Source organism: Tachysurus fulvidraco, chromosome 15 (assembly GCF_022655615.1).
Source record: "Tachysurus fulvidraco isolate hzauxx_2018 chromosome 15, HZAU_PFXX_2.0, whole genome shotgun sequence".
Classification (NCBI taxonomy): domain Eukaryota; kingdom Metazoa; phylum Chordata; class Actinopteri; order Siluriformes; family Bagridae; genus Tachysurus; species Tachysurus fulvidraco.
The window spans coordinates 13,469,872-13,758,229 of record NC_062532.1 but is presented as its reverse complement, the minus strand read 5'-3'; the positions used below and the strand labels follow the sequence as shown (position 1 = coordinate 13,758,229).

The following is a 288,358-nucleotide window of genomic DNA, read 5'->3' as shown; positions in this document are numbered from 1 at the left end:
TCAGCCAAAGACATAATAATAAGGACGTAATTCGTTAAAATTATGACTGACAACTGATGAAGTCCAAACGTCTTTTTAATTCAATAAACTAATATTGTTTTATTTCAATATAAAAACATATTTAATTTAACAATTGATTTAACAATTCATTAAAATTCCATTGAACAATAACATGGCCAGGTAAAATAACAATAAACAGCTAAAATGGCACAAACACAGGCAGGAGTGAAAACAAAATTGTAGCGATAAGCATATGGTAAACTTAATTTAACATTAACAATAACAATTACCAACTAGAATGGCACAATTCTAATCCTTGTGCTCCACAAGCTTTGCCCAAATGTCTTTTCAGATCTCGTGGTGACGGGTGGTTACAGATCAAATATCTACGTCAAATATACGACAAACGTCAAATATATACCAGATTATGTCTTCTCTGGTGGGCCAGAAGAATCGGTTCACTCCCACACGGTGCATGCATCTCACTTGCACCTGAACCTCATCAATGGCGGTGATGATGCCTGGGTAGATGTCTCCGTCATATTTTATGGCGCACCACTTTTGAATAACTTCTGGACCCCATTCTATCTCATCTGTTGTTGGTGCACTTGGCGTGTTAAAGCTGAATGCCTTTGTGTTATAGCTAACGTCCCGGTGCAAAATATTCCAGGAGATGTAATGACAATCTGGTGTATTCGCATTGTTGATGGGACTTGGGGATGCTGTCCAGCATGTCCTTCATTGCCCTGTCAATGGATCGTGGCCCTGGCTCACCAACCGATCTGCACTCCTCTTTATAACGCCTCCAACCCCATCTGGCGCCCCTTTGCCGTGGCTGGCCTTGAAGAAATTCCATGTCCCAGCTTGGAATCCCTTTTTGTGAAGGAGAAAGGTGAAGAGGTAGAAGTTCCCCTTCTGGCGGTATTGTGTGCAAGGTCCATCGCTGAGGAAATGGACCACTGTGACAGCAGGGAAGAGGTCCTTGACGTAGGACAGAATGGGGCTTAAATGTTCCCAAATGGCTGGGGGCCCCTTCAGTCGTGATGGTGAGATGGTGCTGAAGCAAACTGGCTCAGCGTCTGGTCCTACATATAAAACTCCAGTGTGCAGCGTTGCTTGCTCATGGGATGCACCCAAGTGCACTGCCTGGATCTCAGATGCATATTTACATGTATAATTCTCGGAGAAGTCCACATGTATGACGCATTCATTCTCAGCCATGCTCCTCTTCAGTTCCCTACTGTATCTATACTGTTGCCTGATGTTAAATGCATGCCGTTTGAATTTCACAAGCATGTTTTTGAAGAGCTCGATGAGGTCACCTAGCGTGGTCTCAACCTTCTTTTTGACTGTCTTCTTGAAGGTTGTTTCAGTGTTTTCCTTTATTTGACCTTTGATGTCCTCTGTGACCCACTGCATGTATGCCACCAGGGTGGAACCTTCATACTCCCTGAGCAAGGAGAAGTCCTTCTCTTTGCAGTCCCCACAGTCATTGTACATGCACTCTTTGTTGGTTTGGTCACAACAGATTTCTGCCATCAACATTACCAGTTCAGGGGTGTTGAGCAACTTCATGCTGAAAAGCTTTTGAGCTACAAAGCCCAAGTTCTCATGCAATTTACACAAGCATGTTTCCCTATCAGAAAGGGTTGGGTGCACTACCCAGTAGGGCCGAAGCCTGCAAAACAGAGAATAGGAAACTGATTTCCTTGCATTCTCTGCCAAGTATTTTTTGTGCAGGTTCTTCAGGGTGTATATAAGTATATTATATAAAGTAATCCACAAAACAATCATGAAATTCTGTCACAAAACACACGATGTGGGGATCTGTTTTTTTTTTAAAGAAAAAAAACATGATCTTAAAAATGTTTCTGTCGGTACATAAAAAACGTGAGTTACAGTATGTGATGTGTCATTCATAAATGAGCCGACTCTTTCAGATAAACATTGAGTGTGAAGTGACATACGACGATGGTGACCCATGGTGACCCATACTCAGAATTCGTTCTCTGCATTTAACCCATCCAAAGTGCACACACACCCGGAGCAGTGGGCAGCCATTTATGCTGCGGCGCCAGGGGAGCAGTTGCGGTGTTCGGGGCCTTGCTCAAGGGCACCTCAGTCGTGGCCAGCCCGAGACTCAAACCCACAACCTACGGGTTAAAAGTCAGACTCTCTAACCATTAGGCCACGTGGGGCAGCTTGTAGATCTGAACTATATATAGTAAGTGTTTCTGTGGTGTTTTGACATTTATTAGTATTTTGTATTCATACAATTCTAAAGTGGTAAATCACATAACGCAAAACAAGTGCAAATCACATACAATGTCTAAAATGCATCCAGTGAAGCTCATCAATGTATGAGCTGGTTTGCAGGAATTGGAGCCAATTCTAGTAAGAATGGTAAAATGTGTGTCATGATGATCCTTCTGCACTGCTTTGTTATACTGATATATGTAAACTAGTGCACAGAATCTTAAACCATGCTATATGGCCAACAGTATGCAGACATTTTATTGAGAAGAATTTCCTCTATATGTCCTGTCATGGCTGTGGAGATTTGTACTCATACAGCCACATATGCAATAATGAGGCACTGATGTTAGATATGGAGGTCTGAAGTGTTTTAATTCATCTCAAATGTGTTAAGTGTGTTTGAGATTAATGCTATGTGCGGGACACTCAAGATCTTTCTCTGCAAACCTTGTCTTCAGGGACCTGGGGAGGGAAATTGTAATGCTACAGCTTACAAAGTACAAATGTGTACTTCCAACTTTAGCTTTGTGGCAACAGTCTGGGGGAAGAACCGTGTATGTGTGTGATGGTCAGGCATCCATATATTTCCCTAAAAATTGTTCAAATGTAAACGTAGAAAAAGTTGGCTATTTATTAGAGCAATAGATCTTTGTTTCTGAAATTTCCAGCAGCAGATCAGATAAAATAGATCCGAGTCAGTATTATTCATAGGTCTATTTGTTTTTGAATCAATTTATATTCAAATAAAACAATTCATTTAGAGTCAAATAGGCAAATGAGTTGTGATTCCCATATAGGATTGTCTGAAATCGAATGAGTTATTCCACCTGGTGAAGGCAAAATGTAAATAGTGGAACTGATAATATTGATAAAACCTGGTAGATGAATAGAATTAGTTCAATTCTAATCTTAACAGGCTGATTTACATCATAAATATTATCTGACAGAGGAATTTATACTGGATTCATTCGCATCACCTTTCATGTTTTACGATTTAATAACATATACAAGGCAACTATGTTGTTTTGTTAATCAAAATGTGGAGTAAGTATTTATGGGAGTTCTATGATTTAACTGACACGATGCCAAAGAATAAAAATGTATAAAATTCTAAAAAAAAATAAAACAACAAAAAAAGCATGACAACCCATCCAAGGACAAACAAATGCAAATCCAATAATTGCTTGCTTACGTTTAGTTTTTCTCACCTCTTGTGTCCAAATTCAATGAAAACTGTTATGATCTGACTGGAAATCTGATCTGTAAATGGTGAAATCTGTATAGAGTAATAAACACAGCCACAGTAAAATGAACAAATTATTTATTCAAACAAGTTTTACATTTTCCAAACTGGTCCAAAGCATAAACAATAGAAAATGTCTGAGAAAAAAGATTTCATAATTGTTAGAATTCAGGCTATATATCATTAACAGTATAAGTACAATTTCAGTTTTGTTCATCATGTCATTCACAGAGTGATGTAAAACTTCTTATTCAGATCGGATGTCTATAAAAACACGTGGAGCTCAGGTATATTCATACATTCATTACATCAGCATACATAGAATAAAATATTTCCTGCTTCAGCCTTGACCTTGCATTGGGTAACAGAAAGCTTTTTCAACCCAGAGATTCTCTTAAATCTCAGCGTAAAAGATATCAGCCTAAAAATATATCAGATCTTTCAACACATGGAAAACCTACAGTCCTGGCATGTGATAAAGTTCTCAATGCTTGACAATGAACTGACTAGATATGAAGTAAAACTTCATTGCATCGAGATGACAAAATTATGTACAGAAGCTCAACAGGTAGCAGCACCATTATTCTTTAGAATGCAGAACATGAATTGTGGTGGAATTTATTTTGGTTCCTGTATGAATTCATCCCATCACAAAAAAAAATCAAAGATAACTGAAAGGCTTGTTATGGAAATAAGGGTGTTTGCTACACAAACACCCTTATTTCCATAACAAGCCTTTCAGTTATCTTTGACTTTCTTGGTACATTTTTTCTGTACAGACTTAAAAGTTGTATTTACATGGTGGTTGGTGGTTGCCTGGATGGCCTCCTCTTCAGAGGATTTTGAATAGACTCTATTGAGTACTTCCTCAGAGTTGGTCAATAACACTGACTGTAGGTCTTGAATTCCTCCACGAGAAGAACGAGGGACATGTATCCAGAAAGATAAACATCGAACCATATATGAGTTTTCCAGAGCGGTTGCGGCTAGTTCAGGTTTCGGCCACTCACACGTTACACCTGGTAGTCATTTCCAAAGTGTCGTATCTGGGCATCAGTCATAGACAGGTATGTGGTCCTCATGCTGGGTGAATACTAAAAAGAAGAAAGAGAAAGGAAAAACATAGAACCCGAACCTCTATTAGCTCCCAACTGTCTGCTATCATATGGTCTAACAATGTTTTATAATTAATTTCAATGATTGGGCATTAGAAAATTGAACAACTGTTCTGTACATACTGTCAGATCATTTGCATATTCAGAATATGAACAATGACAAGTTAAAGCACTTTCAGAAGCAGAGGTGAAGATGTGAGATTAAGGAGCACTCTTAGACAAAATAAACAAAAACTATATAATCTCCAGCTATACAGTAAATGCAATTGTGGTTAAATAGGAGGTCACAATGAACCTGGTGCCAGCTTGTGCATGTGTATACGTATACCAAAAACCTTCCAACAAAGTCCCAAAATGACCACCTGAGTGGACCACAAAGTGACCAAGTGACTACACCGATTTAAATACCATTATTCTATAATCATGGCTTCCTCTTGCCAGGTTTCCTCCAGAACGGTGCTGGTTCCATGACAATGACAAGGAGATTATTGTCTTGCACTGGTTGCACAGATGCACTTTATGTGGCTAGGACTACTTACTAAGTCCTTAGCTCTGTCTTTGTTCTATGTAGCGCCATGGTACTGGAGAAACGTACAACGTGCAACAGCTATATATGGTTGAAATGACAATAAAAGCTTCTTGACTTGACTTGAGATTATCCAGTGTTCATAAAATGACCAGAATCCAAGTCTTTACTAAGAGGTGAAAGCTGTACCGAGCAACAGAACAGTTTTCATTGTAGTAGCCTGGAAGCTCTGGATAAACTTCATAATGTACAATAATATGCTTGCTGTTGCTGTGAAGAGATGACCGCGGCCAGCTGAGGAGGACAGGCTATCTGTAACTCTGACTGTAGCTGTGGAGGACAGGCTATCTGTAGCTCTGACTGTAGCTGTGGAGGACAGGCTATCTGTAGCTCTGACTGTAGCTGTGGAGGACAGGCTATCTGTAACTCTGTAGCTGTGGAGGACAGGCTATCTGTAACTCTGACTGTAGCTGTGGAGGACAGGCTATCTGTAGCTCTGACTGTAGCTGTGGAGGACAGGCTATCTGTAGCTCTGACTGTAGCTGTGGAGGACAGGCTATCTGTAACTCTGACTGTAGCTGTGGAGGACAGGCTATCTGTAGCTCTGACTGTAGCTGTGGAGGACAGGCTATCTGTAACTCTGTAGCTGTGGAGGACAGGCTATCTGTAGCTCTGACAGTAGCTGTGGAGGACAGGCTATCTGTAACTCTGTAGCTGTGGAGGACAGGCTATCTGTAGCTCTGACTGTAGCTGTGGAGGACAGGCTATCTGTAGCTCTGACTGTAGGTGTGGAGGACAGGCTATCTGTAGCTCTGAGAGTAGCTGTGGAGGACAGGCTATCTGTAACTCTGTAGCTGTGGAGGACAGGCTATCTGTAGCTCTGACTGTAGCTGTGGAGGACAGGCTATCTGTAGCTCTGACTGTAGCTGTGGAGGACAGGCTATCTGTAGCTCTGACTGTAGCTGTGGAAGACAGGCTATCTGTAGCTCTGATTGTAGCTGTGGAGGACAGGCTATCTGTAACTCTGTAGCTGTGGAGGACAGGCTATCTGTAGCTCTGACTGTAGCTGTGGAGGACAGGCTATCTGTAGCTCTGACTGTAGCTGTGGAGGACAGGCTATCTGTAGCTCTGACTGTAGCTGTGGAGGACAGGCTATCTGTAGCTCTGACTGTAGCTGTGGAGGACAGGCTATCTGTAGCTCTGACTGTAGCTGTGGAGGACAGGCTATCTGTAACTCACAATCTGTTACGCAGCTAGCACCAAGGTTTACATGATTCCCATAAGGGGTAAAGAAAAAGGGCTTTATAAGAACAGTTTGTATATATCAAATACTTGATTGTACAGACACTTTGAGGAGTTGGACGGTCTTGTATGCACTTGCACAAGGAGGTATCCATTTGATTCTCACCTCCTAGGACAGGTAGGACAGATGACATTGAACAACAAGAACAGAGCAGTCAGTCTGAGCTCACAGTACTGTGACAAGACTTATTATGTCTAAGTCAAACCACAACAAGCTGCGTAGCTGTGCTGAGAAACAGTGAAGAACAGCAGCATGACAATCCAGATATGATTATCTAAGAGTAAAGCAGTATAAAGAAGACAAAGGACAAAGGAAAATAACAAAAAACACTGTACAGTACTTGTTAAAAAGGCCACTTACTGTATCTATATCCCTGCAGAAATATATCCAGAAATGAATAAAGAAAAGGGGGAAACAGTATTTAAACGTGATTGGATTTTTACCAATAGAATGAATTTTACATTCGGATTTCTATAAAATACACATTTTAAAAAATGTGTTATAACTCATGTGAACACTGATACCATCCCCCATTGAAATTGGCACAATTTGAATTCCAAGACCAAAAAAAAAGAGTTTTGATATGCACGTGTAAATTTGTGTATTTTTATTTGTGTCTTGAGTTTATGCATATCATATCACAGTATACTGTATATATATACTATGTGCTCTACTGTTGATTCACAACAAATCTGATAAAAACTAACAATAAAACACCAATAGCTTTATATCAGTTCTCATAAAGCATAAATGCACTTGTCAATCAACCTTATTAACACCTTCCTTATAGAGTTACAATAGAGCCTTTATAACAACTAACACCTGTTCCAATAGACCGTTATAATATATGTTTATGTTGGTGAAGGGGATATGTACGTGTCATGTAGCCTCACAGACATCACACTTTAGTAACGTTACTGAAGAGTTTATACACTTTGTTGAGGCAGGTTAAGTTCTAAACTACACACACACACACACACACACACACACACACACACACACACACACACACACACACTGAAACTAAACTGAAACAATTATTAAACTTACATCACTGTAGAGTAAGAGGCAGAGAACAGCAGCGAGGAATGAAAAGTGATAACAGGTGCTGAAATTGTCTTTTTTTTTTACTTGTTACTGTCGCCTCTGGCTCGCTTATTAGGCATTTAATTTTAACTCAACCTCCGGATATCCGTGAAGCTGCTTTGTGACCATTATTAAAGCACTATATAAATAAAATGAAACTGAACTGAATATTGGGAATGTATCACCCTAGAACTTAAAGGATGTTCAATGTGAAAGCTATTGGGGCTTTGTAACAGTTCAGTTAATGCTAATGACCTCCAGGAGCACATAAGTAATAATAGTTTTATGCCTGAAATAAAAGAAATGATACAATAAAGATGATTTAAAAGTTAATGTAGAAGCATAAGCACTTAGGTCCCATGTAACATTTTGCCCTCCTCCCCTCTGGGCCTACATACAGAGATGCAGTGAGATAATCAATACTCCAACAGTTAACCTGGACCAGGTCAGGGCAAATGTGTTCTTTAATCTCTGTGAATATTGCATAATATTTCATTTGCACTACATTAACCAGAAACCCTCTCATGTTGCAAAATACTCAATTTGCTATAATTATAATTGTATAGATTTATAAAACAAATAGTTTCAGTTTTAAAATCTGATTAGCTGAGCCGTGTTCAAAGCCATTGTATGTATCTTCAAAATACACAACCACAATATTACATTCATTTTATATTAATGCAAAGGTTTTAAACCAATAAGATTGTTACACTTAAGCCATTTTTCTGTCCACACAAGGCTTTTTGTCTGTTATGTTGCTAAGCAACAAAATCTTACTGTTTATAGCTAATGTAATTGATAATAAATATAATAATAATAATAATAATAATAATAATAATAATAATAATAATAATGATAATAATAATAATAATAAAAAGAAGAAGAAGAAGAAGCCACTCAGGGGTGTGTAACAGTGGCTTTATCATGCAGAAGAGCAAAGTGACAGTGACGTGAGTAAGTAAGGTGACCCATACTCAGACACACACCCGGAGCAGTGGGCAGCCATTTATGCTGCAGCACCAGGGGAGCAGTTGGGGGTTCGGTGCCTTGCTCAAGGGCACCTCAGTCGTGGCTGGCCCGAGACTCAAACACACAACCTTAGGGTTGAGAGTCAGACTCTCTAACCATTAGGCCATGACTTCCCCCATGATAATGAATCCATAATCAAATCACTGTTATTGCTTTATTATATGATGTCATATACATTACTATATTTGTTCTTTTCCTTCTTATTTTAATCTTTTTGTTATTTGATATGTATCATATAATGAGGAACTGACAGTCTTGAGAGAATCACCAGAGACAAAGAGAAGGCAATTAAAGCTACTCCCTAATTCCAGCAGGGGGCAGTGTTGCACTAGCCCTAAAACATTGATTCATGTTTATTATTTCAACATATACAGAGGAACTTGTTAGAAAATGAGCTTAGCTACTGCATGGCTCACAATTTTACCCTGACGTACCGAGGGCGGTGGTGAACCTCTTCCAATCAGCGGCACATTTTCATAGCGAGGATTTCCAGCAAACAGCATCGACTGATTCCTAATTGATAAACACAGACAAGAAGGAGTGAGGTATTGGGTGTATGTCGAAACACTAAATTATTATACTCCAAACAGCTAAGAGTTGAGAGAAAGTGCATAACTCTTACTTGTATTTCGCTTTTAGTTTGTTTTATTTGCATCAGTATAAACTCACATGTATTCTGGAGGGGGAGCAGTGGAGGTGATGGGCAATGGTGGATGCAGGCTGCTCTGGCTGCCCAAGCTGCTGCTGTAGCTGCAGAAGCTGTGCACATTTGCACGGCTTGTGCTGTATGGGGCCATGTGTCGTGACTGTGGATTAAATGGGTCCTCTTCGTCTATGTCGTCACAGTTTCTGTTCCTGTGTGCATAGACAGGAAGCTTTGGCTTGAGGCACTGTGAACATTAGAGTCTCCGTTCTATGTCAGCTTTGTCTCTTTTTTAATTTAATAAATTTAAAACAACATTTCCTTATCCGTTTCATCTCGGTGGTTGGGGGAAATATATATATATATATATATATATATATATATATATATATATATATATATATATATATATATATATATATAGTGCTTTAAATCTTACTTTATTTCATGAGCTTCACTAGAATTTGTTTGTATCAATGGATAGTGCATGAGGATGCATAACTCTGTGAATGCAGCAAAAAAACCCAACTCTGGACATTTCAGCAGTGGGAGAAAATATGGACTGATGAGTCAGATTTTTTACCATATTTCCTGCATCTGCATGGATTTACATTTATAGGATGCCAAAGAATGCCTTTAACCCTCAATTTCTGCTGCCAACTGCTAAGTACGATGGGGATCCATAATTATATGGGCAGCCATATTGTGGAAATTATTACATCCAGTAATTGCTTTGCATGGCTGTATAATAGGGAACAAATTTTAAAATCATTTTACAGGACCAGGTGCAATATGAAGTGCAATCACACTTTCCTGATAATGTTTTGATATTCGCTTGAATGGTTTGATGAGCACTAGGATGAACTCCTTCCACAGTTTGCCCAATCACCAGATTTAAACACTACTGAACCTTCTGGGAACATATGGAGCACAGACTGTAAAGTAGCAATACGCATCCTTCGTCTTATATTTATTTATTTATTTATTTATCTTGAAAATGGTTCTCATATCACAACTGGCCATTCAGGACTTACATGACAGCATGATAAAACTTTTGAAGCTTTTCTGAAGGCAACTGCTGATCCTTCTGATTGTTTTTGATACACTCTTTTATCTTACTATTATTTCCTTCATTTAATCCATCCGTTATTAATCCTTTCTAAATAATAAGCTATTCATTTTTAAGCAGCAATAACAAGGGTAGGTTTTCTTGGCAAAACAAGGTGAGGTTTACCTGCTGGCCACAAGAATATATGCCCGTGGAATAGTGCACAGCATGGCGCAGAAAGCACCAGCTGCCAGCACGGAAAAGAGGCAGAGGTAGAGTAGGCCCTCTACCCCATCATAACACAATCCCACCAGGGCATCCAGATAGTCCTGCCAAAGAAACACACAGACACACACACATACACACACACAGACACACACACAGGCACACACACACACACACACACACATACACACACACAGACACACACACACACACACACACACACACACACAAACACACACACATACACATACACACACACACACACACACAGACACACACACAGGCACACACACACACACACACACACATACACAGACACACAGACACACACACAGACACACACACACACACACACACACACACACACACACACACAAACACACACACAAAGACAAACGCCAAGGCTGGTTCAGATTCTACTACAGTCTGCAAGACAGTTATAGTGTGCGAAAGAGTGCTTCTAACCTTATGCAAACTCCGGCAGTCTAACCAGGCTGTGAGCTGGTGCAAGCTGAATTCTGTGGCATTTAAGACTCCTTGAATCCCCAACAGATCCCTCTAACAACATGCATGCACAGACAGCATCATTTATGCTTAAATGAGAAAAGGCAGAAACTACGGAATACATGAACCGAGTGGAGGTGTGGAGCTCTTACCTCTGCAGTAGGGAAGATAGAGACAGATAACTGTAGCAAGCCTTGGACCTGAATCTGCATGGTGGTCAGGGACCTCTGGAAGATGGTCAGTGACTACAACACAGGGATATGACTTTAACATATTTATGCTTCCTTTAATTTGAGCCATTTCATGCCAGGGGCTGATAAATCACAGCAGTATGAAATGTTCGGTGTTGAGTAGCACTCGAGTAAATGTATTGTATTTCGACATGAGGAATAATCATCAGTCTGCAACCAGAATGTACAGCAAATATTAATATTATGCCAATATAAATAATCTAATAAGAAAAGTCATTTTGCTGCTTAAATGTTTCAATTGCTCAAGGGACCTCGAAACATCTCTGCACCATTGCCCTCAGTGAAAAGGCTAGGATCTGTGAATATGCATGAATATGCAATTTGGAAATGCCACCTGGTATCCACAAAAGCTGGCACTTAACAGCCAGCAAAATAGTTCAGATTTGTCACACGGTGACACAAGTGACATTTCATTTGGTTTGCATTTATTTATTAATTCATTTCCAGCAATGCTTTATCTTGGTCAGTTCACAATGGATCCAGGGCTTATGCTGGGAACACTGGCAGAGAAACAGAAATGCATTCAGGATTCATACAGTCATTTTTACCTAATGGTCATTTAGAGTAACCACTGCATGTACCAGTATGTTTTGGGAGCTGGTTTTCATTGCAATAACAGTTATTTACTTTCCTCATCACCTGCAGTTATTTGTATATTAGATATGATTTAGATGTGACAGGTTTTAGCTGTTTCAGTCTATGGCATACTGAGCTCATTACCTGACACAATTTTACTGGGACACTGAAAAGGTGTATTTTAAAAATATAAATTAGCTGTACTAACAAATTTGACACCATTTAACCATTAAGGTCAGGGGTACTTTAACGAGTAAATGTTAAGCCAAATTTTGCTATATGCTGCTGCTTCAGCTTCGTGGTTTTGGTTCTAACAAGCAGACTTAATAAACACTCAAATGCAGTCTAGTTCCAACAAACTAACCTGATGCCTACCTTTGGCAGGAATCCCACAGGACGCAAGACAAAACTAATTACCATAAACTCGCAGATGAAAGGATTCTATTTGATCCGAGTTTATTCTCATATCTTCTTTAAGTAATTAAATTAGGCGTGCTGATATTTTAATCATGCCATAATAATGGGGTTAACACAAAGCTTTCTCTCAATTAACTGGTCCAATTATGCCATTGGCCCCTAATAACAGCTCTGTCTGTGAGTTAATAAGCACAGAATATATAATGCTTACCTTCTGAAAAGGATTGGGTAACGTCTGGCTGCAGTAAAGGTAGTAATGGACTACATCTGTAAGGCACAGTAAGGGGAAAAAAAGAGCATTTTAACAACTCATATTGGTCATGTGTGCTTATTTTAGTAAACTATATAAAAGATATTGTATCCCAGTGTAAACTCACTTGCCTTCTCTCAGAAAGTCTTTTGTTTGATTCACGATAAATTTATCAGGTGCCACACAAAAGTCACTGGCACCCTGGGAAGTAAAAAGTAAAGTAAATTATAATACAGAAGATCAATATCAGAAATTATTACCTGCATGAGACAGTCAGTTAATTGATGTGCATACGGGAGAGAGATAAACATTGGCAATAAGTGATATATATGTAAATACTGTTGAAAGATCTCCTCTCAGGCATTTCAGAGACACAGACGTGTGTAATTTAGTGGATGTTAGCTCTGTTGTACATTCCATACACTAGGCCCAATGGTTAATATCATCCATCTTCAGAGTTGTATATGTACAGTAAGTGAGCCAAGGATGTGAACGTGTGATAAAAGAGGAAGCCAGTTATAAACAATGTAATGGAAGGTTATATAAATAACTCCTGAGCTTTCAGAAATGCTGGCTGCATGTATTAAACTAAAATGAATGGATGTTGTGTGTGTTGTAGATGCTGTGTACTTTACAATAAAACAATTAAAGCCCATTACAAACACAAAAATCTGTTGTTACACTATTGCACTATTGGAGACCACTTGCCACTTTCTAAATATTGTAAATATTGTATATTGCACACGCCACTACACTGCACAACGGATGGAGTTCTCTCTTCATGTCAATAACTAATCAACCCAATAGTACAACTATGTCCTGAGATACAGCAAGGGCAACCAAAAAACTTCTTTTCTTAAGCGAGTCTATTCCCACAGTGGTGAAGTACATTTAGAGTACATTAGTATGCAATGACACTGGTGGCCTCAAGGGGTAATCGAAAAAGAAAGTTAAAATTTATTAGCAATAAAGGTTTAAGGGAAAAAGCAACATATTATTTCAGGAGAGGGTAGTGTTTGAACATATTTTATCTGTCATCCTTTGACTGCCCTATTCTCCTCTGTCACTGTAACACTAATTTTTATTCCACCGTGTGATAGTAGAGAATTTATTTCATTTCACTTTCCTAAATTGCTGTCATTACGGATAAGATAGAATTAAGTGCCAGACAGAAATAAAAAATGTCCACACAACTGAAATCCAAGAATACATTGCATCAGATGACAGTCCTAAGATGATTAGAAATAAGAGAGCAAGTGTCCAAAGTGACACCACATTAACATGTTCATTCACAAACATATTTGAACAAAGATATCTCATACTACCATATTTACTATTGCTCAGATGAATGAAAAAAAAAATAGATTTGCCTGCATGTCCTATTGCCAAGAGAATATATATGTACATAATGGCATAAAGAGAGGGATATATTATGCACAAGATGTTCATAAGGCTGTAAGGATCTGAACCCTTCGTCCAAAACTGTGATGGCTGAATCAGAGCATCGAAAACAAAAAACAGTTCTTTTGAGGCTGTTCCTTACATACCAAAAGTGATCCAAAATAAGACAACCAGTGAACTGCTGACAAGGTCATGGGTGTCCAAGGCTCACTGATTCACCCGGGTGGCAAAGGTTAGTTTACATGGTCCGATCTCAAAAACTAGTCCCTGCTAAAACGTGCTAAAAATGTTCATGCTGCCTATGACAGAAAGGTATCAGAACATAGAATGCACTGCAGCTTGCTGCCTGCAGGTCTGTGTAGCCACAGACAGATCAGAGTGCCCATGCTGGTGCCATCCACCACCAAAAGTGCCTACAATGGGCACATTAGGATCAGAAGTTGACCATGCAGCAATGGAATCAGGTGGCCTGGTCTGATTAATCAAATTCGTTTATATCATGTGCATGTGTGTCATTACCTGGTGAAAAGATGACACTGGGATGCACGCAGGTCGGGGGAGGCATTTTGATGCACATGGCAAAGTTCTGCTGGGAAATCTTGGGTGCTGTCATTCATATGGATGTTATTTTGACATGTATTACCTACATAAACATTGTTGCAGACCACCCTTTCATGGGAATAATATTCCATAATGGCTTTAGGTTCTTTTGGCAGGTTTATGCATGAAATTCAAGGTAGAGGGCCTACTCTACCAAGGTGTTGTCTTTGCCACCAAATTCCCCAAAAATAAGTCCCACTGAGCATGTGTGAGATGTGCATGTCTAATCCATAGAGTCCCCGTCCTGCAGTTTACAGGACTTGAAGAAGGGAATGAAGATCAGGTGGTGTCGAATGTCGAATCCTGTTCCAGAGATTTAACTTCAAACTATACTAATGTGTCCAAAATTGTCCTTTCAGAAAGCTGATGAACATATCATTTACATATCTCTGTAGTTAGTTCAGTACTTATTGTGGTGCTCTGATCCTTAATCTGTCTTTAGCCGTTGGACCCATTTGTAGTGGATAGCAACATGGACGAGAGTCTAATCTCCCGTCCAGCCTAAACCTTGCTGCTAGACCAAAACATCACATAAATGAAACAATATTCTCTTCACCAAAACCACCAAAGAGAAGAAGAGAATAAACAAAATAAATGACACTCATCCCCTACATTTTTTACATATGTCGAGAATACAAGTCATACTTTATGTACCCACAAAATAGCTTGTCCAACAGCACTGCTAGAAGAAACAAAAGCTACTGTATCTCGGAGTAAAGACAGTCATTATGGGATGGACAGGTTGCAGGGTGCAACACAAGACAATTCTTCACATGCTATTGCAAAAAAAAAGAAAATAAAAACGAAACAAAAATAATAAAAAAAAAACGACAGGGAGCATTACTGTATGTGTCATGACTCAGCCCGGACTTTGGCCACGTGCGGTTGTTTGTTTATGTTCCTCGTCACGTGTCTGCCCCGCCTTCGTCTGCTCCTCCCTGTCTACACACCTGTTTCCTACTGAGATCACCGTGTCTACTTAACTGTGCCGCGTTGCTTTGTGCAGCGCGGTATCTACTGTTGTCTTTGTCCTGTCTCTAGTCTGTGTGTTGTTTCATGTCCTTCTGTTATTAAACCCTGTTGATTTGGCTATCCTGTGTTTGGGTCCGCTTCCTTACCCTGCGTCATGACAGTATGTCAGATTACAGTAATATTAGCCAAATTGTGCTTTTGTTAAAAAAACAAACAAAAAAACCTATCTTTATAGAAATCGAGCAATTAAAAATATATTGTCCCTTATATGGTATCCCTTATATTTTAAAACATAGCACAGATTTCATACTTATGAAACTAATCATCAGCTTCATTAGCATATGTTACCATTGTTTGAGCTGACCTTGACTGAAAACCATTATTTACTCAGCCTTTAGTATCACTGCCTTAACTGAAATCAGAAAAAAAAAAAACTTCTTTTTTGAACAACATTGAAAATTCCTTTGCCTCCTCCACAGTCATTTGCATGAGTGTAACAGCTGAAAGACACTGCAATTACAGCACATCATCATATTCATCTTCTTGCAAATGAAATCTGGAGGAGACCTGTTATTTTCTCTAATTGACATGAAGCACAGCTGCAGCAGCATTTGTTGCTGCACTTCACTGGAAATATTTGGACAGGTTTCAATGTAAGTGTGTAGCATTTAAGGATGTGCAAAGGTACAAATTTTCAAAAATGATTACTAGTGTTCTGTTTGGTTTTGAAATTGATCAGAGGAAAGTCCTATATCGCTGTGAGTATAATTATTCTATTTTAGGACCATATCCATCTAAGACATTCTTGATTAATTAACACAAATAAGTTACTGCACCACAATCAACATTACACACAATAGTGGTGTTTTCCAAATAGTTATTCAAAGCCATTATTTTTGCATCATGAGTCGTTAACCCATTGCTGTTATTTAATGGACTTTATTATTTATAGAATAGGCATGGAAGTCTATAAAGTATCTCACAGAAGTGAGTACACACCTCACATTTTTGTAAATATTTTATTATATCTTTTCATGGGACAACACTGAAGAAATGACACTGTGCTACAAAGTAAAGTAGTGAGTGTACAGCCTGTATAACAGTGTACATTTGCTGTCCGCTCAAAACAACTCAACACACAGCCATTAATGTCTAAACTGCTGGCCACAAAAGTGAGTACACCTCTAAGTGAAAATGTCCACATTGGGCCCAAAGTGTCAATATTTTGTGGCCAACATTATTTTCCAGCCCTGCTTTAACCCTCATGGGCATGGAGTTCACCAGAGCATCACAGGTTGCTACTGGAGTCCTCTTCCACTCCTCCATGATGACATCACGGAGCTGGTGGTTGTTAGAGACCTTGCGCTCCTCCGCCTTCCATTAGAGGATGCCCCACAGATGCTCAATAGGGTTTAGGTCTGGAGACATGCTTGACCAGTCCATCAGCTTTACCCTCAGCTCCATTAGCAAGTCAGTGGTAGTTTTTGAGGTTTGTTTGGGGTCATTATCATGTTGGAAAACTGCCCTGCGGCCCAGTCTCCAAAGGGAGGGGATCATGCTCTGCTTCATTGTGCCACAGTACATGGCATTCATGCTGGCAGCACTCATGACTGTAGGCAAGACATACTTGTCTTTGTACACTATTTGAACCAAAAAGTTTATATTGGTCTCATCAGACCACAGGACATGGTTCCAGTAATCCTTAGTCTGCTTGTCTTCAGAAAACTGTTTACAGGATTCCTTGTGCATCATCTTTAGAAGTGGCTTCCTTCTGGGACGACAGCCATGGAGACCAATTTGATGCAGTGTGTGGCGTATGGTCTGAGCACTGACAAGCTGAACCCCACACACCCTCTGCAGCAATGCTGGCAGCATTCATACGTCTATTTCCCAAATACAACCTCTGGATACGATGCTGACCACCAACTTCTTTGGTCGACCATGACGAGGTCTGTTCTGAGTGGAACCTGTCCTGTTAAACCGTTAACCGTCTTGGCCACCGTGCTGCAGCTCAGTTTCAGTTTCTTGGCAATCTTTTTATAGCCTACACCATCTTTACAGTATGTAGAGCAACAATTCTTTTTTAAGATCCTTAGAGAGTTCTTTGCCATGAGGTGCCATGTTGAACTCCCAGTGACCAGTATGAGAGAGTGAGAGAGATAACACCAAATTTAACACACCTGCTCCCCAGTCACACCTGAGACCTTGTAACACTAACCAGTCACATGACACCGGGGAGAGAAAATGGCTAATTGGGCCCAATTTGGACATTTTCACTTAGAGGTGTACTCACTTTTGTGGCTAGCGGTTTAGACATTACACTGTTATACAAGCTGTACACTCACTTTACATTGTAGCACAGTGTCATTTCTGCAGTGTTGTCGCCTGAAAAGATATAATAAAATATTTACAAAAATGTGAGAGGTGTACTTCTGTATGTTTAAATGTCTATAGCAGGGGTGTCAAACTCAAATTCACAGTGGGCCAAAATATAAAACTGAGATAAAGTCACGGGCCAAACTGAATATTTATTGAAAAATTAACTGCAACTGATATGTAATGTTCAACCTTTTTCATATGGAAACAAACTTTAGTTTTGCTTAAATACAGGATTTGGAACAACCAGAGCTTGATATTACAAACACAAAAGAAATTTTGCAATCGCTTTACAGCCTTTACAGCAGCTTCACTTTTTGATTTTGCTTTCATGAACATAGTCTGCCGGGAAACCAGACTTTTTTTTCATCTCCTCCCAGTTCTGGAGCTTCTGCTTTACGTCGAGGTCCTTATACTTCTCATAATGTTTCATTTCATAGTGTCTTCTTATGTTATATTCTTTCGTTACAGACACGTTAGCTCCGTTAGCACACAAGACAAACAGGTCTGTGCTTTATATTCGTGAACAGATAATCTGCCCCCCTCCTGTCTTGAAAGCTCCTATTGTCCATCTTTGGTTTGGCCATTTTTGTGGAGTGTGGAATTAACTTGCCCGATGTGACTGTAACATGGTTGTTAACGACTGTCAACAGAGAATGAGGAGCGCTTACTGTTCGTGACTACGCGTCAATACAGTGGCAAGGCATTCTGGGATTTGTAATATTAGCGGAGCATGTGGCTAGCCAGCTGTAATGTACATTTAATATGATCTCGCGGGCCAAATATAATTACACTGCGGGCCAAATTTGGCCCGCGGGCCAGAGTTTGACACCCCTGTTCTATAGGTTTCCAAATCAATGTGAGGATCAAACATTAAATTTAAATACCGTTCATTCATACCGACATAGTATCGTCATAATATTTCTACCAATACTGAAATCTGTTCTGTACTGTACTGTTTTGGCTACTTATTCTAATGACATTTATAACACACTATATGGAGTGTGATAAAGTGTAAACGTGTAATATCTTTTTTTATATACCCAAACAGTTGAGAGTTGAAGGCTTTGCTCACAGGCCCAGCAGTGGCAGCTTGGCAGTACTGGGATTTGCACTTACCACCTTTTGATCAGTAGACCAATTTCTTACCCCCAGCTTTATGTACTATGACTCTATGCATCTTTTCAAAATCATTTTTCATGACTAAAAGAAATCCAACAATAATAAACTTTCAGTTCTGAAATACAGCAAGACTCAATTCTAATCTTAAATTAAACTGTTTGCAAAAAGTCCAGATCTAAAAATCATTTAAAACTATGAACATTTTTTAAGAAACTGGGTGTTGAAATACATTTTGAACATCTTGATTTCACTGCTCGTCTCATTTTATTCCACGATGAATTATAATATAAATGACACTTTGTTTTGCCACTGAGATACCATCATCAGATTATCGTTAACCATTTGTTAAAAAACAAATAATGCTTAATAAAGAATCCCACCAGCCGGCCACTCTAAATGACTTGTCAGCTGTCGGACATTGATTGATCACCCGAACCCATTCCTAATAGCATTTATGTTCTACATTGTATTCTACATGGATTAGGAGAAAAGGGTCGTCAGGCCTGTGGGACTTGAATCAATGTGGCACAGTGGCAGGGGGGCAATCCACTTTACTGAGAGTGACCGACCCCTGATCCTGCCCTTCATCAACCATGCTAAGACTCAATCCCCCTAGAGACACAGAGTCAATGGCTTGTGTCTGAGGAGTGACATCATTAATCGCGTTTCTGCTTCTCTGTAGAGAAATAGATCTGGCTCCAAAAGGCTAGTTCCACAAAGCAAACAAAATGGAGAGCAACTGTACTAGATCCACATGGGTTAACAGCACAGGAAAACTGTAGGGTAAACTACTATCTAAAACCATTTATTCTGGTTAATGCAAGCAGCTTACATCTGATCTGTAAAAAATGATAAACACAATAAGTGATGCTTGTATTTACAATGTTCCTGACATTGCCTGAAACACTGATTCCATATTGGATGCCCATCTTTTGTACACAGGCCATGAATATGTATAATGTTCACAATACAGATCTTTGCATATGAACACAGTTCAGAACTGTTCTGAATGTTTTACTGTGAAGAAATTAACATTAACTCAGAAATGATTATTAACCAATACTCACTGATACTGTGTACCAGCAAAATATGAAGATGCATCCTGATGCATGAATATTCATATACTCTGTATGTCTATAGTGATAGAAACAGCTGTGCAGATAAAGAAGCTTTTTCTTGATAATCTATCTCTGACACACACATAGCTAAGAAGACTTAGATGCTGGCACAAATACTGAATACGGGAGAGAGAGAGAGAGAGAGAGAGAGAGAGAGAGAGAGAGAGAGAGAGAGAGAGAGAGAGAGAGAGAGAGAGAGAGAGAGGCACAAAAGAGCAGTGGTGCAAGCAGAACCTTGACCTATTTATGATATGAGTGACCCAGAATGAAGAGCTGTTTACTGCAATAAGCCCGAAGGTTGTTTAACCTGAATGACCAAGGAGTAGGGCTTTATAATCGGCTTTAGTAAGCAGCCTGCTCACCAGTGAGACATGCGGACTAAACTGAATAGCAGTTGCTGAGCCTCAGTAATCTTCTGAAGGAAGACATTATGCGGTTAACATTTTCATGCTGACTCTGTACTAACAACCTAAAACCCCCTACTTTGTTCTTTATATTAATTTAAAAGACCTGGTCAGCTGTAAATGTGTGATTGCTCAGGTGTTTAATCTGTAACAGGTAGTGTTTAATCTGTAACAGGTAGTGTTTAATCTGAAACATGTATTGTTTAATCTGTAACAGGTAGTGTTTAATCTGAAACATGTAGTGTTTAATCTGAAACATGTAGTGTTTAATCTGTAACAGGTAGTGTTTAATCTGAAACAGGTGGTGTTTAAACTGAAACAGGAAGTGTTTAATCTGAAACATGTAGTGTTTAATCTGTAACAGGTAGTGTTTAATCTGAAACAGGTAGTGTTTAATCTGAAACAGGAAGTGTTTAATCTGAAACATGTAGTGTTTAATCTGTAACAGGTAGTGTTTAATCTGAAACATGTAGTGTTTAATCTGTAACAGGTAGTGTTTTATCTGAAACATGTAGTGTTTACTCTGTAACAGGTAGTCTTTAATCTGAAACCAGTGGTGTTTAATCTGAAAAATGTAGTGTTTAATCTGTAACAGGTAGTGTTTAATCTGAAACATGTAGTGTTTAATCTGTAACAGGTAGTCTTTAATCTGAAACAGGTAGTGTTTAATCTGAAACATGTAGTGGTTAATCTGAAACATGTAGTGGTTAATCTGAAACATATAGTGGTTAATCTGTAACAGGTAGTCTTTAATCTGAAACAGGTAGTGTTTAATCTGAAACATGTAGTGGTTAATCTGAAACATATAGTGGTTAATCTGTAACAGGTAGTCTTTAATCTGAAACAGGTAGTGTTTAATCTGAAACATGTAATGTTTAATCTGAAACAGGTAGTGGTTAATCTGAAACAGGTAGTGTTTAATCTGAAACATGTAATGTTTAATCTGAAATAGGTAGTGGTTAATCTGAAACTAATCTGTAACATGTAGTGTTTAATCTGAAACAGGTAGTGTTTAATCTGAGACAGGAAGTGCATTAATTGTAACAGGTAATGTTTGAACTGAAACACATGGTGTTTTAACTGCCACAGAAAGTGTTTTAATTGGTAACAGGTAACAGTATGAACTCACCACTGCAGTAACCATGCCCACTCCGAGTGATACCCAGCTCAGTATAAGTGTCAGCATACCTAACACCATAATACTGAAACACAGATTGACATAAGGGTTTGGTACTGTAAGAGGCCATAGAAAAGATGTACATTATATAGATAGAGCTCTCACAGTTAGGTATTGTATACAGACACTTTGCACAAATATTTCAAGCAGATATTGAGGTTTACCTTAAAAAATACAGAAACTAGTAAAAAAAAAAAAGGAATGAAACAGATAGGGAGAAAACAAGGACAAACACCGAATATCGAGTACATCTCATGATGTGAACTAAAAAAACATTGAAATGAATTGTTTCATCTTGAACTCCACCTCTTAACACTGACCATGAACTATAGTCAAGAGTGCAGTTATGTACGTGGAGTGAGGGTCTAATACCAAAACTATGCACATCAGTATTCAGACCTCGGACTTACCGGCTATTCAGACAGTTGTGCGTATAAATAGTCAATGCCACAATGAAATAGATGTTCTCAGCTGTAAACACACTCAAGGACTATGGCATGCCATTAATTAATGGCACAATGAATTAATTAAATGTATCAACCCTGTAAAATCCATAAAAGGTTCTTATCAGAGGAAATAAGCAAAGGGCTTTAAAATACTGCTTGTAAAACTCTAAAAAGTTAATTACAAAATAAACTAAAGATGAATGCCTGGTCTTCTCATCTTTTAATCTAGAGTGTTTTCTTTACAAAAGAGTGTTTCGAACAAACAAAAACTTTGGCACAATTTTATTAATAACAAATCAATCTAGTTAATTAATTTGTCTAAATTCTTGTGTAACAAGAATTTAACTGTGCAATAACCCCATTTTTTAAACTTTGCAATATTACCTAGTGCAGTTTGTTTGACTAACAATATACTGTATGTATTTGTATTTGGACTATTTTTTCTATTTATATTTTCTACTTCTAATTTATATTTGTACATTTTTCTTTGCTGCTGTAACACTGAAATTTGCCCACTGTGGGATGAATAAAAGTACAGTATCTTATCTTATCTTATCTTATCTTATCTTATCTTAATTAAACATATGTTAAAAAAAACCCTACATCCTGCACAATTTTACAACCTTGGTTTAGTATCGTGTTATGCACAAAATGTATAAATGTTATGCACAGTTAACTGTTCGCACATATTATAAGAAATTACAAGAAATAACCTGTCCAGTCCCGTGATGCAACATTCAATGCAGCATTTTTCACCTCTGATATCTCCACACTTCTATATACGGCCAGATGTACAGTATGACGCCTGACCGTCCCATTCCAGATTTAGTCTCTCCTTACTGTTCTAATCTCCCCACTTTCTAGAAGGCTTTCAACCAGATTTTGGTGCATGGCTGTGAGGGATTTTGTTTATTCAGCCAAAAGAGCGTTAGTGAGATCAGGTACTGATTTGGGTTTAGGTTTGTGTCCCTTTGCTCTATTGTAGGAGACTGCAATATACCATTGTGTGATTCCTCTGTGGCAAATGTTTGAGGAAGGACCACATACGAGTGCAATGGTCAGGTGTCTACAAACCTTTATCCGTAAAGTGTATCAGCCAATCTTCTTTTAGTTTGTTGTTAAACAAACAAGCTTATTTTGTGCACTTATTTCTTAATGAGGGTGGAAGCCAGACTGTTAAATGAAGTCAATTTTGCGGTGATTAATGTGATAATTATGGCTGGAACTATTCATGCAGCCCCTACATAAATTGAATGAAAGAGTGGGTTTCAGGCTTCTGGATCTGCAATTACACCACTGGGCAGCATAAATAAATGTTATTATCAGCTGGTTATACACTAAAGAAAATGTGTGATGGACACATATTAAGGAACAGATCATTTACCAAGTACAATTAGCATCACTACCCTTTATTAATATTATAAACATGTAAATGGTTGTAATAAAACATATTTGATTCATAAATTAATGAACTTTTGACAGGAAATGATGGTATTAATTTGAAAAGCTAAGATATTACTTTAAAAATGTGTCTGAATTATAAACTGAATTTGATCATGATTAAAAAAAAGATTTTGATAAACACCTACAACTTTGACATTTAATAAATTATCCTGTAATCGGACATTTTCTCATTCATGTTTCCTTTCACTGGTTATTCTTTTTAATCTTGCATGTGTTGTGGTTGAGAGTAAACAATAAGAAGTAATCTGCTTCTTCATAAATATCAAACCTATTGAAGTTACCAACTCTGAATACAGACTAAATTAACATCTTCTGGAATCACTAGTGGCCAGGAGTAATCCTCCAATTGGCCAGGTTTCAACTTTCCGCCATCCCAATTTAATTGTCCAGTTACAAAATTACCAAAAATATAAACAATTGTCAGGGATGTGGGGTAAAAACAATAATCATCATCAGTGTATTGTTAATGTAACGTCTGTGTATCGTCATTGTTTTCTCGTCCTTTGTACTGTTTAGTTTTCGTCTGTGTTCCTGTTTTATGTATTATTACTTACAGTATTAAACCCTACTCATTTGAAGCTATTCTGTATCTGGGTCTGTCTTCCTCCTCACGGTTGTGACAGTATTAGACAAGACTGGATTTATGATCACATTTAGCAAGGGATATTGTGCAGCCCTACCACATTTATGTGCATAGTTGAGAGGGAGAGAAAGAGAATAATTGAGGGAGAAACAGAAAGAAAGAAAGAAATGAAATAGTGCAAACGACTCCCTGATGGGCGCAAAAATGTAGCTGAGATTTTCACGAACCAAATCTCTTTTCTGATGATGGTCTTAAAAGCACCAATAAAGTGGACTGGAAGCACTTAAAAATTAGTTAAAGGCGCACTCGTGCACATACACACAATCTAGCGCACACACATTCACACACATCCTGGCAGAGCGATCAATAGGCATTAGTGGAGTAAGTGGAGAGAGCAGGGAGAGAGAGAGACAAGGATGAATGTATGAGAAATGAGAGAGGGAGAGAAGGGGGCAGCCAGCATGTGAGAGATTTACTAACACACTGTCATCCAGCTTGTTTTTATAATGCCACTGTGTGATGTCATTACATGCAGCTAAAGCTATATGAGAGAGGACAGATTAAAGTATGACGCAAACTGCTGTGAAATGTTATCTGACCAGATAGAAGTGACCACACATCTGTTTCAGCTGCAGGGAAGACAGTTGGGTAGATAAAAACCAACAACACGCAGGAACGAAGGTATTTAAAAATAAGCCTTCGTCTGATGACTACCAGCCATAGAATAAAAGGTGCTCAGAAATGAGCATGCTATAATGTATTTATATTATAATGCCCACTACATATTTATTACTTATTTATAGTCCAAAATGTGTTTCCATTCAGTACGTATAAAAGCCTGAAAGCCTATATATAGTTGTTGCTTGTTTTGGTTTTTAAACTAAAAGGGAGAAAACTGAATATGAAGACCTTGCACAGCAGCATCACAAATCGTGTGACAGCTTTTAACTAGTTATAAAATGATTTGATTAGACTTGTTTCCACTTTGCTAAAGCATGTAGCAATTTAACAGTGTGATATTCACTGTTTGAGACAAATCACACTTAGCTGGTAATGTAAAAAAAAAATATGAATGAAAATCCTTATCAATCCCTATTCAGGTTTGTTCTTGTGTAGACGCCTAGAAGAACGGAACTTGATAAAAAATGTTGTGGAAGTCTGTGCAGTCCTAGAAGCTAGGTAAAAGGAATCTGGTTTAGTGTCGGTAACCACACTTGCTAGATATCTGAAACTGTTGAAAGCTGCTGTGGTTACACGGGGAAAAGGTGTGTGTGTGTGTGTGTGTGTGTGTGTGTGTGTGTGTGTGTGTGTGTGTGTGTGTGTTGGGGGAATATTGTGATAATGCCTTTTTGAGTGTAGTCATAAGAAAATGATGACAGGAAAGCAAATAACAAATAACAAATATCTGCAACTATGGTGAGAAAGCCCTGAAACTTGAGGTTACTACCTCCAGTTACATGAACCTGATGGTTACAGCAAAAACACTCCAAAACTGGACAAGTGGAGAAAAGCCAGTCAGTGTTCTTTCAATTCTTCCAAGCTATCGAGTTCCAGTGAACCTGTTTGCTGTAGCCTTAGATCAGCAAAAAAGGATTATTGTACATATCCACTTTTTCTCTATGAAGCATGAGGGTCACTTGGCTGTGTTTAAATGTCAATTTCATGAAACGTCTTTAGACAGTAAGCGTATATACAGAGGAGACTTGTGCTCACTTAGTAAGTGTACAGAAACATGAGAAGCACTCACAGAGCGAGCAGCCAGCGAGAATGCTTCGCCAGTCCTAAACAGCATCCCAGACAGATGACCAGGTCTAGAATCAGCAGCAGAAGATACATCAGCCATCTGAAAGAAGCAGAATCAAATTACACATATAATCATATGTCACTTTTTTATCCCTTTCACAGGAATGAACTATAAATGTGCAATACAGTGTAGCATTTAAAAGGGATATAATTCATAAAACACCAACAGGAGTGTGTGTGTGTGTGTGTGTGTGTGTGTGTGTGTGTGTGCGCCTGTGTGTGTGTGTGTATGTGTGTGCGTGTGTTAATAATTCAGTAGGGCAAATCCATAGACATAAGTATTTCATGAACTAGAGAACAGACACTATGGCCATCAGTCCTCTCTCCTATTAGTGTGTATTAATCTGGACATACAGCAGAAACTGATGCCACCTTATTTGGATCAAACCAGTTCACAAATAACTTTGAGGTCATGTTTAACATGTCAGCATAAGAGCTATTTGATTACAGCTAGACAAGTTGGTGATGAGCAAGTCAGCCTTTGATCTCTTATCATGTATATTCTATTGGCTTCAGGTTTTTACAACAGCTACAGCAATACTACAGCATGTAGATAAAGCCATGATCCTATATACAGTACTTATGCCTTGAGACAGAAAGACTGAGGAAGTTGCCTGATTCAATTTGCCCTGTGAGTAATGCAGGAAGAAGGTGTGCACATTCTCGCTCAATACCACAGTCCTCCGGTCACCAGAAATACGAGCCCTTCATCAATAAGACTGCTGCTAGTTCATAACACACTAGTCTACAAGCGGGAATGCGATCTTCATAGAGAATATATGAGTCAATTCGCCATGCCTAACAGCTCTGAAAGGGCAGTGGAAATGAGGGCCTGCTTTAAAGGCTGGATAAAGGTCAATGGCACAAGTGACTCCTACATAATTCTGAGCTAGTTAATGGTGCTTGTCTGCAGGCCAGAAATCTGCTGGGGCTGTTAATAGTACATACGTGATGGAGAAAGGAAGTGACCATTATAATCTTTCACATGCAAACCACGTACACTAAACTACTAAGAGCTTTCTCTCATAAGAATTAAATGAAAGAATGTTTGGAAGGAACGCTTACAGTATTGTCTACTGCATAGAGCAATTCTGGATCTAATAATCTAGTCGAATAATAGCCCAGGACTCAAATTGCATTTATTCAGCTTCAGGAAGCGCTTTGCCCTAGTCATGGTGGATCTGCAGGCCAGGTGGGAATACACCCAGGCCACCATTCACACATAGAGACATATTAACATAAACAGTCTGCCTACTAGAATGTTTTTGGGAGGTGGGAAAAACAAAAACAAAAACAGAATAACCCAGAGGAAAAAAACATGCAAACTCCACAGTAGGGCTCAAAATGGAAACCCTGATGACTCAAACTGCAGTCTTTTAAAAAAAGCTCATAAAGAAGTAGTACAAAGGCCATTAACTCCATGCAAGTCACCTGTAGTACTCCATGTAGCTGGCCTGGTCAGCGACTGTTGCAAGGTCCTGTCTGGCCTGGCTGATATTGGGCATGGCAGTGAGCTCTCGGATGATATTGTCAGCCATCTGCTGCATGAAGCGAACAGTCTGGGTGTAGTCCTGCCGAGGCGAAAAGATCTCATCCAGCCGTGCGAGGTGCTCCTTTAGTCGCAGCCGCATGTTGCTCAAAGAGCCAGACACCTAAAAGAGGAGTGAGCCAGCAGAGAACTGAAGCTTGGAATTAGGTAATACACTGTGGATCTGGTGCCAGAGTCAAGCCTCATAAACAACTTGTGTTTGTGTCATTTCATCTCATACAGTTAAACTAATTTTTATGTGCACTTGTGGAGAAAACAACCTTTTTGTGCATGTGTATCTGCATGTTGACGGCCAAAAACCCAGAGTATTTAACAAACTTCTCAAAAGCTGTAATCCAGGATCATCTTCTAATGGATATGATTACCATGTGCAAATCTGTTTATAAATATTGGCTAAAGCCCGAAAGAGATGGCAGAGAGAAACATTTTGGTCCAGCATGGCTGCTGGACAACTAGCACAGTCACACAGCTGCATGCTTTCAAATCAGCCTGCAATCTAAAAAATCTAAATCTGCTTGAGATAAAGACCAATAAAGGGTTATTATCGTGCAGTAGCCCAAAACAACAATTTACAGAATGAATTTAAAAATATTAAGTAAGGAATAAAACACGATTCTGTTATTGTAGGAAAATAATCATGAATAGGATGGTGTGATGTTTTGGCACCCTAAAGATTTTCCTCTTAAGCCGTAGTAATTTGCCAACACTTTTAGACACTATGTCTATTTATTAAAACTTTATTATGCAAATCTTTTTTATTTTTACAAATACACTAAAGAAATTTCCACATCAATCTTCTTCACTTGCATTATAGCAGTCTCCAGACACTAATCAGACACTTATCATTTTTTTAATCTCTCGAAGTAAATACTACAGATAAAAATGCAGCATGTCACATTACCAAGCAAGCACAAAACTATATGTCAAGCGGAACTGGTTGCCACTTCATCTGTTCTAAATGTTGACAGGACTTTTAAAGATAAGAAATTTTCTGCTTCAAATAGGGTTGGGTATCAAAAGAAATTTTCTGGGTCCGATTCCGGTACCAGTTCTGCCTTACGATTCTCGGTTCTGATTCCGAATCCATAATAAAAGAAATGTGAAAAATAATGCACAATACTTAAACAATTCCATTTGTGTTTATTAATCACTCTTTAAATATTTTAAACAGAGCATTTCAATTCATATCAATTTCATTTAAATTTTATACATTTTTTATTTATTAAATAAATTAATTTAACCCTAGAACCTAACATACTTAATATGTATGTAAAAGCCATTAATACTATATTATACTATACTATCTTACTAGTAATGTGTGTTAATACATAAGATCAACTACACCAGTGTTAATAATTAAGACCGCTTTTGTAATTAAATCCTAGTCTGGGTGATATTTAAAGCAAAGGACTGTTAAATGTTCGATTCTGTTTAGTTATGAATCTGCTGAATATTCTCTAACACTATTACCGACTAATTAGACTGACAGATTAATATTAATGTGCTCATTCACAAGGAACTCTATGGCAGATAATCTACATGATCTAAGACTAATATCAGATATGTTATTTAACATATAAAAGCGCTCTGTTAAAAGTTTATTTAACATTTATGAAAGGAATCTCAAGTGTCAGCACTCTGTAATAGTCAGTAGGATTATCTTCAGGTAAAAGGACTGTGTGCTTTTTGTAAAATCACCAATTATTGTCTTGTAGAAAAAGAAAGGTGGGCAAAGTGCAATTGTTTATTATTTTATCATTGAAACCACTATAGTGTAAGTAATAACAGGAGCTAAATGGTCCTCTTCTCGTTTGTTATGGCTCTATATCTGCATGTCCTGTAGTGTTTAGGTCCTTACCTTGTACTAATATTGCTGTCATTTTGTTGACATATCATACTGTATGTATTATCTGTGATTTTATTACAATGGCCAACTTGTAAATTTTTTCATAACAGGATTATGTTATAAAGGTGCCTTTATCCTAATCTGTTTACTCTTTTCAGACTTCTCTCTATCCAGCACTTTGTGACAGCAAACTCTGATTGTGATACGAGGATAATAAAATGTTTTCAAGTATCACAATAATCTCAGTTTTTACAATTACCTTGCAAATCATTAGCTCTTGATCTGTACTTTCCAGTCCCTCCTTTCTTTCTACAGGACATTAGGCTTCCCGTGTCCTCCCTCCATTACAATCTCCAAGACTAATTCCAATTCATCTTATATACAGGTCCTCAAACGTGGTGCTTGTAAATCTAAGTACTAAAGCTTGCATAAACTTTATGGTACTTTATTTGAAACTCAAATAAAACTCATACCTAACTCCATCACAGCAACTCAGTTACAACTAAGTACATTTATCAGGTGACAAATCAACTCCACATGCGTAACTCATTGTGATTTATTCAGCCTTGATTTATTTTTTGTCCACTTCACTTGCTGAATTGAATGATAATACATTCCTCAGCCTTAGAAGAAGATACTAAAGCATGAGTATGGTGGGTGGGATAACAGCGCCAGGAATCACCTGCCTTAGATCAGAGAGGACAGATGTCAGGGATTAGAAACTGCCATGACTCCTGTAGCCAGTGGTGAAGAGATTGAGAGTCGAATGGATTTTTAGCCAATCCTCAGTGGCACTTCCTATGAACCCAACCAGGAATGCAAACAGTGCTGCAAGGAAGCTGTTTTTAAAAAGTACCGCAAGCTCTGAATGAAAAAAAGTAATACCATGTGGAGTCGGAAGGCTTGAAAACATGACACAGCCATTGAATATACTGTGAGAGAGGACGGGTGCCCCAGAGATAACCATCAGCTTATCACACAATCCAGACAACTGTGAAGAAGGCTAAGATAAGACAGAATTCTCTCATCTCAGTCTACAGGAAGGAAGATTTCACAATAAAACACTTTTTTTAATCTCATATTTGTTTGAGTTGTCCCTCAGTCACACAGCATTTGTCATTGGATTTCTGATTCTTGTATAATTTAAAAGAAAACATTCGCTTTCTTTTTTAAAACAAATCATTTCAGACATGTCATATGATGTGTCTTGAGTCATTAAACAAGGAACCAGTTTATGAGAGATACATGGAAGAATCAAGGCATTAAAGTGGAATTTCCCTGAAAGTAAGGATGTCTCAGCACAACACAGGCTTCTTTATTCTGAGTCTTCATGTTATCACTATATTGGACTGCATGTGCTTTGTTCTTTATCGCTCATTTGTTCTTTGTTTCACGAGGGAACCTTCAACCTTCTCATGAAACTGAATTGAGGCTCATGAAGAATTATGTTTTTTTTCTGCTTTTTTTTTTGTTTGTTTGTTTCAAAAGTTTAGAGACAAGCTAAAACATTAAAGCTGTTTAAGGAGTGTACTAAGAGATAGAAGCCTGTGTACCACAACAAGCATGAGTGTGTGTCCTGGACTTTATCTCAAAACAGTGAAACTCCTATTTTACAATTACCTTGCAAATCATTAGCTCTTGATCTGTACTTTCCAGTCCCTCCTTTCTTTCTACAGGACATTAGGCTTCCTGTGTCCTCCCTCCATTACAATCTGCAGGAGGAATTCTAACTTATCTTTAAAGTCTTATACACTGGTCCTCTAATGTAATGCCACTATCTGTATTTGTATAATCAATAGCCGTATGTAAAGACACGCATCTTACATACATATGTACTGTGACCATGACCAGGAAGTTACTAAGGATGAATATGACTGAAAAGTGTAAATGCATTTTATCCAGAAAAGAAGATGCTTCCTGACCTCTGTTTGTACACCAACTATTCATATTTGTATGTGTTTCAAATTTGTTTAGATCTACAGTATTTTATGTGTTGATTTGGAATAATGTATTCTTTACATCTCTACAAAACAGAATTGAATCATGATGCTGCATTAACAAGCACCCACTATAACACCATGCTCATTCATGCAACTATTCAATCGTGTGGCCTCGGTGCAATTGCATAAACATTTTTTTAAATTTTTATTATTTATTTTTTTGGGGGGTGGGGGAGTCTTGGGCACATTTTAAACTGGCCATTGTTCAGTTTTGGTGAACCTGTGCCCACTGCAGCCAGGAAATTTATGTTCTTGGCAGAGAGGAGTGGAACCCGATATGGGCATCTGCTGTTGCAGCCCATCCGCCTCGAAGGTTGGCATGTTGATGCTTTTTTATGCTCACTATAGCTGAGCTAAGACGTATTATTTGAGCTACTGTAGCATTCCTGTCTGCTTGAAAGAGTCAAGCCATTCTCCTCTGACCTCTCTCATTAACACTTCCCGTCTACATCACTGGATGGTTTTTGATTTTCACAACATTCTCTGTAAACTCTTGCGTGTGAAAATGCCAGCATGTCACCAACCTTTCATTAGACATGCTACACTCACTGAGGCCAAATTTTCAGTTCCTTATTCTGATGTGAATATTAACTGAAGCCCTTGGCCTGTATATATGGAGGATTGTATGGACTGTGCTGCTACCAGGTGATTGGCAGATTGAATAATTGCATGAAGCATGGGGTACAAGTGTTCCTATTAAATTGACCTGTGAGCATGTACACAGAAAGAAGGAAATTCTATAAGCTGGGATGTATTGTGTGTGTATGTGCTGTGCTGTGTGTGTGTGTGTGTGTGCTTGTGTGTGTAGTGTGTATGCATTATTAGCCCTCAGGCAACAGTAATATGAAGCAGCAAATGAAACACACTCTTACCTGACTATCGATGCCAGACAAAGTGTGATTGGTGTTATAGAGTGAATAGGTCATTTGGTAGATTCCGTCGTTGGTTTCGCTGTTGCCATAGAAACCCACTCCCACTGCAGAACTGAGAGAGAAAAAGGTAAATTTTCTGTTATAAAACCTTTTCCAGGTTTTTCCAATAGCTGTGTATTGAATTGAACTTTTACAGGCACAGGCTAATTGATAAGTTCTAGTATACAATTCCTCTAAACCAAAAAAAAAAAAGAGGCTTCATAGTCAAATTGAAAAAGATATTCTAGAAATGTAAAGTTTAATATTCATAAAGATTCATACAATAAGAAAACAGGCTTTATGTGGACATTCAGATTACCAGAATTGGCAATTTGTAGTAAGAAATAAATCTTTTATACCGCACTAAGACATACTTTACTAGTTATGTTCATCCACCTGTGGATTATAAAACACAAATTCCACTACAGAAAAAAACTACAGTTTTTTTTCCAGCTACCTGCAGGATTTAATGTCTGTATGAAATCTGGACTTGGACTGGTATCCGTATTTCTCACCCTGCTCTATCCTTCCATGCACTTGGTGCCTCTCACCACTTCTGAGTTTTAGTTTTGAAGGAGATGCTATCGCTCCAAAAAGGTTAAAAACTGTACTAGATTAACCTCTCCTCCTATTGGAAAAGTATTGCCTGTTGAATCACAACATACCTTAGAGGCACTGTTATGGCACTTAAAAGTCACTTTTCTTCTTTTTCTAATCAAATAAAACCTAAAATAAACTTTCAGAAGTCCTTCCCAGAAGCCATATCCTCCTTAGATAAATATCACTACTTGCCTTCAATTATTACTCAGCGTCCCTCGCTACCCGAAAGCTGCTCGCACATTCGCATGAATGATGACATCATTTTGTGTATCAGATCAAACAGAAGTTGCATTTTTCTGGGGTCAGCAGTTAACTCAGTCGCACAAGTAATAAGAAGATTCTTTTGTGAAGCCATAATCAATCACAGCACTTGTATAGGTTGCACAATAAAGGTAAAGAGAAGGTGACCGTCATAAATTATCTTTAAAGAGGAGTTTAATGGGTGTAAGACACTAATAACCGATGTGTTCTTTTGACTATCAATGTTTCACAGAGGTATGGTTACTCATCAAAATCCAGAACTACCCATACAATAGTACCTGTGCTAGTACCCTAGTACTCGTGCGTCCAATCAAAAAATATTACCAAATGGAAAGAAGTCACATAGAAAGTCACTGTAAAATGTACTTACCTAACCCTAACCCTAACCCTAGTATCTATCCAGTTTGAACATCCAGTATGAATTTGCACTTATCTTGCCTAATTAAAGTCTCTGAAGCTATGCTGTTTAATAATTTGATAATGAAAAAATACAAAAATACAAAAAGGAGAAAAATTAACTAGAGAAGTTTCCTTTGCTGCATCAGGTAAATGCTTTTTGACACCTAGTTTTAGTGTTAATTCAAAAGAACAGTTAAAAAAAAACAGGCATATTTTATGTTAATGGTACTGTGGTGTTGTTGTTTGTCATACAGAGACTTCCAGAGCTTAATTTGCCAACTAAATATTGGAAGCTATTCAAGATTCTTCTTTAAATTGTGAAATCAATTTTGTTGTGGAAAAATTTCCCCCTTAAATCCAACAGAAAAGGGACATTTGAAAAATTGACATAGTTCAGAAGATTGTGTCAGATTGTCCAGTAGAAAAACTATTCTGTCCAGAGGCAGTATGATGATTCTACAGTATAATGACTATTCAAAATGGTTTGCATTATTTCTAGCTACATCCACAGCAATGTTTTACACACATTATCGCCTACCTTGAAGGGTAACAAGTTTCAGTGTGGGTGTTTAAGCTCAGAGAGCAATGAAACATAATGTGTGAACACAGTGCATTTATCATGCCTTGTCATAACGCAATGTCTTTTGGAAAAGCTCTCAACACATGTCCATAGCACAAATAGACATTTTACACAAACTGACATAAACACGTAGATAGAAAAACACAAACTTCTGTCGGTTTCACACTGGTAGGAACAAAAGTGGGTTTAAAGTCACAAATAATGTAAACACAGGGAAATCCATGGGAGGACAATGGAGACTGAACAGATGGATAACTCAGTCCTGCTGTTAGATCTCCACAAAGTGGGTGGGATCAGCAAGAGAAGTCCTCTGCCAGTTACATATCCTCTCACAGGGAGTGTTTTGTGTGTGTGTGTGTGTGTGTGTGTGTGTGTGTGTGTGTGTGTGTGTGTGTGTGTGTGTGTGTGTGTATAGATGACCATCCTGTCTCTGGAGCCTCCTAATCATGATGGATGTCACACTCTCTCTCTGTCTAGGCCAGCTTCAGCTCGTGCTAGTGAGTTCTCTATATTCTCTGCTTCCCCCACAGCCCACAATGAAAGAGTTTCATTACATTACATTTTGCTTAAAGCCTGCATATTTCTGCACATTTCCTTAACTAATTAAATTAGCAGATGATGGGATTATGAATAGACAGTGAATTAGGAAATAGAGAGTCTGGACCTGTGTTCGTTTATGATGAATAAGGCACAAAAACACAACAAAGAAATGAATGGTGCCTAACCTACACAAGTCCTAACACTAAGCTGCTGATTGGTTGTTGGAAGGTAGAACAAGATCAGAGGCCTCAGAGATGTCCTCATTTCCTACAGCTGGGCTTTCAGCCATCAATTCACATAATGGTTTCGGTTATATGATCGGAGCTTTGTGGACAGCTAACTGGCCACTCCCTAGACTCTATGTGCTGCAGCTAGAAAGGAAAGGAAATTAGAAAGGAGTCAGAATTAATATATTACTAGGCTTCAGGCATTCAGAGACACAGAACACCAATGACAAATGCTCATCTAAACTCCACAATCAGTTATTCTCATAAGAGCAGAAAGGTTGTACTACATTTAAGAAAATTAATCTGTCTAACACATCTGTAGCATTTGTTCAGGTAATATGAACATGGATCATAGTGGCAATATTTAGTCAACATAACTGATTGCATCAATAAAGAAGTATACATAGATTGTCTATTCAAGTATAAATGACAGAAATGTTCAGTCAAGCTTTCTACATTGATTGAACAATAAGAAATGTTCAAAAGCCTTGAAACAAGTTTTGAAATAAATGTTTTCCAATAAACTCTGCGATTTTTGTATAACCTTCCTCGGATGAAGCCACAATAAAAAAACATCTGATTTTAATGGGCAATAATAAGCACAATATCATGTCTTAGTGTTTATTGCCCCTCCCGTTAGTTTGATGGACAGCTCCTACTGTATGTCCCACTGAAACAATATAACACACAAGGCTTTCTGTTTTTTGTGTGGAACGGTTCATATACTGTAAACCATGCAAAGCTAAGAAAATATAAACCATGCTTTAGTTGCTTCCAGTGTCATTATATGGTTGAGAGAGAGAGGGAGAGAGAGGGAGAGAGAGGGAGAAAGAGAGAGAGAGAAAGAGAAAGAGAGAGAGAGAGAAAGAGAGAGGGAGAAAGAGAGAGAGAGAAAGAGAGAGAGAGAGAGAGAGACCCTCTTTGCTAAGCAGCAACATGCTGCGACATTTAACACCATAAAGATCTCTGTGTTCAGAAGTGGAATGTTAACAGGGAAAAAATTCAATCAGACCCGTGTCACAAAATAAAGTCGAACCCCCTATAATGCAATTAGATGCTTTGTCAAAACTCCTAGTATTAGGAATAGCTTTGTAATGTGAGCTTTGTATGTATTTTGAGCATTTTTAGAGCAGTAAAGAAATGGTGATGGTAGGAGGAAAGACCAAAATGTAAAAGTTGTTTTAATGTAATATGAGTTCTGTGCAAAAATCACAAGATGAACTGAACTCTGTGGAGTGCTAATGGCTTTCTGCTTACTACTCATACTAAGGACATTGTGTTGTCACTTACTTCCTGTCACTGCTCCTCTTAGGGGGTCTCCTAGGGACTTTATGGTTTTGTTTATTCAGCTGTAAGTATCAAAAGGCACATGCATTGTCCAGGTCTAGTGCAGGTGTAATTTTTTTTTTTTTTTTACTTTATCGTTGCCTATTTTAGTTTGCAGAACTGGGTGTAGTGAATCATAAGTCTGGAGGAGGCTATTCTATCAAAGTGACAGCTGCAGCCCTGATGCATGATACTCTCTCTAAGAGTAGGAGTGCAGAAGCTAACTGTTCCCACATTAGAACTAATCCTCAGAAATAAGCAAATAAGATTTCAGGTTAGATGTTAAGAAGAACTTTTGGTTTCAAACTGAAACTTTCTCACTCCCCACAAATTGCTGCAGCATTGCAAATTCAGGTCTATTATCCTTAAAAATACTGTACATAAATATCCATCAGCCGGCCCACATGATATATCACAGGTTAGAGTTTTATCCTCCCCCTCATTATTATCACCCTCGCTAATTTTCATAACAAGCAAAAAAGGCTATCTCAGGTCTTACTGCTAGTAAAATATCTGTTGTCAAGCACAGACACATCCTCAAATATTGTGAACGCATAAACTCAGATATTGCAGACTGTCCATATGTGTAGCATGCTACATTTTCTTTATTATCTTTTCACACTAATGCAAGTAATGGGAGTGATTTTCTATAAAAGCATGATGGTCTGACAGTGATGCCAGCTGTATCACAGGTACACCGTATATTAATGCACTTATTAAAAAAAAATTTTTGTTTCTATAGAAACGGCCCTTTTCAGAGACGCATGTAAAGGCCTAGTAATTAACTAACTTCTCATTTAATTGTTGTCATTTAACACATTAAAATAAAATAATTGAAATGTTGGTGGTTTCTGTAAGGAGACTTATATTTAGCATTTGTGGAAGAAGCCTCTGGGTTTGTAAAATCAGTTATTTTTTGTCCACAGGACTTTGCACATACTGTTGTTTCGGGAATAATCTTATTTACAAGAAACAGGAAATATTTGTCTAGTGAGGAAATGATGTGAGGTAATAACTGTTATAACATAAGTAATAACAGGAACTAACTTCCCCAAAATAAAAACTGAAAATGTATTATTTTTTATATAGTGATATGTTTTTTAATCAAATTCTCATTTTTATATAATAAATGCCACATAAGATTATAAAACAGGTGACTGGGTCAAGCAGATTATGTATCTGGGCTATCTGGGCTTTTTCAGGGAGAAGCATGTGTGTGGCTGCTCAGCACACTCCAAGGGTTTTACTATAGAGTATTTCTTACAAGCAAAATTTAAGTCCTATCATCGACATCAGATATCAACTGATGTGCACATAGAATTGAAATGTATCTGGAGTGTTTCTTATACATATCTTTGTGGAATAAATGGAGAAATGTCCAACTGTGTAGAAATCTATGCAATTCTTCTTCTCTACACATACCCCTACATGGCCTCATGAGATTGGGGCTAAACTGAGAAATTAAGATGGATTTACTCACCATATGACCAGGCCTGTGATCACCGCAGCCCATGTGACACAGCAAGTGTCGGGCCTCTTGGTCTCTTCAGCCTCTTTCCTACGCCAGAAGCACAGGCAACTTAAATAGATGCCCAGCAGCAACAGGCACAAGACCAGGCCCACTGCTGCTATGCAGGCCAGAAAGATCAGAGACTACAAAAAAGACACACACACACACACACACACACACACACACACACACACACACACACACACACACACACACACACACACACAAACAAAGTTAACACCTACTTGAGAAGATGATAAAAATAATATCTGACATATTTAACCAGTTATAAGTACGTACTTCTGCTTCTGTGTGTGTGTGTGTTGAACACACAGATATTGCACAATATTATGGAATCCCATATGGATTCAGGCAAATGAGAAAGTTTCAGAGAATCACTCAAATTAGAGTCATGTGATAACATGAGCATAGTAAAATAGTTCCCCAGTCTCATGACCTATTAGATACAACACCCCGAAGGAGAGGCACACAAAAGACAGAGCAATGAAGAGAACTGAGAAAATAGGCAAAGAGAAACCTCTGATTAGGAGACTGCAGCCACAGCATGCATTCGAGCACACTGAACTATAAAACAATTACCGAGTGATAGCACATCTGAATAACAGTCTCTTACACTGGACTGTGAATTCCTCTAATGTCAATTACATCAGACTCCTGCTATTACACCAGCAAAGAGCAGCACTAATAAAGCAGCTCAGGTTGCATAATAGAATAAAAAAAAACCCAGCTGATACTGGATGTAGACTCTTTATTCCAACACCTTAATATTTTGAACAAATAATACTTCCTTCCTTTAAGTTTTAGTTTGTAGCCATAAAAACACAGCCTGGTGCATTCTCTGATCAAATTACATTTCAAAAAGAGGGATACAATGGCTGTATCACTGACACACAAACTTGATGAGCTAACCACAGAGTCACAGAAGCACAGGCTAAGTACCTAGATCCTTGAAATTATTATCCTTGAACTACTGATTAAAATACTTGATTTTGACTCTTGTCAACTGTCAGAATACAGGACAGTGGACCCATCAAACCTCCCGTTTATATCCAAAATCTAGAGACGTTTGTAGCACAGCAGCTTAGCTCAGTACAGAGACAGCATATTTTAAATGGTCAGTTACATATTCTGGGGTCAGTTACACCTTTTTTTATACCATATAGTGTATATCTGGATTTTTGTAAACCAGAATCCTGTAATAAAGTCCTATATTAATAATATAAACTGAATAGCATTAATTAAAATAAAGGATGCGCCATATCAAAGTAAAAAAGTAAAAAGTAAAATTTTTCCAAATGGTCCTGGACTGGACAACTGTGCAGCTAGATATATGAAACACACAAACCTGCACGCTGAAACCTATATTTAGATGGTGGTGCTATTGTTATCAGAGGCCATGCTCATGGTCTCAGAAGACATGCTGTGTGTAAATCACAATAAACATAACACACACTGTTGCCTTTGAAAATGTTTCACTAGTGACATCCTGTCTGAACAAAAGCAGTCTAGGGCTATAATTTGTTATCATGTGGGAATGAGATCAATGGCTACAATTAAATGACTTTGTGTTCCTGTTTTTCTTTTTTTGTTTGTTTGTTTTGTTTTGTTTTTACAGATTTGTGGGCTCACATTAATGTTATTAGTTGGGTTTCATACCTGAAACCATGGTGAACCAAAAAGCATCTCACAACATGCCAAACCTTGAGGCAGACAAGCTACACCAGCAAAAGACTGATAGACTAAAGACTGATAGTCTTTATGCATTGAACAGCCGACAGATGGTTGGCTATTTATTGGGCTGATACGTTTTTTGGTGTGGTGGGTAGCATTGCTCCTGCACAGCTCCAAGGACTGGGGTTGGTCCTGAGCTCCAAGGCTAAAGGAGCGAATTTGACACCAGATCCACTGCAACACTGACCAGGATAAAGGTGTTACTGGAGATAAATGAATGGTTATGTTTTTTTATCCAAAGCTGAAGCACAACAGTACTTAATGAAGGCAAAAATCATGTGCAAAACAGAGATTTCTAAATAAAAATATAGACAAGTAAGAGACTAAGGGGTAATTAAAAATGAAAGGCTTTCTGTTCTCTTGTGAAGTTCATTTCAGTTACTTACTTTGGTAATTAATTCAAACAAATTAAACAAGTAGGCAATTACTGAAGTCATGTACAGAAGTAAGATAATCTGGTTAAAGCTAAAGTCATTTTACTATAGAAAACTAAAAAAACATTTTTTCATGCTTGAGGAATAAAAGTACATTTTTATTCTCTATCCCTTCTGTGTACATTGTATACTGTAAATATATTAAAATACCAGACTGACAATAGCATCATCACATTTAAGCATGAGAACAAGAGGTTTGTAGTAGGGATGCACTGATCCGATATTTTGGATCGGTATCGACGCATATCCAAGCATTTTGAGTGGATCGGGTATCGGTGGTGCGTGACCGAACAAAATCCAATACCAGGACACACCCACTTTTTATTTACTTCTGATGGCCATGCCCATGGTGGTTGATTAATGAATAGCAAACATCATAGACTATTGCTTGAACTTGAACTGAAAAATACACTTATATATTAAATTAGATTAATGAAAATATGTATATAAAATTTTATGGGTAATATGTTTTGTGTGTGTGTGTGTGTGTGGGGGGGTGTCCAGGGTGTATCCTGCCTTGATGCCCGATGATGCCTGAGATAGGCACAGGCTCCCCGTGACCCGAGAAGTTCGGAGAAGCGTTAGAAAATGAATGAATGAATGAATGAATGAATGAATGAATGAATGAATGTTGCACATCCGCCTGCGACAGACAGGCAAGTTTAGCAGGCACCCTTTCCATTTACCTCAGTGCGTTAAACATGTTGCTCATTTGGGTACAATGTTTACTGTTTAATACATTTTGTGTTGTGTTTCAAGAGTTCTAATTTAAGATTCACTTTAAAATATTGAATTTTCTAAAGAAAATAATTGAATTTAATAATTACAGTATATATGGTTTAGATTGTTATACCAACTCCTAAAAATAGTTTGCTATTGCATTAATACTTTTTTTTTAAGTTTCTTGTGTTTTCATTTTTCATCCATTTACATTTACAGCATTTGGCAGATGCCCTTATCCAGAGCGATGTACATAAGTGCTTAAATCTCTAATATTGAATACATTAATGCTGGCTCACTAGCTTACATACTTAAGAAACCATGAGTTTAAAACATTTGTTCAAAGTTACAATGAAAAAGTGTCGAAATTTATGGGTTTTTTTGTTTTGTTTTTTAAATGCAAAAGATAAGGAAAGAAGTGCTTCTTGAATAAGTAGGTCTTCAACCACCGCTTGAAAATAGCCAGTGACTCAGCTGTCCGGACCTCTAGGGGAAGTTCATTCCACCACCTTGGTGCCAGAGCAGAGAAGAGTCATGCAGTAATGGGCATTTTTGTATTTCTTTGCCAGAAACAAATAAATCTTAATAACTAAGAGAGTTGTATACACACTTTAGTTTTAAAGATAGAAAAGAACACAGATAGCGGATCGGTATCGGCCGATACTGGCAAACACCGGTATCAGAATCGGATCGGAAGAGAAAAAATGGTATCGGTGCATCCCTAGTTTGTATCCAAGCCTGCAATCTGTCAAACGTCTAATCGAATGTAGTATATTACAGTGTAAATCAACGAGGTGCTCTAAAAAGGAACTAAGGATTTCTTTCACTTTGGTGAGCTGATATGGGAGCAATTCTCAGCTCCGATTCAATGTAAATTGCACTTACAGTCTGATAACTCTTTTATCGTAAAGTATATATTTTTATGACATGGTAACAAGAATCAGCGGCTCTTGAGCTGAAGTGAATGTAAAGGGATGACAACACATTAAAACCATCACAGCAAACACTGTTACAGAGAGATAGGAGCAGAAATGCACAACACACACATACAGACTATATATAGAGAAAGAGCAAAACCGAGATGGAAATCACCCAGGTCTGGTTATAAACCTTACCACCAAATTATTACCACTTACAGCATTTACTAATTAATGATTCTAGTCTGCCTTATATAGTGAGAAGAACAGTCCATTAGCACATGCAAATAAAAATTACTGATACTTTAACAAAACAACTCAAGTCTGTCAAAACAGAGCATAGAATTGTGATCAGACTAAAACACAAACCAACTGTCACAGTCTGACCTTCAACACTGATCTACTATCTCATGCTACATTTAAAATGCTGACAATAACATAAGGCTACTAAATAAAAAAAAAACATGTGTATCTATACACATAGTGCACCAAAACAATTAAATACTCACTAAATTTAAAAACAAATAAAAAAAAAGAAAAAAAAACGCAACGGATAAACTGGTATAAGGAAAGAATTATTGTCAGATTGGTGTACAGTATATTGCTGATTTGATATGATTCTCTTGTATCAGCAAGCCTGAAGAAAATTAATTTATTTTTTACAATAATAAATAATAAATAATAAGAATAATAAATAACTTCATGTTATTTTCACCTATTTAATCTTATGTTGTGGAACATCCATAAGAAACGTTATTGCCTGTTATCCTTTTCCTTAGAGCAGATATAAACAGCTTATACCTCGCCAGGTTCTCTTTTTTCTTTCTTACTTGAAATTAAAGGTGGGGTCTCCATTGTTTGAAAGCCAATGTTGACATTTGAAATCAACAAAACAAACACGCCCCTAACCCAAATGAGTCCACCCCTGTATTTATAGCTCGGCCCACACATTCATACGTAAACCAGGCAACTAATGGAAAGAAATGTGTCTTTATCATAGCTGAAGGGAAGAACAATACGATTGCAGATAAACAAACAAGCAAAAATGGCACACAAGCATCATCATGCAAAGGACGGCATATATTAGTTCTGTGAAACAAAGCAAAACCAATGTTACTCACCTATCGAGAAGGAACTTTTGAGGGAAATGTCTTTTTAATACATACGACCATCTTTATTTAATATTTAATATGCAGCCAACTTTACTTAAATCTCTCGGCGTCCCATCACAGGCCTTCCAGCTCCTTCAGTTCTCTCCAGCACTGGAAAGCTGATCCTATATTAACACGGGTCCTACAGTGCTTCTTGCCTTATCGTAGGCCTTTCTTCGCTTAATGTTTTTATCCGCCATGTCAATGTTTCAGTCGCTTTCTGCTAATGTCACACATGTGCACTGAACACTCTCTCTGCCCATATTTACAAGACACGCCCATTTCTGCTCACTGGCTACACGTTAGTTTTGTTTTTGTTTTGTTTGGTGGCCCAACACAGTTTTCTGTAGCATCAAACCAGGAAGTGTAAAGTCCTCTGTCCTTAAAACTTTCTAGTAGAAAATATATTGACTGTTACATAAGAGTCTGCTTCCATAAATGTTACATAGATATTTTCCTTACACAATTTTCAATGACTATATATTTTACTGAGTTAAGTAACAAAACATCAGTTTATTATTAGTCTTAAATTATGCAGTGTCAGGCATACAAGTCCCTGTGAATGAGTTGTTACTATTAAAGAAAAATATGGCGTTAATCTAAAACTTTCTCAAAGCTGCTGTAAGGGAAAATAAATCAACACCTTATGGCCTATAAGCTTTGAGAATTCAACAGCGCAGTCACACATAAGTATATACGTAAAGGTAACAAAGATTTATGCATGTTTTTAAGAAAATAAATCTAGTGGCTGCTCATGAGAAGTGTATAAGCTTCAAAGAAAAGGCTTTGCATGGCTTAATGTAAAACAGCAAGAAACAGGATGGATTAAGGAAAAGATTAATGTACAGTCAAGCTCTGCTTCATATTGAGATTCTGTGCTCATTCCTTTTGAAAGCAGACTATAAGTTTTCTATGATAAATTACTTCTGAGAGAAACAGGATGCTCCGAGCTATTGCAGTTATGCCACAGTTAATTAACTTTAACAAATAACTAAATAATTTCAAAAAGTCCCAAAATAGATTTTACATCATGTATAAAATTTTCTCTTAACGTAATCATAACTAATGAACTACAACACGTTTTGTGAAGTCTGCATTTATTTTGCATGGGAGGCTAATGTAATAAAAAGTAGTGGAATATTTTGGGTTATAAAGACTCAAGCCACTTGTTAGCTCTGGTGTAAAAATAAAGAAGCAAATACAGAACACCAAACATGTTGCTGCTAATCTTTACCATCACTGATCAGACCATCACAACCAAATGTGCTTTTTGAACATTTCCTTTAAAAGTCTGTCCCCCCTTTGATGCTATAATAGCGTCAACACTTCAGGAAAGGTTTTCAACTGTTGTTAAGATGTTGAACTGATCACAAGGTCATGAGTTCAAATCCTAGCACCACTAAGCTGCCCAATCTCATCCCAAATGTGTACATAAGCATACATAAGCGTGTATATTTCTTATAAATATTTATTCTATTCAATATTGGGCAACTGATATAGTTCATGACCTGTGATGTGGTTGTTGTGTTGGTACTCCAATGTTAAGATATGTGGAATGCCTTCTTCATTTTATTTATGTCCCAGATGACTCAATATTTATTCACATATAAACAGAAACACTGCATGAGGTTACTGGCTTGCTCAGATGAAGTTACTGATCTAGGAGCAGTCTCTTACTTTTCCTCTTAAAGTAAGACATGACAGTAGACATTTTTAAGCCTTTAAGCTCCACCCACTTGACTTTACAGCATCATATCTTACATCCTTTAAAAGCTTATTTCCTGATATTTATGTGCATTTATGTTATTATCATATAAAAATAATGTTATCATATTATATACATGCATACATTCATAAAGCTTACAAACCACTAACTACAATGAAAAGCTTCGTTTATAGCTGATAAAAAACTTTATTCCTACTGACCTATTGAAAATATATGTAAAAACAAATTTATAAAAATTCTGATAAATAAAATATATATTTTCAATTTATGTTATATATATATATATATATATATATATATATATATATATATATATATATATATATATATATATATATATATATATATTACAATTACACCCCCAGTGTCACCCATATGTGGATGGGTTCCCCCTTTGAGTCCGGTTCCTCTCAAGGTTTCTTCCTTTACCAATTTAAGGGAGTTTTTCCTTGCCACTGCTGCCTGAGTCACCTCAGACTTGCTCATAGGGGAATAAATACATGCACATTGTGAACTATATATATCTAATAATAATCTTGAATTTTTATTCTGTTAATTATTTTTCTTTTATTAATCCTTATTTCTTTTATTATTCCTTATGTTTACCTTCTGCTCTATATTTATGTTCTGTAAAGCTGCTTTGAGACAATGTCTATTGTAAAAAGCGCTATACATATAAAATTGAATTGAATTGAATATATATATATATATATATATATATATATATATATATATATATATACACACACACACACATATATATATATATATATATATATATATATATATATATATATATAGTTTTTTTAACAAACTTTTTTCTAAAAGAATTTATAGTGTGTAATTTTATTCCTTTTATATTTTATTCCTGATATATGGCTTATTAGGTATGCAAATGTATGCATATTTAATTCGATCAAGCGTAATGTACATAAACGTTCAACAAAACGTCGAATTCAACAAAAAAAATACTTGCGAGAGTTTATAAAACAAAAAAAAATATATATTTAATCCTTCGATTTTTTTTTTCATTGAACAGCTGAACAGTTTATGCTTTTTTCCAACATAAACAATAAGATAAAAAGTATCCATGTAAAGTATATTACGTCCTTGTCCTTACTTTTAAGCAAAAATAGTAGCAACACACGTGAAGCTATTTTTATGCTACAAAAAAAGTTTGAAGACTCGTTGGCCTGAAAGCCCAGATACTGATGCAGGCGGTCACGCGCTCTCTCCTGAGACACAGAAACCAGCACGCGCTTCATTTTACTGACAAATTAGCCACTTAGCTAACTGTCATATTTACCGTATTAACCTTCAGTTAACGTATGATGTAAATAAATATCAAACTAACCTGCTGGTAGTTTACTTCCCCGGGTTTAAAGGCACTATCAACGGATTGTAAATGGAAATTAACGTGTGGGAAGTTGTGAAGCCAGTAAGTCCACCACGGAGCGACGTAGTCCTGTCGAGCGGACGCCATCCTGACTAAACAAATCCTCTTTCTGCAAGTTTGAATCAATTAAAACGAACAAAACGATTAAAGTCTGCGCTCTCTCATGTATCAGAGCAGTGGGAAACGCTGCCTGAACGCATTTCCTCTTTTTAACACAACACACAGGAGCACCTAGACTTGGACTACATCCGTTATCCCATGGTTTATTCGGAGCGCTTGTTAAAGACTGATCGGAGCTCAGTGAACTTGGCTCAGGACCACTTGCCTGCTCCGCGCGCGTCCCGTGGCGACTGCAACGCGCATGCGCAGCAGGAAGCGCAAGTTGGACAATTTAGCACCAGAAATTTAGAGTTATTATTTAGGGTTTTTTCAATAATCCTCCAGAGATCCTCCTGAAAAGTCTATATATATATATATATATATATATATATATATATATATATATATATATATATATATATGTATATATTTATATATAGTTGTGTGTGTGTGTGTGTGTGTGTGTGTGTGTGTGTGTGTGTGTGTGTGTGTGTGTGTGTGTGTGTGTGTGTGTGTGTGTGCCTCTGTACAGATTTTATAAAAAATTACCAGCAAAGTAAAAATCTTTTGTTCAAATGTAGAATTAAAAGTATCATGAAACAGTTTAGGCTGAAGAAGACGAGTCTTGGGTCAAAATTTAGGGAATAGAAAGAGTTCACTCATATCAGTGAGCTGATTCAAATACTCTGACTCCCTGAAAAAAATTGAGAATGAATCGTGTAACCTGCGATGGACTGGTGTGCCACCATGTGTACCTCACACTTAGTATTCAGAAGAGATATGCTCTTGATCCCCCATGACCATTACTAGGGAAAATCGTAGTAAATATGAATGAATAATTAAATATCTGTTCTACGCCACTAGATATTGCCTATTTTTGGTCATTACTTTCGAATACTCAAGGGACTCAATCACAGTACCATCAGTCATGATTTGTATTAACATGATTTTCATATGATCTAGTAATTATGCATGAATTACATCAGAGTAATCACTCTATCAGAGATCTAACTTGTGCCCAGCATTGGGGTATAAAAGTTTTATTCAAGAATGGTGACAACTTGCATATGCCATCTTTAGAACTTGATTTGAACGAGCACATAAAATTTTCAATTTAATCACACAGTGTTTATCTAAGCACAGTTGGACATTTATAAATATTGTAGAAGTTCAAAAAATCAGAAATTTGAAATGTGGAGCACAGAGATGCGGTCTAGCGTGTTTGAAATACAGTGCAAGTTTTAAAGGACACTGTGAGATTGCATCGCAAAAGACCGATTTATTGTATCCAGGTCACGTCGAGTCTCAACGGATCGGGGTATTAGGCCATATCAAAATCCATTCCTTAGGCTGTCTCACAGATATGGCGCTCTCATTGCAAGAGAGAGACTGAAATGCTGCCTTTAGGCATGTTATCAAAGAACAGTCTTTGCATAAATAAATTAACTGACCTTCACATAAAATGAACAGGACACTGGTCATGTTATTTAAAATCCATTTGACCCCTATGAGGTCAACCCATCTTACCTTTCCTTGAACTCATTCTCATCTTACATTCGTCACATTGGTTTGCATTTGTGGAGCATCTTCATTGGTACTGTGTTGATGTTTTTTTCCAGTATGATATTCCATAAATCCTGGAGACACAACTGTCTATTTCATCCCACTGTATAAAGACACAACAGCAATGTATTAAAAATGTACTTTAGATTTTTGACTGTAAAATAAACTGCACATCCATTTCATGTCTTTGCTTAATACTCTTTCCTCAATGCCCTCTTTTAATAATATACATGTACTGATTGTTTACTTAGAAAACATATGTATAATTTATCTTGACTCAGATGGTGCCGCATTTACAGGCAATTAATTACATTAGGGCTGTCACTTTGAGCATCATTGCCCAAAATGCATCATCCTATTATATGCATCATAATATTTGGGTACTATAGTGCCCTGACATTACCACTACAGCATTCTGGGTCTTATAGTGCACTGACATTAACACTACAGCATTCTGGGTCCTATAGTGCACTGACATTAACACTACAGCATTCTGGGTCCTATAGTGCACTGACATTACCACTATAGCATTCTGGGTCCTATAGTGCACTGACATTACCACTACAACCAGGAAGGAGTGTTGTGCTATTAATAATTAATAATTCAGTGAAAGCAGAAATGTGTGCCCACCTCGAGAGTGGAGCTAAAATCTCCCACAGGTTCTGAGTACAGTCATGCTGAGTGACAGATGAGCTTGGAAGTGAAAGAAATCCCAGGCATCTGGAGCCAAAGTAATGAGATTTGAGCACAAGTAAACAAAAGCTAATAATACAAAATTACAACCAACAGAGTGGGAAAATCAAAGCCTGTAAAATTGACCCAGTTCCTCTTCATAAACTTTTTTGAAGAAAAGTGGGAAAGTTGTGAGCATGATTCATCATAGATCATTTAAACAGACTTAGATCCTGTTGTATAAGGTCATCAGGTATGCCAAGGCAGGACATCAGATTAATTATAGGTGCTGACCCCACGGACAAGGTTGTTCAAGGTTGACATCTGCTGGACAAAACAGGCAGTTCAAATAATTACTGCCAAACCCTTGGTAATACAGTACCATTGATGAGCGCCACTATTGTATACACAAACCTGTATAATGCACAATGTAGCAATGAGAGACAAAGATCTACCGTTTGCTCTGAAATTTTAAAGAGTTGTATAAACCTAACTTTTTAAGTGAGCCTTAAATATTAATGCATTTCTGACACTGGAGATAAAACATTTATTCTTTAGCGCATGGGGTAGTTTCTGTATTTTATCTTCTAAACTGTTTTACACTCACAAAATCCTAATCCTGAATAAGAAATATTTTAATGATTATAATTTATTCATGACATGAGTGGAAAAAAATTCTTCCCTATTACTGCAAATTTAAAAACATATGCCTATGTATATGTTTTCGTATGAGTTAACCCATGCATACATGCATTTATTGTCAGAGAGTGTATGCATGCTTGTTTATGAACTGTTGCAAAGGAAGAGTATGTGAAAGAGAATGGCAAAGCTGAAGTCATCAGCTTTGTCTGCTTTCAAGGTCATCAGTCATCTGAGTAATATTTTCGAAGTGATAGCACTGAATTTCAAATATTGGTTGGTGAGTCCCTATATTGTCCCTCTCTGTCCTTGACTTGCCACAGAGCTTCTAAAGGATGCGTATATTAGGTTGAATGGACCGAGTTATCCAGTCTTATAAGCTTCACATAGAGAAGCTCACTCTTATATGGATCTTTGATTTTATATATAATTTTTTTTTTTAATAAAATGTTAGTTTCTTCTTTTTAATCTTTTTATTCAAATGAATGCACATTTTATGCAATGCAATGGATATAATTGCAATTTGGGAATGCAATTTCATGTATGCAATGGAAATAATTTGGGCTAAATCAGGTATCTAAATCCTACAAGTTCTGTATGGAATAATAAAATATAATGAAATATGCTGTTATACAAAAATAATTGTATAAACAGAAATAATAATAAGCGAAATAAATTTATTCAAAAAGTGCATTTATTCTGCTTATAACTTATACATCACGATTACAATTAGAATCATTAATTTATGAACAAACATCTTGTCATCATTTTTAACCATTAAAAATAAACTGCAAAAATGTGCATTTAATGCTGTAAAATATCTAGGATATTCCTATAAGTCAGTTACTGTCACACATTAAAACAGCAATAAGCACTTGATCCAAAGTCCTTTGTCCTGAAAACTCTTCCATGGTGGAAAAAATACAGACTTACAAATCTCTGACACCAGAGACACCTTCTATAAAGGTTAAACAAACATGTAGCATATCAGTAATTTTCTTTATATTTAAAAAAAAATCATTGCAAATTATGTATGTCGATCATCCCCAGATCAAGTTGCTGTGCATGTGTATGTGATACCATAAAGACACTATTCTATAGCTTTACTTTAGATGCTATATTAGATGTGATGAGTGTACTGTTGAGAGTGCTGCAGTGTTATAAAAAAAAAAAAACCTCTTACTAATCAGATTTAAGAATCCAAATTCTTATATGCTTGAATACTTGAATGTTACAGAGGTTAAGGTTACGGATTGAGGTGGAATTTGTATACTGTTAACACATTTGTGGGCATGTGGTAGCCTAGTGGTTAAGTGGTCAGAAGGTTGTGAGTTCAATCCCAGGTCCACCAAGCTGCCACTGTTGGGTTCCCGAGCAAGGCCCCAAACCCTTAATTGCTCAGCTGTATAAAAATGAGATAATGTAACTCGCTCTAGATAAGGGCATCTGCCAAATGCTGGAAATGTACATTTGCTTGTGAGTTTATAATGTTAGCGATGAATGAGAAAATTACCTCTCCAATGCTCACAAATGTCTCACAGTTGGAAGTGGAGAATTACATGTTCCATCAAACACAGGTTCCTTTTTATCTCCTGCTGGATGTTGATGTTCACAGTAAGACTGAAGAACAGTCCAATTTCGAGCAATTTCTCATTACAGTCATATTCACATAGCAATTATATTACCTCAGTACATCCATGTGCCACAATTCTAGACAATACTTTATGCATACTTAATAAATCAGTGATATTCCAGTATATATTTGTGCATTTTAATGCAGAGCAACATAAGTAACATAAGTAAGCTGGCAAACTATTAACACTGAACATCTGGGTAGCTCTTAAAAAGTAAGGCATTACTTCATGTCTTCCTAAATACTTTAAAAGGAACAAGGTATATAACTTATTAAACAACATTTTCTTACCACTCTGCCTAATAATAATAGATATAATAAGGATGGGATATTTGCTTGCATTTTGCAGTTGGTCCTAAAATATAAATTCTCTTCCATGAATTCATTATTTTAAAGAGTTTTTCAGATCGTATCATAAGAACCCTTGAGAAACCCATGGAATTTGTTATCATAATTTGTATTTCAGTCCCCATGATTTAAATAATATATATTCATAGACTTTTTTAGTAATTACAGAACAACTAATAAAAGCTGTAAGGTGTACACTTCCAAGAATTTGAAATATATCTCTGAAGTGTCTGGGAATTTAAAGATATACTATTCTTTAATATATAAGATTTTAAAAAATGGCTTATGTGTTTATGTAGGCTAGTAATACAGCCTGAGAGTGAGAACAGACCAAAGAACCTGGCAAAAATGAATTAACACAGAAACTACACACACACACACACACACACACACACACACACACACACACACACACACACACACACACACACACACACACACACACACACACACACGAGAAAAAAATGCTAGAATGGGTCTTAGATCTTTTAACCACTCAAAAAAATATTTATATGTGAATACTTCATTATGTTTAAATGTAGGCACGGTATTTCTGCCTACACAGTATTTCAAGGCTAAGGTTATATCTCATATGGAGTTGATAGCATTTGTATTTATTTCTTTAACTAATTGACTCAGGAAGCCTGAATCAGAGGCACTTTCACCAAGGTCACTATGACTGATTAAAGTGCATGTCGTGTTGAAAGAAAAGTCACCTGACCAAGTCGTATAGTCACATTTGGTCTTATATTCTGTTTGTGAAACATTTGTTCTTGCTATACTTTTGTATCAGAAAGTACACTGCCGTAGTAAAGACCTTTACTTTTTCTTTGAGTCCTAAATCCTTTTGAGGTATGGCATGTGGCTTAAACCTATAAATATAAATGAAGATCTACGCATGCAGTTTCAACCCCTCAATATTCCCCAAAGCTGTATTAAAGGATAAATGCTGTTGTAGCGTACTCCACTAGCCACTCTGAATCAGAGCACTTTGTTCAGCCCAAGCTGTTATCCTCTGCTGTATTAGTTCATTTATGGGCTAAACGGCTACAGAGAACTCAGATTTTATTTTTTGAGTAGCACTGTCAAAATATGGAATTAGTTTAAGTCACATGCCCATATGTGCTCTTATTTTAAGCTTGTTCTACTTTTTAAAATTACTTGTGAATTAATCCAAATGATATTTAGACAGCGCTCTGCAAATGTGAGAGTGTCTTTTTAATTGTACAGTACCTCTCTGCTTTGCTACTACTGTTGTGCCACAGCCAGTCTCCTTTCTAGTCGTAATTACTTGGCAAACATGCAATATAACTGTAAAATCCTCAGAGCAAATGTTTGACTTTCTGTCAGAGTCTGTTCCCGGCTTGTTGCTTCCCTGAGCTGGTGAATACATGACTTCCCTTCTTTCCTTTTGAGTGTTGCCTATAGTAAGCTCTATCAAAATATCGATCATGTATTTTGCCCTCTTTCACCATTGTAATCAGTTTTCTTTAAAAAAAAGATGACAATACTGTAGCTTTAGGTTCCTTTCACATTACGAAAGATAATATAGCCTGTAGTGGTATACAAAGCACTGTGTGAAGGATATCCAATCATTGCCTGGAACTATTTTTATACATTCAAAATGCTGGATGTGTGAATGGTAGTGTGTGAGTGTGTGTGAGTGTGTGTGAGTGTGTGTTGTCAGCAATTTTAGAGATTCTACATTGGTCGCATTGTTTCAGAGCAATGGGCTGTTAAACTGTGTAATGGCCCTGTGTCGTAAATGAGAAGTCCTGCAAGTCGAATATCAGCAAAGGATGATGGTAATATCGGGAATCTACCTTGACTTTCTTTTATTTCCCTCTAGCTGCGTCGACTCAGTAGCTCGAAATTTATATGATTGCAACAAATGAGATTATGGTTGCTGTGTGAACTTCAATGGCCAAACATAGGCCTGCGGAACCAATCCAGTTATTGCAAGCAGTGGCTTTATGGTGATAGTCGTGCTGCTGTTGTATCGATCTTGCAGTGTGATGGAAAGAGAGCCAAACAAAGCCAGTTCCTGAAGAAGTCACCTATGAGCAATAAATGCTTTAATGTGTATCTTGGATTTTCATCCTTTTTCGTTGGGGGAAGCGAGACTGACAATTGAGATGTTGTATACTTTTTGCATCAACTGCGGTATAACAGAAAGGCATGTGCTTTCCAAGGGTTTGCTTTAATGTAATGATTATTTCCATTCCTGTTTGATTTCCATCCGAAGGTGAAACGGCATTTTATAGTCAGTACATTCATCTGGTTCGATGCCATTTCTGATATACGGCCTGAGATAGGCACAGGCTTCCCGTGACCCGAGAAGTTCGGATAAGCGGTAGAAAATGAATGAATGAATTTCAAGACATTCCATTCACTAGTTCAAGATCCTAGAACCCTGGTGTTTGTCTATTCGCTAAACCTTGATCTGCCTGCTTGATTATTATTACAAAAATAATACATTCAATAATACATTCAATAAATGTCAAGGCCCCGGCAGCAGAACTAATGCATTTCAGGATCCTCATTGATAATTTCTGCTTGCAAGTGGTTACATACTTTTGACCATGACATCCTTTACTGTACTCGAACAAAGATATTTCACTATCCTGTTACTCTTGCCATTATCGACAGTAGCACTGCCATTCACCTGTGAAAACAGTATCTGCTTTTTATCTGCATGGGTCAAAGGACACACCAACATAATAGACAAAACTGACCTGACAAATCACATATCTCACATGCATTGCAGGGGATGGCTCTAAAAACAGTAAAGGATAGATATTAGCACCAGATTTAATTCTCACAGCTCAGCAGCCATGACTGTTTACAGAACCAGCACATATTATTCAACTGCCTTTGATTCTTGAATTTTAAGTAGTCTATATGCATTTAAAATGCAATGAATTGTATAATTAAATTGGCTAACAATGTAAATCAATGGGCTGAAAAGAAGCTGGTTAATTAAACAGACAGTTTTCCTAGTGGAATAAACTTGAGTTGTTTAAAAAAAGTAGAGAAAGTCTGTAGCACAGCAGAAAATAAGGCTTACCTTATGTTCAAAAAGCACTCGAAACTGAAACACACATTGAAATACAACAATCCCAACGATCTCATTATAGCCATCTTAGCACCACTTTGTTTTTGCTGTAGAGAACACATCGTAATTTAACATAATCAGTGAGATACTACTGCTTGTGTTCAGTAGAATCAGCTAGCTGTACTTTTACTAAATCCTCAGTGATGCAATTACAGATAATCCTTTAAATGTACCATGAGACTTCCTAAGCCATCAAATCCATCAGAATCCATTACAGTTATTCCTAACTTCATTTGGAATTTAGACTTTGGATCAGGTTATTCCCTCTACACACTCTCAGGCTCTTAAAAGGCACATAAAAAACATCACTGGCAACATTTGCAGTCAGTTACATGTGAGATTAGAGAACAAAAATCAGCCGGAGAACTTGCTAATTATGTTAGTTATAATATACACCCATCAGTCATAAGATTAAAGTTACAGACAATTTTAAGTTAATAATATACACTGGTTACAATGGCACCTCTCAAGTGGTCACTTCTTGTAGTTGATATGTTGGAAGCATAAGGCAAAAATAGGCTGGAATAAGGATCTGAGAAACTTTGTCAAGCATCAAATTATGACGAGAAGATGCCTATAGGTCAGAGCATCCCCAAACCAGCACCACAACTCACAAATCCTTTTTTTTTTTAAAGTGTATCTTTCTGAGAGACAACTGTTTCATAGCATGGCAACACAATCATGTTTTAAATTAAGGCTTCTATTAAGAAAGACTTCTCATTCATCTGACTTTTTCACTAATAAGTCTGTGTCATTGAGTAGTGTTTTGGAAGTTGACTTTTGAATAATTTGCTGCACCTGCATTGCTTTCTCTCCATTGTTGTCGAGTCTGCATGCATTCACAAACAGGAAATTAATCATCAATGCCTAATGGACTGAAATTGGATCTCGGAACAGTACTGTCCTTGTGCCTACATGCACTGCCCTGATGCAGAGGACAATGGAGGAAAATCTTTTCACAGTGGAAATCTTTGTCACATTTCAATTATGACTTAATGCAACATGACATAAAGTATGCATATAAGGGATACATAGCATGATTGGCCTCTTGGAACACAAGGGGAGGAGGGTGTAGGGGGAAGAAATAAGGTAAATTAGAACGGCATTGTTGCACGTCACTGAGGTGCTACATCCTTTATACTTTTAGTGTGTATCTTTCTTCGATAAAGGGAAACTGTATGTAGAGGAAAAATCCAAGCCAAGAATGGATAGTACATTCAGCTGAATGATGCTGTATTTTCCACATTTGTACTTAAGAATTATTCATTTTAAATATTTAAAAAATACCAGAATGCTTTTAGATTAAATAGTGCTTTATTGTGTATATTTAAATATTTACAGTTTGACAAATTAGACAATACTAATTAACTCATTAACTGACATTTCTAAAATTGTTCTTTTAATGTTGATAACTTTATAATTTAAATATTTAACTCTGTTTATCATACCGTCAGCTAGTATAACACTCAAAAGAGGACATTTTGAATAAAGCATAACTTTGGCATGTTATTTTATTAGTTAAATATTCATGGTTCTGTTTAAACTTATCCAGAGCAATTAGACAAACCACTTTTGTTTCTGCTAGCACGAAAAAAAAAATCAGATAAAAAAAAAACAGACCAAGCTTTAAAGTTAGAAAACATTTGATAGCTCAACACTTTCTGCGATTTTCATTCATGTTTTTTTAGTAGGTTGCATTTACTGCTTTTTCTTTCTTTCTTTCTTTTTTTTAGCATTTCTTTGCAGTTAAGCAGTTTTTTTGCACTATTTTGTATACTCTCAGTGGCATTAAATACATAAATATATCCATCTACCCCGAAATACTGCCACCTATAAACATCTTATTTATTGTACTTTTAAAATTCATTTAATGATAGTCTACATTCAGAAATGAAATAAACAATCTAACATCAAATATAAAAGTAGCACTGAGGGTCCCATTTCAGCAGCATTGGTACGGTTTAGCACCTCGTTTTCCGAGTGTGCTGCAAAACACTTGACCTTGGTAGGTTGCTAATCTCAGCCTCAGAGTTTTCTTTCACTGTTCATGGAGTGACTGATGACTTTTGTGCACTTAAATTACAGCAATCTTTAGAATCCTGAAGGCTGCAAACTGATTTTAGCCTTTACTCTCATACACCAGTTTGCCACAAGAAAACTATGTCACCGAATATACAGTATTTCCTGCATTATATCTTTAGAATGGTAATGAAACACTTACTTCTGTGAAAGCAGTTCCTGGCCATGTTTAAATGTGAAATGTTTTGCACAAACTGTCCAACATTTTAGCCGTTTTTGCACATATTGTACAAAATCTCAGCCATTTTGCACATACTATACAATATTTCAGTCATTTGCTGTTTTTTGCACAATACTATATATTATCCCAAGGCTGCTGCTAAGAAACTGTGTTCATTCTAATGTTACTGCACAAAGTATTGTTTGAACATTCAGTATTCACACACAGTATTTACACTGGTCGGTCGGCGCTGTTTCTGTTACTGTTACTGTTTATTGTCTTTTGTGTATTGTATTTTTTTTTCCTTTTTGTATTGTCTTGTAACGTTTTGTCTGCACTGTCTTTTGTCCTGCACTGTCTTATCTGTCTTGTCTGTCTTGTCCTGCACTGTTTGCACCAGGTTGCACAGTTGCACTTTATGTGGCTAGGACTTACTTACATGTCCTTAGCCCTGTCTTTGTTTTATGTAACACCACGATCCTGGAGAAACGTTGTCTTATTTCACTGTGTACTGCAACAGCTATATATGGTTGAAATGACAATAAAAGCTTCTTGACTTGACTTGATGTCTGAACCTGCGTATTATAAGTGAACTTTAAATCCAATATGTTGCTGCTGTTCTGTGGTGTAATTAAAGTTAAAAAAATATAACACACCCTATATAGTAAAAGGTGATAGTAAAAAGTGAAATGAAATAAATAAAATAGACAATTTAAATTGTCTAAATAAACACAACACTCCGATGCTGTGCTTCTAATTAAAGATCTCCAACTTTAGTTGTCATTATTAATGAGGATGTGTTGTTGACCATAGGAGATCATCTGATGTACAGATTAGATTTTTTTGGCACAGGTTTTATGCAGGATGCCCTTCCTGACACAAACCGCCCATTTTATCTTGGATTGGGATCAGAACTAGGAGTTACCCCCTCAGCGGTGGGGTTGCTTCCCTGCTTGGGAATTTGAACCCGTGACACGGCATGTTGAGAGTGTGGGATCCTGCCGCTGGTTCCTGTAGTTACCTATGAAAAGTTTTACCATAGAAAAGTTTAAAGTTTAACCATATTTTCCCAGCAAAATAGAAGTACATTTTACCTTGAAATATAACCATTAAAATAACACAAAATGTATTTTCTTTGCATCAACAAGTGAAACAGTTTAACATCTCATAATTAAAACATTCTTTTCAATGAGTCATGAAAAAAAACATGCATTTTATTACAGCATTCACCCAGATGAAATATTCGAAATATTTGTTGTCAGTAAGAGCCTTATAAATTCACTGAGACATTAAGTGAGAGTCTAATAAATGTAGGTATTTGACAGTTATAGAATGTACAACCTGTTAACAATATACAGTAATAAAGGAAGTATGATTAAAATGCCCTCTAAATGTCCTCTGCTTTAATTGTTTCATGCCATTGCCAAGGGTTTTTTTGTTTGTGATAAATCTTTATTTATTTATTTTTTACCCGTTAACTTATTTTTGAAGGGTTACATATGTGGTTTCTTAGATTCAATCTTGAAAGGCTAAATGGTGCCCTAATTGAGCTTATAGACATATCACTATTGGAATGCAGATTGGGAAATTTTTTTGAATGATTTAGTGCACTCAGGAACATAGGAACTCAGGCGATGTGCTTTGAACTTCACATTTATGTTTAGCAGATGGAGCTCTGCAGTCAGGGAGAGCCAGTAATCAATTTCTGTCTACTGTAGGAAGAAAGTCCTCTGCAGCATGGACGCAGTGGAATAAGATAACAGCATGGCTCATCATGCACTGCTCACCCTACTTCTTTTTTCCTCTGTTTTTTTCTCTGCTATATGAGCTCTTAATATGTATCCCTACTCTCGTAGATTCTACATTGTGTACCGAGTAGATGTATTTTCATAGAGACATTCATTTCCATGCTGAATCGTACAGTATTGTGGACAGATAATTGGCTGGGCTTGGAGAAATAATGGATGTATCTCTCCAAGTATGAGGTTTTGTATTCGGTACTGTGAACCCATTCGGTCTTGTTATCTTCAGCTCTGATTTCTAGGTTGAGACTGATATTACAAAAATGCTTTATATTTCATATTTTATACAAATTTATTTATATATTCTATTCTGTATATGTGCATTATCAAATAGCCAAAAAAAAAGAGAAGTATGTGAGCACCTGCCCATCATACCCATATGTCCTTGTTGAACATTGTATTCCAGCTTTAGCCCACCTCTATGCTAGATGTGTTTGTGAAGATTTGTGCTCGTTCATCCAGAAGAGCTTTACAGAAGTCAGGCACAGATGTTTGCTGAGGATGTCAGGGGTGTGGTCAATAGTCATTATTCTTTCCAAAGGCGTTATGTAGGGGTTGAGGTCAGGGTTCTGGGCAGGACAATCGAGTTCTCCAACTCCAACCTTGGCACACAATGGATCTCTTCACAGACCTCATTTTGTGCCACAGGAAATTGACATGTTGGGCTTCTTAATTTCAGTAAAGAGAAATTGTAAACCTATAGCTTACAAAGAAATCCTATACAATTGTATGCTTCCTGTAGGCTGTGCTTGAGTGTACTGAATATGTATTAATGTATTTAATGTTTCTAACAAATACTTGATTTTCCACTAAATTGACTACTACATGTGCAAAATCGTATTACAGTATAAGAACTAGTTTCTAGGTGTTTTTGTTAATCTCAAGCTTGAGTACTATATTATTGGTCAATTGCCACAAGAGATTCAGTTTAATTCAATAATACAATTAAATGTTTGCTGAGATGCAGAAAAATTGTGTGTTATAATTCAAAAATTCAAACAAAAGCTCTATAAGTACACAGGACTATTCTGATGCTGATTGGATATCTTTTCAGGAAGCCGTGACAAATCTGATGGTGGATGTACAGTAGGGTCTCCAGTGAGGGACCAGCACTGTGACTGGCCGTGGTCACAGCAGGGCAACATTTGTATAGTAGCTGTGTGTTTGTATTGAGCAGTGTGCCGATGTTAGCCCCTAAGGAAGAGATGAATGAGAGTGAGCCAAGGAGTTAGTTTTCACCTTGAATGTGACATCATTCTTCCTGACTAATCCTCCTCACTGGCGCTGTGCTGAGCTCGAGTCAGGTGGCCGTTAGTCAATGACACGAGAAGACAAGGGCTGCATCAGGAGTCTTCCGCACTCATACATCACCCTGCAAAGGGCTTAACAGGGCTTAAGTGCTCTCCTCTGACCCGCAAAATCCTTCATGGGTTCTGCACACATGCTGTGGTGATCCTGGTGATTTCTAGTTTCTTCTTATTTGGAAATGGCTGGTGATTGATCATGAAAATTGTTGCCATCTAATCATGTGTGTGTAAGTATTGTCTTGCAATATGATTAACCTTCTGTTTAATAAGGGCCTTTTTCTGGCTCTGGGTGCTGTGACAGGGGCCTGATAAAGGTAGGCTTTGAATGCAAATAGCACAGAGAGAACTGCCTGCAACCACTATTGTGATTCCAAAGGGAGAATGAAAAATCGTTTTCTGCTCTCCCTCTCAGAGGGCTTCTTTATCTGTTTGCCTTCTGTTTTATTCTTTTTTCTGGTTATGTCAGGTAGAGGGCAGAGGAGGATTGGAGAAAATGCACTCAAAAAGAAATCTTGTGCGCTGCCACAGACACTGGTTGGCTTGAGGGAGTGACAGCATAAAGCAAGCATCCTCATCTTGTCCCTCGCCATAGCAATTGCAGGAATGTCATGTTCTCTCTGTGTCATTACCAGTGCCAGTGCAACCCACTGTGACAGCGGGGGGATGAGTCTGAATTCTTGTCTTCCCCACCAATGCCGCTGCCCCTCCCCAATCATCCAGCAGATGATGTGATAGCCCAAAGCACTGTAGTGCAGAGCTCCGACATCAAGAGACTCAATGAAACTACTGAATTTGTGCTCAGGAGAGTATGTCCCTGCAGAACCAAGGTGTTTGAATGTACTGTTCTAGGTGAGCCTATTTCAACAGAATAAATTAGCAGGGCCTGTTACCTCCACCACCACCACAGACTATCTCACCTACATGCTTTCACCTACATACTCCATGCAATAGTTTGCAACGCAGCTGCCCATCCAGCTTTAAATCTACATGATCTCTACAAAAGCATGACGAAGGAATGAACAGCAGAACATAAATTTGTTATGCAGATTTAAGTTGACATGAAAATCCAACAGTTTGATTTGGATTTTCCAAATGCATCCCAAAACGTATATAGGGCAGGGCACCTTGAGCTTGACTTGTTGAAATGCAGTGAGAATACATTTAAACATGGAGAAGCAGGTGGCAGGTGCAGACTGAAATATAAAATGAGATCAGAAGAGAAGCTGCAATCTGGAGAAGCAGAGTGGATCTACTAGATTGTATAAATCTTAATGGGAACAGATAATAATCTTTTTTATTATGCATTAATTATGTATGTTTCATTTAGCAGGCAAGCATACATCACATGAGCACATAATAGTTATAAATTCCTAAATGATTTTTCATGGTTATAAGAATTTTCCCATTGAAATTCCAACCCTAACTCCATCATATCCCTGTGTACTTGCAGCCTTATCTCTGCGTTTTGTTTCTAGAGGCAGATACATATAGCACTGGTCTAGGCTGCTGCAGAGTGATCCTTTGGCCTGACAGCCAAATGAGATTGGATTCTTGCTGACATGAAAGATGAGAGCCTCCACGGGCTGTAGAACATCCAACCTTTGAGAAGGAGGTGAGGCATGGTCTCTGTGGGCAAGCAGAAACATATAGAGCAAATGCAAGTGCTGTACAGCTCCTTGGATTGCCCATGGGGATCAAATGCTTTTCATCTTAGCTAGAAAACCGGATGTTGCAAGAGAGCAGCTTTTCTCTGTGCCCTGCCCGGCACCAGACCGGTTACTTTGCAAATAAACGAATGTCTTTTGGCTACATTTGCTATGCCGACAAAGTGGGACAGAAAAAATGGCCTTGAATGCTGTTATCCAAGACAATGTGTAGGTGGTAGTTTTGACTCCTGGACATAACAGTGGAAGGGAAAACAAACAAGTCCAAAGATGTGATATGATCAAGTGTGAGTTCAGACAGTGTATATTAACAAATGGAAGCTTTTATTATAAAAGGTCATAAATTGTAACTCCAGAGACTCTGTATCTTGTTTGTTTTGTTTACTGAAGACTGCAATGCTTTGTCTATGTCCAGACATCACAATAGTGTTTTTCTAAAAATTGATTAGTACACATCAGAGGTCTGGTGATTACTGTACTTCTCAAACACACACTGTATCACTCACTTCTCACTTACAGCTCCCAGTCCCAGTGTATTTGTGGTAAAGAAGCTGTAGTTGTTTGAAACTTCACACAAAAGCAGGGTACTCAAGCCCTGTGGCAGGAGAGTAATGCAAATTCACCAGACAGACAGAAACCATCTCCTAAAGTTCCCCAGGCACCATTGGCTTTTTCTGGTCCTGCCTGTGGTTGGTGTGGTGGGTTTGAACCATGCCATGTCAGGCAGAGGCCTGGAGCAGAGCTTTCATTTTGATTAATGGACCCCTCTCTGCCCCTGAGTGAGCAATTATCAGAGGGTCAACACGCTCGTTCATCACTGCAAGCGGGCAGCTCCGTCTGTGCCACAGAGCGGTGCGTGGCTTGGTGAAGTGGAGAGCAGAGTAGATAAGATTTCCCTAGAGCAACAGTTCAGCTTAATTTTGGATCTACTTCCCTGGCCGTGGTGTGAACCCTTCATCAGAACTCCTGATTGCATTTAGACCAGAAAGCACTATTCCTCACTCCTTACTCAAGTGGCTTTCAGTTTCCCCCATCTATGTGGTGCTTTTTTGTGTCACAGACAGCAACAGCCTAAGCAGATAATGATCCTATTCTTTATATTTTTTCCTCCAGGTGCTAGCAATTCATCTCCCATGCTTTGTATTTGTTAGCTAAATTGTTCTCTGGATGTCCTTACTGTCCATATTTGTAAGATTCAGATCAGATCTTTAAAACAGGCAAGATCACAGAAATAAAGACAAATCTCATTATGTGTACATTTAAACCTATCAAGGAAGTCTGACAGATGAAATATATCATGTGCTTTATTCCTCAGCTGAAGCTGACATTACAAGCTTTATAAGACAGCCAGCCAGTGATCAAAATCCCAGTGATGCATGATCAATATGTAATTTTCAGGAGTATTATTTCTCTTGCCAGGTAACACATTAGACAAGGCTATGTGATGCTGCCTGAATAGATTTTTGCAGGTTGCTTTAAATGATCCACTCTGCCTTTACTCTCAATCCACATTGCCTGTGGACAGGCATTTGGAGCATGATACAATTATAAAGAGAAGAAATTTTGTGTATTCAGACAGTGCATTCACTGATGTGACCTTATTAGCTTACATCCTGGGGTCGACTAGCCCCATGCCTGCGAGCAAACCTCTATTATCACCAGGTATGCAGGGTTGTTGCAAATAGATTTGCAAATAGATTCTATTATCAGCAGGCATGCAGCTTTGCTCGACTTTGCAAAATATGTCTGGCATCTCAGCATATGTCATGACTGTCACATGACCCTAATTTCCATGTGATGAATAAGGCCGGGTGCATTTTATATGTTAGGAGAAATTAATTGATGCCTCCTTTCTAATGAAAAAAAGGTCTTTTTTTTTCTCCCGGTGCCATCAGGTTCTGGCGAGACCTATATTTTAACTCCTATTTAACAGTAAATATTAGTCCATTATCAGAGTAGCTTCAGCCAGACCAGATGAGTTAATGGGCCTGGAGCAAGGCCAGGATCTGATTTCTTTTAAACACAGTCTAATGGGATGTCTGCCTTTGCATTATTAATGCAGCCTATTGAAAACCAATCAATTCTCCACACTATTATGGTGTTTTCCTCTTCACTGATTTTTCTTCTTTATTTTTAGTTGTTAATTTTATCTTGATGATAACAAATGCTGTTGCACATCTTTACTTTATAGATATTGCAATCGGGAGAGCATCTATCAGTGATATGGCTGATAGCAAACTGTGATTATAACCTTTTTTGTTTGGTGTAATACAAAAAACAAGGTGATGCACAAATCATCATGGGTAAACAATAAAATATTCGATATCTACATCAAATCCATTTTAACAGTAATATAAATATCATAGGATGTGATTTTTACTTTGTGGTGTCATTATGGTCATTAGGATAAGAGATACGAAGATAATAAGTCACATTTGTTTTGTAAAAGCATTGAGTAAAATTTTTCGATTAAAATATTGTTATTATTTTTTTCCCATATAGGTACATTTAATGTTTGTGTTAATTATGGATAATAACAAGTACCAATATTAAATTACTATTACTCTAGCTGTCTGACACAGCAATAGAAAATTACATCCAAATCAGGTGAATGAGGAATCACAGTGCTGTTTATACAGTATGTGTTGCCCTTTTAAAGGAACCAAAAGTAATTGGAAAATTGGCTGCTCAACTTTTCCATTACCATGTGTGTATTGTTTCCTCATCATTTTCCTTACAAGTGAGCAAATAAAAGCTCTAAAGCTAATTTCAAGTGAGGCATTTTGTGGCATTTGGAATCTGTTGTTGTTAACTCTCAATATAAAGTCCAAAGAACTGTCGCTGACAGTGAAGCAAGCAAACTATGATGGATGACTGACAAATTCTTTGCCACATAAAGACAAACCCTTCACAACAGCTGGCCAGGTCAAGAATACCCTCCAGTAGGTAGGCGTAATCAGTGTCAAAGTCAACAATCAAGAGAAAACAGAGTCAGATAGGAGCCACTTCACCAGAGTAAATACGGAGAGTGTACAACAATATGTAAACTATTGGTAAGCCTCAATAACAGACAGACAAGATTAGAGGTTGCCAAAAAAATCTACATAGCCCATAGAGTTCAATTCAAGTCAAGTCAAGAAGATTTTATTGTCATTTCAACCATATATATAGCTAAATACTGTACATACATAGTGAAATAAGACAACGTTTCTCCAGGATCATGGTGCAAGATAGAACAAAGACATAGCTACATGGAACAACACAGAGCTAAAGCACCATATTGGATCCAAAGTGGCAGCTGCATGATACTGCCGCACCACCATCTTGGATAAAATAAAAATCCTGTTGAGACAAAGATCAACTTATATTAGAATGATAGGCAGAGTGGAGTAATTGAATTTCTCGAATACCACATCATTTTATGGAGTGGACATGTATGTCTGCTAAGACAGCTGGTTCCCTTGTTATTATTGAGGATGACAAAAAGCAGCTGGATAAATTCTGTAGCATATAGAACTATATTATCTGCTCAAATTCAGTCAAATGTTTCAAAACCCTTAGCACAGTGTTTTAAAGCGCAGATGGACAATGACCTAAAGGATAAATTCAAAAGCACAAGACTTTTTCTTTCATGTTCTGCAATGGCCAAGACATTCACCAGACCAGAATTTAACTAAGCAAGAATTTCACTTGCCGAAGGCAAAACTAAAGGCAAAACACACCAAATGAAGAACTGCAGTCAAGCTCCGGCTGAACCTCACCAGGGATGAAAAACAAGCATCTGGTGATGGCTTTGGATTCCATACACAGACCAGGCAATTCATATACCTTCTGACTCATTCCTCATCTGATTTGGGTTGAAATATAAATTAAAGCTTTAACTGACTCTGATCGTATCATATTTAATTATTTATATTTGTTTGATCATATTTATATTTAACTCCTATATACTGAACAAACCTTTGTGAGAACTTTGTCAGTGTATGGACATGAGTTAATAAATTTACAGACAGCAAAATGGTACAAAAATGTTGATGCAGAAGTACTGGACATGGGAATGTTTGAGTTTGATTTTTTTTCCGGTTTTCCCGGAAGGAGACCGATTTTCAGGTATGTTTTTTGTAATGTGACTCAGTGATTAAGGCACTGGATTACTAGTCAGATGGTTGGGGTTCAAATTCCCAGTGATGGTTTTTAAATCATAAAAGTAAGGCCCTAAATCCCTTCAGGTCCAGCGGTGCCATGTCATGGCTGACTCTGCACTCTGAACCCAAGTTCATAAGATGTGCAAAAAAAAAAAATTCTGCAGTTACAGTATGTACTGCATGTGTGACATATATAAAGCTTTCCTCTCCTTAATAGTTTAGGGCAGTGATCAATTGACTGTTTATTGCAGACAGGCAGAGGAATCTACTGAGCATGTGCAGAGTGAATGTCACTACTGTATCTTCTTGCTGGAGCAATTGATAATGTTTCATTGGACCTAGCATCACCTAAAATATATTACACTCCCCTGTGTCAGTAATTCAATATGCAATAAATTTTAACTTTAGACTTCTACAAATTATATTTTGGACAAATGTTCCAATGTTAATAATTATTCTGGGTCACGAAGCATGCAGGTTTACTGGTTTTACTGAAAGCAGTTTATAAAATAATATAAATTACTAGACAATAGTAGAAAATGTGAGGCAGGCAAATGGTCAGGTGTTCTGCAAATAGACATAAACCAGACAATAGGAAATCAGATAAAGTGAAGTACATTAAGCAAATTTCCAAACACTAATTAGGTCAAGAAGATAATAAAGTCTCATAATGTATTAGAGCAGGACCTCACTAATAGTGCAATAGTGCACAATAGTTCAATACTATTGTGTACTTGTAAAATATATCGCCAAATGTTGTGGTCATCTGTCCATTATACTCATATGCAAGCCTTACCCAACAATACTCTGAGTACACAATTGTCTAGAATGACTTTGTGTGCTCCAGTGTTATAATTTCCTTTCATTAGAACTATGGATCTTAGTGCAAATGTGTTCCAGCACGCCAACGTTCCTGTGATCAAAGTGAGCTCCTTAAAGACATAGTCTGCTAAGGTTGGTGTGGAAGAACTTGAGTGGACTGAGCAAAGCCATGACCTGAACCCCACTGAACACCTTTTGGATGACCTGGAATGCCAGATGCCAAGGCTTCAGTGTCTGATCTAACTAATAGTTTTGTAGATGAATGTGCACAAATCCCTACAGCCATGTTACAAAATTTAATGGAAAGCCGTCTCAGAAGATTAAAGGCTGTTAAAGCAAGTAAAGGAGGAACCAACTCTGGAAGGAGATGTTCAACAAGCACATACCAGTGGAATGGTCAGGTGTTCACAAATTTGGCCATAAAGTGAAAATGCAAAGCCAATTAAAACATATTTATTTAAGCCATGGTCTCGCAATATGTGTTATTATGGCTGAGAAAACCGGTTTCGAAATACGGGCAATCGTGCTTTGTGTTTACATGTTTATTAAAAAAAAAATCATTCCCCAACGCCTCTTCATTCCACCCCATCTCAATCTGTTTAGAAAGAAAAACATGGTCTAAGGCAGTAAACTGCAAGCATATCATGATAATCCTCCTGTGAGCAAAACAACCACTATTGTAGACAAAAGCAGAATAAACTTTTCTGAGATACAGTATTTCAGTTCTGATGGAGGGAATGAAACTGGATGCAGAATCAGTGATGTTGCTCCTGGACTTATATTTTGGAAATGAAATGTGGATAATGCTTTGGATTGTTTGGCTGGTTGGCGTTACGCAATATAAGTAAATAGTTTTGTTTTGAATTTGTGGAACCAGGTAATGCGAGGCAATGCTTGTAATGTCTGTAATAAGAAATGTATGTAATGCTACCTGACTAGCTGAATTTCAGTAGTAATTAAGCAGCATTAAGCAGGAATAGGTGTGTAGCCTCAGGTTATGTGATGACTCTGTGGGACGAGGAACATGGGCATTGTGCAAGTAGGTGTGACATGGTGTAATGACGTATACTGACTTTATAGGTTTCTCTACCAATAACAATGCTGTTTATCTGAAACAAAATCAGCAATGATGATCTACTTATCATTGAATCAAGCTAATTTTTAGAACCCTTGTAGTCATATTGTAGTCATATTCAAAGCCCTTATCACTCCCTGCACTGCACCTCACACCCTCAGATCTACCAGCACTGCTCCACTGGTCCCATCGTCTCTGTTCTGGCACCGAGGTGGTGGAATGAACTTCCCCTAAATGTCCAAACAGTTGAGTCACTGGCATCTTCAAACGTGTGAAGACCAGAAACAAGTGCTAATCCTAAGTCTGTAACCTAGTGAATCAGTGTTAATGTGTTTATCGATAGAGACTTAAAAGCACCTTTGTATGTTGCTCTGGATAAGGGCATGTGCCAAACGCCATAAATGTAAATAGAAATGTAAATATTGTATATTAAATGACAGTGTTAGGTGGGACTAGCAAGCATGTCTTTTTCTATTGGGGGGTGACAACTTAGTGAGAATATTTAGTCTATCTTGAAAGCTAGATCTGCAGTCAATACAAGATTTGCATGCAATACAGAACAATTTACTGGATGGTTTATTAACTCTCAGTCTTCGTTGGTTATGAAACTGTGGTAAAATAGGGTTACTGTGTGTAATACAAAGAACCTGAATGAGACGAAAAGGAACCAGTGATTTTCTGACATGTACAGTACCTGGAATGCTAAATGGAGCTCAGATATGCATTTTGGTAAAGCTCCTGAGGGCGGACACACACACACACACACACACACACACACACACACACACACACACACACACACACACACACACACACACACACACACACACACACACACACACCTACTTTCTATTCCACTCCTACTACAATCTAGCATTCGTTGTCACTCTCATTAGTAAATACATTTTGAATCCTAGAATGTATGCAAATAACTTGAGTATGAGTTTATGTAGAGTCTTGGATTAACAGGCTAAGCTAGATATCACTAAAATAACCACCTTGAGCAATGGTGCAGGATTAGTCTATGCTGTTTATTCCAGGGTAAATCTACAGCTTGTGTCGCTACCTGACATTTTCTAGCACTGTCACATCTGTTTAGTTTATATTAATAATCTCCTGCATCCTGCCCAATATCAAAGACCCACTTGTGTCTTTTGTGTTATTGTGTTTATTCCAGTGTCAGTTTACTGAAAGCAGTGTTAATGTTTTCTCAAAATAGTGAAACCCATTAAAATGAATTTTCCAGTTTGTGGGATTACAATGCAATATTTAGTCATAGTCATATTATTTCATCAAAACATTGCATTGCCTATAGTTTTATATAGTTTCTAATGTCTTTATATTATCTGTATAATCTGGGTGCTTTCCTGCTAAATTACCAGAAATTATCTAGCTTATGCTCAAATATCAAATGCAACTATGTTCTTATAATGTTAACCACTTACACGTGACCTCCAAGCATGTTTTACAGTATGTTTGCATTTCCATGCTGAAAGCACATATTCTGTGAGAATGTTATATGAGAAACTTTTTGAAAAACTGGTATTATATGACTTTTTTGATGAATATTACAACACTTACAGCTCTGATAACATTCTCTGCTCACCAGTACAAACCGGTTTTGTGCATGACATCCTGTCAGTAATTGAAAAAAAACAAAAAACAAAGCCACAATTTTAGAGTTTTCGAATTGGACACTGTCTGAACGTTTAAGGTTTAAGGTTGCTTGTTGTTGCTTTGTTTTTCAGTTGGATCAATAAAAGAGTCTATTGCACCAAGTACGTTTAGAAACTGTGCGATGCTGGAAAAGAAAATCTATGTTTGATTTCATTAAGTCCATCTAGGTCATTTGGGGCTTTATGTGGTTCTGAACTTACTGCAGAAGTGACCTCGAAACTGTGAGCAGTGGAGCAACGGAGCCTGACTGTGACATTCCAACAACTGAAACCACAGTGCTCTGGAAAAAGCATCCTGAGGCCAGAAAGTGAAGGACGGTAAAGGAGGGGTTGCGGGTCTCTTTTATGGTTTACGACAGTTTATCTTTTTCTATTGTATTTGTTCCAAATATTAATTTTCATATGGCTTGGCAGGAGATGTGTGCACAAAAAGGATATATTTAGTCATTGAAAATAAATTAATACTATGTCTTTTCAAACACGCTGTCTCTGCAGGCATCAATGTCTCCTTTGGGGCAAAAGCTAGTACCAGAATAACTCTAACCCTCTTTGTCCCTAAATAACACCAGCTTTTCAAAGGGCTTAAATAGCACAGACGATCACAAAGGCAGTAATTACTATCAGCCTTGATAAATCGAAAGGGGTAGTTTCTTACAATAATCCCTACCCTGTATTTTACACTTTAAAACAGAATCTCCCATAAATGCAATCAGCTTTTAAAGCTTATAGAGTGCTTCTAATGGCACTTAATGTTAGTAACTCTGCTGTATAGACTTTATTGAACCTAGGCTGTTAGAATTCAGTTCCACGTTCAGAACAACGAGGCAAAGTAGACTTTTAAGCTTGAAAACTCAATTAGTAGTAAAGGTTGTCTGTCAGAAGATGAGATCATGTCGCATGCAGCTATTGACAAGCACACTGTGATATTATGTTGTGCTCCTTCGATCTGTCCTTGGCAGCCCTGTGACCTGTTGTATTGTGCTTAAAACAGAGCAAAAGCAGAGCAGAAATCATTTACATAGAATTTACTTTTACATAACAACGATCAGAGCTAGTTAATATTAATGGCGGTGTTTCTTGAAGTCTATTCATGGGAATAAACTTGCCTATAATTGTTTCTTTGGGATCCTATTGCCTGAGAATACAGACTAAAACACTTGAGTTAAGCCTGATATTTGAAGTCTTTATATTGCTTTCATGTCTGCTCTTTTATGCCTCCGCTTCCTCTCTCCCTCTTCCTCTCATCCTTCTTCTTCATCAATTTCTCTGTTTCTCTCTCTTATCCTCTAGCCTCGCCGTCTCTATCCATGGCTCACAATTTTTTATTTTATTGCAGTTTGCACAGAGTCAGAAATCGAGTGGGAGGTGGAAGGAGTAGCTGGGTAAGACAGAGCTGTCTTAGAAGAGATGAAAATAAAAGTCAATTTCAACCAATCCTGATAGCCCTTCTCCCTAGAGTAAGCACTGCACCTGGAGCAAGCAAGCAAGAAAGCTCACTGACTACTTAGAAAAGAAGTTCTCTTGTCCTCTTAACAACAGCATTAGGGGTTCGCCTAACTATGGAGGTCATATCATTAACACATCTCTACACACTTTCTCTCACAACATAACTAGTGGATGCAGTAGTGCTGCCTGTGGCAGACGTTGTTGTTCCTTTGAGGTGAGACTATTGTTACGTGCACCAGAGGGCCAGATTAGGAGTAAGCCCCGCTGCCCTGTCTGAATTATCTGCCAATGAATCAGGTGCTCTCTGGCACAGCACCTCTGATGGCAGCAAATTACTGTGACAAAGTAGCACTGGGCAGCTGTCAGGCATGAGCTCTCATCACGCACTATGCTCTGATGGCAGTGCAATCGCATTACATGTTCATCAGGTCAAAGAAGAGCCTCTGTCTCTCTCCCTGTCTATCTCTCTGTCTATCTCTCTATATCTATCTCTCTCTATCACATTGACAAAAAGAGGAAGGACATGTCTTGATAGATCCAGGTTGAGCATTTGAGGGTTTTTTTTGTGTTGGGTATGTCAGTAGCTGTAGCACAAAATGAGACTTGATGCAAAACATGTTCTCAATGCATCTGGCATCGATGTTCAATTAACCAATGTGGAAGCTCATCACACTAACTGCACCTGGTCTGTGTGTGAAACACATATAAGTGGAATGGTGGAAAGAGTTGATATTTAGGACTAACCCTAACCCAATTCAATTTAGAATTTCCTGCATTTTTTTAAGACACAAGGACATTGATATGTTACCAGGGTTGGCAGGTCTTTGGAACAATATCATCAAGCATATATGTAGTTCTTTCACTGAGGTCCTAAAATGGCCTCAGGTCATTAAGTATCATGTCATACAAATGAATATCTGGCTCTTAAAACAAAAGTCCTAAAAGAGTCCTAAAAAACCTGCCCTAATTTACAATTTTGCATTTAATAGACAAAATAACATGCAGGATTGGCCAGCAGTAATTTTCCTTAGGTTAGTATGTAGATCTGGAAAATGTAGCTAGACCTACCTAATACTTTTCTGCCTAAGATTGTACTGTATTTTTTCTAAGACTTTCCAGGGTTATAGTGATATGTTTAATTTTTTGGTTTAAAAAAAGAAGAAGAAAAACATCCACTCTATGTCATACCCACTCTTGGTTTAAATCTGTATACAGACACACATAAAAATAAGCAGTTGCACTGCATTATCAGTGATAAGAGCACTTTTTATTGTAGGCAGGTTATGTTTTGTACATATCAGACATTGCATCTCAAATACAACTGAAATGGTTTCAAATAGCTTACTACATCAAGTCCAAATACATAAGGATTAAAACCATTCCTGGCTGCTAATCTGAGATACAAGATATTAGCCAGCAAGATGCTAAGATGTCTGAAATTTATATCTGATTCTCCCACTAAGGTGATTGTGATTCTCTAGAGAAAGAAATAAAAAATAAAAGAACAACCCTCAGTTCATCCAACAGAGAAAAAGTAGTAAGTCGCTTCAAAAGGCCATCTTGTTCATGTAGGTGAAAAGGCTAAGTGCTGTCAGGAGCAGATATCTGAATCAAATGATGGAGCATGCAAAGAAAAGGAAAGAAAAGCTTTTACTCTAACAATTTTATTCCTCTTATATGAAAGCCTAGAGCTTAGAGTTAGAACGATCTTTACCTTGCATTCATTAAAGTGTAGTTGCAGAGCTTACAGTCCATTGAAAATGGAAAGGTGCTCCATAGTCAGAAAGAGAAAAATAAGAGGAGCATGAAGGGAATATGTATGACTGCGAGCAATAGCTGACCTTTGGTTTATGACATACCGATAATTTAAAGTCAAAATAAGTCAGATTAACAGAATGTTTGCTGGTATAACTATGCAATATCTATAGGTCTGTATGCTCACAATAAATTAGACTCTTTGAATGAAACACTGTGAAAGCATAAAGGCGTTTTCTTTTTTTGCTATGCTTTCATAATTTAATGTCTCAGTGTGTTTGTTGAGATTCTATGTGTCTTTTTTTCCCCCAAAAATTGAGAACAATGATGAAACAAGCGTTGCTATCTCACAACACCAGGGTTCCTGGTTCTATTGTGACTTCAGGTTTTTTTAATGTATGGATTTGTTCTTGTGTCCGTGTGGGTTTCTTCCAGGGTTTCTGGTTTCTTCCAACCTCAAAAACGGTTGACTGGCATCTCTAAAGTGCCTCTAGGTGTCAATGTGGTTGGTGCAAGATGGACTGGTGTTCTGTGCAGCATGTACAGACCCATTATTCTCTATCATAATAGCACAACCCTGACCAGAAAAAGCGGGTGCTTGAGAATGAATGAATGAATGAATGTATGAAGGCAAACATTGGCTCAATGGTGTCAGATAGACTATATACTGTAATTCCAAGCCTTTGACATGCACCATTTAGCTGACTTCCTTGCTTTGTCCTTGAGGAACTAGCTAGATCAAACTAGACAAAGACTATGAACTCAATCTGAATGCATTTATCATGCTGCTGTTTTGCTTGTATGTATAGTACATAATTCAAGACCACGGATAAGACAAAGATATGTATCATGTTTTCTTTGTATTTTGAAGAGCAGAGAGCAGTAAATCAAAGTCAGAGATGTCACATCTTTGTTAAATTTAGCTCAGACGACATCCACAAAAGTTTAGAAAAATGACAAGTGGTTTAGTTTGAAAAAAAAAAAAAAGATAGCAATGTCTAATCGGGTTATGAGAATAATAGAATACATGAGGTTATGTGTTGAGAATACCAAAAAGGTGGCTGTTCTCTGTTACTCATATGCAAATGAAAAGTGTGGCAGTTGTGGGGGAAGACACTTCAAATGATTAAATTACTTAACTGATTTAAGGTAATTAAACAGGAAAATTGTCAACAAAGTGAAAATTAAAAACTAAATGACAGTGAACATGACCTCCAGTGCCACTAGACTTTTTAATTTAATTACTTTAGTTGCAGATGACAATCGTAGTGAGGCTATGAATAATATGTAGCAGAATGCAGATGATAAGTCATCATTCACAGCCTTGTTTTGAGCTAAAAGTGTCTAGGGTTTTTGTAGAATGTTAGAGTCTTAAAATCAAGGTCTGGGTTCTACTGATTGTTCACCTGCAGGCATTCAGTCACATCTCACTGCTACATGTCATGATACAGCAGCTGAGGGAAGACAGAGACCTGAGGATGGCATCCATGTAAAATCCTTCAAACATTTTAGGCATTAAAAATGAATGACGTTATTCATCCATTCTTAAAGTCTTGTTTTTACGTTACATTTTCGTTACTCGTTTATTACCCTATTTAATAATTTCTTTACTTACAGATATGCTGTAATGTTGTGCATGTTGTCAAAGATATATGATTAGCAATAGATGTAATAAAATAGGGTGGAGTTCAATCTAAGGGTGTGTAATAATGGCTGTTTCACAGAGGTTTGGTCGAGATTCCATAATCATGATGCTTCATTTTGTTCTAAGTTCAGGGTGGCAGCCATCAGGAGACAAAATGTTCTTGATTCAGACGCAGTAGAAATCTCTGTGAAAATAAAAGAAAATTACGCCCTTTACAACAGGCAGGCAGGATGACAGACTTCAGAATTGGAAATGAAGATTAACCAAAATGACTCCTGAAGAGAGCACAAGAGTTCAGTCAGATACCGTCTAGGCTGAGATTTATATATATATATATTTTTTGGCATTAGGACAATGAATGAAAAAAATACAGGTTAATAGCATCACATTTAATGTAATTTTCAACTTCAGACAAGGGTTCGGATGAGTCGGAACTGACTCAGAACACAAAAGAACTCAAGAGCTATACTATTACTTAGCTGCCAACATCCTACTGAATTGTGTTGTAATTGCTTTTTGCAGTTTTATTACGAGAAACAGATTCCAAAAGGCATGTAGCCTGATTCTTTATAGAAGTGAGCACCTTTTTTTTTGACATTTAATTAGATGAGATTGTGAATTTATAACACTTGATGTTACTGTCAACAACCGACATTGTGATCATGTGAAACATTTCGAAGTAGCTTAAAGTGTTTGAACTTACACGTCCACATGCGGATGCACATGCCACACATGGCGATGACACTAGCGATGTTGAGAGCTCTGCCACATTCTGGGCTCATCAGGCAATTTTTGGTACTCTTGCAGCACCTCAAGCAGCCGTTTGGCCCAGATTCGGCACGCTTGGTCTCGGAGTAGCTCTTATCCACATTGGTCATGTGCTGCTGTGTTATGACATCAGGATGGCTCTTTTTCATAAAATCCTCCTCCATGGCTAGCAACCAGGCTCGAATCTGTAGGAAAGTGTGAAAGAGATGGGCAGTGACAGACTCTGGGGCAAAAATAACCAATCAATAGTAATTATGTTACACTATCTGAGGCCATCCTTTCATTGTCATTAAGTGATATAGAAATTGGTCGATAGTATATGGATCATCGGGCTGCTATCTGCACACTGCTGTCATACAGTGCACCTTGGAAAGCCCCCAAAAGGACACCCAAATCCTTCAAGGGCAATTTGCTACATGTCTGACTGGCATCAGTAGTTTCGTTTTCCAACTATGACACAAGCATTTGAAACAGGGAAAGCAATTTTGCATGGTGGGTCACCTCCTTGAGTGTTTTGTATCATTTTTGTTCCATGACTCAGAAATCACATAACACATAACCATTAAAAACGGCACTCGGATAGCCGTCTCTTACCTCTGTGGATTTGATTCATTAACTTTAGCTCTGGGCTAACTACTTCATTACCATAGCATTACAGGTGTAGAACAATGGAGACACTTTCCTCATTTCAATTTTTTTTGCTATTTCACCACACATGAAGAAAGCTATAGGAAAGACCCAAATGATGAAACAGCAGTGCACTTTACCTTCCAGAGGACAGTTAAGACTTTTATGTGTGTTATTTTTCTTGAATTGTTCTTAGGCCCTTGCGGATGCTATTTTTTTTTTCTTTCTTTCTTTTTTTAAGAAATCGAATTAGTTGGAATTAAAATCCTCAATCACACTGCTGTCACAGAAAGAGAGAGCACAGAACACAATAAGAACTGAGCTTTATTTACCTCTCGAGCCTCCTGTTTGTCGTCTTTTTCACCCTTCAAATGTGCTCCAAATGTGATCCAGACAAAACCCTTTCACATTATCCTCTGTTCTTCCTTCACAGCTTTTCTGTTGTTGATAGAGTTACTCTTTAGGACAGTGGTTCTCTTTAAATCACAGAACAGCCAGAATACCCAGTCTTAGCCCTGGTGTGCCTGTGAGGGTGTGTATACTGGTTTTTCCAGGCTGTCCACTTTGAAAGTTTTCTGCATATCACAGATTCCTGTGAGCTATCTTGGATTGTTTTTATCGATGCGTCACAAGAGAGTGATCATTTCGGGCGGTGGAAATGTTTTTAAGGTATGTGTATGAAAGCAAACCTTATGACTGCTATAAAATGTCCATAGATTCTTTCAGAGTATAGTTCTGTTTAGATCAAATGGAAAATAGTGTCTCTTCAATATTGGAATGGAAATCAATACTAGGTTTTCACACACACTCAGATGTTAATTGTGCTGAAACTGGTGGCAAAATGAAGAAGTGAGAGATGCGTCCATCTGGCCTCAGAACTCAGTGTTCTGTCTGCAGTTCATGTTCTGATCACTCCAAACCACTTGGCCTTTATTAAAGAAGCTTCAGTACACAGTCCAGCAATGTTATTTAACAGAAAAAAAAATAACACTTTGACTTCAATAATGGAGCTAAAAAAAGTTTTGTAGTTGTGGCACACCCACAAATACATAAACCAGAAGATGCAGTTGTGACACACAATAGCAGTCACGCCACAATTGTTCCCATACGACATACGTCACAATTGTTCCTATACGACATACAGTAATTGTTTTGCTCTCTACCCTACAGTATATGAGGGGATGTGGTGGAGACCATTGCAGCTCCTACTTTTTCCTTTCTTTCTTTCTTTCTTTCTTTCTTTCTTTCTTTCTTTCTTTCTTTCTTTCTTTCTTTCTTTCTTTCTTTCTTTCTTTCTTCTGAGGATTTCTCAATTTTGTTTGCACATTAACTGCACTTTAAACAAAAAAGAGACTATTCATTTTCATAATGATATTAAATCATATGTATGCAATTATACTGTATTTTGACTCAGTTTTGCATACTTTCCATCTCATTTTGGGTTAAAAATTGCCACTTGTTTTTTGACTCTGAGGTTTGGATCAGTTCTATTCAATTCACAGTAACCGGTCAAATAGGCAAAAAACACCTAGAATAATTGTTAAAAAGCACAATGACTATGGTGTGGTTGCAGTTTCCACCACTGTAATAAAAAATAAATAATTCACTGGCTACAGTTCATGAACCCCACTTTGAGAACTGTGGGAAACGATGGAATGTCCCATAATTAGAAGAACTCTAAGACTTTTTGTTGTATAATAACTCTTTGAGTAAAGCTTCAGATCAGCAGATTTCCAAAGCAGCACATAGATCAATTTAGATAAGCTTTTACTTTCCGAACAAGGTGAAAAAGCCATAATGGTAAAAATCACCCATCAAGGTGATTGTTCTTGTTTACTCCGGTGTTTATTAGCACTATGCATAGCATTTCCAGCATCAGTTACACAAACTGCACTGAAGATAATGGCTTAGCTATTTGTCGCTTGTATACAGGCACAGAACACAATGAGCTGGCATTAACTGTTATGACAATTCTATTTATTACCCATAAGAATCTGTCCTTTTGGAGGAACCCTAGAAGGTTTTATGTAGAACCTTAAATCAGAGTGGATGTGACTTTACTAATGCTTCTTCAAGCTGTATTTGGAGGTTGGAAGGCATCATTGTTAGCATGAATGTTGTTTACTGATATACTTCACCAATTTATTTGAAAGCAGCATACATGAATCCTTTCTTGTCATACAAATCTCAGAATCCCGTGTCAACTTGGGTGCAACAGTCAGTTGAAACAAAAAGCAGTTTGTGAACAAATTTGGATTACAGAAATAGCTGGCGTAGTTACAGAATATATGATTTATTACCTCCCATTATATTTTTAGAGCTAGGAAGTGTTACCATAATGTTGTGACATATTCCTGCCTCCTCCATTATTTCTACAGAGATATCTGTAGGTATCAAAGTGCTGCCGTCTAAGACACTAACTAATGGCAGACTAAAAGCAGCTCAGGATGTTCTTTAGGATGTTGAGAACATTTCAAAGGTCAGACTCATAAAAACCTGATTTTTTTTTCCTCTGCAACTAAAGATCTTAATACACTGTAAACATTGTTAATGTCTCAGAAGGTAGCACTCTCTCCCCAGTCCATGAAGCTGATTTACAGAAACTGAGCTCCAAAGACAGCCAAGTTTGGATTTCTTGTCAGTGCAATGTTGCAAAAATGAGCATGTTTACAAGAGTTTAGTCCCACCTAGTCCTGATGAAGTCAGCAGCAGTTCCTGGAGTGAACATTTTTAAAATTTTTACAAGCAAGTAAATGTTGTAATCCTGGCTGTCATGAAACCCAATATACCTCTACAAGCGCATCCAGAGAGCCATGATGAATGGCTGAAATTGTTCCAAAGCATTTCATTCCAAAGTTAAAAATATGTTTTGTGCATTTCTGTCCTGAATGTGTTTCGAGGCACAGTACAAAACATGTCAAAAGGATTCTGTCATCAGGATAGAAGGATAGAATGAACGCAATCAGAACAGAGTTTATCTATATATAGCAGTCTTAAAGACATGGCGACTGTATAATTCTGTTTGATAAAAAGAGTATACCATAGGGCATTCAAGAGAATAGTGAGGATCCATGTGAAAGATGTCTAACAAGAAGAATCGGGGCCACAATAAACAATCTAGAGTTTGCAGACAGAACATCAGAAAAACATCACAACAAAGAAATGTCCAACAGGAGGAAGCCACAGAAGAAAGGAAGGGTCATACTCAAACATCAGTCGAATAAGCAGCAGATCAGAACATACTCAAGTGGTCTTACACCTAGTGGCAAGTTCATGTGCTTTGTTTGTATATCAGGGATGTGCAGTCCTATCCACAAATGGGAAGTGTGGGTGCAGGTTATCACTCTTGTTAAACAGGAGAAATACCTAATTTAACCTGTTTAATTAGTAAATCTTGCAATTCAGATGCGGCTTTTGCTTCTCTGGAATGAGGACCTGCACCAACTCCAGCACATTGCTAATCAACTCGGACACCCCAATATAAAGCACAAACAGGAAATGAGGACAAGCTGAAAATTCATTAGAGGATGCCCTCTTGTGGCATGGTGGAAAAGTTTCCATGACGTTTACATTTCCAGCATTAAGCAGCCACCCTAATATTTTATCTCATTTTTTATACAACTGTGAAATTGAGAATTAAGGGGCCTTGCTCAGGGGCCCAGCAGTGGCTACCTGGTGGACAGGGGAATCAAACTCAAAACCTTCCAAACAGTAGTCCATCACCTTAACCACCAGGCCATTTAAAAATGGTTGAATTATGGCTGTTTGAAATACACAAATTCTGTTGACTTTTGGTAAAAGATACAAATAATGTAGGGCATGAAATCTTTATATATCCAATAAATCATGGCTATGACCTTCTAGTCTGAAATCACTCAATTCTTTTTCATATTTAACATGTCTGAAATGTGTTTTCCACACAAACTACATCATACTCTTACTGTTTATCGTGTAAACAACTTCACAACATCGAATAAACTATCTATTTGGACTAATATATGATTCATTTCAGATGGGCACTGTTTGTTAGGGAAACATTTCTGATCTGTTTTGGATTCCTTGCAACATTATTCATTCAACGTAAAAGGCTGCAGTCCACTCAAGTCTGTACTCAGACATGCTAATGTGGTGTTGCGAAACACAGACAAGCTATCCAGGGTTAATTGCTTCAGAGCGTTCAGGGCAACTAAACAGATAACATGTCCCGCCTTGTCCTGGAAAGCTCTGTCAGCGACGATGCTGAAAAGTCTACATGATTATTAGATGATAGTGAAATTTTCCACTACTCATTCTTACAAATAAGAACAGACAATCACAAGCTCAGACAAAAGCATTAAAGGAGAGAGAAAACTGATGGCTTCAGTCTTCATTATGTAGCAATTTGCAGTGATTCTGCTAAGTAGCCTCCAGATCACACACACAGTGTGGCAGAAGACTGTGATATCACAGCTGACTAGGCTCAAGCACATCAAATTGTACTGTATTACACCAGTGGGGATCGATTTTAGCTCATGGAAACAAAAGCAGTACTTCAAGCAGCTATGCTAACAGAGCCGAGTTCCTGCTAGAGGCTGTGAGGAAGAGTTATGAAGGATATTGTGGTGCCGTGGAGACTGGGCAGGTGGACAGCGTAGTTTATTCTGTAAGATGGGGACGTTCCCAAGAGAGGGCATCTACTGGAGCATATCACGTGGAATGGCAGCCAACTTCCAAAACATTTCTATTTTAACATGACTTCTTTCCCTGGGGCTGGATTTTTTAAACCAGCAGTTCTTCAATAGCTTAGCGAGGATAAAAGCCATTTGAAGATGAACGAGTAGAGGTGTGCACATACAGTATGTATGTATTGTGGGTGTAGCCTTCTGATACTCCATATACAGTATACCCATGGATTCAAAATATCCTTTATTTATTTCACTATGTAAATATATGTACATGATATTATAATGTTCATGCCAGTATAGGGTTTTCTAAGCAGGAAGAAGGAGGAGGAGGAGGAGGAAACAGTTGGAGATGAAAAATGGTTTGAGATGTTAACATGCTGTCTACCTAAAACGGCAATAAAGTCCAAGCATGTGTTTGATATATTGCATCGTTTGATCTTTACGGGAACGGAAAGAATAGTCTGATGAGCAACCTCGATGCTTCATAAAAATATTTCATCATAAAAAAAAAAGAAGGGGAAAACAGAAAGAGCTTGTTGCACCATTATGATTGAAAACAAATCTGAATACATAAAGGAAATATAAGAATGTGTAAGAGGGCTAAATGTCAGTTAAGGTCTCTAAATTCATATTTGTGCTGAGCTACAGTCAGCATTTTAATGAGATTTATTTGCAAAAATTACATGAAATCTGTGGACCCACTCAAAATGTATATCAGTGTTCGGATATCAGGAGGCAGACGGTTATCGTGTGTCTGAAACACTGGGTGATTGATTGATGTCCTAGATAAGATCATCCCAGAATTGTTTTCACCTTGTCAGTGCAGCTTATTTCAATCATTAACCTCTGTCAGTCACTCAAACTCTTTCATCACATCAGTTATGTAACACAAGCCACCCGAAACAAAAGAAACTCAGCACCTAAGAAATCCTGCTACTGTTGTGGATGCAGCTAAAACTGATCAAACGGGGCATCTGGGATATAAAAGCAAGGCTGAAATAAATCTATTCTCTTAGCTAGCACAGCCTGACTCTGAAGGGAGAGCTGCAGAGATGGCAGCCGTCAACAGGCCCTTCGCCTCATCTATCAAAGGGGAGAAGGCGTTGTTAGTGAGGGAGAGTACACATCACACTGGGGAAGTGCTGAATGACTGCAGATTTATGGACCGAGACTGACAGTGGCAAGTGTGCAAGCAGGAACCACTCTCTCCAACACCTGAGCTCCAGAAGAGATGGAGACAGAAGGAGAGATTGAAAGAAAAAGATAAACAGTGTGTTTCTTAATGAGAGAAAGAGAGAGAGAGAGAGAGAGAGAGAGAGAGAGAGAGAGAGAGAGAGAGAGAGAAGAAAAAAACACATCTTTAAACACATCCACACAAAAATAGATATAAAAAGCTTGCAGCCTTGGGTTTTTAATTTTAGACCTGCTACGGAAATCTGAACGTTATAAAAACCATAGGCTTGAAAAAGTTGAGAACACACACATGATTCATACCAATATGTTGTAGGTGGACCCGAGTTTTAAGTGATGCCTGTGGGTCATGCAGCAATGATGAGGAAAGTCAGGCAGCAGACAATCATCTGATGAGAGATTTATTGGCAGCAGTGATGCCTGGGGTGAAGCTCATGAGAGACTGTGCTTGTATGCACTGATAGAGAGACTTGCAGGCTAATAAAGCAGCAGGATGGAGCCACAGGGCCCAGGGCCAGCTTCTCAAAATGCCTGGGGAGTGTGCTAGTTTGGTATTTAGGTATGTAATACATCTTTACACTGAAACTCAGCAAGGCTTTTTGTAGACAAACCGGCACATGAGAATGTCTGAATTATTGATGTCTGGCATGGCTGACTCACTCATTCAAAGCCCACCGAACCAAATGCCTAGTGCTGCAAATATGAGTCATGCAAATTTAATAATTTAATGATAAATTGGGAGGTAGTATGGAATATGTACGGCCACGTCAGTTACATATTGTATGCTTCCGACATCTTATTACTTTTTCTGACCCTGCATGGACCGACTATTTTTTTAAACTCCATTAGGCACAAATTTCTCTGAGGCACCTAGCAAAAAAGTGATTGTTGAGTGTAAGCATGAAAGCATGAAAAAAATCCAACCAACCCACCAACCAAACATAAAAAACCCTTCCCCGATAATTCATGGGTGATTAAACATAAATTGGGAAATAAACAGATTTAGCATCACTGAGCTCTTAATGTGCAATACAGGGTTCAACTTCCACACCCTGACCTTTTTATATGGTCTTCCTTCAAACAGAGTATCATTATAGCCTCAAAAAGCCTCATAAGCTCGGAGATTTTTTTGTAGTCAGAAAAAGAAAGCTTTAATACACTAACAAGCAGCTTAGGTTCAAAAGGATCTTTGTGGCTCTCACCTCTATTTCTTTGTGGCTCCTTGCTCTGTAATCCAACTGAGAAGTATGTTGTCCAATACGTAGGAAAAGCTCCACAAGACTCTATATAAATCCATAAATAAGGCGGAATTCAACTTTCTCTTCAAAGTCATTGTGATCAAGCTCTGAAGCATGGAGTTGGACAGCTTCTAAGATAAATGGCGCGTGTAACTGAGCTTGATGATACGGTTAATGTGTCATAGCACACCTATGTCTGTTGCTTCTGTGACCTTCTGCTTTTTTTTTTCCTGAAAGATATCATAGCAGCTGGGTTGGCACACATTAGAGTATTCCGCTCACGACGGATCAAAAAAGGTTGTGTTTATGCAACTTGTTTTAAGGCCATGCAATTTCATCAGCCACTGTGCTAATTGCATGTTCCGCTCATCAGTGACCTAAAAGAGCAGAGGCTCTCTTCTTCATTAATGTACACTGTGCACTAGCTCAGATTACTAGCTCCTTCCCTTCCCTTCCCTTCCCTTCCATGCCATGTGTGTGTTGTTCATTAATTCCTAGCCTCACACTGGACCCAACTTATCCCTCTTTCAGCCAAAGTCCTTTATATCCACTGAGATTTCTTTATCTAGAAAATACATTCATGTTTCCTACTGTATATGAGTAACGCAGGATGATTGTAAAGTCTACCTTTTAGAAAGGGATACAGAAATATTTCTACCATATCTGCCTTAAGTGGGGGCAACATTTATTTAGCTCCAATTGAATGATATTTGAGCTCCTGCACTCTGCATTGGATGAAATATTAATTCCTATTTCTTGTCTAATCCACTTTGGCTGAGATTAATTGTGACAGGTTGTCTGGCGTTCATTTCAGCTACCTGACAGCTGAGCTTCTGTAGGTTTACTGAAAATATGTGTTTGCCTTCATGTGAGATCAAAAGTGTACAAGGCCGGGGGATTTTTTTCTCTAACAGATCTCCAGTAAGATTTATTATTATTGTATTGCTATTGGATAATGATCCATGAAAATACCTTTCATTCATTCGTTCATTCATTCATTCACGTATACATTTGTCATTGAGCTTGACATTTGTCATTGATCTTATCCAGAGCGACTTAAATTTTAATATACAGTAACTGAGTAATTGTAGACAGTAGTCCAACACTTTACTAAGCTATCACATTCATCTATCTATCTCTCTATCTATCTATCTATCTATCTATCTATCTATCTATCTATCTATCTATCTATCTATCTATCTATCTATCTATCATCTTCAGTAACCATTTTATCCTGATCAGCGTCCCTGTAGATCGAAGCCTATGCTAGGAGTCCATCGCAAGGCATCACGCACACACTCATTTATACCTAGAGGCAATTTAGCTTTGATAATCCACTTACTGGCATATTTTTGTAAGGTGAGAGAAACCTGTAAATGTAGGAGAAAAACCAAGTATTTTAATATGCATTTTTAGTATTTTTGACTTATATACATGTGGCATTACATAAAAGTCATAACCACTCACTCTCATTTTCTACCGCTTATCCGAAGTACCTCGGGTCACGGGGAGCCTGTGCCTATCTCAGGCGTCATCAGGCATCAAGGCAGGATACACCCTGGACGGAGTGCCAACTCATCGCAGGGCACACACACTACAGACAATTTTCCAGAGCTGCCAGTCAACCTACCATGCATGTCTTTGGACTGGTGGAGGAAACCAGATTATCCAGAGGAAACCGCCGAGGCACGGGGAGCACATGAAAACTCCGCACAAACAAGGAGGAGGCGGGAATTGAACCCCCAACCCTGGAGGTGTGAGGCGAACGTGCTAACCACTAAGCCACCATGCCCCCCAAGTCATAACCAAATCTTGCTAATTTAAATCTTATAGAGATTTGATGCAAATTGCAAAGTGCAATTGATGCAAATGGAACTTATAAATAGCAAGATAAAAAAATGATTTAAATATGAATTTTGTGAATATTGGAATTATAGCTAGGATGTTAAACACTCGGTCAAAATTCAATGCTACTCGGTCTCACTTCACATCACAGTCATGAATTGCAAACATGACTTTCCCCTTTGTGATTGGATAAATGATGAGGTTCACCACCCTGAAAGCATCTAGTGTTCAGGAGAGCTTAACTTTTAGCCCAAGTTACAGTACATCACAAGATAATATATATTCATATTCAAATGCTTTTATCAGCTTCCAAGCGCCATAAAACCTGCACATACACATTTATAATGAACTACAAGTCATTTTTATTTACTTTGTCAGTTCAACAGCCTACGCTGTGATGTCCAAATTTCATCTTGCTGTTCAAATAAGAAACCTTCACACAGTTTTGAAAGGATGCTCTCAAACATACTGTAAGTCCAAAGGAATGGTTAGTGCCTGGTTTATTCAAAAGTTCAGTTATTTTGCTTTCCACACAGAGTAAGACTTAATATAACCTATTTTATATTTCTAAGTTTGGAGCTTATTTTCATTTGGGGTTTCATTTTTTTATTGTGGTCTTGTAGAAATAGGTCTATATCAACCACTCCATCCTAAGAGACTGGTTTAATTGCTCTAGTTTGAAGAAGGATGGACAAAATTCGTATACATTTAACTGTTTCAAATACATATTTATTTGAAGACTTCTGGAGATTGTGAAGGACTGTGTGGCAGATCACATATCATTTTTGTGAATTTGATGAAGCTCAACCCCAGGAAGGCAATGAGTCAATGCCTAAGTTGGTTTGAATGTTGGGTGTCTGTAAGCAAAGTAGCCACAGTGATTAAAGAAGTTATTAATCTTCTTTCTTATCTGCTGTTGTCTCAGTCGTTTATTCCCCTCAGGCCACAGGCAGTGCAACAAAGAAGCTCCAGCATAGAGCTTTTAATGAACACTGAGATGGCCAGCATCAGCTTCTCCACAGGGTCTAACTTTATATTAAATCTGTTATTGATTGCAGTAACTGTTATGGATATAATTTAAGTTTGGCTCAATGTTTTTAAAAGTTGTGTGAACTAGAGCTAGAGTCGACATTAACGTAAAGGGTTTCGTAACATCCCTGAAGGCTGTCCATCTTTTTTCACCAAAATGACACAAAACGTATACTGTGAATTTATGAGTGCCTTTAGAGGCTATTTTTTTTTTTTTTCAGAATACTGCAAAATCTTTTAAATCGCTATTATCCGACCATTACTGGTAAAGCTAAAGAACAGCAAGTTCCTTTTCGTAGCTTTTGTCTTTCTTGTCAGTCCTACACCAATTAGGCTTTTGTTATCCTTCTGTAGCTGTCTTGTGGGTCCCTGCTGATGAGTTGTAATAGTCACACTTAAAAGGAACTTTTGCAGAATGATGCCCATTCAACACTTGTTAACATAGTAATAAACCTTTCATTGCTCATGAATGTCTGAAGAAAACTGTTGTGGCAGTTGTTTCAGAAAATAGAGAGAAATTGTCTCTCTCTGAATTCAACAAAACAGGCAAAAACAAGCCACCAAGTCTATGCCTGTAATGTTCTACTATTTTCGATGCAGCACTAAGATCACCATGTGCTCAGATTTCTTTTTATTTTATTTTATTTTTTTTTACACCTTCTCCAACCTGCCCCACCAAGCATACAGCATTTCCAGACATGATGCCTGTATCTAGCTAGTGTATGACTCTCATAAAAAAAGAAGAAGGAGAAAAAAACAACAATGCAGCATAGAGAACTCCTCTTTCTCCTGGAGTGTGTTGAGCTGGATGTAATCTAATGGCCCTTCTGAGAACAAGTTTATTTGTTATTACTCAGCATAAAATATCCCTGACTGATCAGGCACTAGTTGCTTGTTGAAGCACATGTAAATGATTTCTATATAATGAGAGCAGTGAGGACAGGACGAAAGTGGGCAGGCTATGAAGACACTATTGAACGGATGCTGGAAAGATGTCTCATGCCATTAAGGCAACACAGTATCCCGTCGTGGAGCAAGCAGCATGATTGAATCAGTGCTTTTTTCATCTATCAATGGATGCACCGTGGTGAAATTGTGGATGGATATTAAAAGGCTGTTGAACTATGAAGGTGGGAAAATGGTGGTTATGCCAGTTTTGCTCTTATAAATAAATGCTTTCCCAAACCACATATGAGCTCTGGGAAATGAAATCTAAGAGTCGGGGAAATATAAGAAAAGGCTTAGGTACTAGTATTTAAATATGCTCCCTTTGCATCTTATGCACATCCATCATTTGAATAAGCTGCTTTCCACTACTCTGCTGTAACATTGTATATCAGCTCAGAGGAACAAGATGACTGGAAATGGTTAAACTGTGGCATTTGTATCACTTCAGGCTCATAGTAGTTATTTATTCAAGGGCTCAGAATGTGCCTTTTAAATGTACAACATTTCTCTGTGTGTCATCCACAGAGACCAGATGCACACGGCGGTCATCTAGCGAATATACATTGCAGGCCCTCAACCAAACGCAGAGGCATTCGACACCTCAGACACTATGAGTGAGGGGGAGTGCTAATTTTTCTTTTTTTTCTTTTTTTTATGAAGATTTTAAGAGGGATTCATGTAAGAGCTCCACTGAGAAGGAGAAATATTTATCAGTCTGATGATTCGTAGCTTCTGTTAACACCATGGGTGTTTTATCCCAGTGAGCTGGCATTTTCCAAGTTTCAATATGCAGCTTGGCTACACAACCATCTCAGGGACAGTGCTGCGTCTGTGAAGGATGATTTCTCTCCGAAGGGAAATCGGATCTTTCCACTGAGGTGCACTGTTTAGTAGCAGTGGAGCAAGACTGATTCTACGATATCACATTGTGGAAGTGCAAGATGGTGGAGGGAGAGAAAGACAGACCATGTCCATGACCAAGTTTGTATACAAGCATATGTGAAGTAGGCACACTTTAGACTCTAGAGGGGTGAGATTATCAGAAGAAACATCTGTGCCACATTAGAACAGCAGCCGCAGTGGGAGATAAACCAAAAGAGCTCCAACACTAATGAGCTGCCTGCATGGAGCTACAAAAACAAGCTCGAAACCCAAAAGTGCTAATCAGACACTTAGCATGGGGCATCTTACTGGGCCTTTGCTAAAAGTCTGTGGGGACAATACATGTTCTTAATAGATAAAAAAAAGGGTTTAATATTATTATTAAGGTGTAAAAGTAAAAGCAACAGGTTGGGTGAGTGAGTGGCGTTATTCTTTAGACATGAACTCAGCAGAACTGTGTATCTGAAGAGAAGGTACATAGACACACTCCTGCTTCTCAGGAGCAGCTTTATATCGTTCATTATAGCAATATACATTTATTTCAGTTTGTAAACAAGCTTTCAGTGCTGTTCTATTATGCCTTCAAGCTATTCCATTTGGTCTGGTTATTTTAATGGAAAACAGAAATCGTGGCTTGTGTTTCTCAAGACCAAATAACAGTGTTCTGGCTTGACAGGCAGGAGAATGAGATGAAGTCGAGCAGTTAGAATGTAGGTTATTCATATTATCTGTGTTGATTTGTATTCCACTGGCTTTTTTCATCAGCTAATAAAACAGGAGTGTAGTCTTTCTTTTAAATCATTGTCATTTCCAAACCTCTGTCTGACACGGAGTGAGGAAAGGTAAAACCTTTGTAGATGATACATCCCCAATGGGCTGAGTTCAATATGGAATGTTAAACAGTAAGCGGCCATCTCTTAAATATGAAATAGAATGTGTTCTTGTCTGCTTCAGGAACAAGTGAATCTAATCTAATGGTTCAACATAAAATTGACACCTATATCAGGAATCACCAAAATAGTAAAAAGTCAATCCTGAGTGATTTAAAACTAAACAAAACAAAACAAAAATGATAACTAATGCGTAAAGATTTGAAACACATGAGGTTAATCCTGATAAAGTAGAGTTACCTGCAACATGAAGCAATGCTCTTCCTGCTTTGTGTTGAAGGCCAGCACTAATGAGAAACCATATGTGAAAGTCACGTATAAATCGAATGCAAATAATATTTTATTTGCATTCGATTTATACGTGACTTTCACATATAAGCAACTCCCGCATCATCTCCATATCAGCAACTTTTCTAGGCAAGTGAGTCTTGGCACCTATGACAATGCTGAACTCTATTTCTACCGAATACACTGGACTGTTATACCAGGCTACAGAGAATGGTATTCTACAGGTGTGGAACTTTCCAGTCATACTGTAGTCCCACAGCTAGTCCCATAGATACCCCATGGCCTCTAAATGTTGAGTCTTGCTGTAATTCTATTAATAGTTATATACCATTCATATCTCATTCTGCCATATTCTCAAAAGTGATCTTGTTGCCTCAGAAGTGATTATCTCCCAAACTGTTGAATTGAACACTGACCAGTGATGTTAGACTTTGATTTTGACTATATATATGTATATTGTGTTGAGGACTGCAAAAGCAAGAATTTAGCAAACAGAACAGGACTGACTAAATTGAACATTGATTATTTCCCCACTGTCGCTGGCGTCAACATGGATCAGTTGAGTGAAGCAACGATTGTGAGGTGTTTAAACACTGCAACGTTTACCTCAGGTGATCAGACAGAGACTGATGGTTGATGATGTAACATTGACAGTTACATTTTTCCATGAGTAGATCAGGTTATTAATGAAAGGGTCTGCAGGTCATTCAGTGAATTGAAAATGTTTAATGCAATTTTTCTCCCGTTTCACTTTGAAGAGGAACCAGAACAGTAAATGATAAAACCTTTCCCCTGAAATCCACACAATAGAGAAACATATTTCAGTTCTGCAAAGCCTGAAAATTTCAAATTTATATAGTGAAAAATCGCTGAAATGATTTATCTTTCATGGTTTCTTTTTTCTTTTTCTTTTTTTTTTTTTTTACATTTCATAAATTTGTAACAGTTTTAACAGGGTTAGGTGTAGACTCTTTTATGTCTACTGTATAGTAGTTTGAGCATGTGATCATTTCACATGTATCTTCAATATGCTACTTCATGAAGAGTATAGTTACGGGCAATCATTTTTTGAAAGTAGGTTGTAATATTACTTGGAAATATGCAATTTTAGATGCTGCCAAGAAGAGAGGCGAGCATGACAGAGTGAGGCACTCTGCGGGTGCACACACATGGCGTAAGCCACCACCAGCAACATATTGCCTCATTAACAGATAGCCATCTCTTTGAGGCAAACCAGGACAGGGACACAATGCCACCGCTTTCAACCTACAACCTTCCACCACAGGCCATTATCTATTCAAAATACATTCTCCTACTTCATCACAACCATAGGCATTGTTTTTATACAGTAGCACAGTAGCACATTATTGGTTATGTTTCCTTCCTAAAACAGGAACAGATGCTTGCGCTATTGTGGGTGGAAGAAACCGTTTTCTTTAAGATACTTAAATTTTTTTTCAAAATGTTGTTGGACGTTTTTTTGGTAAACCCTAGATCTAAGTCTTTCATCACTTAGAATTATAGTGTAGCTCTCCAGAAACTGAATATGTTCTAGATATTTCTGAAGCCTTTGTGTTCTGTTGTAGTCATGATGAAAATGATGACCATGAATCACTGCCACTATCAACAAAACTCCTATTTTTCCAAGTATGCGGAGGATAATTATTATCTTTTTTATTTTTTCAACTTCTTTGCCTGATTCTGTCTACTTTTGAATGTGACCCGCACAGTTGCACAGATATATGAGTCGTGACTATGCCTGGTAATCGAGCTATTCAGAATTCAAAACCAGATTTGAGCACACAGGATCAAAGCAGGAACTGAGTCTGTGAGTTTCTGAGAGGGAGTTACTAATATTGCCGAGGGGAAGAATTCAAATCTCTCTGTCCCTCTACTGACAAAATCTACCTTGCACTGTTACATTCTAATGCCCCCTTTTTGGTATCACATATCTTTTAAAGAAATGCGTTACTCCAGTGAAACTCAATTTACTGATTTTCGGGTTATACTGAGATAGCATTACATCAAAGCACTGAATAGAAGAACATTTTATGCCTTTGAATGAAGCCTAAATCATATAGACAAGACTTACAGTACGAACTCACAATGCATGTACTGTGTGCTGTTTCATATTCTAAGACTGCCTCCATTTGTTTTAGGGCAAGTGATATATAGGACATTTATTGAAAAATACTACTGTGCACACTTTTGTGTAAGCAACCTTGTAGCTCACAATTCAGTCCTCGGGGACCTCCATCTTCTAACACACTGGAGCAAGGTCAACATTCTATATCTTTTATTACCTGGTTCAGGTGTGTACAAGCTGGAACAGATTAGATATATTAAATATAAAGACCAACTTGGGAACTATGAGAACTGCACTGGGAAACATTGTCCTATAGCAGGCTTAAAACTTTAAGGAATCGACCTGAATAAAGTCTACTAGGGCACAGTTTTAGGGCAGACATTAGTCTCAAGTGGCATATGTACCCTCTTAAAAAGAAGGGGTCACTCATATATTGTTGGGATGGTTTTAGCTTTTCTAATGGGTTGTACGTGAAACATTCTCTAAATGGAAGCTCTTGGTTGCACGTGGACCATCCAAAACCTCCATCCAGCAAAAGAACAATCAACACCAACAAAAAATGAAACAAATAACTTTCAGAGTGTTAGATTAAACATTTTTTAAATGTAAGAGTTTAAAGATAACTCTAAAAGGAGTTATGTTTCATCTGAAAATACATAATAATTCCTCAGTCTAAAAGACAATCAACATCATATTAGTTATTGTTCATGCTTTCTTGACCCTAATTTCTTGATTATTTTTCAGTTTATACTTTCAGAATAAGGTCAAATCTAGAAATCTTTAGGGAAACCAATCTAGCACATTTTAAGGAAGCTAGAAAGTCAATTTTGAAGAATTATTAATGAACCCTTTTCTAAGAGTGTAGGTTATTATCCAGATGGAAAATCTGTGCTCACATAAAAAAAAAAAAATGCCCACAACTAAAACATGAAACTTATTTTTGAAAGTATTTGTAGTCAGTTATAATATAAGCCAAATGAAAAACTTTACAATCAATAAAGAACAACAAAGGGAAGAATTCTGAAAGAAAACAGAAAGGTTTGGAAGCTGATGCAGCGGCATGAGAATTCTAGACATACAGTATGGAAAAGGGAGCAAGACAATTAAGTTTCTTAGTATAAAATTAGTTTCTTAGTATAAAATAAATAGTCACATTATGACATCAATTAATTGTCTTTCTGCTTGATTTATCATTTCTAATACTGAGGGATTTGGTTTAAAAAAAAAATAAGTAAAACCTTAAAATGATGATTTTGTTCTCCCAGGCTTGTATGCTTTGCATGGTCCTTTGCTATAGTGTAAATTAGTATGGCAAGGATGCTTTTTTTCTAAGTCTGTCTTGACTTCCTGTTCCAATATCTCTAATGTCATATAAATTGTACACTCGTATAAACATGCATGCTTTGTTTAAAACAAGTTAAGGCACTAAATAAGCTACACTAGGGCAGAGTTTCTCAGTGCAATCAGCACTCCCCAGGGATCCCAGGACAACCGATATGTTTAATCTATATTCGAGCTGGAAAACACACCTCTGCGCTAAAGCGTGCGTGCGCGTGCAGTCATTAAGGTGAGGGTCAGGCACTTCGGCCACGCGCCGCACGGTGGCGATCCTATTCCAGCGCGCGCTCCATCATTCATTTACCCGCACGCGCACAATTTCTCGTGGCTGAGCCGAGGGTGCACGGCGAACAGTGTGGGGGGGAAATACGTACGGCAAAGACAACGGAATCGCCCATGTTTTCCATCAGTTCGAGCCGCAGCTCGCTGCTTCTACATCGCCATCCTCTCCCACGGTGAATGGAATGGAATCTCGCCTTCTGTACAACTTGACCGAAGGCGGCTTTGCATTGAACTCCTTGCATTGCAACTTTAAAACGCAACCCAGCAGCATTGTTACCGTGCACGCTCTGTAAATCTTAAGCTAGCCTTATTCGCTTTTTTTTTTTTTTTTTTTTTTTTAATATATTCCCATTCTGAAAGACTGAGCGCGCGTGACGCACCGCATCCCTGACAGCGCGCGCGGACGCCAAAATAAAGTCTCCCTGACTTCCGAGCAACACGTTCTCTTCTCTCAGAGAGAAAAATGTCCGGCTGTTTGTTCACCCTGAAGCCTGAAGCCGGTTGGATTCTGCTGTTTTCCCTTATTCACCTCACACAGGCACAAGGTAAGGACGCGGATGATGTGGATTTGGTAACGACTTGGAGTTTAGACACTGTTTTGTGCTCCTTTCTCTCGGTAGAACTGGGATGCTGTAAGAGACTTTAGCATTTTTTTAAGCATTTTTCTTTCCTTTTCTTTTTTTTCTAATATCCAAATATACCAAAACGGTAAAATAGGGTCGTGTTATATTTCCAAGATCAGCTAGAACTGGGTAAAAGAGTCTTCTTCAGTCTTCACTGCTACTGTTCAGAAGGTTTTATCTAAAATCCAGATATTTTCAACCTCTCTTATGAAAGTAAATATATCTTCATGGGGGAGAACATGCACTTACACAGTGGCCACTTTATTTCAATTTTCCTGCCCTGAGCTACACTTTTTTTGGACTTTAAGGAAATGACTGACTATTGCCCATCTGTTGCTTTGTAGATTTGTTAGTACAATTCCATCATAACCAGATGTAGGAAGACACTAGGACAGGACCATGAATGACCGGAGCTAATGTGGCACATTGACAGCACAGCAGTGACACAGTAGTCGGTGGTCAGAGTAAAATAAAGACCTAGGGTTAGGGTTAGGGTTAGCTGTGCACTAAAAAAACTAACTGTGCTAAATGTGGTTACATCACGGACCAACAAGGTAGTGTTTTTTTTTAATCTTATTATTAAAGTAGCCAGCAAAGTGAGTGCTACTATTACTCCTTATACATTCTTAGCAGTGTTACACGCACTACAGCACGAGGCAGTGGTTACGGCATTGGACTAATGATCGGATGGTTGTGAGTTTGAATCCCAGGGTCACCAAGCTGTCACTTCTGGGAACTGGAGCAAGACCCTTATCCCTCAGTCGTATAAAATGACATAAACGTAAGTTGCTCAGGATATGGGTGTCTGCCAAATGCTGTAAATGTGATGTGTCTGTTTAAGCACAGTTATTTTAATTTGTCTACTGATTGCCTGTTGATTACAGCTGATACAGTACATATACGTACCTAATAATGTGGCCACTAAATGCACAGACAGAATATATATATATTTCCACCATCTCTTTGCATCTCCTGACTGCTTTAGTTCTAATTAGAAGAGGCAATTTTTCAAGATTGTGTCCCAACTGTAACTTAAAATAGGATTTTTTTTTAATCAGGGATAATCAACAAACCTAAATTATAGCTCACTGTGATTACAAATAGCCCTGATTGGGCTAGAAACCGCAGAGACCGTTCAATACCGTTCAAGCTTCCTGGAGCTTTTTAAATCATAGCTGTTCCATGCTCAAGTGGCACATTTACACCATACTTCTTGTTGAATAACTGCAAAGCGTTTTCTTGTTCTTCAGGTCCTTGTGTGAGACAGCTGCCATTCATGTGCCAGTAAAGCAGCAGGTTGACCTCTGAAGATTAAGCCGCTGTCATTTTTTGGATCAGAAATTGCAGCGATGGCCATTTTTCAGCAAACCAAATGACTTTACATTTTGGTCTTGGGGAGATTTGACCTTTCAACATGTTTTGCTTTGTCAAAGGGGTCCCATAGCTGCTATAAAAATCATCCAGCTGTCCTAAGGCAGATGGCTGATATACAGTCCAGTGATCCATTTTGTTCGATGGGCCTCGAAGTACAGGTCTCGTGATTCATTAACTGCAAAGTGGCTTGGATCTGGTGTTGTGTGTTTGATAATCACAATACTCTAAGCATTGCTTTGCTGAAAGCAGCATAATCCTTCAGCTTCTTTGTCTTTGAACAAGTCACACTATTATCCAAAGGCTGCCAGCCTTAAAGGAGAATTACTCAGACATACCTTATTATGCATGCACAGTGGCATGGCGACTTATTAGCTTCCTGCTCTGGTTACGTAGGCTAGAATACATAGAATACCACTACACACAGCTTGTTGAGTCTCTCGGTTATTTCATTATTAATTGAATTCATTGAAATTTTTATCTTGACTTTAGGGGCCTACAACAGTGACTTCGAAGTAGCATGACTGAGAGTTTTAAAGTCCACCACCCTCCAGTCAGTCACTGACCAGAGAATGACAGTGTTCTCATTGCCATTTTGTGTTGATAACCAATTATAGGGATCCACTTGGGGCTCCTGGAACGTGTGAGACTGCACAGGTAACTCCTCACAAGAGGTGGTCCCACCAGGAGCAAAGCCAAAAAGTGGCAGGATCCTATGCAGAAGGTGGTGTAAGTGCCACCAGCCTTTTCTATTTTATGCTCTCCCTCTCTCTTCTCACAAAGCTGGAGTATTTATTCTGGTCCTGCTCGCTAATGAGCGTCCATGCCACTGCCTCGCTGTGGTAAATAGAATGGGCTCAGTCATCCTCGCAGAGCGTCTGGAGCTCAGAGGGTTGCATAAATTAGGGGAGCGTGAAAGCTGAAAGCTGGTCCCTAGAGAAGCTGAGGTGTCTTGTGTTTGTCTGTTTTTTCCAGTATCAAGAGACAAATGCACATCTCCTGCTGCGTTAACAGTTTGCCGTTCTTTTATTTAAATAGGGAAACCCGACAGACAGAGTCCACACAGGAACCTGCTACAACAGTATGGCACACATGCCAGCATATCTTATATCCACTTAGATGTCTCTCTGGAAAAGAATATTAACCAGTGATGTCACAATTTTCATATTGTTAAAGAATACTCAGAAAGAGATCAAGTAGTGGTGAAAATATCCAGAAATGTTAGTAGCTTAGTTTAATATTCTTACATAATAGTTTAAAATTATTCCACGTGATGTGTTTCAAAGAAATCCCGGTTTCAGTATTGACATTCTGCCAGTCATCAAATGGAAATTTCCAGCGTCAGCTTTCTGACATTTCCACAATCTTTAAATCTTGTGATTATATTTGATAATCTAGCATTGCTTAAAAATGAATTCATTTGAAATACTCAAATCCTTAAATGATTACAAACATTCTGTTCTGTTGTTCCTCGACAAATGGAAGAACACGAAAATATAAAAAAGGACGTATATAAGTCAAGTTGATAAAACATCACTAGTTTGTGCATAAAAAGTCAAAATAGAATTTGGTTAGAGTTTAGACCGACCCTTTCTGCCTGTTCCACACAAGCTCTGGTTTGTGATGTCCCGTAAGTGTTGTAATGAGCAGGGAGGGATATGGTACTCCCATTGCCATGCCATAATTATGCACGCACACACACTGTCTTTGTGGCATATTTATCAGCATGCTGCGTGACACTTATTTAATTACACGTCTCCGAGGCTGGGTTTCTGAATGGGAACAGATGCCTAGTGACTTTTCAAAAAAACCCATCTGTTTCCAACTGCTCGGTTGTCCTGGGTGAGTCCGAATGAAGCCTGACTCCTGCTGTCCCCCCAGCAGTGTCTGAGCAGTAGCTGTGACTCGCCAGCCGGTGCCCTGCTGAACCATGTCTACTGCCACAGTCTTGCACCGTTCATTCATGCAGTCAGGGTGTAGAGGTTGGTCAAGAGAATGGTGAAATCGCCAGGAAATCGTGCACCCTGTTGACCCGTCTATACTGCTGTGCAGCTGGAATGTCAAATGCTCTTCTTTGTTTTGGCTCCAGGTTAATTTGCCAGAGGATCGATAGCAGTCTGATAGGAGAGAGAATGTCGCCTCTGCATGTGCGCAGATCACGCTTCAGGAGGCCTTTTAACCGACTCACTCAAGCGGCAAAACTGTGTTTGTGGTTCAGAATGGGAGTGTAATCAGATTAGTTTGGACTTTAGGCTTTGGCACACAAGGCTCTGCCCGGTAATTGCCATGAGCTGCAGGGGTATGACTGTCAATGTAGATGTGGGGCAGAACGTGCCATGTCTAGTACCAAGGCCATGACACAATGCCATGTAATGTCACCCCCAAGGAGATCTGACTCTCTGCCCACGCAGCCTCTGTGCTGCCATGCTTTGAAAAAAACCCATTCCATTATTTCACTGTTTACAACGGCTGCCGGCTCAAATTTGCCCATTTGCTATGCGGATTTAGTCAATTCTTTTGCAACCCAGTTCAGAAAATTCCCCTGTCTGAAACAGATAGCATATTAAAGTCCTTTATTGCTTCATGTGATCAAAACCATTCCGGATATGTGAGTAAAATGATTCATTTGATATAATGCGATAAGGTGGAAAAGAAATGAAGAAAAGGGGATAAAAGACGTAGGAAGAATCGAAAAGAAGGAAGAGAGATGGTGTGTACCTCTAGATTAAATACTTGATGAAGAGGTGCCAATAATGAAATTCTCGATTCTGCAGAAAAACCCACTACTTCAAGGCTCATTTAAATCAAAGTCATGAAGCGAGTTTGCTTCTTGGTTTTGGTTGTTTACTGACAGGAGAAGCAGAAAACCCTTAGGGTGTAATACACTTAATAAATATTCTACATGTGAACTTACTTTGGGGGAAGTCATGGCAGATTACAATATAACCAGCAGGGTATAATTTGTACATTGTTGCCAAACTGTAAATAGAGTTTAAAATGAGTGGGTTGGTGAATTGGATGCAGTGAAGTGAAATATTAGGAAGAGAAAGACTGAGATTTTTGGGTGTGTTGTCACACGGTTAGGGGGCTGGTGCTCAGTCAACGGCAAACAATCAAACCAGCCTGTTTCTCAGGAACATGCCAGTTGTTCAGTGATTCATCCAGAGCTTAGGTATAATGGTATACCTTAGCATGATTCAGCTGCACCAAAGAAGGAAATTTGGAAATCTGGTAGAATTGTGAATGTCATTTGTTCAGTGCATACAGGCTTGTTTCAGCCCCTGGGCACTTCAGTGTAAACATTTAAAGAACAGAGCACATCAGCTCAAAGAAAACTGCAATGAGAAACAAAGCCTGGTACAGCCCTTCTCTCATGCAGTCTCGCTCTCTAGGGATAACGTGAGCTTATTCTTGTCTTGTGACTAAAGTAACAACAAAAAAAAGGCACAGGCAAAAGAGACACGGTGATACATCCACTGACAGAGGGATTGAAAAAGACGGGGGACAAAAGGAGGAAGGGACCGAGTTTGGTTGTTGCTTTTTTCTCTCTCTTTATTTCACATGTAAAAAAAAACAACACCCATTCACGTACAAAATAATATTACAAAAACGAATGCATTCAGTTCAACTACCTCTATGTGCAGCAGCAGGAGGGTATTTTATCAAGGCATAGCCAGTTCGAATGGATAAATTTACCCACCGTACGACCTGGTTCTTAATGAAATACACAGCAGTAGGACATGCTGCAGTTCTGAGTCACTAAAACCAGGGATTTGGTCATGACACTGTTTATTGTAAATAATTTCCTTCCTACTGCTTGGATGGTTGTGAGTTTGAATCCCCGGGCCATCAAGCTGCCACTCCTGAGCAAGGTAGTTAACTCTCAGTTGTTCAGCTGTATAAAATGAAATAAATGTTAATCACTCTGGATAAAAGGGTCTGCCAAATGAGTGCTGTTTTTTATTTTTTCAAGCCTATGTAGAAATATTGTGCATTTGAATTAAGCATACATAAGGCATCCTGAGCTCATTATAACTCAAATAGTGACATACTATGTAATGTAATGTAATGTAATTTCAGTATGTAGTGTAGTAATTTAATCATTAATTGATCAATCTAATTTTCTTGGTGCATGCATCTTGATGATCTTACTATATTCTGATGTACTAGTTTTCCAGTAAACCTATATAGCGCTTTTAAAACCTGCCGTATTCCCATTAGAACTATCCAAACGAAGGTCACACAAATTCCTACAGGTTTAATTAAACATTCAGGAAACGATTCATTCATGATACTGACTTTAATCAAGAAAAATTCAGACTGTAAACAATTCCAGGTTAATTAATGTTCAAATGCAGTTAAATACTTAAGAGTAGAAGAAATTTGACAATCATATTGTAATGATTATGTTTGAGTTTTTTGAGTCAGTTGATATGATTCATAATTTTTTGTGCATCAGTGCACAAACAGTTTAGACAGATCATAGACAATTTATTTTTCCATTCCTCCAACAAACCAGCCCCCCCCCCCCAACCACACACACAAAATTCATGATCATTCTCACTGATCATTACATGGACCTTGTAAATAGTTTGCTAAAATTCGTTATTCTTTCTGTTTTAATGCAATAAAAGTGGCCAAGTGGCCCTGTCTAAGTTTGGATCGAATGTTTACATGGATAGTCATATAAAACATAAATGCTCTTGTAACATTTACTTTGCAAATAAACAATTCTGAAAAATTGGAATGATGCATCTTTTACTGCACCAGAACGATTGCGCAAGAGTGATGAAGCTGAACCTATGCTAGCAATAATCCCACTGCAGCGTTGTGCATGGCCAAAACGTAGACGATGACACAATAGGGTTGCAGGCTCTCACATCTGCAGTCATGTCTATGTGCATATTTGTTCGATATAGTTCAATAAAAATACAATTATTGTACATGCTGACCAAGAGGGCACTAGTACATTATGAGAGCAAATGGGCAGGAACCCAGGATCCCCCTGGGGTCTGTTCCTGCTTTTAAGGGAAATAAATCAACTGAGTCACTGTGAACATTCTGCAAGTCCCAGTATGCGATTGGCTCAGAGCCCACAGTTCTGGACCATAGGGAGGTCATTGATAAAACCTCCCTTTCCTCTGTCTTGACATTGGGAAGGGTAAATGATAGAAGTGCTCTGGTGAATCCCCTGCCTGTTCTTTGTGGCTGTGGTCATGTGTTTCTGCATTTGTTTTCCAAATCACCCATCTTCCCTCAGTTTTGGCAGGTGGATAAGGCTCTGGTCTGGCTTGGAGTCTCTGGCCGCATCTTACAGGCTACTGCTCGCTATCGATCAGCACAAATGCAAGGCACATTCTGTTGGGATGGCCTAAAGCCAGAGAGCACCGGATGATTGGATGATGCTACCATTTGTCTTCTAATTGTGTTTCTTGCTTTTATTTTTACTCTTCTTTGCATGTACCACACTACTCTGTAGTAATTTCTCTAGAACCAGTTCTTGTCACTTACCTGCAACTTGTTAAAGAATCCTCACTATTGCCTAGTAAACCTGATAAGATTTGGCCTGGAAGAAATATACGTATCAAAGGTGGACCTGGGTCTCCTTCAGCGGGTCTGAATGTCTACACAAGGAAATGTGTGTATGTCACTGGCCTCAGCGGTAATATAAGTGTGTGAATGCCTTGCCAATCAGGCTGCGTATATGTCAGCGATTCACCTTTAATCTCTTCATTCCTGCGGTCTTTATTCGAAGACTTCATGTGCTGTGTGACTTTGTATTTGGCATTTCAGGAAATTTCAGGAAAAGGCTCTTGAAGGTCGACGGTAATATCAAAATATTCATGCAAATCAAACATCCCCGAAATGTCTGTGAGTCAGGAAATATATTGGCTCCTCATCTGCACAGGATGCAGCTGATGAACTCAAACAGCAGAGCAGTTGAGTGAAGAGACTTTAGTCATGCATGGACTTTTCCCCCCAAGGCCACGACTATGAGTGCCTTGTAAAATTAACAGCTTCGCTAGACTTTTAGATTAGTACCAGTTAATTAGGTCCATTGTTATGACAGTGAGGTATAAATCTCAAAAAAAGTTAATACCCATGTGGCAAGGGCTTGTGCCCTGAATGATTTAATAATAGCTGGTGGAGCTGTGAAAGACTGGGAGGTTAAATATGCAAACTGTGGTGTGTGGCAATTTGCACCTCTCAAAGCAAAGAAGGCTGACAGGAATAAAGGAGATCCTCGACAGATATGTTTGGCTATTTATTTTCATTTCAGAGCTTAAAACTAGCACCTAATAATATTGCTTTGATGTGTTTAAACAGATGTGAAAGCGTGCACAGAATGCTTGACTACCGCAAACGTTGTCTGAGCTCTACCCAGGTGCGTGCAATTGCTCGACAGGCTTTAACACGATGACGCTGCAAGCGGGACATGAAACGCATCCAGAGTTGGCTGCCACATGAGCTAAATTCACCATGTCTGCCATTTAAATCAATTCTGGTCAGTGAGGGAGGGAGTTCAGAGGAGAACTCTTTTTAATATATACTGCCACAGCTATCTCACTTTATTGGATTGAGCAGCAAACCTCTGGCACTGTTAATAACTGCTGGGCGACTTTATAATATAAATCTTTTTATTGATTGCACTGCTTCAGAGCTCAGGTTTGTCACTTTACTTGAACCCAAGAGAAGTAATTCAGTGAATAACCAGAAACCAGTTTCAAAATGTACACACTTACTGTATATAGAAAGGTCAAAAATGCACTAGAGAAGCGATGGGTTTTTGAAGTAATCCAGAAAAGTACACGCAATCACTCAAAAGCACTAGCGCTCAGTCTCCTGAATCAGACGATTTAAAACTATTTTTTAAAGTGGAAAATCAGAGTAGAATCGTTGTTTTTGTTCTAATAATCAGAATCCCCTTATATAGGCACTAATCAATAAGTAGCACTTATTATAAGCTACCATCCTTAAATAACACATTAACATAGCATTAAGAATGATACAACATAATAAACATTAATTTTTGATTCCGACGGTTATGGTTAAAAAAGTCCATCGTTTCAGAAACGAGGACCCAGAACAAAATAAGCGAGATTTTAACACGAGCAAAGCTTTAACCGTCTCACATGTAATTACTCTAGAAGCATAGCTCATGTTGAGCACAATTTATTCAGGCCTGTGAACCATTTTTGAACAGTCAAGCACGTATTAATATTCGCAAAGTACATGCGGTAAGCCGTCATTGTGGAGCACAGAGACGAGCAGTGCTGTCCTGGTTTTTGCTTAGTTTAATTAATATTTTTAGGGAGATTTCGTCATGAGTCTGCATCAGCATTCCACATAGTCTGTCAGAGAGATGGAGCATGCTGTCCTTTCCATTCTGGTCATCATATTCACCACCAGCGTATCAAGCACTCTGGCTAAGAAGCCTGTCTTATACACTCTACCCTCTGGTAAGGTCAGACCTCCTCTAAACAGTTTTATTGTTTTCTTCTGAAGCAGCTTGTAAGACAATATCTCGGTCTGATGCACTTTGACTTAGACATCCATGGCATACAAAAGGTCACTGGTGTATGAAGGGAAAGGAAAAAAGAAGATTTCCAGACATATCAAAGATGTCATGGCTGAGGGGAAAGGACGCTACCGTCAGCCCGAATCAGTGCAGCATCCCATGATCTGAGCGAGAGCCTGACGTCAAAGCCCAGAGCTTCAGACCTGTGGGCTTTCAGGACCGAGAGCTGACACTCATGCACATGCACAAGCCTCTAATTTAAGAGTCAGATGGTGTGCCTTAATATACGTTTTCAATGGTTAACCTCTTCTCAGTTGCTGATTAGTATTTTATAAATTGTTGTTTCATGGTAGATATCACATTATCAGTCTTGAACCAAAAAAATCAAAGATTATAAGGCAGCAGTTTACTGTACATGGAAACTTGCCTATTACATTAGAGGGCCTGCTAGTGTTGGTGTTGGTGTTGATCAAATTAATAGCTGAAAATATAAGGTCTGTCAGGAAAAATAAGGCAATAAATTATTCTAGCAATTATTTTGACGATCAGTCGATCAATGAGACAAAAATGTATATTTAAAAATATGTCCTTGAAGGTCTGTGATTTACTGAAATAAAGAGACCCAAAATAGTATGCATTATTGTATAGTTTATATCATCATTATTATTATTATTATTATTATTATTATTATTATTATTACAGTTGGCATTACAACATGCCATTACTAGCCTATAATGCTGGTAGAGAGCGGAATTCACCCACACACACACACACACACACACACACACACACACACACACACACACACACACACACACACACACACACACACACACACACACACTTCACTAGAGAGCATTGTATATTTTTTATATAAATGCACAATATATCTCACTCACAATGCAGAAGTAAATATTCAGCCAGCATTTTTTATTTGGCAGAATTGCTCAGTGGCAGTAACTTCTATAGCCTGACCGTTGTGTGAAGTGTTTTTTGAGATGCTTTCCTACAGCTCAGACCAGTCTGGTTCTTCTCCTCTAATCTCTCACCAACAAGCTGCTTTTGCCCACCAAACTGCTACTGTATTTACTGGATGTTTTTTGTTTTTTGCACCACGAGGCATAACATTTCAGATTGTCTTGTGTGAAAATCCCAGAAGATTTCCCAGCAGTATCTAAAATATCCAGTCTAGTCCACCCAGCACCCAGAGCCACGTGACAGCTGAAGTCACTTAGATCAGATTTTCTCCCATTCTACTGTTTGATGCGAATTGTAACCGAAGCTCTTGAATGGTACCTGCATGATTTTGGTGGTTAACAGCGTGAATTATGGGTACAGGTGTTCTTATTAAACTGGCCAGTAAGTATATAAAAGACATTAATGGGCAGAAACTTAAAATGAGGGAATACAATTATTAATCAGTTTTGGGGTGTGAAAAAGGAGCTCAGCTTGTTAAAAGTTTAAGGCTATCAGAACACATTTATCATACTGCGGAAGAGCTTAAACACCGCCTGTTTGCACCATAGGGCATTCGAGTGGGAAAAAATAATTGTTCAGTCAGAAGGCTAAGAGAGGGAAGTGTGAGAAGAATAAAAGTCAGGGGAGGCTGTGTAAAGTATAATTATGGATAATTAGTTTTCACAGTGCAATGACACATTACGTTTAGAGCTGTTTAGTGTTACTCATTCTAATAATCTTTATAAATGTAAACATCACTGCATTTTTATATAGCCTTTCGTTTAGATTCTGGACTAGAACAGTACAGAGAGGAAAATATGGGAAGAGCAGAAAATGTTCACAGGGGATATACACTGCAAAAACAGCTCTGAAACCTTCTTTACTTCATTAGATTCTAAAAAAACAAAGATTTTAACCATGATAAATTTTTCCCCATAATGATACCTAAATACTAAAATCTTGAATATGAATGAACGTGTATTGATACGTCCAACTATATCGCCCAGAACTTTATATAAATGTAATATATTTAATATAATATAAACACAGTACGAATACATTCTCTTATTCATCGTGCAAAATACGCTTATTATCTTTTTGTGCCACTTGTTATCAAGCCATATGTTATTGTGATAGTCTTGCTGCTTTGACCTAGTTTTTATTCACGTTTTCGCTCTTGCCTTCTTCCCCTTACCTGCTGTTTCTCTATGTTTTTGAATAACGTCTTCACTACAGTTCAGAGTATCTGCACTTAACTGCGTCCTGACACACAATTAATATTTATTATCTTCAAAAACCGACTAACATTTAAAGATGTAGTTCTAAATGTACTCATGGTAGCATTTCACTTATAAAAATACATTTTAAAAATGACTTGCAGCTTTTTAAAATTCTGTTTAGCATTTTCATTTCACATGTCTAAAAAAGGTATCTACATATATACAGTGTAATAAAATCAGTCTTAACAAAAAATATCATGTCTGTCTTTATATGTAAACAGTTACAGATGAAAAAAAAAAAAAAGGAAATCTTTTAAAATTCCAGCTCTAGTCTTTTCCATTTGTTATAGGATTGAAGTCTTTTTTCCTCAGAGACAAAAAAAAAAAAAAGCTCTGATATCAAATGCACTGCTTTTAGCTGCCTGATATTGATCCTGTGTATCAGATCTATGGGATCCTTAAAATTTTTTTGCTCAAAATAGACAGTCATATTTTATTGTTATACTTATTTCTGTTTATGTTCTCTTTCTTAGTGTAGAGTAGATTTCACTGATGAAAAAACACAGCAATGTATTCGATATAAACAAAAGCGTTAATTCCTCAAATTTCCCCAATATGAACAACAGATTTATTCACAGATTACAAATATAGTAAAACTTTTCTCCAAATAATGATATGTTTTGGGAAATTAATGGTTCTGCTTAGATTTCCATACAGCTACGATGGAGCTCATATGGAAGTGGACTTACTTCAGAATGTTATTCGAAGGAACGTCTATCTATCTATCTATCTATCTATCTATCTATCTATCTATCTATCTATCTGTCTGTCTGTCTGTCTGTCTGTCTGTCTGTCTGTCTGTCTGTCTGTCTGTCTGTCTGTCTGTTTTCTATCTATCTATCTATCTATCTATCTATCTATCTATCTATCTATCTATCTATCTATCTGTCTGTCTGTCTGTCTGTCTGTCTGTCTGTCTGTCTGTCTGTTTTCTATCTATCTATCTATCTATCTATCTATCTATCTATCTATCTATCTATCTATCTATCTATCTATCTGTCTGTCTGTCTGTCTGTCTGTCTGTCTGTTTTCTATCTATCTATCTATCTATCTATCTATCTATCTATCTATCTATCTATCTATCTATCTATCTATCTATCTATCTATCTATCTATCTATCTATCTATCTATCTATCTATTTGTCTGTCTGTCTGTCTGTCTGTCTGTCTATCTATCTATCTATCTATCTATCTATCTATCTATCTATCTATCTATCTATCTATCTATCTATCTATCTGTCTGTTTATGAAAATCAAGGTATCATAACAACATTTTCCAAACACTTTGTGCTACTACTAAGTATGCTTACACAGTCATACAGAGTCTACGCAGCAGTGCGTGTAACCACAACGGCACCCTCTTCCCCCTTTCATATTGCCGTGTGCGGCCGAGCATATAGAGCACACGGGTGCTAATTAATTCTTTTGTATAATCGCCTTTACAAAATGAGAGGAAAAAGCTTCACCTTGGTCCAATCAGCCAGTTCTGACATTCTAGTTTTTATTTCCTGAGGAAAGTGTAATTACATTTCAGCATATATTTGGAGTATCGTAGAAAATTCTTATTATTTAGTTTTGGCCACCGCAAAAAGGTTGTTGGTGACGAAATTAACAGTCAACAAAGCACAGTGAGGGGGAAAGAGCACTCAATTTGTGTGTAATCGAATAGAAAGTTTTTAAAAATTATAGACCGCTACCACGAACCGATTTTATTCCCTATTTAAGTTTTAAAAAAAAATGCATTGTGTACAGAAAGCAGCAGCAATCATAAGGCATGATAGCAGCAACATATGGTTTTAAGTCATTAAGAGACAACAAGAATTAATGTTGTGTGTTAATTAACACGGTGGTAAATATATCTGTTGTCTTGAATAAAACAGCTGTTCTCATAACAAATACAAAGCTATTTTGTCTTGGTAATGTCTAGAGAACGTGATGTAACAACTATTTATAGCTTACATTATATTGGATGATATAAACATATAAACAACTGTAAAACTTTCCACATTTTTCCCCCCTAACAATTTGCTCATGCCAGTTCACCCACTAGCTAACTTTCCCCACCATTCAACACTGACCAACCAGGCAGCACAACACAAGCTTCCTCTGAGTGAGACACGTGACGCCAAGCTTCACATCTTTTTAAAACAGCTGCTCAGTTTCCAAAACACTCTGAGAAAAGTCTTTTCTGCTCTGTTCTGCATACATGAGGTGTGTCATCTCTTCCACCCTGAGAGCAAATCTAGATCTGCCCTATTGCTTTCTTCTCTGGAAGAAAAGCCAAACAATTGTAAAACCTGCTGAGTTAATGTTGCTAATTGATGCGGTACATGAGGAATCAGACATGTCAGGGTGCTAATGGCTAATAATCTTTCCACCCTGTCGCTGATTGTTTTCCTGTAACATACACACCCTGTCATGTTTTATTCTGTACATATTACATATCTCAATTATTAAACATAGATTATCAAACATTTCTTATCCATTTCAAGTAATGCATTTATAAATAATGTAATTTAGGGTTAGCGTCTCGTAATTGGTGAAAAGAAAGTAGATCTTGTCGGTGCGCTCACACTTATGTACCGTCAGACACATATGAGTTGACATACGATGCCGGCGCTAATGGACGGAGAGGCTCGTTAGCATTTCATTACTGAAGAGAAAGCTATCAGCATGCGGGCAGGCAGCGAGGTGAGCTGACTGCTCCCCCTGACCTGCCTATTGATCCAGAAGCCTCATTAAAACCTCTTGTCCAGTTGGCTTTCACGCAACAGACCCATCACTGTACTCATCAGAGATGAAGCCATGGCAGAAAACACACACACACACACAGACTACACTGCTACCGTCCCTATGCAAACACGAGGGTAGTGTTTTTAAAAGCTTTAATCATGCCAGTGTTGTGAGAGCTTTGCTGGCTTTCCCTTCCTCTGAAAGCCTAGTTTATTAATGGAGCCCGAGCGCACAGGCTGGAGAGAATGGAAAGCTTGTGGATGAACAAAAGATGCCCATGTAGACTGAAGGGGGGGTCATAAAGGAGGGTAGGTCATAAAACACTTCATTAAGACTTCATTCTTAATGGAGGAGCAGAGACAGTTCTATCTCTCCATTCGAGCTCCTTTTATTTGATGTGTGCTTCCCAAATGCGATTGTATTCATTAGTAATGAATTTAGAGGACAGCAGCAGGCTCTCTAGTTGCAACTCCTACGTCAGATGCAAGTTAAAAGTTTATCGTGATTTAGTCAAGCGGTTGTACTCAAGTTTTGTCAGTGACTATGTGGCTCATAGCCTGAATTAACCTCTTTGATTTTTACCTCAGACCTTCTCACATATTCCTGTCACAGTGGATGATAAGCACACCCTTGCGATTTGGCTTTATTTTTGCACACATGCACACATATGCCTATTAGCTAATGGCTCGTTAGCAGCCAGCGTTCACACCCTGCGCTATTCCATGCAATTAAGAGTCTGCTGTAGAGATGTTATGAGGCAGAATAACGTGCATGGTCAAAAGATTTTTTTTTTTTAAAGGACTAATTAATTACCACTCAAATGAACAATTTCTCATTTCAAAAGCATTAAAAAAAGCTTTTTAATATTGTTATACACCGTTTGTGCCGTTATTGAGGATTGAAAGCTTATTGTAGACTCTGAAATCAAAAGCCATTGTAGCTTGACAGACGCTACCTTTTCCAGTGATTGCGTGCGTTATTAATTTGTGGGATGAGGATTGCTGTCACCAGCTCGAAATGGTGGGGCTGCGCTTAAGAAGAGCTGTTATGAATGACACTCAAATCTAATGAATGTGAATGCATTTATAAAAATAGGCTTCGGAGTAGTAGATCGGGAGTGATAGACACATTGACTAGGATGGGCTGATGAGAAGGAGCCAGGCTGCTGGAGATAAAAATGCAGCACTCACTGACACACACACACACACACACACACACACACACACACACACACACACACACACACACACACACACCTACAGTCAACTGTGGTGTACACTGGCCTTGCACTCTCTTCTCCTGATTTGTGTCACATTGCTTATAATGGTTCTGTATTGAACTGTTATTGATTGCTGTGTTTACTCTTTGTTCTTACAATAATTTAAGGAGACAAGATGTTCCATTTTTCTCCTTGCATACGAATTACACCTGAAACATCTTGGCACTTTGGTGACTGCTGGCAAAAATAAGACAGAAGCTGCAGCAACTAATTTACATCTCCCTGCACTACAGCTGTATCAGTCAGCGGCGCTTAGCACATTGCAGCTAAAGCAATGCATCAACAGCTTTCCTCTTCTATCATTCATAACCATTATCGAATATTGCTCTCCCTCTGACTGCATATTAATTCCGACGATTGTTAAATAATGGTGCATTTATTGATGTTTGTCTACAAATAAAAGTAAATTGTCTTTAAGACACAGACATAAACCACACTGTCTCTCTATAATGAATAGAAGCGAGGCTATTATTATTTCCTGGCCTTGGAAAATATCCAGAATAAAGAAATAATAATGACTGCCATGAACGCAGTAACACAATGCGCTCAATTTAGTGATCCTGAGATACTCTACAAGTATTAGAAACAATATTTTCTGCTCTCCCTCCTCAGTACATGGAGCTGAACCACGTCCACAGACGTACACACATGCTGCTTTAAATGAGATAGCCTTTGTAAGCAGCATTTTGTAGTCCTCTGCTAATCAACATTAAAAGGCTTTTCCTCTCCTCAGCGAGCGTGCAGTCGGTGGGTACATTCTGCTGGGAGCTCAGATAAGCAAGATCACAAAACACAAACATGCAAATGGGTTCATCTGGCTCTCTCTAGGCAGCCGTTTTAATTGATTAATTGTAACTATTTATTTGATCAGTTGCAGCTTAGTAACCCAAGACGTTATTTGTCGAGCTGTTTATCCTGCATGCACGATTCGTTTGGGAATACATACAAATATATTAGAGCTGCAACATATAGTATATAGTAGGAATAATTGTCGTATTGACTTTGTTTCTTAAATTATGTCATTTTTTATATATAATGAAAAATTGATTTTTAAAAAGGACTGGAAATCATCTCCTATGAAATACACGTACTTATATATATATATATATATATATATATATATATATATATATATATATATATATATATATATATACTGTATATGAATCTAAGCTATTGAAACTTATGTAACAGATAAGAATGTAAGAGTTTTTATTTTTATTTATTTATTTTTTTCTGCCCATGAAAGGCTGTTAGATAAATAAACATTTGTTTCCTTTAGTTAACTTTTTTTATTTCTTTCTAGTACAAATGTATTTTATAAACATGCCACTAATGCCTCTTCACATCCTCATAAGTCATTGTGAGGAGAGTTTGCATCTTTATTGCCATGTATAGCAACCCTTGGCTTCCAAGTAGTTTAATGTCTGAGTGTACTTGAAAGTGAAGTCATGACCGTCCTTGCAAACGGTAACTCGAGTTTATCCACTCCAAGACAAAAGACTCGACCATTATGTTTCTACACATTTTTTTAAAATCATTTTGATTTTCTTGTTCTTTGATGCCAGAACATGACTTTAGACATACATTGAGAAGGTATTTCTATTCCTTTAGAGAAGCACAGATTCTCTTATTTGCTTGAACACCTCTCAATTCGAATGTCCTTTTTAAAAATCTTTTGATCCATTAGACGAGGTATATATAAGACCCTGAAAACAGCAACAATATCGTCTGTTTGAACGCATATTAGACTTCTAATTATCGACACATATAAGAGCATTTAAGTAAGGGGATCACCGTAAATGCAACAAGCTAAAAGAAGGAGTTCAAGACATATCTTCAGCTTGTACGCTGTGCCTCTTTTGTGTATATGAACGCATGCAGCATCAAGTGTACACGCGTGTGCATGTGTACATAGGCAGTGTAGGCAAAGGCATAAAAAATAGCACTGTGTGATTGAACAACTCCATTGAAATGTCAAGAGTCATCAAGCACTATTCAATCACAATCACGCCTGAACTCTCCTTGTAGTACATTTTCAAAAGCCATGTGACGCACCAGGACGACTTTCTGATTTGGCCACTTGTCTTTGCCACAAGTTTTTCTTTTGCTGGATTTTTGAGACAGGTCAAACATAAACCCTTTTTTGGGTCAAGGATCGATTATTGAATACTTTGTAGAGAAAACAAAAGGCAGCGAGAAGAAACACTGCCTGTGACACACTTCATCTCTCTGGCTGGTAGTGAGCACAATATGACCCTGTAATGTTATGTATATGTGCAGAGATTGCATATTGAATGCATTTTGCAATCACAGCCCATGCTGGTCGAAGATGAAGTTGAAATTGGAAAATGGCTATCATGCCCTCATGAGAAAACCCATTTGAATTTGTGCATTGTGAGGCTGCAGCTGAGTGTTTGGAAGACAGAGCTGCTTTTACTAGACTCTATTCGGTGATGTATCCTGTCTGGGGTAGACAATGGATATGTTTGCACTTTTATTTTTTTATTCTTTGTCACTCCTTCACAGCTTGTGTACCTTACAGTATATGCTATAGTGTATGGATCACCTGATCATAAAAATGTGTGCTTTTCAAATCACATCTTCATCCACATTTGGGGTTATAATAACTTTCACTTTAAGGGCCACAAGATAGCAGCTTGGTAGCACTGGGGCTTGAACCCCCAACCTTCTGAATAGTGTCTCTTAATCTTAACCACCATTGCCTGTTGATGAGCTCAGGCACCAATGTCAGGGGAGGAACCCAGTTCATCCCAAAGGTGCTTAATGGGGTTGAGTTCTGGGCTTTGTATAGGACACACTTCAGATGTGGCAAGTCATGTCTTCAAAGAGCTTCAAAGAGTGTTCACAGGGTCAATGTCATGCTAGAACCTACAGTATTTGGGCCCCTTAATTCCACTGAAGGGAAACTCTAACGCTACAGCGTACTGTACAAAGATACCCTATACAACTGTGTGCTTCTAAATATGTGTTAACATTTTGGGGACGACCCACATAATGATGTAATGGTCACATGTCCATAAAAGTTTGGCTATAATATGTATTTATGTGAGTGTTTATAAAAGTCAAGCAGAGAAAACTAGTTGTCATCGGGCACATAGATGTGTATAAATTAGCCTAGACTCGAAGCAGATTAGGTTGTGCAATACCCCAACCAATCCAGTACATGCAGTTCATGTTTAAAGCAGTAGAGCATATTCTAGAAAATTTGGCAGCTTCAGGTGTTATTCAGTGCTAAGCCATTCAGTGTGAACCCTGACTGGTAATGAAAACACTGCCAATTGGTAGTGATGCCAAAGTAGTTTGATGACAATAGGAAAGAAATCAGAGACAAATGCTCTTTGTTTAACAATCTGAAATCTGTGTGTGCCATTGGTGATTCATTGTTCCATACAGTGACACTTAAATATGTGTCACGATTAAAGATTACTGTAAACAAATGGCAGAATTATGTCTGTAAATGAGCTGTAGAGGTAGCAGGTCAGACTGGAGAATTCCAGGAAGAATAGCAAGCTGTTCGAGAAGTCATTTGAATTGCTAAATATAGGACAGCCTTTGACTAATGACTGTGTGAGAAGATAATGCCCTCTAGAATTACTGACACTCTTCACAAACATGATTGTATAAAATGAATACAACATAAAATAATTCTCATTTTCTGCTCAAACAATAGGAGAAACGATCTAACCTTGTTAGAACTACGTCTATCCTTCAGTGTACCAAAGGGATATTTTAAATAAACCTAAACAAGTGTGAAATTCTTGAATATATTATTTTTCATTAGCTCTAACTGCACAGGAATGCTTTTATTGCCTTTAACCATTTCTTGGTCCCCTGATGTATATGAGGTTACACACATTTAAAATTCCTCTGTAATTTATTACCATGGGGGGGAAACAAAGAACCTTCAACACAAGCGACAGATGGATTACGACTGATGGCTTATGCAAATAAGCTAATGTATTGAAAAAGAAAATAACATTATGAACTTTTGGGGACAAAACAAAACGCTGTTCCCCTGCACAGTGAAGCAGATGGCGAAGGAGGGAAAGAAGAGACCAAATATCATATTTTGGCTGATTCTTGTGGTTGATAAGTTTCAAAAATGCAAGAAGTTACACCACACAGCATACCACAAAATATTATGCCAGAACTTTACCATGCTTCTTTAGCAAAACAGTCACCATCATGTGATCATATGGAACTTTTTGGTCATGCTCGCAGTGGAACACTGATTCTTTTGAGCATATTTATTATATACCCAGGCTGCAGTCACTGACCCATCGGTTCATTTCCTGTAATGGCTGTAATTTTTCCGCTCTTGCTCAGAACAGTGTGATACTTTGCTGTAGTCTGTATGGTACCAGTGAAGTGCATACACAGTACTACATAACAGACGCATCAGTGTTGTTGACTTTAACCCATTACTTATTCAGCAAAGCATGGTAGTCTGTTGGCAAGACTTTGTACAGTGAACTGTGTGTCTCTAAGACACAGTGTCTTACTAGAAACCACACTGATCCATATGTATGTATGCACACATATTTATCATTGCTCGTGTAGCTATTTAAACATTCAGATTGTTCTTGAACGTTTCACAGTGTTTGTGCAGATGGACCAGGTCACTTTTACTACACTTTACATAAACCACACAAAAGACATGCAAAATAACATCCACTTCCGAAATGTAAGATAGAATGGTTTTGATTTTGTTTGAATTCTTTGAGTACGAATGGTGTACTGCTACTCGAGAAAGTCGACAAGTGACAGGAAACCTGTTCCATGAGATGTCTTTTCTCTACAGTGTATTGCAAAGTGATGTCTTTTTTTTTTTTTTTTTTTTTTAGTGTTATCTCAGTGACAGACAGAAAACTAACAATTGTAATGTTGCAAAGAGAAGCGGTTTATGAATCTCTTGGAAGGTACACATGCATTACATGCGAACCTTTGAGTTTTTAAGGGTCGTACCACAACGGTGTAAGATCTTGTGTCCTAGTTACTGCTTGCATTGACATGATTACTGATCCTTGCACAGGAGAGATGACTTGATTTCATGCTGGTTTTCATGCTGCCACACAGTTTACAATGCAGGCTAAAATATTTGGAAATGTGTATGAATACATGTGTGTACAGCTAAAGATTCCTCGACACTTACAGCGATCCATTCAGCAGGTAAATGTTGTGTTTTTATGACATTATTATGTCCTTGATGACCTTCAGTTGTGGCCATAGACAGTGAATAGAGCAGGACAGAGTAGGGGTATATTAGCAGAAAAGAAGAGAGGGAAAGAGCAAGAGGAGATCACTGACGGATATTTCCCAGGCCTGGATTCAATTACATACATCTTAAGGAGAAGGGAGTACAGGCAGGCACTGTGTAAGAAGCTTATTAGGGTAAGAGATGATGCCATTTCATGATGGGTGGTTCAGAGGTATTCTGCTGGCTGTGAGAGAGCGTGCATAGAAAGAATCTTCTGAGTGCAGATGGTGCTACTATGAACCTGTCTCTACATATAGACTTCATTAGACCAAAGGGCTTAATGTTCCTGGACCTTCACCTGTAGAAGAGGAAAGAAGAACTGGCATAGCAACAAGAGCAGCTTAGTGAAAACATCTGGCACACCGTTACACCCTTCCCTTGACCCTAGTGTCTCTCTGGAATGAAAGACATTTGTTCAGCAGATTTAAAAATAGTTATCCATGTACTTATAGTAATGTCAAATAAGTCTTTGTCTTGAGTTTCCGATCAATTAGTATCACTTTTTTCAAACTGAAAACCTTACATCAGTGGTCCCCAAACTTTTTTTCGCCACGGACCGGTCAATGTTTGATAATTTTACCGCGGCCCGCTGGGGGTGGGGGGTGGCGGCTATACAATTAAATTAAAATTAATAATTTTAATTTCATTGTATTTAAACATGCCTTTTTAACTCACTACAACACTAAATCAATGAGAACCCTGAGCTTGTTTCTTTGCAAAGAGACGGTTCCCTCTGGGGTAATAGGAGACAATGACACCCGAAGTGTGTTGCTTATGTCCAGTTTATTCCGTTGTTTTGTTTTGGTTGCCGTCACTGCAGAAAACCCCGCTTCACCCAGATAGCATGTCGGAAATGGCAATAGTAATGCTGTGCTGTGGTGACAATCTCAGGGTGTTCCGCCATGACTTTAATCCAGAACACCGGCAGAGTTTCATGACTTTCTAACGACGTCTGTTTTGTGCTCATTTTTGCTAATTTGTGGGTTAAATTTGAGCAAACACAATATACACATACACCAAGCACTGTTAAACATGACAAAGTACCGGTGAACAGAGAGAAGAGTGATACACACCTTCTCTCCACCAAAGCTACAACACCACTGCCGTTCAACTCCAGACGTCACCTAAACCCGGCCCGATATCATGATATTTTGCGCATGCGTAGTGTTGGTGCGCTTTAGGTGACGTCTCTCAGCTCCCGGTTAACCTCTTGTCCATGGAAAGTCGCACAAACCCGAGAGAAATACACCACAGTAAATAAAATGGAAATAATTGAATGTTCCTTGGGCGGCCCAGTACCATTTGGTCTACAGACCGGTACCGGTCCGCGGCCTGAGGGTTGGGGACCACTGCCTTACATGATTAATACTTCATTGACTAAGTTGTTTGTATTGATTTTTGAGCAAGACTCATTGTCACCTTTTTGACATGTTTGCTGATTACCAGAGTATGAGGTCATACAAAGTTGGTGACATGGGAGTTATTCACTTCATTGTCCTTATATCTAGGAGCATGTACAGGAGATATGCTCCAAAGGATAATTTAATTACTCTGAAATATTCAGCATTGCCTGAGTTCATTAGAAAACTTTGCAGGTGGGTAGAAACAGAAATAACTGCCGGTATAATCACACGTGGGCGGCACGATGGTGCAGGATTGCTGCCTCACAGTTGCAGGGTCGATCCTGAGCTAAAGTTACCATCTGTGCAGAACTTCACATGGTCTCTTTGTGTCCCCCGGTATCCACTCGTTTCCTAACACCCCTGGTTGCTTTCCTGAGTCACTTCTACAGTAGCTTTCTCCAGATTGGCTTCACTCGGGAGGCCTGAGCAGGATAAAGCGAGTACTGAAAATGACTGACTGACTAAATGACTGACTGAATGAACAGATGAATATGAAATGAATCTGATCTGGGAAAGTAAACCTAGATGGTTCAGTTTTCGACACCAACAAGACTGGATACACTTATAGCAATCAGTTATTGCCTCAAGCACAGCCAGACAGACTCGCACAATGTGCCGAGATTTTGCAGGTGTGCACATCGCATATCTCTGTGAGCTATGCTTACTCGCAATCCTTTTCTCTGTGTAGTGATGTAGAAAGGTGTATGAGCAACAACGCAGAAGTATAAATCAGCTTTTGCTGTGCTGACTTGACACTATTTCTGACTGGACCCCCCACCATCAGGCCCCGTGGCAAAGCAGTTCCTGTTAGTGCTGCCTCACTGAACCCTTTCAGAGCTCATGGACCTACAGCGCGTCCTCCAGATCCCTGTTTTGTGTAGGCTGAAAGAAAAACCACTAAAGCTCTGCCAGGGACTTTTTGACTGCAGGTTTTGGAATATGCACCGTCAGGACAAACAGTCATTTTGGTTTGTGGTGAATGGCTTCCTGCCAGCCTCCCGCAAACAGATGTATTTAGCGAACCATTGATAGATACTCCGTCTGCACATTGTTAGCATACATTCAGCATGAGTGACACATGCTTTGGGTATGGTCATAGTTGAATTAAAAGTGCAGAAGAGCTATTTTTGAAGACACTTAATACCATTTACAACAATAATATAATTGACCCATTAAAATGTTGAAATGTTACTGTTAATTATGCTTTTTGTAATGTTGGCTATACAAGTTTAGGGACTTTGTGTAGTTTGTGTTTTTAACATTATGCTTGTGACATAATTTTGGGCAAATAGGTGTTTAGAAAAATATGTGGTATAATTTGAATTAATGTGGCTAGCAAGATGTGGTCTGCGTTCTGGCTATATCGGTTGTAAGCGGTGAATATTTTTCTCCTTACTGATGATTTTATTTTTTATTTTCATGGCTGTATGTAACCAAATTCACAGAAGTAGTCAGATGAGCGTTGCTATGGTTTCTAGAAGGACACGCAGTGCTTCCGTCATCTTTCCTGTTGTCTTACTGTGATAATAACAAGGTTTTTGACATTTCTGATTTTGATTTGGTCCATTTGCAGGTTGGCTGGTCCCACCAGGATGTGCATGTGGCCCTTTCAGGGTGTCCTCGGTTATTATGAGTCATGGCCAAGCTTTTTTCAAGGCAGCTGGACTAGAGGGAGTGGACCAGATGCCACCACCACTCCAAGCCACATTAAATAGTAGCAGGCTTTTTTGCCTTCACTGTAAATCTACGTTGTTTTGTCATCTGGCACCCATTTAAGGCAACAATTTGCTCTGCATGGGGTAGTTTTTATATTTTGGTGTGGTCCACACAAGGATAATCTGCCCCAATCTCCATGAGAAGTACAGCAGATTTTATAAACATTTTTTAAAGAAAAAGAAAATGACCAAAAGTTTCCTTTTGGCTATTGAGTTTATGGTTAGGTGTATATTTAGGTGTAGAAATAGCATTAATTATCATTAATAATTATTAGTAGAAGGTCCTTTCAAGGATGGTAAGTCTTGTGTATGTGTGTGTGTGTGTGTGTGTGTGTGTGTGTGTGTGTGTGTGTGTGTGTGTGTGTGTGTGTGTGTGTGTGTGTGGAACAAGAAGATGGAGTACAAATAAGCCAAGATCATGAAAAATGAATGATCAGAGTTACTACTACCTGCAGGCTAATTCAAGAACACATGGAATGGCCAATGTTTTAATCTGCATCTTGTATAACGAAGGTACATACTGTAGATAAAGTGGCATCGTTCCAGCCTGTAAGAGGCTATGCAGTTGTTTTCTTAGGCCTTCTAGCCAAGATGGATTATGAGGTACCGTAATTAAAGCTTACTGCACATCTTGAAGCAATGTCTGTGGTTGACTTCATTTTGGTTATTATTTCCTGTAATTTCTTTTAATTAGAGTTTGATGGTAATTTTAACTCCAGCAACGAATGCCCTCATTACTCCTTGATTTTAATTACTCACATGTTTACATAAACCTGACTCTTTTCTTTCTCAGTCTGGTTTGGTACACTTAGGCACTGCCCACATGTAAAAAGCTAACATTGCGAGCTGTTTATCGTGCAGTAGGGAACAGGAAACACCAACATGGTCAGAAGTTTAATCGTTCATTCATTTTCAATAAGTGCTACATCCTGTTGGAACTTGGCATAATATTTTCGAATGAAAAATGAGAAAAACAAGTTGATGTGTGGACCAATGAGAAGATGGAACTAGTGCTGAAGGTTATCAATCATCTTTATTCTAAGTGCGCTTTCTAACATGTGAGCTTTGATTCAAGGGCTTTCGTCCTCTTTTGAGATTCCAGCTTAAAGCTATAATAATAAAACAAATTTTATCAATCGGGGTGGGGGGTGGGGGGTGGAGAGAGAGATTAAGCTTTATTTCAATCAGAATGCAGAAGTAAGAAATTGTTAAACTTTATATATGTGCCAGGACTTCATTCATTATGATTGCTGGCTTAAGTGTTCAATTGTAGACTATAAATCCAGATTTTGTTTCCTTTTTTTTTTTTTTAAATATACATGTGGATCGGGCCTTTGTGACATAGAACACATAGCTAGTGCTAAATGAATGATAAAATGATTATATAAATATCAAGTTTAATCTTTTTTATTTCTGTGAATGATATCTAACGTTCCTTTTATCCTTTGGTCCTGATACACCGAACACACTGTATTAATATAACAGTCTCTTCTCTGACAGTTTGTGCTTGACAGTTTGGCAGCTTACATCATGTAACAAAATACGTACATACAGTTTCGTTTACAGAGGTGTTCTGACTCATCGTCAAATCTTGTCCTCACTGCAATCGAACCGTGCCGTGGTTTACTTGGGTACAACCTATTTCAAATTGTCTGTTTTGTTCTGTTTTGTTCTAGAGCAAGCGAGAGCCACACCGAGGAGATAAATGCACCAGGATTTTATTCTTTATAAACTAAACATTGCATTGCCATAACCAGAGGGTTTCCTTCATCTACTCTTTAGCCAGTCATCATGCAAATGGAGCCCCCTAACAGGCACTCGGAAGAAGAAGGAGCCTTTATTTCGTCGCGTATACATTACAGCACAGTGAAATTCTTCCTTTGAATATCCCAACTTTGAAAGTTGAGGTCAGAGCACAGGGTCAGTGTATCTGAAGCAGGGAGGGTTAAGGGCCTTTCTCAAGGGCCCAACAGTGCCAGGATGGTGCATCCTGATCCTCTGATCAGCAACCATGATTGAGCCACCACTGCCACCACTGGAGTCTAAAGTCACTCGTCTCTTCATACAGCAGACTTGTTTAGATTAACCATACCATGCTGCTAGACACACAAGCAACCAGGGTCAGGGCATTTTGGATCCTGAAGACAGGCTATTACAAATGGATCAGTCAGGACACATATTAATGCCAGGTGTGAACAGGGCAAGAGGTACAAATTCCATATCCAAATGCCTCAAATTCATATAACCACCCCTACCCCCTCTGCCCGCTCTCTGAGGCTAACTGAATTATCCTGATTACCCTAATTAGAATGTTGTTGTGTTTTACTAGGTGTTTTGCTAACACAAATATGTTCAAGCTAGGAGTCAATCGTTTAAATACAGAAATATCTGTAAGACACTTGTGTCTGTCCTGGTGGACGAATGCATAAGGATATTTCAGTATCTGGCTTCTGTGTGCCTGGCTTCTGTGTGCCACCACAAAGGAGCAGGCCATCAAAGACAAATCTGTTCTCCTTGCACACATTGCAGACTCCTGATTAACTCAGAAGAGAGCACTTTAACGTTGAAACGAGGCACACAATTCACTCAGATTCACTGAGAATGCAAACCTCCCTGTCACCCAAATGTGTGGCAGACATTATGCCTGCCAATCAGAGTTAGGCAGGTCACTGCATGCAGTACTGGCTTCTGTTGAGTATGAAGGCAGCTGATGCCAGCCGCAGAGGTAATCCCCTAGGATTGCTGGAACTACAGGCGTTTCAGAAGTATGTTATCAGCTTCTGGCTGTATCCAAAACACTGCAAACTAAGGCATATCCTTGTCTCAGCAAGATGGGAACAGGCTTTACTTTTCTCGGGGACGCAAGACTTTTCCAGGGTTCAGTTTGGGAACAGTGTCCGATTGATGAGAGATCATGGACACGTCCCCCAGTGTTGCATCACAAGACATCAAACAGCTGAAAACAAAGCTGGCCAGTATGTTTGACCCTCAGATTTTTCTTATTTGTTCCGATAAAAGTTGATGAGATATTGTGAGTCAGTCAAATTGATCTTGCAGCAGTGTAGAGTGTAGAGGAAAGCCTGTAGAGGACAGTGGAAAGCATTACCATGGCCTTCACCATGACACATAGCGACTCCTCCTCATGGGCATAGCATGAAGACAGGAGGTTTGCACTGCTGCTATCTGGGCATAATTGTGAATCTTTTTCAGTTTCTACAAAATTACCTCTTGTCCCAGTAGTGTGAGTGTGTTCTATTCAGGCTATTGCTCTGCTGTAAAACTAGTTTTGAGGTATTTTGTCGGATCTGATCGATTTGGATGGTGTTTTTATCCTCTAGAATTCATCTTGCTATTGTCAGCAGTTACAATCAATAAAAACAGTTGGGTCTGATCACTTCCAGCCCATGCCATCTTGATTCACAGACTGGGCGATAAGCTTTAGTTTTTGAACAGTTGTATTTTTTCATTTCTATCTAATCTACCTTTTAGCCTGGCTTCTGTAGCAGAAGATGTGATTAACTCTTACATGTGAGGCTGCTGGTTTCTTTTCCTTATAGCATTCTTTTTCAGAACTAATCAGACACCCTGCATTTGTAGAATGTATAATTCTTTATAAATATTCTTCAGGATTAATAGTCCTCAATTATTATGTAGTAATTATTATGTAATAACAATACTGATGTCTTTAAAAAGTTAAAGCTGAAACACTTTCCGGTTCTTTTCTAACTCTTTATGGAGTAGCATATAAATATTAACATCTGTGTTTATTCCCAGTTATTTGAGGGCTACACTGTGTGTGTTTTGGCAAGGTGCCACCTCCTGGTTTGTTGTTGCTGCAATACAGGGTGGAGCTCCAAGACTAAGAGTGATTGTCATGTTTTAATCAGGGGACTGGCAGATATCTACAGGGAGTCTCTTCCTGTTGCATATCTTACTCCCTACTTAACATGAGATCCAAGCAGTCTTTGATTTAGTCTGCTTTTATTAGTATTACCCACAAAGTCACGGTATGCACGTTCCCTATCCCCTGCTGCTGATGAGACATAATACACCAACCACTGCACGTGAATCTCATCTGTCAACTCCACTAGCACACTGAGGTGAAAACACAATGAAGTTACTGGGGCTTAGCAGATGTGCCCAAACCTAATTCCGCTGATATATTCTGCCACGTGTAGATCACGGACGCGGAATATTGGCCATCAATACAATACTGCAGCCAGGATTTAATCTGCTCTTCAACTGATATTTAGGTTAAGTAAATTGCTTCTGACAACATAATAAACATATTTTCTGTGTTCTGTGAAAAGAAGAACAGCAACAACGTTTGGCCTAATGATAGCCTTGAACCAGGAAGCCATCTGAATGTGCTTTGGAGTGCATATGGGTCTATAGCAGAGATACAAACAATACCATTACTGCTAATAGAAGTGCAAAGATGACAACATGATGCCATTTCTACCCACTGAAGAAAATACAGAGTGCATATGGAACTATGCTCTTCATCAAATTTCAGATTTATCAGATTTAGCAGCACTTATGGTGCTATTTTGGTGTGCTACATTATTTTATCCTCTGCAACAATCCTAATCTCGGGCTTTAGCCACCTCACACATATGAAAAGATCAGTTTGAGGCGGTCGGTTTATCCTCCGTAGTCGTCCTATTTCTACTACTGTCCACACAAACAGATTATGAGCTGTAATCTGCCTGCGATGGTGCAAACATGGCCTTGGGGCATTTGGAATCACTCCATTTTACATCCTCCACTCGTATTATTCTAATCTAGGTCTCTGTTGATGCCCACACTGCCCCCAGGGTCTGCATTACGTCACTACATAGCTGCAGGGTTTTTGTTGTTTAGAACTCCTCTAATAGCACTCTTCATCTCCCTACTGTCTCCATCTCTCCCATCCAGCCAGCACTGCTGTCTCCTTCTCCCGTAAGGAGAGAAGTAGCATGATGTATTTCGACCACAAACACCTCACTGAATAATACATGTAGTTCTCCCAGTTTCTATTCACAACTGTTTAGAGGAAGCACCACCTCTGCAACTCCAAACATGCTTTTAAAGGCGTATTTTGTCAATGCGAAGGGTAGGGGGTGTTGCATGTGGAACATGGGAGGAGAATTGAGAAGAGCAAATAATTCCCTTATGTGGAAAGCTGGCAATTAACTGGGGATGTCAGCCTTTGTTAAGTATAATTGAGTTCTGGATGAAATGAATGTCTGTAATCTGAATGACACTGTGCTGTCAGTCAAAGTTCCAGAATTCACACCAAACTATCATGCTTGTTTATGTATTGTGGTCTGATTTCCATATTTCACCCATGACAGACTAATTTTGTCACATGTATTTTATCTTGCATATTGGAGTTAGGCCGATGGAAATGTATCTTGTTGCAAATGTTTCTCAGCCCTATGTGTTAATAGATTTTAGAGTCCATAATGAGTTTGTGTCACTTGAGTAGCAAATCTAATGAACTAGGCTTGTTATTTTTTTTAGTTCTTATTATCCAGCCTGGCATTTTGTGTCTACTATCAGTCAAATACAAATACAAAATAAAAAAAAATGTAAGAAACCTCAATTTCAAAGGTCAGGAACAATCGCTCTTTCACCAGGCAGCCCAATCAATAGTATCCAACTCCTATGTAATAGGTGTGAATTACCCTTTTAACATCCTTACCCTCACTGTGGCATCTTCAAGACTCGCTTCAGAAATGTCAGCATTCAAAGCCACTCAAATATCAACAGTCAAAAGAATGAGAAAGGATGGCAAGCTTAAAGAAAAGAAAGGAGAGCATGCCTCCTCCGGTGACTGCATCTAGACAATGATTGTTTCTGTCCATTTTATCCTGTCCAACCGAGTTCCTTTAATCTCTGTCATGTTTATTTTAACCCTCTTATAAAAAGGTGTAGGGGCCAGACTCACTCAAGGTTTTTTCGAGAGAATTCAAGTAAATACTCTGTGCTGATGATTGTCTAAATCCCCAACTGGGGTCTTGACCGAACGGAAAAAAAATAATACACCCCCGCACTGGTACACAAAGGGCCGATGTCACAGCAGATTAAAGTTAGCTAAATGGCCTGTAGTTAGTGCGTTCTTCATGGTCAGTGTTAATCGTGGTGGGATCATGGTGTTGATAGTGTGGTAGAACAGACTGGTCCATTAGCTGCAGAATTAATAGCCATGTTAGCCCCCGGAGCAGACCCCTGATTGACTCATGAGAAACGCCATCATTGCTGCAGCCATGTATGCAGCTGTAAGTACTCCACAAAAGTGTCCAAAGAGATGGAATGAATTTCTTCTTTGGCTCCCATTGAATTGTGGTGATATGACCATTGGGGAGCTTCGGTTAATGAGGATTATTTGCACAATGGTCAGCATTTTACAGATGACACATTGCTTTCTTGGGTGCAGTTTAGCATTGCTCAGCAGTGTAACATAAACAGATGTGGAAATAACTTTCAGTGCAGTACTGGGAGGCGAATATTTTAAAATCTACTCCAGTACAGAATTCTGATGACCAGATTAAACCTGTTCAATTATACAACGCAGGATTATACAATAGCAATAATCTATTCAGATTCATTTAAATTACCTTCACGTTTAAAGTCAAATCATTGCAATTTGCTATATGCTTTCCAATCAGATCACATTTATTATTACAGCTATCTTTATTTTCTTTACCACTCCTTTAGGTAATTACTCTTAATAAACAACTATTTTGCTTTGAAGCTTTTCTTCTTTTTTTTCCCCTTTGAGTTATAAGCGTGTCATTCTACCAAACCTGTTTACTATGTGTCCACAAAACTCGCCTTATTTATGTGCTAGGAGAATAAATGTGCATGCCTGGACATGTTTAGGGTGATTTACATAGTGACAAGAATATTTACATGAAGTCCACAAGCAGGAGTAGAAAATATACAGTATGTAAATAATAAAGTTCAGATTTGTTGCATCTCCTGGAAGATTGAAACACTTTTTACAAAACCAGATGAAAAACACAAGTTATTTATTTTTTCCAAAACTTTTCAACACTCGCACAACTGTGTTTTTAATATACTGGCACTTAATGGTATTTAATTAAATACATAAATATGTCTAAAATACAATATCATTACAAAGGAGTTCATGTTTTATTATTGATTCTTTTTACCAGAGGCCAAAAAATAGAATTTGTGCCTGTTTTGTTGAATCCATGTTCAGAATCTCTTTGGGCCTTTTTACACCTGGTCACTTCATGTGTTTTGTTATGCTACAAAAAAACAGTATTTACTGTTTGCTGCATTTTCGCTGGCGACAGCAGTGCATTTTAAGACCCAACGAGACACCTGGATGAAAGAACACCTGCGAGTGACGTACTGTACTTTCGTTTGGGAGCAGTTTAGCGCTTGACTAACCACATTCATTTACACCTGTCCAGTTTCATCTGAAACGCGTCCCAGACCACCTCCTGAAGTGGTTTGAACGATCGGATTTACATCCGTCTTGAAAACTTTTCAGAGGGCATTTACACCTGGTCTTTTTACGACCGGATAGCTATCGGATCACAGAAAACGCATGAAGTGACCAGGTGTAAAAAGCCCCTTTGTGTAATGTGTCTGTCTGTGTTTTCCCCTTGTTTCTGTCTGCCGTCTCTCCCTGATGTTAATTGTTGACCCCGCCCACCTATCTGTTACCATGGACACTAATTACATTCATTCTCTTCCCCAGGTGTTTTGTCTTAGTCCTTGTCTGTCTCTGTTTTGTGATTGGTTCTCGTTCACCATATATACTCTGTCTATTCACTTCAATGTTGTTGGTCGTTTTTGGTGTTGGTGTGTGCATGTTGTCCATGTTCCCGTTTCCTGTTTGTTCCGCGTTGCCTGCCTGTTTGTTTGTGTTTTGTTTAGTAAAAACCTCTTAAACTGCATTTGGATCCTCACTCGCCTTTGTCTCACCATGTCACGGCGTGACAGACAGGAAACGGGAACATGGACATGCACACACCAACACCAAAAACGACCAACAACATTGAAGTGAACAGACAGAGTATATATGGTGAACGAGAACCAATCACAAAACAGAGACAGACAAGGACTAAGACAAAACACCTGGGGAAGAGAATGAATGTAATTAGTGTCCATGGTAACAGATAGGTGGGCGGGGTCAACAATTAACATCAGGGAGAGACGGCAGACAGAAACAAGGGGAAAACACAGACAGACACATTACACTTTGTCATGCCAATCCACAATTGTGCTTAGTGGCTTAAATGAAAGTAGACACTCACGGCTACTGTAAATCTTTAGACTTTCATAAATATTTCTGTTTATACTAAATTTTCATAGAAACGTTCCAATAAAAATAAAACAGTTTTTTCATAAGCATCTAAAATTTGATTATCCAAACTCCTGACACTGAAAGAAATTGGTCTGACTAATTGTATATCAGACTTGCAGTAATAAAATAAAATAATATATTTGTTTATAATGATCGAAAATGTGCTGTAAGTCGATTTCCATTCTACCGGCAGAATGAAACTTTAGTGCTCTGGTAAAATTAAGCTGCTTGTGAATAAGCATCTTTATTTAAAGTGATGTTTTGGATCATTTTTAAAAATCTGACAATTTTAGTGATACTATGACATAATCTTGATAAACCTCATCATTAACACCTAGTGATTTGTATTGATTTGCCTTTAACTGGAAAGCAACAGACTTAGACAAATATAAAACCTGCTTGTCAGTTGGATTCATTTGTACTTGCAGTGACATTGCTGACAAAGTGACAGAGGTTTAGTAAATCATGCTGCCGGCACTAAATGTCTCTATTTGCATAGATGCCACCCTTTATTTAGCACCTTCAGCTACAAATTGCATACTCATTAAGGCAAATACAGATTTGCCATTTTGTTCAAGTTAAAGACACAATCCAACGAAAGACCCGGATATTAAAAGCTTTTTGTAAGCGTTATGAAGTTTGACATTTTGTGCTCATTTAAATCTGTAGATAATCAGGGCCTATATTTTGTTACTCCTCAAATGTTTTGTCTTTTTCTTATTAAATTACAAAGGAATGTTATCTCCGCTATGCTTGTTTATGAATATAAACCTGCAAAATTCCTTTTTTGTAATTTATAATCCTCAACTTTGTGCCGAACCAGAAGGACATGGACATTGAAAATGTCATGCAAACAAACCCAAAAAAATGACCTTTGGTATTCAGTCCATTTTTATTAGCTTTTATACTGTATGAGTGACTAAGCTGAAATGTTCAGTGTATCATGAAACACCACTGGACATAAACAGACAGTAGGTAGTGGGTGAAATGAATATTTTCTGCCCTCCATGAAGTAATTTAATCACTGAGTTCAGAGAATTTCACATCACATCACATTCAATTCATTTCAGTTAATTGGATGAGTCTCTCTTTTCCTGTTGGAGCTGCTGGTGGTTTAGTTAGATTTATTAGACTTGGATTTGATTATATTTAGATTTAAAAATGCTTCTTCGTGTTTCTCTGTTGATCCTCTTCCTGTTTTCAACTGAAAGAGGAAAATTACTCCAGATTGTTACAAAAGGTAATCCTGCCATTTGGGATTCAATTCAACACCAAATGAAAATATAAAACAGTTCTTATAGTCATTAGAGAATTCAAATAGTGCTTGTAATGATGCAGTTGCCAGGTTCCAGCGATTCGCAAAAGTGTATCAGTGCTAAAGTTGTAGGCGAGAAGGACGTACAGTATGAGTTCTGACTGTGTGCTTTCTCTTTACATTGCCATGTATCTACATTTACAGCATATACTGTAGCAGTAGCAGACGCTCTTATCCAGAGCGACTTACATTTTATCTCCTTTTTTATACAACTGAGCAATTGAGGGTTAAGGGCCTTGCTCAGGGGTCCAGCAGTGGCAGCTTGGTGGACAAACTCACAACCTTCCGATTTGTAGCCCAACACTTTAAACACTAGGCTACCACGTCTCTGCCATGTATCTGACCTGTCCTGTTATTTTTCTTTTACTTTAACGGTAGGGTCTCCGATATTTGAGAAATGCTTCTGAAAACTGCGTTAAGCCACCAAACAAAACAAAAATGCAAACAAACATGTAGCCAATGAGCAGAAAGGGGTGGGTCTTGTCAATATGGGTGAAGAGAGTGTTCAGTGCGCATGTGTGCACGTGCTCATATTCACAGATTGGAGTTTCCCGAGTCAATAACTCCTGAGCTAAACGCTGTTACTAAACAAAACATGGGTGTAGCTGCATCTCTACATTACTACGGTAGAAAAGAGGTGTTATTTGTTGAGTAACAGCGTTTAACTCAGGAGTTATTGACTCGGGAAACTCCAATCTGTGAATATGCGGCCAACTTCCTACTCCTTCAGTTCTCTCCAGCGCTGGAAAGCTAGTCCTATATTAACACGTCCTACTTCTTGCCTTATCGTAAGTTTTTCTTCGCTTTCTTTCTTTGTTTTTATCCTCCATGTCAATGTTAAAACCGCTTTCTGCTAATGTCACACATGTGCACTGAACACTCTCTCTGCCCATATTGACAAGACACGCCCCTTTCTGCTCATTGGCTACACGTTTGTTTTGATTTTTGTTTAGTTTTTGGCCCGACTCAGTTTTTTGAAGCATTTCTCTAAAATTGGAGACCCTACCTTTAATGTGTGAACCTGTTCTGAGTTTAGCTTTTAATTAGTTAGTCTGTTACTGAGCACATGATTCTCCACACTTTCTGGTTACGCTTCAGATTAGAACTCTTCTAAAATGATTATAGGATATACTTTATCTCTAGTGAGTTTTTTACATTTCTGTCCAGTTTTACTCAATATTAAACACATTCTTAAAATGTTTCATCGATGGATTATAAGACAAATGTCATGTGATCAGCCACAAATTTAAAAACTTGAAAATGGATAATAGAAAAAATGTCTGTATTCTAACATGTTTTCAGTTTTGGGTTAAACATCATATGTTCATTATGTAGTAGTAGTTATTCTGTGAGTTTTTTTTTTTTCAGTTTGACTCAAAATCAGAAATAGAAAGAAAAAGGTTTTTTGTTTTGTTGTATCATGATATTGTTAAGCTGAAGAGCTTGACCCTTCTGTGTCTCTGTCTGTTTGTTGTTTATAGCAAGTTCATTCTTCACCATTTTCTATAACAGTCTTCTCATAGATCTTACTCTGTAGAAAACACATCTTCTAGGTTATCCATGAATGCCATCCCTTGTGTGATATTGATTTTTTACACTTACTTATTTTAGTTTATAAGGTGCATCTACAGTAACTAAGTAGGCCAATCTCAGTGGCTATTTTTTTTACTCAAAACGTGTAGTGAAGATCCCATTTTTTTTCTATATTGAATATTAATGTGGTTCATTAAAAGATGTCAACAGAAAAAAAGCACCAAAGTGCCTACTCAAAAATCCGGATCCATTGAATATGCAAAGTGGAAATGCTACACTTCACTTTCTACACGTTACATTGCCTGTATTTGCCTAGTGGAAAATGATAGACTTTGCATTTTTATCAAGGTTTTATAATTTTTTTATGATCAGATTAATTCACTTTGTTTCACTAAACTTAGGGTAGTCTCAGTCTGAGACGTCTTGCCCACAAACATTTAGCTAAACGTCTGATGCATATGATTTCCAGGAGATGTGTGTCATGTTTTTTAACGGTCTGCCTGGAAACAAAGTTGTGACACTCTACTTCCCTCAAGGAAGAAGGAAGCTGTTGCGTTTACAACTGTGCTAATGAGGGCTTATGGAGTTCTGCTAAAAGCTGGATTTTCCAAATTATGTGAGGTTTCCTTTATAGTCTATTTAGAAAATATCCAAGAGTTCTGCTTGAAGCACTTAGTGGAATCAAAAAGAGATATTTTAACTTGTTTGCCAACAAGATATAGGTAGAGCATTATATTCCAAGCTTGGCCGACCTTTTGCCAGCACTTGGATGAATTCCCAACTGATCCAGTTTTATTAGTTGTGTGTCCTCTTCCAACAGTCTGAAGGTCTGGCTATGCGAGATTAAGTTTATGGTGACTTCAGAGTACCACATCCACTATATATATATATATATATTCTGAAATAGCAGGATAATAATACAGTTATTAAACATTATTGATTTTCTGATATCATGTATCTGTAAATGTTAGCATTTTACTAGCTTTTCACATACTCAGTATACAGTATTCTGTGTTCAGTGGTATTTCTGACACCAACATTGATTTCATTGTTAATAATATTTTAATAAGTATGCATGCAGAGCATCATGCATGTCTTGTTACCTTGTCATTACCTTCTTATTAGTAGGATATATTTAGCATATCGGGTTAAGATAGGCTCAAGCTGTTGAGTGCATTTTGTAAAAAAAATCCAAACTGTAGCTCATACATCTCGCCTCTGTTTTCTTCATTCAGAATTTAAATTCAGATACGATGGAGTCCATGAGCCGGAGCTTGAGTGCAGGGCATTTTAATTCTTCTATTGCTGTCACAGGCATTAACATTAGAATAGTGTACATTTGAGAGGTGACCTGGAGAGTTATGGAACAGAAAAGTTTTTTAAAAAGAACTTTTACATCTGTTGTCTAGTGCATAAAAAAACACACCGCAAGCCCATAAAACCAGAAAGCCACACAATAATTCTGTGTGAAAGAAGACCCTAACCAAACTCTTTCTTGTTTACCATTTCTTTTTTATGCAGTGTTTTTTTTTAATGCAAAACTTTGTGCCAAGCCACCATGTTATCTTTTTGAAAGGTCCAGTCAGACTCAACTGGCTGTATTTTCAGCCCACAGAAATGCCTGTGGAAAGAGCAAAAGAAGAAAAAAAAAGCCATAGTTTATTCAACATTTTCAAATACTGTCACATACAGTATGTGGCATACAGGCAGTTTAAGAATATCGTAAAATGTATAATTTTTGAAAATCCCTTCATGTTTCTGCTTGTTTACTGCATTTAACTTAAAATATCATGAAAGAAAAGCAACACATCTTTGTACAATGCAAAAGCTCTAGTCTCTTAGATTTGTAAGTTTTTTTTCCAGAAACTTTATTTCAATGGCATGTTACCTTGCTGTACAAGTTGGCAAGCAAAACTGACAATTACTGAAAAGGTTATTGTGTCGATTTCTGCTTAATGATGTCCAGGTAGTGCAAGGCCTAATTGGGTCACTTTTAAATAACTATTCATTCCAACCTTATATTACAAAACTCAAGCGTATAGACAGGTTACAAATTAAAAGGAAAAACTTATGGGGGCATTCTGCTGGAAATAATTGTCCCATTAGTGGAAAAGCTCACTGCAAATTATTCCGGATGTTCTGATGATTCACCTTTATCCACGTTTTCTTTCAAGACTGGAGTCGTGTTTTCCTGGATGATGTTGAATTGGCTGACCAGAATGAAAGTTATGTAAATCAAATATATGCTATGTCTTTTACAGCCATCCCCAGTCTCGTCTCAGTTTGGTTTTAGAATTGGGTTTGGAGAGCTGGGTTGGAAGATTTTGGACCAGTGTACACAAAAGTACTCTCAACCATCACCATATCCCCAGTTGAGGGAAATCAGACTATTAGAGCAATAGTGTTCCCGTGTCTTCAGTACAGATCCAGAGACTTGTAGAGTTTATGCCAAGGCACACTTAAGCTGTCACATAGCATCAAGCTGTTGTTCTTGTTGTTTTTTAATATTGACAAACAGGTTTCATTTGATATTTATATGTTAAAAGATTCCACACTTGTGTAATAGCTTATTTTTATACAAATCTAGTAATTACATAAGACGAATTCGCAGATGTGAGGTTAACTAGCTGAATGGTTCAAGCAATTTTTTGCTAAGGAAAAAACTCAGCCAAATAAATCTGCTTGTACATAGCATAGTTATGGTAGTGGGGTAAACCTAAATATTTTGAACACACATTTTGAATAGCTAGCTCTGACATTGAAGACTCAAATTAAGTATCAAATCAGTGCTGTTAAGTTATTAGTGGAGCAAGATTTTAAACTAGTATACACATATTCCTTACATGTATCCTTACTGTTTAGCTTTAGCACTAACTTTTAGTTAAATGTTTAGTTAACAGTTGCACATTTTTTGTTCATTCATTCATTCATGCATTCATTCATTCATTCATTTATCAGTATCCACTATATCCTAGTCATCAGCAGATCCAGAGCCTATCCTGGTTACATTGAGCTCAAGCCAAGAACATTCAAGGCAGTTCATTGCCAATGTACAATGAAAACACATTCATACCCTGGGGCAATTTAGCATATCTTCTTCACCTGCTCACATGCTTTTGACAGGTGGAGACACAACCGGAGAACCCAGAGGAAACCTGCACTGAATATGAGGAGAATATGCTCAGAAACTCCACATAGACCTTAACCGGAGCTCTGAGCTGTGTTGCTGGAGTGCTTCCAGCCTCAGCTCTGTGCCGTCTTGTTGTTTAGTTAACATCATTGAAATTTTGAAATAAAATGTTGACCAGAGTGACTTACAGACACCAGAGTTCATTTATTGTTCTTGGTTGGCATCCATCTGGCACTTTTGTCACTTCTGCCTGCGTCCATTGCTGTACAACGTTTCACGCATGACTTGCTCCATCAGGGTCCACTTGTGAAGATGCTGATCACGTCCAAAGGTGAGAAGCAAGTAAGCAGACATGCTTGTGTGTGTATGTGTGTGTCTGTTTGATAGAGTGCATCCATAGTTCCTGCCTCAGGGATCCACAAGTAGAGGTTTGTGATCAAAAGAGAAAATACATATGACAGCAATCAGTTTCCATTGGACCAGCAGAGCAGCTGGAGCATGGCATGCTCTAACCACACTGTTGATAGAGTATTACTGAAACCTGCCTGACTTTGCAAGCACTGATGATTCTGTGGGTTCAGTGAACCTTATGGGAGTTGCTTATGGTGTGAGGGAAGCAGGTGTCAGCTTGATAAACTCACTTTCTCAGACAGTTTACTCCATTTTTTTTTTAACTCAGTTTAATTAGATACGCTTATTATGAACATGGCGTATATGGCTAGAGGGGTGCTGATTTTAGCTGGGAAAGGAAATTTACTCATTTTGCCAGTGACATATTTCTTTGGATAGACATTACAAAAGAGCATTGCTGCAGTGGCCCACTCCCTTTGATTACACTGTAGCTGTCCACATTCTTGTTAAATAAAATGTTAAAGGCGCTGGCCACTTTCCTGATCGATTGTCCAGTAGAATGAACACATGTTTGGATTGACATTTTGCAGTATAGATTTAGAGAAGCAACGTGTTCCTTTGCACTTTTGGATCAGGGAGGGTGGGCTCTACAACTCTCACTTTAAATGCTCGACTGTTTGTCATTCTCCAGAATTATCGACAGCCTTCAAATAAAGCGTGTAAGCAATAGAAATGAATCAAACTTTTCACTCAGACAATTTAAAGAACTAATACTTCATACTTACTGTATAAGAACAAAAATATCTTCATTGGAACCGAACAACAGTAGTTTTCAAGCGAAATATTTACAAATCTTACACCAAGAGGTGTAACAGGAAAGCGTTTCCTCTGTTGTCTGGAGATTGCGGTTTCGAACGCAACAGCCATCTATTGGCAGGATTTGTTCTGCTCTATCAGTGGGAGCCTTGGCAATACTCTGTCTCCCCTGTCAGTCATAGCAGGACAAGCCAAATGTGGGTGTCTGTGACCTCATGTATGTTGAGAAGGGCAGAGAGTACTTTTCTCCAAGTGTGTTATGCCGCCTTGTTACACAGCATGAGCAGCAGTTTGAAAACAATGCAGATGGCTAGCTTCATGTGCCTCAGATAAAGTACTTGCTAGCTTTTTCTGTCCCTGGTTGGTAGCTGTCATATCCCAGGGACTGGTCGGTAGGTATTGGCAGGTGACCAAATTGAGGACAAAATGGTACAGTAAATCTTGATGCGCTATCAAGAAGCGCTGTTGTTGACATTTCCTGTTACACTGGGGTATACAGTAACTATGAAGTTGGAAAATCCCTTTATCGTCCACCAACACAAGGAAAACCAAAGAGCTTTCAGCATCAAAGAAACAGAGCTGACCTGTACAGGTTAGGGAATAGGTATAAAAAATAAATAAATAGCACAGTCAGGGTCATGTAAAAGGTGACAGAAGGATCATTTTACAGCTACACAGTTTATCTGATTCTCAAAATCAAAGGTAAAGACAACACATCTATAACAAACGCTCTTTCCTGAGAGGACATTCCTGAAACCATTTCCTAAATATAACACATAAAGCACTATACAAAGGGCTAGTAGTTCTATCAATTGAATAATGGTCACTGGCACTAAAATTTAACTTTTTGTTTATGTACGCTAATGGAACTGCATATAAATGACCTGTAAAGCACCTGTAAATTGCCCACTGTAAATTATGGAGGTGGAGCAGTGATGCTTTGGGGCTCTTGTGAAGAGTGATTGGTTTGAAAATTCTATTAAGTACCAGAAAATGTTACCTTTGTGCTAAACAGAGGAAATTAAACATACATCCGATATAAATAGAATTGAACCTAAAATCATGTTTTGCGATGGCCTTTTATCGATCACCATGTCGGGAACATGTTAAGGAGAGTAGACCGCATACATAAACCCCCACATGGCTAAGAGCCATCTCCAAGTGCTCAGGCTCAGTGCTGTTCCCATAACCAGGAAGACCTTCATCAAATATTAATTGTGAGGGGGCTGATTTCCAGGTTGGAGCATAGTTCTGTGGAAAATAATGCACTGCTCACAAAAGCATGTGTGGCAAATTGTTGTATTAAATAAATCTATACAGATTCCATATATATACACTGCACTTTTTTTTATTAAAAATACTTTTACTCTTGTAGGACTGACTTACAAAATGCAAGAAACCAGATTATACACAGGAGCAGCTCATCATGTCCACCTTTTTATCCTTGGCCCATTTGTCCTCAAAAGAACCTGTTTTGGAAACTGTTGGACTTGTTAAAGAAGGAGATGGTGTTCCACTATCCACAAGAGACAGAAAACCCTTTCTGCTCAGAGGCACAATTACATGTTCTTACATTATCACTGTGATTTAAGTCTTTACAGGAATATTAGTTTAGATAAAAGTCAAGCATGGACTGAAGTTGACATAGCACCACTGAGGTTTTACAGGACTGATAAATCAGCAGCTAATAGCTTGCTGATGAATCTCCCCAGTGTAGGTAAGAAAATGGCTTTTACTGCCCTTGCCAAAGCTGGTCTTCGTAGAAAGATTATATTAGGAAGATTCATTTCGACGTCAGTGTAGGATTTATCCCTTATGGCCTGGGTATATCAGGACCATGTGCAATCTGACCACAGATAATGTAACTGAATGCGAATACATTATTTGGAATGAACAGGTAATTCATTGTAAACAGATACAAAAAGATAGCTCAGGCGATCGTGTTAAGATTACATGGGAAGCCCAGCCTCCCATAAAATTTCATTAAAATATGCCAATGAAATGTTTTTTCCATTAAATGTAGAATTATGTCTACATTATTCCTCACACTTGATGAAATTTTGCAATTTAGCAAGGCAAATTATCAAGTATCTCGCTGCAGCATCTTGATCTGTACGTTCTTTTTAAAAAGAAGTACTCTGGGAGGTTTAATGGGAGGTTTTCTAGGTCCCTTTAGAATTCACAGACCATGCTGGTAGTGTTAGCATTTTTGTGTATAGGGTTGGGTTTTTTTTTTTTTTTTTTTGGTTTGGTTGGTTTTTGGGGTGCAGGGTGAGGTTCGTATTTTTAAAAAATACATAAAATAAATGAAGCAAACAAACATTTGACTTTAGGTTACACCCACTTTTCTTTTGGGTACTAAACAGATCCAAATGCACTGGCATCACTTTCTACCCCTAATGCAGGCAAATCCTTAAGAAGCTGCCCTCAAGTTTATGTACTGTATTATATTATCTTTATGTAATCATTTTTAACTGTTGAGACTGGTAACAAAAAGAAAGAAATAGTGCCATAAAACTACAAAAAGAATAAGTAGAGATACAGAGGAGAAGAGGTTGAGGTCACACAAAGAAATTAGAGAAAATGAAAGAAGTTTCTTTTTTTCCCTGTCTCTAGAAATGGAGACAGTAAATACCCATCCTGTCCACAGAGATTTCTTCCTGACCAGAGACACCACAATGGAGACCCTGATGAGGAGCACATGCAATTACTCTCTCTTAATAAAATCTCAAAGTTCCAATTATACCCAGGCACAATGGCCACTGCACTTGTCTGCTGATTGAGTTCATACTCCGTGGGAGTTCTAATAGTGTTCCTCCCCCTCCCCTGTAAAATGCTGCATGGGTTTCCATCCCTCAGCCCTATTCATGGTGCTTCTTCCACTTTTTTTCAGGATTCATTCATTAGCTTCTCACAATGGTCCATCATCCCTAGTCAATCCAGTTGATATGAATCATCTTAAAACTGTTATCTTACAGCTCTTTGAGTTGTTAGATGACGCACCAGTTTACGCCAGTGTCAAGGTTATCAACATGATGCCAACTCTATATGATATTCCAGCAGATAAATATTGATTTCATTTCAGTGCATTCTAATACAGCTTTGACTCTATAGGTTTTTTTGGCATTTCTGTAATATGGCAAATTCCCACCCCATGATGAGCACAACAGATATCTTGTCCACACTGTTATAACCTCTCCTCTTAATTACTGCAACTTTCTTTTACTGGCATTCCTTTATTCATCGTCAGTAACCACTTCATACAGGCTAGGATTGTGGTGAACCTGGACTCTATCATGGAAACAGTCCTTGCAAGGCGGGGACACACCCTGGATTAGGCGACAGTCTGCAACAGGGACCCATGCACACACATTCACATCTAGGGACAATTTAAAGACACCAGTTCTCCTACTGGCATGTTTTTGGCCAGTGGGAGGAAACCAAAAAGCCTGAACAGAGCCGTTCTATGTTTAGAGAGTGTATTTAAGTGAGCGGTAGAGTTGTAACACAAAGCTACTATCTATATCTTCATATGTTTAGTCCTCCAGATATTCATATCTGTATATGGTATTATACCTGAAGAGGGTGTGACCTAAACTGTAATGTTTTTATTTGCTTGCTTTATTTTTAAGAGATGTGCATGGGGATTATTTTTGATCTGCAGTTATAGCTTTTGTTTGTACTTGCTCTTGACGTTTTCTAAGCAATTTAGTTGATTCATTTCTCAAAATATAAACAAACTAGTAGCCTAAGTTAAGTCACCATAATGAACATTGTGAATGAGTTAATAAGTATATCAGTAAATAAAGAACCATGATCGTTCTTTGTACCAAGAGCTTCATGTCTGACCGCTCAATCGTGCCAGCAAGCTTCATAATCTGATCACTCACCTGCATAATAGTGTACTTCTTATCTGTATTTGTATCTGTTTAGAACGCATTATCTGTTCATTCTGAATAATGTATTTGTATTAGCTTACATCCCTAGTGTGAGGAACTGCCTGCCAATATTTAAATGCTCAGTGTGTTTCTGGGAAGGACATACTGTCTGTCTGAAGATCTTTTTGATGATCTATTTATTTTACATTGTATGATCTTTTTGTTTGCTATTCATTTCTCTTTCCATTTTTAAACTCATTCAAAGCTTCAGTCCTCTGCAGTAATGAACACAACATCAGGGTCTACACCATTGTGGCTTGTGGTTCAAAGTGCATGTATACATGAGTGAAAGGATGCACAGGAAGTTTATTAGAACTGCTCTTTTCTGTAGCTCTCACCTTATGCACTATGCCAGTATGTCAAAACATTCATTTCATCCTACACCTCTGCATATCCTACACAACTAGAAGTACATGTCACCACTGCCTACACAGTAAGGATTAGTATCTGACAGTATTGTTAATTAAGTGGAGGAAGGTGCTAAGGTCAGTTGTGTGCTGTTTTCTCTCTGTGCATTGTCGAGCACAGTATATCTATTTAAGCTTCTCCAAGGTGCCAGGATGCTGTTCATCACTGGTGTCAGCAATCTAATGTAGGTCATAGGCAATTCGCTCAAATACCCCCCTCCATCACACACACACACACACACACACACACACACACATACACAGATATGTACACATGCTCGTTGAGCTTGCTGTCTGCTGATTATGTCAGATTAATTTCATATGGACCATTGAATGTGTCTTCCTTTGATGTACTTTGGCTCCAGATATTTTTTTGCCTCCTCATACTTGTCTTGCGCTGGCATAAGTGAGCAGTGATAGCACGATAAGCACCACAGTATATCTCCTCTTGACAAATCCATTGATGTCCTTGCGTCTCATCATTCTGCTGGAATGAGAGCCAGAGCCCGAAGATTCCACACGTGACAGGAGCAGATGAGTTGCCCTCACAATGCCAAAGTAAAGGCTGACACAAATGGTAGAGGAAAAAAAAACACAGTGTGAAAGATTGGAAGAGAAAAAGAGAAGAGGGGTGGGAGAGAAAGCATCTCACTGATAACTACAGGGTTGTCTACAAGCTGGCACCCATCAGTAATCTGTCTGTGACACCTTCCTGCTGTCATGCACACAAAGCACTGTCTACATCCTACACCATACTATCCCCATGCACTTACACACTAACATGCTTAGCAGTGCCAAGCCCCATATTCTCCTGGGCTTGCTGTAGTTTGACAACTGGCAGCTTTGAAGAGTTTATAGTGAAGATGATGAGCTCAGGAGGATGTTTATGTGCTGTCACCGATGAGCAATGGAAGAATTTGTAATTCGCCTGCTGCTCTGTAAAAGAGAATTAGCCCAACAAATGATCAGAAGTGATGGAAGTCCTGAGCGATTCCATGCGTCATCCTTCCTATTCTTTACGCTTTCCATTTCCCCCACCGACACGTTACAAGGTTCCAAAGGTGCTCATGGAACCGTGGAAGAACCATAGTGTATAGACTCATTCCTGGCCCGAAGAAAGGTCCAGTGATGGGCATTCCTGTTCTGTCTTACTGTTAGACTTTCCGCTGAAGAGAGACCCACATGGTTGAACGGCGCTGATTGATGAGCTCAGTATTGATCACAACATGTGTGGGGGCTAAAAAAGAGAGATGTGCTGTACGGGCAGTGTGGCTTAATGGAGAGAAGCGCAGCGCAGTCTGCCTCCTTTGATCTGCTGAGGATTATTGTGGCTGGCTGGGTATGCAGGCAGTGAGACTCTGAGCCGGTAGACAGTTCGTCCAGCCAACGTGAGCAGAATGCGCAAGGCGGCTGGCAGTCTTGTAGAGTGTGACTCGCTGTCTTACTCAACTATGGCTCATTCGTAGCAGCATGTTGTCCCCCATTTTAATCAATGTCAGTGTAAGAGTGCTGATGTAAGATCAGTTTCATCTGCATTCATTTACTCTGTCTCGGACCCTTGCCCATCACAAAGAGCTTAGAAAAACTGCACCGTTATAGCAATGCTCAATTTGTGTGAAATAATTGTCCCTCAGTCGGAAACCTTAAAGGTAATATGTTAAACAATATCATACAGCAGGGGGCACGGTGGCTTAGTGGTTAGCACGTTCGCCTCACACCTCCAGGGTTGGGGGTTCGATTCCCGCCTCCCCCTTGTGTGTGTGGAGTTTGCATGTTCTCCCCATGCCGTGGGGGTTTCCTCCCCCGGTCCAAAGACATGGTAGGTTGATTGGCATCTCTGGAAAATTGTTCATGGTGTGTGATTGCGTGAGTGAATGAGAGTGTGTGTGCCCTGCAATGGGTTGGCACTCCGTCCAGGGTGTATCCTGCCTCGATGCCCGATGACGCCTGAGATAGGCAAAGGCTCCCCGTGACCCGAGAAGTTTGGATAAATGAATGAATGAATGAATATCAAACAGCTGCTTTTTACAGACATCAGAATCATAAAAGCATAATCCCTTTAGGAAGAACTTTACTCTGAAACACATGAAATATGTTTATATTACTGTGATCATTTATTGATTGGTGATCTATTTCTGTTATTGTGTCAGCTCCCGAAATCAAAAGATCAAGCGGTTTGTTTCTGACTTAGCATTTTGAGTGACTCTTAGTTTTACGATCTGTTTGAGCTGGAGAAAGGGCTAGACAGATTAAAGTGCTATTGCATGGTGTCTTCAGGTAGAGATGAACCGAGATCTAAGTCCCACTGGCACCACTATCAGGAGGTGGGAAAATGGCATTGACTGTAATGTTAACCAAAATGAATAGAGAAGTTCAAACAAAACATTTTTTTATACAAATTAAGTATTGGACACCTCTGAAGATCACGGTATAAATATATTAAAATGTAAATTGTCTACAATGGATTTTTCCTTTTTCTCATCCAGTGAAACCTTTTATTTCTAATTTTGTATGATATTTATCTGTGGGTGTTGACAGTTGTGATGGTTACCCTGCTAATGTGCTGTCCTGGAAAAAAAGGTACTAATTGGCTTATTCTTTAGGTATCTTCATGGTGTAGTGGATGCAAATATCCGTCTATTAATGAAGCTTAACATACACTATCAAAACTGCCTCTATCCCATGTGTATCTCAAACCCCAGATCTTAGACCTGTAATAATGTTGTTCGTTTACAAATGAGCTCCTTCCAGCTATTGTTTCCCCTCCTGAAGGGCAAACAGTCCTGAAACTTTGGTTGTATTTCAGGATTAATTAAGCCGTTTAAACAGGCAGCCAGCACTTCATTTCTACTCTCTGCATTCCCCACAAACACCTCTGGACGTGCTCTATATTCCAAGCATGGGCAAATGCTGAAGAGCATTTCAAACAGCGCGCTGGCGTGGGCTGAGTGCACTCCCCAGTCCCGCCTCTTTTGCTGATTAATATCCTGTAGCATCCTGCCAAGCCTCTTGCCTTCATCTTTGTTTGTGAGCTCCTGTCTCAGATTCCAAAATAATGTTGTAATTGTCAGCTCTCGCTGCTGCATTGATTAGTAAGATCTTTACCACATCAAAAGCAACACCAGAGCAGAAAAAAAAATCACATGTGATGTTTACAGCAGTATCTCTTCTTTGCGAGATGGGGGTGGGAATGTGTAAATCAATGAGATTGTGATTTGATATTCAGGTCAACTTCTGAGCTGTGAGGTTGAAGGAAGTTGGTACAACCAGTGTAATAAAAGTTAAGGGTGCTTTCTCGGTAATTAGGCCTAAACCCAGATGTTGAAAGAAAACATTTGGACAGTGGGTACATGGGAAAGCTTTGATAACATCCCAGCTGCTTCATAAAAGTTTAACACGCTAAAAAAAGTAATTGATTTTTTTCACAAGTTGGCAGACTGCTTCCTTCACTGCGTTGTCTCTTTGGCAAGCAGGCACTGATGTCGTCTACTGGCACTTTCATGATCTACTCAATCAAATATTCCCTACTTTTTTATAAGCCTTCGCTATTTCACATCGGTGGAATGTAATCCTTCAGGTTCAAAGTTTGTCTCTGCCACCCGGCTAAGGTAATACTCAGAATCATAATAGTTAGATACAAATCCTGGGTTGAAAGGAATGGCACATTAGAGAAAAAGATCTGTGGATTTAGGTGCAATCTGATTTATTTGCAGCACACCAGACACGGTGAGATAGTCACTCTAGGTGATGAAGCGGAACAGCAGGTTTGCGCTCCTTGTGGTGCCAGCACAAATGAGTAGTGGCATGTGATCTGCGCTACAACAGCTTGTAGGACGACACAGACTCTCTGATCTTCTCTCCTGCTTGATTTAGGGGGCACACTGCAGATTTGAATAGCTTTCACAAAAGAGGCTTTTGTAAAGCACCTGTGTAAAAGCCGAGTCAGGGGAGCAGAAGGGATTGAAAGCCGAGCTACGAACAAAGCCACAACGACTTGGAGGAGAAAACACACCCGGGAGCAAAAACTCTCCAGGAGCGGCAGGAAGGGCGATATACTGTATAGGGAGCACTAGTGCTGAAGCCTCTGAGCTGAGCGTGATCAACTGTGCACACTGCTCACGTTCAATATACATATCATGCATGCATTCTTGCAAAACCTTTTGAAATATTCAGGATGATGTTTTATTTTCTTGCCGTTTAAATGCCTCCACGGTGGGAATGAAATTATAGATTTTTTTTAATCTTCAAGCTGTGTAGCTCTCATCCGGCTCAGGAAGACAGCTTTGGGTTCAGGTTGACAGCACTCTCCTCTTTTCTCTCATCATAAAGCAGTTTTCATCGTGTGGAGAATATGGCTTGTAAAATGGCATCCTCCCCACAAACCCTGAGAGGTAGCCCAAAGAAATTCTGTCTGCTGACAGGTGTGACATTGGTGTACTCTCTCGCTTTCTCTCTCTCTTGCTCTCTCTATCTCTTGCTCTCACTCTCTCTCTTTCTTTCTCTCTTTCTCTCTTTCTCTCACACACACACACACACACGCATATACACAAAATCTCTTGTACAGTCTCACTTTCAGGCTCAAGAGGCTTCTACCTCCTCCTCATCTCATCTTGGCCTTGAGCTTGTCATGTTGTGAGAAAAGTAAAGCCAACAGCTCAAGGCACATGAAGTGTTTACCTTTCGTTTCTGTGTTTCCCATAAAAGTTTTTTTTCATAGACTCTTCAAGATATAAAGGTATTGTAGAGATTCAGATTGTTTTTCCTATACCCAGGCTCATTAGCATGACGGAATCCTTTATTGCCCTGTAGCTTAGATAGCTTAGAATTGATAAAACTGTTAGACTGGATGTGTGGTAAGTATTTGTGAGGTTTATTGATTTTGTTTCAATACCTGGCAGCTTGTCGTTCTCCTCACAGCTTGTGACCTGAGTTAGCTCAGCTATTCCAAGACTACAGCTCAATATGTCGGTATGTTGGGCAAAGGCGGTCAGTATTCCTACCACGTCTTGGCAGTGATTAAGTGTGCTTTGCATACTGCCACAGTGTCTCTCTTTACCTATTATCCCTGAACTCACAGAGACCATTTAAACCCATGTCTCGTCCTTTTGCTGGGAGAGAAGTTGCTGTATTTTTCAATGGTCTGCTCTCTGTTTCGTCCTGGCCTTGTGCAGTCTGTTGGCATGTTGCATCTACATGTGTTTTTGTGCAAGTTGTGTCAAAGCATCACAGTCATGACCCTGCACACTTCTTCTTTACATGGATATTGCGTCGTCTGTCTCTCTGTGGGCATCTGGGTGTGTGTGTGTCAGAGAATGAGAGAGAGAGGGAGAGAGAGAGAGAGAGAGAGAGAGAGAGAGAGAGAGAGAGAGAGAGAGAGAGAGAGAGAGAAAGAGAGAGAGTGAGAGTGAGAGTGAGAGGCAAGGCAAGGAGAGCTGCTGAATGTTTAAAGACTATGATGTCTAACTCCCTGTGCTTAGCAGCAGCTCCAGCAAAGTCCACTAGCTGTAGATATTTCAATTAAGTCTTGCTCAGGGGAGATTGGGTAAGAGCACAGCGGATTGTACACACCGCTGCCCTGCCACTACCCCCTCCCCCTTTTCCTCATCTACTCCTCTGTTGTCTCTGAACAACAAAGGCTATTTTCAGACAATCCAACCTACAGAGGGCTGAGAAAGTAGGCCTCGACAATAGCTGTAAGAGCATTCATGACTTTTTAATCGGTGGCTGCGAAGAATCAAATCTTTCACCCCTCCATCAAAAGCACTGAGGCGTATGGAGGGAAGGAGATGATGTCTTGGTAAGAAAGGAAGAAGGATCAATGATGAGGTGATGAAAAAAGGCAGAAATGCTCTTAGAATAAAAATAGAGTAGAAAATAACCTGTAAGGTTATTTCTCCTTCTCTCCTAATGTTAGTGATATACTGTAATATATTTATTTTTAAGAGACAATATTAAGCAGTAGCCATGTTGTTATAGAGTTGCTGCTATAGAGAATATGTTAAAAAAAAAACGGGCCAATTTCGCGGACAGTTTAGAATATTAACAGTCATTTTTTTCACTATAGATAACTCCTTGTAAATAAATCTTGCATTGCATTCCATCATCAAGCATTATCTAACATTTCCCCTTCCTAAAGCTTCACTTTATCCCTCTTTAGGTCTAGTCTTCACTAATCCTAATGATAATATGAGCTGTTACTTCTTAAAATGATGATTAACGTTGAACATAATACAATGGCAAATTCAGCTATTCTATATATTATGTTATGACATGTGACAGGAGCACATACAGTACAGGAGGTTCTGCATGAGTAAGTACACTGCAGAGACTAAATTGATTGACATGGCACTATGGATGGAATATGGAATGGAGGCTGGAATATGTTCAGCTCTACTATATTGTTAAAATGACCATATTGCACTACTGCTTGTATCAGTTTTGTTGCGTGCACAATGTGTACGTGTTTTTTCTGTCTATTTAGCCACTTGGTGTTGGAATTGTGTTTTGTCTGGAAATGGAAATGGGCTTTGTAGTTTTATAGCTGAGATCCTTCCCGTAATTCTGGTATGTTGCATGTGTAAATACATGTATGCTTAAGAAAAGGAATTATAATTTCTCTCCTGAGGAAAGGGTTAATAGTTCAGTGAGTATGTGCCCATGATTCTTGATCTTGGCTGACAGGAGACAGGATTGGAACCCAATATGGTCTTCTGCTATTGAACCCCGTCCACCAAGTTCAGGTGCTGCATGTGACGTCATTGTTATTGTTTGTTTGCGCATGCGGGTCAGTTCGAAACAGCAAACAGTTCACACTGGTATCTTATATAGGCCACATTGTAAAAGGTAATGTGAACAGACAAACAAAAAAATCAGATCTGAGCAAAATATCCGAATTGAGCATTAAGACTTGCAGTGTGAACGTGGCCTTAGTTACTATATCCTTTCTGGAAGCTCGACCCAATCTGGCCATTTTCCTCTGACCTCTCTCATCAACATTAAAAACACTGTTGTGTCTATTTCTGAAATCCTCAAACCAGCCCATCCAACACCAGTGCTCAAATCTCTAGGATCTCCAAGATCATACATATTCTTTACTCTGATGTTTGATGTAAAGATTACTTGAATCTCTTGAACTATATCTGCATTATTCTTTTTTGTGCTGCTGTCAGATGATTGGGGGGGTGGCTTAGTGGTTAGCACGTTCGCCTCACACCTCCAGGGTTGGCGGTTTGATTCCCGCCTCCGCCTTGTGTGTGTGGAGTTTGCATGTTCTCCCCATTCCTCGGGGGTTTCCTCAGGGTACTCCGGTTTCCTCCCCCGGTCCAAAGACATGCATGGTAGGTTAATAGGCATCTCTGGAAAATTGTCCGTAGTGTGTGATTGCGTGAGTGAATGAGAGTGTATGTGCCCTGTGATGGGTTGGCACTCCGTCCACGGTGTATCCTGCCTTGATGCCTGAGGCTCCCCATGACCCGAGATAGTTCGGACAAAGTGGTAGAAAATGAATGAATATCACATGATTGGCTGATGAGGTAACAGATGTTCAGGTGTTCCTCATAAAGTAGACAGTGAGAGTGTTTATCATGGTATGATATTGTCTTTAAATAAAGTTTAGTCTTTTATTAAAATGGTAAGTACTAATGAATAGAAGCTTTTATTTTGTCACATATGTGTGAAAATCACAGTGAAATTCTTTCTTTGCGGTTGAGGCCAAAGCGCAGGGTCGGCCATGATACAGCAAAGGTTAAGGGCCTTGCTCCAGGGCCCAACAGTGGCAACTTGAAGTGAGAGGCTTAACCACTTAAGCCACTGGCTAATGATAACATAATATTATATTTCTACATCATTAGTGCTTTTATACAAATCATAGCTAGCAAGCAAACCTCACTAAAATTGAGAAAGAGTAATGACAAGCACCTTCAGCACTATTTGTGAATGAAAGTCATCTCCTTTCTCTCATCACAGTGTTTCTAATGATCTACAGACATTGTGGGTAGAGAGATATGCTTTTTTAGATCTGGCACAGTGTTGTTTACAGTGATAATTTAAGCTAATGATCTTACTTGCTAAGAGGCATGAAGGCACAGTGGGTAATGTTGCTCCAAAGTCATTGGTGTGATCCTCAGCTCATGTTAAAGATTGTAAATTTCTCATAGTCTCCCCATGTCTGTGTGGCTTTAGTCTGGGTTCTAAAGCTTCCTCCCAACTCCCAACATTATCCCGGTTGGTGACTTGCCACTAGATGTGGAAATGTGTATGTATGGGGTTCAACAACAGACTCCCATATCCTACACATGGTGTTCCCAGGATCCACTGTGACATGAACAGGATCCTCTGTGGTTACTTGGTAACTGAAGATGAACCTTACTGCCCTTTAGTGCACTTACAGCTCATTATTACACAGTAATCAACATTCCCCATCAATACAAAAACATTTTGACACCATTTTTATGTTCATAACTCTGATAAATTTGATTACTAACAGATCTGTGGCAGCAGTCACTGAAATAGAGACAGTTGTTTTCAGGTGAATTGTTTATCACAAAGTAATAAGTGTGCAAATTATAGAAAATCACCTTCCCTTGTTGTTTTGATTTTTTCTGTGATAAATGATTATGTCTAATTAGTTGTTTATTATGTGTTGCATATCGGTGAATGCATACAGGCAATATACAGTACATTAAGTCAATATATATGATAATTACAGCCACTACACTGGAGGAAACCACATATCACGCTGTACTACTGAGTGTCTTTACATCACAAGGTGCTGATTTATGACTGTTGGTTGGCCTGTTGGACTGTTTGTGAAGAAATGTGTGAAATCCAGTACCATCATGTTCCCTAGACAATACCAAATTCATTTCTTTTCATCAAAACAAATGGAAATTCAGATGCAATACTGTTGCAAGTGCATCGCTAATGTTCAACTCTCATCAAAATCTAATCCAGTCTCTCTCTCTCTCTCTCTCTCTCTCTCTCTCTCTCTCTCTCTCTCTCTCTCTATGTATATATATATCTATATATATATATATATATATATATTTATATAAATATTTATATATATATATATATATGAACAAAAAGCCTTTTTGCAGCATGTACAGCATTTTGTTCTGTGAAAAAAGATACCATTTTTCTTGGAAATTGTAAAAAGTAATTATGGTACATTATAAATGATAGCACTTAAGGATTTTTTTTTAAAACTTAAACTTTAATTATATGCTTCATACTACTTGACAAGGTATTGTTGCATGCTAAAAGTAAAAAGATGCACCAATGCTGGCTCCATGTTAGTGACAGGAAGTGGAACAGTTCAGTGCCTCATTTCATGAGAGAGTTATTTACAAAAAATGAAATCCAGTGCATAGACGAATTAGCATCTATGATAGTTTAACTTCAAGCATTCATACAATACTCCAGGTCCTGGAGTTTGAGTAAGGTAAGAACCTCTGGTGTAATTATGGAGAAGTATGAAAGAGAAAGAAATGGTGAGAGACATTAAGTTCTGAGGATTAGTCATTTTTCTACATGACAGGTCACTCTTTAATTGTCTGTCTCAAATGAGAGGAAGTGTGAAGATGTTCTTCCAGGTCGTGGAACCTGGAAATGTTTCATCCTGGAAGACAATTGAGAAAGTGGACTCAGGGCCAGAGGACACAGAGCTGGTGACAGTGATGAGGTAAACTCTGTCCATGCCAAGAAAGGCTGTAAATGATGTACTCCTAGAAAATAAAGGAGCATGTAGCAGGTCGCAGGTGTTGAGGCACAAACACAAGGCTGCAGACTTTAAAACAGATGTCCGTCATTTTCACTCGATTCGCAGGAAAGAGCACTACGCCAAGAAATGTCTTCGGGTTTAGTCCGTGTCTGACCTTTTGCTTTTAATTATGTATAGAGACATTTAAAACAGATATCTATTTAGGAATAAAAATCGTATTTAACAGTAGCAGACGAAGAGTCTCTGATAAATTATGTAGAGCTCAGACAGCTAAAAAGTGCGAAATGTTGTTAGCATACCACAGAGACTTTCTGTGTCAGGGCTTATGAGGCAAAAAAGTCCATGTGAGATCATATCGTGGGTGGACAATTCAGTGGTGCTTAGAAGATTCAGTTTTAGTAGGTGTAAATAATAGTTAGACAGTAGACCTTTATTTCCTCTTGTCTCATCAGATAAATAAAATCCTTTATTGATTTTTTTAAATGTTTTTTTAATCTGTTTCTTTAAAAGCGATGTAACTATACACAAAATTCTAATTCAGTATGATGCAGGGATATTTTGTAACGTATAAATTGCATTCGCAATGGCTTTCCAGTGATTAAAATATTCAGCATTATAAAAGTACAATAATTAAAAGTTTATGATGACACAGTATCTGTGTGATCCAGCCAGACTCTAAGCAGCATGTCATTAAGCAAAAATAAGCATTTTTTTTCTTCTTCTAGTATCTAGTTGTCTAGTTGTAAAAGTCATGTAGCTTTAAAAATTAAAAATGAGCTGTTTGTAGTGGTTTTCCATATTGCAAATAAAAACTTTGATTTCTTTAAGTGTGTGTGTGTGTGGTTGTGTGTGGTTGTGTGTGTGTGTGTGTGTGTGTGTGTGTGTGTGTGTGTGTGTGTGTGTGTGTGTGTGTGTGTGTGTGTGTGTGTGTGCCCCTGTGCCTGTGTGTGTGTCTGTGCCTGAGTGTGTGTGTGTGTGTGTGTGTGTGTGTGTGTGTGTGTGTGTGTGTGTGTGTGTGTGTGTGTGTGTGTTGGTTTATGAAAAGTAGCCTGATTATGTTTTTAAGCCTCCCCTGATTTGAGATTTGAGATATAGGTATTATAATATAATGTATAATAGAATCTATTTACAGAGGAAGCGTTGGCTTGATTAAGTTTAAATGTTTTTTACATCTCACATGATGACTAATGACTAATGTAAAACAAAGAGCCTTTTACTATGCAGTCTGTTTAAAGTATTATCCAAAAACGTATTGAACGGAGAGCTGTATATCGAGCCATATGATATGATCTACAATACTGTTACGGCTCTAATGTTTGCATGTAGTTGCACTTGCTTCTTGTTTTGTGGTGGAGTGAACACTCCTAGTGCACTATTCACCATCACCACCTGCCGTGTTGATGGTGAATAGTGGTTGTTGGTGGATCACATCAACCAACAATGCATTTACTCATCTTTTGAATATCGACCGCTGCGTTGTTTTCTTGATGCATATTTGGTACACTGATTTAAATGGACGTTTTAATGGGTCGTTTGTTAGCTGTTGCACACTGTATTCTGTTAGACTACCGTTTAATATCGGAAGTCATAATAGCTTTGGCATCATGTAGATATTTACCTTTGAAATTATACACATAATTTGGAAAATTTCCTGATTATTAATAGATGAACAAGGCATCAATCTCAAGCCTAATAGAGACAGAATTCGAACTTTCTCTGGTGGAAATGGCAATGCAAAACTATCAGATAACATGTGCTATCAGTATGAACAATATGTCTACCAGGAATAAAGCCATTCCTAGGAAGAGCATCAATACATTGCACTAGATTATCCTTACCTTTAATGTGGGGTATTATTATGATTGTATACATATTTACTGCACAGGGTTTCTTTATAGTGTATAGAAACTTACACAATCGAGACAGTGAGCTCTTGAATTACTGTCTTCTGAAGCCTCACTTCCTTTGTCTGCTAAGAGGAACAAATCTTTAGGTTTCTAATGGCTCACTAATACATGCACATACTCAAGAGAAACAATTTTCCACCCCCACCCCCCCTCAGATTAATGATGTGATTTATTCTCTCAGGGAAATCAGGTCTAGCAGGAGTATTCATATATTCCATATAATGAAAGCCTATTACTTAGTGTCTAAAAGATGTCTTTAAGTGATTTTAATCAAATTCTCTACTTAGGTTTTTTCAAACTACCGCCTCTGTGATTATCACACCAGCATTAAGGTCCCGTAATGGGTTTCATGTAAATATATTAATTTGTTATTTTTCTCTACCACTTCATCTTTCTGAATATTGCAGATTGTAGAGATTATCTAGGGGATTAGAACAGAAATAAATAATTAAATAAATAAATAAATAAATAAAGCCTTATGATGCGTGTTTATCCAGATCTGAAATTGGGTCTCACATATTGAAAATAAAAGCCTGAAAAATGTAGACCCTGCCAACCTCCATCTGGCGTTCTGTTGGCCAGCCGTTTACTGATAATCGTTTCTAAAAGTGCAGGACTAACAGACGTTTTATGCTGCAAATCGCAAATTCCCAGCGTAGATTGGCAAGTGCCATTAATCCCAAATCACTCGGGCTGCACACTTGCGCCAAGAGCATTAGACCCTTTGTTAGCAGCACGGTGACGTTATTACTAGTTTCAGCAACTTCAATATATTTCCAAAAAAACAATTTTAGTCAATATTAGCTACTCGCATGCACTCATTTTAGCCCCTTGATATGATCTAACAGCTAGGCAAGTTGAGAAAGTCAGTTCCACTCATCAGCTACCAGCAGCGTGTCTCCATCCTGCTTCCCCTTGTGCTGAATAAGGCCTAGACGCAATAATGGGCTGGTATGATGTTATCTTTAGGTTGATTGTTTTCTAATAAAAGTGCACCCCAATGTCTGGTCTTTCTTTGATACCACAACATTTTACATTAATCAAAGAACAACAGATCTTTCTTTTCATTTGACGAGTTGGTAAGTAATGTTTAATGTTGTGGAATGTTTGCAAAGCACATTAATCTCTGTTATCATTTAAATAAACAGTTGTACGTAGTTGTTTCCTCAACGAATTCTCTTGGTAGGTGAAACTATAACTCACAAACATCTTCATCTTGAAGAATTTGCCATGAAGGAAAACTTAAGTTAAGCTTTTAACTGTTAAGAGTTAACTTCATCAAAATGACAATTGTGATCCCTTTACATAGAGAAACTGCGGGTCCTTGCGTAGGTTGTTACTACAGAAAGAATAAAGTAATCTACGAGGTACTGTAAACCTCACAGCCCTATTACGAGTTCTATTATTAGAGTTGCTCCTACAGAAATGTAATTAACACCTTCAGATCAATCAGAATCAAGCATTAAACAGCAATGTGGTAGATGTGTGTGAGTGTTTTTTATTGCCTACATTTACAATTTTCAAATGCAGCAGTAAAAGGATTTATTCTTGGACCAAGAGTAAATGAATAAAATGTCAATTTTGCAAAAAGAAGCTGAAAGGTTTTTTTTTTAAGTTATGTAACTTAAACAATAACCTCACACAATGTAACAATACAGCAAAAGTGCTGTGTGTGTAATTTCTCCCCCCCCCTCTTTCCCCCTCTTTTTAAGTGCACCTGAATATTTATAACATGTCAAAAAAAAGAGCTAACCTTGATATTACAACCTAAGTTCACGCTCATGTTGCACATTTCCAGCCACCGCTTCCGATACGCATGCATATAAACTGGATTTGTCAAAGGAAGGCTGTAGATTCGTCTCCTGGGTGGGAAAGTTGTTCCAATCTGCGCAAGGTACTTATTCTCCCTATTTCTATAACTGAGTAAAGAGGGTGGAGTACAAAAAACACCTCTTCCAGACTCAGAAACGCACCAAACAAACACATAGCAACCCAGCTGCAAGAGCTTGAAAGAAATAGAAGGACAAAATTGGAGTAGCCAACTATTGCCCAGAAGCAATGAGTGTTGTGTTTTTCAGCGCAACATGGCAAGACTTCGTAATGTTGTTTGAATGGCTATTGATTTGTCAGGGCTGGGATTGTCGGCAGGTGATAGCTTCATCAGAATGGCAGAAGAGATGCTGTGTCCTTTCTGTATTCACTGGCTGGCCAGCCGGTGATGGCATCAAATAGGCTGATTTCTAAAAGGAACTAATCAGCAATGATGTCCTTATTACCGATAATTAATGGTGGCAGCAGAACAAAACATCGACCCTTGTTTTGTATGCCTTCCATTTGTGACAATGTAAGACATTGGCAATAGGAGGGGGTTTAAATCCTTTTAAAAGCGTTAGCCTTTGGTCAACTGAGTTTTTTTTTATATCCCTTTTGAAAAAGAGCAGGAGAGATTTTTCACACTCTTAATATGAGCACAAGAAAAAGAAAAAGGCAACTTCATTCTATAATTCTTATAATGTGCATAATGTGCTAATCCACATCAACTTTCTCCTTCATGCACTTTCCTTTTCCAAGTCTACAAGAAACCGCTTACATATTTAGTCTATTTTTAAAGGCGTGGTCAGTCTTGCTCCAGCTACCAAATTCCAGGATGTTTGTCTGTCTCAGTGCCATGCTAACCACAGTGTGTCCACTCAGACTGCCTCAGTTCTGCTGACTACAGGGGTTACTTGTGGTTGTTAGTTCTTGGCAAGGCCATCGTCATCTAAATTTGCGTGTCCACCCATGGAATAATTAGTACTCCCAACCAGTCTCTCCACTCTTTTGTTTTGAAGCCATGGCCCTTAGCAACCACTGTAAAAATATCACATAATTGAGAGTCTGAATGAAATTCACTGCAAAGTCATCTTAATTAAGCTGAGGGAATGATGCTGGTACAATAATGCCAGGCTTTATGTATGGCTGCAATATTTTTTTCTTCTTCTATCTGATTCTTTCGCCTTTTAAACAGCATTGCTCTAGCTGTCCAAACACTGGTGAGGATGGTAAGGGGTGGTACACCATGCGCTGATGCATGGCTATAGGGTCAGGAGGCACTGATGAGACATTTATGGAAGCTATGGCTGGACAGGGACTGGAGCCAACAAGTGCTTTGGGAGTGGGAGGGAGTCCCAAGGCACCGATAATTACACTATCTCTTTGCACCAGCAACTCTGTTAGGAAGAATGATGGGAGAAAATGGTGGTCAAAAGGTCTGCTGGAAGTGTGTGCACAAAATGAAGTGCTAGGACATATTGTAATTTGCCAGCTCACCACCCAACACAGGCCTGGACAGGAAACCACCATTTATGCAACTGATTGTTTCGTCTCCAGGATCAAAGTGATTTTTTTCAGCCATACCATCCAACCAGTCATGTACCTCAATCAGACTCTCGAGATTGCTTCATGGCCGGCTTGTTTCCATAGACTGCTGCTGTACATATTGTGATCACTGGTTCTTTTGGATGCTTTTTTTTTTTTTTTTTTAGAAATAGGGTTTAGTGACTGTTCTGTTGATTGTGGCCAGATTTTAGGAGACACTTTTTCTTATTAGCCTATACTTTTTATGAGCCTGTCTGGTCAAAATCTAGATTACTGGTTACTGTTTTGCCCGACAGTTTAATAAGATACAAAAGACTTTTCTTGTCTTTCTGTACTCCCAGAACCTTTTATTGCCTATGCATTACTTTCGTACATGTTGGTCATAATATTTTATGTTCCTTTTGAATGTATTGTGCAACCTATTATTCATCTTTTTAGCTGTCAGATAATGAAATACCCATTGTAGTACTGACAGCTTGGGCACTATACTTTTTTTTTTTTTTTTAATTCAGTCCATTTTATTTATTTATTTATTTATTTATTTATTTATTTATTTATTTATTTATTTATTTATTTTCCATTCTTTTTAATCATGGGGAACCTGATGCATAACTCAGGAATACTGGGAATAATTCAGTAATAGAAGAGGGCAGGGCACCATTTACACACTCATTTGTACCTAAGGGAAATGTAGTGCTTCTAATCCACCTACAGGCATGTACCAGCATGTGAAGTAGGAGGAAAATGCAGGACCCAGTGGAACCACACACATGCACATGGAGAACAGGTGAAATTCCATACAGGCCTAAGCTCAGACTCAAACAGATCTCTGGAGCTGAGGGTAACAATGTTAACCACTGGTGCAGCATTAGCTTCCTAAAAGAAAACAGAAATTTTACACAGCTTATAATTAGGATGGTACATTTTCATTTTATTAGCACAGTTCTCTGTGAAAGTTCACTCTGGCTTGACCGATGAGCTCTGGGCAGAGTGGGAAGGTAATTCTGAAAATAGCATTGAGAGTGAGAGAGAGAATTGAAATTTCAATTTAAACCTACCTTTATTAGGATAATTTATTCACAAATGTAGGTAGAAACAATTGAACAAAGTTCATTAAAACTCATATGTTAAAAAATCAGCATTAATCCATAATTTTCATTAACTGTACATAATACAATCATCCATGCACATAAACGTTTGTAAACATCCCATCGACTTATAATATGCATACTCCACCCTCAATTGAGCAGCCACAAAGCCCCAAGATCATAGAACTACACTACTGCATCCTGCCATGCTAATTTGTTCTTCCTGGTTTTACAGATGGCCAATTTATAGCAGCAGATAAAACATACATAAAAACAAAATCTTTTTGCTTTGAACTGAACATTTTGGCCCACTATCAGTTGTAACGTATTTTGAACAAAGGTGAACACTTCACCTAGAGATGAAAACCAATTACTTAGTAAAGAGAAGAGACTACCCAACCGTGTGCGCTGCACAAAAAGATGAAATATTGATTGTGTCTCTGAGCAGAAAGGACAGCACAACACTCGGATTCAAGTGTACCACATGTCTGTTTGTAGCTACTGCTCTATGTACAATTCTCTACTGGAGGTGTCCTGTCCACTTATCAGATGGAAATTGGTACCGGATATGGCAGCAGCCTTTAGCTGGAATTATGTCCAAGCCACACATTTCTGTTCATTGGTCCAAGGTCCAGTCCCAGGCAAAGGAAGAGCATTTGACATTTGACAAATTTTTCTCATCCTTTTGTCATCCCTCCACAGCAGCAGTCACATAAAATAAAGGGTAAATGAACTACACTTTAATCTCTTATTCATTAATAACAGATTGTTTACTCAAAAAAGCTTATATTTGGCTTCCAACGTCACATGTACTTCTACGATGAGTCATTGTAGAAACCGAGCTGAACTCAGTACAGTTGTTTAACTCAGAATTTCAGGATATTAAAACGCAGGATATGACCCAGCTTTGGGCACCCAGCAGGTGTGAACGTAGATTGACAGAGAATAAAACTCCTGAAGGTAGAAAAGAGTTGAAAAACCTCACGACCACCTCACAGACAGAATTCAAGGGTTATATCAGGTAATCTTAATAGAACAAAGACTTTCCAGGCCTCAAAAATAGATCTGTAAAAAAAAAGGGTAAGTTCTACCGGCTCAGTCTTTTTAAACTCCATAAGAAACAGAATTTATCAAGACTCATTTCACTTGCACTTTTTAAAAGTGCTGCTGTAGTACCAATCCATGCAAAATGACTATTATATAGTCATTTTTGTGCAGCTTGCAATCTAAATGCCATTACGCTGGAGTTAATGTCTACAAAGCTCTGCCCCACTTCTTATGTTAGAAGATATAATACAGGTGATGAGATTCAGTTCTGGATTCAGTGCTGACCAAAAATTGCTCACTTCTAACTTTTGGACATCTTGTAATAATCTGCTGCAGAACATCGATATTGTGTTGTTGAATGCATGCATTAGCAACCAATAATCTCACCCGCAACCATTTCCACTAAGACAATTAGATACACGTTTTCTCCATTATATACCCTCCCAATTTAACTTCTGAAATACATACGACCCAAATTCATTTTAATTCTTACTATTAAAATATCCTATAGGACCATAATATCCTGCATATGATTTGCAAAAACTGTGATATCAATTTCATAAGCACTTAAAGTGATTCCTGAACTCTGTATAATAAAAACATCCAATGTAATCATGTATGCTGAGTTACAGGTTCAATATTTATGTTGTATAATTGCCCAGATAAGAGACATCCTTGCCAGGTACCCTTGAAACTTAAAATAGCTGGCTCAAACAACATCTCATCTAAACTATACATGCAGCACCTATAAACAATAATTTCACCCAATTAAAAAACCTTTAGCTAAACCAAAAGCAGTACATTGGATAGACATCTGTGATCAACACGGTCAGAGACTTTTGTTGATCTAAAGAGATTTGATCAACTTTCTTGTTAAAAACATTACAGATACAGTATCTACATTTCCCATATTAAACAAGTATTCCTTATTAAATCGGTCCATTATTGTCCTTTCTGGAATACAAGTTTGGCTTTCATGTACATCTAAGTGAAGATACTTTTAAGCATGTTGGCTAGGCCTTTTGATAAAACTTATAAATGCTCAATAACACAACAGGTTTCCAAATCTTTTAAAGGAGACAGAACTATCTTTAAATGTAAGATAAAACAGCCAGTAGACAAGACACAGGTAAATAACTATGTCTGCTGCACAGAAGACCTCATAAAGAGCTTCTTCAATAGAGTTTCCCTAGAAAAGTGCTTGTAAAAACGTGCTTATAAAATCAGATGGCAAGCCGTCAATGGCAGAAGCCCTGAGCCAAGCAGGCCAACCGCAGCATTGAGTTCTTGAAAAGACATGTCTGCATCCAGAGCAGGTTTTTTTTCCCCGATTCCACTTGAGGCAGGTTTGAAGGAGTTTATCAGTACAATTGGCATCATATTGCTTGGCTGTACAAAGACTAGAAAAATAGTCCACTGCATGGCAATGCATCTCTGTCACATTGGTAGTCACCTCCCATCAGGAAGATGAAGACATGCCATATGTTTGTGCTCCAAAAAAAAAAAAAAAAAATTACACTGGGAGCTTCCATGTCTGCAACAGAGATAAAATGAGACCTTAACATAGCACCTTTCACCCTTTCATTAAAAAAAAGTCAGTCATTGATTCCTTTTTTTTTTTGCTGCAAAATATTAAGCATCATAGTATCCTGACTCTATGACAGATACAGTATATCTTTTCCAAGAGAATGAATGGTTTCTCTTAAATTCTTTATAGATTTAACAGTGTACTGCTGACAAAACATTCTTATATTTGTCTTCTCCATTTCCCACCATTGAAATGTTTTTAGGTTTCCAGGCCTGCCAGATTTTCTCAAATATTTCACAGAAATTTTGCCAGACTTTGTGCAATATGTAGACTATTATAACAGAAAACCGAACAGTAAGTCCATTGTCTCACGTTTGGATGATTAACTGTCCATATATGTAAAAGGTCAACATCTCTAATAATTAGAAGACTGCATGTGAGGTTCTTCAGAAGTATAATAGAAGTAGAGTAAACTTTTCAGCACAGTTGAAATCATTAACACACCGTCATTAAACATCAGTTAACACACTGCAGGAACTAATCTGATTGTGCGCCACATTGGGCACAGAAACATTAATACAATACAATACAATACAATACAGCCTTTTCTATATCAGCTTTCAGCTCTAAAAGATGGTCATTTACTTGTTAGGCCATGGTTAAGACTTTAAGAAAGTATCTCTGGTGAAAGTAAAATTGCTATCCTTACACTCAACTTTCTTTCGCGACTAAGTAATTGCTGCCCTTTCAACCAACATTCCCCACTCTACCGCATTAACAGCGTCTCTATTTGTCTCCTGATGAAATATGTCATTACTTTTTCTTAGTTATTTCAGAAATTAATGCACGATTATATCCATCTATGTCAGCATTGTTGTTAAGTGAAATGAACAGATAATAATACCTTTAATGGAACAATGTGATATTAATGTGAGATGTAGCTGGTCTACTTTACAAATGGTCCTTACATTTTCTTTTCTACTATTTTTTTTTCTCTTATTACAGTTAAATGTTTCCTTAGATAACGTAGTATCTTTTTTTTCTCATTCAGAAGATCAAATCAGTCTTCTGAAGAACAGTAAGTGACTGTACAAACTTCTCAACATCAGGGGAAAATTCCTTAATATAAACCCGTTATCTAAAGTGTACAGAGAGAGAGAGATCCTTCTAAGGAATGTCTTGAGAATCCACACAGAGTGAACTGTGAACAGGCGTCAATATCATGAAGTGAAGAAGTATCATCTGACAAAGCATCATCCAGCCCACTCAGCTCATTAGTTGTGTAATTACAACATAACTCTGTCTCTTCTACAACAATCTTTCTAACATCACAGCCAGATTGATCATTACAAGAACTCACGGCTACATTCTCAGCATTACGGCTTTCAGGCTGTTCAACAACTAGAATCTCAGTATTGCCACTATCAACGTTATCAGCATCATCAGAACATTATCTGACTGGGTAACTGCAGGACAATCGACATCACTCTTTAAATGGCTTACCTTAGAAGGGCCTGCAATCTCCCTCTGAATAATGAGACATCAGCTTCAGACTCTGAGTAATATGTTTGCCGTCTGAGGCCGATATCACTGCATTCAGAACACCATAAATTACCTGTGCTTCCTTTGTGTTTAACATGGAAGGAAATGTCGAATCTAAAAATCCGTCTCTTTAAAATCGTTGCATGTTCTAAGGCTGGGTGTATGCAGCCCAAATAAATGACCCTGTATGAACTAAAATCTGTATCACATTTCACTTTTGAAGATGCAGCAAAAGTGTAGAAACTTATACCACATTCCAATTAACAAGACCATGTTCAATTAACACGTTCAGGAGATGTTGATTTAAAAAAAAAAAAAACTTAAAAAAGCTTAAAAATGATTTTCTTCATGTAGGAAGTGGAGGATATGTTCTCATGGATATGATCTTTAATTTGTGAAGTTTTTATTTGTCACATACACAAACATTCACAATATAACGTGTAGTGAAATGCTGTTTGACTGTCTGTGTCATAAAAGTATAATAAAAAACAGAATTAATAGGGTTACCATGAAATAAAAATGACCTGTAAAAGCAAACTGCCATTAGATTAGAACATCCTATAACATAATGCGCCGTCATCGTGTAAAAAGATGGCACAAACTGTTACACACAATACGTAAATAGACGGAATAGAAAAATGAAGTGGGGAAAAAAGGTGGTCACACAGCTGAGGTGTCACCCAGCACCACTTTCACCCACACGGCAGGCACCAGAAACAGACGATGCAAGAGAGAGAGAGAGAGAGAGATGGGAGAGAGAGAGAGAAAGAGCATGCTATTGATATAGTACTTAAACAATTAGAAAATGCTCATTATTTTTGTTAAACTAAACAAAAAATAAGCTATTTTTAAGTCAAACTGTATTTAAACAAGATGAAAACTGGCATTAAGATTAGGATTTAGTGAAACAACGGTTACTATAACATCCAATTTGTCTCAGTTTTAAAGAACAGAAACCCTCAAATGTATGACAATTATCATATTATTCAACTAAAATGTAACCCAAACCTATAGTAGCTGTATACATGGTTCTCTCACTCATAGCTCACATATTGAGCTCATGAAGTAATGAAGGTGGACAGTAATTCTTTTCTCTGTCAAAACTGCACAGGAATTAGCACATACAACCGGCCCTGCCACTCAGAACTACACCGCCCAGTCTTCTTTTTCTCGCTCTCCACACACTGATAAGAATCACAATTGGCAGCCTTTCTGCACCCATATATTACAGTGCCAGCCTCCGGATACAGCACAGTGCTGAACCATTAACACATGCTCAATCTTCCCAGTGCAGGGGTTTCTTGTGGAAGTGGTGCATAAGGGGGTGAATAAGATATGTAGTGCCTTGTTACCCACCATTCTACATCTCTGAGACACAGTTTAAATGACAAATAGAACAGATGGGTGACTGTGGTACCTTTAATTCATTCGTCTCTGATATATCTGGGACGCAACTAAATCAAGGATAAGAAGCCTCTAAATAACAGTGGTGTAATGAGTCCTAATTGCACGGCCTGTTTGTTTTGGGTCCATTCAAAACCTGGCAAGAGTCAGGTCTTATGGATGGTGGGGCACACTGCGAGTGCAGGTGTCTGGTTATAATCAACACTCGTACGATCACCATGTGTTGAAGGAATGCTTTCCGACCATGCCGTCAGCTAATTAGGATCTAATTATCAAGACGAGGCTAAACAATCTCAGCAGATGGTAGAACGTATGGAATTCCCATTTCACCATCCTTGTTTGTTATCTTCCTCCATTACTGTTTGCCCTACTTTCTAAATTCAGTTCACTCTTTCCTCTGAATGCTAGGAGAAAGCACTCTCTTGTCTCCTCTTCCTGCAATGGGTTCTTCCTCCCTCTCATTCGTAGGCGCTCTGTCTTTTTCTTTGCGCTAAAATATCATTTATCAGTTTTATACCAGTAGCACCCAAACGTGATCCTTGCTCTCACTTGTTATCACTTCCACTTATTTCTGCCTGAATTCAACTGAGCAGATCAACTGATGGCGATGTGATTTTTACATGTTAAGCAGCATGTAATTGCAGGAATAAAGTTGCCTTGTACAAAAATGAAAATTATTTGTTGTGCAAGTCCATCAAAGTCATCAAACTTTGCAGGGTTTGCTTAAAGGAGCCGAGGTGTGTAGGCAGGGGACTTTGATTGCCTACCTTTAAAGCCATTGGCCAGGGGCAAGAAATATTCGTGCAAGTAAAAAAATTGATGTGCACAGTATCTCATTAATCGGTGGTTGGTTTTCTTGGCAACTCTTAAGTAGACATTGTGCCAAGCACAGTGGTGCCTAATTAAGTCCGAGATACACATCCCAAGACACAAAGATTCCCCTGATGCTTAGTCAGAGACAGGGAATTAAAAGGTAGAAAGAGAGTCAAGCAAAGAACAGAGGGAGAAGGAAAATGCAAGAAGGAAAAAGATTGTACAGAAGAACAACTAAGACTGAGAGAAAGAAAGGGAACAGGGGCACAAATATGTACAGGCATTGTGGTGATGCAGCTTGCAGGCTCTGATAATTCAGTCTGCTGGCCATTGACTGCTCCCTTCACTGAACTGTCTTCACTCTTAATTAGATCTTGGTTTGATAGCTCAATGCTGCCTCTAATTGCATTTGAGCAACGTCACCGGGCTCCCCCGCAGCTCCTTAGATCAAAGTCTCAATGCCATGCTGCATTACACCTCAGTTAATCTCATCAATTACCCATCCATTAACCCTCGGCGACCTATTCATAATCTGCGCACATACAGTGGCACCCAGCCTTACCCAGCAAGGTAATGAAATTCAGTTCTGCATATTGTCATGCAGATTGAATTGTAACTTGGATTAAACAAAGTAATGTCAAGTTTCTTATTGTTCCCTCCTTTTCATTTATAAATAATGCTGCATTGCAGTAAAGAGCCTCACCATTTGCATTGCTTCCTGCTACACAACGCCTCCATGGCATTTCCAAATGTTCTGCGTTGGTGTCTTACAGGCCATAAACACATGTTTAGCAAGCGGCATCTTTTATGGACTTGAGCTTGTATGGGGGCTATAGAGATATAAGCTCATTGGCCATTACTGCAAATGAATACAGGGAAAGGTGGATCAGGGGATTTGAAATGCATTGCATGGCCTTGTTGATTTTGTTTTTCCTCGTCCTCTACAAATGCAGACTGCTGTGTGTTTGGTTTGAGCAGTAATGGGCTCCTTCACCTTGCTGCCAGGGCGGAGGGTAGTTCTCCCACTCAGGGAAGCTGATGAAGTATAAATCGACGGGGTGCTGGTTGTCACGGTGACGAGGCTCACTGACAGAGTGACGGAGCAGGCTGACCTTCAACGCAACCCACGAGTGGAGAGTGAGATTGTCCCTCAGCCAGCCCTTACACTCACCCAAGAGCAGCCAAACACACACAGTTTAGGTTTACTGGGCCAAAGGCACAAGCTCTGCTCTGGCTATAGGACATTATCATGTGGGGATGGCATAGCGAAATATAAGAGGCGAGTGTTTTTTAGGTATGTGCCACACTATGCTGAACTGGCTCTGATTATCTTAGCAATACACAAATGCAGGTGCCAGACAAGGATTAAATAGAGCATGATGTGGCCACTTTTACCATTGAAATATAAAGGGGGGAAATTGCGAGTGCTGAATGCAAGCCCTCTCTGTATGATTGCATGCCAGCATGATGCCCTGCAAAAGAATAATGGGGCATGTTTTATGGATCCCGCCTGTTGCCCATTGCCTTTGTCTGGTCGCTATTAAAATTCTGTGTGTGCAGCAGGTGAGGCAAGAGTTGAACAGTACCACCAAATTTGACTTCAGCCATCCGGTTAAAAGTAGATGCTGTTCTGTGGCAGTTCTGGAAACCACACCAAGTCAAAGGACGCTCCAGAGCTTGGAGGCTAGCCACTAACGCTGTTTCCCCTCAGCAAGCTTCTCTGCAACTGAGAAACCTCCCTCAGGCTCTCCATCTGGACTTGTGTTCCCTGACACCTCCAGCTTTGCTCACACCCGCTCAAGCTATTTGTAAAAATTACCTACACGAGTCGCACTTAGCTGCCAACCCGCATAGGCCGGCCTAAAAAAATGGGAAGCATGTCCCTGCCGACCCCCAGCTGAATATCTGTAGTGAAAGAGTACATGCCATCTCTAAAGAATATGGGCTCTAATTAGAAATGGCAACCGCATTACAGAAGACTTTTCTGAAGATGAAGATCATTTTAGAAGACTGAATTTGAGATTTTCCAGACCAGGGGATTTTTTTTATATATCTGTCTTAAACAGAAAGAGAGGTAGGAGGCCACTGTGAGTCAGAGGAAGTGCTCTAATATCTTACATAGCTCCTGTAGATCAAAGGCTTAAATTGAGCTGTTCACCGTAGACCACCTGCATTTATTCTCACAGATACGCACGCTCTCATTGTGGAATAAACTCAGAGCGAGATTCTACAACCTTGTATATAAAAGCATTTGCAGCTTTTGCTGTAATACTACTTATCATCTGTGGCATGATGCAGCAGGAAAGGTTAAACTAATTACTCCAACTTTACATCAAAACTTTCAAGTAGTCAAACTGGTCCAAACTGTAGCAGAGCGCATATTTAAAAAAAAAAAAAAATTAAATTCCTCCACATCTGCGGGAAAACAGGTATTATTAGGCAGCTCTAGCAGTGAAGTGTCTACCTGTTTTCTCTCTACTATTCCACCCACGGACCAACCCTCGCTTTGCACTGAGGGAGCAATTACTGCGAGCCTCAACCCTTTTCGATGGGGACGCTCATCTCTTTTCAAACGCAGGTGCATTGTTATAGAAGAGCAATCGGCACGGGTGCACACATGCCTTTCTGTATTGGCGGGTACATACGCCATGTAGCCTCCACTGGTGCTGGCATGCAATTGTCTATTTTGTTATTTGCTGCTTTTAGGTAATCAGTGCTGGGGTTTAGTTTTTGCATGTGGAGGTCCCTAATGGTGCTGTATTTATAAAGCTGGATGGCTAAGTGGATGGACCTGCATGCTGGCAGAGGAACATTTACCCAGAGGAGGAAATGAGGCTATTGTTGAAGGCTGGAGGGAATAGTGCTTTAGGGAGGTGTGGGGGTTTGTCATTTATGAAGGTTGTTACCCAGTGGTAATGATTTGAGGAGCGGCAGGGGACATTAGATCTTTGATTAGGCTTCTGATGATCTGCCGGTATAAAATATGGAGGATGGGTAAGATCATCCTTATCTAATTGAGCATATTGGTGTGTCGTTGTCCTCTGTTCCTCTATTTTTATCCCTGAAAATTTATATTTTATGTACATGTGCTCTGTATATGTGTGTGTGTGTGTGTGTGTGTGTGTGTGTGTGTGTGTGTGTGTGTGTGTGTGTGTGTGTGTGTGTGTGTGTGTGTTAGGGAAAGTGATAAAAATTTCTTGAAAGTATCCATGCAGGTGTCATGTCACACTTGTGTGTCTGAACTCTACAGATATGCCCCGAAGCACCTTTATCTTTGTGTGTGTGTAAATCTGTGTGTGTTTGCAATGAGTAAGTAATAAAAGTTTGTGAATGTATTCATGCAGGTGTCATGTCACACTTATGTGTCTGAACTCCACAGATATGCCCCGAAGCACCTTCATCTGTGTGTGTGTGTGTGTGTGTGTGTGTGTGTGTGTGTGTGTGTGTGTGTGTGTGTGTGTGTGTGTGTGTGTGTGTGTGTGTGTGAGACAGAGAGAGAGAGAGAGAGAGAGAGAGAGAGAGAGAGTGTTATTGTACTTTTATTACACAGTCTACCCTCTTCTCTATCAGCGCCTTGTCTCCTACCTTGAACCAAAGGATATATATCCCTCCCCAGCTCCCACAGGACAGAACATATCAGCACTCTGATTCTGGGTGTTGCGGCTCAGCCAATCTCTCACTGCAGAATTCGGCTGTGCCGCAGGGCATGCCATCTTAATGCCACAATTAATATGAGCTTCAATTAGATTCACCAAACAATGTGACCATCAGCTCTCACATCATCTACGTAGAGCAAGACAGTGTGGTCGATATGTTGGGTCATGTGCTAATCAAGCATAGGTAATGAAAGCACTTTGTCTCCTGGGTTTGAGGCTTCTGCCTGTAAAGTGTTCCCCCGAGACTAGATAACCCACCTGTATTAGAAAGCCTAAAGATGAATGGAGGCACAAGGAGATCATTGCTCATACTGTCACCATTGTCAGGCGAACTGCTCCATCTTGGAGCACTCTTGAACATCTTCGCTCAGTTATGCCAGTGCAGCGCTGGGAGTCATACTCCATCTTCTGTCTAGTATATGTTCACACACCGGCTGAGCAGCCCTTCTCTTGGAGATACACTGCAGGCTGCATTCCCAAACACTCTTTAAGCCTAATTGCACCAGCAGTAGCAATTCTTCACTGAATGGCTGTTTTGTTGTCTAGGACTTGCCTTAATCTCTGTACTGGACCTGAGTAACCAAGCATTTCATGAATAAATCAGTTGTGGCTCAGCAGTTCAGGTTCTGAACTAGTTGCTAGTTCAAATCACTATTGGCATCTTGAGCAAACTTCAATTGCTCGGATTGTATCACGCCTCAGCTGTACGGTTTGCATCCCCATGGTGTTTGACTAGAAATGAGAAAAATATACCTTTAAAAAAAATTCAAAATTGATTACTAAATGTATCACAAGTCATGAAATAAGAAGTCAAACATGAAATACGGGAGTAAACATTGATACCATTTTGCTATGATAAACTCTAGCCCAGAGTTAAATAATGCAGTATATGATCACACATGAGTTAAAACAGAAAAATCAGAAAGAATTGACAAATATTGACCAAGCAATTTGCCAGAGTTAGAAATGACACTGTTGGAAATACGTGTGGGCAGGTGGGTTAGAGGGCAAATGTTCCAACTGAGACCATCCAAAAGCTGTTCAGAGAATATGAAAGAGATAGAGGGTAGTTAAAAAGCAAATAACAGGAAAAGACTATTTTGCTTGTGATAATCAGAACAGAAAATGTTTTGGTCTAAACATTTGTATTTTACTATTAAATACAAAGTGCACAATTTCATAGTCTGGATGAGATTCTCAGCAGAGACATGATATTCCCTAAATAGGGCATTATTATTATTATTATTATTATTATTATTATTATTATTATTATTATTATTATTATTATTATCATCATTATTATTATTGTTATTATTATTATTCAGTCCACAATAAATCTGGTGAACATCCAGTACCTCCTCACTAAGTACCACAATTCACAGTCAACACTTTTAGTTAAAAATTTGTCCGAATAGACTTTTAAATATCAATGTTGGCCATAATTACTCGATCCAACAGTTGCTTGTTATTACTGTATCAAATATGTATGCATATGTGTGTATATGTAGCACACAGTGATGTGCATTCTCTATTTAGATTTGTATTCAGTCCGGTGTCTCACTTACTTACTGTGATGCTGTGAATAGAAAAACCTACAGATTAAATAGTGAATGATTGAGAGAGAGAGAGAGAGAGAGAGAGAGAGAGAGAGAGAGAGAGAGAGAGAGAGAGAGAGAGAGAGAGAAAGTCTTTAGATACAGCATTTGTCTTTGTCGATTTGCTTTTAGGGGATGCAAACTTTTGCCCTCAAGTGAAGCTGAAAGCTGAATGTTTGCAGAATGAATAATGTAAATGCAAATCAATACACATTTGAACCATCTATTCCTTAATGTTGCCAAGATCAAAGAGCGGGTGCTTGAATTTAGAAGGAAGAGGACCAAGGAGCATATGGGACAGGATGTTGGGATGGTTTGATTCCTGCTCTGTGGACAGTTTTAATGTGGTTGTGGAATGGACATTAAACTAAACTAGTGTCCATCAGGGACATTGAATTAGATTCAGTATATGATTTACTAGGTCCTTTTTTACCCTCAGTGATCACCATGTACAACAATTCATCACTATTCAGGACATTATTGGTCATTAGAGCACTTTCCTTGAATAAACTCATCAGACATCGGTTTCCCTTTTTGCACTTGGTGGCATTGTGTTTATTGTTGTACTCCTGCTAACTTACTGTATAATTTCCTACTGCATAGCTCTTGTTCTTGCTTTGCATAGTCACATATTTATTCAGAGCACTGGAATTTACAGTTCTGTTTACTTTATTTCTACTTTTATTTTTGTATCTTACTGAATAGATTTATTTCATTACTTTTGTTTATTTGGTTTGTCCATGTCAAATGATAAACACTAATGTGTATTTCTTCACTCAGATGACGTTCCACCCTACTTCAAAATGGAGCCTTTGGCAACCCAAGTGCACCTCGAGGGCAACCGTTTGGTTCTGACCTGCATGGCAGAGGGTAGCTGGCCCTTGGTGTTCAAATGGCTGTACAATGGAACGGAGCTGACAAACTTCTCAATGGAGTACAGGTGAGCTCTCCATTTGTCATTCCTGCCACATAATTACTGAAACAAATAGACACATTAATCTCAGTTTACCTTTTAACAAATTTCTCATTTGTGGATATTTATTCAGATCCTTGCTCATTTCTATGCATTTATTCAGAAATGGCGGAGGATCATAAGCCTCTTGAGATATGGCACCTCATTCCCCATGCAGGCGCGAAATGACTCTCTTATATCGATTCATTCCTGGCACACATTAATGCATGTCATTTCCTGCTTGGTCATAGGGAACAAACGGAAAAGATTTGGACCGCCCCCCCCCCCACCCCCACCCCCTTTCCCCCATTTGTTTTTTGCTCGATGCATTCTTTATAAATGCAGCGTCCAGCATGTGTCAGGAATATAGAATTATATCCATCAAAGCATTGTTGTCAGTGGAATGCATTATGGTCCACAGCCACAAGAACCATGTAATATTTATTATTGTAAAGGCAAAGTGAATTGCTTTTTGTTCCGCTTGATGGCTGCATTGCCTTCATTCTTCGCTTTATTGAGTAACAGATTTTGTGCTGACCGTGATCCTTTCTAACTCGGTACAGCCTTTAGAATAGTGCTAATGGACCTAGTCAAGTGGGTCTGAACAGCAGGGAAAACCTGCATGATTATCCAAGTCATGTAAGGGTGGCCTTTTCCTATTCTTAGGGCTAAAGAAAAAGAAATTTATTGTATAAGCTCTTGTTGATGAAAGATAAATAAAAAACTGAAAGAACACTTTTTAATGATTTATTCACTGTATATTATTTATATCACATGGTGTGTATACAGGATACTTTTACCGTTAAAGATTAAACTTGGTTTAGAGTTATGTATTGTAGAAATTCATTTTAAACTCACAAGTGGAGAGCTTGAGCTCTATCCCAGCCCTGAGCATAACCCTTTATCTTTAAAGAAAAGCAGTCTATTATTTTGTAAAAGCCTTTCAAGATTCCAAGGAGTCTCAGTGTGAGATCCCAAGTGGCTCCCCACCTGTGTCCTTCTCTTCAGCCAGTCAACCATAGACCTGTGTGGTGTGTGTGTGTGTGTGTGTGTGTGTGTGTGTGTGTGTGTGTGTGTGCGTGTGCGTGTGCAGTTAGGGACTGTCGATCATGCTTCTACCTCTTTTTTATCCACACTTCTGATTAAAGAGAGAACCTGAATCCACTCTACTACAGTATCAGGAATCTGTGAATGGCACCACAGAGAGAGCTGAAGCAGCAGATAAGGAGCACATTGTGAGCAGCTAAGTGAATTAGGATTCACAGAACAAAAGTGTACACCGGTCATGTGTACACATCAAATGCTAGAACTCCATAACCTGTAGCGTTCAGACCAGTTCCCTGGGGTGATTTAGAGAAGCTCACACACCTTACACAGCTCCCACGTGGCTCACTGAAGCACCTCTTGTACATACTTTCTAATTCCCACTGATCAATCCAAACACATATTTGCTTTTGCACATAATGACCTCGCAAACTGTATGCTGTCACGATAGCATCAAGTAGTGCCTGAGAAGGTTTTCCATTATGAATGAGTGGGCTTATTTATGTGGGTTAACTGAGGAGCAAGCATAGTTAAATTATAACCAACGACTGACTATTATTTCCTTTGTGGTATATTTTTAGCAGCAGTATGTGTGACTGTGCATGTGTGTGTGTGTGTGCGTGTGTGTAAGCCTTTTGAATCGGCACTTTTTTAAAGAAAACCAATATAAAATAGCTAAAAGTCTTTTGACTTTGTCATCTTTGTGTGTATGAGCATGTATCTTTGTGTGTGTATCTGTGTCTCTCTGTGTGTGTGTGTGTGTGTGTGTGTGTGTGTGTGTGTGTGTGTGTGTGTGTGTGTGTGTGTGTGTGTGTGTGTGTGTGTGTGTGTGTGTGTGTGTGTGTGTGTGTGTTTGTGTGTGTTTTTAAACTTTTTCACAACTGACAAGTATGTGCTGTTTGCTAGGTACGTCATCCTGTCCCTACATCGCTCCCACGCCGGCTTTTACAGGTGCATTGTGAGGAACCGGGTCGGCGCGCTCATGCAGAGGAGCACTCAAGTCCAGGTCGCCTGTAAGTGCAAATATGTCAGAAGCAGGAATTAAAAGAAAGCGGTCTGCTTCAAGACTTAACTTCATTCTAAAGCATGCAACATATGAGTAAAGAAAATAATAAAGTCTGCTTGACTTCTTCTCCCGATAGGCTGGAAAATTCTGTCAATAAAAATAAATGTCATAAAAAAGCATAGTAAAAGTTCAGAAAATTCATATCTCATTCCTAGCATAAATCGATCATTATGATTTAATATGTCACAAGGGAAAATAATTCAGACAATTAATAAAAAATAAATTGTTATTTAATATACTTCCAACACATACAGTGTATCCAGTTCAAATCTACACCCATAATGTCTTCTGACCTTGTGCTTATGCATATAAACAAAACGTACTGTATTTATAGGATGAATGAAGATACTGTATGTTTAAACCAAAATACTGTAGGTAGCAGTAGGTTTGAAATAATGATCTTTTTTTGCAAGTGGTTCACTCGAGAAACATTACTTTGAACAATTCATTTTCAAATCCCAAGGTTACGAGAGTCTCTGATGGACTCACAATTTCAATCCATATATTTTCTATGGGATTCAACTCAGGAGATGAGGCTCGACCATGCAAGGCCTTCTTGAGTTATTTTAGCTATATGTTTGGTGCTATCTTGTTGAAATGTCCATCTTCTCCACAAAACAGATCAGATTTAATTCTCCTAAATTATGTCCTGGTACATCTATCCATTCATATTACCTTCCCTGATGAGTAGAAACGCTGCCTCATCGTAAAGCTCCATACGTCACTGTGGGTTTATCGTTCTTGGGATCATACAAACAAAATCACTGTTTTTCTCCAAACACGATGAGCTATTTTTAGTTCATTTGACAAGAGTATATTTTTCCAAGGCCTTGTCTAAATGTTTTTTGATGTTCTACTTTTTTATTGTAGGAGATTAGCATGGAGTGTTAACATGTGGATGATGGCTGTGCTATTTAGTGCTTTTTGTTATATATGTAACTTTAGTTTTTCTGCCTTCAACTGACTTCTCTCTTGTATTTCTCTATCATTAGACTGAGAGCACTTTGTGAGCAGGGGATGATTAGTTTCATGAACTTCCAACATGCATATTATTGAGCCAGGTGTATTTGACATGGAGAGACTTTGCTTTGGCTCTGTAGCTTGTTTCATAACGTTGTTCTTGAGAAGTTTATGAAACTCCTTCACTCTCACGGGGATTGCTACTCGTTGCATGAAATATATATGAACATATGCAAGCGTATATACATTGCTCCATGGTTTGGTTTTGAAACATATCCTTTTTATGCTTATGAAGTACAAATTCAAATACAAAGATATTATATATGTTATTTTGCAGTAGATATAAAAACAGCATCTATTATTTAAATACATTTTTCCTCTCACTGTATATTTTAGTTACTTCCTCTTGCTCCGGGTATTTTAGTAACTTCCTCATGATGTGTGTATTTTTAAATGACTTTAATTCAAAAGTATTTGTTTAATGCGTTTAGCAATAGACATATAACAAAGCAGCTTTGCACAAATCCAGAGGCAGATTTAGACCCTTAACGAGCAAACCACAGGCAGCAGTGACAAGGCAATTTTCCTGAGACGACATGACGAAGAAAATCTAAGAAGGAGCGAAGTGAAAAAAAGTTTTCTGGCTGGCACTGACCATTATAAATCAGTGAAGAATACAGGTGTAGAAGAGTAAAGTCAAACAACACTGAATGCATTAAAAGGATGTTCAGAATGTGAATGCAAGTCTTGGAATTCCTCCATGATGTGTGGTGTTTTCATTATTCCCTTCTTGATCTGTGTATTCTAGTTACTCCCACTTTAGTGTGGGTATTTTACTTCTGGGTGTATTTATTTTGTTCCTTGGATGTTTTAGTTATTTCCACCTGGGCCATGTTTCAGTGTATTTTAGTTACAGCCAGCTCATTCATTGTTTACTGTCTGTATTTTGTTTACTTCTACCTCATTTTTGATCGTTTTGACTGTCTAAGTGGGCCACAAAGGATTAAAATGGCTTTTACAACAGCTTCATTGCTCTAATTAGATGTTTGAATTTCTACTAACAAATGATATTCTAGTTTCTGTTTTTTTTTTTTTTAACCTCCATTTCTCAATATTTACATTCAGCCCTCATAACAGAAGAAATAGTGAAATATTAACATGCACCGGATGATGTTTCGAGTAACATTTTTTTCTGGCCCTGAAATTAGTTTCACCTATCTGGAAGAGAGCTGTTGAGCTCTTTAGAACTTGGCTCACATTTAACCTAAAAGAGAATCCACAAGGCATAAAACCTGAACTAGCTGCCTGTATTCATTTAACGATTTGAATTTGGCTGACAGAGGAGTTTGTGGCGAAAAAGGGAGAAAACAAGTCAATTCAGGTTTTACCCAGCAAGCCGAGCAACAAGAAGCACATCTGAGCCAATAATACTGAGCCAGGTAATGCATTTGAACATCTAAAAGCCCTCTAAATAGTAAGTAATGACAACGTAAGTAACTGAGAAAATAGAATGTTATTAGACCTGCTATTACTATAAACACAGCATATGTTATTTGCTTCTTTTATCATAAATATAACTAAAATGTCGCTACTGAATTATTACTCATACTTGCAAACTTTGTTAGGTTTCTAAGCAAGGAGTTTTTTTCTAATCCCAAAAGGATGCTGATGTTTGGAGGTTTATTGTAGACAAGAATATAAAAAATATGTTAAAAATCTATTATGTAGTGCTTTACTAATGTACCATGATTAAGTAAAACGTTCTCAGTATGGTGTGTAATCAGTGTTATTGACTTTTTAATAATTAAAATATTATATGTACCAATTATTAGAATTGCTTGGGTGTGGTTGTTGCCTAGAGGTTGCCAGATTTATACTGAGTAGCGGTGTCTAGGTGATTTTAGTGGACAGCATTACAAAACTGTCCAACAATTCATAGGTAAATTAAATTAGGTACAGTTAAGTAGTACGACAACATCAGAAAGCATGAAGTGAAGGAACATCCTGTATCTAGTTTTAATTTATGTTACATCATGTGCCAAGTGAATAGTGTTTTGTGACAGTTTTACCTTGAATATTGACCCATAGTCTGGCACAACATGATTTTCAGGGTACCTTGAACAAACTGTTATACTGCTCCTTACTCAAGCTGATATTACACAAGAGAATTGGGCTGAAAGTCAGACTCATGTGTCGGAGTCTCCAGTCTACCTGCATAACTCCTCAATAAGTCCAAGCAACTCAACTTTTAATACATCCTTATGTACACAGCAGTTGTTTCTATTTATAAAGTAGGTGCCAAGTCGGTGTACACGATCTCTATTGAATAGTGACTGGTGGGGGAAGGAGTTATAGGGTATTAGTGTTTTTATTGCATATGATTGTTCTAGATGCGGAAACCAATTGCTTATTTAGTGAGGTTTTTTCCTGCATCTTTTCATATATTCTTCATTTTCTGTATCTTACCCCATTAATCACTTTATATTTTTCCCCACTCTCTCAGATATGGAAGACTTTGTAGAGAAAGAGCGATCTCAGGTGGTATCAGAAGGCGAAGCTGCACTCATCGTCCCTCCAAGAATTCCCAGCTTTCCTCGGCCTCAGATCACATGGTTCCGGGACGGGCGCAAGATTCCCCCCAGCAGCCGCATGTAAGCATTTATATGTTTAAACAACACATAATCACAAATCAATTTTAATTTGCTATGCATTATTACCTTAAGCCAAGCGATCGTGTCCCATTATTGTTTAACCTCCTGTTGCCTGCTGGTGCTCCTGTAGCAGGCTGTGGTGAGCTAATATCACAGACCCTCACTGCAGTATTGATAAAGTCAGCTATAATAAGAACCCCTGTTGACTATGGAGCGGGTGAGATTGAAGGCTGGAGAGAGCAGACGGCAGGGGAGCCAATTAGACAAAGTGGACAAAAGGCCTTTATTGACGACCTTGGCTGATTGACAGAGCGTTTTCCCCCTTGCACGCACCATGTGTGTGGGTGCGTGCCTGACCACATGTGTAGTCAGTTTTCAGCATGTCTTTACAATCAACCGAGATTACTTTATCTGGGCTTCCAGCAGGCAGATGTCTGAGAACCGTGGCATGAAATGTTCAGCTGATATATGCTAAGCTTTACAACATATGTGAAGAACACTGGCTGAAGCAAAGGCATATTTTTTTCTACAAGGAATCTTTTCTACAAGGATATATCTCTCTTCAAAACCAAAATCTTGCAAACTTCTAGCCCCTAACTCTATAATACAGGAAACAACACTGAAAACTGACACACTGAAACCAACCAACCTGATAGATACTGAGATTTTGGTTCAGCAGTTCACTTGCATCCAGTTAGGAGGAACTGGATCAGGTACTGAAGCTTTAGCTCTGCAGTTAGGGGTGCTTGTAAATCTCAGCTAAGTTCCGGGGTCAAGAAGCTGTTACTTGTTAAAATGTACAGGCTTCTTACACTGCCAAATGGCTGTCCTGGTATGGAAGATCACCTGCTATAAACATGCCAGCGTGACACTATCACCAGACTTGATGCTGAGAGGCTCCAGCAGAGTACAGTTTGTTTACTGCCCCTTAGTCATGGTTCTCAGGGGTATCGATATACTAATCTAATGCTCCATGTGAACCCTCACTCTAATTGTGCATGAGTGGACCTTAGTATGGCTTGATCAGGTTGCCACTGACAGCTTGGTGGCATCTAATCTCACCCCACACAGTGTGTCACCTCTCATTTGAGTGTGCACACTCTGAAATCACTTCTTCACCCTGGGTGTTCCATGCGATATTGATACAGTCTGTTAGCCTTAACTGTTTGTATGTCTGTGTGTGTATTGCTGTGGACTGGGCCACCGGAGACTGCCACAGCTTCTGTGAACCATTGTTGCATCAGTCAGCTGTATGGTCTGGGCTTTATCAGCAATCGTCTGAACATTTGGCAGGAAGGAATTTAGTGTTGGGTCCATGGAGTCTGCGCCGACCCATTAGTTCCTCAGGAGCTCTCGGTTGCTATTATAAACTGTTGTAGAAAGGACATTATTTACCTTTACATTATTTACTGTCCGGTGTCACCCAAATGAGGATGAGGTTCCCTTCTGAGCCTTGGTTCCTCTCAAGGTTTCTTCCTCATTTCATCCTCAGGGAGTTTTTCCTTGCCACAGTCACCTCCGGCTTGCTCGTTAGGTATAGATGTTTACAGATATATATATAGGAACTATATTAATTTTAAACTTTAAATTGATGTATTTATTCATTTATTTTAATTCTTCTTTTTATTTATTTATTTTTCTCTGATTCCTTTTCTTCCGTAAAGCTGCTTTGAGACAACGTGAATTGTTAAAAGTGCTATACAAATAAATCAAATTGAATTGAACTGAATTGAATATATACTGTCCCGAAGACCATAGATTTGAGATCATGAGGCAATAGTACGGAATCTTTGCTTTTACTTATATCTGTGTGCGAACTGTTTAGGAAATGGCAGCTTTTCCTTTGATTCTATTCATCCTTGAAGTGATCAAAAATATTGAACCATGCGAATGGCAAGTGTTTCTTGTTGCCCAGGTGTGTACTGATCTATTGATTTTTTTAAGCAATTAATAGCTCTGAATGTCTAATCTTGGTTTGAGCCCTGGCTTTTACTGTGAAGAGTGCATTTGTTGTTAAAGAGCAGAGATCTGTCTATGGGAGAATAGGAAGCCATTTGGAAGCTGAGAAAAGAGGGAAAATCAGAGAATCACACAAACATTGTTCATAGCCAATACAAACTATTTTGATTTTACTGAAAAAGAAAGAATTCACTGGTGTATTAAAAAAAACAGTACATAGTGTGGCCATGGAAAACAATAGCAGTTGATGATGGAAAGATTGTGAGAGCTGTGAAGAAAAGCCCAAAAACAAGTCAGTGACAACCTCCACAGAAGTTTTCACAATCAGCCATCAGAAGAAGATAGAAGACAGAGTCTAATTTAGAAAAGGAATGCAAAGACTAATCTTAAATTTTCTGGAAACATTAAACGTTAAAGTGATAAAAAAAAAAAAAAAGGCCAAAGTGTGGCGAAAGAAAGGATGTGCACATTTTCCAAAACATACAAACTCATCGGTTACGCATGGTGGAGGTGTCATGGCTTGAGCTTGCATGGCTGCTTCTGTAACAGACTCACTAATCTTTATTGATGATGATAGAAGCAGAATAACTTCAGAAGTCTACAGAACCATTCTGCCACATTTACAGTGAAATACATCCAAACTAAAGGGGAGGAACTTAGTCTTGCAAAATTCAGTGACCCAAAACTCCCCCACACTTCCAACACCATACAAGGACTTCATCAGGGGAATAAAGCAGAAGGTTTTAAGATCGGTTAATTCTCTCACCAGATCTTATCCCAATTGAGCAGGATTTCATCTCCTCGAGAGCCGACTGAAAGGAAAAACAAACTGGAAGGAGCTGCAGTATAAACCTGGAAATGCAACACAAAATATATTGCAACAGCTTGTTGATGCCTCTGGGTCATCGAGTAAATGCAGTTATTGCAGGCAACAGATATGCCATGTTCCAATTTGTTAGTAATAGTCAATAGCCAAATTCATCTTTTCATCTTAAACACAAAAAAATAGAATTAGTCTTGCATTCCAATATTGTCTCTTTCTGTCCCAAGTTTTTGAATATGTTTGAAAATGTATTTTTTTCTTCCAGAGCTCTCACTTTGGACAACACCTTGGTTATCCTGTCAACAGTGGCACCAGATGCAGGTCGCTACTACGCTCAGGCTGTCAATGACAAGAATGGCGAGAATAAGACCAGCCAGCCTGTTATACTCAATGTGGAGAGTGAGTAGGCCAAAGGAACCAATTTAAATATAACTCTGTTTCTATATTCAACAGCAACTTTATTCACATTTCATGTTGCACTGACATACAGAATACAGAATTCAGCAGGGATGGTGATTTTCCTGGGATGTGTCTATTTTTTATTTTTTTTCTCAACAGGTGATTTGAACACATTGATGACATGTAGCTTTTGTGCCCCCTAGTGGCTGTCCACTGATCCTCAAGGGCTTAGACAGACTGAGTTCTACTCCCACGTTATATTTTGATTCATTGGCCAGGCCATTGTAGCGTGTGGCATGGCCAAGAGTGGCCGCAAGTGATTTTTACACTCTCACTCTGCCTCTGTAATTAAGCAGTCTTGTAAAATCAACCCCTGTATTTTAATAGCCCACCAGACCACAATGGCAAAATTATAAAAGACATGATGCAGGGGGAGGAGGAGACCACTTACTCCACAGATACTTAAAAAGAAAGGCTAAGGATGTGTGAGAGAGGAACAGACAGGAAGAGATTGAGAGGGAACGAGAGAAATTGGTCATTAAGGGCAGGGAATCGATACCTGAGCTGGTGACTGGTGCATTTAATCAGTATGTCTGCACCTCTCAATCACACCGCATTCAAAGGCACAATAGTGTAATGATAGTATTACTGTGCACTGTGGACACTAAGAGTTTGCTTTCTTTGTGGAGCACAAAGAGGGACTGAGCATGATGCTTGCTACGTGTACAATAGTGTGATGGCGATGCTGGTATATAGAAGTGAAAGACATGATGAGTGGAATGGCAGATATTTATTGAGGCAATGGCTTCTGTAAAACATTTTTTTTCTTTTTCTATTTAGATGTGGGTGGGCCTGCGGATCCAATCGCTCCCACTATCATCATCCCACCCAAGAACACCAGTGTAATGGTTGGGACGTTCGAGGTCACGCTGGAGTGTGTGGCCAATGCCAGGTGTGTGTTTGCATGTGTGAAAACAGCTCTGCCATCAACACCTAATAATGTAACTAGTTAACAGCTTTTTTGGTCATGTTGGTCAAATCTGTCCCTTTCATTCTCTCTGTCCAGACCTCTAATTAAGCTTAATATTGCATGGCGTAAGAATGGGGTGGTGGTCAATCGAGGATTGAGAGACTTTGGTCGACGTCTCACCATCAGCGGGCCTCTGGTCAGTGACAGCGGCTATTACGAGTGCGAGGCATCACTACGCAGCAGCAGTGTCCCAGCCGTCACTGCTGGAGCTTATCTACATGTGATCGGTAGATCTCTCGCGTACCTCCTCTTCATAGTTACACATTTCATTTCATAATTTACATGCACACAGATAAACTCTTATTCCACTACATATCTTGCTACAAAGTCAGTTGGGCATGAAGCTTTGAGTTGGTGCATAGCATTCTTTCAAATTGTTTGTTAGTTTGTTGGATAAATAATACCACAAATACGTTGAGTACACTGTATCTAAACATTTATACCACAGATAAATTCATACACTCTTTTATCGTCAGTAACCTTTATCCCGGTCAGACTGACAGTGGATCTGGAGCCTATTCAAGTAACACTAAGCACAAGGCAGGAATAAACCCTAAATGAGGCACCAGGCGACCACAGGCCACCATGCACATTCACACAGTCATAAACCTAACCTAGAAGAAACCCTCATAGACACAGGGAGAAGATCTGAAATCTCACAGGAACATTTTAAAAATGGTCAGGTTCAAACTAGGGGCCGAGCAAGCTATCAGCTGTGAGCTAGTCACTCACTACAGGTGATTGCAATAGTTAAATGTAACAGTTTAATATTACTGCTAGATAAGGTGCATTTCATCTCAGAGATTCAATCAGAAATCTCCGTTTTCACTCTTTCATATTTGGGATTGCTGATTCACATGCACCAACACAACAAAGATATGATCAGCACATAGACATAAACCACTACAGAGCATAAAGCTGCTGCAAATGCATTAATCAGAATTCCCTTGTAGTCTAGCAGAGGCTTATGAGAGATGGGGCTGGTGGCCAAGCTATGAATGTCACATTATTAGCTCTTTATTATGCTTATGGAGCATACTCACAAAGATTATGTGCTTGACATGAACTCTGATCAGTTTTCTAATAGATTCAGACAGATTGTAGTGTCACTGCTTGACATTCCAGGTGATGGCTTAGTATATACGTGTGTGTGTGTGTGTGTGTGTGTGTGTGTGTGTGTGTGTGTGTGTGTGTGTGTGTATGTGTGTGTGTGTGTGTGTGTATATCACCTGGAATATATATGTAAATAGGTATATGCTCTGGTTTTAATGAAGCTTCATTCTATGAAGCACTGGAGATGTTTTAATTAACTGGGTAATAACCGGGATTGATCTGACTGCTCTGTATAGAACACCCTCAGTTTGTGAAGGAGCCAGAGAGACACATAACTGCTGAGATGGAGAAGGTGGTGGACATTCCATGCCAGGCTCGTGGTGAGTGAGTGTGTCTGTGTGTGTCATGTCTGTCAGTCATCTTTTCCATTTTTTTCTTTTATGCTTCTTCATTTGTGTAGCCACACATTTATAGCTGTTCACAGCCTACAAATACTGTAAAATACCCAGTTCCGTTTTTTTCAGCATCATTGTTGACTAAAATGGATGAACTGGCAGCTCAGCTGAAAATAGTTGATTCTGAAATTGAGACCTTTCAGCATGGGGCAGAAGCTTCTTATAATGATGGATGAAGGATGCAGTGTCTATAGTAACCTGCACACAGTAGCATCTGTAAACAAGTCTGGAATGTTTCTTTGAGCTTGCATTCAGTGTTGATCTCACTGTAAACTTACTGACAGGGATTGTATAGCGATGTGCAGCCCGTGGCTCAGAAAGCGCTCTTTTACACAGCAGTGGTCACAATGGAATTCAGTATGACTCAATGCAAGAGTTTTATTTTAATTTTGTTTAGCTTCAGTGGTAAACAGAAATAACTGTAGGAGGCAGTCAGGCGGTAGGCGGGAATGGCGAGACTCTTCACTTCATTTAGTGATATCAAAAGGAAGTTTAAAGAAAGAGTTTCCCAGAATAGTCTTGTGTACTTGACTGTAGAATTGTTCTCATGCAATCTGAAACATTTCAAGACAAAAAATTGATTTCGCTAACATTCTGTTATATCTTTCTCATCTGCTTTGCTGTTTTTTCCCCTGTCTATACAACCTCTTTTGTATATAGGAGAAACAACTCTGTCTAACCCTTTCTCCCTTCTCTACCAGGTGTTCCTCAGCCAGACATTGTTTGGTATAAGGATGCTGTGCCCATAAGCACTGTGAAGACCCCACGCTACAAGCTCTTGGTGGGAGGCAGTCTGCAGATTAATGGGCTCCTTCCTAATGACACCGGGATGTTTCAATGCTTTGGCCGCAACCTGGCCGGAGAAATCCAGACCAACACGTACCTTGCTGTCACCAGTGCGTTTGGCACCATATGCCCTCTTCACATTTGCTCATACCGTAGTTTGTTTTTTGTTCTGGTCTGGTTCAGGCCTTTCCTTTCCCATGACATTTGTAATCTTTACAAGCCTTACATGTCTGTGGGTGTATATATATATATATATATATATATATATATATATATATATATATATATATATATATATATATATATAGAGAGAGAGAGAGAGAGAGAGAGAGAGAGAGAGAGAGAGCCTAGTTAGAGGGCTTTTCCCAAAGCATTTATCTTGCCATGTGATCCCAATTTCGATAAGACCTTTTGTCAATGCATAAAAAAATTTTTGTGTCTCACACAGACATCACCTACCCCTTGGGTCCCAATCTCCCATCAGTATTGTGTTAGAGTATAGGTTTGTGTTTGGGTTATCTATCTTTATCTTCTCTGTCCATTTCAGGCATAGCTCCCAACATCACAGCAGGGCCTACGGACAGATCGGTGATCGACGGCACATCCGTCATCCTGCACTGTGAGACATCAGGAGCTCCGCGACCCGCCATCACATGGCAGAAAGGTCACACGCTAATCAGTCATCTCCTGTGCATTCTCACACCTGCCTGAGCACACTTCTGACAAAAGAAGCTTTATCGGGTTGCCTTCTGGACCCACATCCCTCAGAGTCACAGCAGAGCATATGTGATTGTGGGATTGATTGTAGACTGCAGTGGCCTTTTGATAAACAGAGGAGACATCTGTTCTCTAATCTTTTGCATTAAAATGCCTAACTCTCTTCTGTGCTCCTTCCCAGTTCCTTCTATTGCTGTTCTGTGCTTTCTAATTTAGAAATAGACAAACTAACTAAGGGAAGATGGGAATTGGACAGGACTGAATTGGGAAAAAATGGGGCAAAATCCAGAATTGAAAAGAAAATACCTTTTGTAATATTTAGCACAGTTCCGCTTACTTTCTGGCACCTGTCAATAAAATACATGCTTGGTGGAAAAGCTCCAATCAATCACAAGACAAGACGGGATCTGTACTTGTGTGTCAGTCAAGTTGTCTGGCTCTGTCACTGTTATGCTTTAAGTCTCTCTCTGTCTTACCTCACCTTCCATCTTCCTGTGCAGGTGAGCGTGTGCTAGCAAGTGGCTCAGTGCAGCTGCCTCGCTTTACCCTGCTGGAGTCAGGCAGTTTATTGGTCAGTCCTGTTCACCTGTCAGATGCTGGCACCTACACTTGCATGGCGAGCAACTCCCGTGGCATTGATGAGGCCTCTGCCAACCTGCTGGTGTGGGGTGAGTGAGATTTAAATGAAGGGGAAAGAATCCAGGGTTTACAGATGGATCCCAATTAGTATACAACTCTTCACAGTAATCGGCTTCAGGCTCAAGTCTTCCAGCTAAAATTATACTGGAACTGCACAAAGAATCAATAAAATCCCAGTCTTGTAAGAATTGTTCTCAATGCAACACCATTTAAGTATTATTTTACATTTGTACTCAGGCGATCGTTATTTTCAGATCAGCCATAACATTACAACCACTGACAGGTGAAATGAACAGCATTGATTGTCTCATTACATTGGCACCTGTCACAGGTATATTAGGCAGGTATTGATGTGTTGGAAACAAGTGTAAGGATCTGAGCCAGCTACACAGTACTGAGCAGGTGGTTTTGATGTTATGGCTGTTGGGTGTATAAAACAGAGCCACAAGCATTGTGGTTTAAAGGAAAGAAGCAACATGTGAAAAGTGTGAGTTAATTTTAAAATGAACCCAATGTCCACTTGTAGTGCGAATCCACTAAATTGTTGTAAACAAATGCTTCATATTACATACTATTACATTCCCACTTACTAAACAGATGACTAAATGTTGAAATGCGTGACTGAATCATGGCTGCGTTCGCCCCTGCTCAAAACACACCAGTGATGCATTATGCATAGAGCGCATTTATCAACACCAATTTTCACCCACAAGTGGCTTATGAGCTACTATTTGTAGGAGAACAGAAAAAAATTCCATGACTAAATATTTAACCAGCTGTTTGCTGATTTCTTTTGGGAGGACCTGCTGCATTTTTTTGCCATTTTAATATAGTTCATTTCTTGATACTAAATCGTTTAAGAACAGCGTGTAGTTAATCGTAATACAAATGCCCCCCGAAAACGTCTTTCAAAATGCTGTACAATGGTCTGTTACTGTAATGTAAGAATTTATTAAATACAACAGCTGAAATCAATTCTTAGGCGAAATATCATGATTTCTCTTTCTTTAAGAATCATAAGGCTCTTGATCACACAACAACAGGATATATACATGTATGTATTGTGGTCTGATTGTTTCCAGCTCGAACACGCATAACAAATCCTCCGCAGGACCAGAGTGTCATCAAAGGCACGAAAGCCACTATGACCTGTGGTGTGACCTATGACCCTAGTGTCACTGTCAGGTAACACCAATGTCTTTCTATCCATACACAAATATCTCCATTTAAAACTCATTACAAGCCAATCAGATTATCTTCCTGCCATTTCGGCTCTCTGTCTCTTTCTCACTTTCCCTCCGTCTGCCTCATCACTTCATCTCTGATTAATTGTAATTCACTCAATGTTGGCAGATCTTGATTACACTCAGTCTCATAAAACGTTGATTTAGCTGTCACCTGCAGATTGATTTGATCGAGAAAAACAGATGAATATGTAAACAGAGCAATAACTTTTAGTCAGACTTTAATTAAGCACAAGACACAGGAGATTAAACAGAGGAGCCGATGCAGCTGCAGTTTGTGTATGTGTGTGTGTTTGTAGTTGCATGGCCATATGTGTAAGGTGCAAGCTTGTGTGTGTGTGTGTGTGTGTGTGTGTGTGTGTGTGTGTGTGTGTGTGTGTGTGTGTGTGTGTGTGTGTGTGTGTGTGTGCGCGTGTGTTAAAAAGGAAATTAAAAATGAAAAAAGCCCTTCACTTGTAGGCCACACCCACTTTGGGTTGAAATGAAAACACAATACATTGGCTTGCATGTTAGTGTGTTATTTGTATTTTATTTGTAAGTCTGTGTTCATTATGCATACAATTTTTTAAATGCATGCATAAGCATACCAGCAATTTATAGGACTGTATTTTGCTGTGTGCTCCAGGCACGTGTGGGAGAAAGGAGGCCTAGCCATTGAAGTGAATTCAAGCCCACGGCTACGGGTTGACAGCAACGGCACCCTGCACATTGCCCAAACCTGGTCTGGAGACATTGGTACCTACACATGCAGAGTAACCTCAGTAGGAGGCAATGACTCCCACAGCGCCCACCTCAGAGTCAGGTCCTCTTCTCTCTCTCTCTCTCTCTTATTACTGTTGCGTGTAACACCCTCTGCGTTGTCTATATGAGTTTATGCTTCTCTGCATTAAGGATTTCCTATATTCAGACTCTCTAAATCTCTCAGTAAATATTTGGCCAGAATGTCTTTTCACCTCTGTCTATTCTGGTAAATATTGAAACTGTAGGTAATTGGACTCTGTGAGAGTGTCACAAACAGAGAGCAGTGTTTAATCCTGTTTGTCTCCACCGTTTGCCCCTTCCAGGCAGCTCCCCCATGCTCCAGAGAATCCAATTGCTACATACTGCATCTCAGAGAAGCGCTCCATCAACCTCACATGGGCACAGGCTTTTGATGGCAACAGCCCTCTCATCCGCTATATCCTGGAGGTGTCAGAGAACAGTGAGTGGACAAGAGCAAATTTTGTCCGTCGTGTGTAGTTCTCTTACTTGTACTGCATAGTAATAGCATGTCAAGGTGGCTGAATGTTACATAGCTGCATGACTTGGTCAATTTTCTTGAGTGGTGGGAAAATCAGCTAGTATTGTTGAACTAGCATTGATATATTCATTTATAGTGACCTCAAAGCACTTTAGTACATTACTGTGGATAACGGCGTCTGCCAAATGTCACACAAAATGTAAATGTATGTCATCGGTATAGAATTCTATTTTATTTTTGTAGAGTGAATTTACGTATAGATATTGTCATAACATATCATGAGAAAAATCTTATTGTTTTTTTTTCAACTTCTTCTTGAAAACAGCAGATAGTTGGCTTATGTGGATTGAGGAATATCTTAAGTGTATGTAAATACAGTATTTTTAAAGAAAAAGTAAGAAGTATTACATTTTGTTAAATAATATGGAGTGAGAGTCTTAGAAGTTGCAGGTCTACTGTATCCAGGCTAAATTTTCCATCGAAGCCAGAAGGTGAGTTTTTGGCATAAACTGTTTAAAGCAAGTGCAAGCCCACATGATATTATAAACAAATACAGAAAGTGAGTCAGCTTCAGTTGAAGAAGCATGAGTAACAGAACAGGAGCTGATGTTCAGGACCAATCAGGATCTGGCCAGAGGAGGAGGCACCTTATAGACCTTATAGATATAGATATAGAACACCTTAGTTTGTAGGAAAGTGACATACAGTGTGATCAGAGTGCAAGCACAGACTCTGGCAGTTTCTATCTATGACAACATAGAAAATACTGAAAGCCAGAAGGTACCACAGGCATGAGAGCATCGTAGGATATCAGAGTCTCACCGCTCCTCTGTCATCAAACCTGAGTGATTATAGAAGAGGGTGGTGATAGAATCCAGATTTCCCAGTTTACCAAAAAGTGAATGCATATAAAGCCACCAGGACTGCACTATTACCTAAGAGCTCTTTAACAATGTGCCTGACTAAACAAATAGACTTTCTGCTTTGAATTAAAATCCATCAATCCATTTTATCTACTGTTGTGCTCTTTATTGTGGTTTTCATTGTTCTAGGTTTAAATAAGTCACCAACTCTTGATCAAAACAGAATAGAATGAACACGATAAACTAAAAGTTTGCTAATTTCTATAATTTTTATTGTCAAATAAAATAATTACTGGGAGTGTTATTGTAAGCACTCTACAGTATCTATCTTAATCTTTGAGATAACTGCATGTTTTTATACACATACTGGAACATCAAGACAGCAGGATGTTATAATAATCCAACGTAGAGGTAACAAGTGCATGAGCTGTTTAATGCTACATCCTGTAATAACATTATAACTAAGCATGTAATGTTCCTGGAATAGAAAATGGCCGTCCTGGTTTTCTACATGATTATTAAACACAAGACTAGCATCAAGGTCTTTACTGTACATGATGTAACTGAAAGGTAATCAAGATGTGTTACATAATCAACAGGCTGGTAGTTCCTAATAGAGGTACTTCTATCTTGTTGACAGAGTGAAGTAGGAGGATTCTCAGGGTAAAGTGTCTATCGTCCTTTATTAAGTTGATGTCTAGCATCTGGTTTATCTGAAATTTACAACAAGACCTTATCAGCATAGCAGACGTCAATTGTACTTGTTTATGAATAAATTTACCCAGAGGTAGATTCTTGTGTTCCTTGTGCAACTATCATTGATTGCAAATAAGCCAACATTTATTTATCTATCTATCTATCTATCTATCTATCTATCTATCTATCTATCTATCTATCTATCTATCTATCTATCTATCTATCTATCTATCTATCTATCTATCTATCTATCTATCAACAATTGAATAGATTTCTAGGTCAATATGGGCATGCTGGAGGTATGGTAAATTGGTGAACTGAAGAAGAAAGCAAAAAACTTTTTAAAAACAAAAAGAAGTATATGGTACAATTTAGTTTCATTTATTTAGCAATTTTAACAGTGGACATAGCAGAAATCCGAATCTAAATATAAAACAAGACATTAATACATAATGAGCAAGCCAGAAGCGACTGTGACAAGAAAAAGCTCCCTGAGACAAGAATGTCACAGTGGCTTATATTTGTGTGCTGTGTGTGTATGATGGCTTGTATTCCTGCAAGACAATTTCCAGATCCTTTGTTTGTTCCCTTGTTTGTTCAAGGCTGTAGAAGCAGCATCATGAATACATTTGTGGAAAACCTTACACAGCTGGTTCATAGCTTTTTGCAAGTGTCTGAAATTGGGGTATATTACCATACCATGTTGTCAGATGTTCTTTGTTATTTATTCTCCAGCCATTTGAAATATACAGCACCCTCAAAACTGCACTGTAAATAGATGATAGGTGGTGTCACGGATAGTACTGACTCTGTTCTGCTAGAACTAGATGATCTCCTGCACTTCACTTCCAAACAATTTTTTTTACATCCACAATGTATATGCTGTTTACTTTGAGTACAGTCTAACTTAGATGTTCTGTAAACACCTTAATTAGCGTATGGTCAGTTCTCTCTGTCTTGGCTGTGTTTTATATATATATATATATATATATATATATATATATATATATATATATATATATATATATATATATATATATATATATATAAAATGTAGTGCTTGTTAAACTGCCTGAACCAATCCAACTATACAAGAGATAACAATGCTGTTCTATCAACACTCCTGCTGTGTAACTGATGATGTGCTTTCTGTCTGGGTCAGATGCTCCATGGACAGTGCTCTTGGCCAACATAGAGCCAGAGGCGACTAGTGTGATGGTGGGAGGCCTCATTCCTGCACGATCCTACCAGTTCCGACTGTGTGCTGTCAATGATGTGGGCAAGGGCCAGTTCAGCAGGGAGACAGCAAGGTGAGTGGAAGACATTCCAGTGATGCTAAACAGTTCAGGAAGTGCCCGATTTTATATTTGTTATTGACACACCAGGAGTCAGAGAATGGTGGACTTCAGAGTCTGATTTTTATTCCCTACAATGCACAAGGTAGAGAGAAATTTCACAAGACAGATATGAGCAAGATCATTCATCGTACTTGCAACAAGGGCTAAACTGGGTTTCTGAAAAAAATTCATAATGCAATTATGCATAATGCAAAAAGTAAATGTGGGAATAAAATAGAGATCATAAAGGTGCCATTTTCATTATAGCAATAGTCATAATGACTGGTAGAAGGGGTGTGTCAAAGTGCATCTTACTAGAAGTGCATTAAATGAAAAATATAATATAAAAAAGGCCAAATGCCTGATAAAGGAATGAGAAAGCTTTTATGTTTCAGGCTTGCTATACAGGCCAGCGGAGGTGCCTTATCCAGCTGTAATGGCCTGGTACTTACTTACCAGGATGTTCTAGCATTCACAGAGATTTAGCTGCTTTTGGCTGAGCCGTGTAGATCTGAGTGAGCAGCTGAGTGTGTTAGAGCTTCAGAAACAAGGAGACAGTCACTCCTTCAAATACAGTGGTCTCGAGAGGACGGTGTTGACATCTACACAATCACACACAGATGCACACACTCGCACACACACAGTGGCGTTTTACTGATTTTCCTTCCTGCATCATTTTGGAAACAGCAGCGGTGACAAAGATGTCAGCAGCATAAGAACAGTGGCTGGGGACAGCGAATAAATGACAAATATACTGACTGATGAGTGATAGAGAGGTGAAGTGTATAGGAAAGCGGGAATATACAAAAGATTGTAGATGAGAGTGTGTCTGCGTATCAGAAACAGGATATATAGATTTCAAGTTTCATTCAATTTTTTGGTGTGCTTATTCTGTACCTAAAGTAATATACTGTAGACAGTGATGGCTGCATTCGGAGATGATAAAAGCATGCAGTCAGAATTGAATAACGAAAGCACACACATCACAATTCGGGCATCAGAATGATCTACAGATGATCAGACTGCTTGCTGCATATTAATGTATGTATATAAATCCCTTATCATTCGATTAATACACATTGATTACTTCAACACATACAATCATAATCATATAATATCTATTCACCATATGTTTGACAAATGCATGATTTAGTAGAAAAACCTGGCAACCTGGAAGTCACTGACTACACACAGGTAATTTAAATAATCTCACTGAGCCATGTACTATACGTAAATATTGACATGTAGATTAAACGTAAGCCCTGAGGTCTTTAGGCATTCTTTTATTTTCTGCACTAATTCAGTCTTGCTGATGCATATCATGTTTGACATTTTCTCTGGTTTTATGTGTGATGACGTTGATGACAGTGGTCCAGATTAGATTCAATTCATTGGCTTGATTTCTAGTATAAATTGATAGATTTTTCTATTTTGAGTGAGTTTTTGCTAGCAGACGTCTCCAGGTCAGCAAGGCGCGATGGAATAGCAGGATGTTGCAGCAGTGACTTCTTGCCCAGAATGTTTAATAGGTGTGCTGTTCCTCAGAGCATATAAATAGTTATAGGGTGTATAAATCCAATTGTACAAAATGAACTCCAGTGTTGGTCTTTTATAAGAATTGCTTGCAGCTTTCCAGAGATGTTAATTAAGTCTGCTAGTAATAGAGCTATTATAAATGAATTTCTTTTATTTTTTTTAAAGGGTTTATAGCCCTGCTCTTATTCGCATTACTACATTGTTCTATCAGATGTATGTAAGATCTGTAATTCCTTTTTCAATACATAACAAGTCATCTAGTGTGTCTTTTGATCATGAAGCAGAAATGTTCCATATGGCAGACCCCTTTGCCTTCCCCTGAGTGAGAATTTGTGTTTTGTGGGATTTTCCATCAAGCTGTCAAGTTGGTGAGATTGTTACGCTCTGGATAAGGCTGTGTGCCAAATGCCATAAATGTTAAGCATTGCAACTGATGATAATGGTGCTTATGGATGAAAAGTCTGAGATCTTCATTTCTCTATTTCTAAACGAGGTCTCTGATCGGCTGAGATTAATTCGGGTGATTTGGAGTGAGGTTGTTTGATTGCTAAAGTAACAGTGGAAATGTCTGGAGCTTTAAGCTTCTATGAGTTTTAATGGTTTATAATATGACTTATATAATTAACATGGGGCTTAAAGGAGTCTCAGTCACTGGTGCATATAGAGGTCAGTTGGGCAGGGATAGCTGGAAAAATGGGTTTTTTTATCAGAAACATGGGCAAACTTTTTTTTTTTTTTTTTTTTTTTTTTGGTTATTAAATTATGAAGACATTTACTATTCCAGACAAGGAAGATATATGTAATTCTGAATAGTATTCAGGGAGATTTGATATATTCTGATATATTCAGATGGATGGAATTGCTGATGTAAATGGAGTTAATGTGTGACTGATGGTTAAGTAAAAATCATGAGAAGACTTTTGCATTTGGGGATTTTAATCTCCAAACATCGTTACGATCTTAGTCATTCGTTAACTGACTAATTATTTGGGTGACTGCTAATTTGGTTTGTTGTTAGCATTGAAAGATCTGGCTGAATAAATGAATCTGAGATAGTGAGATAGTGAGCTTTAAATATAAATATAGATATAAAATAAATCCTTTTTCTTTCTTTCTAAATGCAATAGATTATTATTTGAAGTGTTTATCTTAGGACCTGTATGTAATGTATAAGTGGCATTAAGAATAAAATGCTGTATTTCTTTTGATTAGGATTCATAGCCCTCTCCTCATGAAATTGTAGTGGGTGGAAACATTTTGATTAATTTGTGCTGATTTTAATTTAAGATTAGATTCAGAGAAATGAGTTTCTTGTAATATGCATTTATCTGCATTTAATTAGTCTTTGCTTAGGGGAGCACAGAGGTTCCAGGTTATAGGTTTGGTGGAACGTTGGAATGCAGCATTTATAATAATTGGAGGTACAGTACAGTACAGTAGATGTGTGTCGCTTAATGCATGTCATTAAACAAATGTGGGTGGTTTTCTTGATGCTGACAATGGTATTATTTTAAAATGTATAAAATAGAAGCATAGAACAATATTTATAAGGTATAACAATATTTTGAAGTGCAATGGATACAAGTACGACTTCAGTTGGAAGGTAGATTGTTGTGCGTGTGGGGGGGAAGAGAGAGAGAGAGAGAGAGAGAGAGAGAGAGAGAGAGAGAGAGAGAGAGAGAGAAAAACCTAGAATAGCCAAGGGGTCAAATTTTTATCACGGTATAATTGGCCGAAGCGTAATTTATCTACAGATATTGCATCCTTCTTTCATGGTTTAATATCTTTATTACATCCTTCCTTTAGGCACAGTTTTCAGATTTTTAATAGCCTGTTCCATTTGTCCACTATTTCACAAGGAAATCGGTCATCAAAGCCCTAATCTGTTCAACTGAGTACGCTGCCTTTGCTCAAGATAATTTTTTTTTTTGTGTGTGTGTGTGTTCAGATTCGTCAAAAAATAGGTTGTTGACATTTACTTTTTCCTCTGCGCACCATTCATGTCATTCTGATTGTCTCCATCTGTATTTTTAGTTACTACTATAAATTTTTTTATCAACCTTATGTCATCTTTTGGGTGAGTGCTCTAGAATATAGGAAAAGCTAAGATTGTTTCTTGTGCTGCTTACCGGTAGATCTAATATTGTTTTTGTCTTATTTTATTTCTCTCATTTTTCATTACAGGAGACAGTCAGGTCATAAAGGTGTTGAGGGAGTGCTGTAGCATCTTATTTACGCTGGTTAATGATGTCATTTGTAGCTGAATGTATTCAGGCTCTCGCACAGTGACTGGTATTCGTCATGTAACCTCTCTATGAGAGAATCTTGCATACAGACCAAACCATTAATTTCTTATTACTGCAAGTCTTTTTGCAGTAGGCGTGTTGGGCTTACCTTTGTTTTTTATTCTATTTTACGCTTATACATAGCATCATTTATAGTTTCCAAACCTTTTGTGCAGTGGATCCCAAATGCACATTATGAATAATCTGTGACTTTAATCCTTGACCATCCTACACATATGAGCTTTAATGACATCCCATTCTTAATCCTTATGGTTTCATACGGAGTTGGCCCACCCTTTGTAGCTATAACAGCTTTAACTCTTCTGGGAATGCTTTCCTCAAGGTTTAGGAGCATGTTTATGAGAATTTCTGACCATTTCTCCACAAGCGCATTTGTGAGGTCAGGCATTGATGTTTGAAGAGAAGGTCTGGTTTGCAGTCTCCACTCTAATTTATCCCAGAGGTGTTCTATTGGGTTGATGTCAGGACTTGTTCATCCATGTCTTTATGGACCTTGCTTTGTGCTAAGTGGGAGCATGAAATTGTCCAAAGTGTCTTGGTATGCTGATAAGAGTTCCTTTCCCTGGAGAGGCCAAGCCCAACCGCTAAAAAACAACCCCAACACATAATCACCCCTCCACTAAACTCTTCACTTGCACAGTGCAGTCAGGCAAGTAGTGCAGTGCAGTGCAGTCTCCTTCAAACTGCCAAAACCAGATATGTCCATTCGATTGCCAGACAGAGAAGCATGATTCATCACTCTAGAGAACACATCTCCACTGCTTTGGAGTCCATTGGCAGCGTGCTTTACACCAATGTATCCGACACTTTGCAGTGCACTTGGTGATGTAAGGTTTGGATGCAGCTGCTCATCCATGGAAACCCATTCCATGAAGCTCTTTACACACTGTTCTTAACCTAATCTGAAGACCACACAAAGTTTGGAGGTCTTTAGCTATTGACTCGACAGAAAGTGGATGTGCTGACCCCGCTCTGTGATTTTACATGGACTACCATTTTGTGGCTGAGTTGCTGTTTTTTCCTATCACCTCTCATGGTAACCTATCATCGTTCCATACTTGAATTCACTGAGATCCTTAGAGCAACCCATTCCTTCTCAAATGTTTGTAGAATAATGTTTGTTGATTTTATACACCTTTGGCCATGGAAGTGATTGGCCAGTATAATGAATTTAATGATTTGGAGGGTTGTTCTAAAACCTTTGTCAAAGTAGTGTACATGGGATCACTGTAATATTTTATTATGGTAGTAACATATGATTATGTATACATATTTGTATACACGTGGCATACACATAATATATGTGTGGATATTCCTTGCACTCACTTACCACTGCAGCATTGTTCACACACATTGAATATCTGATGTATAAGACACTAATTAGACAGCAAGTCAGGGCCAAAACATCACTGTCCATCAAGGTGAAATGTTATATGTCATGATTTTATGCACAGCCATGTTAAACACACAGCGCTGTCTCTTAATTAAAGCCTCTCACCCACATCACCCCTACTCGTGATTATAATCAGAAGCTGTGCATCAGTGTGAAAATGCTGATCTTAGATTAAATAGTATTTAATAATCTAGAAAATCCAGAAGAACTGTAAGCAAAATGGACATATATATATCCTATAGTTTAAAGGCGACTTGAGACTAACTGAAACAGGAAAACAGAATAGTGTTTGTACATAGTGTTGGTTTACACTATTTGGCCAAATGTATATTGACACATCAAAAATTTGAAAGCATGCAATTTTTCAGGGTGTCTTTTGATGAATTTCCTTCATTGACACTACAGTAATGATCCAGGATGACAATGCTCCTGTGCACAAAGCAAGTTCCATAAAAGTATGCTATATATAAGAACTTCACTGGCCTGCAAAGAGCCCAGACCTAAACCCCACTGAACACATTAGGGATGAACTGGAATGATGAATCTCATACTAATGTAATGAGTTTGGAAAGAATTACAAGAGTAGGAACTGTTGCTACTGTTGTGCTATAGCTACATGATGTTATTTCTACAGTTAAACCAGACACTAACCCAAAATGCAGTAAATATATTATTTATTTATTTTTTTTGCTTTGAGACCAAGCAGCTGTTCTCAGAGTGTCAAAAACTGTACAAAGAGCTAAAAACATGCCAGTGTTTTATCACCCCGAGGAGCAGTTTGGAAACAGAGCAACTAAAGAGACACTCCAGAAAAAGGATGTCAAACGACAGTTTAACAAGGGATTGATGTGTGAATATTAATATTAATAATCCTCTTATGTCTTTGACTATCAAAAGAACTAGCCCCAGTTTGTTTTAAAGATGCATAAAATCATTAAATTATTATGTAAATGATGTGTACTGTGCCAAATTGAGGCTGGTCTTGGTCTAGTTAAAGCATATCCCGGTACATACAACTCATACAGTGGGAAAACATGATAATGTTACATGTAGCCTAATGTGTGTTATCATGAAGATGACACAAGATGCCAGTGGCTGGTACTATAGAAAACTAAGTAAATGTAAATAGAGCAAAATCAAATTTACTTTGATCCCTGTAACTCCTCAGCAATAGAGTAGGTCATATATTTTGCTATTGGTATAGGTTTCGGTATTGACAACTACTCAGTAATGATTGGGCTGAGAAAATGATTTAGATGCATCTTCGGTCTAGTTCTATTCTTACATCTTCTAAATCAGACCAGGTTTTGTCTTTGTCATTATTAGGAATGATGTTATATCTTCTCATTTTAAACCTGAATTTGACTCCAGTGTTCCTACATTCATGTACTCATTGGCCATCTTATTAGGAACACATGTATACCCGATCGTTCATGCAAATATGCCAATCATGTAGCAGCAGCACTAGGCATGAAACCAGGCATATACCATGCTATTCACATGAAACATCAACATGGGGAAAATGTGATTTATGTGATTTGGTTGGTTGTTGGTGACAGATGGCAGGTAAACAGTCTTTACACCGAATGGTGTGGAAAAAAAATTCAGATAGCTGCAGCCCTGCAGGGAGGAAAGCCTTGCTGATGAGAGAGGTCAGAGAAGAATGGTCAGACTGATCTGAGCTGACAGGAAAGCTCAAATGATCATTCTTTATTTCAACGATAAGCCGATATCCATCTCATAATGCACAGCATGTTGAAATCTAAACAGCAGATCTCACATCATGTGATCATGATTTTATTGGCGGATCAGCAGATACTTACAATGAAAGAGCAGGGGCGTTCCTATTAAAGTGACCAGTGAGTGTGTATCCTTACAATATGTCTCACAAAGGCAGCTACACACTGCAGCCCTTGGGAATGGAAGCCCTCTCTTTTTATATTAATCAAATCTCCACCATTCTGGCAGGCTTCATATGGGAGTGTGCTTAGAAAGCTGATCAGGACTAGTGCAGTAAGCAGGTATCGCCATCTCTCTTGCTTGTGTTATTAAACACCATATGGGGATTTTATTCCTGCAGTTTGTCTTCATTCTGTCATGTAAAGCCCATATGATATAGGCATATCCTCCGACATTTGTAATTTAGTTTGATAAGCTGTTTTCCTCAAGATCCTTGTTTTGCTTATTAGTTTAATATAAACAGTACCTTGGCCAGTCCGGGCCTATTTATCTAAATATGGCAGTGAAGATAAAACTTTGTGGTACCATACTATAAATTGTATGAGAAGTATTGTGATTATTATAAAACACATGGATTGCAAAACACATAATTAATGGAGCTTCTTATAACAGTGAAGGAAGTCTTTGTGATTTCCAAGGCAAGTTAACAATAATAAGCTAATGAAATGACTGACTATTGGCTGACTAATTTAGATTACACTATCTGCACTGAATAACATTTATTTATCAATTTATTTAGCATATATATATATATATATATATATATATATATATATATATATATATATATATATATATATATTACAGGATATATTAATTTTACAGGATATTTTATTCTCATTAACAAATAATACATTAATAATTAAGGATGCAAATAATTCAGAGAAACAATATGAAGGATTTATTCTTCACGAACTGCTGCTTTTTGGTCTTTTGTGTTTTACAATTACAGAATAATTTAGACAGGAAGGTCCTTTCTTAGATTGTCTAATTGTGTCTTATTCTCCAACAGGTCTTATTTGCATTTTTGTTCTCGGTGTTTGTATGGACCGGGTTACAAATAGCAGTCTACTTGCTGGATTACAGCAAGCCAATAATGAACAAAAATCATTGAAATATTAAATGGTTAAAGCTAAGCCTAAAGCCTGAGTATATTACTGACATTTCATTTGAACTAGTAGCGTATTCTCACACATTGTCAGTTATATTAATTGCTACTCATATAAATTTAAGAATGAGAGATATCATAGTTTATTTAAAAAATAAAATTGTATGTTTTTGTTTGTTTTGTGTCATGAGTCTGCCCCGCCCTTGTCTCTTCCTCCCCGCCTCTTGTGGGAAAATAATTTTTTTAAGTCATTGTTTTATTTCCTTTTAGTTCTAGCATATTTCTGTGGATAATATAGAAGCCCAATCAAGTGACAAGGCTAGTTAAATTCAAACTTTACATTAGACTTGTGGTTTCTGTATCTCATAAATATCGAAGGAAAGGGGCAAGGTAACTCAGGGTATCATCTGTCTCTTTGCGCCATTTGTCCTATTGTTATGTTAATGGAATTAAGGGTGGGTGAAATTCCAGGATCTGGTGTGGGGGCTGTTACATCCTTTCATGTTTTGATGGTCACCCGAGTGTTTTGTCGCTATCTGATTGGACTGCCCCCTAAAATGTGTATATTTACAATGTATTACAACTTTAAGTGAGACTTGATGACTGCAGCGCCCGTGCCAGTACGCTCTGACTTGCAGACTCGTTTCATCGTGTATCTACAATAAAGACTACTGCACAAGGATATCCAAGTCTCCTGGTCTTCTCTGGAAAAAGTTTACAACACTCTGCACACCTGTTCATCATGTGTTAATTGTGATTAGTATTTAGTCGAGCTGTGTTGCCTTAAGCAGCGCGGAATCCTCTGTTGTTGTCGTGATGTTGTCTTGTCTCTAGTCTGTGTCCATGTTTCGTGTTTTTTTTTTTTTTTTCGTGCATTTGGGTCTGTTTCAGAACTAATACTGCTAAAAGACCATTAGAGAAAGAAAGATTTTACATTCAAATGCCATCTACTGTATAAGATGTGTTATTTATCTGAGTAGCTGTGCAAGTGAAAATCCAAACAAACAGAAACTCAAGCTGGATGTCAGATTGTTTTCGAATTTCAGAAATGAGATTGAAACTTTTTTGTTGAAGCTTGTGGAAATAGGCAGCATTTAGAAAGCAGGCACCCAGTCCTATGGCATAGCTCAGTTATTTTAATAAGGATAAGGAACGATATGGAATTTGTGACACACTCCCAGTCTTCATGGTTAATTTTTTTCCATTGTGTGATGTGAAAGCAAAATTTCTCAAAATCTCACAAAATTAGCCCTGATACAATGCAGCTTTATACTATGAACAACCTAGCTTAATATTAGTTAGCTAGGCTATGCTTGTAACGCTTTCCCTCCATGTCTTAACTCTGTGTATGTATGTATGTATGTATGTATGTATGTATGCATGTATGTATGTATGTAAACTCCAGCACAGTCTGAACGGCTACCAGCTCACAAAACACAGGCAGAGCTGGTCAAACTGCTAGTCTTTTCATCTAAGCTAAGTACATCATAGACAATATATTTAATACAAAATGTAATCACATATTTATGTTAATATTATACATATTATTATTTTCAATCAATTATTTAGTTACATTATTAACAAGCTGTAAATTAACTTACCAACTAGCAAAAATCTTCCCCTCAGGTTGACCAATTAAGCCTGTGCTTTGGCATGATGCTGGATTTTAGAGCAGAGTGACCAAAACACCTTCTGGATTTCTGTTAGTGCTTGTTGTTACCTGTTTTTTGTTTTGTTTTGTCTTTATTGTATTTTTTCAGGCGTATCAGTGCTAACGGATGAAATTTTGATTAGCAGTAGATTGTTTTGAAAATGGCTTCTAAATCAACAGGTGGCGCTTCATTAATAAAATGCCTGAAAGTATGCAGAAATAGATTTGAATAGATTTGCTTCACTTTTTGTTTATTGTTTATTTGATTGCATTTGCTATATGGGAAAGCAGGTCATATATAAATTAGGTGAATTATGGAGGAAGCTTTTGTCTAAGCAGAGAGGAGAATGTGCAGTAGTTTTTGCATGTCTTGCAATTTCTTATATTTTGGACAAATGTAGAGAAATGCTTGAAGGCAAATTAAAATTCTAGGCTGCTTTTTGTACCCAGTCCATAGCACTAGGTTATATTGCAGATTTAACAAAAATAAATAAATAAAAGATGGATTAATCAGACACTGGTACTGATTTACTGGAAAAGGAAAGGAAATAAAATGTCAAACTTTTAAGATGGAATGTACATCTAAGTTGCAGCGACATGTATGTGAACAATTTTCTGGCCAAAGCATATTGTTTCTGTGAAAAGAAAAATGTGACAAATTAACCATGACACTACAAATAAATCTGTCCCTTCTATTCGTCCCCTTTTGTCAGGCTTTGTGCGGCTTGCACAATAGCTTACTGACAAGGCTGGGCAATACAGCAGAATTGATGTGTCAGACATATTGGCTCATCAAACAGCAGTGTCCAGGCATGTAGAAGAAAAAGCAGGGACTGTTCATGACAGTAAGAAATAAGAATCCCGGAGATTGCAAGAGACTGAAAATAGAAACTAAACCCATTATTGGAGCGAATGGACACAATATCACTACTTACTTCCAAAAAACATCATGCTTGTCATGCAACATTCACAATAAAGACAATGATTTCAATCTTGGGTTTTATTTGTGAATGCTTACACAGATGGTGTTTTCAAAACGGTGGAGATTTTAGTTGCAGTTTGTTACACTGCTTTTGGAATTGACACATCGCTTTTGGCACCGTGGGATGTATTCATAACAGACTGTGCTGCCATTGTTATCACACTTCAGAGGCAGTTTAATTGCAAATCCGTCATTAATGTTAGAGCAAATTCACCCCATAACACCCAAAGTGGCAGAGACAATGGCAGATGCAAAGATTGTGATGGAATAATCTGTTGTCATGTCTCCATCCACACACCAGGTTGAAGTGGCACAAATCCAATTTTCTGCCTTACCACAGACATGGATCTGATTTTTTTCAGAACTGCGTGGACGCAAAAAAAGGCAATCTTTTTACACAAGCCACTTTGTTGTCATGTATCATAGATCAGGTACAATCTTATGTTTTTTTTCTTCCTCAAACTTTAGTACACATGTATAAATCACTGTCATCGTCATCATCCACTGTTGGCAACACAACAAAATAACAATAGAGGACAAGAACAGCTGTGACTATATTTGGTGGAAGGATATTGAAAGCTGGTTTACTTTGCTGATCTTTTGGGAATTAATTTTTAAGCTAAACAAGAAGCAACCTACCAAAATTGAGTATTCAGACAATTCGGCCCAAGAAATCGAAGTCAGCATGCGAGGTGTTTTCATGCACAAGTTGGTTCATGTTAAAGACAGATATGGGTTACTAGCGGTAACTAAAGTAAACCATCAAGATAGATCGATCCGATCTAAGCACAAAAAAAAAAAATTAAACGGGTTTGTTGCACAAATACTTTTATTTTCTGTTTCTAGTTCCTTCACTTGCAATTCTGGTATTTTAAATTCTGTAGGTTTAAATATTACAGTCTATAGATAAATATTGGAATAATAGTTTGAGAAATCTGAAGGACAAGCCGTTGTCCCATTGTACTGACGAAAGCGAAATGCCGAAACACACACTATTTCATAACAGAAAAGCAAGATAGGACTGAATACAAGTAGTCCATTATGAAGAAGTACTTGTAATGTGAATATAGCCCATGAGATGCAATGTTACAGCAGTATGACCAAATCACAGTCAAATTTTAAACCATTTAAAGACGTGATGTATAACCATGCGGGTGAATCCATTCCTAATTAGTTTGTTTGCCATTATCACATATTCCATCAGCCAGAATCCACTGCCAACTACAAGAGCCGCCCCTTTATCCCCAAAACAACCCACTCAATGTGCAAAAACTAATGATTCACACTTGCTTTTCAGCATAAATTTCTCTCACTTTAGGTTTGTGACCTTCTGCTTGTTTTAAAGGCTTTTTTTTTTACCAGTAGTGCTCTCCTGTGTAAGACTTTTGATCTTTTTGCCCTTTGGATTTTCTTTTTGTGCTGCAGCTGTGTTTTTGATAACTCTTTTGTGTTTTTTAGCTTTGCCTGGTTATTTCACTTCAGTTTTGTCTGACAACATCAATTGTTTTCCTTGACCTGCTTTTTTTTTTTTTTTTGTAAAATCCTTTTTTTTTTAACCCATTCATATCTTCAACATTTGAGTCTGACAGCTATTGTTGTAACATGACTCATTCTCTCTGTGTGATTCTTATTAAACCTCTAGACTGTTCATGTTAGGTTCACTCACTCACTCATTTTCTACCGCTTATCCGAACTACCTCGGGTCACAGGAGCCTGTCACAGGTCACAGGAGCCTGTCCCTATCTCAGGTGTCATCGGGCATCAAGGCAGGATACACCCTGGACGGAGTGCCAACCCATTGCAGGGCACACACACACTCTCATTCACTCACACAATCACACACTATGGACAATTTTCCAGAGATGCCAGTCAACCTACCATGCATGTCTTTGGACCGGGGGAGGAAACCGGAGTACCCGGAGGAAACCCCCGAGGGGAGGATATGCAAACTCCGCACACACAAGGTGAAGACGGGAATTGAACCCCCCAACCCTGGAGGTGTGAGGCGAACGTGCTAACCACTAAGCCACCGTGCCCCCCCGTTAAGTTGTTGTTTTTAAATATATTAGAATGCTTCCTGAGTGTAAAGAGTTTTTTTTTTTTAATTAGCAGTTGAACCCTCAATTAGCTTAATTGTGTCATTTTTTCCAAACATATTGGGTCTAAGAATCAAATAGTGACTGTAATGCAATTGAACTCTATTGGTACATTTTTGTTTGATTTTTAGGGAATTTTAATCTGCTGAGATGATTTGAAAATATTTATGATGTGTCCATACAAAAATAACTGCCCAAGCAAGCAGGGGTGAAGAAAGGGAACGGGCTGGCACAGGGTTAAACAAATGTTTTGAGTAAAACATACTGTATGAGGTCTTTTAATAAAAACAAGGCTTGAAAATATTTAGCAGGAGTTGCTGATGCAACTCTCTGCCAAGTACAAGACTCCTTAAAGGCAAAGACATAATGTAGAGAATACTTTTAAGGTTTGGGTCTTGCAAACCTGCACAGTTTCACTGTGGAGTTAACACAAACACGCAGTTCACACTATGACTAACATACACACCACTGTTACCAAACACTCCCACCACATCTACACTCTCTCAGACCAGAGGCTATTCTCTGTCAGTGAACAAAGTCTGTGCGAGTGACACAGCTACGCAAAGTGCAGTGCTTCTGAAGCATTCGCCTTTCATCACAACCACCATGTTTTATCTCCGTTTCAGAATTTAAAACTTTTCATTCTCGGGAGAAATCAAAACATTACACTGAATTAAAGTGAACTTGGCTGGGTTTCTGCTGCACCACACATACCGTTTTCATTCTCAGTGCCTTTGATTATCACTGTTCTTGGCTACAGCTCATTTCTCTGGGTGTTACTATGGACCCCGGCAGTTTGTTCGACTATGAACCAGCATAAAAGAAGTTCATAACTGACTTTTTCTGGCATTTAAACCAGACCTACTACTAATAGAGAGCCCAAGTTATTATCTTCCTATCGTTCACAAAAGCAGAAGTTATGAAACTGTAAAACATCTTTTTAAACACTTACACATGAACTCTGTCTCTCTATCTTCTCTCTTTGCCTTCATTTCCTGCTCCAAATTACTGTCCTGTCTCAGGCTGACGTTACCCGAGGAACCACCCAGTGCACCTCCTCAAACAGTCATCGCCAGCGGCCGCACTAATCAGTCCATCATGATCCAATGGCAGCCTCCGCCAGAGAACCACCAGAATGGCCTGCTGCAGGGCTACATTATCAGGTGGGACTTTGTGCTCTCACACACACACAAACGCTCACACTGCCAAAACTATCCCCCGCCCTCCACCACCACCCGGTCAGCTTCAATTTATCTTCAATTCCTGTGCAGAAAGTCAAGCAGCCGTCCCTGCAGGACGTTGAACGCACAGCAGTAAATTCAGCACTTTTGAATTAACACTACCATTGTTCATTCGAGAGCGGTTGAACTCGACGCGGTAAAAAATTGAACTTGAACGCAGTTAGAGCTAATGTGACCCTAGTGATTTTAAAACGTACATAAATTTGACGTAAGACATATTCACAACCGTAAACATCCCATAAGGCATTGTTTCAATTTTAGAAATGAGGTGCTACAAAGTTCCAGCACACTCTGCCACCTGTCACTTCCTCACACATACACCACAAGACCGAAAGCATTTATATGTATTTCTATATACTTTTATATAACTACATCTACTTCTCATGTAGCCATAGCTGCAGCTCATTCATAACGTCTAACTAATAATGCTTTATTCAGGTAAGGCTAGCTCAAAATGTGTTATTGTTAATATAATTTCATACATAGGAGTAGTGTGCTGTCTACTACATGCGCAAAACAATAACAACATGATGTTAGGAAAAAAAATCACGATCATGATAGCAGCTGCTTGTGACACGGTGGCACAGCGAGTACCGTGGATGTTTCTCAGATAGCGTCAGGGTCCCCACTTAGATCCTAAACTCAGATTACTGTGTGTGGATTTTTGCATGTCCACAGGGGTTTCTTCCAGTTTCCCAACAACTCCTATAAACATGGCCGAAGGTGTTTTGGCTACTCTAAATTGCCCCCAGGTGAGAATTAGTGTATAAATATGTTGCACTAATGAAAACAATGCAACATGATCATTATAAAATCCCATAAGCTGATACCAAATACATGAAATGCACAGATAGACACCTGGCTGGTTAAATCCCATGCAATGAATCCAACCTCTAGAAACGGCTCCATAGCACGAGTCAGTGCTAATGTGGTGTTTTAGTCATTTCTAACTAAACCTTTCTATTCTCCCTCTGCCAGTGGACTACTTTATAAATGTCTTGGTTGTTTCTGTGGAGACATTATGCAGTTAACTTTACTTCTAAATCTCTTGGCTGTCAATATACTGAACATTATAATACATTATGGTGAATACCTGTATATAAAATGGCTGATAAACCAAGTGTAGAAGGCTGTTTGTGAGTTCAGGCCTTTTCATCTACACATTCAGCTAGTACCGAAACAGATACCTTCCACTTGTACTGAAACTGATACATTCAGCTAGTACTGAAACTGATATAATCAGCGAGTACTGAAACTGATATAATCAGCTAGTACTGAAACTGATACATTCAGCTAGTACTGAAACTGATATAATCAGCTAGTACTGAAACTGATATAATCAGCTAGTACTGAAACTGAAATAATCAGCTAGTACTGAAACTGATACATTCAGCTAGTACTGAAACTGATATAATCAGCGAGTACTGAAACTGATATAATCAGCTAGTACTGAAACTGATATAATCAGCTAGTACTGAACTGGCTTCTCAGTGCAAAGCACCGACCTAGTGTAATAGCACATGTTAAAGTGGTGTACTGTACCTTAATTGGATTTGTTCAAATTTGACTATTTTGCTGTCTCTTTTATCTAAACATTCCCCTATCCATGGTGAACACTAGGCCCATGACTTCTAAACACTTGCTTGCAGTTGGAGCTAATATTTGAAAAGCTCCTCTATATAATTTCTCATGCATCCACAAAATCATCATAGACATATTAGATCTACAGAAAGCTACCCACAGTTTAAAGTCAATATCTAGTCAATACCATGCGTCAAGTTCTGTCTTGTGGTGGTCTCTCAGCTGTTGTTTAGAGAAAAAACTCAAACGAGTCAAATCAGAGTTCTTCTACTAAGTTTGTTTGTAGAGATTGTAAATATTTGAAGAGTAAAATAAGGTTTAAAATAAGGTATAAAATGTTTCATGTGATTGCTTCTCTGTCTTTGTGGGATTAGATACTGTCTCTCAGGCCTGCCAGTGGACTGTCAGATCAAGAACATCACAAATCCAGACCAGACGAACCTCCTGCTTGAGGACCTGATTATTTGGACCAATTATGAGATCGAGGTGGCGGCTTACAATGGCGCTGGTCAGGGTGTCTTTAGTCAAAAGGTCACAGAGTGGACCTTACAAGGAGGTGAGCCCTGGCGTAGTGTAGACATTCATTTAATTGATGGTTTTTCATATTATGGCAGAAATCTGACTAGCGAGAATTGGCCACTGGTCAAATTTGAAAGGAAACTGAAAAAAATCCAATGCAAAAGCACCCTGAAGCCAGCCACTTTTTATGTAGAACACATGCTGCAGTGTAATTATTAACAATGTTTTTGTGCTTTTTTCCTAAATCCACATTCACTGATGCATCTTTTCTTCTGTATTTCTCATTTTATGCCATACAGTCCCCACAGTACCACCAGGGAATGTCCAGGCAGAAGCTATCAACTCCACCACAGTTCGCTTCACATGGAGCGCTCCAAGCCCACAGTTCATCAACGGCATCAACCAGGGCTACAAGGTGATCCATCATTCTGCTGCCCTCTAGTGTTCAGAACAAACAAAATCACAGTTTCTGTGGCACAATTCATCTCAATAACGCCTCAGTGACAGCTGCAGAGCACATATTGGCATTTTCGCCCAGGGGATTGAGATGGACGCTGTTCCGTCTGATCTCTTTTTTCTCACTTTCTTTTTTCATCCTCATTGCAATCTGCCCCCAGCTGCTGGCCTGGGAACCAGGCCATGAGGAGGATGTGGCCATGGTGACAGTGAGGCCAAACTTTCAGGACAGCGTTCACGTCGGTTACATCACTGGGCTGAAGAAGTTCAGAGAGTACTTCACTTCAGTGCTGTGTTTCACAACGCCCGGAGACGGCCCACGGAGTCTACCACACCATATCCGTACCCACGAAGACAGTGAGTGTCAGAGTTTAGACTGAATGCATAGCTGGTTTTTTTTTTGTGCTGTTGGACTGAATGTCCCAAGTGTGTCTCCAGCCCCAGGGCCTGTGGGTCACCTGAGTTTCACCGAGATCCTGGACACATCCCTCAAAGTGAGCTGGAAAGAGCCACATGAGAAGAACGGCATTCTCACAGGTGACATTACACTTACGCACATACACACACTAGACACTGCATTCAAATGTTAATGGAAATATTGACTATTCGGTTGAGTTTGTAATTTAATATTGTGAGAATTAAACGTTGTGAAAGGTGAAATTTCAGTTTTGTCCTGTTCCTTTTCAAAATGTCAGGGCTTTCCACTAACCATTTTTTTAAGCAAAGAAAATCAAAGGAAGTCAGTGTCATAATTTTGAATCTACAGTAATGATTCCTTGTGACAAAATCAGTTTTTTTGTGAAGGTGAAGAGTCACATGTAGAGAAGTGAGAACACCTATAGTTTTATTTGAAAATCAGCAAGGTTTGGGAGAAAATCTGCATTTGTGTGTGTGTGTGTGTGTGTGTGTGTGTGTGTGTGTGTGTGTGTGTGTGTGTGTGTGTGTGTGTGTGTGTGTGTGTGTTTCTTTTTTGTGAGAGAGAGAGAGAGAGAGAGAGAGAGAGAGAGAGAGAGAGAGAGAGGACCAGAAAGCTGGATTTTACTTTATTCCCAACCCATACTCGTAGAAATCCTATGTTTGCCTGCGCAGTCCTGACTAGTGTCAACGCAGGCAGTTGTGACTAGTGTCAGTTCAGCTGAGGATACAGTGTTGATTAGGAGGCTAGAGCACCCAAAAAGAAACAGTGCAAATCAGATTCTTCCTGTAAACATAATTAATGACAGCAGCTGACAAGGTGAAAGATATCAGCTTACACAGAGGTGTAAAACAGGCATGTAACAGATACAATACTGAGTACAAAACAGAGCAACACAAAGAAAGATAATACAATTTGTGCAGTTTAACATTAAGCATGAATGTCAACTTCAGTTCAAGTTGAACTCCACATTAAAAAAATAAACTATTTAAAATAGGAAAGAAATCACATTTATAGATTCTGTTCAAACTATGAAGGTTGAGTACAGACTGGATTTAATCATCTTCGTGGCCATTTTCACTACATAGCTCAAATCAAAGACCACTGGTCTCTTAGCTATAGGATTAATATTCGTAATTTGCTTCTTGTAGGTTACCGCATCTCCTGGGAAGAGTTCAACCGCACCAATACACGAGTCACACACTACCTGCCCAACCTGACACAGGAGTATCGTGTTACAGGCCTGACTGCCCTCACCACCTACACCATCCAGGTAGCTGCCATGACCTCCAAGGGCCAGGGCCAGCTCTCCTCCTCCACTATATCCTCTGGAGTGCCACCAGGTCAGTCCTAACTCTCACAAACAGCAAAAAGCTTGTGTGTGACATCATATGTGGGTAAAAGTTTGCTGACACTTGACATTCACGCCCAAATGTGGTTCTTCTCCAAACTGTTGCCACACTGTTGGAAGCACACAGTAGTATAAAGATGTCTTTGTAGGCTGTAGCTTTACAATTTCCCTTTATCCCTTTATGTGAATAAAGTTTTGCACGTATGAATGGTGAAGGTCCACAAAACTTTTGGCCATATATTTACGGGGAACTTTTATGGGTTTTGTTAATCATTTTTAAATACCACTGATTTTTTTTCCTCTGTTTTTACAGAAATGCCTGGGCCACCCACCAACATTGCCATCTCCAACATTGGCCCACGTTCTGTGGCCCTACAATTTAAACCTGGCTACGATGGCAAGACCTCCATCTCCCGCTGGATAGTGGAAGCCCAGGTAATAATATTGGAACTTACATGTGATTTTTCTCAACACAGCAGAACACTTATAACGTTCCAATGGGCCTTTTTACCTTTTGACTAGATAGAAAAAAACATGGATGACAAAGTGGTGGTGCACGTTGAGCTGATAATTGAGATTAAAGTGGTAATATTTCACTGCCATTATTCCAACTTTCCAATATTGATTATATTTAAAAAAAATAATAACTTTTTGGGTAAATTCCTAAATAGCCGTTCTGGGGAACTCTCTGGTATGCACTGTGTGACAGTCAAACATGAACTGGTTTCATACAGTAAAGTCACTCAAGCAGCTCCTGTTTAACTGATATCTGCCTTCAAAGCTATAGCAATGACAAGGTACCAATCTTTATTAAACAGGATAAAGATAATATCAAAAAATAATCTAGAATCCATCAAGCTAGCAGCCTAGACTAATTAGGTAGCTCTGAACAGCATGTTTTTCTGTATTAAATAAATATGCTTAGTGTGAAAGTACCTGTGATAAATCTGAATAAGAGTCAATACTTTTTTTTATTCCATCCTTTCTCTCACAGATTGGTGTAATCGGGGAAAATGAAGAGTGGGTCATGGCCCATCAGCTGGCTAATGAGCCAGACGCACGTTCTCTCATAGTGGAGGGTCTCAACCCGTACACTTTTTACAGGTGCAGTTATTTCGATCTAAAGCACCTGTACACACCAGCTTCTCCTCATACTCACTGATCACTGAACTGTATTTTAGGTTCCGAATGCGTCAAGTGAACATAGTGGGCACCAGTCTTCCAAGCCAGCCCTCTAGGAAAATTCAGACGTTGCAGGCACCACCAGACATTGCTCCTGCTAACGTCACACTCCGCACAGCCAGTGAAACCAGTCTCTGGCTCAGATGGGTGGTAGGTGAACATCATATCTGCCTGCACTTAATGCTCTTGCTCTATTCTCTGTTTATTAGATATGCAGTAGATACTTGTAATCTTCTCTTGTTTATATAAATATTTTAAAATGCTATGTATTAAAATGTATTATGCATTAAAACACACACTATATGTACAGTATTTAAAAATGCTGGGTATTTGTGTAACCATTTTTTACATGCTCACATTTTTTTACATGTTTATTTAAGCAGGTAACCTTTGGAGTAAAAATGATCCAAACCTGGTGTCACTTGAATGCGTATGTGACACTAAATATTTTTTAAAATGTGTGATGTTTGATACATTAGTGTAATGTGTTGTAGCCTCTTCCAGAGTGGGAGTACAACGGTAACCCGGAGTTGGTGGGCTACAGGGTGCAGTACTCACGGGCTGGTATGAAAGGAGGAATTCTGTCCCACATAATTCCTGACCGGCTGGAGAGAGAGTTCACCATAGAGGACCTGGAGGAATGGACTGAGTACGAAGTACGTGTGCAGGCCATCAATGGCATCGGGGCAGGACCGTGGAGTCAGCCCGTTCATGCCAGAACAAGGGAGTCAGGTGAGAGAGTTCTTCCTGCTTTATTTATCTCATAATTTAATCTAACTTGTTAGTAATGTGAACACAAATGGCAGTTATTTTTACACACTACAAGTAACAAAATCACTGTAATAAACATATCTAAAATATAGGTAAACTTATCTAATATTTTTACTCTGAGTTGATCCTATGAGTTTTTTGTACTTTTTTGTCCATTTCTAGCTTAAGTTTTGTTTGGCAGATATTAATTTTTATGTAAAGCATTTGAAAAAAGAAACAGTTATAGTGTAAATAAAAGCTTGATGGGAGTAAAATGTCTGTAAGTAGGCTTAATAAATGCATGTTTCAAATTAAATATGTCACGCCTGCTAAGATATTATAGGCAATGTAGCCCCAATATTTTTTAACTTAGTAATTGGAGCCACAGAAATATTAAGCCGCTGTATGCAATCATTTTAATGTGGATTTTGGTTGCAGTGCCTTCTAGTGGACCAGCAAATGTCTCTGCCTTTGCCACGACCTCCAGCAGTATCCTGGTCCGGTGGGGTGAGGTGCCAGAAGCTGACTGTAATGGACTCATTCTGGGCTACAAGGCACTGTAGATGTTAATCACTCATTTTTTTTTATATTGTTTTTGAGTAAAGCGCTGAGACCTGCTTGCTTAGGAAAGTGTATGAGTGTCTCTGCTCTTTCTCTCATAGGTAGCATACAGAGAGAAAGACTCTGATTCGGCATTCCACTTCTGGGTAGTGGAGGGGAATACCAGCCACAGTGTCCAGCTGACCGGTCTAGACAAGTATGTCCTTTATGAGATCCAGGTTCTCAGCTTCACACGCATAGGGGATGGTGTACCCAGTTCGCCCCCACTCCTGGAACGCACACTGGATGATGGTAAGAGATATATTTGCCTTCATAGCAAAAGTACTTTGTGCAGTGTTTCTTGCTATAACTGGGATATAATTCAATGCTTCATTGCCTATAGTTCCTGGGCCTCCAGTAGGAATCCTTTTTCCTGAGGTCAGAACCACTTCAGTGCGACTCATCTGGCAGCCCCCTGCTCAACCTAACGGCATTATCCTTGGTACGTTTATACCAATAATCATAAACCAAAAACCAATAAATGTCGTTCCATGTGTTGTTTTGTGTCATGCATGACTGCGTTCTTGATCATGTGATTTATATTTCTTTTAGCTTATCAGATCACTTATCGGCGAAACTCCTCCAACAGTAACTCGGCCATAGTGGACGTTCTCAGCCCCAGTGCACGGCAGTATACAGCTAGTGGACTGAAACCAGAGAGTGTTTATGTGTTCCGCTTAACGGCTCAGACCAGAAACGGCTGGGGGGAAGCTGCTGAAGCGCTGGTAGTCACCACAGAGAAGAGAGGTGCATAAGACGTATTGAATATTCACAGAGCCTGAGTTCCTAATTTCATCCAAAACCATTTCATGTTAGTGCCAGTCTGGAGTTTTGTGGGTCACATTGGTTTCCAACAGTGTCCTTCCATTTACAAAAAACATGCCAGTAGGTGGAAAGGCTACTCCGAATTGCCCCTAGAAATAAATGTATGTGTGCACAGTGCCCTGTTAGGAACTATTGTCTCATCCAGGATCTGCTGTACCTGTTCTTCAGGATTCTGTACAACTCTGTGCAAGAAAAAGTGGTTATTGAAAATGTTTTTTTTTTTTCATTATAACACCAAACAAGCCTTTGTTTAAATCCCGTTGCAACATTTGTCACAATTTAATCCTAACCATTTCAAGAATTTTTGCTAAATTATGTTTTTTTTTTTCTTCACTATAACATTGACAGTCCTCATTTAAATATTCCTGTATTACATACATGTACATTACACTTTTAAATGTTATGATATGTGATCAAATAATGCCGTTATCCCTGTCTCTCTCAGCACGCCCCCAGCCCCCGAGTCGCCCCAGAGTGCCTCAGGAGGATGTGCAGTCTCGTAGTGTGCTGCTCTCATGGGAACCCGGCAGTGATGGTCTTTCCCCGGTGCGCTACTACACTGTACAGTACAAAGAGCTGCCCAACATCATGTGGATTGTCCACTCGGCATCAGTCAACCATGAGGCCAACTCCTATATAGTGGACAAGTAAGTCTGCCCTCTCATGTCACTAGGCTGTCAACAAACATGGCAGTGTTGCCAATCCTGACCATAAATTGTGTACTCTTTACAGACTCAAGCCATTCACTTCATACCAATTCCGTGTTAAGGCTACGAATGACATAGGAGACAGTGAATACAGTGAGGAGAGTGAGGCTATCACCACTCTGCAGGATTGTAAGTTCACCTCACTTTGTCTGACTCAGAATTAAAATGGAAAACCTTTAACTCAAGTAGCTAGGCATCACTGGTGCCAGTACTGGATTTGTAGAATGACTATATGATGTGCTGGATGTCGTGTGTGAGAACATTTTGTTCTCTATTGTTTGTTTATGTGCTTTACTGTTTTTATTGGCTATCAAATGAAACCTGATCTGTATCACTTACATTTCTTAAGATTTTTTTAAGATCCTATTAAACACCATCGTAACTATGCTCACAATGTCTTCCTGCGATGTCGATGTCATCATGACATACAGCTGCTCATTTCTCAAGGGAATAATGAAAATGCCCCAATTCAAAAATAAATACTTAAACTGCATAGAACTGCACATCACAATTATATTTGAGACTCATGTATAGATATATTACTGGATGTATATTTATGTTCTCACAGCACCAGACAAAGCTCCCACAATCATCTCGGTCACGCCACACACTACCACCTCTGTGCTGCTCCGCTGGAAGGTAAATCCTACACTGCATCTCTTCACTGTTATTCAGGGCATTGCACTACTAACTATCATGTCACTAAAGATTTTCATAATTAAACCTGATGATCTATCGTGCACTAATGTGCAGACCCCCTCTGAGGAGCAGATCAATGGCATCCTGCTGGGGTTTCGGATCCGTTACAGAGAGCTCCACTATGATCGCTTGCGCACTTTCACTGTCCGCACCATCAACAACCCAATGGCGAGCTGGGCAGAGCTCACGGGTGAGTCAGAATTCAATCCAGCAGGAAGATCATGTCCTCATAGCATCACTGCTTCTTTCGTTTTTTGAGTGACGGAGATGCAGTTTGTTTTTAGACAGGTTTATTCCAGGTTACAGTATTTCCATCAGAACATTATATAAATCTGTAAATTTAAAAAAAAAGTCTGTCCTGCATACTGATGAATTTCTCAGCCTACAGATATATTTATGTACGTTATTCACAGAAAACGCAGCATATGTCCAAATTCTGAAATCACTGTTGAAAAGTGTATTATAAAGGGGGAAATTGCATCTAAAGAATAGATTACGTTTCCCCTCAAAGACCATACATATAACTCTGTATTTATAATCTAATCTAAGTGAAAAACAACAATACTGCTGCCTCATCCACATCAGCCTCTGTTTCATCACCTGAGGTAGAATCACTCAAAGCATTTAGACATGAGCTTCATCATCGTTTTTTCACTGTAATGATCACTGAAATAATCACTGATTCGTTTAGTCATCTCTGCTCTTTTGTTTCAATTTCTTGTTATTGATTTAAACATTAAAAACTTCTCTGTCTGCTGTCATCTGTAGAGTATGTAAATGCGCTCTTCTCTGTCTTGATGTTGATGTGACAGCACAGGAACATTTGGACAGCTGGTATCTGATTACAAACTGAATTGCTTAGGCTCATGTCCATCACACTTTGCCACGCAATGATGCAAAAATCCTGATAATGATTGCATGCAAAAAATATATATATATTGTTATTTTTAAAAAGCACAGCTAGCTATTAAGGTTTTAGATATCTATAGGCAGAATGAGTATTTCACCACTGTGGATGATAAGCTAAGGCAAGATTTGAAATTAGCGAAAATAAATACATTTCATTTATTTTCCATAAAAATATATTCAGATTTTCTTAAAATAAAAATAAATTACTAGCAGAAAATATAAACAAACAAATAAATAAAAAAATAAATCCTTTGGTTTTCCCAAACCACCAGACATATGGACTTTTAATTTTAGGTTTTTAATAGAGCCTATGGGACTGATGTACCGAGTGATATTTCTAATATCTTGTTTTAGACCCAAATCAACACACGGTGAATTAAAGTGTCTTATTTAGTGTCTACTAGTTTGAAGCATCAGGCTGCTGAGGCCCAGGAGATGCTGGACTGTTTAATAGTTAAGAACCTCTCTTACTTTGTAATACAAACACATACCACAGAGCAGAACGATGAATAAAACAATAGAATCTTTTTCTCCCGAACTTATTTACTGGGTTTCTGTGCAATCCTGAGCTTGGCACTGCTTTGTCTCATTAACAGGCAAGTAATCAAAGCTGTTCCATGGCTCCAGGCTTTGTGCTTGTTTCTGAGGTTGGACTACAGCCACAACCCAATCTTGTGCCAATAAGCTGTTCTTATAGCTTGCAGCTTTTTACTAATACACTAATCCCAATTCTTCCCTTTTCTTCTTTCTGTGTTTCACCTCCTTGCTACTTGGCCTGCTTTTCCTGGTTTGACCTTTCTGCCATTCTCAGCTCCTTACAGTATCAGGAACCTGAATGAATCGTCACTCACCCAATATGAACTTGATAGTAAGTCTCAAGACTGTTCCTCTGTCTCTCGGTGCTTCTGTCAGCATTTCCTTCCATTTCATTTTACTTTTTCATCCTGAACAGTTTCTGCCGGTCAATACCTATGTTTTATTTACGTTCTGGCAGAAATGACCCCAGCTTCAGCTGCAGCAGAAAATAACTTTTAGCCACAGATCTTGATATGCTCCTTGAGAGTAACTAAAAAGTAAGTGTTCAGTATAGGTGTACAGTGCTGGCTGAGTTTACAATATATAAATATTCTGGCAGTTTTGAGCACATCACATCACAATAACATTAACATTAAATATGATTTTAAACTAAACTTTCCACTGCGAATGAGATAGGATGTCAGCTGACAGACCTGTAAAAACATGTTGTTTTATTTTAAGTTTTATAATTAAGTGTCAAGTTAAAAATGTTCAGGATCATGTTCATACAAGAATTTGAGTGATTTTTAAAGTGGAATGTCTATGTATTTTAGAATAAATTAAACGTATATGCAAAAAGCATACATGATGAAATGTGGTTTTAATCGTTACATCATGAGATTAAGAGCATGATGAATGAGAAACCTACAATGATTCATTTTATAGAATAATCAGGTTGCATTTGCATTTGGCTAGTATTCAAAAAAGCTTGAGTTTTTCTAGATCTAGGAGCTAACAAAAATATGAATTTTACTGGCGATCTTTGATTTATTTATTTATTTTTTTTTTTTTATGTATTAAGGTTCATGTTAGGTTTTGCTGGGTTCTAATGAATAACTTTATGCAGTATTTATTTGTTTTGAATGTGTTAGAGGAAAGATTTTCAATTTACAGGTTATGGTTTTTGAGCTTTTAAAAAGGAGCGCACTAAATGCGATGGTGTTTCATTTTTGGTTGAAATCCCAAACCTGTTGTTTTCCATTGAATGTTTTAAAGGCAAATCTTACACCTAGCAAAAGATCTTATGACAGGTATATTCAGGTAATTTTCAGCTTCCAAGCTCTACAGAATGCCTCAAATTTGTTGCCTTATTTTTTAAAGCAGCTCTTTACCCAGACTGTAATATTTATAAAAGGTCACAATGTGTTGACACTAAAATGTTTTTCTGCAATATTAAGGTGTTTTTTTTTTTCCATTGCAGATCTGAGTAAACACAAGCGCTATGAGATCAGACTCAGTGTGTACAATGCCGTCGGTGAAGGGCCCATCAGCACACCACAGGAAGTTTTTGTAGGAGAGGCAGGTGAGCATTCAGGGGAATTCACAGGCAGACCTGTGACTGCTAAAGGAGTGAAAATCCACTTGAAGTCAGTGCTTTTTTATTCATCGTCTATTGCAGAGTTTGATATTCAATTTTTGTATTCACTAGTGCCTACTGCTCCACCTCAGAACGTCGCTGTGCAGTCTTCCACTGCAACCCAGCTTGATGTCACATGGGATCCTCCGCCACTAGAAGCTCAGAACGGAGATATTCAAGGCTACAAGGTGGCTGCATCATTTATAACAGCCATAGAACTTTATGACCTTGCAAGCACTTCATTTAATAACATTTTTTATTTTCCACGGGAGCTCTCTTAAGTGAAAATTCTGACCTTGTAACCTGTTCATTTAACATCATATCTTCAGCAAGCCTTTTTATACAGTTGTCATTTGTCTTGAAAGCTTCGCTTTGAGATTTGAGCTGCTTTACACAATCGCACAATACTATAGAATTTCATAGACCTTTTAAGTGAAAATGAAAGTGAAAGTGACGAGGCATACAGTATGGTGACCCATACTCAGAATTTGTTCTCTGCATTTAACCCATGCAAGGTGCACACACACAGCAGTGAACACACACCGTGAACACACACCCAGAGCAGTGGGCAGCCATTTATGCTGCGGCACCCGGGGAGCAGTTGGGGGGGTTTGGTGCCTTGCTCAATGGCACCTCAGTCGTGGCTGGACTAAGATGTGTAGCAGTGTGTACATTAAAACTAGTCTCTTCTCTGCAGATTGTTTTTGTTGGATTTTGTATGCATCTTCAGATAGAACAGAAGACATAAGGGTTCTGTTATGTGCTATTTAGTGTCATTTGTACATTAATTGAACAATGAAAACAAAAAGAATAATAATCCCCTTGATTTGTGTTCAATACAGCCATAACTATAATATATTTCACATGTACCTTCTCAGTCTCTGCTGCTGACATGTTACTGATATTTCAGTGAAACGAACTGAAACTGATCCCAAGTACACACAAAAAGACACACTGTGAATCTTCAAGTCTGGTTTAGAAAGAAATCCGTATACGTGATGCTGTTGTGATTGGTTCTACAAAATTTCAAAATATGTTATTCTCAAATCCAGTCTTGAGACATTTTCTGCATTGACTTGGACTTGTTGCCGTTTTTTTTTTTCTTGTTATTTCTTTTCAGATGAGGAGCATTTGACAAGAAACAATCCCTTTAGCCTAATTAATGTCAACGATAAATGAAGCCAAGTATTTGATGTAAAACCTGATTTGACTCACTCTTGACTTGACCTCAGCTAATCCTGGTCTTGTACTTCTCTTGGATTTGATAATAGCAGTGTTGAAATCATCCATAGTCCAAATTAATCCACTTAAAATCATCTGTTTAAAGCAAGTAATCTAATGCAGATGCCAATGATTAAACACTGTATTGATTCCCTTTTATTTAACAGGCAAACAAGGGGCTTATCTGTGCTAACCTATATTATCAGACAGCCTGGAGACAGGGAGCATTAACAGTAATAAATAGTTCTAATAAATAAGTCATGTCTTGTGTTATAATGATTCAGAGCTTTGGTTCGTTTAACATTAATCCAAAATTAAACTATAATATCCCAGATCTATATAATTATGTATGTTCATTCTACTAGAACTATTTATGGCATTGTTTTTCCAGTTAATGGTGTAGAGGAATGAATAATTAATAGTTTAGCATTTTTCTTCTTGTGTTTGTTATTAATCATTAAAATGAATTTAAAAAGTGGTACGGGTTAAACAAACTCCAAATTACAACAAAACTTTAATTTTCTTTCCTCTGAACCTTGAATACTTATGGTCCTCTTGATGACCTCCTTTTCTTCTTTTCTCTCTTTAGATCTATTACTGGGAGTACCAGTTACAGAACGAGACGGAGAGACTGCGTACACTCTTCCTTCCAGAGCTTGGGGTAAAGCTGAAGAACCTGACAGGCTACACCACTTACATGATAAGCGTGGCCGCCTTCAATGCAGCCGGGGATGGCCCACGTTCTCCGGCCACCAGAGGGCGCACTCAGCAAGCAGGTACTTCACCAAAACTATGTGCCCCTCTGACTACCAGCATGACTCTAAAATAATACACGTTGAGGATGAGAAAATCTTATTCTGCCCAAGTTCTTCCCAAAGTTTCCTGCTGCTTAGATTGTGAGTTTTCAATAAAATCACATTTTTCTGAATGAATCCACTGCTGGGACATGAAGGAAATGTCATCTGAAGGTTCTTTTTGGGACCTTTTTAATGGGATTTGACAGATTCATGGGGGCTTTGGGCATATTTGGTTGAGAAGGCTAGAGAGAAGGCAGCATATAACAGAATGATAGTGGGAATTTGATCATTTGGGCAGCATGTGGTGTGGGTCTTGTCAGGGCCGTACAATAGAAGCTGTGTTCTTGCTTCCTCGTGCTCTCCGCTAGGGTCTCAACAAAAAAAGAGCTTTTTTAAAATAAATTCTTTAGCCGTTTCCTCTCCCTCAGAGATTTTGACAGTGTAGTAGGGAGCTGACGGTCATCATGGAGTTCAGCTCCTGGGACATCAGCCAATACAAGCCTCTGTATTTCTTTTCTTTTTCTTTCTTTTTTTTAAAGCATTGCTGAATGCTTAGCCTGATCCAAGCTGGAAAAAAAATTATACATTTCTTTAAGAAATGTAAAAGTAGGTTTAAACTTTTAAGCCTTGCTCAGTGACTTCTGTGGCTCATGCACAATTCCTGAATAATAATCTGAATAAACCAAAAACATTGAAAGTAACACCTAAGATGCATAAATTCTATTTTTTCCATTGAACTCAGTCTTGACTGTACTTGTGCTTGGGTTTACATGAAGAGTGTCACGTCCTGTTTGAGCAAAAAAAAAAATCAATACAGTAATGAAGTCTCTATCTGTGGCTGTGTGTGTTTCTGTTCCTTCTCAGCCCCCAGTGCTCCTAGCTTTATCCACTTCAGTGAGCTTACCACTTCTTCTGTCAACATGTCCTGGGGAGAGCCCAAACATCCCAATGGTATCATTGAGGGCTACCGTGTGATCTATGAACCCTGCACACCCATTGATGGTGAGAAACTCCAACCAGCATACTGAGATATATTACACTTGATACACAGAGAATGTAGGCATAATTTAAACATGGTTTTATTTACTAAAGCCCTTGCTCAAAATCAGTCCATGCTGTGTTCTCTTCTGTGAAGGAAAAGAGGGTAATAGATGCCATACCTTAGCTAATTTTTGCTGTCTGCACCATGTCATGTCATGCCATTAATCAAGCCATGTTTTAAACACATGCTAGGGAATGGATTCCTGAGTAATTATAGGAAGAATAAGAGAATTAGGGCCTAGAGTTGCGCTTTAGTAAGAGTTTAAGAGCATTTCAGGTCTAGGAGAGAGACAGCTTTACTGTTTAAACTTCAGTGAAACATCTCCATTCTTTGTCATACTACATACATGTATGTGCTGGATATAAGCTCTTCTTCTCTCGCTTTTGCATGTATCTAGATTTGTAGTGTCTCCTTTACAGATTCCTCTCCTCACACTCCAGGTGTCAGTAAAGTTGTTACAGTGGATGTAAAAGGCAGCGCCCATCTCTGGATGAAAATTAAAGATCTGGCTGAAGGGGTGACCTACAACTTCCGCATCCGGGCCAAAACCCTGACCTACGGGCCAGAGGTGGAGGCCAATATCACCACAGGGCCAGGAGAAGGTCCAGTTGTCTAAGCTTTTGTTCTGTTTTAGATCACTTTTTATAAGTTATGTTTTCAATCTTGTATTTCTCTTAAACCGTTGTTGCTATTGTTGTGTGCAGGTGCTCCTGGGCCTCCAGGTGAGCCCTTTATTTCACGATATGGCACAGCACTCACACTTCACTGGACAAGCGGCGACCCTGGCAGAGCTCCCATCACACGATACGTCATAGAAGCCAGACCATCTGGTACGTTCTAAAATAAAGAGTGAAGTGGACCATGATTCAGAAATATTTCAAAACAATGATTCTTGAATAGTTCTATACATCCATGCACCCAAAACTTTAAATGTAACTGTAAAAAAAAGGCTTTAATATTTTAGATTAAAATATGTGAGATTAATTGTAGACCCTTTGAACGTTCTAACACTGAGTTCTTATTGTTTACTAAAGACAGTAATAATACAGATTAAATATTCATGCCCAGACATGAATAAATAATATAAACCAGTATCAGTACATTTTAATCATGTTGCAATGCATGTGTCTAGAAAGACAGAATGGTCAGCTATGATTTACAGGAAAACTGGTCTTTGTTTTTGTTGCTTAAAGCTAAGAAGGCTTTGCTACTTCCTCACCACACAAAGTACAGTGTGGCTCCTTTCTTCTGCTAAAAGTAAACCTGTTATTACTGGTTATTTGTGTATTTTTATTTTAAAGCTATTCTGTGAAAAAGTTACCAGACTGGTATGTTGTGTCTCACCTAAAATGAAAGCTTGGCTCCAAAACAACTCCATAAACAAGCAACAAGCAACTGATCATTCTCAGAATTCTTTTTTTTTTTTTTATCTTTTCTTAGATTTACCTTGTCCAAAGAAAAAGAAATTTTCAGTTACAAGTTACGAGCATATATTGCCCTGTTAATGAGCATGTTTGTGTGTGTGTGTGTTGCTCTGTGATGGACTGGTGCCCCATACAGAGTGTACCACTGCCTTGTGCACAGTTTTAAAAAGGATCTACCATAACCTTGACAAGGATAAAGTAGTTACAGATGATGAGTTAATGAAAATTTTTCAGTGTAGTCTACATGTTTAGATTTAAGCTAATAATATACGGATTTTATAACATGTAACACCAGATGGTTAGACCACACCATCTGAGGATCTGACATGCTTGTTGAAATCCAGTGTTCTAGTCCTACATTTGAGCAATCTTTTTGAGGAGGATCAGTAACTTTACACATTTCATTTACCTACAGATGAAGGATTGTGGGATATTCTGATTAAAGACATCCCTAAAGAGGTGACATCATACACCCTAAATCTAGACATGCTGCGTGAAGGAGTCACTTATGATTTCCGGGTTATCGGGGTCAATGATTATGGATATGGTTCCCCCAGTGCTCCCTCCCCTTCCATAGCTGGTAAGGAAAGTTAGACTACTTGAAATATTTCACGTCCTAACATAAAATGTTTTTAACGCTTTAGAACGTTTCCATCTGTTATATATATATATAAATAATATATAGTATATAAATAAATATATATATAATAATTTTTAAATGTTTCCATATGTTTCATCACAAAGTCTTATCATTGTGGTATTATTTCTTGAATTTCAGCTCAGAAAGCCTCCCCCTTTTATGAGGAGTGGTGGTTTCTGGTAGTGATAGCACTCGTAGGACTGATCTTCATCCTCCTGCTTGTCTTTATCCTCATTATCCGTGGACAGAGTAAAAAGTACACCAAGAAGGCCGACTCAGGTACATCAGGATGCAAATCAACATTTTTGTCTCAGTCTTAAATTGATGTATGGTATAGGTGTTTAATCTTACTCAGCAAGGGTTGGTGGACCTGCATCGACTGGTTCCTGATTGGTTGGAATAGAAACCTACAGCCACACTAACCCTTTGTGGACAAGATTTGGGCTCCTGCTGTAGGGTTTGATCCGTTGGGTTTAAATTGTTCTGATGCTTTAAAGCAACATGACTATCTAGGTTTATCTACTGAGTTACCATTTCTTTTCAAATCTGGGGTTATCATGGTTAATGTATTTGAAACACAAACAGAGCCGATCCTGACCTCCCTGGGGCCCTAAGCAAAATTTTGCTAAGGGGCTCTCCTACCTGACCCGTGAGCCATGTAAACCATTTGCCACACATTCACACTTGACAGCATCTCCTCTACTAACAAACTTGAGCATAGCACCTGTAAGTTATAGATAACTACTATTATTCATTTTATAAGCTGCATTAGGCCCCACTTAAACTGCCTCCCTCAGATTCCTCTTTATCCATTTTCAAATATAAAATACTATTTATAATATGACTTGGCTCTTGCAATATTCAACTAGTGAACTAGTGCAATAGCCGATATCAGAAATTATGTTTTTACTAGTGTTAAAATGTGTTTACTTCTAGAAATCACACTCTTAATATTTAAATTTTTATTGAAAACTGAATACTTGATATCAAAAATCCATATCATGTGAATGTATAAAATCTAAAAATGGCTTGCCATACCGTATCACTGTGTTTTATAGTATGCATGAGAGCAATACTTGATCCCTGATGGTTATTATTTACTGAGGGATGTGCATTGACCTGGCATTATGCCCACTCCATTGTAAATCACTGGTTTCCATATTGCATTAATGTTGTTGTAACCTTGACTGAGAGACTATAAGCATTGTCATTTAGAAGTGCTATCATGCTACTTTTTGTACTGGTCCCCACACAGATGTTTTTAGCGCGATTATTGAGCTAACGTTTATAAACACTGTTGCCCTTGGGCGTTTATCCACGCGAATGTTCATGCAATAAATTGTTGTGTGACAGACAGGCCAAGAGATGCACTGGCAGCACTGCACAGCTAATTTAGCTAGTCAGATAGAGACAGAATCACATCAACTTAAATTTGCTCTTGCTGACATCAAACTTGAAGAGAACACAAGTTTACCTGATTGCTGTTCACGCATTTCACTCTCATTTTGTTTCTTTTTTTTTTCTCTTTTCATGGCCAGATGTATAGCTCCTTTTCATATTGTCATCTACACAGTAAGCATTAACACGCGCTGTAAAATGAGGCAGGGGAGGCGGGGCCTTGCGTAATTTGCGGGGTCCTACACAACTTGTGTAGTGAACGTGTAGGGCCGATCGGCTCTGATCACAAACAGAATTTAATTTCACTATTGTCTTATGTGGAGATAAAAGAATGAAGCTGTAGGATTTCTCTTGTGAAAGGGAGCATAGTTTACTAAATAATTTGCTTAATTTCCTAAACGAGCTTCATTAAGTTCAGTCTGGGTTGAGGGCCTTGTTCAAAAAGCAAATATTCCTGGTCACGATCACAACACTTACAATCACATCAGATCGATAATTTTAGTCTGCTTTATGAAATTTTTTAGATATTTCCCAAAATTTAGTACATTTACATTTATAGCATTTTCAGGCACCTAAATCCATAGAGACATACAAAAGTGACTATCAAAGATTACATAAATACTGGTTCAGTAGTTCACAGACTAAGAATATCATAAGTCTAAAAAATCTCCAATAGAAAATACAAGCACACAAGTTTTAGGTTAAGTATTTCTTTACTCTATGTTTGAAGACATCCAGTTTCTCAGCTGTACCGACATCTAAGGGAGCTTCATTCCACCACATAGGTGCCATGACAGAGAAAAGTCTTGACACACAGCTTTCTTTTACATTAGTAAGCTACTGTTGTCATTTTCTTCTGGGAAACTGCAAAATAGTGCAGGCTAACACTAGTGTTACTGAATGTCAATGGGAATGCCTCGCAAGACACAAATCACACCGCTTTAATAGAGGTACTTTGGAGGCATTTTATTTTACATTTACTTTGACCTGGGTTGTTGTAGCTGGCAGTAGACTTAGGCAGGTATTGAGAATAAAATATGATATCTTTCAACCTGTGCTCCATTTAATGGAACAAGGCTATTAGTGAAAATTCCAGCAGGACTGATTTTATTGACGGGCCACTCAGTTCAACAAAATGTAGAAGGTAAATGGCTCTGGCATTTTTTTTTTCTTTTTCATATATTATTACTCTTGTAAAAAAAAAAAAAAAAAACATAACCTTTGCTTGTAATTATTTATTTTATTTTTTTGCTTTTGCTTTTTTTTTGCTTTGCTTTTTTGGTAATCACTTACATTACAGTCCCTTATGGGATAACACTAACCCCATATGGTGTAGAGCTTTATTAGAGTTCTTATACACAGGTTCATTTTGCACTCATTTGGCAACCTAAGAGAAACTATGATATAAAAGCACAAGTGAAATCTTACTTTTGGGGAGTAAAAGTTTTTCTTTCAAAAGTACAGGCAGAATTAGATATTTTAGTGTACTTATAGGGGAATAATGGGCTTCATAACTGTAGCACAAATCAATGCATATAAGATAATGCATAAAATCATTTGAAATGATTTTGCAATTATTTATAATTACATTTCTTCTTGTTTTGTTGTGCACTATTTTGCTCAATAATCTTCCTAATTCAGAACCACAAATTTCAAAAGCTTACTAACTATAAATGATTTTTTTAGCCTTTTAATGTATATAAACTATATAGCCAAAAGTATGCAGATACCTTTTGTTTGTTAAACATTTTGTTCCATATCTAGTCCTCCTTCTCTGTTATATTAAGCTCCAATGTTCTGGGAAAGCTTTCCACTAGATTTTGGAGAATGGCTGTGGAGATTTGGGCTCAAGAGAATTATTGAGGTCAGGCAGTGATGTTGAATGTTGGATGGGGTGTAAACTGTGTTCAAGTTTATCCTAAAGGTATAACCTTAAAAAACTACATGTTACAGAATACAAAGAAAACATTGTGGCAGCAGCCACATAGGGGTGTGATGGTCAAGTGTACACATACCTTTTATTAGACAGAAACAAACTGCATGTACTTTGACCAGATAGAATGTATAGCATCTTTGACATGTGGCACCAAGCTGCCACTGTTGAGCACCTAAGCAAGGCCCTTAAACCTCAATAGCTTAAGTCACTCTGGATAAGAGCATCTGCCAAATGCTGTAAATGTATAGAATTCATCTGTCTAACAATTGTGTAACGTAGGCTTTTTGTCAGGCTTTTAATTTGAATTATTAAAATAATAGAGTTACAATACAGATCATTTTAATGGGCACTCTGATAAAGACTTAAATGCACCCACACTTAAATGCTAAGCTGACTCTGTACTTATCTCGTTACAGCACACTTGAAGTGCAGTTCATTATTTTATTCACAGAAAATTTGGTCCTTGAGAGCTGAATCAGATACTGTCTGAACCTCCATTCTGCACATGGAATGAGAAAACTGTGGACTTTACTGGAATGCTTGCATTAGTTCATTAATAGTGTCATAATTGTATGTTTAATGTTGTCCTTCAATAAAATTATATAGTTTGAGAGTAGAGAGATACGAAGACTTTGAAAGTATTCACAGTTTAAGATATATTACAGGCTGATGTTTCTCTTGCTCAAGTCAGTATCTTACAAGAAAAACAGACTTAACTTCAAGTTGGAGGTCAGAAACTTAAACGAGACATATCTTTGTTTTTGGCAAACCCTGCCTCAGATGCATAACTCACATGCAGCTATACAAGGATTCTGGAAGTCTGTAATTACACCTGTATGAAAAGCTTGGTGTTAACTCCTCATTGTATGTGTGTACCTAGTGATACTTGTGTTATGCTTGTTGTGAGTAACAGTTGTCATGCTCACAGAGACTACAGTTGTGTAAAAATGAATCCAACGTGTAATTATGGTTAAAATATATTTTGTTCCACACATTTGGGTGTGTCATATACAGATTTAGGTTGCAGTGACACCTCCGTGGCTATACCAGTGTTCAGTGTAGTTAAATGTGCTGCAAAATAAGAGGACTGTGACTCATTTTGATGACTGTTATCCCAACTTTACTACACATGGCCACCTGAACCCCACCTTCTGTCTCATTGTATCCTGCTCAGAAATAAAGGAACCGTACCTTTTAGAAAATAGGCATTTGATCTCGATCGACGTCTTATTTAGGCTGCTGTACATAATTGAATGTTAAAGATGCTTGACGTACATCTTGAGTGTACTTTGTACATAATTTGTGCATCATGTGCACAGACTAGTCTGAGATTATCATGGAGAACAGCTCCATATACGCACCTGTGAGGTCAGCATTCAACAAAACAGGACTTAAGCTTTTAACAGAGCGTAGAGTGATTTAAGCACGCACAGATTTCCTGTGAGAAACTACTGTGTCTCTGCACACACATGCACTACAGCTTTGAGAGGTGAGAGTGGTGATGGAGAGGTCATGAGTGTATGTGTGTAAGGGAGAGAGAGAAAGAGAGAGGCAGAGAGAGACTGGTCAGCATTTCAGAATGCGGTGCCAGAGTTGGAAAGCAGAGCTGCGGCTGGGTGAAGAAGCACAAGGGAAGTGCTTGTATGAGGCACAAAGGGCTGCTCTCATGATTTGGCCTCCCCTCTCCACCCTCTCTAACCCTCCATCCATAGGCTGCTCATCTGCCTCTGACGCCTGTTTGTTTTAGCTCTGTCCTGTCAGCCTCGCAGGCCTGCTGGGGGTGAGATCACATGTACAAGCAGAACAAGGTGGAGAGGTCACTGGCCACAGCTCCACACCTCCCTGGAGTAACAGTGCAGCTCCAATCACACCAGTGTGTGTGACAGACAGGAGGTCAGCTGTCTGGTGTCTTTATAGGCGTTTCCACCAAAGTTTTGGAAGGTTTTACATTGCTGGGCAATATAACAAAGATATTTGACATTTCTATGATACATGATATGCATCATGCTATATGAGTTTACAAATTGTAGATGTTGTTTAAGACAATAAAACTAAAAGGTTCGATGTAATGTCTTCAAAAATATTCTGTAAATTCTATAAAACTTTAAAGTTTTTTTTAGGTTACAGGAAAAACTGCTAACCTGAACTATCTATGTCTATTGTTTAATGCGTATTGTGACCTTCTTTATCATAATAATGCTATCATCATATTGACAAGCCTTAGTTGTCCAAGATCCTGAAACTGTCCTGAATGAGATTGTTCAAAATACATTTTCTGACTTGCTTATGCAAAAAACATAAGACAGTGGGAAAAAAATCTTGCTTTGCTGGTTGTGTTTTTGCAGTAATTAGTAAGAGAAACACAGGTTTTAAAAATGACATTTAGACAGGTTGGTCAGTATGTTTGCCAGGGTGAACTCCACCTCAGACATTCCTGTTCTGAAAACTGTGTGCTCTGTGAAAATAGAAGCAGTAGCTGAGTGCATAAGATATCAGGCTACTGCTTAGAAGGTTGTTGGTTCAAATCCCAGGATCACCAACCTGCAACTGTTGGACCCTTGAGCAAGGACATCAACCATCAAATTTAGAGTACTTTATTGGCATGATTGTAAGCATACAGTATTACTAAAGCATCAAGAGAGTAAGGATAATTCTATCTCTGATAGCCAGTGAACCCTTACTCATGTATGCTAAAGAGGGCAGAGTGTGTAATTCCATAATGCAACATGAAAAGCAGTTAAAAATGATGCAGCATAATTGATATCAATTATACAAAGAGTATACAGTAAGAAAGCATGCAAAATCCAAGATACCTGTATTTCCTATCTACATTATACCTTCACAGCCATTTAAAGAAACAGAATGAACAGCTGTTTTCTGCATATAGGTGGCCACTCAAACTGCACATCTCTGCCTCTCTCCCATGGAGACATGATGAGGATGGACGAGGGCCGGTTCCCAGCTATGGAGCTAAACAACAGGCGCCTCTCTGTCAAAAATTCCTTCTGCCGCAAGAATGGCATCTACACCCGGTTTGTATAACTTTCCATATCTTGCAGAGTTTTCTGTGTTTACACTCCCAGTTAGTGGAATAAAGCGATACTTAAACATATACAATAAGAAAACCCGATTATATGGCCTAGAAAAGATGGGTTTTCTTTTCGATATTGCCTTTTTAAAAGAACCACCAGAAAATGTAAAAAAAAAAAAAGAAAAAGAAAAAGAAAAAAGGCAGTGGAATTGATTTCCAGGAGCAGACTGCATAAGAAAGCAAGACTTGGGCCTTGGGCCCACAGCTTATTTAAATTCAGCTTCCTGGCATCTTTTAAATCTATTGAATGAAGAATTGGCTAAGATTCCAATGGCAGTTGTTCCTTTCCACTCTCCATCTGTCAACCTAAAAGAAACAGAAGAGACTGTGCCAATCAGAAGCTGAGATCTGGCCTCCACTCCCACCACATTCTCATTCTTATTGACATTCAAAGCACACACTGGAGAAAGTTTATATTTATGTAAGACTTCAAAACAGCTCTCATCTCCTTCCTTGCATAGCACAAAAATGCAATATGTGTCACTTCCTTTCTTGATTTTCTACATATGGACTGAGAAATGCTCCCTGCTCACAACAGTGATTGGGTTGCAACACTGCTTTGTGAGTTTGCACAGTTTGTACAAACACAGATAACGTGGAGGTCAGTGATCTGGCATGAAGCTGCTTGTGAGGCGTTGGATTCGTGGCATCGGTCAACTTCCTGTGGGGGTAACTGGAGAGAGCATTTTGGGGCCATTAGAGTGGAATGCATCAATGTGAGGGAAGGGGGGTTCATGCTGCTCCTCGTCTCTTAAGTCAGCTGAGACAATCTTCCTGAGATCAAAGCACTCTGTCTCTGAAGAGCTCCACTCGGGTGCAATAATGCCACGGGGCTTTCCTCTAGAGAGGGTGAAAAAGATTGATTTGTGGAGCATCAGGAGAGACAAGATTCACAGCCAAAACCTGAGCTGGATAAGCAAGGGGTTTGAGAAAGAAAGAAAGCAGAAGATGTATTTTTTAAACATTGGATGGTAATGGGTGCTGGGCTTTCTGACATGGCTTCATCCCTGCTTTAAAAGCCCAACCTCCACTGAATTTTAACTAGACACTTTATCATAATACTCCCCTCCCCCTGCGTCCATGAGCATGAGCTCTTTATTAACCCTTCCAAAGCCAGAACTTCATCCCTTCACCCTGGCAGTCTTTATGTGGGTTATTTGCTTAAAAATCCTAATGAAAGGGCTGGAATTTCTGAGGCCTCCGTCCAATGACCTGATATTTGTTTTCTTCTGTTCCAGAGTCTTTATAATGTGTTCGAGTGTTCAGAATGATTTGCACACTAAACAAGTTGACAGCAAATATTGAGTCCTCCTGCTCAGGTCAAAAGCTAATGTGTCTAGTGTTCTTGGTTTAATGCACTTTAGACCTTTACAGTGATTGTTGTAAATCACATGAATCAGACCAACTGGGGCTGTGGTTGGACCTTTTGACAGAGGAATTTTGTGTGCTTTAGCTGAGAGCAAAACTCTCAGAAACACTTGTTGTTTTCTGGTATGAGGGGTGCGTGACTTGCCTAACAGTCCACAATCACTTATTATTGAATAGAAATACTATGCAGACACTTACCTAAAGATCATGTGTCATGTGATGCCCCTAAAGGCATTACTGGTGGGCTCCACCTTTCCTCATGCTAAACAGATGTCTTACTATCTGTCCAGAGATCAGAGAAGCTCAGACGATTAGGAACTAATTAGGAATGGGTAATGTGTAGAAGCACGGCTTGTTTCAACTCTTCCTCTGAACTAGTCTGTTCTTCCTGATATCCATCTGTCTGGCTGCTAGTGAATCTCCTGACATTGATTATAATGCTCTTTAATCTGTGGATGTAATGGTAATAGAATCTGTGCTTACTATAGGATTTGTTGGAATTAAATGAAATGCAAGTAAATTTCTTATGGAAAAACTGTTGGTTTTATTTAGATCAGTGATCATTTAAAAAGGGAGAAAAATATTAGTTACCTGTTGCCTGATCACAATGGTGAAAGTTGGTATTAAATTGGACTCAGTTGACCTGATCACATGTGAATAGAAAAGACGGGTATTCTTTCAACCCTGGTATATTTGTGAATATCTTGAATGCTTGTGAATCTTTCAAGATTGCATTTCATTAGTAACAGGGTTGCTAAATCTACCTAAAGGAATGTTCTAAAAACCATTCAACACCAAGAAAAAACAATAACACTTAAAAAGATATCAACCTGGCATGGCAGTTTAATGAAATTTAAGTAAAGACAAATACATTATGATTAGCTGGACAGTTCAAGATTAGTTCAGTTCAACAGTTTAGTGATATTGTCAGGGACACATCAGGACACACTATAAATGTGTCCCAGAACACCTCTTAATGTGGTGTGAGTGATCAGCCCACTAATTATCCAATCACCCATGATGGATGTTAATGCCAAGTATAAATACATCTCTAAATAATCTCCTTTTCCTTATCTCAGAAGCACACAGCTGTGATCATTAAACGATTTAGAGCAGACACACTTATCACATTTAAATTGCTCCAGAGAAGCTTATCCAAATTCACCATTTTCAGGTGTTCATAATCTCTATCCTTTCCCTGCTCCAGGTCTCCTCCCCGGCCCAGTCCAGGTGGTCTGCACTACTCCGATGAGGACGTCAGCACTCAATGCAATGACCTGATGCCCGCTGAGAACAGCAGCCTCACCGAGAAGCCATCTGAGGTATCCGATTCACAGGTATTCCAATTCCCTAAGATTAGGATTACATACTTGCACATCTACCCACATTGTTGTTTTGTTATTTTTTTATTTCTGTCATGATTATAATGAATGGGCTTCCATAAGTGTTACAGTTCTTTCTGTTTTTTCTTCATGGGAAAGGACACCATTTCATCAGTATGTCCAAGCACAGCAGCTTTAGGCTGATGCATTTCTGTCAAGCAGTGAAAATAATGAGCTGACATGATGTACAGAAAAGACAAGTGAACCTGACCTTTGCCTGAGAAATGATGCTTTCTATCAAATACAAAGCCCCCCATCTCTTGACACTATTTTATTAGTTTGCTCAGGGTGACCTTCTTCATGGGAAACAGATGAAAAGAAAAGATGATTTCTTTTGTAGGCGTTTTGTAGGTTAGATTTAATCCAGCAGATCTTTTCTCTCAGTAAACGGCTGCATGACTCAGCAAACCTGAAATAAGGGCCACCGTTGTGGTGGTGGGGCATGTAGAATCCTGAGAATAGGACCTGAGGAGCACAGCCTCACTCTGCAAACACACAAGTAGAATAAAAAATACTTCTTCCACATTTGGTACCAGATTTGTTTTCTAAAAACCATAAAATTATCTTCACTTATGAAAGGAAATGTATTCAGGAGGATGCTGACATATCCTAATTCCCCTTTAGATCAGCGCACTGCTGAATTTTCTGAAGTTGTTGATCAAACTCCTATAATTGCTACAATGCAAATCACAGTCTACATTCATTCAAATTTGTTTGGTGGACGCTGAAGTTAAATAGATTTTTTTTTAAGTGTGACATGACTTTTTAGTTCTGAAACATGCGGATGTAAGTAAATATCACTATGGAGAATGCTGTTGTAGGAATATAATCAACTTTGGGGTGGTGGGATACTATTATGTTTCTGTTATGCTTTATCATCCTTTCTGTTGTTTCATCCAATTGTAGTAAAACAAATGCAGCTTGGACAGCTTCCTGTCTTTGAGAAAGAGCTGTACTTTGATTTTTTTCATATTTTTACTTACATAGGCATGCTTCCACTGACATTCCAGTGCATGTTTTGAAACTAAAAAGTTGAAGAACTCTCATGTGAAACAACTACCCAGTTCTATTGAACATTTTATTGAGAAACAAAAGCCACAAGTATAAGCTTCACTTTGCCGATTGTGCTATGCTGTAGCAGTTCTTTGAATGCTCCACATAGATTTTTAAATTGTTATGTGAAAGAGTTATTCAGTCAGAGAAGTTTGTATTTGAGCGGCCAGCAAAGATTCTGTTCGGTAGGAAACAACCTACTTCAGAGCTGAAACTGTAAAGCTTTCTGGATTTACGCCAAGGAGCTAAAATCAGGACCGGCTTTTCTGGCAAAAGCTAAAAGTTACAGGGTTCTATTCACTGTTATATAAGCTTGCTTATGAAGGATGCTAACACAGCTCAGAAGGATGAAAAATATTAGAAACAGATGAGAGTTCACTTTTAACTTCTAACCAGATGCTTATATTGCCAAACATTAGGGTTGTTTTTCTCTGAATTCATGTGTTCTCTTTTTTTATGTCAGAATTGCATAGATTTAAAAAAGGCCAAACATTTGCATGGGCAGTTGTTGAAATTTCAAGTCCTTTCTGTAGCACCTGTGAGCTCCCTCTAAAGATCCTGAAGTTAATCAGTGAGCACGGGACAACAGAGGTTTGATGTGCTTTTGAAGAGAATTCCTGTGATTGAACTGACTGAATTTTGTCTAGGTATCTTGTGCCTGGGACACGCTAGAGGATAATCAGGATTTTTAGGTCAATTTGCTCTTTATAACCATTGTAAAACACTGGTTGTGAAGGATTATCTTCCCAGATTATCCTGTGGTGTGGGCTGTGTAAAATGTAATCTTAAGCCCTCTGAGCTCCTCACAGTCCAGTCCTGGATGGCCCCATTTTCAAACTGCAATCATTAAACATGTTCAATATTTATAAATCAGCACCCTGAAGTGCAAGGGAAACATACTATTGATGCTAGAGTTTTGTTCACCATGTTTGGTTTGATTTGAAAATCACTTGTTTATGGGACTGTCTACAAAATCCAATAATCAGGAATGTTGGCCTTAACTGACTCATGAGCATAATCTGAAAGTGTGTGGTACATTAATTTGTGTAAGGAGATAATATGATGGAGGCTTGACAACTGAAGGACAATCTAGGGCAAAATATCTGAAATCTGTCTTTATGTCTGAGGTTTCTTATAATTTCACAATCAGTTATGATCTCATAAAGCTGATAAAGCCTTGTAAAGATGTGTAAAGCCCTGTAAGTTGTAAGTTGTACCTTTGATTAGAATATATAATTGAGAGGTCTGCGAATAAAAAATGTTTCTGGCATTTCTTCTGCTCACAGGGAAGTGATAGCGAATGCGAGGTGGATCCAGCCCACCAGAAAACACACTCGTTCGTCAACCACTACATTAGTGACCCAACCTACTACAACTCATGGCGTCGGCAGCAGAAGGGCGTCTCAAGGCCACCTGCGTATGGCTACGGGCAAGCAGAAGGTGCGGCCGAACCTGAGTCACGACCCCACGCTCCCCCTCTGCCTCCACTGCCTCCCCTGCTGCCCCATAGCACGCCATCTCCACAACCCATGGGCCAGGGCACGCTGTTTAGGCCTAAAGGTAGCCGGACTCCCACTCCGTCTCTGCTGTCCTCTGAGATCCACAGCCAACACGGCCTCTACAGGCCTCCCAGCAGCCTGGGCACCTCCGCCCAGACACCAACTACAGGCTTCTCCTCCTTTGTTTGATATGAGACTCTGGTTCCATTCACAATGCATCTGATTGGGACTCCTATGTGAGCAGAAATTTGCTCTTTCAGCGTCACTGTCATTGTGGCTGCTTAACTATTTGATTTATTAAGGAGAGCTGAACACACTTAGGATGCTTTTCTGTTTCTTTTATTACATTTTTTTCTATGTACGTATGTGTGCTATGTCTGTAAGTGCATTGAAAAACAGACAATCATTCAGCGCATTTGTGTTTGTGGTTGGAGCAGAGCAAGTCACATAGCTTGTCACATCTAAACAATGCGTAAACTGAGAAATTCCTAAACCTTAGTTCTAGACTCTAATAAAAGTGTCAAAAGATATTTTTTAAAACTATTAAATGAGTGAATAAAAATCTGTGAATAAAAGAATGTAAGTATTTAAGCAGGAGTTCAAAACTTCAACGTGGGATTTGCATGTAATTTTACAAAAGACCCAAAGTGATCATCTTGGGTGTATATACATTCTGGTTGTATATAAACATTTGCTAATTCTGACACATCTAAATGACAGCACTTTGCTCAAAGAATAAGAAAATATCGCATCACAGATAAATGGATTGTCTTAACGAGAGGATATGATCTTTCTGGATTTAAAATGTCTGTTTTTAGTGAAAGTTTACATACGTCTCAGCTTCATTTCTGTTTTGAGATATAAATCGGCACATGAGCTATTGCTAAGCTAGAAGTTGTGGGTACTTTGAAAATGTTTTCGCTAGTCTGCTTTGTTGTGTCACTGTATTCTGTCATACGCATGTGTTGTGTTCACAATCATCTGTTTAAAGGTGCTTTCCCTGGGAAAGGCTGTTCAGGTGTGACTTGGACAATTGCCAGATGTTGTAAAAACCTTCCTCATTATTCCAAACGATGAGCACACTTGCGCAGGAGATCTTGCTATTACTATTCCCTGGTCAAATCTCCATAACAAATATTCAAAGTGTTACTGGTAATATTATTTCTGTGAAATGATATGAGGAAATAACACAGAGACAGGTTAAAAGCTGAGCATATACAAACGGAAGTTGAAAGAAGAAGCACTTATTGTTCACTATTGTATGGATTATGAAGAGATTATAAAGGAAAGCTGTATACAAGATCTCCAGTTAGGAGGAGCCCAGGAATAAACACATTGTCCTCATTTGAACTGATTTGTACTGAATTATCACAAATAGCATTAAAAAAGCATTTACTTATGTTCAGGTAAGCTGAATTTGAAGAACATAAGGTAAACCTTTTCATCTCACAGAGACTGAAATTAATGTCTGTTTCTTCTTGCGTATGTATTTCTCTAATATATTGTAGAATGTGTTTTTCCTGCTCACAGTGAGACACCGTGTACAGATATGACTACATGTATGCAGATATGCTTAATTTATTTATGGACAGTCAATCATTTGCTTTTATATTCAAACTTATAAAGTGAAGAAAAGAATAAGAACTGGAATTGATCATCATCATCATAATAATAATAATAACAATAATTATTCACACGATCTCGTCTTGTTCTCTGTGAGGTGACTATCACTGTATAAATTCTTTAAAGAATTACAATGGGCCAGGCAATGGTTCTTTTCCGAAATAAATTCTTTTATTTTTCAGTGGTTCTACTGAGATTTTTCTTTATAATATTTTTAACAATACTTTGTACTGTTAAGGGGCCACATTGATATTTGAACTCAGAAATCCTACATAATAGAAAAGTCATGCATGAATTGTGTTCTGTGTCTATCTTGTCTTTTCTATTGTTTTCCCTCTTCAGATTTCTTGATCATAAGAAAACCTCTCACGTCATCAGATTTAAATCCATAAAAGGAAATGGTTGGGTGATTTGGGCTGAATGAGAACGCTAAGTTGGTGTAAAATTAATAATGATCCGGGGACTCGGCCGAGACTCGGGGGGAGGATGGAAGAGCTCGTCTGGAGATAATCTCTTTATTCCGGACTGCAAAGCATTGATCTGGTTAGTGAAGGGGTGTCAGAGGGGAGAGCGGTGAAAACTCTGTACTGAGGTGGAGGGAAAGCAAGAAAGAGATATGGGATCATCTATCTCCAAACCTGACAGTAACAAAAGACCTGTCAGCATTCTGGGTCCTCTCTGTTTCAGAGTATCTCACTCTGAAATGATAGCTACTTCTAAAACAAACAAAAAAAAAATCACTTTCGATTTCAGTGGTAGACTGTATGAGCCTTGGATCTGGGAACATAGCCAACAGATAAAGTTACTTTTAATCATTATTGAAATACTTGCCTCTTTAGTGTACACTTTGTTAGGTTATCTATAAGATTAGGATTTATTGCTTCTTTCCATATTGCTAAACTACAAATCTTCAGCTTCTTGTTCATATTATACAATAATTTGTTAGTACAACTAATTAGTTAGATGGTAACTATTTTAGTTGTAATCCATCTGAGGCTATTTCTCCTTTGAAAACTGGCTTCTGGCTATGGGGAATGATCTAAGTGTTCAAATATTCTATTTATCTTAAGCACCGGTGCCAGTGGCTCTGTCTTGCAAGAGGATCCGTCTCCTACAAAGCCCCATGGCAAAGGCACAAAATTTCCCATGGCTTCTGGAAAATGAATACACAAAATGAGTTCTCAGAAAGGATGATGGACATCAGACAACTTGAGTTGGCTTGACAGGAGTTTGCATTTCAATTGAAAGCACAGTTAAGTATGTCAACAAGGAAGAAGGCAACAAAGCTCAATTCTTTGTCTCACACATTTTCCCAGGTTGGTAAGAATTTTGTAATGAAGCCTTGGTTCAGTATGATTGTAAGAACATATGTAATTGAGCTATATATTACAGTTTCAGTTGTTTTTATTTTTTATATAACTTTGATCAATGTGATCTTATTTATTGTGACTCCCACGAATAAGTAGCCTACAACAAGTGACTAGTGTTCAACTGAAATAGCGGCTTTGCCTACTCAATCAGCTGCAGGCTGAGATCAAGTGCTTCTACATACATGCGAATACACATTATGCGCTCTGAATGGGTACCAAAGCCATGAGCCACGCTGAGAATAGATTCGCCATTGTCCTTCAGGCGCTGTACGCGCATGCGCACTGAAGGCGTGCCCACAGAAAGAAACGGTTGTGCTGAGTTGTACGACGATTTGGCTGAGCAGTGCTTGTTCTCGCTGAAAGCCAGGAAGGATGCGTTTGTTCGGCTCATGTGGAGTTCATTTTTGAGTCGTGATATGTATTTACGAGTGCTACTGAACACATTCGCGAAAAAAGTAGGAACTTGTAAAGGCGAATGTGTTTAGAGAAGGGAGGAAACGGTGAAGCTAGTTACCTGAGGATGAAAGTACAAACCGTCGGTTGCACGCGAGACTGTTGGTAAAGGTACGTTACATGTTTATATTCTGTTTGTTTCCTACACTATCGATGTGTCCGAAAGAGAATGATATTGTGTTCTATTTTGTTGACATATTCGCCATTTATTGATCCATCACGAAACAAGCTCCGTTTACTATGTGTGTGTCCTCAAAGTTCAGTTAAAACCGTTGAATATTAATTGGTGAACATACTGTATGTATACCGGTGTACATTGGTGAACACTGGTGTACATTGGTGAACACTGGTGTACATTGGTGAACATACTGTATGTATACCGGTGAACACTGGTGAACATTGGTGAACATACTGTATGTATACCGGTGAACACTGGTGAACATTGGTGAACATACTGTATGTATACCGGTGAACACTGGTGTACATTGGTGAACATACTGTATGTATACCGGTGAACACTGGTGAACATTGGTGAACATACTGTATGTATACCGGTGAACACTGGTGAACATTGGTGAACATACTGTATGTATACCGGTGAACACTGGTGAACATTGGTGAACATACTGTATGTATACCGGTGTACATTGTTGTACATTGGTGTATTAACGTTAAAATCTCCTCATTAAAACACAACTTTCTTAGTCTGCCTGCTTCATTCATTCACTCTCTTATGCATTAATTGACCTTCAATGCCACCACGGCCCTGTTCTCATTATTGTTCTGAATCTCTTTCTTTGCCCCATCTATAATTTCTATAAGTAGAAATAATTTTCGTCTGCAGTGCGTTCTTGTTATACCTAGCTCTTGTTTATCTATTAGCTTAATGTGGATATCCATATCTCATATTACACTGTCATACTAACTACTTTGTCTAATATGTCAGAGATTTTGAGCTTTTGATTAGATCCATCCTTGGATTAGATTGGTGTCAATACTGGATAATTGCTGTAAAAGCTTAATTGTGCTGTTATCCGAGACGCAATGAATCTTTCAATGTCTCTGGTTTTAGGAGTTGATTTAAGAAGGTGAAATTGTCTCATTGTTTCTCTTTCTAGTGGTGGTGTAAATCATTAACACAGTGCTGCATGGTCATGGGTAAACTTGGAGAGGGCAAGAGAACAACCAGGAACTACCTGGTCCTATTCTGCCGGCATTTTATAACCATGGTTTATTAGGCAATACATTGTGCTTTCATAAAAATAAAGATACCAACTGCACTTCAGGTACAGTTGTTCAGGTGGTACCATCAGCGGCACATCTTTGTACCTAAGTATGAATGTAGTACCTCTTTAAAGATGAATCAGTAGTTGTTAAGATCATAATATATGGCTTAGATTATTTGTAAAGGTCTACTATATTCACATTTAAAATATATATTGAAAAGGCAACAGGGATAAATACAATTTTAGTCCTGTATCTCTAAGAGTGTTGTGTGGATACGTTTAATGTGTTGTCATAGTGGAGTGGCCTAAGTGGCATCAAGGTTTCGTCACCATATATACAGCAGATTGCTTAACATGTATTACAGCCCTGTGGATGTTAGAGCACTGAACTGAGCTGTAAGCAGGTCACCATGTGCTCCTCTTTATCAGTTTTAAAAGGAAGCCAGCTAGCTGCCATTTATCTTAATCTTAATCTGTGTTTAACTTCAGTTTCACATTATGAAGTGGCGCTCTGTATTTTGTATAATTGCATGCAGTGCTCATTAAAGTAATTATGGTTGGTTTATTGCCCTGTAGTCTCTATCATTTAATGTTATGACCCCTGAGAAGTTACCAGTAATCAGCAGGTAAACTTTCCATAGTTCAGTAGGAAACCCATGTTTCAGCATTATGAATTACTATAAACCTATTACTTCTTGTGCTCTGCTGAATGCTGCACTAACAGCCTTTATTAGTACATTTACATACACAAAATAATTAGATTGCATAAGTAAAGTAAATTCTGACATTAATTCACCCAACGCACTAATCTAAAACTCTGGGGTTATATGAGTCACTCCATTATCAGATTCCATTACACACCATGACTTGAGCACCTCTACTTTTGCCTTAAACCCAACCAATAAACTGATGGAAGAGAAAGCTGACATAAAATTCCAACTTCCTGCTGTTTTTTTTTTATTTGTATATTGAGTCACTTTGCATGGCAATCATTATATATAGAGTTTAATGGTTGAAAATCGCATGGCTCTTACTTCCCTCTGTCTTTATTGCTTCTGCTGCAACTCTTCTCTATTCTCTACGCTCATTTGAAATGAATAACTTGATCATTTTACTAACATTCAGGTGTGGCCTAGTTGAAATCCACAAACAGCCTTAAACTGAACCATCATATGCTGTTCACATGACTGCTTGAGAATAGTAACTGCTGAAATCAGATTCTGGTCATATTCTTAATATGTACTCACTGGCTCCAGCTTCTTTAACACATTAGTCTTACTTCTATATGGCTAATGAGGCAAATCTACTAGAATAGGGTGTCCTTCCAGTGGATTTGGGATTGTTCCACTGCACAAACATTGAACTCATTCCAGAGCACCTTTGGGGTTGTTGGTTTAATGGCATGTTTAGAAGGAGATGTATGGTGTTTGTACCTGAAAATACTCCTGTGTAAGTAAAAAGAGAACTAACCGTAAGTAACATGCAAATATTTTATTTCAAACTGCAGAATAAACAGGAATAAAGTTTGTTGTCTTCTACTTCTTGTAAACAGCAGCCCTTCCACTTAAATACTGCCTTAAGCTCAGAATCACAAGGTTTATTGGAAATGATGTATTAGTTACACCAAAGCAGCATTCTTGCTGTGTGTCCAGGCTACACCAGTCCTTTGATCCACAGGCTCTTCAAACTTTATATAACCCTGCTAACCTGAAAGCAAGGTCAGCCGTTCTCATCCAATTGCTGTATTATGTTTCATTCAGTGAATGACTCAGACATTCTTTGTTTGAGTTCATTACTTTAATGTGTTAACGTGTTTATAGTGATATGTGCTGAGGCGTCACAGCAAATCTATTGTCGCCTTTCCCCCCCCCACAGGTTTCGTGCAGGTGACGCTTTGTATGGGTTATTTATTACTCTGTAGAGCTATGTTTACAGACATTTTATATGCTCCTCATTTAATTATGAAAATATTCATGGATCATGAAAAGCATTTAAACAGCTGCTGCTGCTTCTTCTTTTTTTTTTCTTTTTTTTTGAGAAAAATGAGTGCAACAACCTTGTGGGTTTGTGGTTCTGCAGTAAGCCTTGGTGTTCACAGCTGGAGTGAAGATGATGATGTCTTCAATCATCCAGATGTTTGTGTGTTGTTTTATTCACACTTTTGGCAGCAGGACACAGCAAAATCTAGTAATAGTTATTTCCCTTTACCCTTTAACATGCAGAAGCTAAATGTGTATCTCTTCTGGTTAATAAAATAGATTAAAATTAGAATGACTATCCTCTTATTCAACAGCCTATTTTCATGCTGAAGATCAGATTAACTTTACACTTTTTTTTTACATTATGAAATTGTATCATTTAAATATGCGATATAAATATGGGCCATTTACACAAAAAAAGAGTACTAGGTTGATCAGGATTCTTGTATGAATCACAAGGCCAAAACAAGGCTAAATTACTCACCGCTGCATCTAAATTATTTCACTAAAAACAATGTATCTAAAAAAATATTCTCACTAGATGAAGTTTACAGTTACTCGGGTACAAACATGCTGAATGAACAGAATAGAAGTTTGTTAGATTTTGATTGTTACCTGTCAGACTGGTACCTTGATGCTCATATCATCTCATATGCATGGGAAAACACCTAAGTTCTGTAAACTGCCCAAAAAATGGTTTTAACCAAACCTAAATGTTTCTACCAGTACTTCACTTTGACATCTATACTTTAAAAAAACAAATGCCCACTTATATGGCCACACTGTATGTTCACACCTGATCATTACACCCATATGCAGGACTTCCCCCAAACTATTGTCACAAAGTGTAAGGCACACACTTGTACAGAATGTCTGCTTTAACATTAAGAATTCCCCTTTACTGAAAATATGGGCCCAGACATGTTTCTGCATGACCATGCCCCTGTGCGCGAAGCAAGGTTACTGAATACATGATTTGCCAGCATTGTTGTGGAAGAACTTGCGTATCCTGCACAGAAACTTGACCTGAACCCCAGTTAACAACTTTGGGATAAACTGGAATGCTGACTGAACCCCAGACTTCCTCAAGCAACATCAGTGCCTAACCTCACTTACAGTATGCTTTTGTGGTTAACTGATCACAAATCTTCACAGCCATGTTCCACAAATTAGTGGCATGCTTTTAATTTAGTCAACTAAACTATGTGGATACTTGACCATTCACAGCCATGCAATCTTGTAGAACATCCCATTCCTGATTTAGTCTCCTTTAATGTTATAATAAGTTTAACAAACATGTTAATGAGACCAGTTGGCCCAAAGATGTCTAAATCCTTACTAGTAAATTGTCTCCGTCTTTTTGCCTATTTTGCTTCATGCCATAATAAAATAGAAATGAGCCTACTCCGTTCAGTTTATAATCTGAACGGAGTGACCAGTGACAAGTGTCCTCCGATGCTCCTCCGTTATCATATTGTCACCAAAACTGAGAAGAGCGTTTAGATTCAATGTGCTTAAATTGGCCAGAGAAGCATTACTATAGCAACTAAGTTATATCAAACAGTAAGAAGACAATTTTGACAATGCAATTTTGTGTATTTGTTTGTTAAATAAAAATATTAACTTTGAAAAAAATTCAGGCATCACAGTGACTGAGTACGTGATTTGAGTACATGATTGCTGCCATTCATATCTGTGCGTCATCTCTATGACGCACACCGCAGTTGCCATGAAATTGCTTATATTTAATAAGTTAACATGCTTCTGACCTTCTAATGAGTATAGTCTTTAATCATTGAGATGAAAAACATACACAGATGAGCCATTGAGCAACACACACAAACAAAATCAGTCCTGATTTCAGTGATGGAAACTAGCCTCATTATTGAGAATGCCCATGGAGCTGTTTGTTTAGAGTGTGATCAGTAAAGCTGTTAGTGATGTGTTTATCGGAGTTTGTGTCCAGGAAGGGTGGCGACATGGATTTCCGCAAACATGGGAGTGTACTAGTGGGTCATATGCAATCTGCCTTACTTCTCCCCCAATTTTGAGTCCATGTGATGCTTCTGTTTATACTCTATTGCTCCCAGTAGGGCTGTCGTGGTGCAAAGGGGGTTGGGGCACTGGGTTCTTGCATGGAAAAGACAGCTTTAGAGTTGAGCTTGAACAGCCCCTCCTCTTTGCTGTAGGCAAGATAAAGGTTTGCTACCAAACCTGATGTGTATTCACGTACACTAAATGTAGTAAAAAGTAAAACGTGAAACAAAATGGATGAAAAAGTTGAGACAAATAAGATGTAGGTCAGAATACACGAATTAAAGTGCAATTTTTTTTTTACACTTTTGTACATTAAAAATTAGTACCAGCTCTAACATGGGTGTCCGAATTTTTCACATTGTACAAATAACATCTCTATACCAACAGCAACTAATCCATTTCAAAAAGCTACATACTGTAGTTCACAGAATAAAAATAAAATCAATCCAACCACTGGCCTACTGTTCAGTCCATTTCACTCATGCCCCTTCTCTTGACTTGATTTTTGACCACAGCTTTAGTTTTGCACAGCATAAATATTATTTACCATTCTTCTTCTCTAGGAATCAAAGTGTGAGATACATGCGCTGAAATGTGTCTTGCTTCTGTATACTGGGGTTTTATTTTTGGTTTCAGGTGCTTCTTTTTCTGTTTTAAAAAAAATCTATTTACTTATTGTTAACAAGTTTGTTCTGCTGTCTCAAAATAAGCCTTACAACCTGGCTAACCTCTGCTTCCGCAGGCCCAGCCACAAATATATGATTAAGATCAGCTTAGACATTTGTGACCTGCAGGAGTAAACGTAACGTGCGTCAGTATGAAAATATCCTCTGCAGACATGTTTATGACTTGACCGATCTATTAATGAGGAGATACAAAGCTGCTTATCCAGTTTCACACTCTGAACAGTGTGTGCAAAATTATCTAAACAAATTTGGTGGTATCTTTGCATATCATCTGCCAACTGCCAGACACATAAATACACATCACAAATATGATTGTCCGGTCACTGACTTGCAGAGGTTTTAAGAGTTGTTGCTCCTCGGTTAGTACAATCTACTGATTTTACTATGTGTTATTTTGCAACCTTGTATATAAGCCTAAAACTTTTATATGTACTTGCTATCTCCTTTGCATGTTTATAGTTAAATTCATTTTCATTTGGGACCATAAACATCTGTGTCATGAATTACAAGTTAAAAGGTAATGATAACTTTTCATTGAATATTTTCACTACTTGCAGTGTTTTTTGTTTGTTTTTGTTTTTTTTAATTAAATAAGCTGAATTTGCAAAAAGAAAGCTGTTTTAGATTGTAAATAAATGATGGCTTCTTTTATAAGAGATTTGAGATAACCTAAGGGCATGGCTCTTCCTGGGGTGTTTGGGTCGGTGCTGATGGTGCTGCTCTCATGTTGAGAGGAGTCTGTCTTCACTCCAGGTGTGAGGGAAGGAGGTCAGGTTAATGAACCTACTGTGCTCTGCAGGACACCAGATTGGCTACCTTATCAACAGTGAAAGGCCGCAAAGCACTCTCCGCTGATCTTTATCTCCCTAATCCCATTAACTGCTCTTTACAGGGTTGAAAAACAATGACGTGTTCAGCGCTTGTCAATATTCTTAATCACCTGAGTGAAGGGTTGTGTTGGTCTTTGAGATGAAAGCCGTTATTAAGTTGAGTGGTAATACAATTGTCTCTCTGGCCATAAAACTTTTTTGTAGTCCTGGTTTATTGTTTAACTTTTGCAGTCTGGGCATTTGCAGATTTGTAGAAATATGTGCATTTTGCCATTAGAAAGTTTTCTGCGAGGTAATCCATTTGTCTTGCAAGGCCAGTGGCCTCAGAAAGACACTTCTGACAAAATGTGGCTGGATTCACACACTGACACATGCTAGGATATTTTTTATTCTGCTACCACCTTTGCCTGTTCAAATTTAAAATTTTGTTGAAATTTTAATGTTGACTAGATAGTTTGTTTGCACCTTTCCAAAAGAAACATTATTGCACTAACATAGATACCTACTTTGAATCTGTTTAAATGATTCTCTCTGAATTTAAAGTGTCCGTTTCTTTATTTGATTTTTGTCGTAGGGATAAAGAAGGTTCAGTCCTCTTTGTGTACGTGTATACTGCATTGTAGGCATACTGGTGCTGCATACCAACTAAATTTCTAGTTTCTGTTGAGAACTGCACCATCAGGAAAGGTTGATGTCAGAAAGTTCAAAACCCTTATACAGATCATTTCAGATTTATAGTTGGATTTTTTTTTTTTCTCCTGTCATTATCGGGGGGATAAAACTCAGTCATGTGGTGCATTATGGTGTATTTTCATCTACAAGCAAACATCTAATTGCAGGTCCCTCCCAAAATTTTAAAGACGCTTTATAACACCAACATCACAGCAGTATAATATTTTGTAGTATATTATATTTTTCACGGTTAAATCATTTCATCATACAAGCCTTGTACATTTGTAGCATGCAACATGCCTGTGTGCTTCAGCTTTTTGCAGTATTGTTGAGCTCTCTATGAGCCAGCATAGTCATGGAGTCATTGTTTGTTGTCTTTGTTTTTTTACCCCCAAAGCTTAATGTTTGTGGACATCTGGCTTTGGAAAAAGATGTGCAGTTATTCTAGAAATGCTTGTAGATATTTGTGTCATTCCCAGTCTACAATGTGTATATTTGTGAATATGACAAACCCAGCCCCACAGGGTCAAAGGTTAGTATGTAACGGGTCATTTAGGCTGTGGGGATAGAAAAATGGATAGATGGAGTGGGAGGGAAGATGTGTTAAGTTTAAGAGGGAGTGGGGAAAGCCAGCTGCTCCCCATGCGTTGTGCTGCTACTGAAATGGATGTCAGAAAGGGCTGTTTGCAAAGTCACTGGCAACATCCGAGGCCTTTGGTTTCCCACGCTGCCTTCTCATGCACCCCATACGCTTCTCATTTTCACACACTTCTATAAATAAGCCCATCTGCCCCAATCTGATAGAGTGACTATGAAAGTGCTCTGGAATGAACACTATTTAGCGCCGTGATTATTACCCCTTCCAGTAAATCATGCTAATGGTTTTATACTTAAGAAGCATTGCTATTTATGAGGTAAACGTGTGCGTGTCTGTGTGTATGTCTCTGCGTGTCTGTGTGTATGTCTCTGTGTGTCTCTGTGTGTGTGTATGTCTCTGTGTGTGTATGTCTCTGTGTGTGTGTATGTCTCTGTGTGTGTGTATGTCTCTGTGTGTGTATGTCTCTGTGTGTGTGTGTCTCTGTGTGTGTGTGTCTCTGTGTGTGTGTGTCTCTGTGTGTGTGTGTGTCTCTGTGTGTGTGTGTGTCTCTGTGTGTGTGTGTGTCTCTGTGTGTGTGTGTGTCTCTGTGTGTGTGTGTGTCTCTGTGTGTGTGTGTGTCTCTGTGTGTGTGTGTGTCTCTGTGTGTGTGTGTGTCTCTGTGTGTGTGTGTGTCTCTGTGTGTGTGTATGTCTCTGTGTGTGTGTGTCTCTGTGTGTGTGTGTCTCTGTGTGTGTGTGTGTCTCTGTGTGTGTGTGTGTCTCTGTGTGTGTGTGTCTCTGTGTGTGTGTGTCTCTGTGTGTGTGTGTGTCTCTGTGTGTGTGTGTGTCTCTGTGTGTGTGTGTGTCTCTGTGTGTGTGTGTGTCTCTGTGTGTGTGTGTGTCTCTGTGTGTGTGTGTGTCTCTGTGTGTGTGTGTGTCTCTGTGTGTGTGTGTGTCTCTGTGTGTGTGTGTGTCTCTGTGTGTGTGTGTCTGTGTGTGTGTGTCTGTGTGTGTGTCTCTGTGTGTGTGTGTGTGTCTCTGTGTGTGTGTGTGTGTCTCTGTGTGTGTCTCTGTGTGTGTGTGTGTGTCTCTGTGTGTGTGTGTGTGTGTGTGTGTAAGAGAGCTCGCCAATAGCAGTACCCCTTGCCTTTTGGTATCTGGTATTTATTATTATTATTATTATTATTATTATTATTATTTAACTAAGAGTTATGCATATTTGTTGTGTATTTTCATCTCAGGCTTGCTCATTAGGGATATATAGGGATAAATGCAAATAAATTATTTTTATATTGTGCTCAGTAAAGCTGCATTGAGACAATGTCCATTGTAAAAGCACTATAGAAATAAACTTTTATTGAATTTGTTGAGTCGACCCACATCTTCATTGCCTCACTTTATATTAATTTACCCATTTAAAGGTGATTTACTTGGAAGACTGATGGCTTTAATTTGCACAGCAGGATGTTCCATTGTATTTTGTGGCTATGATTATAGTTGGAGTATGAACTCTGTGCTGTTATGGAAATAAATATTAGTAGAGAGGAGGCTTCTAGCATCATCCCTGGCCTTTAAGGAGAGCTTGGCAAGCTATATGTGTTCAGCCAGCCACAGATGAATAACAGAATCTATTGCTTTATTTATAATAGTCTGTAATACTTTTAATTGTAACACATTCCTCAGTGGTTTGAGATACATTTAAGGAAGCTGCAAATCATGCGTCTGCAAAAGGAGGAGTTTGAAATATGCTCATTTGATGAAATTATTTTCATTATTTTGTTTCAGTGATGTGTTGTATGTGATCAAAAAACAGTAGCAACATATCCTAAGGGCTTGAGGTATAGGACTAGGCACGAGGTCTGACTAAAAAGCTCAAAGGCAATAGACATGTTTTTCTGTTGCTTTAAAAAATAAGCCACAAGTATGACAACAGGAAGCACTTTAGTTTTCTAAGCTGCATGTTGTCGTGGCAACAAGCACAGGTAAGCAGCTCATCAGGAAGTGAAGGCAGTGCTGAGAGACGAAGAAACAAACAGAGCGAGGCTAGTGTCAGATGGAGCACCAACAGAGATGACTTCACTCAGCCATTGTTTCTCTAGAAAAGGGGGGACTGATGAATATTTCATTAGCATCAGCTGGAGAAACCTGTTTGGCCTGTTAAGCACTCTGCCTTTCTCTTCATTTGAAATGCTGAATTTAACAAGCTGGGATGAGCACCACAGTTTTCTACACTGTACTACACTATTCAGACAGGACAAGCTATCTGCACTCCTGATTCATTTCCAGCGATGATCTGCATGTGTTACACAATCTCTGTTCAAATCACAAAAATGGAAATGTCTCCACTGTGTGTGCACGACTGACATACCTATGTCTACATATATAACATAGTTGCATGTTTTAATTGCAAACTGTTTTGACCTGCTTGTGGCCATGGATATTGTGCTTTATCATTAATAGGACACATCCGTGTGTCATAGCTGTGATGGGAAGTTTGTAACTTGCCACAAACCCACAGAAGCATTGCTTCTCTCAAAATATCTTTTATATGTCATCTGTCTTTTAATTGTTCTGCTATTATAATTTGGACAATATTTGTTTTCAGTTTGCTTTTGACTGTAGATTATATACACTACCTTAACTTTTCCCACAGGATTGAAAAAAAAAAGTCTTTAAAAAGTATATCAGTTTAAATGGGAGCTGCATTACCAAGGGTTAATTTTATACTCATGTATAGAGTTGATGATAGTGAACATTATCATCAGCAGGCAGAATTTTTTGAATCTCACCGAGGTTTTATGAGTCTCTTTTTACATTTATATGACTAGTTTATGAATTCAAAATGGTTTTGGTATCCTGGGCTTCACTGCTTTATTTGTTTGTTTGTTTATTCATTCATTCAGCTAATGATGAGAATGAATGAATGTTTTTTATGCTAATATTTTAGTAGATGGATAGACCTGAAGGGTTCAAGGAGGTGCATTTCTTAAAAGTAGATACACCTTATCGTTTCATTTTTAGCACACAGGTTTCTAGCGCCTTGATATATTGTACATACTGTAGAACCTTAGTATGAACCTTAGTAAACTCTGCCACATTAATTAGACCGGCTAGTTCCTTTCTCCACCAAGACTCTGTGCCAATTCTGTGTTTTTATCTTATCTTTGTATTGACTAAATCTTCTGGTGTTTTCGACTCAAGCTGTAAACACTGAAGAATGGCCCATCCACACATTTCTGTCTGACTCATGCAGGGGCAGTTATACTGCATTCTGGAGTTTCTAATGTTATCCAAGGCTTTCTTGCAGATAAAACATCTTGGAGCTGCTCCACCACTGACTCTTCATTACACTAAGAGTGTAATGAAACAGCAGAAGTGGAAAGCACTTAGCTTAATTACATTGGGCTTTTGTGCTGCCTGACTTTTGATATCTAGAATATCCTATTTTTGTTCCTAAGCTTATAGTATTTTTTTGTTTCTTTCCACAGGCTCCACAAACTCACTGGAACTTTCTCTTACTGGAAACTGCATGTACCTTCAACTCTAGCCTAATCATAAAAGATACAAATTAACTCCTCTGGAATATCTACTATTTGGGATTATAAATTTGCAAAGATGCCCATCTTAAAGCAATTAGTGTCAAGCTCATCTCAGACCAAGCGACGCTCTCGCATGGACCTTACTACAGAAATGATTAGTGCTCCGTTAGGAGATTTTCGTCACACCATGCATGTGGGCAGGGGTGGTGATGCTTTTGGAGACACATCCTTTCTCAGCAGCCGCTCTGGCGAGTCTCCACAAGATACCAGTTCTAATCCCCGCTCTCCCAAGCTGGGCCTACTGTCCAGAACCTTCAGAAGCAGCAAGCGGTCTCAGTCTGTCACTCGTGTGGATCAGCGTGATGGCACACAACTACCCCCAAGTGACTCGCCGACATACGTGAAGAACGCCCTGTCACTGCCTTTTCTGAACGATGGGGATGGAGATACCAATGGCGGTAGGTTGCTCAAGAGTTTAGCCTCAAGCCCCCTGAAGCAGCAGGCCTCCAATGGTGCAGCCGCCCATTGCCTAGACTTGGAGCTCCAAGAGAGATCCTTCGGGGAGCTGACCGACTTGCGACCCTCTCCAGCTTATAATGGAGGAGGCATGAAGCACGCTGAGTCAGTTATGTCATTTCATGTTGATCTCGGGCCTTCTATGCTAGGAGATATTCTAGGAGTCATGGAGAAGGAAGATGATGACCTGGGCTTCGAGGAGGGCAAAAACAGTGATGGACAGGCCTCCCCTCTTCTCAGCCACCAAAGATTGGAAGAAGAGGAGGGAATGAGAGCAGAGAAGATGAAAATAGAAGAGGAGGAGCAGGAGATGGACCTGGAGGTGGGTCAAGAGGCTACTCTTCATGGACCCAGTTCAGAAGATATGGAAATTAAAAGTGAGGTCATTAGCACTCCTGAATCTCAACACAAACACCTGGGGCACTCTGACAGCTGCTCTGTCTCCAGCTCAGGCTCCCAAGCCATGGAGGACAAACAAATCTTCCAGCCTTATCAAGGAGACATAGACAGCACTAATTACTATCACCCTGGAGAGGAAGGCGCTTTCTCCTCGTTCTTGGAGGACGAGGATGATGAGATCCGTGTGTGAGACTCTAAGCCCTGTGGATTGTGTATGGTGTTGGAGTTATGTAAGCAAATGAGGCACCATGTTAAATGAAACTGAAAGTCTATAACTGTTGCTGGACCCTGTTAGGGATCTGAGCAAAACACGTCTAATGGCCGAGTAGCACCACTGTCAGACATGTTCACTCAGCCTGGGTTTTGGCAATTGCCACTTTTTGCTACTGGAGACTCATGAAGATGAAGAAAAGAAACATCTTGAATGCCTTAACCTCATCACTTGCCTTTGCATCTTCTGACTCCAATATTATTTGTGTGCAAGGTTTTTGGAAATGTGTATACAGATGCTGGCTAATGGTATGTCCTAACATGTTTTTCACTACACAATAAGCACATTCTTTGCTTAAGGTTTAAAGTAGCATGCAGCTAATGCTAGTATGCCCACAGGACATGATGCGTATATGCTTGGCGTGTAGATGAGTGCAAAACCTTGACGGTAATTACAGCATTGTAGTGTGTGTGAAGATTTTTGGTTACACATTCTGTTAGACACTGTCATTAGGGTGGCTGACAGAGTAGGATGGGAAATCATTCTATAATAAAGATAACACGCCAGAAACTGAACAGGAGTGTAGTGGCAGATGTTTTGTGTTCCGTTTTTCCCTCCACTAACTGTCCATAATTCTGTGTTAGCAGTGGTGACAGCTGGGAAGTGTCATGTAAGGGGATTCATATTTGTAGAGGATTTTGTATACTCGTTGCCTGTGTGGTGTTTTTCTCTCACCACTTCCTTCCTCATCATGTGACAGTAATTTCTAGCTCTGCAGCTGGTTGGTTAAGAAGGTGCAGAAGATTTGCTGTATTAAGTTGTGCTGTCAGAAACAGACTGGGAGATTTTGTTGAAATTGGGTTTTCCTGCTTGGTTTTATTTTAGCAAATAAGAAAACACTGCACTAATTAAGTTAAACTTGGTTTTGGTATGAGAGAGAGTGTATCTCATTCAGCATCACTGTATACTGTTAAAATCACCTGGGTGAGGGACAACTTGTACACTAACTTGTACTTAGTTTATTTGTTCACAGAATTCATGCTGTAAAATGTGATTGTGAGGCCTTTACTTCTGCCTAGTCTGTGCTGTTGTGCTTGCCTATTATAGCTTACTTATTTGTGTCTTTTGTAGGCTATAGAGAATACTGTTCTAAAAAAAAAAGTAAGAAATCCCTGCAGAGCGTTGAGTAGCAGGGTTGTCTTCAGCCTTATGCAGAAATCACAAAAAGTGCCAAATTTAGTGTCATGTAATCCTAAGCAAAACTAGCAATTTGTATATTATCAAAAAAGGGATTTTACAGTCTGGGTCCCTAAGTGTCTTTATACAAATAAGAGGCTAAAACCTCATATTTAATTCACTGAAATGCTTAGCTTGGGTGTACTTGCTTAAATCACAGAAAAGCAAGATCACTGAAGTTCCATGTTTTTTTTTTTTTCTTTAATTTGCTTTGAATATAAGAAAGTTAATATGGGGAAATGGTTTCAGATTTGCTGTGCCAGCCGAATTTTAAATTGAGAGGTCTGAATCCAGTCTTGTTAATGATAACACTGTTTATTATTGCATTTTGCTAGTCTTTATTACTTTGTCCTCTTATACCTACATTTCTTGCTTGGATGGCCTTGTTTTGAAAATGCAACATAACTATATTTTTCAATAAAAGGATATTATCACCAAGCTAGGCCTGTGTGTTGTTTTGACTAAGACTTTCACATTGAGACGCTTTTACTAATCATGCTGTGTGGTGTGTGCAATAGAGTTATGAACACTGATTAGATTGACAGTTTAACTTTGAGGCCACTCACATCTGTAACCGGAAAAACAAGAGAAACAACAGTGACGTAAAAAGCTGACATGCGCACAGATAATTGCCTTAAGTATTTTCTAAAATACTAAAATCTCTGAGTTTATTTCATGGAAAAAAGAGAACTTGCATCTAAAACTAGATTTTATATACAGTACAGACCACCAGACCAGTGGAACAGACTGAGTACTTGAAAAACACTAGCAGAGGCAGCAATAATTTAGATTACTTTGGTTTTCTAAACAGGAGCAACTGCAGAGCAAATTTTCTGATGCAGTTTATCCTTGGTTTGATGTAAGCAGATAAGCTGAATGCAGATCATTGGACCAGAGACAATCTACAGGACTAAGGGAAGAATTTCATAGATACTTCATTTGAATTAACTGCTCTGATCTGAGTAGCTAACTCATGACATACACTGAATGTGAGGCACATGATGGTTCAGTGGTTAAGGCTTTGGGTTACTGATCAGAAGGTCAGGGTTCAAGCCTACAAGCAACGGAGACATCAATGTTGGGTCCTTGATCAAGGCCTTTAACCTCACCTGCTCCAGGGGCGCTGCACAAGGCCTCAGTTGACTAAGGGCAGAGTGGCTGGAGAGACTGAGGGAGCTTCCCGTTCATGACCATTCAGCATCATCCATACTACTGGTGTAGGCAGGAGTCGTATACACCTTCTCAATTAGGACACCCAAACCCCTTCTGTTGCATGCTCAATTTGTAGGTTTAATACTCAATTTAAAAAAGAACAACCCACCCATTACCTGTCCATTGCAGCATTCTGCCTGGCTTTTCTTCACATTTTTGAAATGTAATCCATCTCCATCTAGCAGGGGTGTGTATTAATAGGCCCCCTATTCCCCATTCTCATCTAAAAGCAAATGTGTATTGATGTAAGACTGAATGGAGTAACACACGATGGGCTCTCCAATTTTTGTTGGCTTGTGCCCCCTAGTGGCCATGAATGAGATTTTCTGGGTGAATAAATATTTATTGTCAAATTGAGAACCAAACCATCTGAGGCGGTTTAGATTATAAATCCTCTATAGGACAGCAATGAAATAAAAGCATGATTGTATAGTTTTTGGTGTGCTTTATTGAGCTTTGTCATAAATTCAAGATGATATTTTACTAGAAGCACAGCTTGAATAATTGCACTCTGAGAGAGATGTATATCACAACAGATTTCATTTTAAGTTAAGGTGAATCCAGTGAACATTTCTAATGAATTTTGAGTAATATCCGAGTTTGCTCCATAGAGTTAATACATAAAAGAAACAGCCAGTGATGGGTGTTATAGCTCCAGGGTTTGAGGTTGCAGACTGTGTGGCATTTTTGCAAGTTCTCTTTGTGTATGCATGGGTTAACTTCACATTCTGTGACGTTATGTAACCTCCCCAAAAACATGCCCCTAGGGGTGTGTGTGTGTGTGTTCGCGCCACCTTTGATGGACTGGAGTCTCAATGTATTCCTACCTCTGGATCCTTTCTGAATGAATGATTGAGCTACAAAATATTTCGCTGCATACATCCTGTTTTTGTTGAGCTTTTATCCTGTTTGTTAAGAACTGGGGCTCATACTAAGTCCTTAAATGCACTGTAGGAACTGTGTATATAGTTACTGCTGAGTGCAAAAACACATTGCCTCTGAATTTCCCCCATTAATACGGGAAGTGTCCAGAAGAGGGCCCTGCTTGTTAACATATGGAAAAGATCTGCAGTATGCTGCCAGATCTGCTGTCCTTTCTCCTGAATTCCATGGCGGGAGCTGCACAAGGCGGCCAGCAGGAAGAAATCTGGAACACATTAAACAACCTGCTAGGCTGGAGATTTTGGACAGAGAGAAACAAGAGAAAGAGGGGGTGGGTTAGTGCACATACAGAATGCATGATTGTTCATCAACATCTTTTCCTCCACTCCCTTCTCTCTCTCTCTCTCTCTCTCACACACACACACACACACACACACACACACACACACACACACACACACACACACACACATATACACACTAGAATGCACATATACAAAATGTAAGTCAACAGAGTCCTTTCAGATATTTGTTGTGCTATAATTTGGAGTTGCGTGCATAAGCCATGACTCTCCAGGTCAAACTGTGTCCCCCTCTATTATGTTTAAGGCACGATGGCCCAAAATGGATAGAGATAATTTGAGGAACACAGAGTCATGGATATTATCAAGGCTGCCCTTCCCTTTGACTGAAAGTCTCTCTTGAATGTCCCATTCACAGAATAATGTACACATTCACAGGTCCAGATGCTCATGAGAGGAATTATTTTCAACATTCCCAACAATACCAGCTTAACAACAGTGCAGTCTGATCTCAGAGAGAGCATGTTTGGTTTAGCATTCTGGGAATGAAATGCAAAATATCTTTTATCAGTTGATGTGCAGATAGTTTATAAGATTATAGCTGGGTGTTTTAACCAAAAAAAAAAATGCTGTTTAGATTCTAAGTTTGCACAATCAGTTGTTTTGTTTTTCTACTACTGCAAAACTCAAAACCCCAAAGTATGAAAAAAGACAATAAAAACCAAATGGAAAAAAATATGTATTGCTCCTGCTAGGGTTGTGCCTGGAAGCTTTTTCACTGTAGCACTGCTTTTTCCATTCAGCATTTTCCACAGAGCATTTCATCTAAAGCAGTATCCATTATATAAGGGCAGAATGAAGCCTCCAGCTAGTTTTAGTGAGTAGATTAATCAGTTTAAACACAGACACCCCTGCCCATAAGCCCATGGGACTGTGCATTTACACGGTTGAGATTGAGGTAAAGAACATACTAATGATCCACTGTTACTCTGTTTATGAATGAATGCAATATATACATTTCATCTCATGTCTCATTACTATGTCAGATCTGTGTCCTGATAAAAGAAATCATAAGGACAAATAATGGAAAGACAGGAAGGGAAGGTTGGCTGACTTTCCTTTTCAGCATCGCACAGAAAACTTTAACATTTTTTCCTCCAACTTGTGTTGCAATATGCAGTTTCCTGTGTAAGTCCCACCCTCCTGGAAAAGACTCAGCTGCACCACCTTAAATCTCCCTACACTCACACTTCAGTTGCATCACAGGACCCAAAATGGCAAGTATGAAATGTTAAAAGGCATTAGAATTATTTTAATAGCACCCATGCTGACATTCGCCATAATTACAGTAGGTCATAATGCACTTTAAAAGCACTTTTACATTAGACAGTATGAATTGTTGATGCTGTTACTCTTTCCCATGGATATCACTGACAGGATTTCTTTACCTCTCTGAGCCTCCTCATCTCCATTATACTCTATTTATCCTGTATAATTTTTCCAAACAGCACATCCACAGGCCTCCATCATGGATCCTCTTGACTGAAATCACCTGGACTGCTGCCAGACCACACATTACTGTACCTTTCTCTCTCTATATTTTTTACTCTTTTTTTAAATTTATTTATTTATTTATTTATTTATTTATTTATTTATTTATTTATTTATTTATTTATTTATGTTTTACTATTCCTCCCAATCACACCTCAGTGTAAAAGATTTGATCAAATTTATGCCAAAGCCACATATTTAGAAAAAGTCTTGTGCATGTTTATTTATTTTTAATCTTTACAACCTGAAGGAAAACATGCAAGACCCAACAGAGGGGCAGTGACCAATCTGTGAAACACATAATGCAGTGTCTGTGTGTGCAGCATGCTCTGGTATGTGGTGCTGGTGGATGAGGGACCAGAGGGATGTTGGTGTGATGAGGTCAAATCTAGCCAGGAAGTCAGAGATCACTAAGGGTCATTTGCTTTTGGCATGCATTATACTTTAACCTCTGGAACCCTGCCGAATCCCCCGTCCCTTGCATATTTCCAGAACTGTCCTTTCCATCAGGTATTTTTTATTTGTGTTAAAATAACATTCACAGCAAGCAGTATAAGCAGGAACAGGACTCATGATTGCAGCATGCTTACAGAAATAAAACTGAATAAAATATAGTCTGTGCATGACTTAAGCAGTGTATCTTGACTCAGGTGTGTGTTTGAGGGTCAAAAATAACTGCAGAAAGCAGCAGCTGTGCCACTGAATCTGTGTAAGTATTGGAAGTGTCAATAAGTTATATTAAGACAAGACAGTTCTAGCTGATTTTTGTGGTAGAACTTTTCAGAAGTCTACATTTGTTTATGCAAAAAAAAGGGTTTTGTAAATCTGCTAAACTAAATCTGCATACATTTGCATAAATTCTTAATGAAAATACCAAATATATATCTTTGATTGGGATTGTGCCAAGTAGCTGGAGCTCAAACTCAAAATGTGGTTGTTGTGAGTGATTTAAAGCATTGAAATAAACCATTTCCTTTTATTTTAATTACTACACTTTAAGAGATGACATCTAGAAACAATTTAACCAAAAACCTGAATTATTTATTTATTTATTTTTGACCAAAACCGTTTCTTTGTGCAGTGTCTTGCTGTGATCATCAGGACTTCTAAACTGAGCTGTTTAAAGAGCATGTGGACCCCTCCACCCTCTCCACAAGCTGCATAAAGCTGTTGCGTGTTGAAGGCTTCACAGTAATTTACACATTTCCAAGACTCCCTCCCATACGGTAAATCAGAAGGGAAACGCCTACTGATGTACACTGAGCGTGTAGCAGGATCTACATTACTGGTTTAACACTTAAACAGTGGTCAACACAATTTCCCCTGCTAATAATACAGCAAAGAGAAATGAAGGCTTTTCCTTTATTATCCATGGCTTTGCGTTTTCTTTCTCTGTTTTTCCTGTTTGAGAAGTTACAGCAACATTGAGACAACTTCCAGAGTGGACTAAATGATCAGGATGTCAGTAGAGAGATGCCACTTTGCTGAAGCCTGTTAAGTCAAGTCAAGTCAAGTCACCTTTATTGTCACATCACCACGGCACCATGTGCCATGGTGAGTGAAATTCTTGGGAGCGAGCTCCAGAAATTGCAGAACCATTTGCATACAATAGTAAGAAACATAAATAGAACAATTTACAAACAGGTTAAAAAAAATGTGCAAAATGCTCAGTACCATTTGAAATGTGCAAATGCGGAAAATGTGGAAAGGTTGTTATGACTTATCTGTGGATGCAGTTTGTTTAAACAACTTTCTAAGCTTCTCCTCTGGCTTTCATACTTTAATAAGTGAACAAGAGGGGAAAATCCTGAAGCCCATGGCCATGACCGGGGTCTGCGTATGGCAGACCTGGCTCAAATGTGCTCCAGGGTCAAGGGACCTGTTAAAATCACAGAACAATGCATGCTGTCAAACTGCACCCAGCTGGTTAGAGAGAGGGAAAAAATCCAAGGTCAAGTGTGTGTGTGTGTGTGTGTGTGTGTGTGTGTGTGTGTGTGTGTGTGTGTGTGTGTGTGTGTGTGTGTGTGTTTGTGTGTGTGTGTGTGTGTGTGTGTTTGTGTGTGTGTGTGTGTGTTTGTGTGTGTTAAAAGTACAGAACACACTGTAACTACCAGACTTCTCATTAATTCTAATGTGATTTGAAACAATTAGACTTCATCTAAACAGTCATGAGAACTGTGGAACAATGTGTTATTCTCAGTATAATATCAAAAGTGACAAACTGCATGACTCCAAATAGCTGTTCTCATGGTTGATTTGATGGTTTGAAGAATGATTTGATGGATTAGACTCACTCCCTTTGGGACAACGAACAGCCATGGCAAGACATGGATTGCTTCCTGAAGTGAAGCAGATATAATTTAATATAAGATAATCAACGTGTACAGCAAGTGTGTAAGTTTGCATCTCCCATTGTTTTTCAGTCTCTGAATCCAGATTTGAATGCAACCATTTTTAGGTCATAATCATAGAAATGGCAGAAAAATGGGCAAAGATAGTCCAAGTAATCGGGCAATGCTAGAAATGACAGAGAAAAAACTGAGGCTGAATGTTACAACTGAAAGGATCAGAGATCTTGGTTTAAAATACATTTGTCGTCTTTATTGTGTCTAAGCGTGTGCAAAAGTAACTTTATATTAAAAAAACAATACAAAGTAGTGGGATTTGATATCCCTTTAACTCTCTCTCTCACACACAAAAACATATGGAGACTTGTGTAGATAATATGTGTAGAGGAGTGGGTGGAGGTTGAACACACAATATTGCTGGCCTCTGGGACAGACAAGAGGCCCTGAGAACAGAGTTATGCCCCAATACTGTGCTTTCTGCTCCTAGCCTTATCGAAGACAGCTGTTAGAAGCAGGACGTTTAAGACAGTTCTGGGGACGCATGTCCCTGCACACTTAAGTATTTTCCCTGCTTCTTCCCCACAAATGGACACAGAGCCCATAGCTGAAATTGTATTGGTTTGTGTGTATTTAAATCTCTACAGATTGATGTAAAGGCAGCAAGCCTTGTAATAAAGACCACTATAGCAGTCGACTTCACTATAATGAGAGATCGCATAAAGAAATTCAAACAAAAACAGCCTCTGGTTTCAATTAAGGATCCATCCCCCATCGTACAGAAGACGAAGAATAGAAGGGAAGGGAAAAAAAGCTTACTTTTTGGCGATTGGGTTTTCACACAGACTACGGAAGTAAGATATTCACAATATTGGAGAGTTTAGAGCTGGCAGCAATGTTAGAATCTCATCTGGAATGCATAACACTCTCCATTTCATGAGATCTGGCTGCTAACCAAGTGGGGGGGGGGGGTGAAAGCTGTATGCATCTGTGTTTTAAATGCATCTGTGGAAGAGGTGTGGGTCAAAGCACTGTCAAAGGAAAACTCCTTCCTCTCTTTACTTATTTTCTCTTCATTCTGATTCCTCTCCGATTTCAGTTCCTGCAGATCAGGAAAACAGTTACAATATGTCTCAGACTTTCTTTCAAGTCTCCAATACTGCAAATGAGTCAGGATCCTGCATGCTGTATCGCCTAAATCATTTTGAGCTTTCTTTTCAAAAAAGGACTTGCCAAACCACTTGCCACAACACAGGGCTTTAAAGATTGAAAAAGTTGTTGTACATGACAGGAGAAATTCAACTTAGGTTAACCTAAAAAGAAAATCACAGTTGGTTCTCCTAAATCTATTATCTCCTAAATATTTTAAGGCAAGAAGCTTTTATTGTCATTTCAACCATATACGGCTGTTACAGTACACAGTGAAATGAGACAACATTTCTCCAGGATGCTACATAAAACAAAGACAGAACTATAAGGACTTAAGTAAGTTAGTCCTAGATACATAAAGTGCATCTGTGCAACCTGGTGCAAACAGTGCAAGACAAGACAAAAAGACAGAAAGACAGTGCAGGACAAGTCAAGTCAAGAAGCTTTTATTGTCATTTCAGCCATATATAGCTGTTGCAGTACACAGTGAAATGAGACAACGTTTCTCCAGGATCTGGGTGCTACATAAAACAAAGACAGGGCTAAGGACATGTAAGTAGTCTTTGCCACATAAAGTGCAACTGTACAACCTGGTGCAAACAGTGCAGGACAAGACAAACAAGACAGTGCAGGACAAAAGACAGTGCAGGACAAAAAACAGTGCAGACACAAGTTACAAGACAATACAAAAAGTACAAAAAATGCAATACACAAAAGACAATAAACAATAACAGAAAAAGACATCACACAAAAGACAATACACAAAACAGCTCCAAGCAGTGTAATGTATGTATACAGTATTTTTATATAGCATTTGTTATCTGGACTTATGGCATTATGTCTGAATAAGAACAACTAAAGTGCTGATATAGACTGGAGTCTACTAACGATTAGATTTTCTGAATGGTGTACTATGTCGAGGATGAGAAAAATGTAACAATCAATTTCAGGAGATTGGATATGGAAAATGTACAAAACAATTAAAGTTAGATTGTATGATCTTTATATCTCTGCTATCTGAGTCAGAGTCCAGTCAATTTTGCTAGTAGGAAAAAAGCACACAAGAAAGCTCCAGCACTCCAGAAACTTCACTGGTGTTATAAATGTTAGAAAGTGAGAAAACCTTGAATCTTGAGCAATTTCAGGATCAATAATCTTCTTTAAAATACTAAATACTTAAATATGAATAGATAACTTCAAGAATGAGACAGAAAGTTGTAGGTTGTTTTGTCATGAGGCAGATGAGGCAGATACACTTTACTGCCAAAGGTTTGTGGGCATGTGACCATCACACCCACTTGTGCTTTTCAAACATCACATTATAAATTTAGTTCCCCTTTGCTGTTATAATAAGCGCCACTCTTCTGGAAAGGCTTTCTGTTAGATTTTGGAGCTTGGCTAAGGGGATTTGTGTTCATGTAGCCACAGAAGCAGTAGTGATGTCAGGGGCTTATATTTGATGAGGAGGTCTGTGATGCAGTCTGGAATGTTAATGAATAATAATAAGAAAAACATGAAATTATAAAAAGATCAGCAATGTGGAATAAATGCAGAGAAAATATAACTAGTATCCTAGACAACATTTAAAGATGAAAGGGGCCGGAAATGTATGAACTGGAATTTTAAAGCAGCTATATCTGATGTTATTATATAATAGATGTTATAGATCCTTCTAGACCTCCCGGATGCCCTGAAGATAAAAACCTGAGTTGGCGAATAGATGTGTGGTTTCAAATCGGGGAGTGTACTGTATATAGTATAGAACAGAACCCTTCTACACCATGGTGGACTCTGAATAATTTGCAGAACAGGGCCCCACTGTCTGGTAAAAAAAATAGTGCATGGCTTTTATGTATGCGATATGCAAAGAGGGAGAAAGAAAGAGAGACATGGAAGATTTACTACAAGAACTGAAAGATGACCAACAACCATGGATGAGCTAATCACTTGGCAAGATCAAGTCTCACAAGCGCATGGGGAAAAGCCTTTTACCTCTGCTTCAGGTCAGATCATGTGACCTATTTGGCATGAGGCTGTTAAATCTAACAGGATCCATGCGTACCGGTAGATAGTATACTACTGTACATAGCTCCACACAAAGTGCAAGTTTTACTAAAAAAGTAGTAAAGAAAAAGTTAGGAGTTACATATCCTCAGTAGCCCCAAGGTAGTAATTATAAATTTGTAATATAGTCAAGAGTGCATGGTTGACATTCACTGAGAACTGTTGCAATCTTGATAAACTTTGGCTGAGAATGGATCTCAGACGACTCCATTTCACAGGCCAGGCAGATGTCAGCTCTGATTCTGTCTGAATTCACCCCTCCTCTCCTCAGTGGGCAATAGTCAGATGACCCCTCTGAGTGTGTTCACTCAGCCCTGCTATAGGGGTGTGTGCTGATGACACAGTCTCAAACAGGAAGTCAGGGCTAATGACTAGCAGATGGTGGAGGTGATTGTACAAGGATCTGGCTTTCATCATGGCCTGTGACTGTGATTTGTTTGGGTATTATTCCTGATCAGTTTGGGTGAGGTAGAGGGCTTGATTTAAGGATCCCTCAGTAAGAATCTGAAGGGGTTTCCCTCCCAAAAGTCTCACAGGTTGACTAATTGGCTTAAGACTGCAACCAATGCCAAATCACATTTGATCATTGCCCATCTAAGCATCTTATCTGAATTTAGCTGCAGAAATATTTAGCTGCCGAAATACAGGCAGCTGCTGTTTTGCATCAAGTGTACAACTAAGCCCTGGCAGAGGTTTGTGAGAATGACGGTAATGTCCCGCATCCAGAGCTCAACAACATTGAGAGGATTTCATGGAGCTTTCTTTTTGTAGCCTCAACACCAGTTTGTCTGTGTGTGCGTGTGTGTGTGTGTGTGTGTGTGTGTGTGTGTGTGTGTGTGTGTGTGTGTGTGTGTGTGTGTGTGTGTGTGTGTGTGTGTGTGTGTGTGTGTGTGTGTGTGTAACTGAGAGAAAGTTTGAACGCCACCATTTCAGTATGTGACTGCCCACTGCTTTCACTAATGCTGCTTTGGGCCCCCTTTGGCTCCACCTTTGAGATCTGTGGCCTGTTATCTGATAGCCACTAAGTGGCGAAACATAAACAGAGAGAGACAGAGACAGGGGAAGAAAATGAGTTGAGAGATTTTAAAGATCTCAAGGATCTAAGAGGTTCCCCTTTCACTACAGGAACTATGCAAGGTCAGGAAAATAGTAAGCAAGGAATTTAAGAACAAATGAAGAAAAGCAAAACTGTCACCTACTGTAAGCATTATTTTTTTTCCATGCTAAACAGCTGTTTTAACTGTTTTTTATTTTCAGGTAAAGAAAAATGTCTGAGCTATATTTGTCTAGGACGAATCTATCAGAGGAAAATATGTCCCAAAAATTCTAAAAATCTTTATGGCACACTGCTATCTAATCTTCACAGCAAAAACAGTGAAAATAAAATATATGAATCTAAACAGTTTCAGAGAAGTGACACTTTAGAGTTAGTGTTTATCCAGTTTGTCACTACAGCATCAGACCGTTTCTCCATGGTCATACACTGACATGACATAATTCTTCTCTATGCTTAAAGAGTTCCTGGCTTCTAACATTCCACTGATCACTAAGCAGTGGGTGTCACCATTCCTTTCCTCATACTACCAGCCCATGTGAGGTTCCCACTGCAGCTGTCTCAACCAGATGTGCCTGCAGTTGGCCAACGGAGGCCCTCGTCCCCTCTGATCAAGTGAACTTGTGACTTTACTGAATGATTCTGCACACGGAAATGTTTAAGTCAGCGTAATTAACTTTTATGACAATAGAGATGTAGTATTTATTAAGCTGGAGCCACATGGTCTGGCTAATCTACACTGCCAAATGGATTTGTTATTGCGTATTGCTCAGAGTCAACCTCACACAATCCAAACGCATGGATGTATTTATAAAAGATGCACAACATAGCTTTTAAGTAAAAGACAGCCGGATGGAAGTATAGTATGACACATTCTGTCCATATATAAACATGTACTGATCACGTGTGTTAATGAGTTATTTCAATGTTACATTATAACACTATAATGTCAGTATTAATATAGGTCTGACAAAAACTCAGAATAAGTGATGTCATGTCATCGCAAGTTTCTCCATGGCCATTGAATGTGATATATCACTAAGGCCTAGTCCACACAAACACTATATGTAAAAATACATTTTATCTCTCCATCCACACTGAAAAGTTAACAGTGAAAATGTTCCCTTTCAAACATACTGCTGTGTGAGCTCCACAATTCTGCTTATTATGATGGTGCATTGCCAATTTCACATTTAACTGCTTTGTATCATATTACACTGGGCGTACACTGTTCCAAACAAACAAAGCAGCACAAGTTATACGAAGGCTGTAGTATTAACAGGAAACAGACTGAAAACATTAGTGTGGCTAAAACGTAAAAATGTTTAACATCTCACATCTCAGAAAGGTCAGGATTTGGAATATTTTTCACTGCTCATAGGCACAGTGATGGCATCTTGAAAGTGAAATGAAATCACAATTATAATGATCACTTCATTAATATTGGCACTGAATTCTAGTCACTCAAACTTCTGTACTTGATAAAGCTCGTTAAGACCTGCTGTGGACCAGCTCCATATGGACCAACGAACATCAAACCAGCAAGCAAAGAACCAATTAAGCATTTCTTTTCTATGGTCTCTGACAGTTCACAGTGGGATTTGAGATGGACTGTGAGATACGGTGGAGCATAACAAGTGCAGTGATTCACCCTCAACTCTGCACTCAATTCAGTTCTTACGATATACCACCAAGGGAGCAATTAGCAGATCACCCACAAAGGGATATTTATATTTATGGCCCTTTTTGCCGCCTGCTGCACTGAGTCAGAGCACAGGAAAGTTATTGCCCCACTGCAGCTGCTAATGGTCATCTGTCTCTCACCCACAGTTCTACATTTGTGTCCAGGCTGTGGATTCAGGACTGAGGCAGAGTTAGGTCTTAGTGCCAAACCACAGATCAGGGCCTGACTCCTGAACATGGCTTCACCACTGTATTTACAAACACTGCTCCAGCAAGAAGGAGTGACAGGAACGCCTTACCATGGTGCTCTTTGAAAATTATGGGACTGTGACGCACAGCACATTGACAGTGTTGCCAGGTATGTGGTTTTGTTGTAAGTTGCTCTGGATAAGGGCGTCTGCCAAATGGCATAAAGTTAAACGTTTTGCTGCAGCACTGGGCTAAGTTTGAAATGCTACAGATTGCAGATTGTGGGGTGTAGTTTGGGTGTTATGCTTACATTGTGTAAATTAAACAAGTCAAATTGGTAAGATGAGTTTCAGTGCAATAAGTAAATGCATGTAATATCACACATAATGCGTGTACAGTGATTCAAACAGGCCCAAAAACGGATGCATCAATCAGATACACAATGAGTTACATTCCAACAGTACTGGATTCTACACAAGCCTGAAATGCTGGATTAGGAATAGATCAAACTTAACATGTTTCCCAAACTGATATATTTTACACAGAATACATCATACTGATTCACCCAAATTATATCTTGCACGTGAACGCAATAAGCTATCTAAAGTCATTAATTAATTGCCCGAAACATTTTCACACCTGGTATTTCAGGTATAGAGTTTAGTGCGTTCTCTGTCCCCATATTGGGTTCCTTCAGGTATTGCAAAACAAAAACATGCAACTTGGATTGAGCCTGGCATCCCAACCAGACCATATTTCCTCCTCTTACTAATGTTCCTGCAATATGCACCGGATCCACTTCAATCCCAGCCAGGTTAAAGAGGTTACTGAAGATGAATGAATTTATTATATTCATAAGTCTCTCTGACTAAGCGATTTATGCAGACTTGGGATCCTGGTATAAAGCAGGGGCGGTTCTAGGATTTCATCTTTAGGGGGCTTAGCCCTCAGTGAGAATTTAAAACAAGATGAGCTCTATATTATATATGACAACTCTGGTAATAAGAATAGTGAAATTTCACTGCTTTTTCTTTGCGTCTTTCCGCCGATTAACGTTATAGATAAACGCCTCCAGCTCTGACTGCGCGTGCACGCTGCGCGTACCTGTGCTTCTCCATTCAAATAAAGCAGACAGCTGAAGACGCACTTTTGAAAGATTACAACGCACGCGCGTAAAAGCAAAGTAAAAAAAAATCGCTCTTGGATCAAACTGATAAATAATTTTCTTTCCCATCGACGGCATGTCCTGCATTTTAACGGATTTTTGTATTGTTTATTAATGAAAGTAAAAATTATACTTATAGTTTTAGGGTGGCTGAGATCACAGACTGGTGGGCTGGAGCCACCCTAAAAAGGTCTAGAACCGAAAAATTCTTTACTTCATTGAACAAAAAATGTTCATTATATTGTGTCCATAACGCATGAGTCTGCGTAAGTAACCATAGACTAGTATAGTAATAGGTAATGAGCATGCATAGATAAGCCTTTGCTTTATTTGAGTTCCACGCTTTATAGCATTTGAGTAAAAACCCACATGGAATGGTGAGCATGGTGTAAACATGGCGTGGTTGTGAGTCACTACTTCACAATCCTTGTTGTGCACAAGAGGTCTGGCAAAGTTTAAAGCTCAGCGCTTCCACCCCAGATGTCGGAGTAAATAGGGGCGTTTGTTACACACACCGGCATTCTGGGCATACCGTGGGGCCACTGGTGGGAGGTGCGCGCGCGCACATGCAACCCATTCCGTTCAATAACTTAGTCTTCACGAATGCTTGCAAGCGCGAGACTAAAGCCAGTGATGCGCGAGCACCAACAAATCTCGATGGCACGTGATTCGCAGTTGAATAAAGAGTAAACACTTCGTCCTGTGTGCCGCCTATAAGGCACCAAAACACTGTAGTAGCCTCGCTCATGCAGTCACGTACGCGTGTAAAGACAGAGACGTGTGTAGTGACGTAAAGGCGCTCACAGGGCGGTGTTCTCACGTTCCTGAAGAAAAAAAATATCCACATCTGGAATCCAGAGCTCGTGGTTTAGGGGAATCTGTACTGGGATCTCGTAGTAAAGGTAGCTCGGTGTTTTGCTCCTGCTTTCTCTCTCTAACTCTTTTTCAGGATTCTTCACTTCACCTCGTAAGTTGTAGGTTTTTATTTTTTTTGTATGTGTGTTTTTTCAAACACGTTGATCAAAAATAATTTTGCACATCCTAAGGATTATTTATAAGCACCACAGGAGTTGGGATTTGGGATTTACCGTTATTTTACAGCATGGAGGAAACTTTTCTACGTCATAAATAGATTGTTTACATTTGTGTCGTAGCAGGATGTCGTGTGTGAGGGTTTTGTTAGCATACTTTTATTTTTTTTTTTTATTTTACGGAAATCAACAACTTCTCTGTCGGTCGCATTGCACATGTGAGAGCTTCATGATTAGATTTAAACCCACGCCCCAAAAATCTCTGCTTAAAATATAGACGAAAACAACAAATTTCGATCTTCAGCCTACTGCGTTTGGTTGAACTAAAAATAAGAAGAAAAACTTTGTTTTGTTTTTAAACGTTTTTTTCTTTCATGGTGAGACAAATTATGAACTTGGAGGCTTGGTTCTTATTCTGCGTGTTTTTCCAAGTTAAATAGATGTGTGCTTGAGTATTTGCAACATTTCCACGATTTTGTTTATCCTTTGTATGTTACTGTAAAGTAACACTGTTGAAGTTCACACTTGGATCAAGATCATCTTGCAATAGTTAGAACAGAGCGCCTCCTGCTGCCTAGATAATAAACTGCATGTAAAATGACCATTTAAACAACCAGATGGTAGGAACTGCTGGCTTGATGCTTATCTTCTTCTGTTCCAAATCACTTACTAAAATCTTATTAAATATTTTGCTACTTCTGTTTTTGCAGAACAGCAAATTACAGATTAACGCAACCATGCTGGTGGTCTTGATTGGAACAGTCATTTTGCACCTTCTGGATCTGATTCTGCTGCTCATTTCTACATCTGTGAATGTGAGTATGCATGTTTCTTGCACCATATGCCTGATTATGGTGTGTGGGTTATGTACTGAACTATTAACATATAAGGGCATGGTTTTTATTCTCAAATCAAGGCCTGGAGCACATTTCAATTAAAGAGTTATGACCTGTGGAATGCCTGCACAGTAAAAAATGGAGGATATGAATGCACAGATGTCAACAGTGCAGGTAGGCAAGACACTTAACATAAATAAATAAATTAAGAATATTCAGATTGCTGGGGCTAATTTTTGGCCTCTTGGTTTGTTATTTTAGATTGGCTTCAGGCAGTACAGGGTCTTATGATCCTAGCCACAATCTTCTGCCTGCTGTCTCTGATCATATTCATTTGGCAACTCTTCACCCTGAACAAGGGAGGCCGGTTCTTCTTCACTGCTATCTTTCAGATCCTCTCCAGTAAGTATTCCAACCAGATTATAGATGCATGCTGATGCTGTAACAGAAAGTGATAGTTTGAGATTGGATGGGTGTGTCCTATCAATTCACTTGTTCTCTCGCTTGCTCTTCCAGGCCTATTTGTGATGAGTGGAGCTATAATCTACACAGTGATGAGGCCGGAAGTGCCGGAAGATGGCTACTCGTTCGGCTTTGCCTTTGTGCTAGCCTGGCTGGCGTTCCCTCTCACTCTGATAAGCGGCCTCATTTACATCATTCTGAGGAAGAAGGAATGAAGGATAAGTGGAGAAATGCCCGCTGTCATCACTGAGAATGACACTCAGTCCACAGACCCAAATGGCCTTTTTTCACTGGCCCGTATAACAATGTGTGCCAAATGTGTGATCAAGCAAAAGTGACAAATCATGAAGATCAAACTCAATGATGACTCAGTGAGGATGAGTCTGTGGCTTTGATACTATTTATATCACTTTTACATTGGTGTTTGTACATATGAATGTCGAATCCATTGTTGATGAAGGCCCATATTTTGAAGCTGACCACAAAAAAGACAGAATAATGATTTTTATCCTTTTTTGTTTGATCTTGTATCCAATAGAAGTACATTTATGAAATCCAATTTCACGAAGGTTGTATGATGAAATTGTGCTTATTTTTATGTGATAAACCAAATTGTTCTGTTCGTATTTTCATATAGTGAAATGGTGCTGTTTTAGCCTTCAATTCATAGATAGATACACCTATATTTCTGTTCAATTGAGCAAAATTATTTTACATTGTGTATTGTATGTGTGTCAAAATATCCAACTGTTTTTTGTTTTGTATGCTTTTAATAAGATTCTAAAAATAAAGAAACAAATAATACATCATTCCCTGCCTGATTTTGCTAGGCCACCAGAAGGCATCAAGTGTTAAATTGAGTGCAATTCTTTGCTTGCCTTTACAACAATGTGTTGTATCCAGTCTCTACTGACATGACAGTTAAGTCTACAATGGTAAATAATTAAAGGTAGCCAACCCCCTCTCATGGGATACTAGACAGAATGAAGTCATATGTTAAATTTTTTAATGGTAGGCAAAAGACGATGTTGCTGCCTAGCTGACTGGTGTTTTTGCATCTACTTCATATAAGCAGTTTAAACCTTATATTAGCTATTCAAGGTTGCTTGTATTTTTCAACCCTGATTGAGGGATAAGTGGATATTTATGGATGAAACCGGGTCAGTGTCAAATTATTTGGTTTAAAATACATGATTCATAACTACGGGGTTGTTGCTTCCTATGAGGACTTTTACAAGTGTTTGTCATGTAACTATCTATTTACTTTAGGAATTTGTTACTTTCTGATTTTAAATCAAAAAAGTTCATAAGTCTTTATTTCCTTGCAAAGATTTGCTACAATTACTGAGAAATGTGTTCACTTATACAGTGTATGTACAGTGTAAAGCCATGGGAAAAGGCTACAAGCAGTCATGCTACAAAGGATATAACTGTAACACTGGCCAATATATGTTGTGTTGAAAGATTCACACCTATATATGAACGACCTGGTGGTCAATCTTCACTGATGTCACATTCCATAAGTAAGATCGGAGTGTGAAAATTGAATTAGCAGAACAATAGCACAGCTATACATAAAATATTGCAATCCACAAAATACACCATTTGTATGCAGCTTACTGCATCTGTGACCAGGACAGCAAGCCTTTGTGGTGTATTTAGAGCTACAATATTTTAAGTTGTTGGCATACCACCAAAAAGGACCAACCACATATTCATGGTCAGGCTGCTATAGCCAAACCTTTGGTCCCTCCTGACAAAGCCAAACATCAGTTTCAATGGTGCCAACATGTGAAACATGTATTTTTCTCTGAAGAGTGCACCTTCACTGTCTTTACAACATTCAGAAAACCCAGGTGGAGAGACTTTGCTACCCTATCTCAGGAAACATTTACCTCTACAACAATACAACTGGCCACTGTTTTGCAAGAGGAATAGCACAATATCCCTCTTGCCACTGTGCAGGACATGATGGTGTATTGGCTGCAAAAAGAGGCCCCACACCATACTAATGAATTATTATAGTCTAAAACCAGGTTTTTCAGTGTCATTGTTCTGACTTTTAAAATTTTCACAGCATCCATATAGTAATGAGATAATGGTTTATTTCCTCTTCTGTATATAAATGTTATTTTTATAATTTTTTTTTAGGATAGAAAATGCATTAACAAATGGATAAACTGGGTGACCCTGCTGATTCTTTAAAGGAGTACATAATTTTAAAGATAAGAAAATAAGAAATAAGAAATAGCTATTGAAATTTTGCTTTTGCCATTTGTCCTTTTCAAAATGATTCATTTATTTAACTACAATTTTATTCAATTAAGGCAACCGACATGGACCTTAGAGCAAAAATAATTCTCTGACATTCTTTCCAAGCACAGAAAAATGCAGATGAGTATAAAGTCGAACAACAATTAAACAACAAACATAAATTTTAAGATTCTAAGATGTAAGGTCTTCAAAATCCAAGGTATATCTCATATATCACCACAAGATGGCAACAGACACTTATACACCAGATAATCTAAGCCAAAAACATGTGGACTGGTAATGTTAAATTGCCCCTGGGTGTGAATGAGAGTGTGATCGAGTAGCCACAACCCTGAGGATAAAGCAGTTACTTCAGATGAATGAATAATACACAGTGATTACATGTTGCAGGTAGGTATGTTTATATAATATATATCATTATGTTGTTTTCTTGTGTATTTGACATTATTTATTTCTCTCAGTAGGTCCATTTTACTGCAGCACTGTGCATGTCAGAATTGAAAAACTCCACATGCACCAAGGTGCCTTAAAGTGCATCGGCATGTGTTAGGAAAGAAGAGGATCCGTAATATGCTACACCTGAAACTGTAGAAAGTTTTAAAATAATGAGATGAATTATTGTGTCTCACATTTTATTATTGACTCCTGTGGATAGATATCTAAAAGTTACAACTCATGGCATCAGTACAAGAGAAAATTTTTGAAGTCTTAATGAAACTGTTGTCAGTAATTAGATTAGTCTATAAATAAGAGATGTTCACAGTTTGTCACCATAAACACCTCTATCACAGGAGAATGATATGCCTAAGAATATGATATTAAATATCACCTTCAGCTAAATCAGCTAAAAGTCACCTTCCATTCTTCTAAAACCAAATTTGTACGACAGCACTTGACATATTGGGAATGTTAAGAAAAACTCAGGGGGCTCATAATGACCTCACAGCTCCATTTCAAACGCGGTTAACCTTAAAGGTTGTTTATCACTGCCAGGGTCATGGAGGGACAGCCAGTATTTACTACAGGATGTAGAGCCCCTCATCTGGGATGAGACAGAGCACAGTGAGGAGGATATTGTCCAGCGTTTGTGGAAACAACTCTACACTTCTGCTTTGCAGAATGACCAGGATGAACAAATGCTGGTGTTAGTCGCTTTGGCTTTCATCATTCAACCTGAACATGTAGGCATAAAGTAACTGGACAAGATTAGGAGGGATTAAGAGGATCAAGTGTTCTGTTGGTCCTACTCACCTCGTGCCATGCATCAGCTGATAAAGGCCTCAAAACAAGTGTCTCTATCCGGACAGGTCGCATCCCCTTATTCTGTTTCTTTAGATTGGCCACCTTTTTCATCTCAGGCGATCATCTCTAGGAACAAAGGCAGACCCTTTAGATGGGAGTAAATGATGGAGAAAATAGGGAAGCTGGGGATATTCAGGCCCAATTTCATCATGGCTATAAATCTCCTCAAAATCAAAGCAGCACCCCCACCCGAGCCCCTCCGCAGCCTCTTTGTGGTGCTAATCCACATTACATTGCGGCTGGCTGCTCTCTTTGACTGCCTTGGTGAGGAGACCTGGCCCAAGCTGCAGATGCACAAACCGGTGACGCCTTTGACCCCTGACCTTGGTGCTTAAATTGCTAGTACTATGACTGACAGGTGGTCTAATGGATACAAGAGTCTATCTGCTCTCACTTCCAGCTTCAAGGAAGTACCTAGGCAAAGATTTATCAATGCAAGCAAAGAGCTAAGAAATAAGACAGAAAGCAAAGGATCTGTCAGGAATGTACTGATACCAGAGCTTTTCTTTCCTCAGAAGCTCATATTCTAACAAAAACTATGACCCTGTAATGCACCCTGAGAAGAAGCTTTTTCAGAAACTCTAAATAACCCATCTAATGCACTCGTCTCACTCCTCTTGCTTTTCTTTACTGTGACCCCTTCCCCTCTTGGTTTAGTTCTCCAGTCAGGCAAGCCAGAGGAGCACAAAAGCTTCAACCACGCTCAGCTAAAGTGAGTGATCGTCAGAGTCGATGTGTTAGCTTGTTCTAAACTTTCTAAGCTGATTTAAACCTCCAGTTCTCTAAAGTTTTCCTCTACCAGGAATTAAAATAAGCAACATAGTGAGTTAGGTCTTCAGGACTTCTTAACCTAAATATTGGCTTTATAACTTTCTGGTATCTACAGGAATTACCACAAATTCTCTAAAAAGCACTTGTTCATGTAGTTGTGTACATTGCATGTGTTTACACTCTTACACTCTGAATTATTTCTTCCCTATCAAAAGACATCACATACCTTTACTACTCTTCCTCTCAGGTGTACTTCATGCATTTAAAGTGAGAACAAAAAAAGCTTTTACATTTGCTTTCCAACTAGCTACAGTCCCTTCTACGATTATTAAAACCTTTCATAAAAATAAGCCAAAAAGTTTTAGATGTATGTGTGAACATCCTGGGACTTAAAAAAATATTATAAACATAGAAATTCACAACAATTGTCCCACCCCAATAATGAATTCATTGACTTGACAATACTTCTTCTGGAATAAATTTTCCTAAATCTTTAACAAATTAAAGTATACTTGATCCATTTCAACAGTTCAAAATCCATTATATTTGTATGCCTATGTATGTCGACTGCCTTTTTCAAGTCCCACCACACATGATGCTATTTTAAGTTGTGCTGAGAAATGTGCAACCTAATTTTTGCTCGAAGGCAACAATAGTTTGCAAACTTACAGAGTTTTTTTTTAAAGGATGAATATTTGTTTGAAATTATTTACAAGATTTATCCATTAAAATGTTCTTAAAGTTAAAATATTATTGTGATTATAATTAGCTGTACATAATTGTAGGCCATTTTCTTCAAGTGTGCCATTAATTATGACGTTGACTGTTTAGGTGCTCTGTGACTCTAATCTCTAAAACTCTTAAACTATTGCCTCTAATCCTGAGCTTGCAGGCAGGGACATCTTCATTACCATGTCTTAAGCCTTCATGCTTGTGTCTAATTACAGATCTTTCGTCTCTTTCATTTTCCTTCACTGCATTCTTAGTGTGGGGCTAAATGTCAACCCCAGTGGGTTAAAAAGAATTATACTCATAATATTAGTGGCCTACCACATTTTTGGATACAGAACGAAGTTTCATTCTGGGACAACATTAAAAGACTTTAGCATTTTACTCCCTGGGTAGTGTTCACTTGTAGATTACTTCATATGTAGATGATCTGTTACACGTCATATGATTATACATATGTAGAATTATATGGCAGTGTTTGGACAAGCACTTCACAATGTGTGGAACAGTTACTGTAATTAGACTGTAACTGGTCAGAGTTCATGGCTCTGTGTCTCTGTATTACAGTGAAGGTCATTATACCCAACCATCGTCAGGTTAAACCAGTTCAATTAGCTTCTTCTCTAACAGACGTCTAATTAAATAGAGGAAAACCAATAAAGGTCAGTGCTAGTTCAGCTAGTTTAACCTTGCTGACCTCAGTTAAAGCCTTTGGTGTACTTGTGGGTTTGTTTGTTTTAGTCCTCGCTGGAACCCTTGTTTTAGTGAGTAATGAATGATCAGTGGCCCGATAGGTCTGATTCACCCCTAGATAAATGAGAGCTTGCATTACACCCAGCAAACATTTTAGCCCCAAGATGGATGGAAGCTTTGAAGAGTGCAGCTCATTCATATCACTTGACAGCACACAGGCTTCAGGTAAACACTTATAGAAAGATACTTCCTTTGGGTATCCGCTGGCAACGCTCTCAGATGGGTCCATCCCCCACTAGTACAACATTGAATTTGCTATTAGTGTCAGCTCTGCTTAGACAGATTGGACGAGTCTGAATTAAACTTATCTCTCTATCTTCCAAGTATGTTTCCCATTGAATGAGCTATAAACAAGAAAGAGTGCACAACCACCACTGTCTGATTGGATCGGATCTACCCATGGTGTTATCTCCCACAGCCATCCCCCTATCCTCTTCTCCTGCAGGTTAATTGCCTTGCAATAAGCTTCTAATCACTCCTGGCTAAAAGCAGGAAGCTTATATCTAGGACTTCTTTCTATTACAACACTCTTTTTAGTGAAACATTTTTATAGTCATTTTAAGTGCATTTCATAATCTAGACAAATGGACAGAATACCTTAGATAACCTTGTTGAGGATAACAAGAGACACTGGGAGAAAAATGCTTAAAGACTATAGACAGATGTTAATGGTGTATTGAGTAACCAGTGCATTTGGACTGAGCTGTGTACCCCTGTAAACCTGTTAAAAGCCTATGAGGTACAAGCAAAGGATTTTGCAGAGAGGAAAAAAGGGTGAATGGAAGTTTAAGATTACATGATGGCTAACAAACATCTTAGTGTAAAGGAGGGTTTGCATCATTTTTTAGTTTGCTTATCTATATCTTAATTTCCTCATGGGCCCTTAAGAGACAGAATTGCAAAGACAAATCCCTGTGCACTTTCACATAACACGTCAACATGATGCAATTCCCATGCTGTTAATGATAACATCTTATTAGTGTTTTATGTTTGTGTGGCTGTTGTACAGGCACTGAACTCCAGTTTAATGTTCCTGTCTTAGGCATGGATCCTGTGGATCTGAGTGTCAAATTGTCAGGAATCTAGTGTGAAATCCTAATGTGGATTAATGGCCTGAAATTAGAATAACTTCATTCGATTTTTTCTGCAGATATCCTTGTAGTCAGCAGGCAGTTTATGTAACATGCACCTCAAGTTCAAAGAGGAACAAATATAAAAGCACTCCATGTCCTGGGGCAAAAATGAAATATGTTTTCAATTAAGTAGCAAGGGAAAATCAAGAATACTTTCTTATTTATTTTGTACAGGCTTGAAGGCTGACTGACGCATTCACAACAGGTTCAGCTATAAATAATGAAGAATACTTCAAAGTCTTTTTACTCATGAGACTGTCAGTTCATACATCACACTACATGTTCAGGTAATCACCTATTGAACTATGTTCATTTAACTCCTGAGGTATTAACTCCTGTCTGCACAAACTAGCTTTTATCAGTAAAGATAACACCTACATGTCTTGACAAGACTAATAACTGCTATGCCAGGTCAGAGTTATGTGGCTTGTGGTTTAACAGAAAAATGTTTATGACATTTAATTAGCATTTTTACAACAAAACATGGCCACACCTAATAGCTGGGAAAAGAGGTGAAGTAATTATGGTAAGAAAAAGACTTAACACTTTATTGACAAAGCTTGCATGCAGAATGACAATTTTGAGTCTTGCCCATGGCTAGACCAGGAATGACAACAGAAAGGAAATTACAGGATGGCTATGAAAGTTCAATGTGTAACAGGAACATTACGTGAAATCTTATCATTCCAAGTAGCTTAAAATTGTCAATCTTTCAGAAACAGTCAAAGAATTTTGGCATTGTTCATAGGTTAAAAAGCTGGTGTAAGGCCTTCTAGGGATGTGACCATTTAAAGATTTAAAAGATTTAAAGTTAAATGTCTTATTTTTAAGTGTTTTCAAAAAGTTTGACAGACAGTAACTCTTAATTAGAAAGACTGTCTATGTTCCTGGAGCAATTTCAGTTTTTGACATTCTCCATGACCTGAAACAGATGTATTTATTATCAAAGCTCATTTTGTTTCAGTCACTCATTGTTAATAAGTAGTTCAAACCCATGTCTTCTATGCAGTAGCTGCCATCAGTGTCACCATTGAGAGTAAGTTAATAAACCATTTCACCTTGAACCTGAGGTCACACTGAATGGCCGGCAGCTGAGCACGAGACTTAACTTGAGCTTTCCTGTCTTCCATCATACTGTTAGAGAAAGGTCTGCTTGCCTTGCTTCATTGCTGCATTGTGGTGTCACAACTGAGCACTTGTTTTATACTCCTAAAAAGTAAGATGGATGATTTTTGCCTTTAAATTTTCCAAGTTTTACTTTGTTCATATCATGTGTTTCTCTATATACATGGTTCTATATACAGCTTTTAAGGGTTTCTCCAGAAGAACAAACCAACTCTTAATCATGTTAAATTTAATCTTCAGTCTAGGGGGATGACTTGCCTTATAGTTAAGTGGGCACAACACTGAGTTTGTAAAATGAAATGGAAGATTTTCTTTTATCACAGTATGGACCTTTGGTACATAATCAAACCAGCTGGTTGAAGTTGTTCATTCATTGCAATCATACACAAAATATCCTGGTGCCTTATGAAGGAGGACATTCAGAAAGGAATATTTCGGTGCATCCTCTCAAGTCAATATTTGGTTTGAGAAAATCCCATTTCATTCACAAGAATCGCAATGGTTGAATACAATCTCAGTGTCTCACTTAACCAGTTACCTATCATAAAATAATAGGCTGCCATATTTCAAGGAATAGAACAAATGGAGTAACCTCTGCACCCAATGCAGTATTATTATTTCCACTTTTCATTTTGGGTCTGTAGTAAACCAGACTTTCTCTAAAAGATCAAGGCATTGCCTTGACACTCTGGTGCTTTTCTGTTGCCTTTTGCCCCCACTATCCGTCTGTATGTTCCACCTGCGGGGTCAAAGTGAGTTTCCTCCTGTCCAAGGTTCTTAGTTTATGTGGTGCATCAACCTTTCCTTTGGAGATAAGAGTTTTGAGGAAGACAAACAAACCCCTGTCCTCCTGTCATACGCTGGACTTAACAGGAAAAAAACATAGGCGATAGATTGTGGGTATGTGTTTGAAGACGTGGGTGGAGTCATGGGTCATCTAACAGCCTTAATCTGCTCAAGATTTTTTTTACATCACAGTCCCATCATGCTGTGCTGCCACTATTAGCTACTATTCGAAAGGACTAGCTAGTTTTTCATAAACGTGATGCCATGCCTCTTGCTGAAGGTCGTCTGTGTGCACACATACACATTCTTTTCACAGGCTCTGCTTTTTGTATCCCAGTGCATTAGTTTGAAAGGTTAACTGTTTCACAGTGAGCAGATGGACTGACATCTTTTCACACTCCAGTGACTGCTTGTGAAAGAGTAGCACCCTGTCTTAGATGGAGCTAAGTGAAGAAATTAGCACCAGCTTTGAAGCTCGAAAATAGTGCTAAAACCTTTTAAAGAATTAATTTGAACATTTAACTAAATTTTTTTGTGAATAATGTTTAAAACTTTTTGTAACATTAATGGAGATTACTATAAAAAATGCTAATAACAGATCTCAATGTTAGACCTGTTTTTCATGTCCCAGGGGCACGAGCAATCCAATAAATCAAACTAGAAAAACACCAGCCACGATTCTCACGAAATGATCTGAAAGTCAAAGCCTTCCCCCAAGCAAATTGACCATTTTCACAAACACAAATTAGAGAACATCTAAAAAAACAAAGACTTTATAGTTACAAATAAGCATATGTGTCTATGCCTACAAGGCTCTGCTCAGCAAACCATACGCTCATTTTCATAGAAAGGTATGTGGTTAGTGGGCACATATCACCACCCAGTCCCTCTGCTGTGGTCCTGCTTTGTCAGGTCCACTCCTGCTGCTGTGGTTTTGTGGTTTCTGTGGCTTTTCTGATTGCTTACTAACAATACACAGTCTACAGGCTCTGTCATTTGGCTCACTATTTCTTTTTTGGCACAAGGGCTCATTTTGTGGCTGGAAAAACCTGAGCCAAATCTTCATCCTGCATGAGTTCAGACCCCACATTGTGTGCTCTACAGCATGCTCCAGGATCAAGCCTATGTAGTGCCTACAAGCTTCTAGTTGGCAAGTGATATGAACTCTGTACTTGTTGGAGCTCTGAAATTTTTGGAGATGTTCCAAGCCTTAAGCATATCATGTTATTTAAATTTAACAAATGGATGGTTGACACTGACACTAAAAAATGCTTTAGAGAATGTCTACTCGCAAAAATGTCTCCCTCAAAGCATTCTGTTCAGCTTGATATTGACAATCTAATAAAATAACTCTGTAGTTACTGTGATCTCTACATAGCTGTTAAATACCAGGTAATAAGTGATCATGATTTATATAGTATGTCTCAGACATAATAGAACCTTCGAAATAACTATTCACTCCCAGAATTTAACTCTTTTAATGATTTGAGTGTAGATCATTTGATAGTTTTATTGTAAGTCATTAATTAAGAGTAATAAGACCGGAGACAAGAGACAGCGTGCTGAACTGAAGCCCATATGGTCTCTATGCATGAGTGAAAATCATGTTCAGAACTGAAATATATTCTTCGTTATCTCCATGTGGATTGAGTAATAGGTGGTATGGCTTTTATCTTCAAGCAGCCACAATTTGTTTTTTTTAGCATGCCATCTTTACAGCAGTGTTCATGCTTTCTTCCAGCTTGAGCTTCAGTCCACCATCCTGAACAGAATCAAACTGTGCCGACAGCGTTCATTTACTGCAGCAAAGACGGAATGAGAAGCAGATTTCTGCCAGTAAACATACATATTTCAAGCCTCCAGGCCATGTTTGGGCTCTTCATTGTATTCACTCAGTCCTAACTGGGTGAAATCACTCAATGACTGTGTCAACAATTAAAATTTAAATCATGTTTTCTATTCATCCGCTCATATAAATTTTGGTTATGCAGCATGTGTTGGATTCGATGCAGACTCAGAGTCGATAAACAAAAGCAGTTCATTTCCCAAAGCACTGTCTGGCTTTTGTAATCCAGCCTGACAAGCTTCAGAGCAACTTCACTAAGCTTATATGGTTACAAACAGATGCTTAACAAACTCAAAAAGCAAAAATGTATATGATGAAGAAATTTTCAACACTGTATGTTAACACAGTTGTTTTGCTTTAGTGATGCACTGCAGTGAGCATCATGATTCATATCATATCATGATTCATACAGTGAACGTTCATACAGTGGCTGTTAGACATATGCAAGGACTTTATTCCTAAAGTGGAGAAGGGAAGAAGGAAGCAACAAAATGTCTGAACTATTAAGGTTTATTTTGGCATTCAGATATTATTAGAAACTACAGGAATGCAATGAATGTTTAAATATCAGTCACAGAACACAGTAATTTTAACATGCTATTAATCACCAATTATGAACATGTTAGAATTGTGGAGCTCTAAAGATGAATTGTGTTATTGCTACATGGCATCAGCCAAAAGAATATGCTGTAAAGAGATGTGTAAAGTGCTGAAGGAGTTGCATTGTCTTCTCGCTTATTTTTCATTTGTCAGTTATAACACTGGCTTGACAAGCATAGAAAATAAATTGAGACCAGAGGTCTGCATGCTCATGTTTCCTTGGTTTAAAATGTGGATAATAAATCCATTGTCATGTTCTCTGTTCTATTGCCTACTATAAGGCATTGAATCTGTTTCTCATTGGTCTTTGATATTTGATAGGAAGTTTTTCAACGACAGTAGAAGTCTGTTCTGCATGAAATGTGAAGAACTGGGCAGATTTGAGAATTATTGCTATTCGAGGCCATTGCCCAAAGGTTACATATGCAATACGTGGAAGATGTATTTCAAGCAGTGCAGTAATGAGTACTGCATAAACCATACAATACTCCAGATCAGTATGCTCAGATCCTTTTAAATAGGTAGGAGGATGACCAAGAGGAAGATAATAGCAAGTCTGAAGTGCATTGATCTGAGTTGGATGTTTGTACTGAGAGAAATGTGCTGCTCCCCTGTGAATATAAGACTGGAGTCAGCCACCCATGAGCTTTTGTAACCAGCCTCAATGAAGTCTTGGCCCTGGATCGAGCTGGATTCTGAATAGCTGTGGTGGCCTCTAAAGAAGAAAGACAACAGGCTGTAGACTGTCACACAAGGTTCCTCCCTTCAACCCAGCACTCGCTGTCTCATGATTTATTAGTTTCAGCATCTTAGTTCTATTTATTTTTTCTTAGAATCATGAATTTACTTTTCTGCATTATAGTTTTTTGGAAATATATTACAAAAAATTTTATATAAGAGAAAAGGTTTTACCCAGTGTGCATTCCATACTGATGACCGATTCAATAATATCTTGATAGGACAGGTATATTTTATTTGAATGTTATTAGACAATAAGTCAGCTCACAAGTTTGAAACCTGAAGCTATCACAGTCATCCATATATAAGAGCCTAGAAAGCAGAACTGACCCATTATCTGATTTGGACGGATGGCATACTCATTCTCCACTTCATTCACAGTGACAATAATGGCTGTCTGTGAGCTCATGTATGAGAAAGAATGTAGACAGCAATTTCCTCTGAATGTGTTACACTGCTCTGTCAAGCAAAGTGAGCCACAGTTTGAATGGATACGTATTGCTGGCTTTTCACATGGATCGGAGGAAGCATGTGTTAGCCTTCACCCTCTCTGGTCTGTTCTATTATCAGGAAGAACTGACTTACAGTATGGGTGGGATTTGGCAGGTGGCTAAATTGGGAAGAAAAATAAGTCATAAGAAGATAAGCCAATTTTATTATGTTAGTTTTACTGACTTTTAACTTGCTTCATGTCCAATTCTGTAATATTTTACCCTACAAATAACATGTAAGAAGACATGCAGTAATGGAGCTGTATAGACTTTCCAGAAGGAAGCAGTTTGCTTAGTGGATTAATTCCAACCCCCCAATTACTGGCATCATAGAAACCATTCACACTTGTTGTTTTATTGAGAGAGCTGCTCAGTTGGGTAAAGGGTGCCTTTTAATGGTCTCTTGAATGATTTATGAAAACTTACACTAGATGAGACACACTAGAGTGTTCCTTGTACAAGTTGTTGCCTCTTAATTTGTCTGGTGCAGGATTCAGTCAGCTAGCTTTTGGACATGATGTTTGAGTTCAAATCATTTCATCACATCGATGTGCTTGATATGGATGTCTGCTCTTTCAAACACTTGCTAACCTGCTTATAAAATATGATGCATCTGGCATGAGGCCTGTGAAAATTTCTAGTTAAACATTTTATATATACACACGTGTGTAAAATTCAATTCAATATTCTTAAATAAAGTTTCATTAAGATGGCCAAATTTACAGAAGCTGCTACTACACTAAATCGACAAATAATTATTAGGAAATGGAAAGGTCACCATTAAATTCTCATTAACGAACCTTGTATCAATAAAAATAATAAATGATTTGTGTAATAGTGTTTATAAATGTGTAGTAGATCCTCATGTAATAAATAAATGACAGTAACAGAGAGAAAAAGACTACAGAGCAGTGTGTTGTGTATGCAGCCAAGCTGCTTAGCCGCTAAACAAAAATGGTGCTGAAGGGCTAATTTGTCCGTCTGACAGCACAAGTGTATGAAGACTTCAAAAGGATTTTGTTGGAGGAGCAAGTTCTGAAATAATTATAGGATCATTGAGAGAGCCTTAGATGTGGCTTGATGCCGGCCAGGCTTGGCTTGGGTTGGCTGGATGCACACACAGACTTTCGCTCATTACAACTCACTGCTGTGGGCCGAAGAAGGGTTTCTCCAGGACAGACAGAGGTATTGGAACCAAGTTGTGGAATCTAAACTGGCTATAAAGCATGATTCAGAGTGTGTCTGAATGTGTGTGTGTGTGTGTGTGTGTGTGTGTGTGTGTGTGTGTGTGTGTGTGTGTGTGTGTGTGTGTGTGTGTGTGTGTGTGTGTGTGTGTGTGAGGTGTGTGTGTGTGTGTGTGTGAGAGAGAGAGAGAGAGAGAGAGAGAGAGAGAGAGAGCGCAACATAAGCACAAGTGTTTTGCTTTCTCCTAGTAAATTATGTTTAATGTTATTGTAAAAAAAACAGTCTTTTCTTTTTCTGTTAATTGTTCTTTTTTTTCCTTCTTTTTTTGTCTTTTTTTTCTGCTGTAGCACCAGTAGGGCTGTCTTTCACTCCATGTTAGGTTAACAAGAAGGTGATAAATGGTGATAAATTTGAGGTGGAGATGCTTAACGCCTGGGATTCACTTTGACACTTTTCACATTTTCACCTTTTGAGAGCTGTCAGTGCAGGTTTTGATACATTGCTGTACTTTCATGGCTGTTAAACAGGATCCTGACAGGAAAGTTCATTAGTAAAGAGCAGGCGAAGAAGATGACAGTGAATGACAAGTAGATGCAGGAAACCATAGAAATGCCCAGCAAGGCTGATATGTTACAAATCAAAACTTCAGACCTCTTTGCTAAGGATCAGAGAATTATAGGCATTTGGACAAAAAAAAGGGACTTCTTGGCTACCGAAATTAAAAACGTGTGCCTTGTCACCAGAAGCTTTATGTTTGAAAATTCCGCACTTGTGGAAGATCAAATTGCTGCACTGGAATGCCATAAAAGTTTGATCACGAATGGATTTCAGAAGCAAATATAAATACCTTTCAGGGAGAAAAGTGAGAAGAAAGAGAAGGATGCTGTGAGTAAAAGTATGTTAGTGTCTTCATAAAGGGAAAACTGCTGGGAAGACTTTAACTCTCACATAACTATTCCTATTTACTATTACTTTCTTTGTGCTTTGACTTCCTGTGGAGGACTTTCTCCAGTTTACTAAATATGCCGATGATGCCAAGTGACAAAACCATTAGAAATGGCTTTTTTTCACATCTCATAGCAGTGCCAAGAAAAAGAAAATGAAGGACTGGTAGCAGAACTGGAAGAGCTGACTGGAAGAACACGCATGATAATGGATGTCGGATAAACAGAAGATTGTGGAAGTGTTATCTAGGGAAATATGCTTCTCTGGCATGCATTGAATGTTTGTTAACTTTCATGAGTAACGATGCAATTAATTGCAAAACCACATTAAATCCCTGCAAGTCCCAAAACTATCTATGGGTTAAGTGTTGCAATACCTCCTAAGGGACATAAACATTATTAGTCTAGCCAAATGCTTTACATATCTCTCTCTTTTATTTGTTTGTTTGTTTGTTTGTTTGTTTTTACTACAGTCTAATAATAAAAATAAAAAAAACGTTTTCTGGAGCTTTGCTTTTCCTAACATCTGTCACAATCAATTACCTTAGAATATACAGTATCTCACAGAAGTGAGTCCACCTCTCACATTTTTGTAAACATTTTATTATATATTTTCAGGTGACAGCACTGAAGAAATGACACTGTGCTACAATGTAAAGTAGTGAGTGTACAGCCTGTATAACAGTGTACATTTGCTGCCCCCTCAAAACATCTCAACACACAGCCATTAATGTCTAAACCGCTAGCCACAAAAGTGAGTACACCTCTAAGTGAAAATGTCCAAATTGGGCCCAATTAGCCATTTTCTCTCCCCGGTGTCATGTGACTCGTTAGTGTTACAAGGTCTCAGGTGTGACTGGGGAGCAGGTGTGTTAAATTTGGTGTTATCTCTCTCACTCTCTCATACTGGTCACTGGGAGTTCAACATGGCACCTCATGGCAAAGAACTCTCTGAGGATCTGAAAAAAGAATTGTTGCTCTACACAAGATGGCATAGGCCAGGGGTGGCCAATCAGTCAGAGACCAAGAGCCACATTTTTTCTGTGTTACCGCAAAGAGCCACATCATACACATGGGCACACATGAACATCACCCTATCCCTTCCTCACACACACATACCTTTGCTCAGGCAGATTTATTGTAAATGTCACACACCAACATGATATGGACAGAAATTGACTCCTACTGTACATTACTAAGACCACAGGCCAGTCATTTTCAACAATAAACATTGTGTGCAAACTCACACAGACAAACTCTCAGTTCAACCAAGTCCACAAACAAAAATATAATAATTTACAATAGTGTTTTTCTTTTACTATGCATGTTACTTAGTGGGACTAAAGGCATTCCTTGCCTTGAGCAATCCTCTTCAAATCTGGCTTGTATTCTGTTGTTGCCACTTGAAGCAATTCTTTCACATGGGTGTCAGTCAGAACAGATCGATGCTTTGATTTCACATGTCACGGGCATTTGTTTCCCTGCCATTTTGAGACCGAACTTGACACAAATTGTTTACTAAAATGATTTTGCTCCTACTGGGAAGCTTTGAGGTATTTTCATCCCACGCACATGCATGTTTGTCAAAAATACTGTATTGAACTGAAGCGAAGCGAACACACACATTAAAAAACACAAATACAAACTTCGATATGAACATAAGAACCGCATGAAACCAGGCAAAGAACCGCATGCAGCTCAGGAGCCACGGGTTGGCCAGGCCTGACATAGGCTAAGGGAGAAACTGAGCTGCAGCACAGTGTCCAAGACCATACAGCGGTTTAACAGGACAGGTTCCACTCAGAGCAGGCCTTGTCATGGTCGACCAAAGAAGTTGAGTGCACATGGTCAGCGTCATATCCAGAGCTTGTATGTGGGAAATAGACATATGAATGCTGCCAGCAGAGGTTCAAGGGGTAGGGGTTCAGCCTGTCAGTGCTCAGACCATACGCCACACACTGCATCAAATTGGTCTGCAAGGCTGTCGTCCCAGAAGGAAGCCTCTTCTAAAGATGATGCACAAGGAATCCTGTAAACCAGCGGTGTACAATCTTATCGGGAAAGGGTCGGTATGGTGCAGTTTTTCATTCCCTCCCAGCAGAAGCCACACCAGAGTCTACTAAAAGCCAAGAAAAACAGATTAAACAGGTGTAATCAGGTGTGGCTTCTGCTTGATTTGTATAAAAACCTGCACTCACACCAGCCCTTTGTGGATAAAATTGGACACCCTTGCCATAAACAGTTTGCTGAAGACAAGCAGACTAAGGACAATGATTACTGGAACCATGTTCTGTGGTCTGATGAGACCAATATAAACTTTTTGGTTCAAATAGTGTCAAGCGTGTGTGGCAGTAACAAGGTGAGGAGTACAAAGACAAGTATGTCTTGCCTACAGTCATGAGTGCCCCCAGTATGAATGCCAACATGTACTGTGGCATAATGAAGCAGAGCATGATCCCCTCCCTTTGGAGACTGGGCCACAGTATTCCAACATGATAAAGACCCCAAACACACCTCCAAAACTACCACTGCCTTGCTAAAGGAGCTGAGGGTAAAGCTGATGGACTGGTCAAGCATGTCTCCAGACCTAAACCCTATTGAGCATCTGTGGGGCATCCTCTAATGGAAGCTGGAGGAGCGCAAGGTCTCTAACATCCACCAGCTCCGAGATGTCATCATGGAGGAGTGGAATAGCACTCCAGTAGCAACCTTTTACAGTGCCAAATTTACACTCTTATACAAGCTGTACACTCACTACTTTACATTGTAGCAAAGTGTCATTTATTCAGTGTTGTCACATGAACAGATCTAAATGTGAGTGGTGTGCTCACTTCTGTGAGATACTGTAACTACAATTAATTTTTATTGACCTTAGACAGATTGGGCAAATTTAAACTGTTTTGCCTTTATTCCATAGTCCATAGTATAGCTATTGATTGTAAACTTATGTCATGTAGATTTGGAACTCTAGTAGTCTACAGTAGTTCATCATTTAAGCTCATCATCTGTTTCTGATTATGCCTTCAGATTGTAGGCAGACTGTGAAATTTTATGCAATGTATCTCACTTTTGTGACAGAAATGCAAAAAATGTTTGATAGCAAAACATAAATTTTTTATTTTTTTTTTTACTTTAGTTCAAAGATGGACGTTATTTTGAGTCCTTAAAGAAAGCATGGTGGAGAAGACGACATGCACTTCAGAAATCACACTCTTATCTCTGAGAGATAATCTAGGCCACAGACTGCAATTCATAACAGTGGAAATGCTTGCTTATATCCTGAAAGTGAAAGGCCATGGGACATTTAGGGCATGGACAGAGGGGTAACAAGGATGCACTGCAGATTTCCTAAAAATGGCCTCTAGACTCAGATTATGTGGTTCAAAAGAAATACAGCCTTTATATTCACCAAAAGAAAAATGTCAGACAAGAATTTATTTCATTTTTACAACTAAGAAGTTACGGGTTAAGGGCTTTGCTCAAGGGCCGAGCAGTAGCAGATAGGTGGCCCTAGGACTTGGAACTCACAACCAACCAGTAGACCAATGTCTTAACCACTGAGCTACCACATCTCTTCCAAACCAGTTTATATAAACAAAAGGTTAATATCTATCTGGCACCAGAGTGTGGCATTACTTTTAAAGAGATTAATATCATAACATGTTTGAGGGTTAGTAGAGTTTAATTGTTTTTAACTATAGAAAAAATGCTTGTATACTGTACACATTTAAAAAAAAATAATTCTAGAGATATAATACTTGACGAAAACTTGAAGGACAACTTTTAAACCTGGATTAAAAGCTATGCTGACTGCCATATATAAGGTCCACTAATCTTATCTGGCAAATCTCTATTAAGAAAAAGAGCTTACTTATGACAAGGGATTCGCTTTAATACATACACTTGATTGTACAATGAAGTAATAAATATGATGTTGATTAATTCATGTCTTTCATGTGTTTCTTTAAAGTTAAATGTATTATTATTATTATTATTATTATTATTATTATTATTATTATTTAATGTATTATGTATTATTTTAGTTTAGTTTAGAACTTTTTTTTGCCCCATTAGGGAAAAAACATTTAATTTTCACCTACTAAGATTTCAGATTTAATTATCACTTATATCACATCACATCACAACAACTTGTTTTCATCTTGTCATAGCTGTAAACATATTTAATTGCTCAGTTTTTTGTTGTTGTTGTTTTAAACCTGCACACACTATCCACTTTATTAGGAACACCTGTATACCTGCACTTTCTTGTAATTATTCAATCTTGTGGAAGCGGGGAAATACATAAAACCATGCAGCTTTGGTTAATGTGCAGGTCAAATATCAGAATCAGGAAACAGTCAGTGAAATGTCTGTCACTTTGATTATGGCATGGTTGGTGGTACCAGATAGAGTCTCAGCATCTAATCGAGAGGTTTCTATACATTTTGAACAAATTAATTTGTTCCAAACTCAAATCTTGACCAGCTTAATTTTTTTTTCAGATTTGTAATATAGGATTACTGTAACACATACAGTTTATACATATTTGTATACATTTACAGTTAATAATGTTGAATTTAAAAGCCTTTATGTCTATCAATAAAACTGTTATGAGCATAGCTATTTCTCTTATTTCAAAAGCAGATAAATCTTTAAATAAAGATAAATAAAATCATTATAATTTTTCATATATCAAATATCAATCTTTCCACCAAAGTCTTACGTGTTTCCTCTGACCCTCTGTGATTAGAAAACCTCAAAGTATAGCTGATATGCAGTGAAAGGTGAATAATCTAGAGAGTCCTGTGTTGGATTTCCTTTACTTCTGGCCATTTCCTGATGGGCCTGTCACCACCAGCAGTCGGGATATAACCATAAACTAGCTTACAGGAATAGAGAATGTTATGGACATTAGCCAGTTCCCCTCCATCATCGTGACCAAACTCAACCCAGAATTCCAAGATGAAGTAGGATATGTTCTTTCTGAACTAATATTAAGCAGTGTCAAATACAAATGAAAGCACAAAGTGAATGAACTCAAGGCATTTGTTTAATTGCTGACTGCAGATCTCTTCATCCACAGGACGTTTGTGTAAATATTATGACTGGAACAGTTCATAGACATGCATGACATGATTGATGAGTTGCTGCATGTTTTGTCTTTAACAAAAGTTGTTTTTATTTCATTCAAATATGTGCAGAAATGATTTCGAAATCCAGCCTAAAGAAAATCCTTGTGTTTCTTCACAAAAGGCATTTTTACTATAGATTGCTGGTGATATTTAGACTGATCATCAAAATGGCAATATGCAAATGCATTAAAGTCTCTTTATCTCATAACCTTTCCTACATTCAATCTTTATTTAATTTACTTACAAGTCCAGGTGTCATGTAATCAGTGCTGCTCAGCACAGTGTACCTGGCACTTACTGCTCAAGTGGCTTACGGGAGATCACATGGATTTTAGTGCCTAACTTCATTAAAAGGCTTTGGGATTTACAGTCACCCTTTACTAAAGACATCCTGGGACTCATTTGGGCACATACATGACCAAACATCATTTCATTAGCAAACTGGATGCAATGTGAAGTGTGTTTTCATACTGTACATATCCATCCCTAAATGGTATGACACAATGACAGCCTGTTGTTTCTAATCCCCATTCACTGAACCCAGTTTTCTGGCTTTCTTCATTCTTCCTGTTGGCTTTACTTGAGAAGAGAGTGTTGTGAATTGCCAGGTGTTAACTCACTGAGCTTCACAACCTGGAGACAACTGAAGCTTTGCACACAACAGCCTGAGGATATCTACACAAACAACATTGTCCCAGCTGGGAGCATAGCAATTATAGCTTGATTACACACACACACACACACACACACACACACACACACACACACACACACACACACACACACACACACACACAAACACACACACACACACACACACACACACACACACACACACACACACACACACACACACACACACACACACACACAAAAGATTTTTATTGCAGTTAATGTTATATCTAAACCTAAGTCTATTTTCAATCTCAGTATATTTCTAATTAACTAAAGCTAGCTTGTTTAGATTTGGCTTTTTTTTTTTTTTTTTTTTTAATAAAAATGGTAAAGACCTTTAGATATTTTAATCCTCGTGTGTTTGATTGAATAGGTCACTAGGGATCTGTATCAGCACTGTAAATCCTCAAAGTGCAAAAACACTTTATGCAACTATTTACAGAAAACACACAATATAAAGCTCATAACTATAGAATGGTCCCTGTGGTCAAATATGAAGTTTGAGACACACAAAGACCAAATTCATTACCAGCATTAGATGTCTTTAAGCCTCTATTAATCCTTAGCAGCTGATATAGGTGCAAAAAAACAATACAAATACTGTCATTTCATTACATTACTGTACATTACATACATACTGTCAGGTATACAAATTATGGGGAATGGATGAACAGTTTCAGTGAACTATCCAAAATAACGTTAGGCAAAGACAAAGGTAACACAGGCACAGTTTGGTTGATGTGCAATAGGGGAAAAAAAGAAAAAACTGATCATCAATATCAAAAGGTAGCACAAAGTAAAATAAAGCCACTTTTAAACAGTACTAACCAGAACTTACTAATTAAACACGGATGAATACAATCAGAAGGCTGGCAACTGGGAACGAGGAAGTACAGGTGGCTGCTGGGAAGGTGAGTCTGGCATGGACATGACTGTAGGAAACAGAGTCCTTAATGTCTATAGATGTGACACATACACATGCACACACATGCACACAATGTTCCACTGTCCCTCTAATTGAGGAGAAGGCTTTCAGGAGCCATTTAAGAGCTCTTTTTGTAATCTATGTACTGATACATAAGATTCATATTAAGAATATTAATAACATCTTGTTTCAGATGTTACATAAGTAGTCATTTGCAAATAAGATTAAGTATTGTCATGTAGGCACACGTACACACACTCACACTCACATGCGCACACACACACACACATGCCCTATGAATCTTATGTACACTCTGACAGCTGTACTCTTGTGACAAAGTGAAACAGAAACAATCACAAATCTCTTGTGATAAATGTAATCAATTAGAAAGAAGAAACTGCTCCAGCATGAAGCAGCTCACCCTCACTCTCTACAACATTTTCCTAACATAAATGTTGACTACAGCGGCTCCCTACATTCCCATACTGTGCACAGCTCAGTTGACTTAAAAGTAACACAAAAGCAACTGTGTAGTGCTTTTTCTCATTAGCTGGATGACTTAATGGAACACATGATGAACCCCACGTTAGTGGCGACTGTAGAGCTCAGTGACAGCCTCACAGGAGCCCGTTCTCATCAGCAGAGTCACGCAAGAGTAATACATTTGCTTCTGTTCATATCTATAAATAATATAAAACTATAACACTGGGGAGAACTGTCTTCTTCTTGCCAGAGTATGCTGGCTGTTAATGGCAGCAAAGAAAGCAAGTGGACAACTCCAGTATTTTGGTAAAATAGATTTATTTTATCATTGCAGAAGAATACTGTATCATAAAGTATTCATGGTCTCAACCTCCTGACAGAAAGTGAGGTTAAAGAAAACAACATTTCAATACCACAATAGTATTTGATTTGACCAGCTTACTCTGGAAAGCCATAAGAAGAGAAAATATCTTTATTAGGGTTGAATAAAACTCAACCAACTATATTTTTAACTTTTTCCTTTTTTTGCTTTGCCTGATAATATAACTTATGGCTTAAACATCATGGTGTTTCTCTGATAACATAACTAGTGAAAATACATTGTGTATGAAATAACAAAATCCATGATACGAATTTCCGCCAAAGAATTTAAATCATGTCCTCTGATTGCCTTAAATCAAACCGTTTATGTTTAGGACAAACATGGCTTAATCAGCATTTCAGTTTATTTATTTATTTTGTTTAGTCCCAAAGACCATTTCTGAGGTCATCCAAATAGGTCTAATGGTCCTGCTCTTCTCTGCCAAAGAATTTGGGAGTAATTGTCCTCCCTATTCTGTTCTCCAACAAAATACCAAAGACATGACAGAATAACATGTACTCTTAAGTAAGAAACACTTGCTTGTGGAGTATTTAAGTATTGAGCACTTGAGTATTTGTTTACTCCCTTATCAAAGGGGTTGCACCTTTTGGCAACATTAGTCCTACATTAAATTCTCAGTATTTCCCAGACATCAGGTAAACATTTTCACTTATAAAAATATAATCATAAAAATTATATTAAATAAGCACATTAAGCAATGTTGTTCTATGAATTCCTTCCAGGGTTTAAAAACATAATGACTGTTTTTTTTTTCCCTAGAGCTTTGGTGTTATCATGTAGTGTATTGGTCAACCTGAATTAGTGGTGGATCAGCTGGCACCCAAAAGTGACCCAACCTAAAAGATCCATTCTGTAAGATTAATCAAATGATGAGAAAGAATTATGGGATAATGGTCTCCTGGAAGAATTTGATTAGGCTCTGGAATGCAAGGCTTCTAAGCATACGAATTGTATGGACACTGAAAGAGATGTTATTGCTTGATGGATGGACTAAAGAAAAAGAACATTTTCTCTGTAAAAGACTGGCTCACTGTTTACCCGTTACTAATTTCATTGTGCTTTTGTATTCCTTTTGGGGAAGTTTCTCCTCATTTGAATTCCTATTGGTCATTCACTACAAAGTACTCAATTTAGTAATGCAATTACTCAAACCTATTAAATAATAAGCTCACCAATTTCCATAAAAATGGAATGACTGCAATAAATTATCATAAAATAGACTTCTGAATTTTTTACACAAATAAAATCTTTTACAAAGTGTCATTTGTCAACCCCAACCAAAATCTTGCCCAGTCATGAGGTAAAACCTTTTGTTAAATGGCTTGTAGAACTCTTGCAGTTGATGCACAACGGTGGGGTGGATGTTTGGATGTGTGCGTCCTTTGGTTTTGCCCAGGCAGTGGGGCTTGCTGTTGCTTGATGGCTTCTTCAGGCATGGGAAGCCCTTGGCTGGATTGAAGTGGAAGTGTTTCTCGGTGACCAATCTCCTCAAGTGCAGGAAGTCCTGCACACGTGCCATCTCACCAGCTGGGTCAGTGATTAGTCGTTCACCACTCACAAACAGGATCTGACTGAGTGGGAAAAACTGCAGCCAGCGCTTCAGGTGTCGAGCATACATACCAATCTGCAAGGCACTCCATGTGGCATCAATCATGCCTGTTGATGCATTCTTGAAGGTCAGGCTCTCAAAGGAGGGTATGTCAGGTTTCTTGGAACGCGTTTGAGTATAGTCTGAGATGGCTCGTGTAACTGGGTCCCGCACGACCACAATCAGCTTAGTGTCCTTCGACATGGCGTAGATGCGGCCTGGGACCTCCTTGGTCACAAAGTAGCTGGGGGTCTTTTCCATGGTGATTTGCCCCCTTATAGTCTTAGGCATCAGCTCTCTATAAGACAAGACAAAAGATTAGTGCTAAAAAACTATCAACAGGAGTATTTCACATTCTATCCACATTTTTCTGTCTCTGCCCAGGCTTCTTGCTGTGTTTATGATCCATAACCTTCTGCCACTTTGAAAAAAACCAAGTGTCCCCTTATGGTCATGTTAATTTAACTAATTTCCTGGTAATTCTTATCAATGACATAATTTATATATGATTAAAAAAATGCCTTACTAACAATATCCACAATAGAGTATCTTGTGTTTTTCTAGACCAGTAAATGTGCTATAGGTGTTATAAAGTGATTAAAATGTATTGTAAATATGTTGCATGTAACATTCAGAGTGATTCATTAATAAAATCTGTCGTTTGTCAGCTACAATCAAGTGGTCCTTTGAGGAAAATGCAAGAAGGAGAATTTCATTCGATGGTATCTTGTGCATACCTGAACCTGTATAATGGTTATTCCCTTGCTGGCCCTGTCAGCAGGGTCAGACTGGTCCATAATTGGGAACTAACCGTTTAACTTTAGCCTGTATTCAGGGAATGGCTGATGCAGGCCAAGTGGGGATTATGCAGCGCTAGGTGCTTTCCAGCATCAAGCAGATCCTTGTAGCTAATGTGCATGGAGAGAACTCCTGGGTAATATGATATTGAATTGGGATATGTCAAAATCATGATACACTTTTGCGTGTATTTTTATGTCAATGCTTTTAAACTCAAATCTGTTACTCGCTGTAAAATAAGAAACTGATCAGAATTTAAAATAAATTTTGCAATATTTGTACCAATTTCCTGCATGTCCTCCATTCCCTATTTAAAGATTTATGTAGAGGAAATATACAATGTAAAATCAGAAAGTTTTTTAAATAAATATTTTATGGTTTTAAAATAGTCCACCCCCACCCCCGCCCCCCCAACTTTAAACCTGGCCATTTATTAAGAGATAGAGAAATGGTGGGCAGAAGGAACGTGAAGAGAAAATATAACCTTATATCATAAGGAGCCTAGAGAAGGGAGATAAGTGCACCAGGATGAATTGCGCTGAGTAGTCCTCCTTAATTGACTACCACATTAGCCACGGCATGGTTTATATTCCCATGTAATCTTCTGAACCAGTCCTTTCTCACTCTTCCTTTCTATCCCTCTTTCTCTCAAAATCTCCCTAGACCATAATCATTATCACACAGGCTGAAAAAAGCACCAAGCTAATGAGAGAGGGGCATGTGGGAGAAGAGGTGGCAAATCAGCATTGCTGCAATTATCTTCCCCATCTCTTGGATACACAACCAGAGTGCTGGAGGCTGTTCCTGGTAGCCCGAGGGACTCAGAAACTTACTACATATCCAAATTTACACTTAGTCCCCAAGCAAAACAAACATGGATTGGAGCTATGAGAATTATTTCTCAAAACAGGCACCTTAAAGACAAAATGAGATTCTCTTTGTGAAGATTTGTTCAGCTTTTAGTCAGCAGTGTAACCTAGATGCAGATGAAGATCCTTCTCTGCTAGTGCCTAAAGATATTAAGCTGTGTGCAGCATTTTGTTTAGTTTAACTGAGAAACATTAGAAAGTGTATACAAGCTTTAAAACTGTTTGCTGGGTTCAAATTTAACATGCTAGGATTTGTTTTAGCTTAATTGACAGATTAGTAAAGTAAGACATCGTATGTTGCAAGATGTTTTTATCCATTTTTTAACCTTAAATGGGAATGTATTGGTTGTAGGAATTAAGTTGTGAATTAGAAACTATTCCAAATAATGCTTGTGCTTGTTATACTGTTGATATTTTGAGTGCTTGTATGAACTTAACACTCAGTCTAATTTTCCATCCATCCATCCATCCATTTTCTACCGCTTAAAATCTAAAGGCAAGACATTTTGCTGTGCATAGTTGTTGAAGTTGTGTTGTGTCTTGGGAAGAGGCGAGGTATGTCTGCAGATCTGGATCCTGAAAAGCTAGCGTTTGAAGAGCTTGCTCTAAAACCTGTGTTTACATTATCTGCTATCAGGTCGCTGGTTCAAAGGCTCAAGTTGGAGTCTTTAAAGAGTGCTGGGTGTTTGCCTGTGTGAAGTTCACTCACAATGCTGTAATGAGATGGTGAGTGGGTGGTAGAAGTGGCAAAGCCCTAATTTGCACCAGAATACAGGTCTTCCCTGGGTAGTTATTAGGCTAGTAAACTCTCATGCCAGTGATCAACTAGATCAACAGACAAATTCTGTCCTTGAATAAATGTTGTTGTAGCCCTTTCAAGCATGTTGCTTTAAGTGAAAATGTAACCTGATTGAGATACAATGTTTTGTTGTGTATAGAAGATGTTTTGTGTGTGTGTGTGTGTGTGTGTGTGTGTGTGTGTGTGTGTGTGTGTGTGTGTGTGTGTGTGTGTGTGTGTGTGTGTGTGTGTGTGTGTGTGTGTGTGTGTGTGTGCCTATGTGTGGAATTCCTAAGAGAACATCCTTCTTTGTTAAACCACACAAGAGGTGACATGAGGTGGTGTTATGCAGCCACTTCAAATAATCTGTCAGTTTCTGCAGAACATGTTCCAGACCTGAGTCAAAAACAATGTGGGCAGCTTTTATATGTCTACAATATGTCGGCTTGTCATTTGTGTTTAGCTTGTCATAGCTCCAGAAAACACCTTATGTATTTGATGATTATACAGCAGGTGCATAAAAGTACAATTTCAAGGCAGGAACACACACGTGTGTGTGTGTGTGTGTGTGTGTGTGTGTGTGTGTGTGTGTGTGTGTGTGTGTGTGTGTGTGTGTGTGTGTAATATGTGTTATGTGGGCTGTTACCTGGAAAAATACATATACAGAATTATTAAATACCAACATTTAAAAAAATTTTGGTTTAAACTCTGCAGTCAGTCCTAAAGCAGCTGTCACATTAAAATATCAGGCTGAATCTTCTAAAGTAACTACAATGGAACTCTGATTGACAGATTAAATGCTAGCTGCTACTGTTCCCTGTTTGAATAACTGTGTCAATTATAGTGAATTTCAAGTTAAAACATGTAGACATTTTTATTCATTAGTATGATTTATTAAATTCACTGGAAGCAGTCTGGCAGGTCATTTGAAACATGGATAAGGGCCACATTTGGTCTGTGGGCTGCCTGTTGAGGTCTGCTGTAGACAGTGGCAATCTATAACCTTACTCAGGACAATGGAATACATTTCTCCATAAATAATTTTGACAATGAGGAAAGTTCCACAGGTACATGTCTAGTGCTTAGAAACTCCTCCTGAAGCAAATGTTTTCACTGCTTTTTTTTTTCCAACCGAGAGTTCATGCTGTGTTAGTCAAAAAACACTTTCACCCTTCTGGGCACATTTGCATACAAAGTGAAGAAAGAAACAACACAATTCACTCTAATTGCGTGCTCTCTCTCACCATGGTTAATGCAGACCTCAGGGGCTCTGCCGCCTCCTTTTCAGAGCCTGGCCACCTCTGTTGAGCTCTCAATAGCTTTGCTCTCAATTTACTGCAAGCATCTGCCACACTCTCACACACACATAGTGCTGCTTGTTTTAATATTCTCCTCAGAAAATGTGAAAATGAACAATGCTTAAACAGGTGTTGATTATTTCATACTTTGAGTCAACACAAAAACAAAAAGGAAGCAAACCAATACATATCTAGAACCAAAAGAAGTAATTAGTACATTGCTGATTCTCTGAAAAGTCATGCAAGGGCATGAATGTCACAGCTTTTGCTGAAAACCCTGCTGTGTCCAAAAGCTTCTGTAGAAACCCATGGCTGCCTTCACCATGTTCCGCCAATAGTGCAAGTCTAGCTGAATGTCTCCACAGGGGGCACTGGCTCCTGACCACATGCTCCTTTTATCCAGGCTTCTGTCTAAGAACTATTCAGTGGGGACCGCTGGATGAAGGCAGCCAGCCGCCTCTTGGGCTCATCTGATTGCATCCAGTGGTTCAACACCCTTCATTCCTCCCCAAAAAAAGCTTAACATGAGAAAAGTCATATTTTCCTCAAGGTCCTATTCATTAATGTTTGCATGAAGCAGCACTGACTGTAGCGAGGTGTTATTAGAGTTCACAGGGTCACGTAGGAGTTACAAGTGGTGTAGACTAACAATGAAAGCTGTGCTCTGAGCAGTCATTAGAGAGCTTTTATTGTGCAAGTTGCCGGTGGAGGTCAGGCAGCAGTGCATGGCCCTGACTAGGCTTCCTCATGCAGAGATGTTTTAATTAGACAACAGTGTTGGCTTACAGAATGGGGCGGTCATTAGAGCAGCGAGCCTGTGCTGCCCGGAAAGTGCTGGCTTTAAGACTGATTAAGACATTCAAACCATTACAGTACAACATTCAATCCTGAGCACAGCAGCATAACCAAAACATAAGGCTCAACTCTCCAAAGCATTTTTTCATGACAGCAGTTTTCTTCACATGACTTACAGTTACATATAGTTTATGGTTATGCTTAGCTTAACAGTTCTTTCTCGGCTCTTTGATGGGACAGAGACAGAGATACACAGAAAGAATCCAGTTGTTTGTTTCTCTGAAGCACACTTTATAGTTGGATTCAGCACATGCTGAGAGCAAAGTGATTACTTTTTCTTTTCATCATACACAATTATCATTCAAGCACAAAAATGATTCTTCAAAAATTGGGAATCACTTTATACACAAGGAAAGGGTTAAAGGTTGACCATAGTCTCAGTCTGATTCAGATAACCCATGAATATGAATCCACCGGTACTTAGTGGACCTCTGTGTTTTACTGTCCTGTAACCACACAATGTAAAACATCTATACAAAAGTCTCAAGCTATTAAGCTTCATGAGAGATATGAAAAGC

The 288,358-nt window shown here is 38.5% G+C and overlaps 5 protein-coding genes and 1 long non-coding RNA gene across 18 annotated transcripts in view; 3 read left to right on the top strand and 3 right to left on the bottom strand.

Moving 5' to 3' along the window:
* Nucleotides 1–3,560: 3,560 nt before the first annotated feature.
* On the bottom strand, nucleotides 3,561–46,136 carry ttyh2l (tweety homolog 2, like). Of its 8 annotated transcripts, none has more exons than XM_027141425.2 (15): nucleotides 45,742–46,136; nucleotides 37,658–37,830; nucleotides 32,206–32,317; nucleotides 27,370–27,590; nucleotides 25,883–25,978; nucleotides 21,595–21,667; nucleotides 12,604–12,673; nucleotides 12,434–12,489; nucleotides 11,131–11,223; nucleotides 10,940–11,032; nucleotides 10,436–10,578; nucleotides 9,228–9,413; nucleotides 8,993–9,071; nucleotides 6,804–6,816; nucleotides 3,561–4,593 (listed from the first exon to the last, which is right to left on the bottom strand). In XM_027141425.2, exons 1-15 carry the CDS (start codon nucleotides 45,868–45,870, stop codon nucleotides 4,553–4,555), a joined length of 1,578 nt encoding a protein of 525 aa, XP_026997226.2. In that variant the 5' UTR covers nucleotides 45,871–46,136; the 3' UTR covers nucleotides 3,561–4,552. The 8 variants fall into 8 exon arrangements, with proteins under 8 accessions (XP_026997226.2, XP_047657123.1, XP_047657124.1 ...); XM_047801167.1 differs by lacking the exons at nucleotides 6,804–6,816; nucleotides 45,742–46,136 and adding exons at nucleotides 34,810–34,995; nucleotides 42,632–42,866; XM_047801168.1 differs by lacking the exons at nucleotides 6,804–6,816; nucleotides 45,742–46,136 and adding exons at nucleotides 34,814–34,995; nucleotides 42,632–42,866.
* Nucleotides 46,137–71,276: 25,140 nt separating this feature from the next.
* On the bottom strand, nucleotides 71,277–75,360 carry LOC113639471. Its single transcript, XR_003439839.2, has 3 exons — nucleotides 75,156–75,360; nucleotides 74,132–74,381; nucleotides 71,277–73,612 (listed from the first exon to the last, which is right to left on the bottom strand). It is a non-coding gene; the product is annotated as an uncharacterized LOC113639471 (long non-coding RNA).
* Nucleotides 75,361–91,560: 16,200 nt separating this feature from the next.
* Nucleotides 91,561–227,906, top strand: sdk2a (sidekick cell adhesion molecule 2a). 2 transcript variants are annotated; one of them, XM_027141272.2, is made up of 45 exons: nucleotides 91,561–92,049; nucleotides 163,919–164,078; nucleotides 166,041–166,147; nucleotides 169,664–169,811; nucleotides 172,859–172,992; nucleotides 173,833–173,944; nucleotides 174,059–174,249; nucleotides 175,372–175,455; nucleotides 176,232–176,426; nucleotides 176,864–176,980; nucleotides 177,534–177,701; nucleotides 178,755–178,857; nucleotides 179,542–179,718; nucleotides 179,981–180,117; nucleotides 182,878–183,025; nucleotides 196,887–197,027; nucleotides 199,061–199,242; nucleotides 199,505–199,620; nucleotides 199,823–200,018; nucleotides 200,100–200,198; nucleotides 201,228–201,419; nucleotides 201,741–201,862; nucleotides 202,422–202,531; nucleotides 202,609–202,759; nucleotides 203,104–203,341; nucleotides 203,798–203,913; nucleotides 204,022–204,211; nucleotides 204,303–204,401; nucleotides 204,512–204,706; nucleotides 205,230–205,431; nucleotides 205,517–205,620; nucleotides 206,060–206,130; nucleotides 206,245–206,380; nucleotides 207,911–207,967; nucleotides 209,096–209,197; nucleotides 209,324–209,439; nucleotides 211,062–211,248; nucleotides 212,134–212,271; nucleotides 212,752–212,913; nucleotides 213,016–213,141; nucleotides 214,151–214,315; nucleotides 214,514–214,654; nucleotides 220,597–220,741; nucleotides 223,376–223,505; nucleotides 225,890–227,906. In XM_027141272.2, the coding sequence occupies exons 1-45, from the start codon at nucleotides 91,968–91,970 to the stop codon at nucleotides 226,289–226,291; spliced, it is 6,594 nt and encodes a 2,197-aa protein (XP_026997073.1). In that variant the 5' UTR covers nucleotides 91,561–91,967; the 3' UTR covers nucleotides 226,292–227,906. The 2 variants fall into 2 exon arrangements, with proteins under 2 accessions (XP_026997073.1, XP_026997071.1); XM_027141270.2 differs by having other exon boundaries at nucleotides 212,731–212,913.
* Nucleotides 227,907–229,309: 1,403 nt separating this feature from the next.
* On the top strand, nucleotides 229,310–243,893 carry cdc42ep4a (CDC42 effector protein (Rho GTPase binding) 4a). The gene is made up of 2 exons (XM_027141549.2): nucleotides 229,310–229,659; nucleotides 241,043–243,893. The coding sequence occupies exon 2, from the start codon at nucleotides 241,170–241,172 to the stop codon at nucleotides 242,196–242,198; it is 1,029 nt and encodes a 342-aa protein (XP_026997350.1). The 5' UTR covers nucleotides 229,310–229,659; nucleotides 241,043–241,169; the 3' UTR covers nucleotides 242,199–243,893.
* pmp22a (peripheral myelin protein 22a) lies at nucleotides 229,527–260,189 on the top strand. 5 transcript variants are annotated; one of them, XM_047800766.1, is made up of 5 exons: nucleotides 229,527–229,659; nucleotides 258,793–258,897; nucleotides 258,999–259,092; nucleotides 259,180–259,320; nucleotides 259,435–260,189. In XM_047800766.1, the coding sequence occupies exons 2-5, from the start codon at nucleotides 258,820–258,822 to the stop codon at nucleotides 259,593–259,595; spliced, it is 474 nt and encodes a 157-aa protein (XP_047656722.1). In that variant the 5' UTR covers nucleotides 229,527–229,659; nucleotides 258,793–258,819; the 3' UTR covers nucleotides 259,596–260,189. The 5 variants fall into 5 exon arrangements, with proteins under 5 accessions (XP_047656722.1, XP_047656721.1, XP_026997125.1 ...); XM_047800765.1 differs by lacking the exon at nucleotides 229,527–229,659 and adding an exon at nucleotides 255,868–256,055; XM_027141324.2 differs by lacking the exon at nucleotides 229,527–229,659 and adding an exon at nucleotides 257,749–257,953.
* A 21,382-nt stretch (nucleotides 260,190–281,571) lies between these two features.
* hs3st3b1a (heparan sulfate (glucosamine) 3-O-sulfotransferase 3B1a) overlaps nucleotides 281,572–288,358 on the bottom strand; it is a 9,066-nt gene continuing 2,279 nt past the window's right edge. Inside the window, exon 2 of the mRNA XM_027141661.2 lies at nucleotides 281,572–283,540. Within this exon, the coding sequence (XP_026997462.1) occupies nucleotides 282,922–283,540 (619 nt within the window). The 3' untranslated portion in view covers nucleotides 281,572–282,921. The remainder of the gene's footprint in view (nucleotides 283,541–288,358) is intronic.

Bases quoted from the DNA above. Each gene is read 5' to 3' on its own strand.
- ttyh2l (XM_027141424.2), bottom strand. From the start codon at position 45,870: ATGGCGTCCGCTCGACAGGACTACGTCGCTCCGTGGTGGACTTACTGG. The intron at 25,979-27,369 runs GTGACTTGCATG...TGCTTCTTTCAG, and splicing joins AGCTACATGGAGTACTACAG to ATGGCTGATGTATCTTCTGC. The intron at 21,668-25,882 runs GTGAGTGCTTCT...TCTGTGTTTCAG, and splicing joins TCTCGCTGGCTGCTCGCTCT to TATTATGGTGTTAGGTATGC.
- sdk2a (XM_027141270.2), top strand. From the start codon at position 91,968: ATGTCCGGCTGTTTGTTCACCCTGAAGCCTGAAGCCGGTTGGATTCTG. The intron at 178,858-179,541 runs GTAACACCAATG...TGTGTGCTCCAG, and splicing joins GACCCTAGTGTCACTGTCAG to GCACGTGTGGGAGAAAGGAG. The intron at 207,968-209,095 runs GTAAGTCTCAAG...TTTCCATTGCAG, and splicing joins CACCCAATATGAACTTGATA to ATCTGAGTAAACACAAGCGC.
- cdc42ep4a (XM_027141549.2), top strand. From the start codon at position 241,170: ATGCCCATCTTAAAGCAATTAGTGTCAAGCTCATCTCAGACCAAGCGA.
- pmp22a (XM_047800766.1), top strand. From the start codon at position 258,820: ATGCTGGTGGTCTTGATTGGAACAGTCATTTTGCACCTTCTGGATCTG. The intron at 258,898-258,998 runs GTGAGTATGCAT...TCTCAAATCAAG, and splicing joins TCATTTCTACATCTGTGAAT to GCCTGGAGCACATTTCAATT. The intron at 259,321-259,434 runs GTAAGTATTCCA...TTGCTCTTCCAG, and splicing joins TATCTTTCAGATCCTCTCCA to GCCTATTTGTGATGAGTGGA.